At 43.7% G+C, this 288,358-nt stretch overlaps 1 protein-coding gene across 7 annotated transcripts; it reads right to left on the reverse strand.

Moving 5' to 3' along the window:
- Positions 1 to 52,101: 52,101 nt before the first annotated feature.
- Positions 52,102 to 195,078, reverse strand: FAM110B (family with sequence similarity 110 member B). 7 transcript variants are annotated; one of them, XM_053208602.1, is made up of 6 exons: positions 194,715 to 195,064; positions 177,048 to 177,146; positions 158,785 to 158,882; positions 127,896 to 127,973; positions 119,206 to 119,413; positions 52,102 to 55,011 (listed from the first exon to the last, which is right to left on the reverse strand). In XM_053208602.1, the coding sequence occupies exon 6, from the start codon at positions 54,689 to 54,691 to the stop codon at positions 53,579 to 53,581; it is 1,113 nt and encodes a 370-aa protein (XP_053064577.1). In that variant the 5' UTR covers positions 54,692 to 55,011; positions 119,206 to 119,413; positions 127,896 to 127,973; positions 158,785 to 158,882; positions 177,048 to 177,146; positions 194,715 to 195,064; the 3' UTR covers positions 52,102 to 53,578. The 7 variants fall into 7 exon arrangements, 6 of the variants coding, with proteins under 6 accessions (XP_053064577.1, XP_053064575.1, XP_026898706.1 ...); XM_053208600.1 differs by lacking the exon at positions 177,048 to 177,146; XR_003415170.2 differs by lacking the exons at positions 52,102 to 55,011; positions 177,048 to 177,146 and adding an exon at positions 58,424 to 58,623 and having other exon boundaries at positions 194,715 to 195,078.
- Positions 195,079 to 288,358: the final 93,280 nt, after the last annotated feature.

Raw genomic sequence — 288,358 nt, forward strand, 5'->3', positions numbered from 1 at the left:
CAGTTTCTGCAGTTTATATATTTCTAGGAATCTGTCCATTTCAAGTAGAGTTTCTAATTTGTTGGCAAGTAAGGGTTCATAGTATTCCCTTAGAATCCTTTTTTCCCCATAAAATCTGTAATGATGTTTCCCTCTTCCATTCCTGATTTTTCTAATTTGAGTTTTCTCTCTTTTTAGCTTGGTCAGTCTAGCTAAAAGTTTGTCAATTTTGTTGATATTTTCAAAGAACCAACTTTTGATTTCATTGATTCTATCGTCCTTTTTTTCCTTCCTTCCTTCCTTCCTTCCTTCCTTCCTTCCTTCCTTCCTTCCTTCCTATTTATTTTTTAGAGAGACAGAGAATGTGCGTGAGCTGGAGAAGGGGCTGAAAGAGAGAGAGAGAGAGAGAGAGAGAGAGAGAGAGAGAGAGAGAATAGTAAGCAGGCTCCATGCTCAGTTCAGAGCCCAACCTGGGGCTCGATCCCATGACCCTGGGATCATGACCTGAGCCAAAACCAAGAGTTGGACACTCAACCGACTGAGCCACCCAGGTGTCCCATCTTCTATTCTCTATTTAAACTCCACTCTGTCATTTCCTTCCTTCTGCTAGCTTTGGGTTTACTTTGCTCTTCTCTTACTATTTCCTTCAGAAGTAAGGTTAGATTATTGATTTGAGATCTTTTAAAAAAATGTGTGTGTTCACTGTGAGCCCTGCTTCCTCTGCATTCCATAAGCTTTGGTGTGTTGTGTTTTTGTTTTCATTGGTCTTTATGTACTTGCTAATTTCCCTTAAGATTTTTTCTTTGACCTTTTAGTTTTGTAAGAGTGAGTTTTTTAATATCTGCATATTTGTGAATTCCAGTTTTCATCATGTTATTGACTTTTGGCTTGATTCCACTGTGGTCAGAGAAGATACTTCATGTGATTTCAGTCTTTTAAAACTTATCAAGACTTACCTGGTATCCTAATGTACAGTCTATACTGAAGAATGTTTCATGTGCACTTGTGAAGAATATACATTCTGCTGTTTTTGGGTGGAGTATTCCATAGATGTCTGTGAGTTCTAGTTGGCCTATAGCATTTTTCAAGTTTTCTGTTTCCTTATTGATCATCTGTACAGTAGTTTTATTCATTATTCAGAGTGGTACATTTGACTATAACCTGTCTGGTGTGGCTCTCTTTGCAGTTATTATTTTTGGAAGCTGTCGAGCTTTTCGGATGTAAAAACTAATGTTTGTCCTCAATTTTGGGAAGTCCTATTTCTTCAAATTTTCTTTCTGCCCATTTCTCCCTTCCCCCTTCTTAGGGGACTCATATTACATGTATGTTGCGACGTTTGATAGCGTTTCACAGGTCTCTGAAGCTCTGTTTATTTTTCTTCAATCTTTTTCTTTTCTGTTCCTCAAACTGGATAATCTCAACTGACTTAGCTTCAAGTTTGTTTATTACTTCTTCTACCTGCTGAAATCTGCTATTGAAATCCTCTCGTGAAATTTTAATTTTAGTTATTGCACTTTTCAACCGCAGAATTTCTAGTTGATTCCTTTTTATAACTTCTCTCTGTTTATTGATAATCTCTGCGGGGTGATTTAAAGACTTATCCTATGGCTTATGTCCAGGCTTCCTCATGGACAGTTTTTATTAATTGACTTTTTTTCCCTGTGTATGAGCCATACCTTCCTGTTTCTTTGCTAGTCCCATGGTTCTTTGTTGAAATTGGATATTTTAAATAATGTATTGTGGAAACTCTGGCAATCCCCTCCTCCCCAGGGTTTGTTGTTTTGACCATTTGTTGGAGTTGTTTATTTTCATAATGGGTTTTCTAAACCAATTCTGTAAAGTCTGTCTTCTTTGTGTGGCCCCTGACATCTCTGATTGGTTAGCATATTGGTCAACTAATGATTAGAAAGAGATATACTTTACAAATAAAACCAGTAATTCTTACCAGTATTTGCTAGAAGTTCTGTGTGTGTTGAGGCATGCCTCCACCACTCAGCCAGGCAATTTGCCGTTCTGTCTGGTTTTCACTTCCTGCTTGTGCAGGACCTCAAGGTCACCCCAAGGTGAGTGCCTAGAGCCTTCTCTGGTCTTTTCTGAGGCATGTGCACAACCAATCCCAGGCGTGCAAATAGCCCTATCCGAGCATGTGGCTTTCTAGATGCCCAGGAATAGGTCATGGCTTTTCAAAGCTCCCTATGGACATCTCATGCCCCCACTTTTCCTATCAATCATTTCGGTCAGGTTTTGTTTGTTCCAACTATCTTCTGTTTCAGGTAGCCACAATATTCAATTGCTTCTGATTATTTTCAACAAATGTCTATGGGAAAAGGGCTTTTTTGTATGGGGTGAGCGCCAAGGAAGGCCAAATAAAGGGAGTCTTGCAAATGGGATATTGCAGGAAAATGCCACACAGGTCAGATAATGTTAATTCTCTGGGAACGGGTCTTGAAGGAGCTCTACCAGCTCCATTCTGCCTCCAAGCTGCCAGGTTGCTGATCTTCACCATGATTCGTGGCTATTCATTTTCAAGGTTCCTGCAAAGCTTGAGAGGAGAATGAGGATAGGAGAGGTTGGAAACTCCACAAAACCTACTATTCTTACCAAGACTTCGCTCTTGTACTTGCATAAGTGCTCCCCGGATTGCGACAAGCTCTGGTTAATTTGCGGAGCTCAGAAAAAGTTGATTCTGACTATCTTTGCCACTGCTCTCATCACTTTTATGGAGGAGAGAATTTTTGGAGGTCTTTACTCCATTTCCGTTGACGCCCTCAGCACCTTTGATTCCAACGGAAACAACCCCCAATCTGGTCTCTCCTAGCAAATGTATAAGAAAAGTCCTCTTTTTAATTAATTATAGTACCTCTTTGAAAAGTCTCCTGCATTTAAACCTCTTTCTTCCTGCGCTGGTTTATTTTCTGTGTCATTTGAAGCCAGGGACGCAAAAACACCACCACCATATACCTTGTCTTTCTCCTGTTCTTTTTCTCCATAGTACCCATTCACCTCTGGCCCCAATTTTGCAACTGTCTCTCCCGAGCCCCTGCCCTTCAAGGCTGCTGTCTGTGCTGCTGGCTGGAGTTCGCCGTGCCAAGGCAGGAAATACTTCCAGATTGTGTATCTCTAAAATCCTGCTGGTCTCCAGCTGCTCCTGCCGTTTATACTTTATTTCATTCTCCCTCCTCCACGTTCATCTTAGTTGTTTCTCCAGGGCAAAGGCTTTCACCCTGGAGTCTACAGAGCTTGACATGTGGGGACAGGGGAGGTTGGGAAAGGCCACCGAGGTGAAGCTCCAAGCCTCAGTCACTCTGTTCAGATCCGCTCAGCTTTTATCTGGTTTATTTGCTGAAATCTCCCTGTAAGCCTTCCTTTAAACAGAGTGCTCCCTGGTATTTAAAAAAAAAAAAGTTTGAAAATTAGTTCTCTAAGGAAAACAATGTCATTGTGGCCACAGATGCAACCGATAGAATACAGAGCCCAATAACATTAAAGGAAAACTCATTATTAAAGAATCCCTGTTTCATAGGACAAACTTGAAACTGCTGGATTCTCTAGAATTCCATAATGAAAGGGAAGCCTTTTGTTTTATACATGAGAAAACTAAAGCCCAGAGGAGGTGAGTGACTTATCCCAAGGTCAAATAATGGTGCAGCTCTAGCCAAAAGCCAAGGCCACGGTGTGTTGGCAGGGGTGGGTCGTTCTCAGTGTCCTTCGGGCAGAGCAGTTTCTCAGCCTTTGTAGCTCCTAGCACGTGAATGCATGATTCTTCTTCACCCAGCCTCAGGCTCGTTATAGGTATTCTCCGCTCTCCTTCACTCTCCACTTGCCTGCCTTTGGTGAGCCTCTTGTGTGCTTCAGAAGATGTCCACGAAGCCTCTTATAAGTACTTATTTTCATCAGCCCTGTCTGGTCTGACCATTCCAATGTCTCTTCATTCAGATCCCTAAGATCAAACACTTGTTTAGTTCAGTCCAGCAGATGGATTAGCCACCCTCCAATGTTCCTAGTCATTATCCACCTCTGGTCCACCTCTGGGCCAAGAGGTTTGGGATACCTGGAGCTATCATGACCACACAGACCTGCCTCCTCCCTGGGTCTTGAAAAAATTCAGAGTGGCGAGTAAGCCAGATATTGAGAACAAGGCATACCGTCTCGAACAATCGTCTTTAGTGTGGTTTTAGAAACCAATAAATATGGGATCCAGAGTTCCATACGTCTACTGATGAGCAACTGGTACAATTGGTCTGTTGATGAATATCGTACTGCATTAGTCAAGGCTCTCCAGAGAAATAGAGCTCACACACACACACACACACACACACACACACACACACACACACACACCTCGTGTGAAGAGATTTATCATAAGGAATCGGATCGCATGGTTATGGAGACTGGCAAGTCAAAATATGCAGTGTTGGCCAGTATGCTTGAGACCCAGCAGAGTTGATGGTAAAGTTCCAGTCCAAGAGCCAGGAACCTGGAGACCCAGGAAAGCCAATGGTGCAGATGAGATCTGAAGCCACTCTCCTGGAGACTGTCTCTTACTTGTGAAAGCTGGTCTTTGTGTTCTACGCAGGCCTTCAACAGATTGGATGAGGCCCATCCACGTTATGGAGAGCAATCTGCTTATTCAGAGTTCAGTGACTGAAATGTTAATCTCACCCCAAACACCCTCCAAGTTGGCACATAAAACTCATCATCACGTACGCTTTCTGGGATCTCATCCAAAACAGCTCAGGTACCACAGAGTGAACATGATTCAATAGTCTTCTTCAGGGACTCATTCCAATTCAGTTTTTCATTAGCCCCGACCATTCTTGCTTTTCCTTAAGTAAATCTTATGAACTTCCATATGTATAGAACTGTCACAGAGTGCAAAGAGACTGATATGAGAAGAGTAGAGCATTAAACAGAGCAAAGGGGCTGTGCTATCTTGATAGAATCTCCCTGACGGAAGGCTCCCTGGGGTTTCTGTCAGCCCACCAGTTTGACCAGTGGATAAGTGATTGTTTCAGAATGACCCAGTATATTCTGTAGGGTTGGAAACTCCTCGATTGCTGACTAACTTTTACATCAAGAAACACAATAATAAACAGACTTCCAACTGCTGTGGCCACATGGTGAGATTCGTCACTAAAGAATGCCTCTTTTTGCTCGCTCTCTCTCGACTTCCTCTTGAAAAGCCAGACATCCTGTTTATCATCCAGGATATGTCAGCTATATAAACAATGCCACAAGACCTAATTCATAGAATGTGGTAGAGGCACACTAATTCATGATCAGTAAATCTTTTACAGTATGCGTACTCTATGCTTTTTTTAATTTTAGTGAAAGAGAGAGAGAGAGAGAGAGAGGGCAAACGGGGGAGGGACAGAGGGAGAGAGAGAGAGAAAAATCTTAAGCAGGCTTCACGCTTAGTGGGGAAATCAAGAGTCGGACGCTCAACCAACCAAGCCACCTAGGTGCCCCAGGACACATCCATCGTTGCTGCCATCACCCCAGGTATCAAACCAGTAATGTTTAGGGATATTGCCCCTCCCACTCCTACAGGTCACATGAGGATCAGTTTCTTTTCAGAGATGTAAATGACTTATTAAATGTAAATAACGTAAATAATTTATTTGCCACTCTTCTTTAAAAATGACACAACTCTCAAGATAGCACTTGCACCTTAGGACTTCCAGATAGAGAGCTATGTTTTTTGGTATTTCATGGTGCTGAAGGCCATGAGTATACTTTCAGTTATATGAAGGAGAGTACAATATGGAATTCATTTTTGATGTTACATCTTTTCCAATGACTAATAACTACTGACATAGGGCCAGTACACTATCCAACGGTGTTAGGCAATGTATAGGAGAAAAAATGAAAAATGGAAGTCTGCTAAAACAGTTATTCTGTTGGTACAATAGAGCAGCGTGGGTTCAACTTAAGCAGGTGAATGTGATAAAACCACAGAGATAACAATGCCTTCAGCGCCATAGCCCGATAGAGACAAACAGCGGATTGCCTGTGTACAACATCATTTTCCACCTTAGTTTTTGACAGTCCTTTTAAGTTGGACCCTAACTGGAACATTTCTAATAGTGCCTCAAAAATTGCTTTTATGTCATGCTTGTGTATGGTAGGATGAGGAAGCATTTTAGGAAATAAATTACAAGCAGGGTACAAAATCTGTACCTCAAAGAAGTTAGAATCGCATTAAGTCCGGTAGAACTTCCATTTTTTTTTTTTTTTTTTTTTGGTATTCTTTCAGGTTGTTGGATTCTGCAGTGTTAGCTAAGCTGTGTTTTAGAAGTTTGAGGCTGTTGGTCGATATGGCTTCAGGCTACCAGGAATATTGTTAGTAGGCGTTATCCCCCAGTCCCCAATTTCACCATAGCTGTTGAGCATAAAGCAGTAAGTGTTTGGTTCCGTTCAGTAATTGCTGTGGAGCTTGTACGGTGAGACCTTGGGTAGATGTACACCGAGGGAAGTCAGTCTTGTGCCTCATCCATAAGGAATGTCCAGTCTGGTGTCTGAGAAACGCCCTATGTGACTGTTGACCACATGATCTGGTAGATATAAGCACAGATGCCTGATAGACGTGAGCGGAGAAGGGGACCTAAACCAGCCTAGATTCAAATAATGAAAGACCTAGACAAGCATTCAATTCTGAGTTTGTGTTTCATAACTCAGCCCGTTGTGATCCAGAAGTTCCCTCAATCAGTGCTTGGGGCAGGCGGGTTTCTCAAGCCCCCTGCCCTGCCCTGGGCACTTCCCTGAGAAGCACCTCCCACCCCTCCACCCCTCCACCCCCCTGCCCCCCCCCCCCCCCCCCCCCCCCCCGCTCCGAAATGTTTACTGGAGAATTCAAATAAACTGCTCAGCCTGGGTACAGCAACTCAATAAAAAAATGGGCTAGAAAACCTTTGCCTCCAGGATCACCTTCCTGCCATCCATCCTCCAGCCCCTCTCTGAGAGGCAAGTGTGATGTTCCCCTCCCGGATTAAAGCCCTGGGGGGTGGGCAGGAGCCTAGCAGGGTGTCTTTCCCACAGCTGGCCTGGTAAGGTCTGCATTTCCCTTCCTTCTGGCTCCTCCCCTTCTCTGGCTCTCTTACTAGCCCAGCTCCCATTCCACTGATTTGCGATTCCTCCCTCCTAGAACGTTCCCTTGCTCTTGGTGATAATCCTAATCACCTTTTAAGACCCAATTCAGGAGTCTTCGCCTTTGGGAAGCCTTCGTCGGCCTTCCCGCAAAGGGATCTCTACCTCCTCTGTGCCACCGCCGTGGCCCATTCGCATCGTTTCGTTGTAGTAGCAACAAGGGTAGTGTCTTGAAATCGTCTATGTGTCCGGCTCCACACCAGGCCTCTAAGTACCTTGACAGTGCAAGAAAATATCATATTCATTTTTATTTATTTTATTTTTATTTTATGCATTTTATCCTGGCATACAGAAAGTCCCCCAAAAGTAGCTTGTGATGAATTACTCTGCTTCGTCATAGCAATTAATTCAGTGTTTTGCAACTATTTATTTACAAAAGCCACTCCACTTCCAGTTTAAGTATCTTTAAGGCAGAGACTGTGCCTCAAATATACTGTTGACCCTTGAACAACATGGGTTTGAACTGCACGGGTCCACTTATACACAGATGCTTTCTGATAAATACGATACAGTATTGTACATGTGTTTCTCTTCCTTATCATTTTCTTAATCACATTTTCTTTCCTCTAGCTTACTTTATTGTAAGAATACAGCCTATAGTACATATAACATACAAATATATGTATGTTAAAATAACTATGTTATCATTAAGGCTTCTGGTCAACAATAGGCTATTAGTAGTTACGTTTGGGGGGAGTCCAAAGTTCTACTGGGAGTTTTGGCTGTGTTGGGGGGGCATCGGCGCCCTTAACTCCTGTGTTGTTCAAGGGTTGACCATATTTATCTGCCTAGCATATAAGAGGAATGACTAAGCAAATCGATGAATTAATTTGGGAAATTACCAATAATAATATTCTACATCTGTGATGCCTAGTAAATTTTCTTAATGAGAAGACTTACAGCATAAATACTGCACTACCTGTGAAAGGTATGTCAGGGTGCTATGTGGCAGATGTTACCAAGCAAGGTGATCTTGCAAGAATAAAAATAACCCTGTGTTTTCCCCTCCCGTAGAATATTAACTAACGATGATCTGGAAAAATGTGGTACCCGATACACTGGAAGTCACCAAGCAACAAATGAATTCAAGTGGACTTCGGGGCATACATTCTCTTGCAAAATGACTTCTATGTGGCCGTGCCATTGCTCACAGGCTTTGGGAGAGGTCTGAGTCCTGGGGCATCAGCCCATTTTGCTGCTCGGGGTAATCTAACGAGGAGGCTTATAAAACTCTAAGGGCCCCTGACTTGAGAGAGCTTCCAGAGCATGAGCTAAGAGCCTTCCTTCCACTCACCAAGACTCAGCCTCAGAACATTAAAGGGCACCTGCAAAACTCCAAGGCTCCTGTTCTCATCTGTCTCCTAGCCAATGAGTGTGTTGTCTCTCACAATGAGATGTCAAGCAGCAAACACTCTAAGCACGAACTGCTCTCCTTCCAGTTCATTTTCATTAGCGTCCCTATTCCAGTAGTTCACTAAACCCATCTAGACCTCCAAGTCATTTGCAATTTGTCACATGCTCCTGTGTCCACGTCATGCATTGCCCATTCTCGAGTCCATCACTACAATAAGTCCCTTGCATACACTCGCCAATTCCCTGGCCAATGGGACAGTCAATGAAGGTCCCCAGGCCAGATCGGCCCACTGTTTTTATAAATCACATTTTACTGGAACACGGTCACACCTATGAAGTTGGTGCATTGTATTTGGCTACTTTTGCACTGAAGCGGGGAGCTGAATGGTTGTGACGGGGACTGTATAGCCCACCAAACAAGTTTAAAATATACACCGCCTGACCCTTTACAAGCAAGGTTTTCTAATCTCCACCCATCGCTGTCTATCATATCCACTTGGAACAACTCAAGTTCTGCACGTGCTGCTTCCGGCCTCGGAGCAATAGAATGGGCTGAGCAAAAGCTCAAGCCGAAGCTGAACACACTTGCTGTAAACTGAAGGCTGTATTTTTCCAGTAATTCTTCAGCACTGCTCAAAACTTCACCTTAATTCCCTAGCCAATGAATGATTCCACTCTCTGAGGTTACAATTTTCCATCTCTTTCCTCAAAACTCCAATTACCCTTTTCCTCTTCGCACTCTGAGATGATTGATTTACTTCTCATTTCGCTCAGAAAATAATAATATTAAGAAAAGAAATACCCTGCCTACCTTTCATCAAATTGACCAACCTATTGACAGCTCGGCCCATCTTCTCTGTGTGCCCTCTTACAAGGCTTGAACCACCTCTACCCCTATAAGAGGCCAACCACTTGGTTGGATCTCATGTCCTCAAGGACTTTGATCCTCAATTATTTCCTCCTTCTTCTGTTTCATCAATTTATTTTTCTCTATTAGACCATGACTGTCAATACACATACTATAGTTCCCATAAAAATAAAAATGCTCTTCCAAGAATGCTCACTGCCTTTAGCCTCGGCCTTACTTACCTGTTGCCTTGTCGTCATCCAGCTAGAAAGAGTTTTCTCTGCGGACCATCTCCACATTCTCATCTCGAACTTTCTCTGCAACACACTCCACTCAGACTGTTCCTGTGCCTCCAGACTGAAAACATAACTGTCAAGGCCACAAAGTCATTACACTCACCCTCTCAGGAGCATAGGATGTAGGGATCACTCTTTCCCTCCTGAGGCACTTTCTTCTTTTGGTTTTCACAGCACCATACCCTCCTGGCATTCTACCTGCTTCTCTGTGCCTCCTCAGCCTTTATTGCTGGCCTCCCTTATCCTCGGTTGCTAAATTGTGAAGGTCTCAGAGCTCTGTGCCCCATCCTTAGAACTTTTCTTTCTTATCTATGCTCATTTCCTAGAGAGTCTTGCCCCGTCCCATGGATTTAAATACCATCCATATCCTGATGCTTACCACATTCATATCTCCAGCCCAGACCACTTCTCTAAACTCTGTGTTGACTTCTCTACAGGCATGTCAAACTTAGCAGGGCCATAATGAAGAGACTTCCGAAACATGCTTCTCCAGTGTTCTGTTTCCATAACTTATAACTCCATTCTTCCAGGTATAAGCCTATAAATATCTGTATCCCACTATTCATCTCTCCCTTCACATTCAGTCCATCAGCAAATCTTATCAGCTCTTCCTTTGAAATGTACCCAAGTGTGACATCTTCTTGTCACTTCTGTCACTATTTCTTGTTCTAAGTTTCAGCCATCATCTCCTGCTCGGTCTTCTTTGCTTCTTTGCTTCTACTCTTGCCCATGATCTCCCCCTCCCCCCGCAGTGATTCCATAACAATCAGAAAGGTTTTATTTTAAATACAAACCTGCTATGTCATTGCTATGCTGTCAACTTTCCAGTGGTTTCCCATTATTCTGAGATGAGAATTCAAGTCCTTCCCATAATCCGGAATGCCACCCATGATTTGACTTTGGTCAGGCTCTCTGACCTCCTCTTGACTCCCTTACTCCATCTTAAGCTTCATCAGCATTTCTACTATTCCTTTTATGGCAAAGCCTCTCCTCTCTCAAGTCTTGTGCATTTCCTCTTCCCCTGGGATGCCTCCCACCCCACCCCACCCAGGCCTTCTTCATGCGGCTCGCCACCAACCTTTGTCAGCATGATTCTGTGTTCAGATGTCACTGCCTCAGAGAAATCTTCCCTGACCACCAGGGAAGTCTTCCTTCTCCCAGGTCATCCTCCACCCACCGATTCTGCTTTTCTTTTCTTCAAAAGCCGTTGTCACTGTGCCCATGGCAACATGTTTAGTTTGTATTGCCTGGATTCTCCCCTAGAAAATAAACCCTTTGAGGTCAGTGACTTTGTCTAATCACCTCTGCATCCTGGGGTCTAAAATAGTGCCTAACACATAGTAGGTTTACAGTAACTGTTTTTTTGTTTGTTCTGTTTGTTTTTTAATGTTTATTTGAGAGAGAGAGAGAGAGAGAGAGAGAGAGAGATCACGAGCAAGGGAGGGGCAGAGAGGGAGGAGAGAAAGAATCCCGAGCAGGCTCCATGCTGGTAGTGCAGAGCTCCACTTGGGGCTCTATCTCAAGAACCATGCGATCATGACCTGAACCAAAATCAAGAGTCAGATGCTTAACTCACTGAGCCACCCAGGTACCCCTATGTTTTGAATAAATAAATAAAATCATTTCTATCTAATTTCATATCCTTGTAATCATCATTAGGAGTAGAATGACTTCTGTAGTCTTAAAGTGAAAGTCAACAGAGGAAGAAATAATTTTATTCTGTGAAACACAGACATGCAATTTAATAATGACTTGACGTTCTATTAAAGGTCAATTAAATCTCTACTCTTTATTTTGGCTTCTGCATTGAAGCCCTTATGATAGAGTAGAGATCTCTCTTTTGGTTATGTCTGTAGGTACAGGGGACTTGGCCAGGGCGTATGTTAGGAAGGAAAACAGAGGGTGGTTAGAGATGAAGTGAATTGACCTGCAGGATGTGTTTGGCTACCATAGGGAAGACTTAATTTCATTAATTATCCCAGGTCTATGCAGTGATCACATTTGCCAACAGTCTGTCACTTATGCAAGAATGCATATTTCCTCTTAAACGTCCATCAAGAGAGTGAAAGACTTCATCAAACTGCTAACTCCCATCAAGTTCTAATTCATGGAGGTGATGTGGGCCCAGGACCAGCCAAGAAGGTCCTTGGCTTTGTGCAGGATGGAAATCAAACTCAAGCTGGAGAAAGTGAAAGCAGAGTTTATCAAACAATGTGAGTGACAGACATAGAACAGCAGAGTGTCGGGGAGACTCAGAAAGGAAAGAAGAATGAGTTTTTGTCATAGCTTGGGGTTTGGGCTTTATATTAGAAAGGGCTCTAGGGTATATACTCCTTCAGGAACACAGGGTAGGGTCCAATCAAAGGTCAGTAACAGCTGAATACTCAGTGTTATTTTCTAAATTATCCAGAATAAGGGGTATTGATGTCCGCATCAGCCAAGGTTTGTTTGAAAGTAATGTTCTGGAACATGTTTGGGATCAGGCTCTTCTTAGATGTTATCAGGTGTTTAGGGGGCCTAGGCAAAACTAGAGAATGATTAACTCTCTTGTTTCCCCCTTGGAGGGGGACCATAGCTTCTTTGGTTTACTTAGAGGCAAAATACAGAACATGAACACATGAATACACGGGGCCGAGCAGAAAAACAGCCGAGATAGAGCCTTTCCAAAATGGCGTCTCTTCAGTTTCCCTACTTCGGAGGTAAATTTCCCTTCATGTGAGGCCTCTATGCATCAGACTTTGCCTTTTATAGACCAGAAATTCTAAATACTCTTCATCTATTTCTGATAAACATGTAATTACATTTAGCTAAAAAAAAAAAAAAAAGTAGAGAAACCCGTTGTTTCAATAAAATGAGTCTTTTGACAAATACCCATGGAGCTATAGCCAAGGAAAAAAATGACATATTCACATTAAAAGAAAACAAACCCTCTGAAGAAAAGCACATGGTAATTATGCACATTCAAGAATTTATTCTCAAAATACAGTTGAAGAACAACATATGCATTTGATTATCTCCTTCTTATACTCTAGGCTTCCCCTTTACATCCTTTTCCTGCACAGACACTTTTCACAATCATGATTTTGATATACAAACAATGTCACCAAGAATCTGCACTCTCAGTGACACAGAGACAGCCAGTAAAAGGCCAAATAGGAAATGAACTAAAGTTCTGATTTTATCCCAATAGGAAAGAAGATATGTTTATAATTTCCCCTTGGGAAATCAGATCTATTTCTCTGCATAGCTTGACAAGATGATGGTATGTCTTTTCCCTCTCTATTAACATAATATCAAAATAATGGTAACCCAGAGTTAAATAAACAGGAATAGACTTCTAGTCTCAATCAAAACACCTGCCAACTTCACTTCTACTGTCGGTTGTGTAGAACTCAAGTTTATTACTAAAAGTATTTATATGTTCTTTCCTCGTTGTCTAAATCAGAAAGAGATTTAAGAGAAAGAAAAAGGGGGAAAAATGCCAGGTGACAATATTATCATATCATTTCATTTGGAGGATTACCTTCTTATGAATTTTTCTCAACTGTTCTCATCCAAACACCCACCCTCCCACTCCCCCTCCCCACCACCATTTTTAGCTGGAAGGTATTGGTGATGCGCTACATTTACCTGAAAATGTGAGCATAAATCCTTTTATCCAAAAGTGATTCTTAAGTCAAATTTCCAGACTCAGAAACCTCCCGTTTCATTTGCAGAGGTAGCTTCAGATGAATTTCCCTCAGAGAAACATTCTGTTTCTTTCCCGAGTTGAAAAACACATTCTAGATGACTAACGTTTCAGTGCTATTTTTCCCTTAGCAACATAAAACGGACTTTGGGGTAGAAGGAGCCTGATTTGCTGACAACGGTTCTCTCTCTCAGTTGGGGGGCATTGCCAAATGCCTCCATATGCTCTGTACTTAAGATGCTCCTTCTAGGAGGCTTTTATCAAAACAATGTGTAAAGCAGTGACACTCCTGGAAGAGTTACAGGGTAAAGAGAGAAACTGTGATCTGGCACCCAAGACTGGCCTGGGCTCCTCTTAGGACGTCCATGAATTCCTGACCTGAATACTTCCTTCATCCTGTGTGGGTGGTCATAAAGTTTGTGGTGAGTCTGGAGCTGAAATACTAAAATGAAGAGGGCGGAGGCTTAGCTTCCATACTTGCATTTATTTACGCATTGGGCATTTATTCAGCGGGCACGGAAAGAAGAGCTTGACAGACCCTGGGCTCCTGGACCCCATACAGAATGGGCACAAAGTAGAGGGAGAGAAATGGAGTTGGTTATACAGTTTCACATACACGTGTCTGTCTATCTCTATTACCTGTCTATCACCTATTTATCTATTAAAAAGAGTATACACCCGTAAGATTTATTTATTATCGAAATGTCTTTGGAGAATGCACTACCTCAAAACAAACAAACAAACAAACAAACAAACAAACCCCGAAAAACCCAACTCAGGCTTGCACTGAGCATGTCAGTATGCAGTTAGTTAATGACCTTGTTGCTTAACGTCTAGCCAAACGCTTTTTACCTTTAAGTCTGAAAATATTTTTGGAAGATAAAGTTCCAACTATTCTTTACATTCAAATTGTTCATTTTCACTGTGTTCTTCCATAAGACCCTTTCGGGAAGCTTTATGAAAGGCTAAGAGGAACTCCGCCCACCGTGAATGCCGCAGTCATCAGCTGTAGCTAAGGCTTAAATTAACTGGTATAGTAAGACCTTCTAGAATCTCACATGTGGATCTCTTCATATAGGTAGCTCCTTGAAAGAGCCCACAGAGTTCACACAATGTTTGGGAAGAGTCAAAGATTAGGAAGAGTCCTATTCGATTCCATAAATCTAGGGAAGGTTATGGCTTACCAACTACAAATAACGGCTGTATTTAATGTACTATATGAAGTTGCTTCTTTTTAAAATAATACCGCCTCGTAGGTGCCTCATGTAAATCACTTTTACTCTTGATCTCCTGAATTTGATACACTAAAAGCCTATTTTATGATTTATTAATTAAAATACACCTCTTATGCCTGCAAGTCTTTTGTAAGCCCCTTAAAACAGGCAGAAGGAAGAGAAATTAAATCAAACTTTTCAGTTGTTGTTAGATTATCCAATCTGATAAAGGAGTCTCAGTGAAATCTACACCAGCAGGCAAAAGCAACAAATAAAAGGAGCTACTGTAAAGTTAAAATCAAAATCAGCTGATTAGCAACTCCTTGAAATTCCTTGGTAACAAATGCAGATAGTCTTGGCTTTGTTCTCTGGGCAGTGATGTTGCTGGAGTCAGAGCTATTTAAATCTGAGCTACACCCATTGGTTAGGAAAATTAAAAAGTTTATTTAACTCTGGCACATAACCATGTGGTGGCAAAACTACTGTGGTTAAAAAGAAATTAATTTAGGCTTTATAAGTAAGCTTTCTCAGCATGTTTTTATCAAGGAAAAAATCATCAAAGTGATAAAGTAGTAAGTACAAATGTAAAAATAATACACAGACTCTCAAAAGAGCCCAGCCAGTCTCTGAGTGCACAAGGAATTTAGGAAGAAGCCAGTTCTCAGAAAATTGAGATTTGTTGCCTATGATCCAGGAATACAGAATAAAATCTATATTTTCTAAAACACAGTGGTTCCCACGCTAAGATTCTGCATTTTTCTGTTTTGTGTTGTTTGTTTTGTGAATGTATGGTTACCGGAGTGAAATTTTCCCAGAAAAATATTTCCAAAATGTTTCAGTTTCCCTAAATGGTCAGGCAGATCCTAAACAGATGTATTTTTTGCAATGAGTGCTAATATGGTGTCATCACTACGGAGGGTTTACTTCCAAAAGGAGTCCTACAGAAGCATTTGACGATTTGTCTGCCATAATTTGCAATTAACAATTCACACAGCTGCTGGTTTGTATTGCAGTTCATATGAAATGCAATCCCCTTAATTAATTCTTACCACAAAATATACAGCTGAAATGATAGATAGCATTTATATAAATATTTAACAACCAGGACTTGAGGCTGAGGGTTGGAGTGTTGCCCTGATCTTAACATTTATCTATATTATGGGTGTCAATATGCCCATCACGACCAATCTCAAGCTACCAACCTGACATCACAAATTGTGGAGTTGGGGAGAGATGTACGATTAGCCAGCATTATGTAGTATTTCTACCAAGTAGGTACGAAAAGAAGTAAAAAACCTCAAGAGCACAGATGATAGTAAAATGCAATAAAATAATCAGAAACTATTGAGTTTCAAGTGTTTATACCTTTTTATAGAACATAATAATGTAACATACTACTGTATAATGTGCAATTTTTAATAATGGCTACCTTTAACAACCGGCTTGAAAAATTCCTGAAACTTTGATAATTGATTCTTGTGAATTAGTGTGAACTGGCTCCAGCATATCATGGTAAGACTTTCAGAGCTAAGTAATATTATTCCGGAAAAAAGAAATTTCATTTAAAAAAAATTTCATTAAAAAATTTTTTTTGACACTTATTTATTTTTGAGAGACAGAGAGATAGAAGAGCACGAGTGGGGTAGGGGCAGAGTGAGAGGGAGACACAGAATCTGAAACAAGCTCCAGGCTCTGAGCTGTCAGCACAGAGCCTGATGCAAGGCTTGAACTCATGAACCGGTGAGATCATGACGTGAGCCGAAGTCGGACACTCAACCGACTAAGCCATGCAGGTGCCTCAAATTTCACTTTTAAAGGATGAAAAATCAGACGCCTTCAGTCAGCATCCAGATTAGTACTTTCTAGACATTCCATTTCACTCACCATCCCCTTCACACTTCTTAGGCATCTTCTAACACACGTTTTCAGTGAAGGGGATGCAATGAGGAAATAAAGGTTTCTTGTGAGTGAACACATCATCATTGATCCCTGACATTTCGTTTTCACATTCCCTCCTCTACGGGTTGTATCTATTCTACAGAGCATGTCTGGTGGCCGGCTTTTCCATTTGCCCCATCCCATACGAGCCCACAATGCTACCCTAACTGCTCAGACAGGGGTGCACTGCTTCTAACCCTGAATATGGTCTTGAAAACAGAGATTGCAGAAGTGCTGTAACTTACCTACGTTCTCCTTCTCCATTTGATCTTTTCTATGGGAAAATGGTCAAGTACAAAATGAAGCTCTAAAGATTAAATGGGGCGTTGTATTTAACTCTACCTTTGCCAAAGTCTCTTATACAGCTTTGGAAAACTTCCCAGGGTGTAATCTAATAACCATGATTCCCAAACCACAGTTGGATGACATATTTCATGGGGTAGATGTGGCCATTCATCCACCGTTCCTCTTTTTTTCATATTCTCCCTTAACAATGTTATACTATCCTGCAACGCCAACTATTGAGCTGAAGTGGATGGTTATAAGTATGAGTCACCATCCGTTCTGGGTTGCCTGACATAGCTGCAATTTATGTTCACTGTCCTGGTGTAGGTCCAAATACTGTCCAGTGCACTCTCAAAGGGGCCCATCCTGCTTTGGATGGTAAATTGTATGGTCATCTTTCCCCAACCCAACCATGATTTCTTGTTCTGATTCCTGACCCAACTAGATATCCCAAAAGACCTCGAAAGTCAGTTCATCCCAATCTTAACTGAAATTCTGTTCCCCAAACCTACACTTACAGGCTGCTGTTTGTGTTGATGGTATCTCTAACTTATCACATTATTGAGGTCTTTCTAAAAATTGCCCCTTCTTTTCCATGTAAAACAATTTAGGAACGTCTATCCACTTTCCATAGATTTGTATCCTGAACCCACCCCACTGCCACCAACTTAGCTTAGGTTTTCTTCCCTGGGCTGCTAAAAATGTTTTCTAACTGCCCTCATTATTTTGTTTCTCCGATTCATCTTATACAGTCTCACCAGACTAATGAAATATTTGCTAGAAGGGACCATATAAAGTTCTCTTTATGTTGCCATCATTTAGAATGCACCTGGCACATTTTAAGAGCTCAACATTATTTGTTAAATAAAAGAATTAATAAACACACGTTAAAGTAATCTTCCTAAACCGGTCACTTATGCCTAGACCTATTTTACAATATTCTTTCAATAGCCTCCTTCTATCTCCCACAGCAAAGTCCTTTCTCTGCATCCAAGAGCCTTTGTGTCTTAGGCACCTCCTCTTTCCACCATGTCTGATCATCTGGGTTCCTGTGCCATCACGTGGGTCTTGCCATAGAAAAGGGCACACCCTTCCCAGATTGTTCCATGCTTATCTGCCTTCAAACTGTTGGTCCTGCCATTACCTAAACACCAATCATCTCCCTCCTTAACTGTCCCCAGCCCATCTTCCAAGAGTGCGATAAATTGCTAAGTAAAAAGACTGATTATTGCAGCAAGGATTTAATGTGATGCAAATCTCAGCGTTCACTCCCAAGTCATGACTTGCTAAAGTCATGTTTCTGTTTCCATAGGTAATCAACTGTACCTTTGGGGGGGAGGGAATCCAGTGTGTTTATAAATAATGTACTTCATTTTTCTAAAGTGAAACTAGATAAAAAATATGACACCCAAAGAGATGATTTAAGATGATTTATTTTATTCAGAATATCGCAGCTTATAGTAGCTTTTAGTCTTAAGATGAATATAAAATACTCCACATGAAGTATTTTATGTGTTTTTTATGGTTCCATCAGTACATTTCTTTCTCTAGTAGCTTTATAATAGATTCCATAAAAAAAAGTCATCACCAAAACATAAAGTTAATATTTGTAGGTAAGTCTTCTAAAATTTGAAAATACGACACAATTCAAGAGGTCTTTTGTGCCTGACTGTTTTGTCAGGAGCATAGATAAGAAATAGAAATAAACAATAATATTTTAAACAAATGAAATGATAGCAAATATAAGAATTGCTTTATTTGTCCACTTAACTCATACCCTTTGGAGCTATTTAAGGAAAATTAAATCAACAGTTTTAGTTCCATTTATAATTACTTAGGAGACTTTGAGAGACAGATTTTATTCCCAATATTTTTTTTCTGTGACTTCTTTTATAAAAAATAGGAATTTTAATAATTCTAAGAGTAAGTATAAATCTGAACTTTGAAGGGGTCATTTGTAGTTCAGGATTTGGAAGATAAAATGTTTAAATGAGCCTTGAGCTTAGTATAACACATGTGCTGCTTCTATCCTTTTTTGCAATAATACCTCAGAGCAAATAAAACCAGCTGTGTAAATCAAAAATTCAAATTAGATATGTTTAGAACCGCCGCTAGTCCCAGAGAAGCCATTTGAAAATCTATTCTATTCCTTCTGTTACCAAATACAAGCAAACAAACTGTCGCTAAAACTTCACGAGTGACCGAGTCAAGACATCTCAGACTTATGACAAAAATTAATGTAACCCAAAGGTTATTCCCTAGTAGAGCTAAAAGGTATCAGAGTGTAAGATATAGACAAATGATAGATGGGTACATAGATAGATTGATAGATGATAGACATGAATAATGGGTTTGTGTCTAATATTGTGAATATAAAATATTATCCCAAGAAAGAGTCAATGACCAAGAATTTAAAAATTGTATATTTGTTTATTGCCCATATAAACCAGTATGTGATGTAAATTACAGAATGGTGTCATTTTCCTGTGAGACAGAAGTTTGGAGGGATTCGTTTATACTTTTGTCTTCGAGAGTCGGTATACAGATCACTCCTCAAAAGTCGATGACCTGTCTTCCTGGAAGCGTTGGCCACATGAATGTTGCCATTGGTCAAAACTCGGCTCTAGTGCGGCCTGAATCTGTTTTCAGCTCACGCAGATATATAGAGCCCCATGCATTTCCTCCGAGGAAATGGTATGAGCCCACGGATGTAGCATACTCGTGTCCTTCCTACCTGTCCTGATGTGATTCCCCACTGCGTTCCATTCCCAGAGCACAGCAGATCGCTCCCCTGCATGCTCTCTACCAGGTGGCTAATCCCAGCCCATGGTGGCCAGAGAGGTCACTCTGTCACTCGATATTCCATTATCGAGGGCTCAATCTTTATGAGGGCCCAATAGCACGTGAAAGTCGCCGTTCAGTTTCCTGCTGCAGAGAGCCGGTCCTCACTCCAGAACTCTAAGGATCTGGGCCCTTAGACTCTTCAGCGAGGACAGCTACGCAAAGAATTTTCCGGCACTGTTGGGTCTGCTGGGCCATGCAGCATGAGTGGCAGGGCATAGACCTGAAGCAGGGGTGCCTTGGGCATCCCTCCCAACAGGCAGCCTTCCGAGTCACGTGATAAATGGTTGGCTCAGTGGTGGTCCCGAGCGTGGTATATGTTGCCTACAAATCCAACCGATACAGGTATGCGATGCAAGGTCTTGTTCTTCATCATAAAGGGGTTGACCTAGCTTGCCCAGACCACTCAGTCCCTTAAAACTTTACAACGTGGCAGGCCACTCTATATTTCTAAGGCTGATCTCCTTCTCTTTGGCACTTTCTTGCTTACTAGGGCACCGAGAGGCTGGGTCCTTTCCTGTACACCGTGTGCACAATGTCATCAATATAGGGGATTAACACGCTGTTCCGCAGAAGGGTCAGAGCATCCAGGTCCCTGGAAATCTTGTTTAAAGCATTATGTAGGCCAAATGGAGAAAGTTTACAACAGCTGCTGGGTGTAGTTGTATGTCTTTCTTTTTCACCTGGTGTTATTTGTAAGTATCTTCTCATGTCGTTTAATATTCCTTTAAAAATTTTTTAACACTTATTTTTGAGAGAAAGAGAGCATGAGCAGGAGAGGGGCAGAGAGAGACAGAGGGAGACACAGAATCCGAAGCAGGCTCCAGGCTCCGGGCTGTCAGCACAGAGCCCGACACGGGGCTCGAACTCATGAGCAGAGAGATCGTGACATCAGCTGAAGTGGCCGCTCAACCGATTTAGCCACCCAGGTGCCCCCAACATTTAATATTCCTTTAAAGATAAGTCTTAAATGGCTGTATAACACTCCATCATATTGCTATATGATATTTGTCAAACTGTCCTCCATCTACTAGATATTCACGTTTGAAAATATTTGTTATAAAAATAGTATTGTGAAACCCTTTTTGCATTTAATTCCCTTTCATCTTTATTTCCTCCAGAGAAATTCCTAGACATGAAATTACTGCTAGAGTGTACTGAATTCATACAAACGGTTCTCTAGAAATGGTATCCTGATTTATTGCCAACCGCCCATGTTTTAGAGGGCTCATTCCCCATGTGCTGGCCGACACTGATGTTGGTATCGTTTTTAACTTTTGCAAATTCTCATTATTATTTTCCTGATACAGACCCTTGAACAACATGGGGGATAGGTGTGCTAACCCCCACCCCGTGCAGTTGAAATTCTGTTTGTAACTTCTGACTCCTCCCAAATGTAACTACTAACAGCCCACTGCTGACCAGAAGCCTTACTGAGAACATAGTTGATTGGCACATATTTTGTATGTTATGCATAATACAATCTCTCTCTCTCTCTCTCTCTCTCTCTCTCTCTCTCTCTGTCTCTCTCTCTCTCTCTATATATACACACACACATGTATGTATACATATATATGTAAATGTACTATATATATGTATATATATGTATATATATACACAATATTCTTACAAGGAAGTAAGCTAGAGAAAATAAAATGTTAAGAAAATCAAAAGAAAGAGAAAAGGAAATTATAGCACTATATTGTAGTTATTGAAAAAAAATCTATGCGTCAGTAGACTTGTGTACTTCAAGGGTCAATTCTCTTTTATTTTGATATAAAGTTGAATATTTTCATGTGCTTATTGGAAATGCTTATTTCCTACTTTTTCCCCAAACTTCCCAGAGAAGGAGATAGTATGATTGCCTTCCTATTATTCCATGTTCTCATGGGCATCACATCTTTCTCATCTTTTTAAAAAATGTTTGTTTATTTTTGAGAGAGAGAGAGAGAGAGAGAGAGAGAGAGAGCAAGGGGGGAGGGGCAGAGAGAGAGGGAGACCCAGAATGTGAAACAGGCTCCAGGATCCTAGCTGTCAGCACAGAGCCCGACATGGGGCTCAAACTCACAAACCCGGAGATCATGACCTGAACCAAAGTTGGACACTTAACTGACGGAGCCCCCAGGCACCCCAAATCTTTCTTATCTTTAATATTGTGTTACTACCCATTCAATTTAAGGCTCCAATATGTTATCATGTTTTCAGAAGAATAACTCCCTGTGATTCAATAAAATATTCAGGATACTCATTTAATAACTACTCTGTAAACCGTTTCATTGTCCTGACCTTGTAGGATGAGTGCCTTCACCTCTCTTCTTCCTTATTGTTTTCTTTTATGTTTGTTTGTTTATTTATTTATTTATTTATTTATTTAAGAGAGAGGGAGGGAGGGAGTCCCAAGCAAGCTCCATATACTGATAGCATGGAGCCTGACACAGGGCTTGATCCCATGACCCTGGGATCATGACTTGAGCTGAAACTGAGAGTTGGACACTTAACCAACTGAACAACCCAGGCTCCCCTCTCTTCTTCCTTATTCTTATCTACCCAGCCTATGGATGCCATTCAGTCTGAGGTCCCCTCAGGTTCATGGCCGATCATTCTGGGATGTGATTGCTATGAACAGTAAGTAGGTAATCCCAGGGTTTTTCATTTGGAGAGTAAATGTTGATGCAGACCAATGCTTAACTAACCAAATTTTAGTTATTTCTTTATTCTTCTCTAAACTCTTTCAAAGTGTTTACTGTTCAATTTTTACTCTTCAATTACAGAAATGAAAATGGAATGGGTACTACATGCAACAATATGGATGAATCTCACAAATACAGTGTTGAGTGAAGGAAGGTGGCCCCAAAGTGTGTACATACTTTATAAGCGGTTCCATTGACATAAAGTTCGAGAATAGGCAAATTAATCTCCAGTGATAAAAGCAAAATAACAGTTAGCTTTGGTTGAGGGAATATTGGCTGTAAGGGCCTTGAGAGAGCCTTCTGGGATGTCCTCCTATTTTATCTGAAGGAAGGGCTCATTCATGGTATAGCCACGTATTCAAATTCATCAGTTAAGATTTGTGCATTTTACCTCAATAAACATGTAGATGAAAGGGAATAGGGTGCCCTAATATGTCTTTTGTTAAGTAAGTAAAGAATTTTATGGGTTTTTTTTTTTTTTCTGTCTGGATGTCTCTGTAACTAAATAATCTTAAACCTCTTTTGTATGACTTTTATTCTGAGGTTAGTATCTCCTTCCAGGTGAAGTGCAAGAAAATCATTTCTAACTAAAGCTTTGGAAGTTACAAGGATAAAGATCTATATAGTAAATTTTTTTCCCATAAAGCCAAATATTTTACAGCAAATCTCATATATTTTTACCCATTTCTTAGGTTAGTTTAGCATCAGTAATTCTTAATAAGGAAATGCCACAGAAATGCACTTTGATATTAATTACACTAGATGCTAATACAATTGACAAGATTTGTAACCTCACCAAGTAACTTATAAAGTTGTCTCAAGAGAATAAGAAAGCAAGACAGAATCTTCATATCACTGTAATTATATCTAGCTGATTAATGGTTTTTAAAAGCTTTTAAAAAGTGTTTCTCATCCACTACCTATATATTTTCTCCCACTCTCAAAAAAATAAATGGTAATAACCTTTTGTTTACATTTTCTTTCTTTTGCCATGCAAGAGAATAATGCATGATAATTGTTTTGTCAGAAACGAGGAGGGTGGGTGTGGCTGACTCAGTAGGTACAGCAGTCAACTCTCCATCTCGGGGTTATAGGTTCAAGCCCCGTGGTGGGTGTAGAGATTACTTAAAAATAAAAATCTTAAAAAAATCTTGACAGCCATTTGGGAAAACTTGATTTTCTTTTCTTCCAGGAAATATCTGAAAACAGTCAATTTTAAAGTGGCTCTCACAAGGGGACCTCTTCTGAGGTAGTCTATGCCAGGTATTAAGTAAACAGGTATCATATGGCAAATCGTTTCAAGAATACCTTTACTACGTTACGTGTCTAAGAATGCCCCTTGCCCTCCATTGCCTTCATTAAATCCCAAATTAATCTATAAATGTAGTAGAATTCTAATCACCATTCCTTGAGAGATTCTTGGAAACTGGAACATAATTCTGAAATTCAACTGAAATAACACATGCTAAAGAAGTGAGGGATGTTTAGAAAAAAAAAGCGAGACAGGAGCACGTCTACCAGATTCCGAAACATGAACTTGTAATTACCGGCCACCATCTACTGAAGTGTACTATGGTCTACTGGCTGTTGAGCTATAGCAACCGTGACCGCTGTAAGTCACCTTGTGACAGATTGGTGTGCCTTTCATGGAGGAATAATAATTGGTCCTCAGTGGAATATACACAGGTATATTCTATATTTGAAGTTACTTTCTTGCCCCAAACCACTTGTCACTGATTTGCTGAGGACCTTATTTTCTATCATGAGAACCCAGACAACATTATTTTTGACCAAGGAACTTACTTTACTTCAGTAGATGTAAGATGATAATTATTGTTCATGTGACTTATCATTCTTACTATGTATCCCATGACCTAGAAGCCTATTATTGATAGAGTGACTATCCGTCTTGCCGTGCCTAGGATGGCCTTGATTTATGCCTTGTTGTTCCAGAATAATTAGTCAAAGTGCTCCCTTTTGCTCTCGAAATGTCCTTCTTTAGATGATAAATTGTATGGTTATTCAACTTATGGGCATTTCAATTACAGTTTTAACTGGAAAACCACCCTTGTAGGTTTGTGATGCTATCCTTTAGGATTCAGTATTAGGTCTGAGCCCATCTCCATAAATAAATAAAATACAACCATCCAGGAACCCATGGATGTAACGATGAGTGTATCTCTCACTATTATACTTAACGACCCTCTTGCATAATTTTTTTTGCTTCCCATACCTAAGACTTGGACTTTGCTGGCTAGAGACTATTGCTCAAAGGATTTGGATTAGTTACCTATTGCTGTAGAAAAAGAATTCACTCCAACACTTAATGGCTTAAAATGGTAATCGTCATTTATTAGCTCCCATGATTTCTTTGGGTAAAAAATGTGGGTGTATTTGACTGAATGATTCTGCTTTGTGGTTTCTCATGAGGTTGTAGTCAGGTGGTAGCCTGGACTGGGAAGACTAGAACATCTGGAAGCCAGAATAGCTGGGGCTCATTGAATATCTCATTATGTAGCCTCTTCATATGAAGACTTCATATGCCTCTCCAACATGGCAGCTTCAGGGTAACTCAGAGTTCCCAGAGTATATAGAAAGAGAAAGAGTGAGGAAAGGAAGGAGACAGAAGAAAGAGAGAGAGGGAGAGGGACGGAGGGGGAGAGAGAGAGAGAGAGAGAGAGAGAGAGAGAGAGGCATTATGTTGATCAAGGCAATTAGAAGAATTTTTTCCAGATTTAAGGGGGAGGGGGTCATAGACTCTCAGTGGGGGAGTGTTAATAGCACACTGGGAGATGAACATGGGGAATGAAGTATTAATGTAGCAATAAAATGCAGTCTGCTATAGGATACCATACTTGTTCCATTGAATTAAAAACTGAGACTCAGGGCCAACTCATGGGCATGTGGTCATGGTAGCCGCACAGTGTTCCATGCTTAGAGCACCCCAGGCTTGGTTTAATGCTCAACTGTTGCCATCTTGAAATCCTTCATACATTTTTAACCAAAGACCCACATTTCATTTCACAAATGATTCTGCAAATTATGCACCTGGTCATGCTGAGATTGTCACCTAGATATTTCGGGCTCTTCACTCACTGGACAAACAAGTAAGAAAATAGAGTTATGGTTTACTGTGGTGGTTAACTCTAGGGAAAATCAGGTTGCCAATAAACTATAGACGTAGTTAGGACATGACATGAGCCGGTACATGAAAAACTAAAGGAAGCCTATAAAGGAAGTACTACCAAGGGAACATGGCCCCTAGAAACAAAAATTTTCATCATCCCATAAAATGCTGGCTGAAGGCAAAAGGACTGTGTAGAGAAAGAGGCAAGGCATAATTACCAAGTGAAGCCTGGGGACTCGTTGCGGAAACGAGGACTGTGGCATGTAATTGCATTTTATTTCTTGTATTTTCATGCATATATTTATTAACTAATATTGTTCTTTCTTTTATCTCTGTGTATGTGTGTGTGCGTGCGTGTGTGTGTGTGTGTGCATGTGTATGTTAGTGGTTGTTGACTATACCATGTAGTCCATAGGCTACAGAATAAAAAGAAAGGATTAGGACAGAGCTAAAGAAAGAATGGACATAGTTTTGACATTTTGAATCATGATGGTTGAAATAATTGAAGAATTTGCATTGATTACTTTTGGGGAAGTGGTGAATATATTTTCAGTTGTGAGACGGTTAACTGCATTATATGTTGCATTATAATTGTATTGTGTGTGTGTGCGTGTGTGTATGTGTGGTGTGTACCATTGTTTCTATCTTTGTTCTAAAAATTTTTTTAAACGTTCATTTATTTTTGAGACACAGAGAGATAGATCATGAGCAAGGGAGGGAGACAGACTCAGAAGCAGGCTCCAGCCTCTGAGCTGTCAGCACAGAGCCCGACGTGGGGCTTGGACCCACGAACTGTGAGATCATGACCAGAGCTGAACTCGGCCGCTTAACCGACTGAGCCACCGAGGAGCCCCTTATCTGTCTATCAAGAGGTGATTTGTAGTGGAAATTTGTCTTCTTTTTACACTGTAGCATCTGTGAGGAATCATACGGGGGAAATTCCTTATTTTATGGATCCAAACTTGGCTTCAACTACAGAAGCTGAAAATGTCAGATACTTCTTTCCCTGGCTCTCTTGCTGCTAAGGTGTATATGCTTACCAAAGGCCTTTGCCAGTCAATTGAAGTAAAAATTGGTGATGCAAAAAATGTATTTTGGTGATGGATTGCATGGGTAGCAATAGCCGTACCCATAATTTCCAATTTTGTGGTATCATTTTGAGTGCTGTTTTGGCCAGTGACCTTTACCCCTGATTCTCCAGTTCCCTAACTGAATCTGCGAGCTACCCAATATCCTTTTCCTAAGTTCCCTTTCTGTTAATTTCAACCAGAATCAAGTTTCGTTGATTGCGAGTAAGAACCTTAACTAATACATGTAAAAAGATGATTATAAAACATGACGACTAATTGGGAATTTACCAAAAAAGTACAAATATAATCTCATTTTAAGGATAGAGAAGGGAAATACCCATAGCACGAATATTGGATAGAATACACAAAAATTCAAACAGTAACTGTCAGTGGCTTGTGAGACTATCAGAGGTTCTTCTTTCTTTTCTTCTTCTCATTGTCTCTGTTTCTCTGTTATTCCGTCCTTTCTCATCTTTTCTTCTTAAGACATCTTTTCAGGTGTTCCTTTACTGCGTACAGAATAATTGTTTGAAATGCCTTTAGTGATTCTTAAAACATGAGGCAGAAAGAGGGTTTACATTTCCAGATTTTAACAACTTGTAGAAATGGATAGGAACGTAGAAATTAAGTACTCCAACTTCTTCACTTATACAGGACAAGGTATTCAGGACCTGCAGGGTTATTAACTCCGGGTCGCACAGCAAGTTCAAGGTGGAGGTAGCTCTAGAACATGGATCTTCACTCCTTCAACAAATATGGATGTGTCAGGCACTGGTCTAGGCATTGGTGATAGAGTAAGGAATGAGACAGATAAGGTCACTGTTATCCTGAAGCTTAAATTCTATTGGGAGAGATAAACAGTAATCAGGTAGAATAATAAATAATATAGTTCTAAGTAGTGATAAATGTTATGAGCAAAATAAAAGAATTACTTAATAGAAAGCGATCAGGCGAGTTGATAGGAAGCCTAGGGGAGATTCTTTGTAAGGTTTCCACTTCAGTTGAAATGTGAGCAATAAGAACGAGGCAGACTGGGGGATTTGGGAAGAGCATGGCAGGAAGAATGAACAGTCAACGTGAGGCACTGAAGTAGACATGAGTTTTGCATAATCAAGGAATAGAGAAGGCCAATGGGATAGGAGCATTGGGGTAAAAGGGGGGACATGCCATGACATGTGATCAGAGATGTAGAAAGGGACCAGAACATGTGGGACTGTACGTGCTTTGGTTAAAAAAATTTTTTTAAAAAAACAAGTTGAAGCCATTAGAAGTTTTCTTGTGAGACCGTATGATCTAAGACAAAAACTAAGCACAAAAAGTTAACTCAGCCTTCTGGACTGTATTAGAATCCCCAGGAGGGCCTGTTAAAACGCAGATTTCTGGGCCCCACCCCCAAATTTATGATTCAGCATTTCACAATTTGTATTTCTAGCAATTTCCCAGATGATGCTGATGTTGTTGGTCCAGGGACCACAGTTTGAGAACTACTGGTCAGGTGCCATATTCTTGGTGACAGACGGTGATGTCTTAGACAAGGGTGGTAGTTGTGGGGTGAAGGAAAGAAACTGGGGATGCATGGTGATAATAAAGCCAATAGGACTGACTTAGTGATTTGAAGTGGGGGTAGTGAAATGGCTTGAATTGCCAGGGGGCAGTGATGCCGATCGCCGAGACGGAGAAGGCTGAGGGGTGAGGAGAGAGGTCAAGAAGTTCGATCAGCGATTAGGTGGTCTTTTGTTGCCATGTATTTCATTTTGGGTTGAAAGTTATCCAGGTAGAGATACGAAGCAGAGAGCGGGCCTTCTAAGTGTGCAACTCAGGTGTGATGGGGAGCTGAAGATACAAATATGTGTCATCAGCATATTGATGAGACTGAATGAGAAAGCAGGAAAAAAAATGAAGCAGAGGAGAACAGTGGCCTCCAAAGCAAGCGCTGAGGCGCGCCACCATTTTCTTGTTTTGGCAAAAGAGAGCAAAGAAAAGTAGGAAGAGTGGCAGGCAAAGCCAAAGGGAAAGCAAGAGTGGGTGGTCCATGAAATGGGAGGGGGGAGGCGATTCAAGGGGGAGATGAGCCAATGGGCCTGTTGCTGCTGCAAACTTACCAAGAGCCGGGGTGGGCTGGGAAGGCCTGCGTCATCTGGTGACGCGGGGGGTCAGGGAAGGCCCCAGTGAGGGGAGTTTCAGTGACCTGAAAGCATCAGAGTTTGATTGTAGTGAGTTAAGAAGAGAACCTGACATGAGAAGGCAGAAGCAGAGAATGCAGCCAATCTTCCCAGAAGTGTGGCCTTGAACAGACAGACAGAAATGAGACAGGGTAGCTGGAGGAGGGTACGGATCAATCCCAGGAAGGGGATTGTTGGTTTGGTCGGGCTTTTAACTTCAAGGACTCCCCCGCCCAGGGTTAAGTGCTAATAGGTAAGACCACACAGAAGGGAGCATCTAAGCTGCGCAAGACCCGGGGATCAGCACTGCAGAGACTGAGTCCTTGGCCAATGGGAGAAGTTGCCCCGGATGGTAGCTGGGAGGGACAGGAGGGCAGCAGAACTCAGCCTTCCTGCTCCCCGGTGCGGTGAGACCCCAGCCTTCTTCCTCCTGCCCTACCCAAGGAGACAGCCACTATCATAACACATTAATCAATTGCCGTATCTTTGTCAAACAATTTGGGAAGCCATAAGAAGGATTGATTAGGAGGTAGATGAGACAAGGGAATAGTATATCCCTGATGAAAGGAGGTAAAGCCCACGAGACTTGGACATGCCCAAGGATGTTTGGAACCCGTAGGCAAACTTGGTTTAAAACACAATACAAGGGGAACATTTTGACTGATGAGTGACATAGTGAAAACGTTACATGAGTGTCATAGAAGAAAATAAGATGCCTTTATAGTATGTTATATAAATAATCAGGGGAGAAAGGGTTGGCATGAAATATTTTACTTCCTCCATCCCGAGGAACAAATTATGTGTTAAAGAGGCTCGATCGTGCCTTTTTTTCTTTTTAACTTTTTCATGATTTGTTACTCTGAGTACAGAATTTAAAGATCTAATCAAGGTGATAAGAATTATGCACTTGAATTTAAAACATTCAAAAACTCAATTTGGTATTTAAAAATAAACCAAATGGCCTGGGATTCAAATGTTTTAATACGTTCCAAGTTTTTATACTAGTAGCCATCTGCTTAAGCAGCAGACAAATTGAAAGCCCAGGAATATACACACATCAAATATTCACGGAGATCAAATTCCTGGAGAAATACATTCTTCAGGGAGAGACATTTCTACTTCAAGATGTGTTACAACACACAAATCTACCGGATTTTGCTGTTAGGATCGTGTCTGTTAAGGCTACATCACACGCTATTTACTGTGTTTTAGATGTGACCTACATGCGCTGATGGTTGTGGCTGATCTGCTCAAAATATCGTCTATCCTCCTTCTGCGGGAAGCCACTAGGAGCAAGGGGGCATTTACACTTAAATGTGATTTTTATTCATGAGCTCGCTCAGTCTTATTCTCTTGCTTCCGATCTTTTTGTGTGTGACAGGTTCAGAGGTGTAGTCTTGATAAGCGTGCAAAAGTTTGGATGTTTGTGTCAACCTCCTGCATCTGCACGAATCTGGCCAGAGTCTCCTGAGGGCTGCTTTCTTGCAAGTTCGCCGGGCTTTCTTTCATACTGGCAGTCCTGGGCAAATTGTCTACCTCAGGCATTTCGTCACTTCTGCTCTGAGCCCAGGCAGCAAGGGACAGATGCAGGGACTGCGTGAACATTGACATCTTGAGAGAGAAAGAAAGGGCTGCATTTTGGGCATTGGCCTTCGGTGACATCAAGGGATGGAGACCTGGCGTGGCTGTTTCAGAGTCGAGACACTGAGTTGTTATCACATTTGAGGGACACTCTGCCTCTGCGCTGGGAATTTTGGTATTAGTAATTTTAATCCTTTGGATAAAAAGTCTTGTTCAGCTCATATGCATCACTTTATATTAATCTAACTTAGTTTTGGTATTCACGCATCTATTTATGTTAATTCCATGCTCGATGCCAGACGCTGGCGGAGGCCCTGGGGAGCCACTCACGGATAAGCCTGCATAAATAACGACTCGAGGAGGTGCTCTTCTAGAAGGACTTCTTTCCGCCCCCCCCCCCCCCGCCCCATCCACCGTGTCAGTACCTTTTCTATGCCCCCCATGGCACCAGATACATTATTCCACAAATATCTCTTGAACCTTTTGTGAGTCAGGTATTGCTGAACCATGATGGCAAACCCTCAGTGATACGCAACATTAAACATTTTATTTCTTATTCGTTCATCTTCTGGTTGGGCAGGTGTTGCCTGATGGAGGCTGGCTTTGCCATTTGGTTCTCAACCATGAAATAGTCCTGAGCCTGTGCTATTCCATATCTTCCTCAGACCAGTAGATACCTAAGGATCTTCTAAGGGTAATCGCAGAAGCACCAGAGGGCGAGTGGGAAGGTGATGCTTTTGTGTTAAAAGCTGGCATGCTGACCCATTCTATTAGCCAAGCAAGTCACTTGGTCACATTCACCATCAGTGGTGTGGGATCTACACATCTTTCTTGGAGTCTGGTTGGGGAGGGAAGGAATGAACGTCTGCTGAACAGTCATCACCTCTATCCCAAGAACCTACTATGTACCAACCATTTAAAAGTTGCTAAAGAGGCAATGCCTTCCAGAAGGGTAAGGTTTCTCACTAAACAGGCAACTACAATGTGATCAGTTAAAAGCAACACAGGTACGGGTTAAGAATTTGAACCCTGAGGTCAGGCAGTCTGTGAATTTTGCTTTTTCCACTTATGAAATCTATGGCCTTGCACAAGATTTTGTATTCTCTCTGAGCCCCAATTTCCACATCTATACATTGAAAGTGACAATAAGGTACCCATCCCAGAGGCTTCTTGTGGGGATTAAGTAGAGAATGCATGTAAAGTTTTAAATCTAGAGGCTGGCACAGTGTAAATGCTCAATAAATGGGCACTATCATCATCAATCCCAGGCATCCCGAATAAGCAAGAAAAGCATCCTTGCCTTGGAGGTGCAGGGGAGGAAACTTAAAGAAAGCTTTAGTCTGGCATCTATCCGATTGGGCTACAAGAGTCTGTTGGACCATCTGCTTTGCCAACCGAACGGTGCGCCCCTCAGGGACAGTCTCTAGGCCTCCTTCCCCAGCGGCCAACACTCAGTGCACGTTGATAAACCACTGAAACCCACCCCCCTCCCCACTGTGCTCGCCATAGCACTGCTGTTAAAACTAGCTGCAGTGAAGAAGGTTTGGGGTTTTGGTTTGTTGTTTTCACTTCCGATCTGTCACAGACCAGTGTTTCTCGCCTCTGCTCTGTTGGGGGAAATGGATCCCTCGAGCATACGCTGGAGCGTCATGGCCGTGTCAAATTGCCGGAGACGTTTGTCAACGATGATTCAGTATTTCTGTACCGATCTCTCTTTGAAGTAGCAGCAATCCTTGTGGAGGCCCGCACCAGTTCCCAGACCCCACCTTCGAAGAATGTTGCTGTACAGTTTGTGAGTTTCCTCATTATACAGTCTGATGGGAAATCCTTGCCAAAGAAGGTATGTGGATAAGCAGGCGCACCCTTTCTGCTATCCTTCCAGGTACTTAGAGCCGAGGGGCAAAACCATCATTTATCTTGTCAGTGGTTCTCGCTCGGATGCTTCATCCCTCCTTGTTCTCCATAGCCCGGTTTTCCCAAGGAAAACAGCAGAAGCCGCGCTGCAGAGGCAGGTACGGGAGTGTAGCGTTGGGTCAGCTCCAAAGCACCCAGTTCGGGGTTTCTGTAAATGGCTACAAGAGTTCAAATTCCTTAGCCCTGAAACTACCCTTCCAGTATCGTTGCCCTCTCCTGAAACGCACATGCCCTGAAGGCAACTGAATGAGACCAGTGGTTCTTTGTACAGGACCGACTTCTCACCCCTTGTGTTTGCTTGTACAGCTCCTTCCTTCCATCTCTACGTGTAGACTCTCCTCATTGTTATCCCCCTTAGTCTACATTAAACCTTCCTTGGTATCCCAGAGCCTAATGCCTTGCACATAATAATGCTCACTAAATATCCCTGGAATGAGAACATTTAAGCAAAGACTGCTTCCTCTTCACGGTGGGAGCGGCAGTGTCTTTCTGTTGTTCAGATGAGCCAATCAAGACTTAGGTTTCTAATCTCTAGAGGGGTTTTACAGAATGGAGATTTGTCAGAGATGTGGTTTTGGAAGTAATGGATCAACCACATGATTGACTGATTGGATGAATGAAGGAATGAGTGGTTTTGACCTGTGGTTGGGAGTCCTCTAAGTTTTGCTTCGTTTTCTATGGCACCTAGAAGGGTTTTCCTGATGGTGGATGATTTTTCCTTTTGGTTCCTGTCTCAAATCTAAGATATTGTAGTCATTGTGTCAAAACATCTGACTCTGAAGGAAATTGCTTCTCTTAAAAGATTCACAGCAAGTTTCCAAGTCACATGACAAATGAATGGCTGCCAGGTCTATGCATCAAAAGTCTAGACAGAACTATCCACTTCCTGGAATCATAGATGATACAGGAACCATCTTTCGTTGTTTAAATATGTTTATTTCTTTGAGAGAGAGAGAGAGACAGAGACAGAGAGACAGAGACAGAGAGAGAGAGGGGGACAGAGGATCCAAAGCAGGCTCTGTGCTGACAGCAGAGAGCCCAATGTGGGGCTGGAACTCGTGAACTATGAGATCATGACCTGGGCTGAAGTCAGACGCTTAACTGACTGGACCACCCAGGTGCCCCATTTTTTTTTCAAGAACCATCTTTTACAGAAAAGGAAGCAGGGGTGCAGAGGACCCCTCATCTGCGTTCCCATGGGGGGTGGCCAGGGTGGGGCTGGAACTGGCCTGCAGACTCCCTCTCCATGCCCTAGAGTCACTTAGTCATCTTTTTTGTGGGTTTGAGGGGCCTGGAGAGGCAGCAGGACATGGAGGGAAGATGCAGGTCAGAGCCAGAAGTCCCGCTTAGAGGTCGGGCTCGCACGCTTCCTAGGGCTGATTGTTGGCCAACTCATCGAGTTCCACTGTAGGTGCTTCCTTGTTTGTATTATGGGTATGGGCCCTTCCTAGAATCACAGGGTTTGTGTGTCACTGGGGTTGTCATGAGAGCAAGGAAAAGTCTTTCTGTTCCTTCCATATTCCAATCCTACTCCACATGTTGCTTTGTCCCGATTGGTGACACTAACTTGGATCCATTGGTTAAGGTGGTATCCGCTATCTTAATCCATCCATGGTAAGGGGTAAGGTTACTATTTTTCCTTTCTAATTAACTCGTAATTTGGGGGGAGGCTCTTTGAGGCTGTGTAAGTATCCCTTTTCCTCATCAGACGTGTATGTATAAGTTTTGTTGCCTGAATCAATTGTTGCTCTGTTGGTGGTAACCTGGTGAAATCTTAAATGATGTCTTCCACATTTATTAGTTGCCTAAATTGAGCTCTGATAATATGAACAATGAATAACACAAAGGAGTATACGTAGTTTGCTTGTTGGTTTGTTTTTGTTTGTTGGTTTGTTTTTACTCCCTCGGTAAATATTCATGTCCTGGTTACTGTGGTTAAGCACTGGGGGGACATCAGTCACGACATCACTGTCCCTCTCTCTGTGGTTCTCACTGTCTAATGCCAAACATATGACCATCAGCACAAGAGCAAATAGCTAAAAGTAGACAAAATCTGCAAAAAGTGCTATGGGATCATAGGACCAGGGTGTCAGGGAACGCTGTTTAATCTCCGTTAAGTGGCATTTACTGAGAAACAAAGAAGGAGGTGGCCTTTGATGGTGAGGGCATTAGGGGCTGAACAGCACATTCCAGGCAAGGGTTCTCATGGGCAGAGGTCGGGACAGACAGCTTGTAGGGATGCCCCTTCGTACCTTTCAGCACCTCTGTTGGCACTCACACAGAACTGAAAGGCTGAGTCCCCCTCCCCAGGAGGGAACCCCCAGTGGTCGGCTTTTCTGGAGGCCTTGCTTGCCCTCCAGCCTCTCATCCCAGATAGGCCCAGTCAGAGAGATGTCCTTGTGTCTTGAAGGGAGAAAAAAAGAAAGATCTCCCTAAAAGTATTGGGTCAGACCTCAACAGCCCACAGAAAACAGCCTCCAGAAACTCTGGCCCCGAGATAATGTTCTAGACTGAGGATGTACGGTCAAAAGCTTACCTGGGTGGCCTGAGTCTCGGCTTTTGTCAGCCATGCAGAGGGGAATCCTGCACTTTTCTCTCAAGGATGCTGCTAGAACTAAGTGTGACTACGTTTGAAGAGCCCCCTGCTCAGTGCCCCCGCATAACTAACAAGATGCATGTATTAATGGCTGCTTCTCATGATCATTTTATTTCTTTCTCATTTAGAGACAGGGCATATTTTGGGGATTGTTATTAATATGGCAGAACATACCAACAATTAATACAATATAGGATGCCACTAACATGCACAATACAGCAGCACCTAACATTTTACTTCAATGTAATATTCATTAAGATATCTTTTCGATACAATTTTACATCATACAGAAAGAGAACAAACATAGTTTTTGAACGCTGCTTTGTTTCCAAAAGAGAATTTTAAGATCCAAGCTTGCACTTAGGTTCAGACTATGATTTTTTTGTTGTTGTTTATTTATTTATTTTTGAGAGAGAGAGAGAGAGAGAGAGAGAGAGAGAGAGAGAGAGAGAGAGAGAGAAAGAGTGTGAGTTGGGGAGGGGCAGAGAGAGGGAGACACAGAATCGAAGCAGGCTCCAAACTGTTGGTACAGAGTTCGACACGGGGCTCGAACTCACAAACTGTGAGATCATGACCTGAGCTGAAGTTGGATGTTCAACTGACTGAGCCACCCACGCACCCCCAGACAATGATTTTTAAGGACTGACAGATATAAAAATTAAAGAGGACCTTTGCCCCCTCATTGCTAATTATTAGAGCTGGGCTTTTCATACAAGCCTGAAAATTGGTCCTTGTAATCCCTTCGATACCTGGGACTGAGTGAGGTTGAGCAGGGTCACTAGGCCGTGTGGGGGTCGGGCGCAAGACAAAGCACACATATTGGCTGTGTACTAGTAACGCTCTCTTAGACAATACATGGATGTGATCGCGAGAGACGCTTGACCCCATTCAAATAGTACGTTACATGTTCCCGAACTAAGGTGACTGGGTATTTCCAAAGTGATTGCAGTTGTATGGTATTACGATAAGGACATATGCTTTTCAATAAACTGGCTGGAACTCATACATTTAAACGAGGCTTATCCTGCAGAGCAGTTATTGTGGGAGAGGATACCCACATTCTCACAGAGGCGTCATTTCTTAAAATATCCTGGAGCTCGGTTTCTGGAAGGGCTCTGTGATAACATTTAGTTTTTAAACTACATCAGAATGATCAATGCATCCTCTACTCTATAATTGTATCGTATCCTAAAATAAAAATAAAATTCAATCACGCATATTATTTTCCTTTCATTGTTCTCCCAAATGGATCCAATTTCTAAATATCAGGATGATCCATCCAAAGCTTAATGTATCCCGCTTGAGGTTTGTGGGCCCAGGTTCAAGTCTGCATTCCAAGGAGGGCACTCCCTGTCCCGGGACAAGGGCTAAGGAAAGAAGAATCATGGTTGTGCGTCTTGAGAGGACAGACCCAGCATGTAAGATCATTGCACCTGGCATTGATTGAAACTCAAAACCTGGTGAGTCTCCGAGCCGGTGCAAGCCTGACTCACTCAAAAGCCAACCTCTGTACAGAACTACTCCTGAACTTCTCCAACTGCATTACGAGATGTGCCTGAGATAGCGCAGCTAAGCAGGGCTAGGTCTTCAACTGCAAGTAGCCTCATTTATCCCAGAGTGCTTTGCAAATATGACTGTCTCATGGGAGCCCGGAAGGTTTGGAAGTACTCCGTTGTGTCGCACCATTTTCTGCATTCGCTCGCTCGCCCGTTATTTTCATCGCTTTTCATGAGGCAAGCATAGTGCTAGATCTTGGGATTATCACAGCAATAACCCTGTGTGTTTCAAGTGCAATGGAGGGACTGACAAAAATTCATGACATGTTTACCTATATGTACAGTGAGAATTATGGCGAAATGATCCCTTTTTTCTTTTCATCCGATCAGTTTTTCCAGGTTTTCTATAATTACTATGTATTGCTTGCATAATAGGAATAAGCAAGTTTATGTTTTAAAGTGCCCATATCATTTCAGAGGGCAGTTCAACCCATGGTGGAGGGAGTCCTTGACTTGGGTAGTCGAGTGGTGCTCTTTGGCCCCGCCCATTCTTTCTTTTTTTTTTTTAATTTTTTTTTTTTTTTTAAGAGAGAAAGAAAGCATGAGAAGGGGGGGAGAGAGAGAGAGAGAGAGAGAAAGAATCTCAAGCAGGCTTCCCAGTCAGGTCAGAGTCTGATACAGGGCTTGATCCCATGAACCTGGGATCATGACCTGAGCTGAAATCAAGAGTTGGATGCTCAACGGACAGAGCCACCCAGGCACCCCTGGCCCAGACTATTCTTAGCAGTCCAGGGATCAGCTCCTTCTGGTTGTGCCTCAACACTCTCATGACTTTGTGTGGCCGAGGTCTCCGAGGAGAGCATGAGTCCTAGAAACTGGCCCCAACTCAAGGAAACTATTCACTGTCTTTAAACTAACCAACCGTCTCAAAGGCACCATACCCAGGGCATTAGTGGGGACTCTGGTGTTGAAAGTGACAGAAAGCCCAAATCAAACCTAATACAGAAATGTAGGGGGTGGGGTTTGGTTCACAGAACTGGAAGTCAGATGGGCGTGACCGAACAGTAGCCCCGTCTCTGCTGGGCCTCACTCTTGGCGGTGACCCCAGCAGCTCCAGGGTCACCACTACCATTTATTCTGGTAGAATCTCTTCCCCCTTCTCACTGAGGACCTCTGATTGGGCCCCATGGCCTGAGAATCGGGACACTCTATTATCGGCCCTGCCCGGGTCACTGCCCGGATCACAGCTGATGCACAAGGGTATGTGGTGGCGGGTGGGGGGGGGGGAGAGGGGGAGCCGGGGGGGGGTGCTACTGCACGGTCACACCAACAGTGCCCACAGGCACAGCCTCCGAGGACTGTAGCACACTGAGGACGATCTGAGATCAATGGAACTTGTTTGCAATAGCCCGTGTAGAATTCTCTGGTAGTAAATGACACCGAAACAGAGAGGACAGCAGTGTGCAGACCCTTTTGGTGTACGTCCCTTTTGCTGGCGATGTGGCCAGAGCTCGGGGGGGCCAGGGGCCAGGCAGCCTGATGGTCTCTCTGGGCAGGCTGCACTGTTCTGTGGATCCGCTTGGGGCTGTCACCCCGGAGCCACCGGGCCTCCTGGGCGACCTCGCCGATTGACAAAATATTTAGGCACTCATCTTGAAAGAGGATAGTTGTGTGAGGTTAACAGACCCTGAGCGCTCACAAATCAAACCACCACCCACAAAATCTAGGCTGGGAGCATCACTTGGACTGGTTAGACTTGTCGTTCTGGAAGTGTCCTTGGCTTGCCTCCCTCCCTCATTTCTGCCCTGTGTTTTTTGAGCGGATGTTGCCGTTCGCTTCTTCAGCCGTCTTATCCTTAGAACAGACTTTGCCCTTTGTTCTGGGGAGAGCACCCGTGTCCCATCGTCAGCTCTGCATTCTCGGGGATACAATCTCCTTTTGCAAATTGACAGACTGCAGTCGTTTGAAAGAAATGCCACCTCACACAGAGGTCAGTGCTGGTGGAGTTTTAACGAGCTATGCTGAGCGCCGAGCGCTCGGTGGAGAGACAGGATGATTCCTTGTTTTTGCTGGTCTATGACTGACTGGGAGGGAGGGGACAGTGCCAGTGAGGGTGTGTTCGCAGCGTCACAAGCCACCGTGTGGTGTGCATTCCTGCCTTGTGTGTTACCTGCAGGGACATCCATTTTATCTGCAAGGTCTCAGAGTGGAAATGAGATCAGTGCACTTAAAATACCGGCTCAGATAGAATAAGAATCGGCAAACAAGGGACACCTGTGTGGCTCAGTTGGTGAAGCGACCGACTCTCGGTTTCGGCTCACGCCATGATCTCACGGTTCGTGAGTTCGAGCCCCACATGGGACTTCACGCTGACAGTGTAGGGCCTGCTTGGGATTCTCTCTCCCCCACCTCTGTCCCTCCCCCGCTTGCTCTCTCTGTCTCTCTCTCAAAATAAATAAACTTAAAAAAAAAGGCTCAGCCAACAAAACCTATATTATAGAATCTTGTGCCCTCTATTCACATTCAAATCCCGAAAGTAAAGAGGACAACTTCTTTAATAAAAGTATGAACACACACACACACACACACACACACACACACACACACACACTTCTGTAGAAAGCTTTCACACAAAATCCTTTCAGTTCAACACTTCTAAGTCTTCCAAAGTTGTCACTTTCCAGTAGCATCTGGAACATCATTTACTCCTGTTTGACGGTCTTGCAGCTTCTAGGCCTTTCCAGGCTGGCAGTGGGAGCTGTACCTCTAAATCAGCTCAGACAAGCTCTGAAAATATGCTCGTTTTCACTTGGTCGCCATTCTCGGCCTGTTTTCCAGCAGACCGCCTCTTTCGATTTCAAGTTCAGTGCCATAATACAATTCTGCACAACCAAACCCTGACTTACCGCGAGTAGACACAACTACCTACCTCCTAGGTGCAGCGTTTCTAGCCCATGGAAAAGCCATAATAAGTAATAAGTTCCACAGAAAGCTTTATTTCAGTTAGTCAAGTTCACACTGGGACACAGCACTTAGGGAAAGCTTCTCTCCCTCTCCTTGGCTTCCCTCCCTCCCATGCCAGGTTCACCAAAGTTCCTATTCCTGTGACAGTGCAGCACCGTGAAAAACCCAATTGGTTTAAGGGATATTGGACCTCAGGCGTTCACAATGAAAGGAATAGCAGTGTTCAGCTCAGAGCAGGGACTGTCTACCTGGGGTTTTAATTAACGGCACACGTCTATCTACAGTCTCTACATCCCATTTGAATCAAAATGATTATTAGCACTACAGTTAATTTTATAGAGAAACGAAACCCAGAAACTCTTCCGAAGTCAAGTCAAGTGGGAGTTCATTCTGGGCCGCGTGTATGCAAAGTGGGTTTTCCCAGATGAAGCCGCAGTGTGAACATTTAGAGGGGTGGGTTTTCCATCGCTTTCTCGGTGGGAAAAGTTAAATAGACTGACGTGAGATTTAAACAACATTTTGAAACGACAATTAAAACAACAATGGGAGAACGTGCCACAGGGCCACGTGTGATTTATTGCCAAACGTTCTCTGCAATAAATAATTGTCACACACACACACGCGGGAGGGAGGTGGGAAGACCAGCTGTGTGGTGCGACGGGACGGGAAGGCTTAGAAAGGGGGAAGTTTGGTTTGGGGTTCACAGGATTTGAGTTAGAAATTGGGGGGAGGGATGGGGTAAGGATGCCCCACGAGTTGTGTCCTCTCCCCTCCTAACCTGTTGGATTCCCCTTTGTGTCCCACAAAACCCTGGACAAGCTGGTCCGCAGTGGGAATTGTTACGTAAATGGATGAAAGAAAGTTTTCCCATGGCTAATTGTTTTCTAAAGTTCAGGCCCCCTTCTTGGTGACAATGCATTCAGAAATTCATGAAATGAAAGAGAACAGGGGGGGAGGAGGAGGGGAGACCCCAGGCCCCACTGGGTGCCGAGTACACGGATTTAACCCTCACAAAAGGATGACCCCTTCCTCCTGAGGAGGAAGAAGCACCAAACAGTGTCTCCGTTTTGCAGATGAGGAAACTGAGGCCGAGCAAGCTTGCGTGAGCTGCTGAAGGTTCACAGCGGGAAGAGAAGGTATGGAGAGCGGAGCCCTCAGAAACCAAAGCGGAGTGGGGAGTGGGGGGGGTCTGGCACTTTTCTGGGTATGGGAGAGTGTGAGATGCCACCACTGGCTGGGGCACGGACACGGAAGTTTCCAGTTCGCAGAAATGCTTCTGCCTCCGGTTGGCTGCAGTCTAGGCTACTGATTTTTCTGTCTCCGGGAGCCTCCACCCTGCGAGGGTTTGCTGGTCTGCACTGGGCTGTTGGTTTCCGTGGTCTTTGTCCTGAAAATGAGGCCTGAGCTCAAGTTGTGTGACCAGCTTATGTAGGTATGATATATATATACATATATATATATATACACACTTGCGCATGTATATTTTTATCTATACATTTGTAGTATATGTATGTCTATTTATGTATGTATATATGTATGTATATTATATATGTATAATTGTATATGTATGTCTGTTATATACGTATACATAATGTACTTCCATATAGTTATACATGTGTATATATATATATATTTATATACACGTCTTTTACTTTATTATAAAGATATGAAAAAAGGTGTTTATTTGAAATCATGTATTACTTGGTATTATTTACTTTTCTGTTACAGAAATGATTTTAATTAAACAAAATAAAAATAAGACTAGCGTGGGGCACCTGGGTGGCCCAAGTGGGTTAAGTGTCCAACTTTGGCTCGGGTTATGATCTCACGGTTCGTGGGCTCCAGCCCTGCATCGGGCTCTGTGCTGACAGGGTGGAGCCTGCTTGGGATTCTCCCTCTCTCTCTCTCTCTCTCTCTCTCTCTCTCTCTCTCTCTCTGTCTCCCTCTGCCCCTCCTCCACTCGCACTGTCTCCGTCTCTCTCAAAATAAAGAAATAAAGCTTTAAAAAAAGTAAGACTAGCAAACAGTGGCACTTGGTGGTGATTAAAGTAGGACTAAGCAGTCGGTTGAGTGTCTGACTTCAGCTCAGGTCGTGATCTCACAGTTGGTGAGTTCGAGCCCCATGTCGGGCTCTGGGCTGACAGCTCGGAGCCTGGAGCCTGCTTCGGATTCTGCGTCTCCCTCTCTCTCTGCCCCTCCCCCACTTGTGCTCTGTCTCTGTCTACCAAAAATAAATAAAACGTAAAATAAAATAAAGTAGGACTAAGCAAACAAACGCTCTGTGTCGGGAGAACATAAACTTTTTCCAGTGTGCCTTCTGTCATCTGACGCCACAGGTCACCGTAGCCCTCTTCTTCTCTTTCCTGGACGTCTGACTGTTGTGGGCCGGGTTCGGAGGTACTGGGGACACAGCTGGTGACAAGGGCGGGCCATGAGGCCACGCACCCGCCTGGCCGTCAGCTGGTTTCTGTGATCTTCAGGGAACCGAGCTCCCCCAAAGCGGTTCCTGACTCAGTGCAATAGTCTACACTACACCTGTCTCTCAGGATGGAAGCGTCCCCACGGGGATTCCAGAGAGCAAGCTTAGGTTTACTGGCGTGTCCCAACCCGCAGCGTCCCCTCAAGGGCATCTGACTGATACAACGTCTTCCTTTCTTAGGGACTCACCACTAAGTAGCTAACCCCTTTGTTTCTCCTCAGCCCCGTGGGTCCCGCAGTGTATTTGCTGTGTCTGTAGCCGGGATTGCTTTTCTCTGATATGTCCGAGGTCCCTCTCTCACCTCCCTCAGTTTTTCCTCAAATGACACCCCAAGTAAGGCCACTGCCTATCACTGCGGCCCTGTTGTATTCCTTTGTCCCAAGCTTGTGTGATTGTCTCAGCGTCTGTACATCTGTCTATTTAGTCTGTCTCACAAGGAGATCAGAGCCCTGAGAGGGGGCGCATTCTGCCTGCGGGGCTCACCGTGGTGTCCCCAGGCTCAGAGCGGCGCCTGGGACAGGGCGGCCACTGGCAGAAGGGAAAGCTCTCTGCTCAGCCTTTCTGGTCTCTCCCCTGAGATTAGGACTCCTAATCTGAGATCTTGGGTTTTTTTCTTACCTTGTATTCATTCAGTGAACATGAAGCACCTTCACACAATACGCGCACCACAGTCAAGGAGGCACTGGCGACACAGCAGTGGGGCAAGGGTCCCTGTCTTCAGGGAGGTTACCTCCGCACGGGCGCATGTGAGAACAGAGGAAAATGGAACGGAACTGTGTTACCACCTTAGCTGTGGCTCCCTCTTCTCACTAGGCAAGATGTTTGTTCTCTAATCTTTTCTTTTCCCCCAAACCTGAATGCATTCAGGACGTTCAATCACCAGGCAAAGAGGGCTCAGAGTACGTATATGTTAGAGAAGATGCTTTACATTTTTTCAGTTTGAAATTGGCCTTCCTATCTGCTGGGCTACATGTCACATCAAATTCCCTTGCAAAGAACCCCCTCTGCCAAATCGCCAGGATTTTAATCTAAAAAAAATAACGGAAGTGTGGGGCGCCTGGGTGGCTCAGTTGGTTGGGCGGCTGACTTCGGCTCAGGTCATGATCTCACGGTTCTTGAGTTCGAACCCCGCATTGGGCTCTGGGCTGATGGCTCAGAGCCTGGAGCCTGCCTTGGATTCTGTGTCTTCCCCTCTCTCTGCCCCTCCCCTGCTCACGCTCTGTGTCTCTCTGTCTCTCAATAATAAATAAACGTTAAAAAAAAAATAACAGTAGTGTAATGTGACCCCCAGTACATTTGTCTGGAGTACATTCTTCAAGAAGTCTGACATGTGCATGCACATGAACACATAATCATTTAAGTGCAGAAAGCACAAAAATCCACTTCAGCCATTAAACTGGATTTAAAAGGCATCAGGTGGTGAATTAAAGGCTGGAAACCAAACCTTGGGAACCTGAAATGCTGTCCAAATCTCAACTCGCAGATTTCTTACACCAAAGAATTCTCAGCAGATGGAAACAAAATCCATAAACTCCGAGCAAGGAGTCTTTAGGGAAGGGGGTGGTTTTTAAATCCCAGGCTCACACACCGAGCTGCTCTGAGAAATCCGCAACATGGACAAAACATACCAAGCCTTTGTTCAGACCGAATGGAGTAATTTTCTCGCCGCCGCAGACATCCACCCCATGTTCCCGGACCACGTGCACCTGTCAGCTCACTGGGAGAAAAGAAGAAAAGCCTTTAGTGAACTAGCCACATGCCCATGAGGTTACCGAATAAATGTGTCAACCACGTTTCCTTCCAGAATAAAATGCCTCATCGTTCCGGTCCTTAACATGGTCGAGAACCCCGTGGGGGAAATGATGTGCCTGCCGGAAACATTTGGAGTTTGGAGCTCGGCAGCCGAGAGCTCAGGGTGCACACAAGACACTCACCTGGCCGCCGTTCTCCGTCTCTTACAAAAAGGGGGAAACCACCGGCACAGATTAAGCATGCCTAGAACTCCTCGAAAGCTTCCAAACTTACCTACACTCAGAAAGGCAAAGCAGGCTACCCCAAGCATCTTGGGAGGCAGAGCCCTGAGAGCCCTCCCTCCTGGTTTCCCTTCTCCCAGTCGATCTTCCGTATGTTCTCAATTACCAGCCACCACAGTTTCATCCAGTTGAGAGAGAAATTGCATTCATGCATGGTTGGCCTTTTCCTTTTTTTTTTTTTTTAATTCCCCAGTGAGCCAAATTTCCCAGAGAACAGGATGGTGAGCCCCTGCTTGAGAGGTCAGCGTGCACAAACTGAAAGGCTCAAATGGGAGGCGATTCTGAGCCAGTTTTGCCGTGGAGACAGACTGCCAGGGAGGCTTTCAACGGTGTATACCCAGGAGCGCTATCTTGAGTATGTATTTTCATTCAAAAGGTAAGCTTTTGTATTCAGGTAAGGAAATGGGGTGTGTTACTCCTTGGCCTTTGAGACAAATGGAGGAAGGAAGTCAAGATAAAGATTCTGCATTCTTAGATGGTCACTATCCCCAGCCCATCCCAAGCAGAGCTCCCCGCTGCTTTGGGCTACGGTTTGGAGGGAATAGGAGACTTTTGCTCTCATTTATTTATTTTCTGAGAGAGGGAAGGAGGGGAGGCGTGAGCAGGAGAGAGGGGCAGAGGGAGAGAGAGAGAATTTTAAGCAGGCTCCATGCTCATTGTGGAGCTGGCCAGCGGACTCGATCTCACCCATGACCCTGAGATCACGACCTGAGCCGAAATCAAGAGTCCGTTGGCTCAACCCACTGAGCCATTCAGGCGTCCTGATTCCCCTTCTTTTTTTTTTTTTTTTAATGTTTATTTATTTTTGAGAGAGAGAGAGAGGGAGAGAGAAAGAGACAGAAGGAGAGAGAGACCTGGGAAGGGGCAGAGAAAGAGAGAAAGGGAGACATAGAATCTGAACCAGACTCCGAGCTGTCAGCACAGAGCCTGCATGGGGCTCGAACTCACAAATGGCGAGATCGAGACCTGAGCCAAAGTCAGATGCTTCATCCACTGAGCCACCTAGGCGCCCCTCCACTTCTTTTGAATGAGTGAGAAATTCTTGCTTATAAAATCCTTTTGTGCAGGGAAGTCCCTCTTGTGGACTCCTACAACCTTAAATGTGCTGGGTTTTTTTTTAATTTTTTTTTTTTTTTTTTGGTTTTGTGTTTTCATTTTCCAAAAACAAATACTAGGGCGAGAAACTCTTTTTTTTAATTTTTTAAAAATTTTTTTAAACATTTTTATTTATTTTTGAGACAGAGAGAGACAGAGCATGAACGGGGGAGGGTCACAGAGAGAGGGAGACACAGAATCTGAAACAGGCTCCAGGCTCTGAGCTGTCAGCACAGAGCCCGACGCGGGGCTCGAACTCACCGACTGTGAGGTCATGACCTGAGCCGAAGTCGGACACTCAACCGACCAAGCCACCCAGGTGCCCCTAGGGTGAGAAACTCTTAGATGCCAACCCCAGTTCTCATCTGTAGCAGGACTCTAACAGAGTGTCACTGTCAGAGACAGGAGGGGCAGAAGGACAAGCTGATGAGGGGACCCTGAAGCCATGAGGTGGGATTAGGTGAGGAGCTAGGTCTGGATTCTTCCATTCATTCTGAGGATACCCCACAGTCAGCACTCCTGTACCTGGAGCTGAACGGGTGAAGGGGGCGAAAGAACACCCAAGATCGACCATAACTTACCGAATGAGAGGATTTCAGATTGCGCTAAGTGCCAGGAAGGAAATTAGCAGGGGACGGAGATTAATGAACACAAGGAATCAACTTTATGGCAACAGAAATGAAACCTGCGAGGACAGGTCTGCCACGTGAGGAGGGAATTTCAAGAGGACAATGGCCTGTTAAGGAGGCAGCGACCCTGGACCCTGGGAGTTGGGGTGAGAGGAGCTGGTGCGCTCACAAACACGAGTGAGAGCGGAGGGAATGGGGAGCCTCGGTGTTGGGGGGGCCAAGCCTGTGAGAGACACCACAGGGTCTCACGGCCTGAGGTGCAGCATTTTTAATTTTATCACAGTACAAAATTAATATCGGTGGGAAATCACTGAATGGTTTTGAGCAGTGAAATGATACTACGCACAGTTGGTTTTGCAAAGGTCGCCTTTGGTTGCTTAACGGGAATGAATTGAGGGGGAAGCAGAGTGGGGCAGGCGTTCAGAGGCTACGGCTCAGAAGTAGGGTTCCAAAATGTAACAAAAGTATCTCCTTTCTTTCTTAAATGTTTATTTACTCTTGAGACAGAGACAGAGCATGAGTGGGGGAGGGGCAGAGAGAGAGGGAGACACAGAATCCGAAGCAGGCTCCAGGCTCTGAGCCGTCAGCACAGAGCCTGGCACGGGACTCAAACCCACGAGCTGTGAGATCACGACCTGAGCCGAAGTCGGACGCTTAACCGACTGAGCCACCCAGGCGCCCCTCAAAAGTATTTTCCAATACCAGACAATGATAGCATTCTCCCTGGTTTCCATTTAGTAACTTTTGGAGGGTACAGGTGAAAAAGGCAGATACCTGGGCCCACTCCTTGGGATTCTGACTCAGGATGTCTGGGGTGGCACTCAGGAATTTGCTTTGTATTGAGAACCTCAAGGGATTCAAATACAATGGTTCAGGGGCACGTTTTGAGAAACAAAGTGTTGGAGCCGGCCCTTTGATCCTGCCTCTTGCTGGAATAATGTGACCATCTTTTAAGTCTTATTGGTTGCGTTCCAACTGAGGCAACAGTCTGGATGGGCCAGGCTGTGGCTTAGGGCAAAATAATCCCCCAGATGGGGGTCATTTACAAGGGCAGAGTTCATCCCCTGGGGTTTGTATATCCACTCTGTGTTGGGGGTGGAGGGCTCTGTTCTACATTGTCCTCATTCGGGAATCTAAGGGCCACTCTGCCTTCTGGAACTTTGCTGGCTGCCATGTTTGAGGAAAGAGAAGATGAAAAATCTGGGACTAGCTCCTCCCTCCTCTAACATAGTCACTTCCATTCATGGTTCATTGGCCACAACTAATGCTAGGGGAGGTGAACAGGCAGTCCTCTTGTGAGCAGGAAGGAGGAAGAAGCAAATGCCCCAGAGGATCCAGGATGCCGAGAATCAGGCCGGTAAAAATGGTCCCTAAGCTCCTGAGGAATACTGGTCAGCCACGGACGGCAGAGTTACCAAAATAACACGAAAACAGTGATAAGTCTTTCCAAAATTGCTAGAAGCTTCCTGAGAGAAATTTCTTAATCTCTATTAAGTATTTTATATCTGCTATGGTTAAATTGAGAAAGAGGTCATGCACATTAATAGGAAATCTAATTAAAGTTTCTTTAAATATCTAATAGTTTTTGAGGCCAGGGGCCCTGCAAAGGAATGATAGAGTAGATGGCGACCACGTCACGTGACAGAATTGTTAGCGGGGCGTGGTCCCCCCGTTCCCTGGCCCTGGTACTTAGTGAGGGTGGTGGAGCTCTCCTCTCCCTGTTCTGGCTCCACTGGTCAGTTCACCTGCTCCGCAGCCCTGCCTGAGTCCCGCCTCCTCCTTGCTCGGCACCCGTTTCCTCCTCTATAAAATAGGATAGAAGAGGGCTAGTTGATCAGTGACGTCCCTCTCAGAAGAACCAAGAAGGTTCAGGCCTGATGGGATCAAAAGCGAGAACTAATCTGGAGTCACTCACTGCACGGAAGAATCACAAGCCAGCCTACGTAATTGGGTTTGAAAGTTCTGGGGAACGTCCTGCAACACAGTTTACCTCCTGCAAAGGAGCAAAAGTGGCTCCCCACCCTGCTAGATACTAATAACTCATTACGGACTGAGTGCTTTATGGACATGGATTTGCATTTCACTCTTCCCACTGACTGGATGGGTGCCTTGGAGAAGTTGCTCAAGCCTCAGATCTCTCATCGGCAAAGCAGATTCTAATTTACTTCTAACGTTCTTGTGAGAATGAAATGAGAGAACGTGACAAAGGGCTGAGCATCGCATCAAAGGCATACTAATGGTTGTCTCGTGAATGTGGAATGAATAAAGCGCCCAAAAAAGTGAATGACTCTGTCATTATCATTATCACGGCTTTGTACATTGGTGTGCACTTGGCCACGTTCAGTTCTGTCACCTTCTGACACCATGACATGTTTCTGGAGATTCCTTCCATTCAGAGAAGAATCTTTTTATAGGCTTCATTCCTTTCCCCCGCTAGAGGCTGGTGCAGACAATGCCAGTAAGTGAAGTATTTGGCCTCATCAGGCCTTGCCTGCCATCTCACTTGCCATGACAACATGAACCCAGCCTTCTCTGAATTTTCATAACCCCGCACTTCATTCTAATGTTCTGAAAACAGCTCTCGGTGCTGCCACGAAGCCCTGAGGCCAAGGGAACACCCGCGCCAGATGACTTTCCTTCTGTTTTGCAGGTGAGGGAATGGAGGTAAAGTTTTAGGCAGACGGGTCTCAGTTATTGGAGGAGGGGGTCTCACAAGGCTGCCGAGGCCCATCTCTCTTTGGCTTTTCCTTCTGCTGGGTTTCTGCCAAAGCAAGAGAGTGTGAACTACACATATGAGAGAAACCCTCCATGCAGGTGACTTTGTTCAGAGCCAGACACACAGCCACAGAGCCTGTCTTTCATTGCGTCACTCTCGGACAGCTGTGTAGAAGCCGATAGAACTCTCGGTCACCTTACAGGGCTAAGTGGACAAAGCAGGTGTCACATTTTCAAAACTGTGGTGAGATTAATCATCCTTTCTGAGTGAAGGATCTCTTCAGTTTTTCTGGAGCATCCTTAACCTTCTTATTCCTCCCCCAGCGCATCTTCTGGCCAGAACACTCCATGTACCTCCCCAAGGACGGCAGAAGGGAATCATGCTGATTCACCAAATCGCCTAAATGTGTTCCCTGATTGTTGAATTACGGGCAGACATTCATCTCTGTTTATCCCTTCTGAAAGTCCTTGGTCAGAAAAGACAGGACATACCTTCAAAACACAGCACACCCAGAACTGAAAGAATGCCATTCTGAACAGCGTTGTCTCTTTGAACTTAGCAGGCTGTGTGTTGTTATTCATAATGCAACGGCTGAAGTCTTTTTCTAAATTTTATTGGTTACCGTTTTGGTAAGAGTGAAAACTGCAGAAATTCTGACTGAGACATGTTTGTATATACAGACAGCAGATGAAATTATCAAGATGAATTTAAGAGCACTTTGGTTTTAAAGTACAACACTCAGTCTGCCTTTTTCTGTCTTGAGCTGGAATTGCAGTGTTGAGTTCACGCCCCTTTCTGCCACTTACTTCCTCTGGGATCTCGGTTAAGGGGCTTAACCTCCATGGAACTGAGGTGCTTCACCTGCAAAATGGAACAATAACGACCACCTTGGGTTCACCTGAGAACACTTTTGGAGTAACTAGCACAGGACAGAACAGTGATAGGTTAAAAAAAAAATCCAGTCGACACTTACGAAGCATCTACTATATATTCTAGGCAGCTGTGCTGTGCCCTGGCCAACTCTGGGATCACAGTTCACATTATACTCTTTGGAGATTTATGAATTAATAGGGCAGTCTTTTTTTTTTTTTTTTTTAGCCCGGCAGAAAATCAAATGTTTTGAGGAAGGTATACCTTATAACAATTTACACAAAGGCACCATTTAGGCTGGCAAAGGCTGGGTCAGTGGGCAGGACAAAAAAGTTACTATGTAATGGGAGAAGGCAACATTGAAACTCAAAAATATCACTGGTTGATGGTTGTGTTGAATCTCGAAAAAGCAGGAGTCCGTGAAGTCAAGGAGGAAGGGAAAGGCATTCCTCACAGAATTAAAAACTACTGAAACTCAGCAGTAGTGATTTTAAAAGATGGGTATAAATTCCATGATATTTCTTCCTTTAAAAGATGAGGACTAATCCTCCTCTCTAGGAGTGTGGGTTGTATTTAGTGACACGCTTTTAGTCAACTGAATATGGTGGAGGTGTGTGTGACTTCAGATATTGGGTATCAGCAGATATTGGATCATAAAATGTATCGTGGCTTCCTCCTTGCTGTCCCTGTTCAGTCACTCCCTGTAGAGACACCCAGACGCCATGTTGTAAGGACTCTTGGCAACATCACGTGATTCATCTTGGACTTTTGGATTCTCCAGCCCCAGTCAAGCCTCCAGCTGGTGCAGCCCCAAATGACATTTTGTCTGGAGCCTAATGAGATACCCTGAGCCAGAAGCATCTGACTAAGCTTGTTTAGTGGTCCAGGATTCCTGACCCACAGAGAGTGAGATAATAAATACTTGTTGTTATAAGTTGCTCAGCTTTGGGACAATTTATTTTGCAGAACAGATCACTACCACACTGGCAAAAACTCCCAATGGAAACTTCCTCTGATTGGAGACTGGGGCTTGAGTTGTTGGAGCCTGGGGGCCTGGAGACAGAGAAAAGGGGGTCTGAGAAGTAAACACCCCACATTCTCTTAGAAGAAGTTAGGATTTATCCTATCAGCAATACATTCAACCTGGAGGATGTTTTCACGTAGAGAAGAGACATGATCAGAGTTGATTATGGTATCTTTGGCATGAAGTGGGATGGGAAGGGAGATTGGCTGGCAGCAGAGGGATCTCCAGTTAGGAGGTTAGAGGAACAGTAGTTCAGGTACAAAGACAATGGCAGAGGGGGTGGAATCTGGGAGGACTGTCTTAAAATTCGGTGGTTCTCAGAAACAACCAGTATTTGGGGCCATCTTGTGAAATCATGCTTCACCCTGCATTGTGCGTGGGGAAAAGTATGCTGAACTATATTCCTACTAACATTATCATTATCATCAGACACACACACACACACACACACACACACACACACGTACGTGCACACACACATGAGATAACTTTTCATGCTCTAACAGAATCAGCACTTTGTGAAAAGGACTTTTAGGAAGTCCTTTTAGGAAGTCTCTCACGCTTAGGATTTAATAGTAAGCCTCTGAAACAGTCCTTTATGGAAACTCTAATTTCAAGAACAAAAAGGATATAAGGGGCCCCCACCTTCTATGAAAGGAACCAAAAGGCTCACATTTGTTCACTATTCTAACGAGGCCACACAGGATTAGACTGAATTATGGTGGAATGCAGATTACATGTGGTTTTCAAATGCTGGAAGATTCAACAGGATCCATGACTAAAACAGCATGGGCAGTGATGTTAAATTAGCTAAGAAGTGCTCTTCTTCCAAAAAAAAAAAAATTGGTTTCCTTAGAAAAATGACACAATTTTTGGTATTTCAATAGCCCTAGAAAGAGATGGGTATATAAATACTAAGCCATGAATATTTCAAATGGCCACATTTCTTCCCTAATGGTTAGGGAATATAAGAATATATATATATGTGTGTGTGTGTGTGAGTGTATTATATATATATATATAATATATATAAAACTTATATATAATATATAATATATATAAAACTTATATATAATATATATTATATATGATATATAACTGTAAATGTTTTATATATATATATATATATATAACTTATTTTGAACTAAATGAAAGAAACCTATTTTCATTCTATTATCCTGAATGTGCTGTGTCATCACCCACGCCAAGCTGCATTTCAGAATGTTTCTTCTGGGAAGTAGAAGTCTAGTTGAACTGAAAACGAATCAGAGAACCAGAAAGAATTCAAACCCAGCAGAGAGTCAAGGAACCAAATTTGATCTCCAGAAGGAAAGTGTTACAAACGGTAGTCGTTGGGAATCTTATCATTTCTGTTTCTGAAAAGTTTTCAAATGATGCTTTCTTTCACACTAACATATCATGTGGAAATTTGAAGAAGTGTTAGCCTTCAAATAACTTGATTCAGTAAACAGTTGAATACTCAATGTCCTCATAAGAGGAGATAAGGTAGGTCCACTAAGAAGAGTGATGTTTCTCGGAAAGTAAATGTGAGAACCTGTGCTCCTTGAGGCAGAGACCGTGTTGTTGACCACGAAAGTCATGTGCCTACCGTGAGGCCTGAAAAAGGGAGCCGCTCGTCCAATGACCTGTTGAAAGAGGAACGAATGAACGGGTGGGCAGGTGTATGGACACATGTAATGTTCACGATGTCGGGCTTGTACAAATAAAGACCATTCAAAGGGATGTCTCCGCTGTATGAACTCATAAATATTTACAACTGGAGTCTTGGAGAAGATGTGAAAAATCCTGATGTGTAAGAAAAGGTAAAAATAACAAACGTGTGAACTAAGTAAAGAAGAGGCAGCATATTTTAGGAAGCAGGATGAGGCTATTTTAACAAAAGCACATTGCTATCGCTATCATTCGGAAGAACTGTGATGTGGTGAAAATAACTTAATGAAACAATGTGTCTTCAACACGATCAAAAATCTGCTTCTGGCCCACAATCCAAAGTTAAACGTTGAAGGAGGGAGCAAAGAAAAGGACAAAGAGAAACCACCACCATTAGTGCCTGCACCAGAGCTATTTATTAGCGTAACTTTTTTTTTTTTGTTTCTTAAAGATTTCATAACAACTGAAGTATGTACAAAGTCTTACAGCATTTACACCATAAAAAGTTTCCCATTAGCCGATGAAGTCTAAGGTAGTGCTGCTGAGAACTTCGGGGCATGAGTACAGAGCAATGAAGCAGACTGCCACACATTTACCTCTCTGCGACCGCACCGCGACTATCAGCTGGTCCACAGCTAACTAACCACCTGCGGGACAGGTTACTGGGGAAAACGGGGAACAAGCTGATAGGCAGCACTAGAGACCAAAGGCGGGGGGTGGGGGGGGGGCGGGAAGCTACATGGCATCATGTCTCTACAGTTTCCTAGAGCTGTAACAAAGGTCCACAGCCTGAGAGAATAACATAGGCAAGACAACACAATCGCACTGCTCGGATATGGTTCAGCTACGGAAGGTATTCACTTCTGCATGGGAGGCTCTATACTGATATGGCTGGTATTTCCATTTGTGTTTATGTCTTCAGAGAACTCAAACCTGCACAAGCCCCACCCCCCTCTCCCAAATAAATCAACAACGCAGGAAGGGGAGGAGAGAGGGAAGAGAATCAGCATAGAATCAGTTCTTGATCAAAAACCATTTTGTTTTGTTTTGTTTTTTAAGACATTTAGTATCAGCTTTAGGATGGCCATTCCCATCAAAAGATTACTAGTAGGAATTTTGGAATCAACCCAAATCAGAACATCAACAAAACCCCCAACCCCCGGACTCCTAGATTTAATCGCCCTCGTTGTATCTGATTGTCTTTCCTCGGGGTCAGTATTACACAGAAGCACCAACATTTTACACACGGAGTCGGACACAGAACGTAGCACGGTTGCCCCATTACTTTAAGGAGAGGCAGGAGAATTCCAATACGCAAACGCTTAACATCAGGCTCACCGCTTTTCTTCCTCAGAAAACCCAGCCTGGTTCTCTCACTCAGGTCAGTCACTGTTATCCGTTTGGTAGCAGATCCCATTTCCTTCCCCACTGTTTGGGTCTCGCGTGTAGGCAAATTGGCTTTTTACTTCGAAATGGTTCTCCTCTCAACTTAAAAGCCAGTGGATAAGATTTTTAATTAAGACACAATAGCGCGGGATAGAAAAACACAAGAACCACATAAATATCGAAGAAGTTGTCTACCGTTTTTCGTGTAAACAGTTTTGCTCAAAAGATCGAAGCCCTAGTTGGATTCTGGATTCTGGCCGCAAACTCTTGGCAGGTGACGTGCGTTCAGCCGGGCTCTGCAGCGATGGTGGACGTGGAAGCCGGGTCGGTCCCCATGTTGACAGGCATGCAACTTGGAAACATTGCACAACAAGCAACACAAAGAGAGTGGAGAAGCTCACAACACTTCAAGGAGACCGCACACCCTTCACGACTGCGGATGCACAGACAGAGACCCACCCCTCCCTCCTTCGCACGGCCTTTCTGTCTCACACGTGGGAGACCTTCTGTGACTCTCTGGCTTGTTTGATGCTATACAACCACTTGATGATCCTCGCGTTTCTTTCGATGGCAGAGATGCCGTATGGCACCCGGTCATTGGCACTGTCGTCATTCCTAAGGTCACTGTTACTGTCCTGAGACTGTTCGCAGTCTGAGCTGATCATACTTGCGCTGCGGAAGTTGAGGGATATGATGTCGGAGTTGGCCCGGGCAAAGTTTTCCATGCCGAGGTTCTCCAGCTCTTCGGGGTCCAGTCCGCAGTAGTTGAAGAACCTCTCCACGTCCGCGTCCACCCGGAAATACCGGTCGCTCAAGTCCGACTTGGACCGCTGGAGCGAGGGCCTCCGGCTGACGCCGCAGGCCGGTTCCACCGCGTCGGCCTCGGGGGACTTCGCGGTGGCCGCGGCCGCGACCTTGGGCTTGGGAGGCAGGGGGGGCGCAGAGCTGCTGCAGGGGATCGCTTTCAAGGGCTTCGCGCTGGTCACCCTGCGGATGTCCGAGGAGCTGTGCGAGACGTGGAGGAAGGACTCGGCCGCCGGCTCCAGCAGCCGCCGGCCCCCGTGGGAGCCGCCCTCCTGCGGGCTGCCGCGGCCCTGCGTGGGGTACACCTTCAGGGACTCGGCGAACGAGTGCCGCTGCAGGTCGGCGGAGTCCGGCCGGTGGGGCGGCCAGTTCCGGGCGCTGTGCTTGTGCCCCGAGCCCGAGCTGGAGCCCTCCGAGCTGTTGATGATGTTCTTCAGGATCTCGAGCTTCAGGGTCTCCCTCTGCACGCCGCTCTCGGTCTTGGCGTGGCCGCCGAACACGCGGAGCGTCGGGCTGCCCAGGGCGCGCTTGGCGGCGGGGCACACGGGCGGCTTGGCCAGCACGGCCGGCTTCACGGGCTCCTGCTTGGCGTTGATGACCTCCTGGCTCTTGACGTACTTGGCCTTGTCGGCCTCCAGCCTCTCCACGGCGCTGAGTCTCTTGGGGTTGGGCTCGGCCTGCCTGCGGAAGTAGTCGGGGCCTTTGTTGAGGATGCGCAGGGGCACGGCCGAGGTGAAGGTGCCCGCGGGGCTGACCGGCTTCACCATGCTACCTGTCTGGAGCGTCTCCGTGGGCATGGTGGGTGGCCTCTCCCCGGCAGCCGTGTTGGATTCTCGTCTGGGCGCCTCCGGGTGCGCGGGGCAGACACATGTACATGAAGCACGCAGGGCGGCGCACGGAGCCTGGGGTCTGGGAGTCGTCAGCAGCAGCAGCAGCAGCAGCGGCGGCGGCGCCTCATCTCACGGCTCGCCGACCGCCCCCCGCCTCCGATCCGCTCGCCTCCCTCTCCGGAAGGCCACGAGCCACGAGTTCCTCTGATGCGCCCGGCCGCCTCCTTTCTTCTCCCCGAACGACGTGGGAGTCTCCTCCGGGTCTTTGTGTTCGATTGCAGGCAGAGCTGAAACACACAACAACCAACCGCGGGTTAGGACGGGCGAGTGACATCACGGCTGTAGCAACAGAGAAAGCCCGCGGCGCCCCCGCCCCCGCCCCCGCCGCCGACCCCCCCCCCCCCCCCCGCCGGCCGCGCCTGGGCGGCGGGGCCCCGGGGCCCGGAGCGCGCGCCCCGGGCGCCCTCAGTCGGACGCGGGGGCTCGGGGCGCGCGCGCACGGGGGCCGCGCTCTCCCACGCGTGCGGGCTCTCGCGGCTGCCTCCCCGTGGCCGCGATCCGCCCCCCGATCACGCCCGGCGGGCGTCCCTCGCACCAAACCCAGCAAATCCTGGGTGGGTGTGGAAATGCGGGCTTGGCCAGGGCCGGGTCCCCGGGGCCCTGAACCCCGCGGCGTTGCGAGGCTCCCGCATCCGCGCCGGCGACCGCGTCGGGGAGTCGGGGAGCGCCGTCTCCTTCCCTCCGGCGGGCGGCCGGCGCAAAAACACTTTGGGGTTTCTTCCTACCGACCGCTCAGTAACGTCTGAAAGGAGCGCTTCCTTCACTCTTCAAAAGCTGAAGATAACGGGGCGAGCCACGGGATTGGCAGCAGAGATGGAAACAAGTTTTTTAAAAGCAGGTTTCAGTTATCTTACTTTGGACAACCCATATATTTGAAAGCACTTTCTCCCGAAAGCCAAGTCTACGGTATGCAGCTCCTCCTGTTAAATAAAGCAAGCAAGCTCATTTATTTATTTATTTATTTTAATTAAAAAAGAAAACTAGAAAGACCTCCGGATTAACCAAGTTAACTCATTTGATTATAAATGCTCCATAATGTTTCACACTTCATGAGCAGAAATCAAGGGTTTCTCTGTGGTATGGGTTTTCCCCAGTCCCCTAGAGAACTAAGAACTAAGAACACGTGAAGACGTCAATCATACCTAAGCATGTCTGTGCTATAGAAAACTGGTGCAAGAATTGAGTATTCACGGATTTATTATTTGTGGCTTTCTGAACAATCTGACCACCCCGGCCCTCAACCAAAACCACCACAACGAAACATTTATCAATACTCCCAGTATCAATCTATCGGCTGTCTCTCTACTTAGTGAACGATATATGTAGCATTTTTCAAAAAAAATAAAAAAATGTTTATTTATTTTTGAGACAGAGAGAGAGACAGAGTGAGAGCAGGGGAGGGGCAGAGAGAGAGGGAGACACAGAACCTGAAGCAGGCTCCAGGCCTTGAGCTCTCAGCACACAGCCTGACACGGGGCTCGAATTCGCGAACTGTGAGATCATGACCTGAGCCGAAGTTGGGCCCTTAACCAACTGAGCCACCCAGGTGCCCCTAAAAAAAATTTTTTTTAATGTTTATATTTGAGAGAGAGACAGAGACAGTACAAGCAGGGGAGGGGCAGAGAGAGAGGGAGACAGAATCCGAAGCAGGCTCCAGGCTCTGAGCTGTCACCACAGAGCCTGATGCAGGGCTTGAACTCATGAACCTTGAGATCATGACCTGAGCTGAAGTCAGACGCCCAACTGACTGAGCCACCCAGGCACCCCTAACATTTACTCATTTTTGAAAGACAGAGAGAAACAGAGTGTGAGCAGGGGAGGGCCAGAGAGAGAGGGAGACACAGAATCCGAAGCAGGCTCCAGGCTCTGAGCTGTCCGCACAGATCCTGACATGAGCCTTGAACTCACGAACCATGAGATCATGACCTGAGCTGAAGTTGGAGGCACAACCCACTGAGCCACCCAGGCGCCCCCTAAAATTTTATGTTTATGTATTTTTGAGAGGGAGAGAGAGAGAGAGCACAAGCGGGGGTGGGGCAGAGAGAAAGGGAGACATGGAATCGGAAGCAGGGTCCAGGCTCTGAGCCGTCAGCACAGAGCCCAAGGCGGGGCTCGAACCCACGAACTGTGAGATCAGGGGCTCCAACCCAGGAACTGTGAGATCATGACCTGAGCCAAAGTCCAGCGCTTAACCGACTGAGCCACCCAGGTGTCCCATGTAGCGTTTTTCTAAGAACAAGTCTCTTTGCCTGTTACTGCTGACAGAGAACATTTATGAATGCGTCAGCATCCCAGGGTAACTGGTTACAGCCCTTTTCAGCATCTTTGGTTATAATAAGCAATATTAAGGGTAATGTATTCACTAACATCAAATAACTAATTTATAAAATAAAGTGGTGTACGTATAAAATCATCTGCTGTCACGTTAAGAAAATGAAGGGTCCATTAATAACAAGCATGGAGGTGGGGAGGGGAGGGAAGCCTGAGATTCCTCTCTCATCATCTTTTACAAGCTCAATCTCCAAATACACCCATCGCCGTGTTTTGTTAAGAGACGATTTTGGGAATCTGCAAAAGGATTTGTTCTAATAAAAATATTTTCCTATGCGAGAGTTGAGAAGCCCCAAGGCAATTCCTACACAATAACTTCCTTTAATTGTGCGCTATGTAGTTTAAAATGTCACCGCCTCCTCCCCCCTCTCATGGATTCGGTGAGATTGTTTCTTTGAACACATTTTGAGCGAAATGCCAGAAGGGAGCGACTATTTCTCTGCGGAGTCTTCTGCGTTTGGTCATCCACCAACCTGGGTCCACCTTCCTGGGAAGGTGAACTGGGGCTCCCTTCACAGAGGGGCTCAGGGCCAGAACAGGCAGGAGAGCCTGCGGTCAGAGGCAATCCACCGGATCACAAACGGAGTGCGTGACAGCAGGCTGCCCCCAGGACAGGCCACGTTTCTTCCCAGCATGTGTAACGTCTCCGCTGATTAGTTACCTCTGGAGTTTCCAACCGTGTCCACAGAGGGGACAGGGGCAGTACATCTGGGGACACAGTGAAGGACAGGACTGAGATTGGCACCCAACAGCTCTGTGCTCAGGGAGCAAAGCCAACCTCTGGCAAGGTGAGCCGAGGGGAGAGGATCGTCCAGTGGGTTGCAGGAGACAGGGCTCCTGGAGCCTCTTCTGCTGGGGCCTCATCTCCTCATCCGGGATAGGAGGTGCTTGGGTGAGAGTCCCAAGATCTTGGGAATCTTGGGAATCTCACCCAAGCACCTCCTATCCCTCTAAGTCATGTGGTTCCCTCCTCCCTCCAAGTCATGTGGTTCTGAGCAGCCAAGAAGGAGCGAGCTACTTCCAACTTCAAAATGGCATATGGGAATATTGGCTCAGGACTGCATTGTGGTTCCTGTATTTACCGTTCTTAGGACAATATTCTCTGCATGATGAGTTGTCCTTATCACGTAATGTGAACTGGCATTAGAGCCCATGCTGGCCTGCTTGCTCGACTGTCTCCCCTTCTAACCCTATCCTGCTAAGACCAGAAGCCCCAACCTCCACCGCTACTGACCTGACCATACCGCATGGCCCTGTCTGTTAAGGCGGGCGTTGGTGTCGTTGAGAACACGAAACAAAAATCATTACTTTCGGCTCACAAGACTGGCAGACACCAGTTTATTTAAATACCCGGGCACCCGCCTCAGAAAGCTCCCTGTCTTGCTTTCACAGTTTGCTTTCTTCGTGGAAAAAAAGGCGAGGCAATGGGTAAACAGAGGCAGACGCTCAGGATGGCGCCCGCAGGCACTCCCATCTGTTCCACGCCATCTAACCTTCGGAAGCACGCACTAGAAGCAAACCGGTGTGAAAAGATTATGTTAGAGAGGTCGTGACTGGAAGCAGTTCGCACTGCATTTCCTTGTTGTTTCCACCCCTTCCCTCTCCCTTTCCTCTGGCACCCCCAATCTCCCTAATAACTTTCAACACCCTGATATTTACAAATGACCAGGTTCCGAGCCTACACGTTTTAATCCGGACTCTTTGGAGAGGAAAAGGAAAAGCACCTTCCTGGAAGAAACAGGTTGGGTGCTACAGGATCTGTTTTGGCCAACAAACTACAGCTACTTCAGACCTAATGAAGGCGGCTTAGGTGCTCCTTCTTTTAATGCTCCCATAATCCCTAACTTCTGTTCTTTTCCTTTTCAACGTTGACACGGTGCTGGCTGAGATCGGTCAAATGGTAGATGCCATGCCTGGAACCCCAGGGCCACATCTCGAGGTCATGGGTGTGTGACAACCACGATCTCTGCTCGGGGAGCAGATGACGCCCCTCTGACCCCTGGACAGGTCCCTCGGGTGTGGCCAGGCACCGGCCAGGAGGGGCTTCTATTTCTTTACCTTATTCTAGGAAAGGAAGATCAGAGCTCCACCGCCTAGAATTTCATCAACAAAGGTAATTATACAGTCCTGCCTGATCCCTGACTTTCGGCTACGAAGAGGGAACATAAGCCCGAGGCAGAGAGACACTTCTGCTCACCAACTATTTGGCTACATTCTCCCCTGTTTAATAACCATTTGAACATTCCACGGAAGTAAAAAATGAACCGGAGAACATGAGACACAAAACGGTCCGCCGCATCAGGGTGCACGTGAACTCCACAGCAATCTGGCCTCAGGTGACAGGGGCAGAGCCCTGCCGGTTCCTCCCCCCCGTGGAGCAGAGGGGCTAGAGGGGTCACGTTATCTGCGGGGGTCCCGCTCTGGGTGGGGAGGGCTGGAGGCCACAGGCGCACACGGTGACTCTCATCCACTTGAAGCAGTGTTTCTCAAGCTGTTACATGCCCGTGCACCCCAGGGGATGCCCTACAAACGCCCACTCCTGAAGTAGATCTGGGGTGGGGGGGACCTAGATCCTGTGCCGCTCACAGATCCCAGGCGAGGCCTAGGAAGCTGGTGCACCTTTGAGGGGCGAGAGGAAGCCCACCGCTGCACTCGCGAGCATCAGGTTAGAACCCAAGTGCCTCGGGCGCAGAGGAAAACGAGCCAAGCTTTCTTGTCTCTCAAGTGAATTCAACTCTGGGGTCTTCCGGGCACGTAGGAAGAAAGCAAGGGAGTTAGAGCCAGGACCTTGGGACTCAACACAGTCCCGGATTCACCCATAGACATTCCTTAAATATGTGAAGACTGGCCATTTCCCACGCGCGGTACTACGGAGAAAAGGTGGAAATGTTGCCGTCAGGTGGGAGCCGAATTCCACTTGCGGTCACCAAACGTGACCTTCTCTACGAAAACTGAATGTGTTGAATTTGGCGAGCTTGGAAATGCCTTCAGTTCAAACATTTCTGGAGGCGGACAACAGAAGAAGTGGTTTACCTTCGAGGTAAGTAAGAATTCTTGAAGAACCGATCTTCTGATTTCCTAGCAAGTCAGAGCACAGAACACTGACAGTACTATCAACCTGGGCCATGCTGCTTTCCGATTTGTTTGTTTGTTGTGGTAATTTGTGCTACTGCCTTTAGGCATCAAACCCCAACCTGGTAGGGGAGGGTCACTCTTGCAACTACAGTCTCGGTTTTTCCCACTTAAGGACAGACGGACATCCTTGTCGGTGCGGCAAAAATGCACAGTTTCACACGACAGTGTTAACCTTTGAATTCTTTACAAACGTAAGAGAAATGCACTCACGATAGGAGAGTCAGAACCGTCCGGGGGAGGGAGAAGGTGGCTGGGCTTGGAGTAGCTGCCTCTGGGTCTGGATCCTGGCTCAGCTCTGCAATGGCTGAGCCGCCGTGGGCAGGTTACGGCATCTTCCTGGGCCTCAGGTTCCCCGTCTCCAAAATGGGGACAATAATAGTACCCACCTCTTTACAGGACCCGAGAAGGTTAGATAAGGGCACAGACACTTTTCGTTCACATAACCGTTATGCGGAGGGTGTCTCTGGGGATGGAGAGAAGTGTGGACAATTTCGAGAGACGTTGGAAGAAGTACATTGGGCTGAACTTGGAGGCGTGCTGGGTGTGGAGGGTGAGGGGGGCGTGTTGAGGACGATTCTGGCTCCCAGTTTGACTGCTGAGAAGTGGTTTGTGGGGAGGTACACACTCTCTCTTCCATCCCTCCCTCCTCTGCACCCCAGGCCTGAGCCAAACCGAACTATGGCAGTCTGTCCCTCCAGACCAGCTGTGTGCATTCACACCTGTCCTCCCCTCTGCCTCAGACGTCTCCTAACCAGCAGCGTCTCACAACGTTTGTCACGTCCTTAATACCCATCACACACGGTTAACAATATTGTGGTTCTCACAGAAAATTATTTTATCGAAGCAAAATGCGTTCAAAAATAACGCTCAGTTCTGTGGGTTCAAGGGAGCAACGCCATTCCATTTGGAAGACGTTAATGCGTCCATTTTAATTAATATGCCATGTTCTCAACGTGTTCCCGTCCTAGCGCATGCTCATTTTTATTCTTTTCTTTCATGCTGGGACAATAACTTGCAAAAAGTGCAAAAGCAAAGGAGAATATCAAAAGTGGAAAAGTAACTGGGGAAGTCACAAAAGCAGGTTTGAAAAAAAGACTGCATTTGCACGCTACAAATTGCACAGAAACTAAGAAATCAGAGGGCCCACCATCTGGAAGCATTAAGTCAAAACCACTGCCCTTTCTGGACCTGTACTTTTTCAATTACTGAATGACGTGCCTCGTTCTGTCTCATCGCCCGGTGAATCCCTCTCGTCTATAATTCTGACGGCTGAATCTTCTCTTTTTTGGCCTCAGTGTTGCCATCAACATCAACTCCAGCCTGTTGGTGAAATAATCCTCTTCCAACCACACTATCCCTTCGTATGTTCTTGGCAACCGGGGACTTTTCCCAATAACATTTTGACTTTTGATTCCAGTATCCTAGTCCTTTTTCGGCTTATTTTTCCGGTTGGCTACAGAGTAGGTCTTCACAGATGATTTAATAACAAACCCTTGCCCTAGGTTTCCATTCCTTTGTTTTAGTCTTCCACAGGTGGCATAAACCGTTACCCCCCTTTTGCGGCACCCCCTCTCAGCCCTGTTTCTTCCGGCACATCCATTCTCTACAACCGCGGGATAGAAAAAGATGTTGGAATGGGTGCAGAGATGATGGACAGGCCAACTCTTAGCTTTTTTTTTTTTTTTAAACATTTATTCATTTTTGAGAGTGAGCGAGATGGAGCATGAACAGAGGAGGGGCACAGAGAGAGGGAGACACAGAATCCGAAGCAGGCTGCAGGCTCTGAGCCATCAGCACAGAGCCCGATGCGGGGCTCGAACTCACAGACAGTGAGATCATGACCTGAGCGGAAGTCGGACACTCAACTGACTGAGCCACCGAGGCGCCCCGCCCCCGCCGTTAGCTTCTTATGACTTCATAGATATGGACGAAGAGGAACTGTCTGTCCCACTGGCTCTCATATGTGCCAGGCGCACTGGTGGGGCAGCACACGACTTGTGCCTGCATTTTGATCAAGGTGTGAAAATTCCTGGGACAACTGGGAAGGCCCTGTGTTATGGAAATATCCCCCAGGTGGCGCTGTGAGCTGAGCAAGGCTGGAGGGAAGAGCGGAGGGGGGTGGGTGCCACTTGCTACGCCCAGTGTTTCCTCATGAAGCCCAGGGGGCACACAAAGGCGGCTACGGGGAGACAACTCTGCCTCAGGAAAGCAGTATGGAGGGCAGTCTCAGGCTCTCTGCTCGGAGCTAGGATGGAGGACAGTGGCTCTGTCTACCTTCATCTCAGACAGTGAGATGAAGCCGCGTTTCCATGAGTACAAGAGTGGGGGTTTCCTAGGTGCACCTAGGTATTTGGGAAAAGGTGCTCTGGGGTGATGGTAAACAGAATTGCCCCCAAAGATTCACCCCCAAAAGGAAGCCCCCAGCCCTGCGCTGAGTGGGAGGCCGTGAGCACCCCCTAGCGGTAGGAGGGGTGCGGCTGCCCCCAGGGAGACCCAAAGCTCCCAAAGAAAGGCAGCTCTGAAATCCCCCGTCCCCAGGGGACCACACCAGATGACAGGTGTCAGAGCCCAGGGCAGGAAGCTTGGGATCCTCCCCTTAGCACTCTGCCTGGCCTGCACATTCACACAGCCTCGCGGGACCTACTCAGGTCAGAAGGGACGCCTGCTCATGAGAGGGAAAGAAGCTGGAACAAGAAAGGAGGGGAAAACCCACGATGTTTATTACGTCCCCTCCTCCACAGTAAATCCTCACCCCCGCTTCTCTCCTGAGCCAACACAGGCCTGAGCTGGAAGAGGGAGAAGCTAATTTAAACCGGATGAAAGGCTGGAGTTTGGGTTGAGACAACGATGCACTGGGCTCTTTCGTTCCTGAAACTGATCTGAGAACTTTCAATTATTTAAGACCCACTGAAGAGGCTGTGGGTGCCATCTGAGATTTCATCCCAGGGACAGAAAGGAGAACTCAGCAGGGTGAATTCTTCAGGCACAGAGAAAAGCGCACACTCACTGCCTGTTTATCCCTCCTGAATCCAGGCCAGAAAACAAAAGGGCTCCATCCACACAGTATCCCTCAGGTTTTCTGTTCCCCTGTTCACTCTCTGCCACTCCTCAGTTCAGAGCCCAGGTCCAGGGGTCAAGGTCAACCACACCTAAAGGTCTGCAACCCTGGGAAGTTACTCAAGCTGAGTGTGCCTCAGTTTCCTCTCTTATGCGTACTGACTGCTACCCTCCATAGGGCTGATGTGGGAACTCCGTGAGGTATATAAACGCGCTCAGCATGGAACTCAGCACCACGTTTGTTCAGTAAATGTGAGCGGTTATTAAATTTCGTCCCCAGTGTCCGCAACTTGGCACTGATAATCGCCGTCATCAGATCTCGAGCTTTACGGGAACTGAATGATCTTTTGTCTTAAAATGATTCCATTACTCTCAAGCCATAGCGTGTGTGTGTGTGTGTGTGTGTGTGCTATTTCTGTCAAAGTGGATTGACTATGCAGTTTCTGTCTGAAAGGTCATTCGCATGACCCCATTTTTATTTGAGTTACAGAGAAAATATGTGGTTTCAAATTTCAAAGCAAACAGTTATGTGAGTGAACCAGGCTAGAGTAAATAATAGAGCCATTATTAAAAATGAAATCAAACCTAAAATTGGGAGGAGAAAAAGAGCAGGTCAAATCTCAATCCATGATGGATTCTTTAATGTCATTCTCCAAGGTCATTTAGAAAATGCTTCGTTTTCATTTTGAAGTCAATCCGTTATTTTAAAATGTTATGGGTTCCCTTTAAAATGCCTTTCTCCTATTTAAGACAATTAGAATGAAAACAGAATCAGGGGGACAAAAATCACATTTCCGGTCCAACGTTCTTCCTTGGCCAAAGGCGAAGAAAATGCTGCTAAGAGAGGCCCAGCAACTTGTTCCACTGTGGGGGAGCCCTGCCTTTCACCTGAGATTACAGAAATCAAGGCTGCGTGTAGCTGGGCCCCCAAAATCATTTGGCAATACAATGGCTCGCTTAATGACAATAACTACAAGTAATTAAAAAACAGGGCCACTAGGATTCCTAATGAAAATCCAATAGGACTGCTTGCCTTACCCAAACAAACATAAAACGATCCCACTCGCAGCCACTTTTTATCCTCTCCTAGAGTTTTATGTGGTTTTACGTTCCGCTGTGAGAATGCGGGAGGCCAAATTCTAAATGAACGTCAAGTTCAAGGGACCACTGTCCTCTTCTAAAGACTAGTGTGCTCAAGTCACAGGCTTTAGAAGTCTTGCTAATTAACGTGGGTCTCAGTGTTAGCTGGTTCCCTTAGTTAGGTAGACCAGGCGACCCTTCCAGGGGCTCAACGATCTCAAAGATTCGGAACTCTAAAAGGATCCGCGTTGTGCATGGAGACACTGTCAGAGGACCACCTCATCCGTGCTCACAACTGCCTCCTCGAGGCTGCCTGGTGCCCCTGTGTAAGCCAGAGGGTAAATACTTGTGAGTGGCCCCTGACGGCCCTGACCAGAATCCAGGGTTGGGTGCATCTGGGGACCCTGCACCTACGTTCTCCCACCAGCATCGATGTTAAGCATCTGTGCTTCACAGACTGCTTTTTCCTTTAGCTGTGTGTTGACTTGTCCTCTACGGCAATCGTAGCTCATATATACGATAACAGAGATTAAGGGTGGCAATATAGATCGAACCCTTATTTCTGAAAGTATTTTTAATTTCTAGTGATCAGCCTTGGGGCAGAGGAGATTTTACTCTGGAATAAACCTTAACATGTGTTAACATTGTGAACCATTTTTCAACTTGAAGGGAGAAAAAGTAAAGCAGCATTTTTTTTTTTTTTTGGACAGTGGGCCAAGTTCACTGTAAGTGGATTAGGTAAATTCCTTTGTATTACGTTTGAAAATTAACCTGTTAATCATGGCCACTTCTTATAAAGCATATATAATGTCCCCAGGACTGTACTAATGCATCTTATAGGTTTTTAAATTCAATCCTGCCGATATCTCTAAAGCAAGTATTATCCCCATTTTACAGATGAGGACACGGAGGTCCAAATAGTCTAAGGTATTCAATACTGAGTGGCTGTTGGCTCTACACCCAGGTCTGTACAGGTACACTTCGGCCCACCTCACCGTGTCACACTGTCACCCCAGAGCTCTTGATGATGTCGTTTCGAATGTTTTATATTTGGGTAATATGGCCATAGGAGCCCACACTAATTATATTTTAGTTCCTAAAAATCTCCTCTTTTGGCTGTGTGCTGTTCAGTACCAGCTTCCCCCAGAAGGTGGAGAAGGAACAGAAATCTCCTTAATTTTTTGCTAAATCAAATAACCATGCCATTTGCTAACAGCTTAAATGCACAAGCGGAGAAGGTGAAGTGTTTATAAATTGGGTTCCATTAATTTCATTTTCTTTCGTGATACCACTGACTGCGGATCTATGAAAGTTAACCGAACTTTGATGAAAATAATGAGAGATATTAAAAGGAACAACAAGCAACATCAGACTGTGATTTCATTCTGTCTTACTACACAGAGCATCAGAGAGCAGGGATCGCACACTTTTTATTGCCATTTCCAGTAAAGCTGCCCGCCTTGCACATAGTTAAGCGCTTGAGTTGAACTAAAACACTAACCACTCCGTAGAATATCTAGCACGTCAATTTATATTGCAGAGACTCAATGAAGATGTCAGATACAAAGCTTGGGAAGTGAAACTTGGAATAAACTGTTTAGAAATTTGAAACCACACTCAAATCGCCTCCTTTTCCTTTCTAATGTTTTTTTTTTTTTTAATTTATTTTTGAGACAGAGAGAGACAGAGCATGAGCAGGGGAGGGACAGAAAGAGAAGGAGACACAGAATCTGAAGCAGGCTCCAGGCTCCGAGCTGTCGGCACAGAGCCCGGTGTGGGCTGGAACCCACGGGCCATGAGATCATGGCTCTGAGCCGAAGTCACTCAACCGACTGAGCCACCCAGGCGCCCCAGAGCACCTCCTTTTGACTGCAGAGTTTGGTATAATAGCACACAACTGCACAGAACCTGTTCTTTCACAACTTCATGGGCACATTAGCCCGGAATTGTGGTTAGGGAACAAATACGCTGCAAAAGGACATCAATGCAAGGTAGAATTTTCAAGCATAGTCAGTGGGTTCACTTAAAAACAAACGAACAAAACACGTGGTCTCCTTTGCCAAGGAACACCTAGAATCGTTTTCGAGTTCTCGAATAGCTCTTAGTACCGCAGCGGTTCGGACGAGTTCTTTGCCTCAAACGTACTCAAAGAAGGTAACAGCATTTTCTCATTTTCCAGGATTCAGACTGCACTGTGGGAGAAAAAAATAACCTTCAAAATAAGATACGTAAGTAGCCAGACACGTGTTTTGTGCAGCACATCTTTTGATCTTGAGCGTTTTGACGCGTCTCACGCAAATCATCTCCAAACCTACAACGCCACGAGGTAGGGCTTCACCACGACTTGCACTTGAAGTAATATTTTTGAGTCCAAGTGACAAGGAGCTCAGGAATGACTGGTAAGTTCACTCTACTTGCCTGGGCCCATTCTGGCACCAGAGCACCAGGCATGGGGCCAAACTGTTGGCTCTGCTGGGCAGTTTAGCCTGGAGGTGTCTGGGGGCAGGCACTGGGCTAGGAGGGATGGGAGATCCCGGAGGGCCAAGGGTAATCTGGGTGTGTGGCCGCAGCCCCCTCCCACCTGCCGCCAGGACCCCGTCTTCCCGGCCACGCGCTCTGATGCCTGCTTCCAGCTCCAGCTCGCTCCTCTGCCAGGCCTTGACTGGAGCCTTCCAGGCTGGAGAAAGTGTCCCCGAGGCTCCTGAGAAGCCTCTACTGACCTCTCTCTCCGCATCCGGTCCTTCCTCCCTGGCACTTCCCTTATGGTCCTTATAGACAAGTGGTGGTCCCGCCCTCTCGTCTCCCAGCCACACACACCTGAGGGCGGGCAACCCGGCTCTCGTCTGTCTGTCCAGCCCAGCACTTACTGCTGGGGACGGCAGGCTTCAGAGATCTCTCGCAGGGATGCTTGTCTGACCCTAGTCCAGTTCAGGACGTGTCTGTGCCTCAGTGTAAAAGAATAAAAGCTGGGGCGCCTGGGTGGCTCAGTCGGTTAAGCCGCCGACTTCGGCTCAGGTCATGATCTCGCAGTCCGTGAGTTCGAGCCCCGCATCGGGCTCTGTGCTGACAGCTCAGAGCCTGGAGCCTGTTTCGGATTCTGTGTCTCCCTCTCTCTGACCCTCCCCCGTTCATGCTCTGTCTCTCTCTGTCTCAAAAATAAATAAATGTTAAAAAAATTAAAAAAAAGTATGAAAAAAAAAAAAGAATAAAAGCTAACGCTATCCCCAAAGCTTTGCTTACTTCCCCGTCTCCCTCCTCCTGCTTCCCAAACGCACAAACACACAAACAAAAAGCTGATCACTTAAGAGGCGCTCTAAGGATTACAGTAATCTTAAATCTATATTAAAAGTAATCGGATAAAGACTTAAAAAAACCACAGGCGTTGCTGGATGAACAAAATGCATCTTTCACGCGCTCTGAAAACTCTGCCTTTGGTATCCACTCACATACAATGTACTTTTTTACTGCCCTCCTTCGTGCTTTCACTTCAAAACGATGCTATCTGCCTCTATCTTGATTAATTTTAAGCTTCTCACTCCTGTTTACTAAAGAAAAATGACTCATTCAAAGTGACAAAAGAGGGTAGGCTTTTTGAAATGGTTTTTTTTTTCCCCTGTCTCTAGCATTTTTTGTTTGTCTGTTTGTGTGGCAAGAAATGGGAGTTTTCCATTACTTTTTAACAGGAAAGAATTATTTCGCTTGTGCCAAAAGGTGGCTGTTGACGTTCAGTGCTTCACGATCTCTCAAGCTTTTGATTTTAGGCGCAATCCCTGGGTCTAAAAAGAGAAATACAGTAGCAACCATTTGGGGGGTACCTTTCCTTGGTCGGACCTCATGCTGGTAAGTGCCTTACATTTATCAGCCTCGCCCAACGGGTGTCACGTGTCCCCCTTAGCAGATGGGGAAACCGAGGCTCGGGAAGTCTGAGGGGCTGGCGTGAAGCCGGTCAGTCGAAGGAGCTCAGTTTCGACCTCAGGTCTGTTTTCTAAACCTGTGCTCTCCCACTGCTCTGCGGAGACAGGGAAACATCTGCGGCTGCAGGGAGTGAAGACGGGCCGGATCTGGACGAGGGCCAGGAAGGAAGGGAGGACGGAACAGAGCGGGCGCCCTCCTCACCACCCCCAACCCAGATGATGCCAGGCCTCTGGCTGCTTTCCTAACAAAACCTCCTTCCTGCTGTGGTGGCAGAATCTGGGAGGCACTGCAGTTAGCGGTATTGGCCGCACCAGAGGACAAAACAGTGAGGGGAAGTAAGGCAGGAGGATGTTCTGAAAACTTTGTGAGACGGCATTCGTAAAATATGAAAAATCGGCCCGATAAGCCCAACTTGTGGCAGTGCCCATAAAAGCTCTGCTTGGTAAGACGCTCCAAGGGGATCTCAAAATTGCGCTCTACCCTCCTTGTGGGAAATAATTATTCTATCTTGCTAAGGAAACGGCAGCGTCTTCCTAACGACCGAAAAATAACAATCCAGTCATCACCGGATGAGATAAAAGCCACATTCTGTCTGGACGAAGCTGGGCCCACCCCTGGGCATGAACCCTTCGGGTCACGGAGACCCACTCAATACGGCAAGGACAGCTTCCTATCATCTCCCTGCCCTCAAGGGAACAGGCCCCTAAAGGGACACGGTCAAGCCAGTTTGTACAGACAGAACGGTCTAGAATGCAGGAAGCGCCAGAGGCATCCCGGTTCATTCAGAGGATGTTTCCTGAGCACCTACTATATGCCGGACCATGAACAAGATGAACGATACAGACGGGGCTCACATACATGGCAATACCTAAGAGAAAGAAAGAAAACGCGTAGTCCGGTAAGTAGAGCCGCTAAAAGGAAAAACAGATCGTGTATTTTAGCAAGGTGGAAGTTACGGCCGACTTCAGTAAAACAGAGCTTGGCAAAGCGTCGGGCAGGGGGTTTAGGAGAGAATGGAAGAAAGAAAGGAGACACTGAGGGCTGGCGGCTTGGTTCAGGAGGTGATAGCTGGAGGGGAAGCAGGGTCAAGGGAGGGTTTTTTCTTTAAGGGGGTAGAAGTGACAGCACGTGTGTCTGTGACAGGAATAATACAGCAGAAAGAAAACATGTGCACAATTCAGGAGAGAGAGGGAGGGAGGCTTCACACAAAAGTACCGGGAACAGGGGAATAAAAGCAAGAACCATAAGCTTTAACACAGGCGGTGAGGGATGGCTCACGGGTGTCGAAGGTTGTGTGTGGGACGTCTCACAACTGGCCTGTAACACTGGAGGACACCTTCCAAATGACACCTTCTCTGAATGAATGGCAGGGGTGGGAGCACTGCTGAGGGTCACGGGGGTGATGATACGGACCCTCCTCGGAGCCCGTGGGTGGGCACGGGGCGGAGAGTGCGCGGCCGGCCCGGGACGGTAGGCGGAAAGCCCGCGATATCGCTGTGGGGAGGCTACCAGGCCCCAGGGAGTCAGCGGCTACCTTGTGGCACAGATTACAAACTGCCACCGAGGCAAAGCCTAAGAGTGTGACAGGAAGTGACACATCTCCATTTGCCGCTTCTGCGGCCAAAAGCAAAGCATCTGGTGAAGTGCAGTTCTACGTCCTGCAAGAGAGAGGAAGAACACACTGCTGCCGTGAACTTAGATCTAGTTCACCAACGGGAAATCAGAGACCCCACGGAGAGAGAGCTCGGCACGCACAAAGTCTGCAATAACCGAGGCAGGGAATTCAATCGCTCGACAAACACCAACCGAGTGCCTACCACGCCCCAGCCACCGTTCCGGTACTGATGGGTACATCCGGTACATCCGGTAACTGATGTGAGTGCGGCACGCACAGCATTCCAGCAAGCAGACTGCACAATCCAGGGTAAAGGTGCGGAGATCTGATGGCTGGACTCTAAGGCGGAGAAGACGAACTCCCAACTGCTCCCAGGGTGAGACGCGGGAAAGGCATCTGAGAGAAACAGGTGACAGAGGACCAAAGGGGGCAAGTAAACCATGAGGAAAGAAGGGGCCCAGAGCAGGCGTGTGGGACCCGGGACGACAGCGCCCACAAGAAGGGGCTCAGGCGCCTGTATATCTGCCGGGTTCTCACTCTGGCTCCACCCTTTACTGCCATGTGACCTCCGTCGCCCTGGCCTTCCGTTCCTTACGTGTGCTATGCGGATGATGCTGCGACCTACCTCGGGGGAGGGGGCGATACACGTTAGCCACCGTTCTTTTTTATTTTATTTTATTTTATTTATTTATAAAAATTTTTTTTTCAACGTTTATTTATTTTTGGGACAGAGAGAGACAGAGCATGAACGGGGGAGGGGCAGAGAGAGAGGGAGACGCAGAATCGGAAGCAGGCTCCAGGCTCCGAGCGGTCAGCCCAGAGCCCGACGCGGGGCTCGAACCCACGGACCGCGAGATCGTGACCTGGCTGAAGTCGGACGCTTAACCGACTGCGCCACCCAGGCGCCCCACCACCGTTCTCTTTTAAAGAGCTGGAGCAATACGGCGAGGCGGCCGCAGAAGCAATCTGCAGACCGGTCGAAGGAAGCATTTTTGGAACAATCAAAAGTATCCCGAGCAGGAGTTAACTCCTTTGTACCCAAGAGCCAGCTCCTTCTCCCAGGACGCGTGTGTACAGACACCGACCTCCCACCTGTCCGAGAAACATTAGAGGGGATTCCTGGGGCGGGTGGGAGGGCGCGGCTGGCGAATGTCAAGTGCCTCTCCGAGAAGTCTGCTTCTCTGAAACTTCTCTCACTGCCTGGACTTCGTTTACCGCGCTCAGAGCAAGAGGACAGGAACGCGAGGACAGACAGCACGTGAAGTCAGCAGAAACATTTGCAGACAGCCTGTCCTAAGATACCGAGCACTAGTTGCACAGGTGACAGCAGGACAGTGGCAAGAATGCTTATGATAAGCTGTTGAGGTCTTCCGGGAAAGAGCGAAGAAGAGGAGGGTGTGAGTGAGGAGGGCTGGCTGAAGGAGAGGGGAGAGAAGAGAGAGCAACACGTCTTGTCAACCGTGGCCGCGGAGACCGAGCTGTGCCTTGCAGGCCGACGACCTTTCTCCCCGCGCTGTTCTCCTGGTTCTCGGTCGGCACCCGGGGTTGATTTCTGACATCCCTTACGGCCCTGAAATTCTTGTCGCAGGGCGTGTCTCCCGACGCAGACTGTGCAGAGTCTTTCGAGCAGTGCACAGCCCCTGAAACTGCCCCACGAGTTTATGGGCTCACCAAGGAAATCACCACGTAGGAGCCGTTCACTGGGCTAAGGAATGAGGACAGGTGGTTGATACCTGAAGGTCAGAGGCCGCCTCTAATGTGACCCAGAGCCGGGCGGTTAAACGTGACACTGTGCTACCAGCAGCATTTCGTTTGCGTGTGATGCCTCAGCTCATTCGGGAGGTCACGTCCTCCCGAAGGCTTTCGGCAAACGTCCCTCCACGACTGCAGTTCAGAGATGGGAGTCATTAAATCCTGCAACAGGCGGCCACTGGCTCTGAACTGAGAGATGTCACCAGGAATCACTGGATATAATGCCTGCCTCTCCAAAATGAATGTTTTGATTCATGCCATTTCCCCCTCCATTAGCTTCGAGGGCACCTAACTCCTTTGTGATATTCCTTTTTCTTTATCGATTTCTAGAGGGAGGGCATTGGATTTTTCTCTTTTGTTTAAGAGCTTGAAAGATAGACGGAGGCTTTTCAGTGTTCACCTGTTTTACTTACCAAGGCTCTCTCCATCTCTGCAATTACTGTTTCTGGAACATAAGGAGGTTAGAGCATAAGGAGCTATATCTAGAAAAATATTTCAATAAATGAAGCCAAAATATATACACAGGAAGGCAAAATGACGCCTTCTCAAGCCACAATTGACCATTAAATTGAAATTTAGCTAGGGAGGAAACAGGAAAATGGTATTTTTTTGAAAAAGCTAGTGTCTATCTCAGAAAAAAATCTCTTAGCAATCCATATCTCGTCTTTGGACGAGGAACTACTCAACATGCAACTTCTCATTTTTCAGTGTCAGCTTTTTCAAGTATTATGAAAAAGACTATAAAGTGACCTATTTCCTGACACCTACAGAAGGTAATGCGTCATTCCAAAATCCATTTCTCCCACTTGGCGGGACAAAACACACCTTCTCTGACAGATGGGAAAGGCCCCTTTACATAATCCCTCCGTCGCCCCCACCCCAACACACGAAAAGGTTACTCTACAAAGTACCTATTAAATGTTGCCTTATAGCTGGACAATCTACTACAACCTTCGGGTCCAACTCTGTAGCCAGAACTGGAATGTTATGGTACAGTGGGGATATCGGAGCTACGGCCTTGCTGGGAACTAGGTAGCAAACTGATACAGGGATTACAGTGATTTTCAAAAAGTAGGATTATCTGAGAAAGCGGTTGGTAGGAGTCCCTAGCAGGAACAAAGGAAGACGGCAGGACCCCTGCGTGCAGGGCAGGCTCTGGACTCAAGCTGGTCTGTGTTTCGAACCTGCTTCCCTACGCGCTAGTCCTGTGACCTTGGGTGAGTAAATTCCCCGACGTGCTATCCTCTACTTTTCCGTCTCTTAAGCGGAGACGACAACGCCTTCCTCCCTGGCTGGCTGTGAATTTGAGGTGATAGGAAGGACGGAAGGCCCTCAGACTGGGGCCTGGCATACCGAAGGTGTTTGCTCCAACTTCACAGTAAAGGTGTTACTTCTAATGGAAAGTATTAAAAGCACTTGGTGGTATTGGCACGTCATTTCTTTGGTCATCATTTTCCAAAACACATGGAAATTCTAGACGTTCTTGTTAAAATAAATGTAGGAGAATGAAAACTGTACCAACAAAAAACAATCTTTCTGGGGTTTTGAGAGGCATCGCATTCAACCTGCTTAGCAATTTGGGGACCAGTGATATCTTTACTGGACTGAGTTTTCCAGTTTACTAACATGGTAGGTCACTTCATTTATTTAGATCTTCCCAGATCTCTTTGTCGGAGTTTTACCGTTTTCAGCATACACGTCCCGTACGTGTTTTGTTAGATTTACCTTTAACTATCTCATTTTTTTTTTTTTAGCCATTGTAAACGATAGTGTATTTTTAATTTTAGTTTCCATGTGCTCATGCCTAGTGTATAGAAATATAATTGACTCCTGTGTGTTGATCTCGTACCCTGCGACCTTGCTGAATCTGTGTTTTAATTCTAGAGTTTGGTTGTTTTTCTTTAAGTTTTTGGTAGACCCCTTGATATTCTCCAAGGAGACAATATGCCAGACAATATAGACAACGAGAAGAAGCCGGTAGAAGCAGAGCAGGCCAAAACGAAACAGTGCAAGGCAGGAAGAGTATCAAGTAAAACCTCCTATCAGTTACATGCAAACTCACAGAAGATTCTTTTAAGATTTATATAGAAAGGAGGGGCCCCGCTTGGGTGACTCAGTTGGTTGAGCATCTGGCTCTTGATCTTGGCTCAGGTCACCATGACCCCATGGTTTGTGAGTTCAAGCCCCATGTCGGGCTCTGTGCTGTCAGCGCCTGCTTGGGCTTCTGTCTCTCTCTCTCTCTCTCTCTCTCTCTGCCCCTCCCTCTCGTCTGCGGTCTCAAAAAAGTAACAAAATAAACTTAAAAAAATTTATACGGAAAGGCAAACGAACTCTAATAGCTAAAACAATTTTGAGAAAAAAGAATAAAGTGGGGGGAATCACTCTACTTATTTTCAAGACTTATTAAATAGCCATAATAATAAAGACTGTGTGATACTGTGAAGGGACAGACTTACAGATCAGTGGAATGGAACAGAAAACCCAAATATAGTACCAGTATACTCACACACGAGTACAGTCAGCATATTTTGACAAAGGTTCAGAAGCGATTCAATGAAGGAAGAATGGTCTTCTCCACAAACAGTACTGGAACAACTGGGCATCCATAGGCCAAAATGTGAATCTTGACCTAAATTTCATACCTTATGCAAAAATTCAGAAAGGATCACAGATCTACTTGTAAGACATAAAACTATAGAATTTTTAGGAGATAACACAGGAAAAAGTCTTTGAGATCCTGGGGCTTGATGAAGCGAAGTTCTTGGGTATGACAACAAAAACGTGATCCAACAAAGGGAACGTGGATAAGTCGGGCTTATCAAAATTAAAAAAAAAAACTTTTGCTCTGCGAAAGACCCTGTTACCAGGAGGAAAAGACAAGCTACAGACTCAAAGAAAATAGTCGCACAACACGTATCTGACAACTCATATCTGGAATATATAGATAAGTCAAAACTCAACTTAAAAAAAAAAAGACAATCCAGTTGGAAAATGTGCAAAAGATATGAAGAGATACTTCGACAGAGAGGGCATATGAAGGGCAGAAAACACGTGAAAAAGATGTCCCACATCACTAGTGGTTAAGATGACAAAGCAATATCTTAACACGCTTGTTAGAGCAACTAAGATAAAAAAAAGCGCCACCATGAAGATCATGCTGGTGAGGGTGCAGACAAACTAGATCACTGTGTGCACCGAGTAGGAATATTTTCTGGTAGAGACATGCCGGGAAAGAGTTTGGCAGGTTTCTGTTTTTGTTTTTTGTTTTTTGAAAGCTAGGTGTAGACTTACATAGAACTCAAGAATTGTACTCCTGGGCATTCATTCCAGGGAAATGAAAACTATACCCACATAAAACCTATGCATACTTGTTCACAGCGGCTTTATGTGTAATAGTTGAAAACTAGAAGCAGCCAAAATGTCCCTTAATGGGTGACTGCTTCAGCATAAGCATCCCATGGAATGCTTCTCAGAAATCTAAAAGAACTACTGGTCCATGCAACAAGTTGGACGCATCTCAAAGGCATTACACTGGGTGAAAAAAGCCAATATCCAAAATCGTATACTGACTCATCCCAGTTATGTAACATCCTCAAAATTATGTAACTACAGTGATGGAGGACAACACATACATGGCCATGAGGGGCTGGGGGCAGTGTGTACATGTGTGTGTAAGGGGTGTGGAAAGGGAGACCTCTGCATACAGAAGAGGATCTTGACTGCGGTGGTGGTTACATGAAACTATACATGTGATGACAGTGACATATGTATGGCATCCCACACGTTGTCCCAATGTCCATTTCTTGGCTTTGATCTCTGATCTTTGATACTATACTATAATTCTATCAGACATAACCATGGGGACAGAGAGTGCTGGGAGATGGTACGTAGCATTTCTGTTATCTTTGTAACTTTCTATGGATCTATAATTTCAGAATAAAAAGTAAAAAAAAAAAAAAAAAAAAAAAAGCCTTGCCCAGGACCCAGGGCGGAAACACACAATCTGTTTCCCAAATAAGTGAAAAATCATTACTTTAAAAATAACACAAATTTGGGGGCACCTAGGTGGCTCAGTTGGCTAAGCACCTCACTTTGGTTCAGGTCATGATCTCATGGTTTGTGAGTTCAAGCCCCGTAGGCTCTGTGCTGTCAGCACAGAGCCCAACTGCCGATCCTTTGTCCCCCTCACTCTCTGCCCCTCCCCTAGTTGCGCGTGCGCTCTATTTCTCAAAAAGAATAAACGTTTAAAAAATTAATTAAAGGGGCACCCGGGTGGCCCAGGTGGCTAGGCATCTGACTTCAGCTCAGGTCATATCTCACATTTTGTGGGTTCGAGTCCCACGTTGGGCTCTGTGCTGACAGCTCAGAGCCTGGAGCCTGCTTCCGATTCTGTGTCTCCTTCTCTCTCTCTGCTCCTTCCCCACTCACCCTCTTTCAAAAATGAATAAATGTTAACAAAAATTTTTTTAATTAAAAAAATAAAAATAAAACAACACAGATTTAAAACATAATAGGTTTTACGATAATAGTTCTATAAAATAGGTTCTACTATAGAAATTAACATGTTTGTCAGATTACGAGACATTTTATATGGAGAAATGAGCTTTAACATTTCTCAGATTTTCATATTGAGAAACCAACCTGAGACTCAAGCTTTGGCCTCAAAATAAAAAAATGGGACCGTGTTTTCTAAATTGCTAGGAGTTTCTAAAATGAAACTTCGAAAAAAAAAAGTGTTTTTCCCTTATTACAGTTCAGAATCTGGCCTGGATTGTAATATGCTATTTAAATAGTACTGAAGACAGTAATGTACTAACCTAAGAACTTACTCATGCTTATGAAGGTACCGAGCTGGAAGTATTGGAGATGAGGTTTAGAGATAAAAGAAATTTCACACATGCATAGTGTGCTTTGAAATTGTTTCCCAAAAAGTGTTTTCAAGGAAAAATTTCATATGTAATTCAAACAGAGCAAAAAAAAACAAAAAACAAAAAAAAAAACAAAAAAACAAAAAAAACAAAAAAAACCCCAAACAGAACAATTACAGATATCAATGATTTCCTACTCCAGATTGAAGTGCTTTAAACTTATTTTAACAAGAAATTTAAAAAAGAATTAGCATCAAAGAAAGAGGATTTGGGGCAGAGCGGACTTCATGGTCTAGCAAACTTGAAAGGAACAAATCATTTTTTCTTCTTAAATTCCGCAGTAACTGATTTAGAGGAACAAGATTCAATGATTTCACATTTGGCATTTCCTAAGTGTTACCCATTCATTCTATATTTTAAATGACTATGCTAGCACAGATGTATGTAAAGTCGGTGGGAAAGTTTTAAAAACCCGTGCTTTGCGAATTTAAGTTCTATTTAAGTATGGGATAGGTGATGTAACAAAGGCGATTTTCCTACCCTCTGGCACATCTTAAAACGTACCGGTCAGGTTTACGGTGTTGCCTCCTCCTTGCCTCTGCCTGTCTTTACACGTGTCACTAGGGTGCAGCCTATTATGGCATTTCTGGGATTGAAAGACTGCGAGCAAAGATAATGAAAAAAGTGAGGTGTGCATTGTAACATGGAATCCCGATGTTTACGTATAGCTAGTCTATCAGATCTGTTTGGATTTGGGAATGAAACTTTGTTGGCGGACAGTGCAACCCAAGAATAGATCCAGTACAACTTTTCTGAGCAATGGTCTACTATGCTTCGCTAGCAAGAAAGCTGAGGGGTTCACGGTAGATTTTACCATCAGAACGGCATGAAGAATCTCATCTGGTCCAATTCATTTTACTTCAGGATGACTGAATATCCTAATTAATCTACTGAAGGTTCTGCCAATATACGTATGGCCTCTCATCTGTAGACCAGAGACCAGGGCTAATTATTACCCCAAGAGTGGCCAAGAAGATGTTACTTGGGAACCCTGTCTTCCTTTTTAGAGCTGAATGCTTCCATTATTATCTTCTCTAGATTGACACTCTTATTAAATAACCAGGGATCCTCCCCCCAGAAGAAGAAGTTAAAAAAGATAACAGAGAGATAAAGTAAGGCAGATTAGCAGAGGTGCAAAAGAGCAAATCCAATTAAGAAGAACTGTTTCCTATACGGATCTCATATCCTCCTCATTTGTGTAGAATCAGGAGAACACGTTTTCTCTATAAATAGAAGAGAACTGAATCCCTGTCACAAACACTATTAATTAACTTAGAACTCTGCTTTCATACTGTCTTCCCGAGTAAGTCCAGACAGCAAGAAGCTGTGTCTCAGACTCTACAGTCAGGACAGCTATGCAAACGTGTCTGGCACAGCCGACAGATCCTTTCTCAACTGATCCTTATAAAGCATAAGTCATGTCAATTAAATAATTTATAATTAGTGTCGGTGTGCAAAATCTTTACCGTATCATGTTGATGTGTTACAGAATTTAGCATTTTCTGCACGGTGTTTTCTAAAGGTGGATGCCTCATGTGGAGAATACAGTTAGAGCAACAGCTATAATCTGAATAATGCAAGATGCATCTAAAGCCAGTGGGGGGAAAAATACCAAATGTGACTTTTCGGTTCAGAATGGTCGCGTGATTTCTTGTATCTCCTTTCATTCCGCAAATCTTGTTAACATGAGACGAGAAGAATAAAAAGGGCAAAAAAAGAGTAAGAGAGACACAAAGCAGAGGAATGAATAGTAGCTAACCTAACGGGACGCTGGAAATTAAATCGAACTGTGTATCAGAAGATCCCAGTGACAAGCCAGTGGATGTTCCTGGCAACACCCCCAAAGAGGCAGGACCCTTGCACAGGACAGGCCCAGAGCGGAGGGCTAGAAAGCAAGCTGAAAGCATGGAGCCTGTGAAACTCCGAACACAGTACTGGGGGGCCCCTGGGACCCCCACCCTGACATGGTATGAAGGCAAGTGTCCCCCCTCCCCCATCTCTGCCATCACCCGCGGGACTCCAGGTGGGCAGCGCTGGGCCCAAAGCAAGACTGAGATACAGTGAAGGCACCAGCACGGGGAGGAGGAATAGGCCTATGTCTCACTTCCTCTGCCAAACTCTCAATGCCAACAGCAGGACATAAGATGCTTTCCGGGAAGGAATTTTTTCCCTCGGAAGAAACCGATCAGATCGGGTAGGGGTGTGTGTGTGTGTGTGTGCGCGCGCGCGCGCATGCATGCACGCGTGTGCTGGGGCAGAGGGAACAGGGCACCTCCTTAAGTTTAGGGGTTCCAATCTGGAGAAGGTGGCTCAGCACAGGGTTTCATACAGTGCATTTCTCCATCCACAGCTTTTACCTTCTCGCACGGAGACCCTGATCTGATTCTCAGTAACTCCCTTTTAAGTGGTAATGGGCGGCCAAGACTCTAACATGAAAGCCAGAGACCAGAATAATCAAACAGAAAAAAAGAAACCTGGAGGAAAACAAGATACTCAAAGGACATTTGAAGAAAACTTCAAAAGGCTTAGGAAATCATTTAGAGAAATAAGTAAAGATATTGCAGCCCCAAAATAAAAAACAAACGCTCCCTTAAAAAAAAAAAAAAAAAAGCAAAAATAAGAGCTGTTAATTAAATACTGAATTGAAATAAAGATTCCGTAGGAGAATTTGAAGGAACATCAGGGAGCTTTCCCAGAAGGTAGAGCCAAAAACCAACAAACAACAAAGTTAGGAAATAGTTAAGAAAAAAGGTGATGACATGAGAGGCTCCATCCAGAAGTTCCAGTATTCAAGTAATAAAGATTCTAGGCAAAGACAATAGAGATTAAGGTGGCAGAGAAATTATCTTAGAAATACTACTAAAAAGTTAGCCATGGGGGTGCCTGGGTGGCTCAGTCGGTTAAGCGTCCGACTTCAGCTCAGGTCATGATCTCACGGCTCGTGAGTTCGAGCCCCACGTCAGGCTCTGTGAGGACAGCTCGGAGCCTGGAGCCTGCTTCAGATTCTGTGTCTCCCTCTCTCTCTCTACCCCTCCCGTGCTCACACTCTGTTTCTCTCTCTCTCAAAAATAAATAAACGTTAAAAAAAAAAAAAAAAAAAAAAAAAAGGTTAGTCATGGAAGGACACAGGCATCCAGGGCCAGGACGAGCAGTCCCAAGAAGAAAGACCAAAGAAACCAAAGACTAAAAGAAACCAAAAATTCACGGTAAGTCACATCACTGTGAAATCTCAGCCCATCAGGATCAAGAAAAGATCTTTTTTAAAAAGCTTCGAAAGAAAAACAGGACACATACAGGCGCCCGAATGGCACTGTCCTTCTTCAGAGCAGCACCAGATGCCAGAAGATGATGGTGCCGTGTCTCCAAAATTGAGGGGACGTGCTCGTTTAACCCGCAGTCACATGCCCAGGCACTCCTTCTTCAAGCAGGAGGGTCGAATAAAGACACTTTTTAGGAACGCGGGGATTCAAAAGCACCCCTCCCAGGCAACTTTATTTAGGGAACGTACAGAGGGTGTGCTTTGTCAGATGGCAGAACAAACCCAGAGGGCAAACGCCCAGGAATCCAAGAAGACAGACGGTCTCCCCCCGACCCCCTCCGCTGTCTCGCATTGTCTCGCACTGTGTTGAGAAGTCACAGCACAGCCCCTGTGGAGGGGCTTTAAGAGTAACCAAGAAATGACCCTGGGGGATAAAGAGCTCCAGGAAGGAGAGACATATGAGTATTTATAATTAAAGGCACCACGTATGCATACAGGCAAAGGCGATCGATGGCCCTCTGGTTTCCTCCCCAGGCTCAGATGTCACTTCTCAGACCAGCAGCCACACAGCATGTACATTCCCATTACAGTCCCATTAAATGCTTACCTTTCTGCATACGCTTGCCACTAACCGAAATCTTATCTGTTTGTCGGTCTCCTGCACCAGAAGGTAAGCTCCCTGAGGACAGCACGGCGTCTGTCATTCGCCTCTGTATCTCCGGTGGGCATCACTAGAGTCAAGTGATTGGAGGAGCAAAGGGGAAGTGAGGAGGGAAAGAGGATTCTCATATGCCTCCGGGGCAGCTTCGTCTGAGCATCCCCTGAACTGGAGCTTTTCACGGGGGACACTCTGCGTCCCTAACCCTTCAACTCCACCTCACGCGGACGTTGTCTGGACAGGCGAGGAATGTGTCTGTTGAACAGCTGCCTCAGCCGACTCGGATTGCAGTCACCCCTCCAGTGTTTTAAATCACTGTCCCCTCTTCTCCCTGTCTTACGGCTCGGTTTCTCCACCTTGGGGACTTCGTGGATCCCAGAGGCATCTTCTTAAAGGCTAGATTCTTTATATCAGGGCTCTTGGGCAGATAAGGCAAAACCTCAACAACGTGGGTGAGGTATTCCCTCCCTTTGAATTCTTGAGCAGATTATTCGCTGTGGATTATCCTTATCTATAGCAAAAGGGCAGCCCGCTCTGGGACGGGAAGGCAGTCCATAAGCAAGTATTCTGATACAAAAATAAACTACAGAGAAAGAAGTTCACCTGTTGAAATACCAGACTTACTCCCAGAGGCACCCTGCCTGGAATTTCTCCTGGTAGATAATAGGTATCAGTGGGGCTATTCTCTTATTCCTACATCCCCCATCATTCTTCACCATTAAATAGCGTACAGGGCATTCCAGACAAGAAAAGCTAAATCAGGTAGGTCAAAAGGGAACCACCCAGAAAAAGTGATTTCCCAAAGCGATCTCAGTAAGAAAGCAACATGTTAGGTACAGGGCAGGGGGGTTTCCCCCATAATGATAAATATTTATGAGCACCTACAATTTGCCTGTCTTCTTAAAATACGCTCAGGCCATGGGCCCTTCCTCAGCCTCTGATAGAATTATCAGAAATCGTGTGCCCTTGCGGAAGGTGCCCTTGGAGTCGCTCAGTCAGGGACACAGGTCTGGGAGGCAGGATGGTTCGGTGACGGTACAAATAGCGACTGAAAGTATGAACCCGGACGTCAGATGGATCTTGGCTTCACTCTGGGCTCCACGGCCTACTGACTGCATGTTCCTGAAGCAGATTACGGCTTTCTTGACAGCAAAGGAATGGCACATACAACCTACCTTACCAGATGGCCACGGACTTAAAATGACATAACACGTACAGAGCACCTAGCAGGCAGGTGAGTGCCAAAGGGCACAGCCGTCACTCTCGCCACACAGAGAAGGCTGAGAAGCAGGACAGTCCCAAAGAACGTCTGAAAACAAGTCAGCGGGAGGAAGTAAAGCCACCGGACTCGTCTGAATCTATTTTATGGCGACTGCGACGAGACGACTACAAGGACCCACGAGTAAAGCAAAGCATACGTCTCGACCAATTTGTCAAAACCCTGCCGATGAGAAGCGAGTTACTTGGAGCGTTGGATCTACTATCACAACGAGAAATTTACGTACCGCCATTTCCCCAAATCCCGATAAAGAGAAAACAAATTAAGATAAAAGGAAGCATGCAGGCTAACTTTCTTCAGATTTGCTACTCGATTTCCATTTGTTCCATCCTGAATTTCAGCTCAGCCATCCTGAGACAGCAGGCACGTATCCGAGTTTCTTGGGCTACAAGAGGATACCATTACCCTCCCTGTTCAGAAGACTCATGGATCATACGAATTCTGAATGTTTAAAGTAATAATGTCTGCAGGCGATGTTAAAACGAGGCTCTGCAAAGGAGATTCAAAGGCCAGAAGCACAAGTACGGTTGAGTGGTTTTTTTTAGACGTGTCAGTATTATGATGTGTTTTAGCGTCGTAAAGTTAGATGGTTTTCCCCAGTCTGCACCAAACTAACATCTGAAATTGTAGCTGTAAAAAAAGAGGTGCTTTGCTAACCACACTTGTAAGGTTCAGAGGGGGAAGTTTTGGAGTCTTTACCCTCAATGGCACGGAAGATATTTACAACAGTAGTTGCTACAGATCCTGCTGATTTGCAACTGAAAGTATGAGTGTGTTGAGTAAAAGCATCGCTCTTAATGCAGGCTCTGTGGAAGCATCCTGGCAACCGGTACCGTGGTCACGCATCCCCCTCGATGAGAAGCCCCTGTTTAGAAGTAACTGTTGGCAATGAAGCTTTCCACGGAAGCTGGCCACGTAGCTAAGCTGCCCGCCACTATTCTGATGCAGCGCTTTGACCTGACGTTTGGTCCCTCCCGCCTCCTGCAAAAATAGATGACCAGTTTGGGGAATGAAAAGCGTTTGAAATCTGAATGCCCTGCAATGTATCTGGCTCCTTTCCCTTTTCGTTTTCAGTAAGAGGCCAGACGTTTGTAGCTCTTGAGATGTGAATGATGTGCACTTCCTCACTGTGTCAACCTGCAGTACCCCGAGTACCAGGGATTGGCGTTTCCAGGATAGAATACGCGCATTCATCAAATTTATGAGAAATGATGTCATGGAATAAGGTCAGTAGAGAGAGGAGGAAAGAGACAAGAAATCTCTTGGGATCATGGCAATGGTATTATTATCAATATAGAGATTGATGGTAACCAGGTAAACTTTTTTTTCTTTTTTAATTTAAGGTTCCTGACATTAGCACACATAAGATCTATCTTTTTTATAACTAAGGACCTTATTCTAGAATCTTCCTGAGACTTTCTGGAGGCCAAGAGATTTCACAGTATTGCATAAGTGTTTATAAAGATACTTTTTGATTTACATTTTTTAAATGCTGTCCTTTATTTAATCTCTTTTTGTTTTCTAAAGAAACTAAGTTTAATGCGGATTAAATAGGGAGATTGCAAAAATGCCTTGGTTATAGACTACGTTTATTAATATACACATGCATTAGGTGCCTCACACATAGGAGTAATGATTACAGAAATAACTCCTGGCTGGTGCTTCCTGTAGGTGCCTTATGAATATGAACACGTTAACGCCTACAACAGTTAGGAGGGGCTGTTACTGTCCTTCACTTTACAAATGAAGAAACTGAGGCCCTAAGATGTTACGATGTTCAGTAATTTCCTCAAGAAAATGCCCGCCCGACCACGGCTAGAAAGAAGTAGGGCTCGAATGCAAACAAGGCAGTCTGGGTCCGCGCCAGACGTCTCTCGGGGTCACGTGTGGCCAACAAAGGAAGTGCAGTGCTCAGAGGCAAAGAGGCCCCCCATATCTGCCATTCCCACTTTGGCAATCGTTCTGTGGCTCTGTGCTTCTCCATGCAAACTGGGGCCTCTGCAGCTCTCCCCTTTCTAAGTTTTCTCTGGCTCTTTTGCTGAATGTTGGTTCATGGATTGTCCCACTGGGGAGTAAACTTGAACAAACCCCTCTTTGTTCCCGTATCTGCGTCCAGCTGCCACCAAGAAAGCGGTGCCCAGAATCATATCAGCTCTTCTCATGTAGCTCAGCTTGCCTTCTGCTTTATTGGACTCACAGAAACCACTTCACTTAGGTTCCCTAATTGGTTTACCTACGATCGATTTTTTTTTTTTTTTTTCCTGCTTAAGGGATTCTGGACGGGGCTAGCACAAAAATGCTGGAAAACAAGCCCACCACAAAAGAGGCCCTTTGCTTTAAGCCATCCCATGGGGTCCTGAGACACGTGCTTTCTAGCCTTACCACTTGTCCTTCTTTAGGTCTTGAGCGAGCTTCTAGCCTTAGAATCCTAGAGGCAGCCCCCAAATGCTGTGTGCATCACACTCAGGAGAAGCTTGAAAAGGTTTGCGGTTAACAAACCATTCCTGATGCTCTACAGTCTATTTTATCCCCCAGGCTCCAGAATCCAGAATTACAAGCCTGAAATGGAAGAAATTCTGGACAGGAACAAACAAGGTAACTTGCTTGTCTTTTCCTTATCTCTTCCAAATAGGATGAATGCTCATTCGTTCACAATCTCTGGATTTATTATCACGACACATCTGAATAAATGTCAGCGTCTGTAAGAAGGCTCCCGAAACCTTCAGAATAGGCTTTTATTCTACTGATGGGTTAGCGAACTATTGAAAGTACTAAGGAACACATCTGGTCTGAATGTTAGGGTTGGCATATTTGTATGTTCAACAGGTATGGTAGCTCCTTCCACATTCAGGCAAGATTCTGTATGTCAAAGAGGGAGGCTTCATTGAGGAAGAGATCTCTGAGCCAAGTTCTGGAGGAGGTGAGGGGGTGATCACAGAAATGCTGCAGAAAGACAGATGCAGAGGCCTTAAGGCACATGTGTGGTGAGCATGAGAGGGAGGAGGGGGGCCACCTAAGGGGCGCCATACTGTGCGATGCTACAAAGGCCATAACCACCTCCATGGGAACAGGTGCCACTGTAGCGTTTCAAGCCCAGGAGTGAGGATTTGGACTCAGGAGTTAGCCTGGGCTCTTTGGAATAGGCTGTAGGGGCCAGAATGGAAGCAGGGACCAGTTAAGAGACTACTGCAATGATCCCAGCGCTTTAGATCTCAATCACAGCAGTGGAACCGTAAGAACCAGTCATTTCCTGGAAACGTACCAAAGGCGGGGCCAACAGGATGAGGACATATTTATTTATTTACTGTCTGTCTCTCACGCTAGTATTAAGTTGCGCTGGAGCAGCCTTGGTTTGCTTTGTTCTCTGCATCTCCAGAGCCCAGAACAGTACTGGGCACGCAGGCCCCTGGCAATGTCCGCTGAATAAGTAAAGGAACCTGCCAGAGTCTGGAGTGCTACCAAGAGGCTAAACTAGAATTCCAGTCCAGGGGTTTCTCACTCCCCCAAGTTCCAGTTCATAATGACTATGCTGTTCTGCTTCTACTAACATATTTTTTTTATCAGGAATAAGAGGTCCCCCCCCCCAAGTTATACTCAGCGTAACACACGTCTTAGCATCTGAGTAAGGCACACACTGTATCATTAGTGTGTGTGCAGTGTCGACATCTGGAAGAAAAGGGTCAGAAACAAGGCAAAGTTCCCAAGAAGCTCCTACACACTCTAACATGACCTTAGCATGGCCTTGGTTAGTGTGTGTGTGTGTGTGTGTGTGTGTAGAACTTACCATCTGGTAAAGATACTATATTAATAGCACTCTATAGTTACACAAAAGACATACAAGGGGAATTCTCTTTTGTAGTTCCACAAAAAAACATGGAAAATGAGCCAGAGAAACAGTCTTTAAGAAACTGAATGGGATGGGGCATTGAGGTCGGCACAAGTAAGTGAACAATGAAATATTTTAAACAACAGTGTTAGTCCAGATGAGTCACAGGTTCGGAGGAAAATGGGATTTTCCTGGAACTTACAGTGATCCAACCACAAATTAAAACAACAAACCTTCCGGGAGACAGGAACAGGTAGCCTCAGAGCACCAAACTAACTCTAGAGGTCTGATGCCAATTAAGATGACCTGTCATATCACCCTTAATCAGAGGACAGCACAGCATGAAGTCTGGAGAGACACCTACTGGGTTTAGATAGTGCCTCTACCCGACTAGCTAAATGTCCTTTGGCAAGATACTTACATTCTCTGTCTCAATCTCCTCATCTGTAAAAAGAGATAAAAAATATTACCCTTCTCTGAGGATTAAGTCAGGATTAATTATACTAACACATGCAAAACATTTAGAACTGCTCCTGGCTCATATCGATAGTTAGCCCTTACTGAACACTTGGTTGTTTCACCTAGTGACTTTGTCTCTCAGCTCAGGGCCAGAAAAGGCCCCTAAAGCACCCCCCGCCCCCCGCCCCTACCAACGTGTCCAGCTAACTTTAAGAAGGGGAATCCCTTTTCGGTGTTTCAGTCCAGAAGGAGGAGCCTTGCGTCCTGTGCCTGGGGTTCAAAAGAGGTGAACTGGGAGTCTCATCAAGAATGCAAAATCACTGAGGTCAATGTGAGGCTGGCTGGGACGAGGAAGGCCACTGGGCCCGAGAATGAGCACACTTGGAGAGAATGCCAGTGAGTGTTACACATAATTACAGCTTTCAAAGAAAGTTCTGAGAATCCATGGAAATATTTCATTTATTACTCTATCATTACCAGAATAAATCATTATGAAATATCAATCTATTTGACCTGAGGAACAATGATGATTCTAGGAATAATTCTCTCAGACTGATACACTCTCTTGTCACGGAAAGCGGACAAGTTATAGATGGAACCTAGCAGGACTTGTGATTCCGTCTCATATCATAGTGATCATCTGGGAAAAGAGTGTCTCCCTCTACAAATATTAGTCTTTGAGTTATTAGTGAGTCTTTCCCTTCTTAAGGGACAGGGTATGCTCATTAAAGACCCAGAGGGCAGGACAGAGCAAACTTCCTACGTTTGCAGATGACATTAATGTAAAGGCAGGATGTGAGTTACTTTAAAACAGAGAATACCAAAATAAAGCGACAAGGGGCTGTGAATGAGCACGAACCTTTTAAAAAATGATGAAGAAGTCACTTAAACTCTCCTCTGACATTTATTTTCCATGCTTACTAAGCTTTAGCCAAGACGTGAGTCCAAAGCAATTCTGTGCACGGATACCTATGAAACACCATTAAAGATCCGTACCCAGGAGACCCTTCTTTATTAACGGATCACCCCCACTCAGCGATTTGCTTCCTTCTTTGCAGGAAACTATAAAAGATCCCTTAAAACCATAAAGCCAGATGATGTTTCCTATGGGAGTGTTCTTGGGAAGACAAAGCTAGAAATTGTTTCCAGGTTTCATGGGAATCAGCATGCATCTGGAATGAGGCCGGATCAGGTCAGGGCTGCATATACCTAAGAGGTGGGGCCGCAAACCCGCCAGGGGGACCCAGGGACCAGGTCCGGCCCTCAGCAGCACCCTATACAGCACAGGGTGTCACAGGGGAGTCACAGACAGGTGACGTTCACCTGCAGGGTGAGTGAGGATTGTTACCAGACCTACAAATGCTCAAGGTACAGATCTAGATACTTGGGACTTGGAACTCTAGCTTTTTACAAGGTTATATTCATGATGTTTCAAGCAAAAACGAGTTAGAATTTCCTTGTAAAAACTACCAAGTAAGCTGTCGACAGGATGATATTAATTTTAAACTTGAATATCGTGATTTTAAACAGCACTAAAAAACAACGCCAGAAGGATTTGCTTTTTACCAATGACCTTTTGCTTTACGTGTAACTAATCTGAATTACGGGTATCTGGATAACTGAGGGTGAATTTGTTTTTATCTCAGTTAAACAAGACACGGAAAGTGCCTACCACAGTGCCAGGCACAGACTGTGTGCTCAGTGAGTGACTGACAGAGTGCAGAATTAATCCCTCACTACTTTCCACGGTTGGGGGAGGAGGGGCTGGTGCACACAGAAATTAGAATTCGTCTTTGCACTCAAACTCATCACATGTCTATTTAAGGATCCAGACAGTTTGCTTAAATAAGCATTTGTGACGGTATCTTTTACTTATTAAAGTTTATTTACTCTGGAGCTCTCGAGATAGAGTGTAAGCAGGGGAGGGGCAGAGAGAGAGAGAGAAAGAGAGAGAAAGAGAGTCCCAAGCAGCCTTTGTGCTGTCAGCACAGCTGACCTTGGGCTCGATCTCACAAACCTCGAGATCATGACCGGAGCCGAAACCAAGAGTCAGACACTTAACTGACTGAGCCACCCAGGAGCCCCTGTGATGGTATCTTCTCAAAGTAGTTTATATACTTGCATATCTGTGTTTATTGATGATTCATGGTTATTATATAACTATAGTACATAGAAACCCTGCCTGGAGATGTTTGCTGTTTTAGGTTTCTGGTGTTCCTCATGGAATCAGGCTATTAGTTCTAATTGGCCATTATTCTTGGGTCCAGAAGTTTCCTCACCCCTTTGCAATTCCTGCTTCTAATCTACTGAGTTCAAAAAGAATTAAATTAAATTAAATTATAAATTAAAAATTTTAAAGTCTGCATTAAATGTAAGCCAACAAGATATCGATTGAATGGACAGTTTAGGAGTGGAGAGCATATTCTGGTGCCATTATATCTAGACAGCCATTTTCTGAGCACAGCATTATTTTTTAAACTTAGGGGGTACATGAGGGCAGGGTCTCATACAAGACGAACACGTGTGTTTAGAATGTTGCTTTATATTTGCAAAAAGAGATTCACGGAATTGTAAATAAATACAAAACATAAAATTATCTTCATAAAGATTAATTAATTCTCATTATTCAGAAGTCCAATGTTTTTTGTAACATAAAATTTATGAATTGCTATCATCAAGTAACAATATTCAATCAAATCCGTTTCATACAATTAAGCATTACACTATCTTCTAAAAGTGATGTTCTAAAACAACGTTTTAAAGGTTTTATTTTTGGCCTCCTATAATTTGGAATCTATTTTCCTGGAGCAACTTTTATAGCTATTTAAAGACTAACCTTTTATTTGAGGAATAATCACCATCAGTGTTCCCGCCCCGCCCCCCACCATGTCACTCAAAACGTCTGGCACAATTTTACACTATTGTTCAAGTGACATGTTCAAATGCCTGACGTATAAATGACTTTCTGTGGAAATTTTCTCAAACACTGAAAAAAAAAATCCCCAAAATCTGTTTTTTCAATCTGATTTTCTAACCCCTGTTGGTCTGCATTTGAAATAAAAGAAAGTGTAATACTGGGCTGATAGATAACACAGTCCAAATCAAGTTCTGAAGTAATTTTTTAGAAAAGAAAAAGAATCTTTGGTCAGAGGCTCTGATTTATGGTAAAGAAAGAAAGAATAAGGAAGATAATGCTACCGCGTAAAATACACCATGTAAGATACGCAAAAAACACTGTTACCTTTACTTAACACGGAACTAACTTTTCATTACACACAACTTAGGGTAACACTTCCAACTATGACCCCTTTCTGAGCCATTTTATGGGCCACCGATTCTCCAAAGAAAAATTGAAGTTTTAATCATCTTAACCAGTTCCTTTCTTTTTTCTCTCCTAATTAAAATGCACAATAATGTCAGCAATAAATGTCATCAATAAACCAACAGATTCCTGTTTTCCTTTTTCTAATCATAGCAGTTGGTAGTACTTTCTGGTTTGGGGCAAACAGACTGATAAGTACATTTCCTCATCCAAACAAATGAGTATGATGATACGATCATCTGCCTTGAAGAGTTTCTTGAATAAATAATTCTAACCAGCCCAAATGTAAACAATGGCTATGAAGTAGGTAGCGAGTTTAATTCCCACTAGCCCCAAATCTTGGATTACTTCTGTTGGATGGAACCTTCAGGCCTCTGGGAACCCCACCGCTCAGTTTCTCAGGACTACCGTCCCTTCTGTGGTTTAGTCGATGACCGTGGAAGAGAAGAATAATCAGAATAAACATGGAAGGCACGAGGTTCCCAACTTTTCTGTTCGGCCTTGTCTCTGAGCCACTCACTACAGCCTTCGAATGAGTAGATTGAATACGTTACAGTAGACTGTTCTCTCCAGGCCGGACTCACTTCCATAGTAAATGAATTGCAAAGAAGGACAGATTAATGACTCGAGGGCACGAGGGTGTTACTTGTCGAAGGGTCACCAATCATGGCAGGCGGGATGGCGCTGGCTCAGATGGCCACTCTGGCAATCCCACAACCTTCTGCTTTTCTGATGGCAGGGGGCATGCCTGCTGGCCCTCTGGATTCTCCATCAGTGTCCCGGGCACCTTGCCACTGTGTGGGATCGTCTGGGATCTTCCACGTGTGGCTGGGCTGACATATGAGGAACTCTAGACGAGCCCCCCTCCCCAAACTGCCCTTCACATGCTGCCTGGCCAGTAACCAGAAAGGGGGCCTACACAGAGTTAGCGCTGTGGAAAAACTAAACTCCCATGTTTCAGGGCCCTTCATCGAAACAGCTTCTGTGCCTTTGTTTGAGGCCAACGAGTAAACTCAGCCCTAGAGACTCTACGAGTTCTGTTTACGTAGACTCTCACCGTGGCCAGATACGTACAGCCGAAAAATATTCCCGCAAATACGATGTGCCATTTATAAAATTGGATTTCAGTCTTTATTCTTAGCCTGTGGCTACCCGGGAGTGGATTCAAACTTTTGATCACTCACTCATCTGGTCCTCCAATAAACTTTATTCATGGAACAAGGACCTTGGGCCAAGGGTGGTGGTGCTGAATGTTTAGGGCTGAGGTAGAAGTGATAAGCCGATTAAGACAGAGAACCTCACAGTCTAGCGGGGAAGATAAACATGAAGCAGGCACACAACCACACAATGTGTGACATGCTATATGAGAGAGCAAGTATTTCAATCCAAATTTCCTAATTACTGGTGACTTCCAGAGCAAGGTGGTCGTTTCCTCATCTATCAGAGTCTGTAACAGGGCTGAACAGGGCTGCTGGGTGGGTCGACATCACTCGTGTCAAGTGCATTGGTGCATAACAGGCACCCCCCCCCCCCCACACACCCAAACAGGAGGTGCCATGGTGGCTAAGAATAAATTACTTCCGGAGGAAGGTAATGAAGGCAAAGAAGTAATAAAGTTCTTGGGGAAGGAAGGAAAGAATTCCTTATCACTATCTGTGGTTCACAGAGTGACAGAGTGACAGTGACGGAGTGGGAGAGGGGCAGGCATTCCTGCAGAAGGCATGGTCTGAGTGAGGGCATGAACCACTAGAAGCCGAACCAGGGAGGGTGGGAATTTGCAGCTGCCAGAGGAGGGGGTGGGGAGGGAGGGCAGGGCTGTGGCACCACAGGCTGGCCTCGTGGCCATCAGGGGCGGCGGGCTGCAGTCAGGAGGCCCGGGCTGTGACGCCCGGTGTCCCTGAGCGGGGGACACCACTGGCCAGGAGGCTAATGAGAAATAGCACCAAATTCCAAGTCACCCATTTTCTTAAAGGTGCTAGAAAGCCTCCCGTGGGATCTGAGCCAACGGAGAGGCTTTCTGTAACGTTTTAGACCGAGTCTGAAGTGCAGGCCTGTCCCGGAGGGGCTCGGGGTGGCCTTCTGTGGGCCTACGAGGACTGCTGAAGGTCTCACCTATGTCACTGTTGGCTCAGGTTTGTGCCTTACTCATTGTCCTGCTGCAGAAATTTCCCTTTTTACAGATGGAAGTCAAAGAAAATAACTGGAATTTGAGAATTAGCGAAGGATCTTCAAAATCACCATTTCTGACCCTTCTTTATGTTTAATGCTTAATCATTTACTTTGAGGGAGAGAAAGAGAGCATGCGGGAGTGAGGGAGAGAGAGAATCCCAAGCAGGTTCCACGCTAGCAGCACAGAGGCCGCTGCGGGGCTTGATCCCATGACCCCGAGATCATGACCTGAGCCAAAATCAAGGTGCTTAACCGACGGAGCCACCCAGGTGCCCCAGACCCCCTTCTTTACTATGTCTGTCACCTTTTCATTATACGTCATGGAATCTCCACCTCAGATTCAGGAAACAAATATTCTGGAGTAAGAAAAAAAAATTTTTTATAGAGCTGATAAATATGACAGGATAAATTACATGATAAACAGCCATGTGCAAATTCATGTACATAAAGGGGGCAGGTCCCGAAAAGAACAAAAGCAATTCATCTCCTTGCTATATCCGCAGACCACAGCACAAGACATTAAAGATAACCCAGAGGCCCTTATTATTATTCATTATACTAACATCTTTCAAAACCAACCAATTTGGAGGTTTTAAATTACAGGCAATTATTACAAGGTTGAATGATACAAGACAGGTTTAATTATTTTAGAGGTCTTCAAATCAAAACGATCTGCATGCATTAGCATGAGATACACAACAAATCCCCTCCGCTTGGTGACTTAAGCTAGCAAACAAGATTACATTTCTCACCCCTCAAGAGACTGCAGATATGAACGGGAAATCTAGTAATCATGACAGAACTGTCACTAAAACTTGCTACGTATAATGCAGTGATCTGCCTGTTTGCCTGCGAAACACAGCAGCGGGGCCTTCTTTTATGATGAAAACAAAGAAACAAACCACTTTCGTTGTGCAAAAATATTTCACTAAGAGCACGACAAAAGTAGGAGTCTTCGAATATTTAATTTCTGGCCTTTCGGAAAATTCAAAATAACCGATATTGAGACGTCAGAAAAAGGTCTACGATCAGTACGGCATCTGTTACTAGATGAACTGCCTTTAAAAGGCGAGGACAGTAATTGAAAATAATGACAATATTAAAGAGGGTATGTGAGCTAATTTTTCAGTAATGGAAAATCCATACGGCAATAGGATTTGTTTGGACTATTTTTCACTGCAGATGGCCCTCACTTTTTCAAGGTTATGGCTAGAAAAAAGAACCTCAGGGGCACCTGGGTGGCTCAGTCAGTTAAGCATCCAACTCTTGGTTTCAGCTTAGGTCATGATTTCAGGGTTCGTGGGTTTGAGCCCCCCACTGGGCTCTGCGCTGACAGTGCGGAGCCTGCTTGGGATTCTCTCTGTCTCCCTCTCTCTCTGCTCCTCCCCCACTCCCATTCTCCCCCCACCTTTCAAAATAAATACATAAACTTAAAAAAAAAAAAGAAAAAAAGGACCTTATAGGCTGAAACCATGCAGTGGGTACTTACTAAACAAGGGCAAAAATCATGAAGGCTCTGTGGCCTCTACAGTTTCTTGTCAAAACCTTGAAAACTTGCTTCTTGTCAGTTATAAATGTGTAGGGAAATGAACGCTACAATTGAAAACACTATAATCGACAACACAAACACATTGAGAATTTTTAATTTCTTGTGGGAATTTAGCAAGAGTGATCCAAACGATCAATGCTTGTTGCCTTCTCCACCTCACCCGACAGGAATGAAGTTGAGCATCTTTTCTACGCCTCGGGGAACCGTCACACTCTGCTCCCACCATTTAATCCTTTGTGCTTTCGATGCCATGCATATCCCCAAAAACCACTTTAACAGGAAGTCGTGGATGGCATCACTTCCTCTGGGACATCTTCAACCTGGTCCCCTCCGCTTCCCTCACTGACGCGGTAAGCATCAGCTCTCACTGCACATCTGGAAGTCTCTCAAACAACGCAGGGTCAACACTCCCCACGGAACTCTTTCTTCTGTGTCCCTTTGATGCCAATGTCATTGCTCTGCGGCCTCCCATCCCGGCTTGGCCAATTTGCCTTTTTAAGTATCCACTTTCATAAAATGTCGCGAGATATTACCAGGAGACAAGGGGGCACTGCAACTACACCTACAGCTGTCGGTAGACGTTCGATGAGCAGTGACTCTGAAGGAAGTGACATGACTGTGACATTCGCCAGAAGGAGCACCTGCTATTTCTGTAGTGATCTGTGGCCTGAAGGGCTGGCTATGAAGTTTGCTCTTTATGCAATCATGGTCAGCACACTAATGAGAACTCAAATCTGAACTGTGGTGTGGGGTAACTGTTTTTATGAACTAAACGGCGTGACTGAAACTCATGTAGACTGCAACCACGTAAAGGAAAGAGAAAAGACTGGGCACAATTCCAGTCCACTAGACAGTTTTATTCTAACTCCATGGCCTACAACTATTTCGCATTTGTCTGTGCTGGGGCAATCACCAAATTCCCAAGCTTTGCATACACGCTCGGAGTTGAAATGACACTTGAGTATTGGAAAAAATGAAACACTGAAACACAGTTCAACCCTTTTCAACGCAATGAAAATTGGCCCATCAAAATAATAACAATAACACGGTATAGTAAGTATTTTACATCCAAATTCCCATTTAATACATCAAACCTTAGGAAACAGAGGCTTATAGAAGTTTCCTGGCTTGCCAAGATCACTCCCCTAATTGGTGGTAGGGCTATAATGAAACCCAGGTGTTTCCAGCTCTAGACCTTGTTCTTCAACCTTAGGTAACATGGAGGCCAAAGCCATTTTAGACAGACTTCGGTTTCCTCCATTAATAAAATGTTTTTCTAGCCTTTAAGAAATCGCCGAGCCAAGTCATCTGAGAAACTTTTTGGAATACAACTTCACACAATGTGCTTTTATTTTGATTGGTTTTATTTGCATATAAAACCGTAATTTCCAATATTTAAAGAAGAGTGAAAAAGGCAATCAGATACGAATTTTGGAAAATATGTAACGGTAACACCAAAGTAAAGAATATCCGTAGAAAAACTGTGGGGAGTAATTATTTCAAAAGCCAGTAGGTACCGCATTACAGCACAGAAGACTGCAAGCAAGTGATTGCAGGTTGACTTTGAACAGTGAGAATCAATTTTACACGTTATAAAAAAAAGCTTATGATCACTATCTTTTAATCTAGTCTCACTCTGCCCTGTGGTCTTCCCCCTCCCAGGTGCAAAGAGGGTGAGGAAGAAAATGGCCTGTATGTAAAAAGATAGGTTTACATTTCATTTTTATTTGTAGTTTCAATAGATGATTTTCTACTTAGTCCTAGAACCCAGCTTGCTCTCAGGTGTTCTGCAATCTTCTTTACCAGACTTCCATTTCAGAAAAAAATTAAAAAAAAAAAAATTTTTTTTTTTAATGTTTATTTATTTTTGAGACAGAGAGAGACAGAGCATGAACAGGGGAGGGTCAGAGAGAGAGGGAGACACAGAATCTGAAATGGGCTGCAGGCTCTGAGCTGTCAGCACAGAGCCCGACGTGGGGCTCGAACTCACCGTGAGATCATGACCTGAGCCGAAGTCGGACGTTTAACCGACTGAGCCACCCAGGCGCCCCAGAAAAAAAGTTTTTTAATGTTTATTTAGTTTTGAGAGAGACAGAGACAGAGACAGAGTGTGAGCAAGGGAGGGGTAGAGAGACAGGGAGACACAGAATCCGAAGCAGGCTCCAGGCTCTGAGCTGTCAGCACAGAGCCCGACCTGGGGCTCGAACTCACGAACTGGGAGATCATGACCTGAACCAAAGTCGGACACTTAACCAACTGAGCCACCCAGGCGCCCCTTCTTTATTAGACTTTCTTAAAACCTGTGACATGCTCACGAGATTGCCAAGGCTTTGCTGCAATTCTTGGAGAAAAACAGGTGGAACCATAGTGTCCCTGTCTAACCACAAGATTCCGTACAACCAGGAAACATCTGAGCCGATCAGTATGTTTCTTAAGTTGACAGGTTAAACCTCGAAAGACTAATCTTGGGAAAAATCAAAGCGTGAAATAGAAGTATGCAGAGAAGCAAAGATTAAGGAGCCGGCTGGAGGCTCAAGACATCGCTGTCTTCCTCCTTTATTCGTTCATTTTGCAAACACATATTGAGTAATAAACCCAGTGCTGGGTGATGAGAAGTGAGTCAAAGAATGACACAGTCCCTGCTCTTGACACACTGGGCTCTAGCTTGGGCAAGGCAACTAGACAACTACATTAGAGGGTGATATGCCATCTAGTAGAATTATGAGCGGGGCACTAGGGACGCTTCAAGGAAAGGCTGGTAAGTGTCAGGTAAGGAGACAGAATGTGCTGGGAAAATAAAACTGTTATGACTCATTTTTGTCCTCTTATGGCTCCTGGAAGGAGTCAAAGTAGTGAAAATGATGGGGACATGGGGAACTGCACCCGTGCAGTTTACTATCAAGACTGATTGAAATGGTCGGGACGTAACACGGGTACTTGCGTATAGAAATACACGGCAGGACTCTATATACTGCAGTAATTGGGTCAGCTGTACAAACCGTTCTCTGTATCCCCTTACAAAGTTTAATTAATTCTGAGAACTGAAACCTGCCTTAGACAAAATAAGAAAAATTTAAAATTAAGGCATAAGACCCTCAGGTATATATTCAACCCTTTTACTGCCTTATTTCATTCAATAGGTCTTCTTTTTAAGATGCACTATACTCTATAATATTGCACACGGAAAGACGATGACAGGCTTTTCTAGAGCACGAGCCTCATCATGTCACTCTTCTTTCAAATCCCTTTACTGGTTTTGAAGTTTCTAGCCTGGGTGACCAGCATCCATCCTGGGTAATGGCATGGCTAAGGTATGAGGAGTCGTACGTGCGAGAAGGCAGTGGGCTTGTGTGCAGGTATGATGTGAACCCCACTTGGGGGCTAAGAGTGAAATATGTTGTTACGACCTTGGAAATCAACTCGTTTCTGCAAAAACGTAAGTAGCTTTGTACTAACACTTGCCCAGATAAATTTCTTTCCATCATTAGAACTCATGTATTCTGGTTTAAAGGAGTTGGCTACATTAAAAAATATATATATTCTTAAACAGTTTATTTAGATATACTCTGAACCCAGGTCAGACAGGAGAAAGCTGTATTTTATTGGAGATCAAATTATATAAACAGTGGTAAACCTCTAGGATGAAAATCAAATTACATAATCAGAAATCGGTATGCTGCGAATAGATAATTTCCCAATTTTGGCTCTAAAACAGAAGTGGATTGATTCGTGGGAATATCCATTTGTTGCTCCGAATCGTCATTTCCAAGTTCTGTCAATCAGAGCCCTTCTTTCCGTGACTGAGGCAGGGTGACTCATTCTGAATGCCACCGAAGCAGTGCAAAGTTATCTGCAATCTGGGTCTTCTAACATCCTGGCTCTGCTTTAATGTAAACACATTCCTGAAAAGTGTTGGTGAATAAGCTAGCATTGCTGAACGAAGGGAAAAGTAGACGTGACGGTCCAGAAACGTAACTAAAAGCAGCATTAATACTGAAGATTTCCTTGCCTTTCGAGTTTTAGATGTAGGGCCCGAGCGCCATTTAAATAGAATAAATAGAAGTTGGTGGATGCTATAGCTCCAGCTTGCCGCTTTAGTGTCTCCCTTTGGGGGGCGCGTGAAGCCTGTGCCCTGGGACTCCAACTGACAGTGACAATTGCCACATGGCTGGAGGGCACAGACTCGCAGCTTCAAGGAAACGGGTACCAAGAGTGCCAATGGTGAGCCACTGGATGCCATCTGCCACTGAGAACCTGGCCGTCTCATTGGCTGGTGACTTACATAAGAAAAATTTTAAATTAAGGTTTAAGACCTGTAGGTATATATCCAATGCTTTCAAATCCCCGGTGATTAAATGACAGTGTAGTCGAGCACGATCAAGAAACTAATTCTTGAAACATGAAGAACATGAGGTTTCGGAGGAAGTGAGTTCATCGAGGTTGGAAATCAATACGGCTCTCATTAATAATATACTGTGGTTTACTCTCAGTAAATATTCATATGGTCCTGGTTATTTTTGGATTAAAATGGAACCATCATCTGATGAAAACGTTACAGTGACGTTGAACGATCTCACTGTCATGTGGGGGGGTAACAATCGCTGGCACAAATTTAGACACAGTTCGTTTATTTTTCAAATGAGGTTGAGCTAGTATGATTAGGAATGAATGGACCCTCCAAGTACATGAACAATCAGAGTGCCAAGCAGAGCTGGCCAAGGCGTAAATGCTCACGACTTCATTTGTTAAAAGCACCCACACCAACTGTGTTTGATTTGTACCGCGATCTAAACACAAGGTCTACCTGTTGTAAAACCATGGAGTAGACTCAGGATATAAAACAAATTTTGTTGTAATGATATGAGCTAGGGGTTGAATCGGGTCCCTCTAAAACTCATACAGTGAAGTCCCTCCTACTCCTCAGCAACAAAGAATGTGACCTTGTTTGGAAATAAAGGTGTGCTGATGTAATTAGCAAAAACGAGATGATACTGGAATAAGGTGGGCCTTAGCGCAATACGATTGGGGTCCTTATAAAAATGGGGAGATCTGAACACAGACACACACAGGGAGAATGCCATGTGAACACACAGGCAGAGATCAGGGTGACGCTTCTACAAGCCAGGCAGTACCAAAGATTGCCACCAGAAATTGCCAAGGACCACCAGAACCTGGGGGAGAGGCAGGGAAAAGGGAATGAGCCCTGGACACCTTCATCCAGACGTCTCTGTTTCCAGAACAGACAGGGAATACATTTCTGTTGCTGTAGCCACTCAATCTGTGCTACTTTGTTATGGCAGCGCTGGCCGACTAATATGTGAAATGGATTCCACTGAGAAGGGGACCAAAACATAACAACTTGTATGCTGCTCTTTGAAGGAGCCCATCCTCCTTCAGAACACATCCTGTGGGAGTAACTTCAAGGACCCTAAATTGAATTAACGATCGTTTTTTTCCCAAAGGATAGGAGGAAACGCCGAACGAAATTTAGGGTGTGCTATTTCAGTATCTAGAGCTTGGGAATGTACGTGGGCTGGATAGTACAGAGAACTAGAGGGACAGAATCCCTGGCTTCCATGAGATTTCTAGAATCTACAGGACAAGAGAAAAGAAAGGGACAGAGATCAGGGAGTGGGGAAAAGAAAAGCTGAGCGGACGGCAGTGACACAGCACTCTGGCGGAGCAAACCGTGCACGGATTCCCCAAACGGGAGTAGGACGCGGGAACAAAAGGCTGATATCTCGAATGCTTAGCAATCGGGTAGTAGGAGAGAAAAAGGAGAGACGGACAGGAATCAATGAAAATTTTCAAAACTGGAAACGCAGCACACAAAACACAGAGCCTTCGTTCGGCCCACTTACGTGCAAGGCCATAGGCTCCATGAGAAAACACAAAACACACTTAGGAAATATTATGAAAAGTACACAGGAAACAGATGAGATATACTCTGAAAGATATACTCTGCCGATATACTCGGCAGTGAGGTTGGGTACGTGTGTGTGCGCATAATTTATCAGTACGGTATTCATATCTATACACACTTAAACATCTAGACGACAACTAAATCTGCCCAGGGAGACCAGAAGATCGGACCCGAATGAACTTAACAACCAGAACAAAGAGAGAAACTTTCCTTGGAGTTTACTGAAGAGATTTACATGCTGAAATTCCTTGTGTTCAATTTTTTGGAATGTAAGTATTCACTTTTAAAAACTACATTTAAATATTTAATATACCCCAATTAATGACTATCAACTTGAATATTTCTGTACATTCCTTTAGATTCTATTTTTTTTATTTATTTTGAGAGAGAGAGAGAGAGAGAGAGAGAGAGAGACAGCCAGTGAGCAGGGGAGGGGCAGAGGGATAGAGGAAGAGAGGATCCCAAACAGGCTCCGTGCTGTCAGCTCAGAGCCTGATGCTCAACTCACTGAGCTGCCCAGGTGCCCCTATTCCCACTTTTAAACTAACGAGTTAGCAGGCATGTAGACACCGCACACAAAAGCTACTGTCGACGGGGAAAAGTGAACAGTCACTTATCCTGTCTGTGCAGGGACAGTACGCTTGATAAATATAGCGTGTCTCCATAAGGAAGCTGAGATTTAAAAGACAAAAATAGTACATAAACAGCAAAGTCTGACAAAATAAAATTATGTTCTCCCGGATGACTCCAACGCCAAACCCAAACTATGATACGGGAAAAAGAAGGCTTAGTTAGTGGCAGGATAACATCGACCTCCTAGCGGTGGTTACTCGGCTTGTGCGAAGCATTATTGTTAATAAGAGCAAATGCAATACCCCTCAGATGGAGAGTCTATTTGGAATTTGAAATGAATGCTTGTCCTCCAATAATGATGCATATTCAAAAGCCAGCTATGAACCTTAGGTTTATTTTTTTAGGACTAGTATAGAGTTAATGTTCCTGGAACTAGCCAGAAGGGCTTAGAAACTAGTAAGTGCGTTTCCATGGTAACGGGCTGCTCTGCCAAGGAGAGATCGGTTCACACATTCCCTATAACCACATGGGGAGAAGGGAGATCTGCATTTGGGGTTTTCAGGGTCACTGCCACCTATGATTTTTGCTAGGTTATTTGTTTTCATGAGAATTCACGTGGCATTCATGTTTACAAGTTACCTAAGCTTAATGGCGACGGCCATGGGCATGGGCTCTGAGGGAAGTATGGTGGTGACAAAGGGGCCCACAGATTTCACTTTAATTCATGCTGTGGGTTACAGACCCCTGGCTGGAAGAGTCCAACGCGGAATCCCGACAGAGGAGGGGTTGCGTCCAACACGTGCGGCACCCTTCACGTACATGAAGCGCAGAGAGCGGCTGCTGTCCAGCAGGGGCTTCGTGAGCCCCGCTGGACAACGGACTTGTGACAACTGACCAGGGGATCGTCAGAAGGATCAGGCAGAAAGCATGGTTTCCAAAGACACGGAAGACAAGTGCGGGAGACGCTCCGTAACCCGGAAATGAACGATCACAACTTCCTGAATAAGGGTGCCTTCTTCAAGGGAGGTTTTTTTCCCAAAGGAAATGTTCTCATTTCTGCTTTGCTTCAAATGTAATTCTGGGTGGCGAGAGGAACATGAAAATGTCCTTCTCTTTTGTCTTACAGGGTTCGCCTTCTGGAGTGGCATTAACTTTTGGCCCATTACAGAAGTTGTACGGTCAAGGATTCACTAGACGGGTGAAGGCAAGGCCACACCTATAATGCACGGCTGCCCCCCCGCAGAGAGTGGTCCCACGAGGACGGCACTTGCGTGCTGCAGTTTCCTCCCCTGTACCAAGGGCGTATTGTGAAGATGAAGGGGGAAAATCCAGGTTAATGCTTAAAATGGGGCCAAGAGCATAGCAAGCATCCAACAAATGTCAGCGGCTACATGTCATTACCACGGATGTTATCAGATTGTTAATATTAAAATTGAGGCAGGGTCTCTTATGAGGCCTTGGGAAAAACGCAAGTCAATCTTATAAATGATGAGATGAAAACACAAGAGATTCTCAAAGGAACTCTCCAAAAGTGTATACAGATACCTTAGACTTTATTTTGAGTCAAACTAATTAATTGAAGGTCTTCTGAAGGTAACAGCACATTTGGGGAGAAGCACAGAAACCGTACTTCAAATGTGTAAATAAAATGTTCTAAAAGATGCCATCACGGCGAAAATATGTTTTTAATGTAGCGGTTAGTTTTGGTGGTATTTTACTTCTATGAAACACTTTCTCCTAAAAGAGGGCTGCCTGAAGTAAAAATAAAAAAGGACTATGTGAACTTTTAATATGAATAGCCAGCTTTGAAGCAAAACTTATCAATGCACACCCACAGTATATCTATTTCTCAAATGATCTGTATCAAATCATTACAATGTCAGGACGTTTATGGCTTTCTCCCACCCAGTGAATGTGTTGTCAAATTGCCATAATTATTTTTGTCTTTATTTCGGTCATAACCTATTTATCATGCCAAATAGAGTATCTGCAAAGCAGAGCCATGGATGCTAATCAGAAGAAAATGACCAGGGAAAGAAATGTACTCTGGGCAGTAGAAGGTAATGTCTTTGGACTCAGCTTTTATTCTAGTTTTTTTGTGGAAAGCAGAACTCCTAAAACTAAGGCACCCACAAATAGATCAAACCGTGAAACTAAATCACTGCGAATTTAAGGCACAGTGTTTTAAGCACTACACCGAGGGAAGCAGCCGCCAAAGAGAAGCAGTAAACATCGAAACAGATCCCCAGTGCAAATGACAAGGCTGGCAGAGATCTGGAATGTTCTCAGAACTGTAGAGATTATAGCTCAGCCACAGATGACCTTCACACGATGAAATACTTTATGAGCCTCGCCCACTGAAGTTCACCGATCCACGCGGATGATACACAAAGGCAGCAACTGATAGACAGTATTAAGACCACAGAGTTGATGTGAAATAAAACCAATCATCTGTGAAGGTTTTATTTCAGCTTCTCCCTGCCTTTTGTGGGACCATTTGATTGTCACCTAAAACTTCAACGCCTTACTGCAGAGTTTTCACTACCGCTAAAGGCATATTCGTGGCACTAGCTGTGATCCCATCAAAGGCAGTATTTATGTACACGGGAATGTAAAACTGTTGTAACAAGGAAAAATGTCGCAGATTTACAAGGGATCAAATTTACAAGGGAGCAAGTTGAGGTGCATGGGTTTCATCTTGTAAACGCTCCGATCAGAAAGGCAGCATGAAAAGCAGAAAAATCTGTCCTTGATGGTTTTCGGATAAAATATCGCTTCCCCTTGGAACATGCTCATAACTTATTGTTCCTCCTCACATCCAAGATGGGGCCACGCCAAGCACCAGGCGTAACTTGGAAGCAGAGTTCCGTGTTCTTGGGACTTCCACATAAATTCTAGCGCGCGCAATCAACTGACAATCATGTCTTTCTCAAGTTTGGAAAATGGAGAACATACGATTCGGTTTATTAAACTAAGTGTTCATTGCATCCCATAAAAAGAAGCATACACAACCCCCCCCTACTCAAATCTCCTCCAAGAATGAAGAGAATACAGACAATGGATTATGGAAGGAAAAAGGACCATTTCACTGAATTCAGAACTGAACTACAAAAGATGGGGAAGCCTGTCTGGTAACGTCATTTTATCACAGGAGTTCTAAACTGGATGTGTGAGTTGAAAACATTTAGGCCTTGCTACAACTAGAAATTCATCAACTCAGGAAAACAAGGAAGACAGCTACGGAGTGACTGGTAACTGGGGAAATGCACTGTTATGTACAAACTCACTGAATATATGTATGCACATAGCAAAATGAGATTTAATGGAAAAACCGAAAGATGTGATTATCCTTTAAAATCAATTATGAAATTATTTATCATCCTCGCATACTTTAACAGGTATAAAATAAGTACATTTTTGCTATTCTGTGCACCGCTTAAAATATATACTATAACGGAATTTAGTTTTTCATTTAATTTCACCTTAGCAAACATTTATTGGGCCCCTCTCGTGAGCCAGGTGCTAGACTAACCATGAGGGATACAAAAATGACCGATACCTGTGCTCTGTCCCTGAGGAGATCAGATTAGAGAGGGAAAAAGATACCACTGGAATCGAAACATTTGATCTCAGTGCAGAAATAAAGTATGTAAGAGCCACGGAACCACCCAAGAGGAGCACGTGGGGGTAAACTGTAGAGTCAAGGGTAACGAAGTCTTCCTGGAAGAGATGATGTCTGGGCAGACTCCTAAAGCTGAGTGCCAGGCCAGAAAACAGTCTAAAACCCAAGCCCAGGAGCATTAAGAATCTGCTATTCACAGAGGCTGTGAGTCCTTTCATGACCCTTCAGGGAAACCCTGTGTGTGTGTTGGGGGCAGGGGTCGGCAGGGGGGAAGATGTGCAGGAGAGGTAAACAGACCGTCACGGGGAATCTCATCTGAAGTGAAGCGGCCTGAACCTGACCTTGTAAGTGATGGGAGCCAGTGAATAGTGGTGAGTGGGGGCCAACGTGCCACTTGAAATCACCTGGGCTCTTTGGAGCGCGCAGGTAGACCTGGGCAGACAAGGAGAGCAGCAAAACTTCGGAGAAGGTAGGACCAGGGCTTGAAGGAGATACATGGTATCGAGCTGGGTATCAGATGTTTTACTTCTGGGGATCCCTGCTGGCCTCACCCAACAGAAACATCGTTGGAAAGCTGCAAATTAATTTGGGAAGCCAAATCATATTTGGTAAGCCAAACCACACCACTGACAACTTACTCGTGTTTCTATTAATTTCATTGATTATTAAGTTGGCGCTGGGCCCTAAAGGGTAGAGCTTAGAATGTAATACGAATGGAAGTCTTCACAGCATTTTGTCGGCTGCAGAAGTTGTCTCTAAAGTAAAGGTTATGTGGAACATCGGCGTGTAAAACAGACAGACATACGGTGGTTTTGGCTAAAGCAGGGCCTCAAATCTCAATGCCCCGTCAGCCTGGAAACGTCTGTACTCCAGGGAACGGTGCTGAAAACCACTGAAGAAGCCCCATTCATTGACTCCACTGATAAGCAAATGAGGTCTCCTGGGCAGAGGCCTTGTTTCAGAGTTGTGATGGAGAAGGAGACAGATGGGTTCACATGCACGGCTTTTCCAGTTATGAGCCACGTTACTTAGACAAGTCACTTTCCTTCTGTGCTTCTGTTGCTCATCTATAAAGTTGAGGTGGCAGTGCCCCCCATTCCTCAAAGCGTAAGTGCTTTGTAAAATGTATACGTCTATGAAAAAAAAAAAAAAAGCAAATTGCCAACCTCCATTCAGAGAGCTGGCAGCAAAGCCCAATGATCCGAGTCCCAGACGGCCGGGTGAGCCATCCAAGACCCCTCCCCCTAAGGATAAGGATGGAGGTGACAGAGAGCAGGGGTCTCTTTGAGGCCACTACATAATCCACAGCCTGGAGGGGAACTGTTGTTGGCATCTACAGCAAGTTTTTTTGTTGTTGTTGTTCAGAGAATCCTTTAGTAGATCTAATCTGCCAAAAGCATATGGTTTCTAAATAGGAAGAAAACATTTAGCTCCAAAGTCTGGGATCTGGCACGTAAACCATCACTCTTGACACGCTTTGGCAAGGTGTACAAGAAGGCTGCATCTGCAGCCAAACATGGGCTTGTATCTTGCCCCCTGATTACCTGCTCCGTTCCAACAACTGCCTGCTATGAGAATTAAGCGAGATGATGCATAAAGGCCAGATGACTGGCCTCTGAAAAGCTCCTAGTACATGCTAGGCCAACACCGGTTCCACAACCTTCCGCTCGTGCCCCATCGTGTAAGTCACTATGCTATGGAGCTATTTGTCCATTAATATTCCACTGTCTTCACCGGGAAACACAGCAGCATTTAACACGTAGTCTTAGAGGATCACCATCCGTTACTGACCAGTGAGGAGACTGGAAATCAGAGAGGGCAGTTTGTGAAGTATTTTACACAGCAATAAGGCGTGAGCTTAAAACAGAGGTAGCACCCTCTACAAAATATCCTAAGATGCGCACGGTGGTCTTACTTATGTATGAGGCCAACTGTCAACGACATGGCTACTTTTACTTTAAAATAGAAGAACATTTAAGCTAGCAGTTCAAAACCAGGTTTCAACAGTCATAAAACATGAGATCGACTGGATGTAAATGTCTAATGATCATAAGGTGCTTTGAAATACGGTTGTTGTATTTAAGGTGAACGCATGACGTCAAGTGTCATTAATACAATGAAAAACCCCCAAACGTTGCAGATTTGGCATAAAGTGTCTTCAGGGAGAGACTTAAAGTCACATATCCATATAATTTTTCTTAATTGCACTTTAGCATCTCTTAATCGAAAGCTCAGTGGCCAAAGGATATGAAGAATAAGAGAGAGATGCTCTTCCAGGCTCCAAATGAGGCCATTTGCTTTGGTCTGGCACCCCCGGAAACCAGCTAAGGATGACTGGAGAGTCAGTTACGAAGACGTGAGCACTGGCCACGGCTGATGAACCGCAGGGCAGCGGGCAGGTCCTCATTTGCAAAAGGACAGCATCAAGGAATGCGGCAAGGAATCAGTTACACGAAAGCAGAATGCAGCACGTTACGTAACAGGGACAAGTTCCGGGGAAGGTTCAAAGTGCAGAAACACACGTCCGTAGGGGAGGAAATGCACGCGGCCTTCAAATGCCTTATAAGTAAACGTGCCAGGTGTATTCTGAGATCATTTATTACATTCTCTAAAAACCCAATGTGAATAAAACCTTTTCAGGCTCAAGTTCAACAAACGCACGCGTCTTTCTGGTTCTCGACAAGCCAATGGTCAAAATCTTAAATCTATGAGGGTATTGGCTTCCTAAGATCTCCTCATTGATTGTATGAAGAAAAGAAAGGGGGGGGGGTTCTTAAAAGTATAGCATGAAATGAACCACAAATAAAACTAGGAGAATAAAAGAAAATGAAGCCCTGCCTTCTCCCCTTATTTTTGCTGTCTACTGCCAGGGTTCTGGAGCAAGGACACAGAGCCTGAGACAGAGGCAGAAGAGGCAGTGGGATGGGGAAAGACAGTCACGTATCAATGCCGACCCTGACTCACCAGGGATGTCCATGCTGATATCGTCTGTAAGACAGTGTGCAGAAGGGGGTCTTGAGATCGCAATATGGGAGCTCATGCCTTTGCTAAGTTTAGGATCTAAGGCTACTGGATGGGGATATTGACCATGATTCCAGCAATCAAGTATAAATATCCCACTGACACCTCGGTGGAACCTCTTGGGAAGTAATCCACATTAACAGATGGAAAGAACAGCCTCGCAGCCCCCTCGCTACCTGGGAGATGGAGAGTGGCAGGGTATAAAAGGTGTTAAGCTTTGCAGTGAAAAGTCATGTTTTCAAAAAACGGGATTCAAGTCCACGGTTCACTGGATGGAAAGCAAGCACAAGAATCTTACAAAACCACTTAAAATCTCAAACTCTGCCACTACGTACGGGCCAACTGCCTTCAAAACGATGCTTGAAAACAGTATGTTTGTTAACCAGGGTGCACACCATCAATGCGTTGCACTTCCTCCTTTGCACGTCCACTATATGAGATGAATGTCAGCCAGCAAGGTCTAGGTCACAAACACACCTCTCAGGCAAGATAGCATGGAGGTTTCAGGGGACACAGAGAACAGACCCTTGGCATTCACAGACAATGCGACGATCTACGAGAATAGACCAAAGATTCGAATACACAGTTCAGTCGTACTGGAATCTTCCATAGGTCATGGATCTGAGCTACCCACGATTTAGCCATTCTCTTCTGGCATGTGATCAGGGCTTCTGTTCTGCCTAAAATCCATCGATCTTTTCGCATTTTCTTTACAACCAACCCCAAGATGAGTTAACCGACACTCTTCTCAAAATTAGTTTTCAAACACAAAGTTTTTATCCCTTCACGAGAAGGACTGAGAATGTCAGTGTCTCAGGGGGCAGGAAAGGTTCCTTATATCCATTAAATCCCCACGTGCACTAGGGCAGTGGATTCCTGTATTTTTTTTTTTTTTTTTTTAAGGAAAAGATGAATGGATTAACACACAGGCAGAACGCGAAGCCGGGGTGAGTGTGAACAGTAGGCATGGCTGTGCTCATTCCTCATTTTTCATGAGCGCTGATGTATGTCTTTTGAGGCGGTACCTCCCCCCAATTGCAAATTAAGGCTATTATTGAACTTGGGGCCAAGCACAAATAATTGAGCTTTTGAATGCTGAATCTGAGTCCCTAGGGAACACAGACTTTGAGCTAAGGAACAGAACTGTATCTAAACTAAATTTTGTCAACAAAACCCTATTTAAATGCAGTTGAGGAGTCCAGATTTAAAGAGCCTTTTGATAAAGCTAATTATGCGTTCACTGCTCCCTCGTTTGACTAGCTTAAAGTTGAAGCTCAAGTTCTTACCATAACATTCAACTGTAACTCGCTACAAATAACTCAACTTTTCCTTCTTTTTTTCCCCTTTCTTTTTCCTGACTTCATTTTCTCCTTCCTTTTCCCGCATGTAGACTGTGTCTTTGTCTTTCAGCGAGGTGATGCACCCGGTCCCGTTAACCCCTCCTGCTGCCATGTCTTGTGTCTGCAGAGGATGCTGCTACCACAACTTGTAAAAGACAGAGGAGACCTACAGTGATTTTCCTTTATACGCAGAGGAAACCCTTGAGTCCTATTCAAGTCCACAAACTATTCTCGATCGTCTACAGTTTGCTAGATTCTGGGCTGGATTCTAAGACACGGGGTTCAAACATAATTCCTACCCTCCGATTGCTTATATAATTCGCCAGCAAGAAGCAGAGGAAATGTAACCGTAACACAAATCAGGTAACGGTAAGTACGCCGTATGTATGCAGGGACTGAAGAAAGTACACGACAGAGACACTCATGGTCCTAAGGGACTATGAGTGCTTGTAATGTAAGTTCTGCAATAACAACGATTTAGGAAAGAGCAAAGTCTTCACGCAGGAGGGGAAACTTGAACCGTACCTCACAAATCATGGGGGGGGATTCTGATTGGGTTTCTACTTGTGTTTCTGGCTGTCAGTGGGTCTGTTTTACCTTCCAGTGGAGATGCTGTGGTTTCCTCTCGACTGTGTTTTCCCTAAGTCTATTTAGATGTCACTCTATTATGGACATTTCAGAACCGACAACGGCTCTCCAATCTGTGCTGTTGAGCGAAACTGTGATTTTCCTGAAGGGCTTCCAGCATTGATAAATGACTTCATTTCCCTTCAGGAAGCTCGTCAGTCCACAGAAGCATACTGAGGCTGTAGGACATCCTAAAGTCTTCTCGAAGATTTCAGCCCCGCCCATGCCCCTTCAGGGCAGGTGCCGATGGATGCCCGCCGTGGCTCAGACGCCACCGTTGAGAGCCTGTGTTCTTTACAGTAAGAGAAAATTGTTAAAGAAACTTACCATATCATTTGAGAATCATACAAATGCTTACACCAAAGGATGACTGCGAGACTGTGCCTGTAAATGTACATGGTATTTACTAAATTGTGAAGAAACTTGGTGAATGAACGAGTGGTAGAAAGTCTTGGATTTTGCTCAACAAAAGCTTTTTTCTTTTTTTTTTTTCTTTTTTAAGGAACAGGTAACTTTTGAGATGGGCCTCCAAGGAACTCCTCGACTCCGAGAGTGAGGCGCTGATAACGAATTGTGGGGAGAAAGAAGCACACAAACTCTGCTGAGCCAGGTGTGAAGGGCACACGAGAAGAGTAATAGAACCTGACTTTGGGTAAGTGTGGAGAGGCCAGCCGAGAGGTGGCTTTCGCTGCAAGGCTCTGGACTTTAAATGTGATCGATGGGTACCTGGGAGAAAACAGGGTTTTGGAGCAGGGAAGGAACAAGATGAAAACAGTGTTGGCAAAAAAATGTTCTGCCTGCTAAATGGACTGGTCTGACAGCAGAGACCAGAGGGCAGGCTGACTGATACAATAAGGCGAAGTCAGTAACAGAGCTGTTTGGTGTTGAAGGGACGGGGTCTGACGTCTAATCCAGGAGGAAAAGCCGGTCAGGCTTGGCCTCCCTGGACACGGATGGTAAAGAGCCAGCAGTGCCTCAATGGGGCTTCCTTCCAGAGGAAGTTCCTTCCAGTGACCGTCGTGATGGAAACTGCATGTCTTTGTCTGAGGATGATGCTGAGCTGAGCTCGGCTTTACACGTGTCTTCTAGAGTCAGACCCACCAGACCCAAGTAAAAGCAAGAGGTCAATTTCAAGACAGTGACAGACCAGTGCTATGGGAAGCTATAAGAGCAGGTACGTCCGAACACCATCCAAAGGCCATGTGCAGAGGCCAACTTTCTTCTAGGGGTCTTAGTCTATTCCGGATGCTACAACAAAATGCCACGGACCGGGTGGCTTATAAACAATAAGCATTTCTTTCTCACAGGTCTGCGGGCTGGAGGTCCAAGATCGAGGTGCCAGTGTGGTTAGTCCTGGGGAAGGCCCTCTTCTGGGTGTGTCCTCACATGGCAGAAAGGGCAAGGGATCTCTCTGGAGCCTCTCTTACCAAGGTACCTTCCCATCCCGAGGGCTCCACTCTCATGACCTAAGTACCTCCCAAAGGCCTCAGCTTCTAGTACGATCACATTGGGCATTAGGATTCCAACATATGAATGGGGTGGGGGACACACTGAGACCACAGCACTAGGCTCTGGAAGAGAGTGACCAGTTTGGAGAGGATACTCCAATGCTCACTAGTCACGTGGTCCTGATAAGCCTCCACCTCTCTGAACTTTGCGTAGTCAGGATGCTTGGACGCTTCCTCAGTCCACACCTCATGGTGGAGCAGAAACTCAACAGGCTGGAGAATAAAAAGTGAAGGACTTGACAGGCCAGCTTTTTACTTGCCACTACTCTGTATGTGTCGTCCTCTCTCTAGTGGGTGTTTTCTTACAGCCCCTTTCTCTCATCACTTGGCTTTCTGGTCTCATCCCTTCTCTAGTTGAAGACCAGCCATAGTTTCTAGGGAGTGGTTCCAACATTCCACAAGATATCCATGTTGTCTTGTGACTTTCCCGTTCCACTTTCCCACTGTCCAATTATCCTCAACTATGTTTCCCATTCCATTTATGACCCTAGCATTATAAAGAAATCAACGGGTATGAAAAGTCTAGTAAGGGATTGATAGAAGAGCCTGGGGGTAGACTTGGGATTTTATACCCAGTGCATCTTATCACGCGGTTGCCCTTTCAGGAAGTTTCAACCCCTTCAGTTCTTGCATCCTCATCCACACGATGAAGATTCTTAAAGCCTTCTCTGCAGGGCAAGTAAGCAGATGAGGCACAGGATGCCTCTAGCACAGCACTCCCCAGGTAGGCCTTGCACGGACCATGGGCTTAGCTCTTCTTCTAATCTTTGTAGAAAACCAGTGACTAAGGGCGCCTGGGTGGCTCAGTCAGTTAAGCATCTGACTCTTCGGCTCAGGCCATGATCTCACAGTTTGTGAGTTCAAGCCCTGCATCAGGCGGACCGTGTGGAACCACCTGCTTGGGATTCTCTCTCTCCCTCTCTCTCTGTCCCTCCCCCCACTTTCTCTCTCTCTCTCTCTCAAAATAAATAAATACACTTTAAAAAAAAGAAAAGCAGTGACTACATCGACAATGAACTGATGTATACTGTAATAGTCACTAGTAATTAACAACAACAAAAAACTATGGGCACACAGTAACTTACAGAAGTTCTTTCCTTTGATTAAAAAAGAGCATTTCAAATATGCCAAATAACTTAACTGGTAATTTAACAATTTAAATTGCCATCAGTAGTGGCCTCTTGAATTTCATAATAAATACACGTTAAATCCTCAAAAACAGAATTCTACTTTCCGTCTGAGTATAGGACTATTTTGTTTTAGAGAGGAGAATATCCCTACGTCTAACTTCACAGAAGCCTATATGATTTTTGTGAAGGAGAATGAGACAAGTAAAATCCCAGCTACTTTTTCCCAGAGAATGCCCCTGCTCTTCCTCTGCTTTTTTAAAAAGCACCAAGCAAGGTCAAAGCCTGGCTCCACTGGGCTGCACGGCGGGTCTCATTACCGCCGCTGGCTTCCCTGGCTCCTGGGGAGACCTTGCTCAAGGTCAGCTGAGCCGGCTTTGGGAGAGCCACACCTGACTGTACCGGTGGAACTTGAGCTCTGAGTCATTTGCTTGGCAAAGAGCTGATCTGGGAAAAGGCAAAAAGTCAGAGATGCTGGCGTGAAAGGTGGATGAGTCATGGACAAGGAACAAATCTTTCGTTAGGGAGGACCAGCGTTAGGAGACACTAAAATGGAGAAACAGCGGTTTGGGGAAAACTAGCGTGGATTTTTGGTCAGGAGCATTTAACACACACAAAAAGCAGGCCAAGGTTGCTTTTGCTCCCGGCAATGTCTCAAGTACCCAGCACTCACACTACGAAGGAACAAAAATCTGTGCCAGAGAAGTTTTGGAAAAGGAAGCTTTCCAGGCGAAACTGCCTTTATCAGTTGCTTAAGTTTGATTCCAATAATAAGAAACTAAAACACTGTAACTTATTTCCTCAAATTGTAATCACATGGATAATGCATAGAAACCATTTGTTTCTTTCACGGTGACTTACATAAACATTATACAGGGGGTTTCATATTCTAGACTGAAAAAACTCAAAAGTTTAACCAAGAGACCACTGCAAGGTCATTTTATGCCTTTCTTTTCTTTTTTGGTTTCCTTGAGTAAGGAACCATGTTTTAAAAAGACACACCTTGTACTCTTAAAAACAACGTAATCTTAAATGCACGTCTTGAGTAATAGTGAAAAACACGAATGACAAGATTAGTACCTAGGTCTCCATACGGTTACTTATCTCTATTTCAAGAACGCAGAACAAAACAAAGTTTTAATACACTTCAAAAACCACCCCAAACAGTTGAACACATTTGGATGGCGAGACAAGAAACTATGCTTTTCAACAACGATCTTTTAGAGCCCTTTTGAAGTAAACGTTTCCATCTTACTTACGGGAAAACCAGCAGAAAAACAACTGAAATCAGCTTGTGTACAATTAACTGACTTACACACAGGGCCAAGAGTTAGTGTCTCCAACCCAGGCGACATCGCATTAATGAGTCAACGTGGCTGAGTCCTTTCTCATCTCTCCCATGCAGGACGTCAGCTAAATGAGAATATTGACAAATATCGACAAACTCAAGATGGTTATGCCTGGGACAGTAACTGCCTGTCTTCTCCGGAATCTGTCTGGGAGGGAGAAAGGACGTTCCTTCACTTCTTGCATGCCTCTGCGGAACCAGGCACTCCCACAGCTATGTCCTTGGCCTTCTCCAAACCCCTGCTAGCTTGCTGTTATCTTAGCTGGCATGTGGGCAACTGAGGCTCAGAGAAGTAAAGTCCGTTCGCAGGGTTGGTAAGCAGTGGAGCTGAGTTCACACTCGTGTCTACTCAACCCCTCAGTGTTTTCCTGGCTACCAGGGTCGCAAATTCACCTGCTCTCAGGAGTGAGCCCCCTGGGCATTAACATCACACGGCGGTGTCTGAAAAAACACGGGAGCTGGGAATCATAAAAGGGACCCACAGGCCCATTGGTGGGGGGCCTGCTTTTAGCACCAGAAAACCCCCTCCCTTGTGGGCACATCGGGATGGGTGGGCTCCTCGAATGAGGCTGAGTGGAGAACACGGGCCCTGCTGGAGGCACTCCCTATGAAATCCTGTGTGCAGGGGCAGTTTTGCGATCTCAGACCTGGGGATGGAGGGCGTGGAGTTCCTTCCAGCCAACAGGAGCCTAGGGCTTTCCTCTCAGCACTTCTTAGATCCGGGATAAGAAGATAAGGTAATATGGTGATGGATTTCAGGGCATATCACTGGGGGGGCACTGTTGGCTTTTTCCGTAATGCCTCTCTCTCCACAGATGGCAGAATTCCACCTGGCACAGGCCAGTTCTTACCTGTCAGCCTAAATTAGATTCTGAAGTTCCTGGACAGTGGTAACATCTACCCAACAATGCCATGCATAATGCAGTAATAATAAACTACAGAATGCATGACATACTATACGGGCAATGGCCCAATGCATATGGATGCTGGAAAAGAGGCTTGAGGAAGGCTGTCAATCAAATGGGAGCTTGTGGCCACTTGGGAATATGGCGCTGAGGTTAAGACTGCTCTCGTGACGTCTGTGCCTTAAGTGAATACAGACATCAGTTAACTGGAGAGCTGTCTCTCAACTTCCTAAACATTTCCAATGTCCTCGTTTGGTGATATCGAACTCTCAGCCCCTCTGGAAAAGGGAGGAACCACCTGGACCCTGACCACTGTTCATCCACGTCCTTGCTTCCTTCGGGGGAAAATGGGTCTGGTTCTAGGATGTTTCCAGGCTCTCCATCAGTTCTGGAGACCAGGAAAGAATCCTGGGGTGGTGTGGACGCGGGACGAAATGCCCAGCAGTCTCTTCATGAAGCACGCACATTTCCATAGCTGTTGGCTATCTGCCAACACTTGCCCCCAGCCTTCTCGGTCTGTCCCTTGGCTGGCCATTAGGTTCTGGCCTCTTGACATGGCCTCCTTTGGGAGCCATCCTGCAAAACTCTCTCTCCCCAAAACTCCCAGGGCACTTAATGCTGGCCCTACACCATTCGGCCTGTCAGAAAACACCATTTCATTCCCCGACCATAGACAGCGTACTTTTCATTAAAGTACAAAGATGTTCACTTTTTAATGTTGCCTTCAAACCCACGCACTGACAAGTAGCTGGTCACTGATTATTGGTAAATACAACACGGCCTTTGAAAAAACCGTCACTACTAAGCAAATACATAGAAGACACATCATGGAATCCCTTGGAAAAGCAAAAGTAAATCAAGGTTACTGTTATTTTTAGTCCTGGTAGAGACCTCCAAGACAGGGGCTCCTTGTTTTTCTTTGTCTTTTTTTCTTTTTTGGTCAGACAGCAAAATATCTGAAACCTCAGCCTCTCAGCCTCTTTGTCTTAATGTAATAATGTCACAGGTTTTCAGAGAGAATCAATACCTTCTGCTCAGAACGGGTCCAAATCAAGCAATGTACTTACTTGAAAGAGGAATGAGTATTTTATGGACGGTAGGCAGAAGTCACAGGGAATCCTTTCTACCTTAAGCTACTCTCTGCAGCATGCAATATCTGAAAATAGAGAAAAAACTGCTATTGCTGTTTGATTTGACAGAAATAGGCAGGCTACTAGATATATATATAGCAATGGAAAATGATGGTTCTTTTAAAAATGGGCGCATGAATTAAAAAAAACAAACAAAACAGATAACAAACAGGTAGGTACACCAAAATGTGTTAGTTCTCACACACTTCACTTAGAGGCGAAAGGTTTTTTGCTCACCTCAGCTACGCGTTTAAGAAGACATTTAACCATGGGAGGCAATTATATAGAAGAACCTGCACGCTGAGTTGTGAGGAGTCACATAAATAAAGGCTGACAGGACGTCATCTCATTTCTGGAACTCCTGCCCTGCACATCCCGAGTCTGAGTCTACCCAAGGTCTGACAGGGTGTTCGCATGTCAAATGGCCTCAGGGCCATCTGGTTGACCCCCCCCCCCCACCCCTTCAGAACAAGAAACAGGCCCACTCAGGTAAGGGGCTTCGCAAAAACCACTCAGCTGGCTGGGGCAGAGCTTCAGGAGTACCCCTACCTGCACTGTCAAGCCCCCATGACAGTATTCATCCATTCATTCATTCGTTCATTCTCAAGTACTGGCAGAGCACTTTCTATGAACCAAGTTCTACTCTAGGCTCTGTGGGTGAAGGGAAAAATGTCTGACCTCAGCGTCTCCAGTGAGGGGAGACTATATTCTCAGAATGTCCCGCTACCATGGCGGCTGGAGACATCTGAAGGCAGCGGGGGAGAGCTAGCCAGGGGTCTACTGGGGGAGGCACATTCCAGGCAGAGGGGGCAGCCAGGGCCCTGAGGCACAAGGAGCCCAGGAGGCTGCTAGGACTGGAGCAGGGGACATGCAGGGACCCAAAAGTAGTGGCTAAGTCTGTGGCAATGGACCAACCAACCAGTGGAAAGCAGGTGTCAGAGAAGCTGATGAAGCACAGAACTTTGGAGGCTACCTACGTAACAGGTGGGCAGAAAAGAAGGAGCCTGGAAGGAAACAATTCAAGACAGGAGAAGAATGGAAGGGGGCTGTTTCCCAGAGGCCAGCAGGTCACCTCCCAGCTGCTGCCTCTGGTGGTCACCTCTGAAGGAGAATACGTCCAACACAGAGAGTAGCAGTAGAGCGAAGGCAGAGGGAAGTCAAGGCTGCGATACGAGAGATGTGAAGACGTGGATACGGAGGCCCGACTAGAGCAAAACACTGCAGAATTCTGACTGCAGGTCCCGAATATCGGAAACGCAGGACCCGTATCCACGCAGACGGTTCACTGGTGGAAGATCTAATGCAAACTTGTCCTTAAAGTGGACCTTCCCCCCACATTGGGCACGATTTAAAAGACGCCTAAATTCGATGAAATGTGTAAGGAAAGGAAAGCAGAAGGCCTCCATCATAGTAAGGCCAAAGGCAAGTGTTATCATCCACGCCCCAACTTTACAAGCCTGTCTTTAGTGAGCATCGACAAAATAAATGACTCCCACAAAAGAGTCAACAGGCCTCTAAGAGCAAAAGATTATTCCTGGCAAGGCACACGGTTGCAAAAGTCATCACTGAATTGCTCGGGAGTACAACAGTAATGAAGGTATTTTGCGATTCCTTGAAGGTGGATTTTTAAATTATGAGGTACATTTAAATTACTGGATGCCTCAAAAAAGGCTTTTTTAAGTCCCATGTTATGTAAATCTACTAAAACATAAATACTTCCGTGCAACAATCCAGGGTGCATTCTGCAAAGGTGCAGAAGGAAAAAAAAAAAAAAAACGACGGTTTATCTTCAGGACGTTCATTACAGATCACAAATAGGACCACATAGTAAAACTGAAAGTCAATACAAGCTACGGAACAGCCCTGTGGCCCACGCCAACTCCTACAAGACATTAGCTCTGGTGGATGTGGTGCAAAGTGAGTGGCAATCAGAAAGTTCTGGATGGGGGCCCGGGTGTTACCATCTCTCTTCTCCTGAAGCCTTCCCTCCCTGCCCTTTCTCCTTGGGATCACCAAGCTAAACGCCTCTGTTCTCCTCTTATCCCCTATTATTATTTATTTCACGGTCTCTCCTCTACCACAGAGCTGTGTCTTCTATCCTTGTCTCATGAATGCTTAGCGCAGAACCTGGCACTTGGTAGGTGCACATCATCACAGAGTAAAATAATAAAAAAAATGAAATACACTTAAATGAGAGCCCTGTGTCTCTTCAAATATTTTTCCAACCCAGGCAAATCTGGGGGGGGGGGGTCAATCCTGAGATATTAATCACTTGCTAAGGACAGATGTCCCTTACTTTTTGCCATCACAGATGCCCAAGCATCCGGCCAGAAAGCCACCTCGAGGTGCCATACCACAACTTCACATCCAAGACCATGTACGACACCTTGCTCTTTCTTTTCTGCAATTATTTTCAGGCTGCGATCAGCCCAGGGGCTTTGTGGCACATCCTATTCTACGTGGAATGACTTTTTGTTTTTAAACTCACTACCATTTTTTTCGGCTATGATTACGAGCCCCTAGGAGAAAAAGTCAGGAAGTAGCCCTTGATGTTTTAATTTTAAAAATTATACATTTTATATTCTAGTTCATGCTAACGGACTTATTTCTGATTGGTCAGAAATGCCGTTCTCTCAGCAGTAAAGAGCCACAGAATTACAAGGATGGGCAGAACAAAATTTTAAAGTGTCTAAGAAACTTATTTTTACTTTCTCATTTCAGAACTACATAAAGAATCCTCTGAGCGTAGTAAAAACAGGTTGTAATTGATCTGAAGATAAAAGTGTAATACTTGGTACTCTAAGAAAGTGTAGTTCTTGGTACTCTAAGAAAAGATGGCTGGCATTTTGTTTAGTGCTATTTGAAAAATGCCCCTTTAGTATATGTTAAAAGGCCCTTTGGGATATCATAGTACCTTACACAATATCCATGCACATTTATAGTTACATCACATTTTTAAGAAGTTCCTTCTAGACACAGAAAGTCTTTTAAGATCCAGCCCTTGAGAATCAATGTCATTTACAACTATTTCCCACAGCTTCCCAAATGCTAAGTGGGGCTGTGTTCAAAAGGGAGGTTTACAATGGTTATGCAGGACAACAATAATTTACTCTTCAGGCAGCTTCCTTCTTGGAAATTCTGTAAGACTAAGGTGATTAAGGAGGGGTTTCGGGAGATTAGCAGAAGGAGAAGGAGGACAGGCAGTTATGGAGCCGCATCAATTTATTCTTGTGCAGATGAGTGTCCACGCCCAACTGTCAAATGCAGGTTATTTTCCACACCTGCAGCAGGAAGCATGTCAGGCAAAGGATGGAGGGCTGTAACTGGAGAGAGGGGTCAGGCCGTGTGAAGGACAGCACGATCACCGTAACCAACTGCGCTCCCGCCACGGCGACGCAACCTTCTGAAGTCAGAACCAGGCGTGGCTGGGGTCAGGGGAGTCCGAAGAGGAAGTCAGAGCTCTCGGGAGGGCGACCCTTCCCACATTCATCCCGTCACACGTGCTATCTTAAAACCAAAACGCTGCCACTGCCTGTAGTCACAGAGAGCCCCTGCCTTGCAATGAGTGACTGCCAAACTTTGTTATTTATAGATGACGCTGCATTACCATAAATGACCCCCTTTCTTGATATATTCTTTATTTTTTTTTCTTAAAACTGTGATTTGGGAGAAATGTCACATTAGACAATTTATTACAACCTCCGGATAGACTAGGGAGGGGATCCGGGCGGTGGGGAGCGAAGCAGAGTTAGTATTCTGAAGTTTTCCTCTGCCTAAGAATATACGGAAGCCCTTCCCACCAGATCGTAGCTTTCAATCAAAGCAGTCATTTTAACAAAATACTTAAATGGCACTGTTTGGCTTTTCAGGAGCAGGGCAATAATTCCTGACAGCCTTCAGATATCAGCAGGGCTCTCCACTGATAGCAGACCAGACGCATGGTGGCAGCCAGCCAGCCGTGTGACTGGTGAGTCAATACACAAGTTTCTCTGGTCTCCACAGTCGGCGACGGTAAGGACATCAATTGTTAAGTTTGAGGACCAGATGATAACAAGGGGTTCTTCTGTATCAAACAGCTCTATGGCGAGGGTACGCTGAGAAACAAAAACTCACGCTGCGTTTGTCTGGGTATCTTGAAGCTCAGCCTTGGGCATTTAGATATTTTTCCTCCAGACTATACCACCTTTATTACACCATTTAAGATTATTTAGGGTTTGATTTGGAAAACAGTCCAGGCGACCATGAATAGAAATTTTCAAACGTCGTCAGACCTCAAAGTGGTCAGAACCCCACCTTTCTGTGATTTCCTTTCAACTCCGAAAGCAACGTAACATCCCTGTGAAACAAAAGCTCCGAGTGAAAAATTCTCTCTTTGGCACAGCTGAATACGCACCTCTACATATTTCTGGCACAATGGGATATGCTAATATTCTCCATATTAAAAAAGCTTAATGGGAACTACAAACAGTGAAACAAAGAAAGCCATCCAAAATGAAGGCTGCACACATCTTTGCAGAAACAATAGCACATTACTTCTCGGCGACACCGGGAGAATCACTCCCCCGTCCTCATTAAAGTGTGTTTCACTGAACTCTCCTCGATTGCTCATTATTCATGAGAGTCTGGACTCCATGCAAACAAAGTCACCCGGCTACGGAAACGCACCTCCAAAGCCACCTAAATTGAGGCAACATCGGACTTTCCAAAACAGAAGAGAACCAATAAGAATCATCCCCCGCTACCTGCACTCTTGAATCCAGGTAAAAACCATATTCCTTCGTGAACAGGGGAGCTGTTTACCAGCCAAGCCTTCTCCAGGAGAACACATTATAGTCTGGGAAAGCTGGAGCACGCGTGATATTAACAAAAGCAAGATCAAATTAAAACGGAGGACATGACGAACGCACTTCATTTCACGCATGGCCCTGTTTTTCCCTGCGAGATAAAGCCTCAAAGTAATTACCATGAACTGAAACTTCTCCAGTGACCTCCGGGAGCCGGCAGCTGGTGCCTCCGATGAACTACAACAAAGACGGACACCTTCTCTCCGGTGCCTTCCTCCTCCTTTACTGTCAGCAGCCAAGCACCTCCGCCGTCGCAAGAACACAGTAGAGTATCTCTGTATCTATGTCTCCAATGCAGCATAAAGAGTACTGTGGAAACCTATCAAACTGGCGAGCAGCAGGGCGAGCAACCAATGAGGAGAGGCTCATGCAGAATCCAGCACATGCTCTCTGAGGCGCAGGCTGTCACCAGCGCTTAGCAGGCTGCTAATCTAATTATAGCTAGTTTGCTAGCACAGAGCTCTTGGAGCAAAAGCACAGGAGCAAATTGCATTTTAATAAATTAAGCCCCACAGACAAAAATCATCTTGATTTCCTGTCATTTTGAAGATGGATGCATCACCTCATAAACGAGAAGTGTTTCTTACAAGTGCATGCCTGTGTGCTCTCCAGTCTGGAGAAACAAAGAGTGGTGAAATCGATGTGCCGTGCCACCAGCTTCCTTCAACTTCACAGAAGCCAGCAGGGAGAAATAATAAAATCGATACCGTGAGGATATTAAAATCGAAGTCCTCTAAAATCTGCGCCTCACTTTATTTACCCTGGGTTAGCAATTTGCCACTCATTTGTCCTAAAGTGCTAATTAATCTCTCAATATCATTAGAAATACCATGCACATTTGTGTCCATCGGGGAAAAGGGCTACTCAAGGTGTCAAAAGTCATAATCTTGATTCTCCTGATGAATAATAATTCAGAGTTACAAGGGATGGAAAAGGATTATCAGAAGTCATTATAAAAGCAAAAATTAAATAAATTTGCCCACCTCACGCTTTAACGGTAGAATCAGTTCTAGAAGCCAAATCCTGTCAGGGATGGTTTGATGCAAACCTAAAGGGCATGCGTCTAAGTGGCAAACTGGCTGGGTTGAAGTTCTGGATCAGCTATTTCCTACCTTTGTGACTGGGCAAGGGACTGGATTTCTCTGTGTCTCAGAGGCAATAATGCGAGACACCTTGCAGGATTATTGTCAATGGGCTATTAGCACTTAGCACGGGGACTGGCACACAGTGAGTTCTCATCAAGCTATTATTAATAGCAGCAATCTTTTCACGATGTCCTATTACCTACCTTCTTTTCCAGTATCACACTACTCTAAAAAAGTATCTAACCACTTCTGCACTGTGGAATTTTGTCAGAAACACCATTTAGAATTAACAGTGACAAGTTAATGGCAGACTCGATTAATCACAGAGAATCATTATTGTATTCACTCTAGTAACAAAAAAAAATATGACACCTCCTTCTTTTTGCCTACGTAATTGCTACAATTTCACTTGATTCTGTAAGAACCGATCTTAAAAGGACTTTTCAGGAAATTATGGGGATATAATTGTATTTCATTTACGACTTGCAATATGGATTATATGATATACATTTTGAAAGTGTTTTCTATGGAACATAAATTGGGGAAAGTTGGTAATGAGCAGTTTGATTAAATTTAAATTGACAAATTTATATGAGAAGGGGAGAGGAGAGAAGTCAGCGAGTCAAAGGCAACTTTTGTCCCTGCAGCCTACTTACACATTTGTTTTCCCTGAAAGTCATTTCTTTCTTGTATGTTCCACAAAATTAACAATCCCAGGATGATATTTATCAAATCTGTTAATCTGTTCAGTGTTCTTTCAGTAATTCCCAGAAACTGGTATGTTCTACCAGTTAAGTTCTGATCCGACGATACTGGGCAAACTTCTCATTTCTATAGTTTTATTTTGCTCTGATTTTTATTTGAAAACCTTGATAGAAAGCTGACATTCTCAAAAGGCACTATGATTTGCTCTAAGGAACCAAATATCCCCAGGGATTAATCAGTGGCCATAGAAAAGGAAACCTGCCTAAGGATCATTTTTCATCCACCAGTCTTTGTGTCCCACAACCTGTTTGGGAAATAAGCTAGTGAAAGGGACGACATGGCCCATAAACTCCAAAGGAGAGCACAGAAAGTCATGGCCCATCAACTTAAGAATGAAAAAGGGCGTAGAAACGTACACACAGACACAAAGTCGGGGGAAACATGATGGAGACAAGTCTGCTAAAGGAAAGTATTGCCACGTGCGTTACTTGGAAGCATCGACCACCGAATTATCAAAGCGCAATCAGCATCATCAGGAGCTAAAACTCCAAGAGGAATTGGCTTCAGTGATTTGGCCTAAGGCACAGCTCCCCAGAGGCTGCCAGGATACAGACCAGTAACACTTCCAGGCATTTATCTAGGAAACATCGAACAGCTCTGCCTTCCCCTTCATTTAACAGACTGCTAGCTCAAAAAAAGGCACTTTAAAAAGCTGTTTGATTAATTTCTCTCATGCCTGTTTTGTAGAAGCATTAAACAGACCCTTTCTGAGAGACGGAAGCGACTGTCCTTTCTTCGGTCTTATCTTTCCACATGTTTAGAACCAATATTTGTTTGAAACTGGGTAACAGTTCATTGGTCATCTTTCTTACTGCCACTCTGCTGGGCGAGCCTATATATTTGGTTTTAACCTCTGGAACGAGCACTTTTGTCTTTGAACTTTTGTCAACTCGTCCTTGATTCTGAAAAGCCATTCGCCCCCTCAACGAACAGTGCTTGGCACCTCCTGTGTGCAAAGACCTGCTGGACATTGACAACAGCGGCACAGGGAGGAGTCAGAGCGTTCAGATTCTTAATGGAGCTTCCATTCTAATGAGGGAGATGAACATCAAGCGATTCATTAACAAATGAGCAACCATGATGGCGGTAAACCTTTGGGAAGCGCTGTGGGGGGGGGCAGGGGGTGCTGTGAAAGCATGTAAGTGGGGGGTGGGGTGACCGGTCTGTGGCTGGAGTGTGGGTGAGGGCCAGGGGTGTGTCAAGGTCCTGGAGAGCCTGGTGGGACTGGAGGGCAAAGGAGGGACTTGGAGACACAGCCGGAAACAGCATCCACCAGAGAAGGAAGGAAGGGAGTTTGGTCCAAGCCTTCTGAAAATATGACTGCTGATTTCCTTTTCAGTTCTTTCTAGAGTAAGAGGTTCCCACAATCTTCTAGGTCAAAACTTTCGCTTGCCCTGCCCTGTACAAAGAACAGAAACGTGTGCATCTCACATGTGCCACACTGGGCAAGGAGGAGCAGTCACGCACCACGGGCATCAACCTCCCTGAACGGAATCCCTCAATTCTGTTTTGATTCTCTAACCTTGGAGAATGAAGAGAGGAAAGCGTAAGCGTCGAGACTTTCCATACAGAGTTCTGTTAGAGTTTTCTTCTTCCCTTGGGAAAGAAACCAGAGTTCCCATACTAAAAATGATTCTTTCTAAGCCTATGGCTCCTAGATAACTTTAGACTGATCCGAGGTGTCTCTATTTTGGTTGTTTGTCAGACTCCAACTTGCCGCAAGGGGTCCAGGAAAGCTGCTTCTGCTCTGAGGAACCAGATCCGGTTCTACCGTGGGGAGGGCTGCTCATAAGCTGGGCCTCCATGGCCAAGGATTCTCCCACTTGGCTGACCGGAGCCGCAGCTCAGCTCTCCTCTCCCGGCTCTGCCAAGGGAAGGAGCAAGGACCAGCGGTCGACTGGTGGTCCGAGATGTGCCACGGATCCCAGCCCACGTGGAGTACGGGCTGGCCAGTATCTGAACAGCCAGCCTGGGATGGCGTGGCCCTGACCAGCCGCGTTTCCATCATGGGGTTTCAAGCCGCCAACCACCATGCAGTTGCTGTGCGTGGGACTGGGCAGAGATGCTAACAATCAGCTCCCCCCAGACCATATGAAGGGCTTTAGCATACCACCGACTCCCAACTCCAAGGGAAAGAGAAGCACGCCCAGGCTGTGAAAGCCTCCTCTGGCTACCAGGGGTGACACAGCTGATGGAACAGCATATGAGTAGTTAGGAAGTATAGTGCTCTTTCCTTCTCTGTTCATAACACCCAAACACTGGCCTTCTTTCCTTCCTTCCTTCCTTCCTTCCTTCCTTCCTTCCTTCCTTCCTTCCCTCCTTCTCTTGCTTCCCTTCTTTCTTTCTTTTTAGAACGCAGCACATGGGTGCCTGAAGCAGGTGTAACATGGGCAGGCTGGGAAAGACCCAAACGGGCTGCTGGAAATTCCCCCACCCGTGCCAAAGACCAGGTGCGGTCCTCAGCACCCCCCTCTTCATTCGGATGCTTCGCACACTACCCCGTGTGCCACGAAGTGACCCCGCGGTGCAAACAGGGCCTCCGACGTTCCTTCGTCCATCAACGCAGGATGCCGTCGTGTGAGTCGGCTCTCGGGGCCTCCTGGGAAGCCACCTGCTGAGGAAGATGATTATGTCTGGATGACCATCTTGCCAGCCCTCGTAAGCAGCCAGTGTGAGTCTTCTCAGTGCGGCTCGGTTTCCAATCCAGCCGTGCATCCTGTAGGGTCTTCTCAAAGCCTTGTCTGTGCCATCGCCTTTGCTTGTCTTTCTTTTTCTCTGAACGATTCGTATTTTATAGTACCGGCGAAGACAGATGGGAAGGTAGGGGACAGTGAGACAGCTAAGGAGGTATGAATTTGCGGGGCGGCTAGCTCCAGAGAGACTCTGTCCTGGAGGCTGGCTGTGAATGGCTAGCTGTCGCTCGCAGAGTAAAGCCTTTCCGACATCCTCACACTCTCGGCATCTATCCTGTCAACGAGGACCCAGGGCGGCCCAAACACCCTCGCGGAGGGACTTCACAGGATCCACAAGTGCATGGCTGGACAGCACCAGTCGGTAGTACTTGACCACAGCACTTGGACGGATTGTTTCCCAGGGGCCCCCTCTCCCCATTTCCTTGGCCCCGTTTCCTGCTGTATCCCTCTATAACAAACCTATGAGGCCCTGTCTGCTCTCAGCCTCTCTTCCAGTTTGCCACCCCAGCCCACCCAGCGGACCACCGAAGTTAAGGCTTTGGACTTTGACACGACTTAATCATAGGTCAACACTGCACGGGGATTAGCCCTATCATGCCGATTTAACCAAGAATGTAACCGGGGAAGTCACTTGGGGGAAAAAGAGAACAAAGAATTCCTTAGGTATGGGACTAACCCTCAAAAACGTTTCTACAGACAAAATTTACCTCTGCAATGTCCCATACCCTTTTGTACCGCACCCTGACCCCAAGGATGCCCAAGTACCAAGCGCCTACAACCATAGCAGGCCACGTAGGGCTGCCCAGCCCCCAAACCTCCTCGCGTTCTAAAACTACCAGCCAGGACTTTGTCCTCCTACAGGAAAACGGGCCTCCTACGCCTGTTGTGCACAAGAAGTAACAAGTCTCCTGCCCTGGCGGTGAGCTCCTGCACCTGTTAAGACGATGGTAACCTCAACATTCAGCGTGAATTAAGAAGAACCCACAGAGGTGCTTCCGCACAGGTCCACGGGGTTAAGAAGAGAGCTGGGATACGGTAGTGCAAAAGGGGCTTTCCCCCCACCCCCCCAGACCTGAGAAACTAACCGATTAGGGTGACATAAGCAACTTTTGAAATTCCGATGCAAAAAGCACACTTCCGTGCCTAATGAACATCAGATTAAGAAAAATCGTCATAAGATGATTTCATTTTGCATCTAACTCACAAACACAACATTCTTAGGAAAGCATCTTTTCGATTCAGCTACTTCCTACAGCAGCCCATTTCCACCCAAATGATTGTTTCTTAATTATAAAGCCCAACAGTCAATTACAGGGAGTGTTAAAAGTATCTCAACGCACAGGAATTTAAGCATTGCATAATAACGCACAGGAATTTAAGCACTGCATAATAAAAGAACTTCTATATTCTCCAGAAACCAAAACTCCTACCTTCCTTTCACTTATGTTTATATATAGTTACAAGTCAAACATGTTTTTTTTTTCCAGCCGATGAGGCAGAACGCACAAGGACATTTCATGCGTGTGTAAGTACATGTTGGTATCAGAACACACATGCGGACAGCAGGGAGGCTTGCACGAATGGACATTCGAGCAATTAAAAATTACTATCACTAAGAAACTTTAACAATAACAACAACATAACCATGGTGGTGGAATAAGACATCAGTGATCTATACCTTAATGGGAATGATTTTAAATAACCGATAAGAGGGGCGTCTGGGCGGCTCAGTTGGTTAAGCGTCCAGGTCTTGGTTTTGGCTCAGGTCATGATCTCACAGTTCGTGGGTTCAAGCCCCGAGTTGGGCTCTGTGCTGACAGCACGGAGCCTGCCTGGGATTCTCTCTCCCTCTCTCTCTGCCCCTCCCCCACGTGTGCTTTTTCCTCTCTCTCTCTCTCTTTCTCTCTCAAAGTAAATAAATAAACTTAAAAAAAATAAATAAATAACCAGTAAGATTAATCCTCAGCATTCTGACTTGTAGCCTTTAAGAAATGTAAGTTTAGGACAAGGAAGAGAGGGTTATTTGAAAACCTAAAAATAGTAAGGAGACATTGCCTCAGTAGCTCGAGAAATGTATATTGGGCCCCTACTTATGTGATCATGGGTTGAGATATACCGTCTTCCTTGATGGAATTTACAGGTGAGGGAGGCAGTGAGCACCAGAGAGCTTGTTGGGAAGGAAGGGAAATCAGAAAGGGGAGCCACAAACTAGGACTTGCTCAGGAACTCCAATTTGTTCCTATTTTGCTCCTTTTCTCGCTAAAATCATGTTTGTTCTTATACACAAAAAATTAATTACCCCATGGGTATAATAATTAAATATTATTAAATAATCTTATATATATCTTATATATATAGTTATTATATATAATAACAATAATGTATAAACACATCACACATATCATATATAATATATACACATAAATAATCTTATATAGAATAATATAATAAACTTTGAATTGGCTTGCAGTAATATTCCTAAGCATATTACCTTTTCTTCTGTTCTCAAATCATACCATGGTTTATGGACACTGACAGGCATCTTCTTGGATGTGAAGGTGTTTACCTTATCAACAATCTCTGTTCTACCAAAAGGACTCAGGCTTGGACTCTTTCTCTACTGACCATCGATAATTCCTACACAACTTTAAATTACAATAAATGGACTAACGTCCTAAATCGTAGCTTTGACTCCTAAAGCGGCATGCCTAAATATTTCAGTTAAATGAAGCTTCCTATAATTGTAAACAGTTCTGCATAGTATCAGCCCCCGTTCTTGAGGGCATCTCTACAATTACCGTCCAAAAATCAAGGCATATAATCTTGCATGACTGAAGCCTACTGCTATTTTAAGCAACAGCTTCAAGGAATCACTTCAAGTATGTATCGTACGAAATGTTCATAATTATGTTTTAACGTTACTAACTTTGAAAGGTTACTTCATCCAAACAAGTATCATTTGTTATGAAATTCATCTGGGGTCTTTCTGAAACGTTTAAAGTTTCCTTTAAAGCCTAAGGATAGGTGTCTTGAAAGGGGTCATATGAAAACTTTGGAAGTTATATCCTCCTGAATGATATTCTTTGGGGGAAATTGTGTTGCTAGAATAACATCATCATGTACTTCTCACCTCCTATCCCATTACACTTTATACCAATCTACTCCTTTCCAGCTGGCCACCTTGGGTAAATTACTTAACTTCTCCATGCTTGAATGTTCTCATCTACAACATGAGGATGACATTATGTGGATTAAGTGAGTTAATATATACAACAAGCATTTAGAGAGTACCCAGCATTTTGTAAACATTAAGTTCTCCACACTTGGCTGATGGCAAAATTAAACATCCAGGCCAAATGATATTCATGTTATTAGAGAAACCGACCCTCTCTTAGAAAAAGAAGTATATAATATAAATACATAATATATACATAAGTATATAATATAAATACATCATGCCCTGCGTGCAACCCAGAGGGGAAATGTGATACTGTTAAGAGCTTGTTAGTAACATCGAGAAATCCTGGAACTTAAATGAGCATGGCTTTTTTTTTTTTCCTGGGGGCAATGTGGGAAAATGTCTTGAAAATGTGACAAATGTGTATACCTTTACCCCTGGCCATTCACCATGGGGAAATCATCCTACAGACCATATGCAAAAATAAATTAGAAATAATTGAGGATATATGAAAAAATGTATAGAGTGATGGTATTTGTCATATCACAGTATCCCTTAGAGAGCTAAAAGAGAAAGGAAATCCCATTCAACAATAGCCAATTGGTTACATACATTATGGGGTATAAAATTAATGGAATATTATACTGAATTTAAAAAATTTTTCTACTGTGCTATCACTAACATAAATTATTTACTAAAGCTTTGTGTTTCTTTCCCACTCCCACCCAAGGAAAAGAAAAACCTAGGGTGGCCAGTGTTTAATGAGTAGAGCCCCTGTAATGTCTCGGCCTGGAGATTCTTGTTGCCCCCCCTGCCCCGGTGGACAGATCTAGCCTACAGCCAGTCTGCAAGGTGCAACTCAGCCTTGCTAACCAGCAGGTGAGGAATCAGGCAGTAAGCAGCAGCCTCAGCAACCACGATTTTGATGAGCTAATTGTTCTCAGCCGTAAGTGAAACCATTAGAGTAGGAACCAAAAGTTCAGCCTGGATTGTCAGCCAATTTGCTGATGATTATTAGACATCAGGGCAAGCCTCTGCTGGCACTCACACAAGCCCTCATTGCTAAGTGCAGCTCAGATATTCCTTACCTTAGTTATTTGGATAATTCTCTCCTTTTATCTAAAAGCATTCTTACGTACTTGGAAGACATGGCCAGGTTCAGACGTCTGGAAAGAAGCCAGTAAGTTTAAGTGCTGTAGAAAATGGAAAATAATTTCTTTGGATATAAAGTTAGAAACATTAGCATGCTTCAAGATCGACTGGGACCTTGGCAGGTGTCTGAAGCTTTATGGATTATTGCTACTACAGCAGGAATCAAGTTTAAAATAAGGTAAAGCGAAACAATCCCCTTTTAGCGTGTCTGCCTAGATACTGTTTTTACTTTCACAGTTTAAAAAATCTTGTGAACCCTAGCTCAGTATCATTAATAGATAATGGTTCAATGGTTTTGTCAGAAAGACATTTCCATTTACACGTGTATATTTTAAAGATAATTTTATTACATCTAGGGACCAATTTTTTAAGTTCCACAATAGAAATTAATGTGCAAGTGGGATTTGTTTAAAAGAAATCTGCCTTGCAGCAACCTGAGCCCTATTCCATCTATATATACTATTAAGTGTGTAATTACCTGTAAAGTCAAGACTTTTTTTTTCCTGCTGAAAATAATCACCCCCAGTTTCTTTTTTGAGTGTTAAGTGGGTTTTTTTAATGTTTATTTATTTTTGAGACAGAGAGAGACAGAGCGTGAGCAGGGGTGAGGCAGAGAGAGAGGGAGACACAGAATCCGAAGCGGGCTCCAGGCTCTGAGCTGTCAGCACAGAGCCCGACACGGGGCTCAAACTCACAAACCATGAGATCATGACCTGAGCTGAAGTCGGACACCCAACCCGCTGAGCCACCCAGGCACCCCGAATGTTAAGTTTTTCATGCACGGTGACCAGTTTCTGTATCTGGATTCCCTATATGTCTCCTGTTCCTACTTCCAAATGTACACATTCTTTCCATGTTTTCTTTTAGGGCAAAGAAGCAATTTTTCATTACATAGTCCTGTTAAAGGCAGTGGCAATAATTAGGGAACCCTTTTCCTTTAACTCATGTTCCACTCCTGGAGCGTTTCACCACTCAGTGATTTTAAGGAGAAAAAAATAACGTGTCCCTCAAGAATGAATAAGTTATTTGACGAGAAAGAATCTTCTGAAACTATGACGACTTTCTAAACAAACAAGAAAATCTGTGTTACTTACTTAAGGTTCTTTCTTGGGTTGTCACTTTATGCTTTATGGACACAATAAAGGGGAAAGTTCCTCCTCCAAACATTACCGAAACAGTGTGTAAATCTGTGGCGATATCTGAAAATCATTTCTGCGGATGTGGGTTCTCTTTCTGTAGGGTATGTTTTCTAAGCACAGCGTCAGTATATCAGGAAGAACAAGCACAGGAAAAGATAAGCTTCACTGCATATTACTTTTATCGTGGGTATGTTATTAACCTTGAAACTGGAAGCGATGGGAAGGACATGAATTCACCTTCAGGAAACTTTCTCGCGTCTCTCTTCGGCTTTATTTTCAAAGTCAGATTACAAGCTAATTTAAATTTCAGGCAGTCAATTACATTCCTCTTGACTTGACTGCTCGTGATCTTTGCCAAATCAGCGCTCCATTCAGGGAGAAGCTATTTTATTTCTACTGCAGGCAGGTCTTCTTCTGAAGAGGAGAGTTTAAATTCCTTTTCCATGGAACAGCACGTGATGAATGCTTTTTATCTTAAAGTCTGAGTCAAGCCTACACAAGTGGATTGTGTACTAAATTACATAGAAGGCTTTTAAGTTAACATCACAGAAATGGTCTGCACTAGGAATAAATGGCATAAAGTACCTAACAGGTGAGCGGAAAAGCGCCATAGGAGCTCAGAGGGTGGCAAGAGAAACTGTCCACCTGATACCTTGATGGTATCCACCGCATTTTCTAAAGCAGCACGGGCCATTTCAGTCATCTTCCTCCAAAGGCGAAGGATAATCTTTGCATTTGTTTTTAATGGTGTTTAAGAGCAAATACAATTTGAGGATGTGATGTGAGTCGATGCCAGGCTTTAAAAGATGGTTCCTGGCGTTCCATGAGGACGAGCTGGGGGTACAGACAGTGGTTCTTAGTCAATTTTATTTTGTCTATAATGAGCACAGCGCTTCCAGTGAAAAGGGTGGATCCTGGCTTTTGGGGTGAAGTAGACACAAAAATCTTACGGGTTTTGCTTCTCCACCATTAGTGACGGGGGGCCCAATGGATGAGAATCGACACGCCAACTCCTTCGGATGCTCCAGATGAGAGGGCCAACACCTCCTGCCTCAAACCCCAGCTGAGGACAGGCCAGGGAAGGAAGCACAGAGAGGGAAGACCTTTCTTGATTTGTAGTTGCTACTGTTCTTCAAATGTCCTCATTTTCAGCAACGGAGCTGACACAGAATTTCTTCTCTGATTTTTTTTTCCTTCGGAAACAAACGTAATTTCTGTTTTCCCCAAAGAGGCCAAAAGATGTTCGTGCTGTGTACCTTTTGGAAAGGATGTATTTTTCAAGAAAGAAAAAATACCGCACCGACAACCAAGAGGGAGCTGTACTGAAGCACCGTCATTTTGAACCCTGGTTGGACCCAGCTGTGTGATATTAATTGGAATATCAATTAACTGATCTTCCTTTTTTGATTTACTAGTTTGGGGCTGCTCTGTAGTCTGTGCTCACTCAGGCCTTCGTACATATTTCTTTTCAGCATTGTTCTCTGACCCAAATTGCAGTGAAATGGAATGTATTACACCAAATTTTTGATATCTGAATAAACTGAACTCATCCAACTGCAAAACACATTCCACCTGCAAAATTCCATGTCAGCGTCAAACATCCGTGATATTTCACACTTTGTGTTCATGTGTCCCACTGTATGGAACCTAGACGGTGAGTCACCTGTGTTTGCACTGATAAGAAAGTGTCCTCCTCCTCCTCGGGAAGGACACTAAGCTGTTCCAGAAAGACATGAAAGGCCAACACTATGGTGTTAGTAAGAAGCAACTGTTAGAGCAATGACCCAGAAGAGTCCAGAAATAGATCCACAAATACACAACTGATTTTTGACAAAGGCACTCGGACAATTCAATGGAGAATGATATGTATTTCAATAAATGATGATGGAACAGCTGGATACTCATTAGAAAAATAGTAAACTTTGACCCTTACTTCACACCAGAAGTATAAACCTGAGATAGATCATAGACCTACAAGTTAAAATCTAAAACTGTAAAGCTTCTAGAAAAATCAGATGAAAATATTTTTGCAACCCCGAAGTAGATAAAAATTTTCTAGAGTCACGAAAAACACTGTTAAAAAATTGACAAATTGATGGGGTGCCCGGGCGGCTCAGTCGGTTAAGCGCCCGACTTCGGCTCAGGTCATGATCTCACGGTTTGTGGGTTCAAGTCCCACGTCGGGCTCTGTGCTGACAGCTCAGAGCCGGAAGCCTGCTTCGGATTCTGTGTCTCCCCCTCTCTCTCTCTGCCCCTTCCCCACTCACACTCTGTCTCTCTCTCAAAAATAAACATTAAAAAACATTTTTTTAATTAACAAATTGGTCGTTGACCAAAGTCAAAACTTCTGCTCATCAAGTGACACTATCGAAAAAATGAAAAGGCAAACACCAAATGGGAGAAGTAGATCTATTACTTACATCTGAAAAAGAACTTTTAGACAGAACCAATAAAGAACTACAAACCAGTAACAGAAAGACCAACAGTCCCACTTTTAAAAGGGGAAAAAGGCTTGAACAGACACTTGGCAAAAGAAGATACACAAAAGACGTGTATGCACACAAAGAGGTAGGTACTCATCACCATTAGTCGTGAGGGAAACACAAACTTAAACCCCAAAAGACACTAGCTCATGATGTGGGAAACAAAGGCAAAGTTAAATTTCCCTACAACTGACAAGTCCTTGAGACAGGCAGGGTGACCTTCTTCTGAGAGCTCCACTGTCTTGATGTGGACACTCGGCTAAGGGAAATAGACAATCTTAGCCCGACCCCCTAGGATCCTGTGAGTCTACTTTAACATATAGAAATTCGTTTGGAAACGTCCTTTATTTATCTCTACCTCTCCAAGATATATGTTTCCAAGCATATGGCCCACTGATCTACATCTGGAGGGTGTCATGACTGAGAGTTTACGAAACAGTCGTAAATGACCTTTTCCTAACCATAGCTAGCCTCCTCAAGGTCCTGGAAACCTTGCTTCCAAAATTCCTTAGAGACTTATGCTGTTCCTAACCCTCAACCTGAAGGTATAAAATCCGTCACCCATCATAGTGTCAGGGCAGCTCTTTCTGCCCACAGGTCACATCCCTGTGCTTTGACAAAACCACCTTTTTTTGCACCAAAGTCGTCTCAAGATTTCTTTCCGGGCCGCCGGCTCTGAACCCCATCACTTCAAACCACATCAGTTCGCAGCCACTCAAATCACTGAAAATAAAGAGGCAACACCAAATGTCCGCGAAGACGTGGAATAACTGGAACTTTCACGTGGTGCTAATGGGACAGTCGGAAGCTAATCAAACATCTGGCCTCTGAGCCAGCAATTCCACTCAGGGGTCATGTCCGAGATACAGGAAAACATCTGTCCAGTTGAGCGATGCTCTTAGCAATTTGATTCAAAATGTCCAACTGGAAACAAGCCAACTATCCATTAACAGAAGATCAGAGAAAACCCAATCGCGCCATTTATACACAATGGGGTGCCACTCAGCAGTAAAAGGACCCAGCCACTGAGAGAGACGACAACATGGATGAATCTCCAAGACATGATATTGAGTGAAAGGAAACAGGACAAAGGGCATTTACTGTGATTTCACCGATAACACGATTTAAAAACAGATAAAACTGACTTATGGTGATAGAAATCAGAACAATGATTTCATCTGGAGCGGAAAAGGGGAAATAGGGCTGCAAAACGGCAAGAGAGAACTTGTGGGAGTGAAGGAAAGGGTCCACATTTTTATTAGGGGCGTTGTAACAGTGTTTGGGTTTGTTAGACCTTCCTTACCAGACTGGACACTAAAGATCTGTAAATTTTACCCCCCAAAAATCCCATACTGTATAAAAAGCCCAATTATTACCAACAGAGTCTCACTACAAAGTGTTCAAGGTTTTATTACCAATTTCACACCTTCACAAAACTATTTTTATTTTAAGTTCTTCTGAATTTTTCAACCTCTTATTTCTATGTAGAATGCCGCGTACACATAAAGAAGAAATGGGAACTCAATTTGACATGAGTTTATGTCAGGTACAGTTCACGCATGTGAATGTCACATTGTACCTTTCTCTTTAGATGACTTTATCAGGCCTGAGAATCTCTTTTTCTATTTACAGGCCCTGGGAAAGCTCATTTCCAACAGTTAACTGCTGTCAGCAGCCATTTAAGACGCCTTTCCGGTAAGTTATTTTTGCGTCTTCTGCCTTTACCTGACCAACTTTTCTTTTATTTGTCTCATGTTTGTAATAAAGCAGTTTTCTGGAAGAAATCAAAACATATTTGATACGAAAAGACTGTACCTACTTGCCATTTTCTCTGACTTGTGTGTCACAGAAAGGAGCTCACGGCGAAGCGTCTTGAGGCCAGAGGAGGCTTTACGGCGGTCTTGGGCTCAAATTATCTGTTCTATTCCTTACTGGTTACCGGGAGGTAGGTAAAATTACTTAATTTCTTTAAGACGCAGTGTTCGCTTAGAGAGAAAGTTGTGTGGATAGCTATTTCACAGCTTTGAGAGGGGAGGGGTGCTGGCCCCCTTAAGCTAATAAGGGGGTGCACTGTCTACAGAAAATTAAAAAAAAAAAAGTCAAGCTGCACGCAGATGATGCTAAAACGTATCAGTGATAAAGCTCCTGTCCCCAGTGACAATGCGTCTGAAATTCAAAGCAATGCAAGCTGCCCACCTGTGAGGGCGGGTGAAAAGAAGAAACAAGAGAACACAGGACTGAGGCTAGTCTCCCGTGAAGTTCCGGCCCAGGAACGGCTTCCCTTCACTGAATACCGTCTGCGTACCTGGCCCCATGAACGAACCCATTAATCGCTCAATCCTCGCAATGACTCTGTGAGGCAGATACTAACTATTGTCACCACTCCACAGTTCAAGAACCGAGAGGTCTGTGACCTCAAGGCTACCAGCAGGGGCTGGTCGAATCAGGGGCGCCCTGGCAGGGGACCCTGACAGGCGCCTTTGCAACCATGAAGGCACACGATTGCCTCTGAGCTCCTGAGCCTTCGCAGGGGCTTCTGCAGGTGACCGGGAAGGGGGGGTGGCGGGGCAGGTCACAAAAGGGGGTCTCTCGATGGAAAGCATTCCACTTTGGAGAATGCAGGTCCTCAAGCTTGAGGCACAACAGCACGAGAAACAAGAATGAGGAAGAGGGCAGGGCCTCCAGTTCTATTCTTTAGGAAAATAAGCTAGTTTCAGTTCCCAGTGCCCTGGAAATGGACAAGAGCAGCCTTGCCAAAAATGGCGCACGGAGCTGTCTCAATGTGCATTGTGCGTGTGTGTGTGCGTGTGTGTGTGTGTGTGTGTGTCCAGCAAGCCCAGCAGGACCTCACCCATGCCAGCATCATGTGCCTGAGGGGCCCTGGCATGAGGTCGTCCAGGCTGTGGACCTGTAAGCCAGCCCGGTGTCCTCGCCAAGGAGAGCAGCCCTACTGCAGGGGCCGGCGGAGGACAGCAGAGCCCTTCAGCCAGCCCATAACCGGCGGAGTGTGTTTCATGGCAGGGAACTCGCCCCTCAGCTATAGTGTGGATGTGGCTATAAATCAAGCGGTAATTAGATTTCGCCACATTTAACACAGCCCCTCTGTCGCCCTCATTTACCAGCTCCGGATGGGAAAGAAAGGCAGATCGTTCCCACTGAAAGCACAGACTTCACTCGGAGCTCTGTGTCCTGCGTTAGCCCTCAGAGCCCAAGACCGCCGTGGAGAGGATGTTCTCTTCGGGTCCGGGTCATAGGGCAGTACCCTGCAACTGCTCCAGTGACGGGGATGGCAAGAGCACCAGGAAAGAGGGGATCATCTGTCCTTATCATGCTGGAACACACATTAGCCACCAAAAGCCTATGGAAAAGGAAACGGCAGTTCAAAGAAGCCGTGCATTACTATGAAAATGTAATTAACGTACCAGAAAAGCACTGAAGTCTTCCCAGACGTGCGCACACACAAAGAAACCTATGCAAACTAGCCTCTCATTTGATTTTAGTCCAAGGAAATCCAGCCTTCCCGTTAGGCTATAAACATGTCAAACTGGGTGGCTTACGAGGGAGACCTCCAGAGACGTGTGAATTATGCCTTCGTGAAGATTTTAGTTCTAAATGTTATCAAGCCCTGTGAAAATGTAACCTAATACTCAGGTTCTGTAGAAATGCCAATGTTCTCTTTCAGCGTGACCTGAGATGCTTTTCATTTTACATTGCCACACGTTATGCTTCCTAAGTTAAACAAATTTTGATAACCTGTGAAAATGGGAAGTGGTATTAGACAACCAAACAACGCTGAATTTTGATGTATTTTAAACCACTGGCTGTTTTCTCAATGGATTCTCCCCGACAATTTTAAAAAGATGGAAATAGCGATGATTCCAAAATTGGATTATGGCCGAAAATGTTTAGTTTAAAAAAAGTTACAGATTTCAGACCACAGTTGGCAAACGTTTCGGTAAAGGGCCAGATAGTGAGTATTTTAGGCTCCACAAGTCTCTGCCATGACTTCTCACCTGTGTTACTACCGCACGGAGCAGCCGCAGTCAACACATACACAGATGATCGTGGCTGTGTTCCAATAAAACTTTATTTACCAAACCTGACAGTGGGCTAGATTTGGCCCATGAACCATCATTTGTCAACCTCTGTTCCAGACCAGACTAAAAACAGAGGGGAATCTGGTCTTTTATATCGGAAACTGATGCTTCAGAGCAAAAAAAAGGACTATACGCAAGCAATGCTTTGCATCCAAGTATATAATGTTAGATGTGGCAAATGTTTCTTGAGTTTCTGGAGGTTGCTAATTTTTATCAAGAAGCAGAAGACTTGAGGGTGTTTATGCTTTCTTGCACACAGCATATTAGCCGGTGTCAATGCTGATCCCAGCTGGAAACAGCACGTCCTATGCGTGACTCAAGATGGCCAGAGGAAAGGGTTCTTACAAAGGAAGGCTTCACTTGACCAGGATTGGATCTCCACAGGCCCAAAGCATCTTTAAAAAAAAGTCACTGCTGTTACTTAAGAGCACAATTGATTCACTCAACTTGAAAAGGGCACTGAAAATGCCATTCTTTGAAAGCATACACGACACTAAGGGAGTGGGGAAAAGCATGATGTCTTCTTCTCAAATGACACAAAAGAATTCGTGTTCACAGGTTTAAGGAAAATTAATTGAAGTGAAATCCTTAGAATGGGCATGGTAAGTATTTAAATGCCAAAAGGGAATATAACCCAAAATGGGGGGGGGGGGGGAGATGCCACACAGAGGTGGGAGAAGGGTGAGCTTTCTGCAAATGAAGTCAGAGGGGAACAAAGATCCTGTGCTCTGCGGTCGGGTCTAAGCAAATGCTCCGGGCAGGTAGAAAAGGACAGGCAGGCTAACACCATAAATCAGGGTGCATACCATCCAGCACTGCTGCCCTTTGACCCCACTGCTCACTGTCCCAGGTGACAAGGCCAGCATGGTGTCCTCATTCCAGAAGGGCCAACCAGTTGAAACCCAAACTCTTCAGGTTTGCTGCTCAAGCCCTTTCTGGAGCAAGAGAGGGTATGAATAACCGTCTCAGCTCCCAAAGATTTTATATCACCACCTGGGTGACTCTATTTTAAAAAAGGTACTACCTTTGACAATGTAGCAATTCAATACTAGATTAAATGACCCACCTGATATGATGATGGAAAATGGAGAAAGAGAAAAAAAAGAGAGAAAGTACAATGAAATAACTGTTCATTTGTAAGACTTGTGAATAAATATGTAACTAGCCTTATAGAGAAATTTACAAACTAAAGGGATTACTTACATAAACACAGATGTATCCACAGGTAGGCTTTTTTGCCTGTGAGGGTCACGCCTCTCCCTACACCCACCAACCCCGACGAGGCTTGGGCTACATACACCAGCCCCAGGGCTCTTGATAAATGCAGGTTTCACAGGGGTCCAGGGACTGCTCTCTCACCTCCTCCCAACTGCCCTGCTTTTTGGAGTTCTGATCTTTCCCGATCTACTAAATCCCCAGAGGGTGCCTTCCCATTCTTGTCCATCAGTTGAGTTGTGTCTAACTGAAGAAATACAGCAAACTATACGAGCGAGCCACGGGTCTTCTGCAAACCCCATCTTGAAAAGCCACACTGACTGCTTATCTGTTCTTTGGTAATGAAGCTGAGGTCAGGGTAGGATATATAAATGCTTTGCCTGCTCTTGTGAAACTGGGGCTAGGAGGCTCTAGGCTTACGCATCTATTTGCCCTCAGGAGGAAGAGATCTGCTCCTAGTTTGTGCTGGAATCTTCCCACCAGGGTCCAGCAGGTAATACCATATGTTGAAAGCAAACGGAAAAAGTGAGCTGACATTCTGGAGAGGAAGAGAAAAACATTTCATCCCTGAGATAAAATAATTGAAGATATTCCACTGGCGCGCCAATGTTTCGGTCTTAAATCTCTTTCTTGCCCGTCTACAGTGACGGTCTTAGGGTCCTCGTGGCCTTAGGTCCCGTACATGTGCTAACTACTTCCCTGTCTTCTCTCCTGAACGCCAGACTGGTACGCTCAGCAGCAATTCACTGTCTCCCTTTGCACGTCAGCAGCAGCTCGAGTGTACGAGGCCCCACGATCCTGTCCCCATCATCTTCAATGGCAGCACCTTCCTTCCAGGTGTTTTAGTGAGAAACCCTGGAGTCATCCTTTATTCTCCTCTATCACACTATGCATCTGAGATGTCATTAAATCCCACACACTCGATTTTGAAATATTTCCTGAACCTGACCTTTCCTCACCCACCCATACAGCTGGACCTTGGCTCAAGCGGCCAAACCTGTGCTCTGAGTGACTGCAGGTGTCTTACTGGTCTCGTCCAGTGTCAGCACAGCAGCCAGGGAGACCTTGTTAAAAGGAAGGTCAGATTCAGTCACCCTTCTGTCTGTAATGACTTCCCATTGCCTTTAAGGGCAAACGCCAAAACCTTAACAGCCCAAGGGCCCTTTCCACTCTGGCTCCAAACACTCTCTGACCTTACTTCTGATAGCATGGGGCTCCCCTCCACCCCATAAATGTTGCTCTTCTGGCCGCTCCCACTGCCTGGGCCCTTTCCCACAGAAATCTGCATGTAGTCTCTCAGGTACAGGCTTGACTCAAATACACCCCCCCCCCCCACCCCCAGCTGCAGTCAGGCCTTCCTTGGCTCTCTGTCTGCCTCAGGTCTCTGCTGCTGTGTAACCAGCTACCCCAAACCCTGCGGCTTAAAACAACACCCAGTGAGCATCTCACTGTTCCCGTCAAGGCCCATAGCAGAGTCCTCAGCTCAAGGTCACACAAGGCTGCAATCGAGGTGCCCCCCTTTGAGTTCTTGTGGCTGTTGGCAAAATTCAGTCCCCGGGGGCTGGCGGACTGAGGTCCCGGGTTTCCTGGGGGGCTGCGAGCTGGGGCCATTCTCGTCTCCGAGAGGTCGCTCCCGGTCTCCTGCCACGTGGCCTTCCCACGGCTCACTTCTCCACGACCAGCAGGAGAAACTCTAGCCCAGTCTGCTAAGATGGAGTCTTACATAACGTCATCCAGTAACGCATCACGGTAGTGACACTCATCACCCGCTCCACACTCCGCTGGCCCCGCCACCCAGTACAGAGTCCTGCCTGCTACAGCCTCTAAAATTGCCCTCTCCTACAACACACATCTATCCCCCCGCCCTTTAGTTTCCCGTGTGGTACTTCTGCCCATTCGAAGTCCCAAATATTTCGTATATTTATCTTCCGTACGTCTGCTTCATTTCACCGAAATATAAGCCCCCCAAAGGCAGAACTTACTGCCTCTTTTTGTTTACTACTCTAGCCCCAGCTGTCGAAGAACAGGCTTGGGGCAGGTTAGCAATAAATATTTATTGAGTGTGGGGCGCCTGGGTGGCTCAGTCGGTTAAGCATCCGACTTCAGCTCAGGTCATGATCTCGTGCTCCGTGAGCTCGAGCCCCGCGTCGGGCTCTGTGCTGACCGCTCAGAGCCTGGAGCCTGTTTCAGATTCTGTGTCTCCCTCTCTCTCTGCCCCTCCCCCCTTTCATGCTCTGTCTCTCTCTGTCTCAAAAATAAATAAACGTTAAAAAAAAATTTTATATTTATTGAGTGAACAAGTGATTTATTACGTAGGTTTCCTTTAAAACCCTCAGCATCTCAATGTCTCCGATCCCATCGCTAACCTACAGATCACTATGCCCTCTTTTTACCGTAGTTGCATTGCCAGTTTTGGTCACAAAGATGAAGCTATGTGTTCTCCTTCTCAGGCTACAAAAGCTCTGTAGTTTTAGTTTATCTAGAGTTTTATCAGCCAACTGTGCGGTGAGAACTCCACGTTGAATATTTGCAAAACCAGCAGTTTTATACTTCTGTGCAAGCGGATATGTTCACGGTCTGGTTCCCAGGCCCAGGGAGGACTTCTATGTTTGTTTGTTTGTTTCTAATCTTAAGAATCTTTCAGTCAAAAAAATGCATGGAGGGAACAGGAAGTAAAAGCCAAACTCCTTTGGAATACTGACTCCAAGAAAACCAAGAGTATGTGATTTAAACAGAGAAGTACGGTATTCAGAAGCAACAACCTGTCACTGTAGTAATAAATGTTACGGAACCACTACCCATCTCATTTAAAGGAGTGTTACTTCTTGCCAGGGGTAGGGGAACAGGCAAAGCCAAGTGCTATAAGTGTGAAATACAACTTCCTGTAAAACACACATTGGGTATCCATTTTACCCCATGTGTCTCTGGTTAGCAAAGCTGTTTGGACGATAAGAAAAATGTATATGCACCTAAAACAATACGTATAAACCCAACTGCAAAGGTGGGTAAGTTAACAACAAACTGATCACTTACCTGATACGCAGCCTGAGAACCATTTATCCACGGTCTCCACGAAACCTGACTGATGCTATTCAGGTGATCACAACTCACAAAAAGCAGTCTGATTTTCTCGTTTATCTGGTTTAAGCTCCCCCACTCTTGTTTATTCTACTAGCACTACTGCTATTAAGGTAACTCAAGAAACATAATTAACTCCTGAATCTCCCTTGCCACGGATAAATAAACATTCACTTCTGAATTTCTGGCTAGTTTCTGCTTCTGGCTTCTCCCCTCTAACCATAATACAGTTTCCAGGTTAATCTGCCAAAAAACAGTGATTCTGGCAAGTCATTTCTCTGGTCTTGAACTGAGGGAGGCTCTCTATGGCCTGGCTTGTCAAGTTCACTGCCTTCCCTATGGCCTCACTTGTCAAGTTCTTCTCCTGGATGAAGCCCAAACTCGGGTCAATTTGGTTTCCATGTTAATTGCAGACTCTGCTCACTTGACTCCCGTCCTCACATCTGGCCACCACTGGCCCTGGAGTGACTGTCTGAAACAATACAGATCAATAAATGAAAACCACAAACATTCAACCCTATGCCCTCCTGACTGTAAAAACATCCCTTTATATGAAAGACTACTTCTCTCTTAGAAATATAGTAAGGTTGAAAAAGAGAGAGCCCATGAAACACAGTCTTCAGGATCTCAAAGTATAAGTATGAAGGTAAATTTGGTCTTTCCCAAGTATCTTAACTGAACTTTTTATGGAGGCAGAATTCTAACATGGTCCCCAGGAATTCCCAACCCAGTACACACCCTGCATGGTCCCAGGACAGTAAATATAATGGATTCTACTATGCTTAGGTATGCCATATGGTGCATTAACCTTAAGATGGTGAGATTATCTGGAGGGACCTCACCTGATCTCATGGATCCTTTGGAAGCAGAGAGGTTTCTTTGGCTGGTCACAGGAGAGAAACCAAAGAGCTCAGAAGTGAGAGGTATTTGATGAGAGATTCTGCTAGGGTCAGTCAGAGGGCACCTGAGAAGGCCCAGGGCAAGGAACTGCCAGTAGTTTCTAGAAATTTCTAGGAACTGAGGGCACCCTTGGCTGATAGCCAGGATACAGGGATCTCCATCCTGCCAAAAACATGAATGAGCTTAGAAACTGAATTTTCCCCACAGTCTCAACCGAGAATACAGTCCGACCAACACCCTGAGTGTGAGACTATAAGCAGAGGACCCAGTTGAGCCATGACAGACTGGGGGGCAACTCAACTGTGAGGTAACAAATGGCTGCCTGCGGAGGTCTGTTACCAGACCCAGAAAAACGAATATGCTTTCTTCTAAGCCAGCCTCTGTTCACATAAAAATGACACTACCCTAAAAGCACCTCCCAGGATTAGCCAACTATCCTCAGGAGCATGAATGTGTAACCAACAAGTGGAAAAGAAAGAAAAGCATAAGAAGCACTGAAGGAAATCTCTATCCTTCCTATGAAGCCATGAAATCTGAGGCCAAGCAGGACGCATACATCTTTAATGAGAGTGACTATTCTAAAGTATTGCATGCAAAAAAAAGCAATACTTCTCAGAAATGTTAAAATAGAAATCAACCCTTCTGCAACAGACTAATGCTAACATCAATAAAAGCGACAACAATGTTATAGCTTGTTTAGGTTCCTATGATGTATATTAGGGAGAGTGTCCATCTTTTATTCATCAAAATAGTAATTGACTATCTACTATATGCAGTATCCTTTGTAAGTGCTTATTGACTAATTCTAGGGAATGCTAAGGTACATGTGACAGCCACATATTATAAGAAAAAGTAAGCACCAGAGGCTGTTTGCCTATTGCTTTTCCTATGAGTAAATACTTATTAAAATATAAATATTCAGCATCTCATTTTGTTTCTATAAGCAATTCTGCTGTGATTTCAACTTATAGAAGTTTGTTTCATTTCAACTCCATGCTAGGCTCTCTGCTAGGCGCTAAAAACAGATAAATAAATCAGCCCCTGCTTCCCAGTAACCCTCACGCTATTAAGAGCGAGAGAAACAAGCCTATTAAGAATTGAGATAAACAATTTAAATCAATACAGTACTATTACTGGTATGTATGATGTGTAAGATACGGTATAACCTGGGTATTATATAACGTTTGGTGTGACGGTGCTGAACAATCCATTCAGAAAGTGTACATTTCATTTGCTTGGTTTTTTGCTTGTGTGTGTGTGTGTGTGTGTGTGTGTGTGCGCGCGCGTGTGTGTGTTTCTGAGATTCCACATATAAATGAAATCATAAGGTAGTTGTCTTTCTGGGTCTGATTTATTTCACCTCGCAGAATACTCTCTAGGTCCATCCATATTGTCACAAATGACAAGATCTCATTCCTTTTTATGGCTGAGTAATATTCCTCTGTGTGTGTGTGTGTGTGTGTGTGTGTGTGTGTATACACCACTTCTTCTATATCTATTCACTTATAGATGGACATTTGTGTTGCTTCTCTATCTTGGCTATGCTGTAATAAACATAGGGGTGCATATACCTTTTTGAATTAGTATTTGGTATTTTATTTTCTTTGGGTAAGTATTCAGTAGTGGAATTGCTGATCATATGTCTTTCTATTTTTAAATTTTTGAGGACCTCCAAACTCCTCCATACTACTTTCTGGATGGGCAACACAGGTGATAGGGAGGGGGACATATAGGCTTCCAGTTATGAAATGAATAAATCACAGGGATAAAACGTACGGCATAGGGCACATAATCATTGGTACTTTAGTAGCGTGGTGTGGTGACGGATGACAGCTACACTTGAGAGGGAAGCATGACGTACAGATCTATCGAAATCACTACGCTGTACACGCGAAGCTAAAGTAACATTGAACGTCAACTATACTTCAATGAAAGAAAGAAAGAAGATGCAATGAAATTAAAGACAAAAAATGAGCAAAATAAAATCACAGATTTTGGGGGGAAAAGCGTATATTTCCACCCATCCATCCTTCCATCCATCCAGACTTATATTAAGAGTTACAAAGAAATATCTGATCTAATTCAGGGCAGTTCGGACATTTGTTGTAGGTACGCCTAAGGATTGTGACCAACTGCATTCTTCTCATTAAAGAAAATGAGATTTTCATGAAGTATTTCTATCCACTGTCATCTATTCACATATGAGAGGTAGTTGACAGTTCTTAATCACAACCGAGTTTGCACATGTCTGAAACAATAGCCTAAGTACCACAAAACGGTGCCCATCCATGGGAAGGGGACACGAGCTCACCAACTTCTAAAATTCCCCAACCAGAAACTTGTACAAAAGCCAAAGTGACTTCCCAGAAACAGAGTATATGAGAGTGTGACCTAAATCAAACACGAAACCTTTCATTCTTGACCCAGCAATATAAAATGAAAATAACCATGCTATTGAGGAGACAGAATGATTCTAATAGATAATACTGAGCACTACAGTTTAAAAGCGCACACACGCACACACACACACACTCAAGTATCTATCACACTAGTCTTGTTGGGAGGAAATAAAAACCTTAATCCCTATTACTCTACAAAGATTTCTCTTAAGTGAGAAAATTCCCCCCCTGATAATGCTTGTCTTGCTTGGCATTTACTTTTTAAACGAATGAGCTATGACTCTTTATACAAGCTGTTTACAAATTCCACCACCAAAAATTATTCCTAAAAGAAATTTCTTAAACTCAGTTGTCAGATGTTTAACATCTGCTGTGTGAACTAGACAAAGTCGGGGATGCAAAACACAGTGTTTAGAAACAACAGGCACATAACGAATGCACTGACTTAAGGCAATGCAGCCAAGAGTACGGAACCCAAGTCTTTAAATAGTTTATGTATCAACGGTTGAGATGTGGCTAATAAACCCATGAAAAATTGAAAATAATATAAAACAATAACACACCACCACTGAGAACTGTACATTTAGAAATTAAGACGGTAAATTTTATGTTGTGTTTTTTTTTTACCACAGTTAAAAATAAAACAGCGAAGAGACCCACTGATAACTCAAAGCTAATTGCGAGATCTTAAGACAGGAAGTGCTATAAATTCATTTAGAGTCTTGTCTTTAAGGGAAGCACGAGGTGACCCTTCCATTTTGTGGGCGACAGCACATATTGCCGTGACTGGGCTAAGTGAAGGAAATGGGACGGGGACTCTAGGCCCGGGTGAGAGCAGAGGAACGAGCAGGGTTTGCCAAAAGCATTCAAGATCTCAAGCAGGTCAATAAAGCTGACGGGGAGGATTCCAAGCTGGAGAACAGAAAGGACTGGAAAGGTAAGTCAGAGCTCGTCTATGGCAGCAGGTAGGTGCCCACCCTACCCCCATCTGTACCGTTTACCCCCCACAGTCCGTGGGAGTTAGTAAAAGGTTTTTAAGAAGGAAGGTAACATGAAGACAGCATTTTACCAAGATGCACCTGTAGGTAACACACAAGCTGGACAGGAAATGGAACCCCTGAGGGATGGAGTAGCCAGCTGGCAACAGCTTTAGTGACGCCATCTGATGAAAGAAGATGGGCACTCGACTTGGAACTCAGTAAAGAGAGAAAGAAAAGGGCAAATATGAACAAGTCAAGGAACAAAACCACTTAATGAGTGAATGCCCAGGAGTGTGGTTGATTCTCCAAGGTTTTCCAAAGATGGTTCCTCCGTATCAGAAGCTCAGTGGTACTTTAGCAGAAAAGCTAGGAGAGATACTGGTTTATTAGCAGGAAGATCTGGAGATCCATTCGTGTCCTCGTGAATTTGAGTTTGGGGTAGACTATCGATTAAGTGAATCTAGCAAGAGACATAAATGTTGAGATAATCACTGCGGGAAGAAAAGCTGGAAGCAGGCTTGAATGGGATGTTCCAGGTTGAAAATGACCAAATGGCTGAGCGAGACCCCTGGTGGATGTGCACATTTCAGCCATAGTAAGGGAATGAACAAAGAGGACAGGAAAGGGAGGAGATGAGAGCCCCTGACCTAGAAGACAACAGAAAACAGAGCAGTAAGTCACAAAGTCCTGAGGCCAGGGGGGAAAAGGAATGAAAGTGTCCCAGATTTGTGTATCAGGATGGAGAACCTCCAGAAAGTACCAAAAAGAGACAGTGCCGAGAGAAGGCAGAGGGGAAAGAAAGGACCAGGGTGAGCACAAACAGGACAACAGAACCCACTGACATGTTGTGAGGTATGAGGCAAGGAAGGGACTCGGCGGCGGTGGAGGTGACGGGGTCAGGGCTCAGCAGGGTAAGAACAACAGTGAGATCAACGTGAACACTCTTTTTAAAATGAAAAATATCCAGCAGCACCAAAATATTCTCCACCAAGCCTGCACCAAAGGAATATTCAAAGCTTCTATTTTTATCCTCCAAATACGAACAGATAATTTTCCTGAAGAGAATTTGCAGGTGCATCTGAAAGGGACTAAGTAAGAGAAAAACCACTGCAAAACAGCTAAGTAATTCACTGCTGACTGGCTTCGTAATAATGAACTATGCCTAAGCACCCTAGAGTTTCAGGCTGGGTTTAGGGATTATTAAGCATGTATTGAGAACCAAATGCTGAATTTCAGCAGCACATATATAACCCAGGGAGTGTGAATCTATTAGGCTTTCATGCTAATAACTTCTGTAGAAGGTGAAAGAGAGTTGAAAGAAAGAAGCTAAAGTTTAAATCAAGTCCTACTTTGCCATTAGCTTTTTTTTTTTTTTCAAAATTCTCAAACTGGTGACCGAGCACGATAACCTCCTGCACGAAGCTGTTTTTAAAAACTAAAATCCCGATATCCATTACCCACGTGAAATGGCCTCTTACGTATGACAAGAGAGCAGTCATTTACCAAAACAGGTATAAACTGTACAAAGACAGAATTCTTCTATTCCTGTTTGATGGGACATTGCCTCTTCAATGATTTACGAAGTATCATTGTTTGATTAACATCGGTTTAAAGTGAAGAGAGAGAGAGGCGGAAAGAGAACACGATTCATTACAATCTCGGGAAGTCCCTCGTGCCTCTGGACAGCCGCTGTGCCTCAGTGCCTGGAACCACAGCCCACGCCCAGTGGCCTCTGGGGACAACCCCGAGGACACAAAGAAGAAACAAACATGGCAGCTCCCAAGTGCACCTCAGATACAGCTAGTCCTCAAACCTCATGACAAGCACCCTACCAAACACAGACCATGATGCCAAAACTCGGGTAACTGGTATTTTCCTCTTCCCTACAGGGACCGCTGGATTGACTTACTACATCATTTGACATCCTTCAGAATGCTCGTATCACCGCTTCCCAAAAACGTAGAGTATCTCATTCTGACATAGTCTTTACTGTTTTCAAAGGAAAGAAATCTACTGATTTCCACATTTGCTCCTGGGATGACTGGATTTCGGTATCGTTCGAAGACGCCCCCTACCACCACCAGTATTTTCTCTCTGGAACTCTCCCACCCGACTTTCTCCTGGTTTGAAAGTGTGCTAGCCTCACGGTTGCCCAACAACATCAGCTCTGGAAATCTGCCACGTGCGTGTCGCGGGCTCCCCGGTTCAAGCTATGGCCTGTAAAGCAAATCCTCTCCAGCATTTGTCAAGCCACCTGCCACTGCATTTTCCATTGGAGAGTGACCACTAATAAACCAAGACCCCACAGCCAACGTCTGGCAGAATGACACAGTCTAGCGTAAGGCTGGAGACGTCGTATTTTGAAGTGGACGACTGGTAATCGCCGACTTGACGTAAGTTATCCTCTTGCAAAAGTGGACGTGAGTAGGCGATACAAGTTGAAGATCAAGAAATGTGAATACGAGTCCATGTGGCCAGCTATGGGAAGATGTACACACGGAGTTCCTTCTTCAGATCTCTGCTCTAAGAGGGTTCCTAAAGTTGAAAGGTCAAAGAAGAAATAGTTGTATAAGTGGTACTAAGGCATTCTGTTTATTCTGGGTTTGTTAACGGGTGATGACGCACTTAAGGAGGGCGTACCTTTATATCTGAAAGGTAATGCCTGACCCCCTACGACCTCCCTGTGCCTCAATTCCCTCATCTATGAAACGGGCACTCTTCAGAATCGCCACAAAACATACAGATCATTTCGGAGAATGCAGAAGTCCCAGAAGTCTGGATCACTGGACCATGGACCGGGTATTAATATACAATATGGGGTTAGATCGGGACACAGTTGAATTCATTCCATTTGGTGACTATTCATAGGGCACCCATTGGGTGTTAGGCACTGCTCTAGGTGCCCTGGGGAGACAGCTGCCAACACACCAGACTTCCTGCCCTCACGGAGCTTACCACAAACCTCTATTAGGCGATGTTCACCTGGAAGAACCACAGAGCAACAAGGGAGAGTGTGACCATGCTGTCAGAGAGGGGACCCCACTGTGCAGCCGTGATTACTGCTGACGTATCCAGAGCTGCTTTGAGCGGCTAGAGAAGGCAATTCTAGTGTCCTCTGAGCCCCGCAATGTGGCCCACTCAGGGCTCTGCCTCCCCCTGTAATAAATGTGGCCATAACTATTCTAATTGCACACGCGTACATCACACTGACTTACTGTCAGGTTACAATTAATTCACTTCACTAATTTTTAAACAACTTTTCAACAGACGATTACGCTTAAACTTCTCACCAATTAAAGCTGCTTAAGAAGATAGCTTTATTTTTACCTGGTTCACTCATTACTTCCTAACACTACATAGTACAGATGTTATATAACCTATTTACTACTGAGCATACTTAGTGGGTACAGCAGTTTGAGGGCTTTGTGTCCATCCATCCACACAGTATTTTGTCCTTGTCTCATGAGAATTTCCAAGTGCCACCTGCTTTTAGCCAGAAGTGGCACTTGGCTAAAGAGCATCCACGAATCTCTACAATCTGATGTATTGCGTGAGTTGTGCTGCCTTGAAGCTAAGTGACAGCTGAAATAGTTCAAACTGGCTTTTATTTTGGGACCTTGCTGGGTGAGGTCTGTAATTTGCAAAATTACTAAGCTGATGAGTTTGTAATTCTAATACCCACACAGTCTGGCCAACTAACGTCCCTGTAAATTAGAAATTAGTACAGGGGCTTATTTTGATTCTTCTGTGGCATTCCAAACGGCTTCTCTATTTACCTGGTAGCTTCTGCTTTCACATGGGCATTTGAGCATCTAGAGGTTTGCTATGTAAAGTATTTATTTTTTTCACTTCATTCAAAGGTAGCTTTGATACACTAAGGTGAGTTTATAAAGCAGGAACTAGGATCATAGGTACACTACATTTTCTACATGTTCATGAAAGTTTTCTAAAAATTTTTTTTTAATGTTTATTTATTTTTGAGACAGAGAGAGAGAGACAGAGCATGAACGGGGGAGGGTCAGAGAGAGAGGGAGACACTGAATCGGAAGCAGGCTCCAGGCTCCGAGCTGTCGGCACAGAGCCCGACGCGGGGCTCGAACTCATGGACCGTGAGATCGTGACCTGAGCCGAAGTCGGACGCTTAACCGACTGAGCCACCCAGGCGCCCCGAAAGTTTTCTAAATAAGGCTGTCATCTTGCAAAAAGCTGGGCATACAACTGTACAGGCTGTGGACAACGCAGTCTAAGAGATGTCATGATCATGGTGGTCTGTGCGAGGGGCCCCCTAGGACCAACACAAGATTCATCTGTACCAGCGTATGTGGTGCCTCTGAGCACCCCAACGTCTAGGTAGGAATCCACGCTGCTGCAGGAAGTCATTCCTAAGTAGCACGGTACTTTGTGCAGCCCCCGCAGAATGTATTAAAGTACCAGACAAACAGCGGTCACATTCATTGGTTCAAATACCTCCCACAAAAGAGTAAATGTACGTTCACCAAATACAAAGGAATCAGTGACTATTATACCACTTTTTTGGAGAGCCAGTACCACGTATCATTTAAGGGAATGCAATTCTAGAATCATCCTGATTACATGCAAGTCCTATTTTACTACTGTTACCTGTGGAACCCTAGACAAGCTATTTTACCTCTCTACGCTTCAGTGACCTCATTTATAATGGGGATAATAGCAGACCCTACCCCAGAGCTGTTAAGAGGATCAAATGAGGGAATAAGTTGCGCAGTACCCAGAACGCTGCGTGCCCACGGTAACCACTGTTGAAGCGTTCAGATCTGGAGTATCCACTGGGCAAGAAAATCAAAGCAGAGAGAGATTAAATAACTTGTCGTAGGTTTAAGGGTTAGTTGGTGATCTCTTCCGGAATGAAAATTAACTCTTGATCTATAAGAAACAGTTTTTATGAGACCACGCTGTTTTATTTATTTATTTTCTTGAGAGAGAGAGAGAGAGAGAGAGAGAGAGAAGGGGGAGGAAGGGGGAGAGGGAGAGAGAGAGAACCCCAAGCAGGCTCCACACCCAGCACGGAGCCACCCACTCAAGGCTCGATCTCGAAACGGTGAGATCGTGACCTTGGCCGAAATTAAGACTCCCACGTTTAACCTACTGAGCTACCCAGGCGTCCCGAGACCACGTTGTTTATATCCCAACTTTCTGACCAAGGCAAAACCCATGGCTTGAAGTACTTATTACATCTGAAAAAGTAAACGCCCACGACACCCGAGTGCTTTGATTACTGACATGCGTCATCCTTAACAGGCCACCGGGGCTGGGCATTCTGAAGCCACATGCTGCCGGCCCTGGGCTGACATTTACTAGCTGCCTCTCCTTGCGGGGAGAGGCATGCTCTGTGGACAAACAACTCCAGTTTGCACAATCAGCCATCGATAAGACTTGCAATCCTAGGAGGAAATAACTGTCCAAAAGCTGTAGCCTCGTGCCTCCGCAAGGCACCTACCGCTTTTGTTCGCGTTCTTTAAATACCAGCCGATCCCGGGTGCCCTACCCTTGTAAAACCATCTCACTGGTTACAGTGCAAACAGCGTCTGCCCCCGGTGCCCTGAGGGAGAGGGATGTGTTCTAAAGTTGAAAGTGTCACTCAAAGTCTCCGGGGCCAACAGGAGCCAGGCCCGTTTCCAGGGTGTGAAGCGGGACATCTAGAAATCACGAAAAGGCCTGGCATGCTAATGACCGGATGCTTTATATCTATTTCACTTCTTCTACAAGGATCCAGGGAGGTTTGATAACGGGTTTGGACACAGATTGTAGCTCTTTTTTTTTTTTTTTAAGTTTATTTTATTTATTTTTGGTGGGGGGAGGAGAGGCAGAGGGAGAGGGGGAGAGAGAGAGAGAGAGAGTCCTAAACAGCGTGGAGCCTGACGCAGGGCTCAATCTCACGAACCGTGAGATCACCACCTGAGCCGAAATCAAGAGCGGGACGCTTAACCGACTGAGCCACCCAGGTGCTCCTCCCTATAGATCATAGCTTTTAGGTAGCGGAACATAACATGACACTGGAGACAAGTTCCTCACCCACATCTTCATCTAGCATATTAGAAGTGCAGTCCTACGCCATAAACTCTGGCACACAGAGTTCACGCACTACCTCGGTGTGCTACAGCTGGCCAGAGTACCTCTCAAACCGTGCTATAGAGGCTGTGTTAGCATCACCTAACTAGTCTCCCTCACTTATGAAAGGAGATGGGGAGAGCTCGCTGGGAAAAAATTACAATCCGCAGAGCAGAAGATCCAGGTAACCTAGAAGGGTGAATAAACTAGAAACAGACAGGCTGCGGGAAACGATCTGTATCAAAAAGCAGCCAAAACCCAGAGAGGTCACGCGCTATCATCTCTGCGTTGACACTGACATTGCACCCACAAGCCTCATTACTGTTGCCTTTGGCTACACAATCAGGAAAAGGCACCCAAGCCCTGTTGGTCAACAGCTGAATAAAAACGCATATGTACTATTTTTAAATCAATTAACATCTGCAATTTTAAAATGTCTTCACCATAAACGCAATTTTAGTGCAATATCCTGGATCGAGTATAGGGTTCAGTATCTAAAAAGAAGGAATAACATTATTTTCAGTCCAATAACATTACGTGTTCTAACTTAGCCCTTGATTATAACGGTCAAATCAAAACTTGTAGCTTATGGAAGCAGAGAAATCGGAATCTATTTCTCCGCATGGTACACACAAGGAGGCTAAGGCTGGGAGACTTTACACAGCCTCTCTGAGGTCAAATCCTTCTAAGAACTGAAGCTAGACCCCCCTGCTTACTCCCTGTGAGAGACTCAGGGACAAGGAAATATGGTTCCTTTTTCGAGCCGCTTCCAGACTTAAAGCAGAAGTTAGCCGTCTGCCAACCATCTGGTGATCAGATTACTGCAGGATTACCAAACCCTATCGCTAAAATGGAGAAAACGGCCATACACACACTACTTTAAGGAACTTAAAGGAACTTTAAGGAACATCTTCACTTTAAGGAACATCTTCACTTACCAGATGGTTCACACCAGGAAGTGCTGTTGACCCCAAGTTCTTCCTCCACCAGCCAGTGTAGCCCCACACCTCGATGCCACATGTGGGTGACAGCTGGCCATCACTACGGTGAGTGAACTGCATCATCCAGGGTAATGCCCTCACCTTCCCTATCTGGCATTGACACTCCCAGCTTACGGTGCACCTGCTATAATTTCCTCTGGCTGCGACTTCCCTGAATAGGGGCTACAGAATACTGACCAACCCAAATGAGGGAGGGGGGAGAACCAGTAGCATATCAACTTGCTAACATGGTGGCTGAAATGTCACCACCAATTAAGTGATGGGGACCACCAGAAATATCTACTCATGGCGGCATGTTTTAAGTTTTGGTAAAAGGGAGAATAACAGAAGAGTGGGAAACATCACCATGCTTTACGCTGAAGGCGTGGTCCTATTTCCTGCTGGAATGAACATTTCCACTTAATGTTTATTCACGTGGTTAAGTTACTGTGGTGTACCTTAGCAATTCAGCTTTCCCCATTTCTGACCCCCCCACCCCCGCCAAAAACAAGAAATTGTGTGCATTTGTTGCGAAAATTTATTTTATCAACCATCACATGGCAACAAGACTGCCAAAAAAAAAAAGGATCGTAGAGAAAGGAAAAATATCATATGTGGACATTTTAAGCCTCACTGAACATGGAATTTAAAAATGCTGGTTCTGGGGTGCCTGGATGGCTCAGCTGGTTAAGCGTCCAACTTCGGCTCAGGTCACGATCTCGAGGTTCGTGGGTTCGAGCCCCGCATCCGGCTCTGTGCTAACAGCTCGGAGCCTGGAGCCTGCTTCGGATTCTGTGTCTCCCTGTCTCTCTGCCCCTCCCCCACTCACGCTCTGTCTCCCTCTGTCTCAAAAATAAACAAACATTAAAAAAAATTTTTTCAATGCTGGTCCTGATCTAGGGGGGTGACCGTCCAGGAGCACCTGGGTCTCTCCATGTTTGTACATCAACTTCTCTTTGTGAGCATTATTTCAGATACTGGAAAACACGAACTGGTTAGAAAAAAACCAAACTGCTTTGCTTTTATGTTCAATAAATAAACTGTCACAGCACACAGATGGATTAGCTCTGAGGACAGAATGATCTGTGCCCAAATCAAAAGCAGAAGAAAGTAAATGTTTTGCAGGGAAAAAAAAAAGGCAGGGCGGAGACAGTATAGTACGTCAAAGAAGAGGTGACCTTCAGAGAAGGAGCTGACCTGTCCGGGCAACTCAAACCACGGTGAAAGAGCAGAACAGGACTCAGTTCCGAAATTCCTGCAGCATTTCCCATTGTCCAACCGACTGACCTGGTACCCAACACAGCCTACCAAACAGAGATAATTAATTAAATTACGATTTTAAAAACAAATCACGCGAAAGGAGTACCAGGGGAATACAATGTCAAGACCTGTGACCTCCATGCCATCCCATATGGGTAAGACTTTCCGCGTGGACGGTGAAGGTGTTCCAAAGGGAGCAAACGGAGCTGGTGACAAAGGCCTCTTGGGGAACACCGCCCATGGCTGGTGCTTCCGGGTTGGCCACCGGCCCTGTGCCAACCAGCATGGGATCGAACAAACAGGTAGGTGAGCTCATCACACGCATTCTAAGGGAAAGGAGTTCAGTCTTTGAGTCACACGAAGGCTAATAATCTGAGCTCTTTGCATTTTTAACGTGACCCACACGGAGGAGGCCCTCACAAGGACTTCCCCCCAGCATTCTTAGAGTGAGGATGAGTCAGGGCTCAGTTTCCCTCCCCAAAGCAGGGCCAGTGAGGAGGCCCTGAACCTCTCAGCCAGCCAGGATAACTGCAATCCAGTCTCCGGCACGGAGGGCAACACTGTGAAGAATTACCTAGAAGGACAGGGGTGGGGGGGAGGGGGGAGTTGTATAAATTAACATGGTAGGGATATGCTTTCTTTAGCTCCGTCGGGGAGTTTCTTTTTTGGTTTTAATTTTTTCAATGAAGTTTATTTATTTATTTTGTGTGTGTGAGAAAGAGAGGAGGGGCAGAGAGAGAGAGAGAGAGAGAGAGAGAGAGAGAGAGAATCCCAAGCAGGCTCTGCCCTGTCAGCACAGAGCCCAATGCGGGGCTTGAACACACGAACCCATGAGGCCATGACCTGAGGTGAGACCAAGAGTCAGAGGCTTAACCGACTGAGCCACCCAGGCACCCCTCCCTCAGGGAATTTCTATCAAAACAATCTCTGTGACCTGGTGGAATGCTCACCTTACAGAAGTGCAGGAATGACAACAGAAAATGACATCTTTGCTGAATTCTTAACAGATATCCCAAGCGGAGGCGACTGTAAACGTGGTCTCAATTTTCTCCTCTGTAAAATCCAGGAGTCGGAGTGAAATCTGCGACGCGTGTATCTTGAACATGCCATGACGTCAGGCGCAAATATGACACGGCGCTGAACAGCTGTCAAGAATGTACCCAGGGCCGACGGGGAGCCACGAGGGCAGCGTGGCAACCTGATCTGGAGTGAGTGATACCTGAGATTTCGAATGTAAGTGAAAAGAGGCTAACACAGATTTATATGCCAGCAGTAATCACTCGGGGAGAGAAAGACCTTTTGCAAGAGGTTCAATTATCCTCCTAGTAGTACCTTTTGAAGATGCAGAAACAGAAACTGGGTGAGTTACTAGGTCAGAACAATCTAAAATTCATTTGGCCCCCTACACCCTGCATTTCAAACCCAGACAGTCCCTGCCTGTGTCACGTTGTGGTGATGCCTATCCATCCAGCCGACAGAGAGAGGAGAGCAGCCTCGGAGATAAAATGCTAACCGTGGAGGCTGGAGAGGCGAACCTGTACAACAATGAGAAAAAGAGAAAAGAAACGTCTGCTTTCCAGTGCTAATTAACATAGGAAACAACTCCGAAAACAGAGCCGAGAATGGAACTCATTGGAAAGGGATGCAACGAGAAAAGCTTCAAAGATTATATAAACACCGTATTCCTGGTTGAAACAGAGCCTCGTCTGTACGACTGAAGTGTGCGACTTAAATCAGAAACATCTGAAATCCATACAATAAACAACCTTCCTTTTAAAGAAGGAAAGCCAAATTCCATATTTGTGTATGAAAACCGGAAAAAGTGCTAAGGACTTGGTTCTTTTAAGAATCATATGTAACAATTAGAATTCATTTACTGTCGATATCAGGCTTTGGAGGTTAATCAGAACCTAGAATTATAAAATCAAATAGGAAAAAAAAAATGAGCATGCACTTAGTGCCACTCATACATGGAAGGCCTACCGATTACTTAGTTGTCTCTAAAATCACCCTGAAAAACGACAACACACTATCAGATGTTTTTCTTCTTCATCTAAACACAAGGAAGTGAGGGAAGGAAGTGAGGGAAGGAGGGAGGGAGGGAGGAAGGAAGAAAAGAAGGAAGGAAGGATGGATATTTATCAGAAAACAATCAAAGAAAATCTACGTTTACATTACAGAAATACAATAAAAAAATAAAATAAAAAACAGGACACTCAGTACTTGGAAAAGGGAAATTCAAATGTTTCTAGGATTTGAAGAACTGTATATTTAACCTACTCAAATACACTCCTGTTTAAATGGTTTGCTCTTCGATGGTACTCAGGTCAGATCTATACCAAAAGCAAACAAGTCTCCGTGAGAGTTTAAAGCCCAGGTGACCCCAGGGTAGAGGGGACAGGGGTATGGATAGGAGGGACTCACTAACATCCCGTTCAGAATAGCAACTAAACTATTCCCTGGTTTCCAGAAACTTTCACTGGTCACTGCTACAAATTTTGAGGAGTGGCCGCACTCTTTTTACTTGTTTAATCTCAGGGCAAACCATAACCTATGTGCAAACACGTAACAAAGTCGAATTTGTTAAATTGTGCACATCTCCAACGGAAAAAAATCATAACGATTGTGTGCCAACTTACGGTCAAATACAAAAACTTTTAAAACTCAAAATGAAAAGAGATTAATGTCTATTGCTGGGAATACTAAGCCAGTTCAGGAGTCACCATATCGGGTCTCTTTCTTTCTTTCTTTTTATCTTTTTTTGTAAACGTTTATTTATTTTGAGAGAGAGAGAGAGAGAGAGTGCATGCAGGGGAGGGGCTGAGAGAGAAGGAGAGAGAGAGAGAACCCCAAGCAAGCTCCGCACGGTCACGCCCAGAGCCCACGCGCAAAGCCCAATGCAGAGCTTGGTTTCGTGAACTGTGAGATCATGACCTGAGCCAAAATCAAGAGTTGGATACTTAACCAGCTGAGCCACCCAGGCGCCCCCACAGTGCTAGATTTCTATCATGAAGAACACACACTGGCAGATAAGAGAATAAGTCTGATTCCAAACAGAACTTAACACTTCTGGCTGAGCCTGGGTCTTTCCTGTGAAACACAACCATAATACTGTTCTCTGCCAGAAAACAGTGATGTTAATAGAAGCAGAATGCCTCCTTCCCAAATTAGCTGAGGAATGATGTAGCAAAGGACGCCAACAAAACCACTCTAAGGGCGGATGTGACTCAAGAGCGCAGACGTACCACCACGGATTCTAACAGAGAGGTGGACGGCTCCCTCAGGTGTTTAAGTAATAAAGGGGGGCTGCCCACCAGAATACAAGTCACAGCAGAATGGGGTGGTGGCGTTACTGCTCGAGGCTGCTCGCTGCTGCTGGTTTGAACTCTTACCAGGACCTCTGAAGACGACACCCAGGCCACTGCACAGGGAACACGAGAGCAGGGACAGACAGGGGCTTGTTTAAGGTCCATCTCAAAAACAGGCAGGAGGTAGGGGGGGGGGGAGGAGGGCAGACAGGGAAGGACAGGGGCAGGGAGAGACACAGGCAGCAGGAAGGGAAGGCAGAAGGAAGGAGGAGGTGGACCCCGGGCCCATCAGCATCCTAAACTTAGGACAGAGCAAAAAGCTGCTTTCAAATACACCCAAAGTATCACCCCCGCTACAGGGTCTTGATTTCTACTTTAAACTCGATTACAGTAAGATGAAAGGCAAATTTGAAAAGTCATCATATTCTCAGTATCCTAACAAAGGCATTCTCAGTTCTTCAGCTGCCTTTGCTGTGTTTTTAATTCAGTTCCCAGCTTCACCGAGATGTCCGCGGCCAAGCACGGGTGCGAAGAAAACACGACAGGCCTCTACCGCCAGAAGGGCTCAACAACCTAAGGTCACTCACGGGCACTCGAATCATACACTCTGCCCTTTAACTGATGTTCTTGAGCCATGGAATGCCATTTGTCTCAGGTGTACCCAAAGCGAACATATAAAAAAAGTGGTAAGAAATTCTCCAATACACCAAGGATTCAAATGTGCTTTGGTTCCAAGTATAGGAAAAAGAATGTCAAAGATGCTTCTAAAATTAAGCCCCATTTAACTCAGGTCTAGTAGAATCAAATGTTATTAGAGTTCAGTTTGCTTCCCCTTTTATAAAGTTTTGGAACAACCACATAACACGGGTGGTAATAGTTCAGTATACTTAAGAATGACGAAGGAATGGCCGTGTCTAATGAGAAAGACCAAAATATCGACACATCTATAAATATGATCAAAGACATGTGTGGACAGGCTGATGGATTCTAACATTGTTCAAGAGCTAATATCATTTATTCTTAAGGTAGTTTAAAAATTCTGTAAAAATTCAAGAAAAGGCTGTCCTTCATATTTAAAAACTTAGACACTAATAAGAATAAAAAGATGAGCGGGATAATAAGGATAAAAAGATGACACTAATAAGAATAAGAAGATGTGTATAGTTAACCGTACACAAAGCCTTTTTGAGTTAACTTTTGTGTCCAAAGGGTAGACAATGATTTAACCAGCTAATGATGAGATTTTAAACAATGTCAAGTTGTCAATACATACATACCGTGTGGCCGCCAAACTGAACTTGTAGCTGTTCTTGCCTGCTACTGTTACGTATCAGCTAGCGTTCAGAGTCACAATCTCTGTCCCATTCTGTACACACTTGCTGTGACAATGCTATTGTCATTTTGACCAGCACCACTGAGGGCGACCGTATGTTGAGTGCATTTATGTGCCTGGCACGATGTATTTTACCGCTGATGCTTGAACAACGTGGGGTTGGGGCACCAATCTCTGAGCAGTCAAAAATCCACATATAGCTTCTGTCTCCCCCCAAACTTACCTACGGATGGCCCACCGGAGACTGGAGGCCTTACCGGTGACATAAAAATATCGATCGACTATATTTTGGATGTTATATGTATTATCGACTGTATTCTTACAATAAAGGAAGCTAGAGGAAAGAACATGTTAAGAAAAGCATACAGAAGAGATTACACATTTGCGACACGGTACGTAGATCTATTGAAAAAATCCGCATAGAGGTGGACCCACACGGTTCAAACCGTGTTGTTCAAAGGCCGCCTGTATATGACCACCTCATTTAATGGGGAGAGTAACCAGGAAAGGGAAACATTACTATCTCCACTCTGCAGAAGGTGATGGCAACAAATAGCTACGAAGCATTCCCCATGAGCCCGTCTACGTTGCAACTCAATAATAACTCACTGAAGGCTCACGATAATCTATGACACAGCACTATTATCATCCTGACTTGACAGATGAAGAAACTGGGGCACCAAGCCAAGAGCTCTCCCAACATCACATCCACCATGTGGCAGAGCACAGATGCTGACCCAGATGTGCTGAATGCCGAAGCCACGACCTTATTTACCAACCCCGAAGAATCTGGCTCTCCCATGCCTGCCCTCCATGCCACCTATGATAAGGGCGGTCACATCCTGTGTTGCAGGCCTGCAACGCTTCATGTTTGTGCAATCTCTGAATCATGTTAGTGGCTCGGGAAAAGATGCCAAATCTCACACCGAGCGAGAACACTTACAAATTCACCAGCGCACCACTGCGCCTTTCTTTACTTACCCCGTGAGCGACTGCGATCCTGACAGTGCAAACTGGGGAGTTCAAATAGCCACAGAATTCACGGAGAAGCCCCTGCAGGTAAACGCCCAGGCAGCTTCAAAAAGGTCGGGGAGAGCCCATGGGTTTCAGGGACGATGAGGACAGTGACAGCCAGGGGCAGGAGCAGAGACCAGCAGACACGGTGCTCAGGTGGGCAGCAGATCCCAAGAGGGGCTTTCTGCCAATCCCTCCACTTCCCCAGGGCAAGAAAGACAGGGTGGCATGGGCGGGCTCAGGACAGTGAGCTGCGCCACGGGACAGATGTCACAAACATCTGCTGGATGAACGCATGTAAAGAAGGGGGCGGCGGGGTGAGAAGGAGGAGGGGGGAAGGAGGAAGGAGGGGAAAGGGAGAAAAGAGACAGGAACAGAGAAAGGAGGGAACAGAGGAGAGGAAGGGAAAGTAAATCAGAATGGAAAGGTGGGGGCGGGGGGGGGGCAAGTGGTGGAAGAAAACACCTAAATTCTGCTCAACAAATAAAAGGTTGTATTTACTTTACGATCATCAGGGTTACACATCAATTTAATAAGAAAAGTTTTAATTACCTTTTATTTCCCCTTCAGACCTTAGACTGTCCTGTTAACGCTCGATTCAAGATGCAGAAAGAACAGGGTAGGCGCTCTGGATGCCCAACTGGGGATTTCTAAAGGAAAAAGACACACAAAAATTATTCTGGAGGATGTAAGTGATTAACTTTTCAAGTATCATTAAAAAAAAAAAAAGACCGATTTTCACTGAATAACAGAGACAGTGTATTTCCTAACATCCCCGGGGAAAATGGAGCCCAAAGCCTCTTTCGAATGCAGTTGCTCTAGCAAATTTCAACCATGGTGGGGGGGGGGGGGGCTGCGTTTGGACGTTCATTGGAAAACAAACCCAACAAGGAGCCTGTGTACTGCCATCTGCCTGCAGCCCCCACCCAGGTGGCTTTATGGCACTCCAAACTCAAGGCCCCCACAGGCCTTGTCAGTCCTAGTTCCCAAAACCGCGCAGGAAACGAGGGAGCTTCTTCACCAACAACTGTATCACTGGGGAAGGAAACAGCTACGCTGGAGGAACTTGGTTAACGTTTGGAAGGGAATAAGATATTACGAAACGGGCCACACTGCTTGTCCCATTCTCCGAATGCAGTTAAGCATGAGCTCACACACACACACATGCCTCGTTGTCCCGGGGCTTCTTTCTCTTGGAGCCAGGACAGACCTTGGAGGCAACGACGTCCCAAACTGTGAGCGCACAATGTTTCATTTTTAGGAAGGAAACAATTAACACTGACCAGGCGTGCGCTCAGACCCAGAAACAACGCGATTCCGGTTCACAAAGGGGGGGAAGAGACGGAGAGTCCAATCCGTATATCTGTCTGACACATAAATGCTCTTATTATACTTGGATATACTTGCATCGATCATGAAAGTGGTTGTTATCTAAACATCCGGCAACTCAAAAGAAAATACCGCGGTGGGAAATGTAAACGTCTTCTCCTCTTGTACCTGTTCTCCTTGTGTATCATCAATCCAAATAACTAGATCTTTGTTTACGTGAAAGTGGGAGCTACAGACAGGAAGGAAAATGCACTGACCATAACAAGTTATCTTTTTTATTGAGATCTACTGTATATTTTGCATGGATATAGGAGTAAGCAATAGTAAAAATTTTAACCACTTCATTAAGGTCAATGCCAACTTTCCCAACCATCATTATCTCCTTTCTGGAGTGATGCGTAATGAACGATAAGCCAGAAGTTTATTAGCAAGGCTGCAGATCTTGACCTAGATTTTGCATAGCTTTAAAAAAAAAAATAGAAAGCAAGCCTGAAAATGTCTATTTAAATAACAACTCAGACTGACACTTCCCACACTCACAGTTAAAACTTTCAAAACAATCTACTTTCCCTGTGCCTGTATCTAACAAGGTTCAACAAGAACCTAAAGTAAAAATTAGTACTAGATCAGAAGAGAAATATGAACTCCAAGTTCTACATTTCTGTTTAATTGTTTACTAACTGCAACTTAAGACTTTATCTGGTGGTGCCTGGGTGGCTCAGTCGGTTGAGCGTCCGACTACAGCTCAGGTCATGATCTCACGGTCCGTGAGTTCGGGCCCCGCATCGAGCTCTGGGCTGATAGCTCGGAGCCTGGAGCCTGCTTCGGATTCTGTGTTTCCCTCTCTCTATCTCTACCCCTCTCCCACTCACACTCTGTCTCTGTCTCTCAAAAATAAATAAATGTTTAAAAAATTAAAAAAAAAAAGACTTCATTTGCCTGCTGAAGTATATGATTCCAGAATTCAAATGAATAAAATCATACACCTTTGACAAAGCATTAGGGAAATTTTTATTAAATTGGGCCCAGAGGTATTTGGGATTGATGGTGACTCATAATAATAAAGTAAAAAGTTTTACTATTTTCCAACTACAATTTTTTTGTTTTGCCCTAAATCGTATCACAAATTCCTTTTCACCTTTATCATTACTTTTGCTTTCTCTTTCTCACACTTTTGAAGAGAGAAGACAACAAAGAGGTCAACCTTACTCTAATGATTGAGAGATGTCAAAAGTCACACCTCGGATCGGGGTGGAGAATAACACCGTAAATGAATTTCAGGATTGGATTTGTCTTCAAAGTTGCCACGTGACATCGAAATCATCCTCATAAAAAATAATTCACAGCATGTATTTTAAAGCTAAGCCCATTGTATGGTCATCTGCTCGAATCCGCTCATTTCACATCCGAGGAAATGAAAGCCCAGAGTGGTCAAGTGACCTCTCCAAAGTCACACAGCTCACCTGGTCCTATATCTCAGATTTCATAGGTGCCAATCCAGCGCTCTATTAGATTCTCACTGATCTTTAATTCCTATAAATAAATTCTTCAGAGCTCACATTTTCATCTATTTTCTACACACCTATGACTCTACACAGCATGAACACCACTTGAAACGTCAACTTAACTTTACATTAATATGAAACGCTACTCAAAATGATCAAAAACATAATCTGCCCTTTGCTCCACTGATAAAGCTAGATTAAGCCACAAATGCCCAGGAGAAGTCCCAAATAAAATTTGGGATACTCTTAGGTTTTCTAACCTAGATACGTCTACTCTAAAAATAGAATTTCCCTCTCTTATTCACAGTCAAATCATAATCATAGCTTTGCTACAACACATTTTCAAGAAGATTTTATAGAGAGCTAGCAAGCAAAATGTAGGTATTCTACAGTAAAAGCTTATATAAGCAGTTTTTAAAGTAAGAGTTAAGATAATTTACTTTTAGATCCATCAGTTCAGACAGAACTCTTATTCTCCAAAACTCTGGAATCACTCAAGAGCACTTAATTTACCTAGACCAGCAACTTATTACCATCAGCAGTCATCTGTCGCCTCCTCAGTTATTTACTCTGCGCCGAGTGCCAGGTACAAGGGAACCAAAAAGCATGAGAGGCTGTCCTTGCCTACTGTTGGCTGATGAGGGGAATAATTAAGCGGGCTTTCATAGAGGCGTCTAGGCGAGGCAAGGTTTGCACACGATCAGTGTATACGTATGTATGTGTGTTTGGGGGGGGGGGGAGCTAATAAAACCACGTGGGTTTTCTCAGAGAACGAGTTGACAGGTTTAGTAAGCAGTGCAGCTGACCCTTGACCAACATGGGTTTGAACGGTGAGGGTCCACTTATACGCAAGCTTTTCCTGATAAATGGGGTACAGTACTGTAAATGCATTTTCTCTTCCTTAGGATCTTAATAACATTCTGTTTTCTCTATAAAACATATGACCTAGAAAATACGTGCCCAATTTTGTGTTACCAGTCAGGCTTCTGGTCCATAGGAGGCTGTTAGCAGTTAAGGGGGGGGGCTCAGTCGGTTAAGCGCCTGACTCTCGATGGCAGCTCAGGTCGCGATCTTGTGGTTGATGCGATCGGGCCCCACGCACTACTTGGCTTCTGTGCTGACAGAGCAGAGTGTGCTTGGGATTCTCTCTCTCCCTCTCTCTACCCCTCCCCTGCTGCCTCTCTGTGTCTCTCTCTCCCAAAATAAAGAAATAAACTTAAAGAAAATAAAAATAAATACTAGGCTGTTAGCAGTTAAGTTTTGGAGGGAGTTAAAAACTGGATGTGGATTTTTGACTGTATGGTGGGGGTTCAGCACCCTAATAACCCCTGCATTGTTCAAGGGTCAACTACGGATGTCAGGAAGCAGGGTGAGATACATGAAAAGAAACCAACAGATAACAGATGAATCCCTCTGGTCATGCCCACAACAGCAGCAAAAAATAAATAAATAAATAAATAAATAAATAAATAAATAAATAAATAAATAAAATAAAAATAAAAATAAAAATAAAAAAAATTTAAAAAATGGTGCAGGAAACAAAATACCACTGAAAGGAATTCCCTTCTTGAAAATAAGTCAGCAACAAAATACCTTCCTTGTATCTCTTCAGAATAACTCGTTAATGGTATTAAAACCCAATGCCAGATAAAAGACCCCACTGGGCGGGGGCGGGGGGGAAGACAAGATTTAATTTTTTTTTTTTTAACGTTTATTTATTTTTGAGACAGAGAGAGACAGAGCATGAACGGGGGAGGGTCAGAGAGAGGGAGACACAGAATCGGAAACAGGCTCCAGGCTCCGAGCCGTCAGCACAGAGCCAGACGCGGGGCCCCGTGAGTTTGAACTCACGGACCGTGAGATCATGACCTGAGCTGAAGTCGGCCGCCCAACCGACTGAGCCACCCAGGCGCCCCAAGATTTAAACACCTTCAACGAAGAAAATAAATGCCAAGTGAGCACAAGAAGAAAGCTTCAATATAGTCAGCGGGAAAATGCAAAGCAAAACCTTAATGAGATACCACTAGAAACTCACAAGAATGACCAACTTTTAAAACAGCAAAAATACCAGGTGTTTGCAAGGAAACGGAGCAACTGGGATCCTTATACACCTGCTGGCAGAAAATTCAACACGTTACAGGCACTTTGAAAAATAATTGGGCGGTTTCCTATAAAGTGAAACACACACCAGATGACCCAGCAATTCCACTCTGAGGCATCTGCCCAAGAGAAATTTAAAGACTTACACAAGAATGCGGAGAGTAGCCTTATTCATAATAGCCCCAAACTTGAAAGAATGCAAATGTCCACCGACTGATAAAGAAGGAAACAAATTATGGTGTAGTACACAAAGGAACACAACTCAGTCATAAAAAGAAAAGAATTACTGATGCATACGATAACGTAAGTCAGTCTCAAAAACGTTATACTAAGAAGCCAAACACAAGAGACCATATGCATAAATCCATTTACATAGACTTTTTTTGGAAGGCAAAACTCTAGCAAGGAAAGCAGATCAACTATTGCCAGGGGCCAGGGTGCGGGGAGAAGGGGTGAATGCAGAGAGGGATGATAGAACATGCTGGGGGCAGGGAGAAGGAAATGATCTATGTCATAGGAGGAGTACTGCTACACGATCGTGCACATTTGTTGTTGGTTTTTTTAAATTTTTTAATGTTTTATTTTTTTTGAGCAAGTGCAAGTGGGGGACAGGGAAAGAGAGAGGGACAGAGGATCTGAAGCGGGCTCTGCGCAGAGAACAGTGAACCTGATGTGGGGCTTGAACTCATGAACCAAGAGATCATGACCTGAGCTGGACGCTCAGCCAAGTGAGCCACCCACCCAGGTGCCTCGATCGGGCATGTTTGTGAAAATTCACTGAATTATACCCTTAAAATCAGTGAACTTAATTGCATACACAGTATAACTAAACAAACCTGATTAAGAACAAACAAAACTCAGTGCCACCATCATTTAACTTGAAAATCAGCAATCTCATTAATAAAACCTAAAAATGTACTGAACATTTTCCAATACTTTATTTTTTTAAGTTTATTTATTTATTTTGAGAGAGAGAGAGGGAGAAAGAGAGAGAGAGAGAGGAAAACAGAATCCCAAGCAGGCACTGCACTGTCAGTGTGAGCCTGATGTGGGGCTCGAACTCACAAAGTGTGAGATCATGACCTGAGGCTTTCGAAATCAAGAGCCAGACACTCAACTGACTGAGCCACCCAGGCGCCCCAACATCTTCCAATACTTAATAAAGATTATAGCAATCAATGATGGGTAAGTGCCTAGAGACCACCAAAAAAGAAAAAGAAAAAAAACCAATAGTCAAATTGCTGATAGGGAAACTAAATTCTTTCATTTTTCTACAACTTCCGATAGGTTGTAGCCTTATAACAGATTTCCAAAAAAATGAGCTAATAATATTTAGTCTAAAATAAACTCCCCCTCATTGTAAGCGGATAATCTTCCTAAAACTACTGATGATCCATGTGGGGTAATACATAGGAGATTGAAGAATTATCAATAAATGCAGAGATAAAAAAAACCCAACAAGTATGGAAATGTGAAGAAATATGGGTCAGATTGTAAATCAACTCCAAAATTATTATTTAAAACTCTTTGATAGGTTAATTGGGAAACACTTTTTAAGCATCCACAAGGCTCTGAGCTGGTCTACTGGACAAGCTTATCTATGATGTAAATAAGGATGTAAGGTAGGCTTATCAAAATTATAGCTGATTCAGAGGTTAAAAATGGCTACAATATTACATAACAGTGATTCTACATGTATAAAGATGGGATAATTTTACAGCGTTAGTGTCAGATATAAGGGAAAATTGTATTCATTTAGCAAATATTCCCTGAGGGGCTGCCACGTGTTGGTAACTAGATGGAAAAAGACCCCAAGATTAAGTAAGAAAGAGCCCTTGCCGCTCCTAAGTTTATCAACGAAAAAATATAAGTAACACACTCTGCAGTTAGGAGTGATAAAGTAATTAATCTGAAAAAGACCTATGAGCTTGAGTTTATCACTCAAGTGTTACATATACATAAAATACTGGTAAAATTACAGGCTGAACTAACAAAAGTATCACATTGAAAACAAACACACACAAGTAGGGGCGCCTGGGTGGCTCAGTCGGTTGAGCGTCGGGCTTCCGCTCAGGTCATGATGTCACGGTTCGTGGGTTCAAGCCCTGCGTCGGCCTCTGGGCTGACGTCTCGGAGCCTGGAGCCCGTTTCGGATTCTGTGTCTCCCTCTCTCTCTCTGCCCCTCCCCCGCTGTGCTGTGTGCGTCTCTCTCTCAGAAATAAATAAATAAATGTTAAAAAAAAATTTTAAAAAGAAAAACAAATACACAGAAGCACTACTCTGCTCTAACTGCATCAACCATACAGGTGGAAGGGTAATGCTCTATTACGCTCTGGACGTACGCATTACAAGTCTCATTCTGAAGTCCAGCTTAGGTGCCCGAACCTTCTGCATGTTGCCATCCGCCCACCGCTAAGTCCCCAAGATGATGTATGAGCCTGGAATTAACCTGTACCTCCTATACAACCCAGGCTGATCGGGGTGTTGGATACTGTCGGACCTTGACACACTGAAACATGGGCAGATAGGAAAAGGCCCAAGAAATACATTTCAATCAACTAGGGGAGTGGGGGTGGAACGTGGATTATCGTAGGAAGGAGGAGACACTATTCTGAATGGCAGGAGTTAGAGGAGCAAAGGTAGCTCGTGATACCAACATAGCATCACTGAGCAATCGCAAGGTCGTTTTTTTTGTTGTTTTTTTTTTTATGTATTTACTTAAATTCAAGTCAGTTAACATACCGCGTGGACCTGGCTTCAGGAGCGGAACCCAGTGATTCATCCCTTACATCCAACACCCAGCGCGCATCCCCACAAGTGCCTCCGTGCCCATCACCCATTTTCCCCACCCCGCCCACGCCCACGCCTGAACAATGTCAAATTTGAAGACGCTGCCTCGTGAGGTAGGGAGACTTGGCAGCACAAGTTTACTGAGCCGAGAATTCAGCCACGTTCTCTTTCTAAGACTTCATGGTAACATGCTACCTGTCATCCCACAGCCCGTCTCTCCACGCCCAGATTGTCAAGCTTCCGTGCAGCAGCAAAATCAATCTTTCTCGTATCCTTTTAGGACCGTGTGCCCCCACCCACCCCCGTGCCCACAATGCTTGTGCTCTTTCAGGGGCTCTCGGTCACTGATCACTCCAGGATCCGGGCCCAACACCCCGCAGGCTGGCAGACAGGGCCCCCTATCAATTTCGCCTCTCTGTCACTCTCCCTCATACGCTGTGTCCAGCGGTTCTGAATCACTGCAGAACATGATCACAGGGCCACACTTTTTCTTGCCTTCACTGTGTACATGCCACTCGCGGTCTGAAATACCTCACACCTCCTGACGTGTGTCTGGAGCCTTCGGCCCACACGGCCTTCACAGAGTCTGTCCCAGCCCTCTTGCGAGAAGAATTCCATGCTTTACCACGTCCCCCCTGCTCCATGCCCACGGCGGCTTACTGGTCTCCAGGAAAACGCTCACCCCGTATACAAAGATTAGTTATGGCTGCATCTCCCTGCTAAACCTTAAACCCCCTGCCTGGTTATCCTAATCCCTAGGATTTCGCCCAGGTTGTGACACTTTATAGGTATTTTCGACGAGTCAGGGATTCCAAGGTAGCCCAGTTCTGTATGTCCCGTCTGCCCTTATACCCATGAGCAGTGTATCAACTTGGGTTATGCAGGAGACACAGAGGAAGCCCAGACAAATGCTATCATCCTGGAGCTACAGAAGACACGTGGGCATTTTTCTAAAGAATCCAAGCAGCCCTGGTTGGGATAGAATATTAGAACCAAAATGATTACCCAATGGACGCGCTCGGCTGTTGCAAAGCCAGCTGGGCTCAAATCCTGCTTCCACGCCTTCACCAACTAAGTGACTTTGAGTAACTAACTTGACCTCTTACAGCCCAGGTTTCGTAGTCTATAAAATGAAGATAATTATAGCCCTTACCTCGAAGGGCCATTGTGAGGACGATGTGCCAGTGTATTATAAAGGAGGTAATGAAGGAACCAGTACGTGGCAAACACTCACTAAATGCCGATGTCTCAGCCGCCTCGTCCTGCCTGCTTTTCCCTTAACGAATGGAAATACTGCCTACTTCGCAATAAGATGTCTCAACAAAATGTGTAAAAATGCCAGGCACATAGGAGTCACTGGATTATGAATCACTGATTTCTAAGCCTAGAAAATTACCTTTTCTTTCCAAAAAGACAGGATTATACCACTAAAGAATCTTCTGGAGGTTCAAACCAACAAGACCATAATCACCTGACATAATACTCCTCACATGCTGTGAAGACAGTTTAAAAAGAGGCTTTTAAAAAATGTTTATTTATTTTTGAGGGGGGGGGAAAGAGGCAGAGAGAGAGGGGAACAGAGGATCTGAAGCAGGCTCTGGGAAGACAGCAGAGAGCCCAATATGGGTCTTGAACTCACGAACCATGAGATCATGACCTGAGGTGAAGTCAGATGCTCCACCGACTGAGCCACCCAAGCACCTGAAAAAGAGGCTTTTTATGTATTCCAATAATTAATTTAACTGCACTAAGTTTAAACAGATACCTATATTTCTCTAGGCTTGACAAAAAAAGAAAAAGCACACTTAAAAGTTTCATGAAATTCACTCAAATGTATCCCATCACGTTTGCTCACCGATTCTCTATAAACAGTAACACTTACTAGCAAAACACATTTGGGAAAAGAAAGGTTAGAGTCAAGACAGAAATTTCTGAAAAATGTCATCATGGAAAACCCCTCAAGTGCTTACTACAATATCCGTGTCACAAATGTATCCTAAGGATAAATGCACCTGGTTCCAAACAACACATTTTTTTAGAAAGAACGCCGCACATTTCCAAAGTTCATTTTGTAACACCCGACACAGAGCTTATCATACAAATCCATGTTTAAAAAATCAAGGACGTAACTGATTGGCTATGATCCAATTACTAATACGATTTTCCAGGGTTTTGGTGATTGTCAGTACCTGAAAGATCTCATTTCGAAAAGATTAACAAAATCACAAAACCGACAGTGTATGTAAGTAGCTGTGTGTGCCAGCAGGTGTGGGTGGGACAAGTTATTTACGGGCATGGACGTGAATATAAACAAGGGTAGTTTTGATATGTTCTGTAGGACTAACATGCTACTTTGGGAAGAAAGAATACAGGAGCTTCCTTCCTTGAAATTTTTCGAACTTGTACACCACCAGAGATTTCCTAAATCCAAAACACACGAAGAGATTCTTTTTTTGTCAGATTCATCCTTCCAAAGTCACTGTACCTCTTTGTCCAGCAGAAACCGTTGTAGAAAACGTGTATTTTGTAAGTTACTCAAATTTTTCCGTGCAAAACCCCTTATTAACCTACCTTATGGAAAAGACTTCTTTCAAGAAGACACATGGGAATGAAGAACTTACTATATAACCTACGCCAAAAAGCATCGATCATCTCTGGAGACCGATCTTTAAATTGCTATTATTTTTTCATTTTCTGTGGCGGTAAAATACCCAACACAAAATTTACCATCTTACACGGTTTTTACGTGTACAGTTTAGTGCTCTTAAACACATTCCTAACGTTGTGCAATCATCACCGCCATCCATCCACAGGACTCTTTTTATCTTGTAGAACGCAAACTCTGGCCCCATCAAACAACAAGTCCCACCCCCACCCCACCCGCCCCGTCCCTGGCAACTATTTTCTGTCCCTATGATCTCAACCGCTCTGAGTATTTTACATAAGTGGAATCAGGCAGTATCTGTCCTTTTGCGATTGGCCTACTTCACTTAGTGTGATGTCTTCAAGGGTCACCCCTATTGTAGCCCATGTCAGAATTTCCTTCCTTTTCAAGGCTGAATAGTATGGCTTTCTAGGGATATACCAGAGGTTGCTTATTCATTCATCCACTGACAGATACTTGAGTTGCTTGTACATTATAGTTACCGTAAATGATACCGCTGTGAACGTGGGTGTACAAATCTCTCTGAGACCCTGCTTTCCATTCTTTCGGGCGTATATCCAGAAGTAGAATATCTGGGGCATACGATAATTCTACCTCTGTAAGCTACACTTTTTGACTCAGTACCTATTAAATTAATCACTACCTCCCTCAAAATTATAAAATTTATGTAATAGTACTTAAAAAACCTCACCAGGCCACAACATTATGTCAACAAAATTCTTTTCTCTTCTATGATTATAAACTGGCGATTTCCCATCCTACAAGGCATCTCCCAATCCCAAAAAAGGTGTTGATCAGATTCGAGTCTCCCCTCACCTTTTTTTTTCCTTCAAAGAAAGGGTGCCCTGGGGTGCCTGGGTGGCTCAGTCCGGTAAGCATCTGACTCTTGATTTCAGCACAGGTCATGATCTCATGGTTCGTGGGCTCGAGACCCCCTTTGGGCTCTGCACTGACAGCATGGGGCCTGTTTGGGATTCTTTCTCTCCCTGTCTCTCTGCCCCTCCCTGGCTCACGCGCGCTCTCTCTCTCTCAAAATAAATAATAAATTGAAAACAATTAGTCTTCATAATATATTCAATGTGGACTGCAGGGACTCTAAGTATCAATTAAACTGTTTGTAAGACACACACACACACACACACACACACACACACGTTATGTTCATCAAACATGCAGGCACAGCGGCTTTCCCACACTGTTGTTTTTTATTTGGTCCTCAAGAGACAAATCTCTGTTTAACAATGCCAAGGTCTGGGGCCCTTTGTCTAGGTGAGAAGTATCACCAGAGTCCCTTTCAAGTACTTTCCAGAGTAGGTGGCAATGATTTCAGGCCAAAGAATCTCTACTTTTAGCTTTCTCTAAAAAAGCTATTTGTCTCATTAATAAGCAAGTATAGAACAATGCCAACATCAACACTGGCATTTTCTGCTATCCTATAAAAATTAGGCATAATGTCAATAAAATGTAACACAATCTACTGGGCACTTCTTTTTCTTCTCAGCATCGAAATGCATACTTTCCATCATGTTTTATATCGTTACATTTCTTAAATAGTGGTATAATACACATAACATAAAACTTACCATCTTAACCATTTTTTAAAACGTTTAGTTATTTTGAGAGAGGGAGCACGAGTGGGGGAGGCTCAGAGAGAGGGAGAGAGGGAGAATCCCAAGCAGGCTGCACGCTGTCAGCGCAAAGCCCAACGTGGGGCTTGAACCCATGAACCATGAGATCGTGACCTGAGCCAAACCAAGAGTCGGACGCTTACCCAACTGAGCCACCCAGATGCCCCCATCTTAACCATTTTTAAGCATACAGTTCAGTGTCGTTAAGTACACATTCCTATTCTTGTCCAATCATCACCACCGCCCATCTTCAGAACTCTTTTCACTTTGAAAAACTGGCATTCTGTACCCATTAAATACAAATTAATGAATGAGTGAATTCTGTGTCCTGTTCCCTCATCTAATACTTAGCATCCGCCGTTCTTTCTGTCTCCACAAATTCTCTAGGGACCTCATGTAAGTGGGATTCATTGGCATTTGTCCTTTTGTGACTGGCTCATTTTACGTAGCCTAAGTCTTCCAGGTTCATCCATGCCTTAGCCTGTGTCTACGCATATCCCGGGAAAGTCTTTGCCCTTAGGATGTAAGTGCAGAGCCAGACGAGTCTCTCCAGTGAGGCCCTTGCGGATGGACGGTCCCAATATAAGTCCCTGTGTTTATTACAGCAAGAGTCTGACTGCACTAGTGGGATCCAGGAAGACCAGCATTCAGTGCTGCTCATGGCTCCCTTCTCAAGGCTGCTTCCGGCAATCGAGAGGGTGGGGAGTGCGAGCCAGGCCACCTGGCGTGTCTGTAAAATAAGTCAGGGTACAGTTACACCCGGGACTGAACGTTTCATTTTTGATGTCTGCTGTGCCCTAGCTTTAGGGCTTTGGGAAAATTCGTGTCAAAATAAATGGCCAGGAAAGAGTGACACCACTGGTAAGCATCAAATTAATGGCTCCATCACATTTAAGGCAATTTTGCGATCTTAACGGTAATACTAAATTGCACGATAAAAAATACAGCTTGCTCTATCAAATATAGCAGTTATTATATGATCTTTTGCAGTAGTTTCTGGCTATGTGGCTATTTTATGTAAGCCTTCGCCAAACGAATTATATGTTTCAAAAACATAGTCTTTGAATTCTTTTATATCCATCTCAAATCAATGTTCGCAAAAAAAACTAGGTATTGGATAAAAATACTACCGACTGATCAAAAAGTAACGGATAAGACAAATATAACACCCCCCCAAAAATGAGGGGTATAATGCACCACATAAGTTAAACAAGGGTTAAAAAGTGGTTAAACAAGGGAGTATTTATAGCTTAGTGGTTAAAGGTGCATGTTCTGTAGTCAAACAATTCCCAACTTAAATCTCCGTTCTACTCAGAGTTGTCCCGAGTTAAAGGATAATACCTTTACGACCACTGGCTTGAAACCCGAAATAGAGTAAATAACCTTTTATGGTTGGACCCTCAGTGGTAGTAATGTTATTGCAATGAACCCACTGTAATACTATTAGGAAGCAGTGCCACTGGGGGGTCGTTAGGTCATGAGGGTGGAGCCCTCCTGAATGGGATTAGTGCCCTTACAAAAGAGACACAAGAGACCCCTTCTGCCCTGTGAGGACACAAGACAAGACAGTTATCTACAGGCCAAGAAACGGGCCTTCCTGACGCACAGAATCTGCCCACACTTTGATCTTGGACTTCCCTGCCTCCAGAGCTGTTAGAAACAAATGATCATTATTTAAGCTACACAGTCTCTGGTAGATTGTTACATCAGCCCAAACAGACTAAGACAGCTCTGGGTTCACTTTATGTATGCATCTTTAACTTTTCCTGCTTCCCGACTTGCATTTGATCGGGCAGTTTCATGACTGAAAAGAAGTCTGTCTCACAGCAAGTGCCAGGGAACAACGTTTGATTTTATTTTTATTCTCTTGCGGACTATCGTGTTTTATTGTCAGCTACCGGTAACTAGGGTTGGCTCATTAGAATTGCGTAGGTCCCAGATTTTCGTCTTGGGAGAAAGGAAAAAGTGGAAGAATGTCACTCAGCACCTTCACTGTGGTAGGGTCCCCTCCCTAAGGAGGGAGAAAAAAGGGAGAGAAAACTTCCAAGGTAACCTGGCTACGCGCCTACGTGACAACATCCCTCATGACCTTGTCAACTGAGCCTGCTTAATCAGACTGCATGTTTACATGTGTTACCATATACGGGAGACAAAGAAAGAGAAAATGTATAAAAAAAACTATGCCACGTGATGCGCAGCGCCCAGATCTTGGGGCACAAACCCAACTGAGCGGTGGCGGCATGAATAAAAGTTGCCTCCTGGATAAAAAGCCTCAGCGTCACGACTCTCTCTGTGTGAGAATCCCGCCACATCACCTTACACCAACCATCTGCCAGTGTTTTCCACCGGTCGAACCCCACCGGAACCCAGGGAGCTCACTGTTGGATTTCAAAGTTTTGGGTATTTGCTTTCAAATAAATGTACAATGAGACTTCCATTTCCAATTACGACACAGAGCACGTAGAAAGGCCTTTGATCTCATGGTAACGAGAAATTTCACCCGGACTAAATAAAAATATACTTTTCTGGGCGTCCAGCAAAGGGTAATAAATGCACAGAAGCCTCGATGACCCACATTCAGTAAGAAACAAGCCCTTCACAGGCAAGCTGAAAGCCAGCCTAGGGTGCATGTCTGCATAGGCTGAGCCTGGCTAGTCTGAAGAGGGGGGAGGAAGTAGTCCATGGACGGACCTGACCTGGCAGGAACACGGACAGAGACCAGCATTACGGGACAGTGCGAACCAGTAGGACAGACAGACTGGAATCTGGAAGAACCAAAAATGCAGCAGCAAATCACCTTTCCTAGTAATTCTTCCAATCTACCCCCCATACCCTCCTGTGCAAAAGCAGACAAGAGAGCAACAGTGAAGATGCTAGAAAGCCAAGGGAAATCACAGAGCCCATGCATTCTCATAGTATTTCAATCTCTGAGGACAAAGGGGAATCAAAGCATCTAAAATGGTAGTCCAAGCCTCTCCCAGATGAAGTGTTGAGATCATAAAAAAAAGGAGTATCAGGTGAACTCATTTTAATTAAAAGTATAACCCATAGTTTAGCTAAATTCTGAGGGATCTGAATATTCAGTTCCTCACCCTAATCTCCATTATGAAGAAAGAGCAGGCAGGCTCTGAGATCTGAACCAAACAAAATATTATACTTCAGTATTTCCTGTTTTATTTACACCACCTAGGGTACGATTTTTAAAATTATGAAATATACAAAGAAACAGGAAAATGTGATCCATAATTAAGAATTAACACAAAAATGTGATCCATGATTAAGAATTAACACATGTCAATAAGAAAACAAACACAGATGACTCCATTAATGAAATAAGTAGTTAAGAACTTTAAAACAACTACAAAAAATATATTGAAGAATATATAGAAAAATAGGGGTGCTTGGGTGGCTCAGTCGGCTAAGCATCCAACTCCTGATTTCGGCTCAGGTCATGATCTCATGTTCCTGAGATCGAGCCCCACGTCAAGCTCTGTGCTGACAACATGGAGCCTGCTTGCAATTCTCTCTCCCCCTCTGTCTGCCCTTCCCCCACCCGCAGCACACACACTCTGGCTCTCTCAAAAATAAATAAATGTTAAAAAAAAAAAAAAGAAAATACGGAAAAATAAGTGTACAATGGGAGAAGATCTGAGATACATTAGTACAGAACAGAAATTCTAAAACAGAACTAAATAAAAATCTAAAAATACAGCATTTGAATAAAAAGTTTCTTGGATGGGATATCTCCCGAAGCAAAGGAAATAAACGCAAAGGTGGGCTATCGGGACTACATAAAAATAAAAAGTTTCTGCACAGTGAAGGAAACAATCAACAAAACTAAAAGGCAACTGATGGAATGGGAGAAGATATTTGCAAATGACATGCAGGATAAAGTGTTAGTATCCAAAATCTAATGAAGAACTTACAAACTCAACACCCAAAAAGCAAATAATCCAGTGAAGACAGGGGCAGAAGACATGAATAGACACTTTTCCAAAGAAGACATCCAGATGGCCAACAGACACGTGAAAAGATGCTCAACGTCACTCAGGATCAGAAAAACACAAATCGCAACTATAATGAGATATCGCCTCTCACCTGTCAGAATGACTAAAATCAACAACACAAGGAACAACACGTGTTGTCAAGGATATGGGAAAAAAAAGGAACCCTCCTGCACTGCCAGGGGGGACGCAAACTGGTGCAGCTACTCTGGAAAACGATATGGAGTTTCCTCAAAAATTGCAAATGGAACTACTCTACCACCCGGTCACGGCACTACTGGGTATTTATCCAAAAAGTACACAAAAAATTTTTAATTCAAAGTGATACGTGCACCCCTATGCTTACAGCAGCATTATTTATAATAGCCAAACTATGGAAACAGCACAAATGTCCATCAATAGACGAATGGATAAAGAAGATGTGTTTTATACACACACACACACACACACACACACACACACACACACACAAAGGAATATTATTCAGCCATAAAAAAGAGTGCAATCTTGCCATCTGCAACAACATGGATGAATCTAGAGGGTACTGCGCTAATTGAAATAAATCAGTCAGAGAAAGACAAATACCACACGATTTCATTTGTATGTGGGCTTTCAGAAACAAAACAAATGAGCAAAGAAAAAAAAAGTGAGAAACACACCAAGAAACAGACTTTTAAATATGGAAAACAAACTGATGGTTATCAGAGGGGAAGAGGGAGGAGGGATGGGTTAAATAGGTGATGGGGATTAAATGGTACACTTATGATGAGCACTGAGTAATGTATAGAATTGTGAATCACTATATTCTACACCTGAAACTAATAGAACATGGTATATTAATAATACTGAGATTAAAAAGAAAAAATTAACAAAGTGAAAATCTGGAAAAAAAGACGTTTATTGGATGGGTCTGCTAACTGGACATTTCAAAAGAACAAGTCAGTAATCTTACATTTTCCAAATTAAACAGAGAAAAAGAGAAAGAAAAAAAATGAACTAAGTAGCAATGACTTGAGAAATAATATCAAACAATCCAAAATATGAGTAGAGGAGAGAGAATGATGGTATTTAAAATATTTTAAGGAATGTGAATGAAATGTACCAAATTTGAAAAACATCAGACTGCTAACTCGAGATGCTCAATGAATCCAAAGCAGAAAAATACAAAGAAAACCATACCTAGACATATCACGGTCTAATTTCTGAAAGCTAAACATAAAAAGCAAAGGTATAATAAACAAACAAATAAATCAATAGCAAGAGGGAACAAACACATTACATACAAAGATATTAATGATGGCCAGTTTCTCATTAGGAGAAATAGAAGCCAGAATTTGTCACGAGCAGATCCACATTACAGGAAATGATGCAGGAAGTTCTTCGGGTTGAAGGCAAATGACACCAAACAGAAGAACTCCGATCTACAAGAAGGAGTAAAGAGTGTAGGCATGGTAAAAGTGTGTATAAATATTTTAAAGGTTTTTCTTTTTTCTTTTTTTTTTTTTTTTACCTTTTTTAAAAAAGATAATTGGCTACAAAGCAAAACATACTATTGTCTTGTGAGGTTGATAACTTAGGTAGAAGCAAAATGTATAACAACAGATCAGCAGAGGGTAAATGGAAATGTATTGTTGTAAGGTTCTCAGATTAAACTGAAAGTTGTAATACGAATTCAATATTAAATAGATGGATCCTTAGAACAACCAGTAAAAAATAAAAACAAACCTTGGCTAAACAGCCAAGGAGATAAAATGGCATACTAAAAAAATACTTGATAGGGGTGCCTGAGTGGCCCAGTCGGTTGGGCGTCTGACTTCGGCTCAGGTCATGATCTCACGGTCCGTGAGTTCCAGCCCCGCGTCGGGCTCTGTGCTGACAGCTCAGAGCCTGAGCCTGCTTTGGATTCTGTGCCTCCCCTCTCTCTGTCTTCCCACCTCTGCTGATGCTCTGTCTCCCTCTGTCTCAAAAATAAACATTAAAAAAGATGTTTAATAAAAAATACTTGATAAATCCAAACTTAGGCAGAACGAAAGGACAAACCCATCAAATAAACAGAACACAAGTAACAAGAGAGTAGACTTAAAATTAGCCATATCAATAATTACATCTCTCCCGATTTCCCTACCCACACTGTGCAAAGTTCAAGCCCAAAGCAAAGCCAGGTTCTCGACTTCACCAATAGCCAAGCATCACCCGAGGCCCCTCCCCCAGAAATAAATAAGCCTAAGGCGAGGCCTTGAAATCTTTACTGTAAATATGTGTCTCAGGTGATTCTTACAAAAAAACCAGTTTGCATCTCATCTGTACCTTCAGGTTTTCACACAGATGCGGACAGACACTCGGAGCCCCCGTGTCACGGGCTACATGACCTTGGCAGGTCAATTCATCTCCCTCAACGAGGCTCTCCTCTATACGATGGAGACATCTCCACCTTTCAGAAGTGGAGCCGTGCCACGCCTCAAACCTAACAAGTGCTCAAGTCTTTGCTGAAGGAATGAACGAGAAAATGTGCAGCACAGGTACCGTGACCACGTGCCCACGCTGCACGGTTCGGAAGCTAGTCCAAACGTCACTACCTGGGCACATGGGGCTTCTCCATCCCTCCGACCTCCCCGACCCAAACATTTCAGCTTACGCTGCAAAACTCAATTGCTTGGAGCATCCCCGACTGGCCCGTGCCGTTCACGCTTCAGTTCCCTGACTTGGTCTGGCGCATCTGGCTGCAATTTCCCTCCTGAATTTCTCCCCCCAGCCCCCCACCCCCAGCCCATCCCTTCACCTACACAACACCTACCTTAGGGAGGTAGATGTGACTCAGCTCCGGGATGACCTTCCTCAGGAAAACTTGGCCAGGCACGTTCCCTTTTAGGCTAGCACATGCCGATCACCGCGCCTGGAAGCAATGAACATTGCAGGTGTCTCCCTAGAGCACTTCCTGGAGCAAAGGAGCACCTCGGCAAAAACCTGGGGACTACGGAGAGTTGGGGAGCGGGGGAGCCAGTCTTGGACATAGTGAAGAATCATTCCCTGGGGCTTCCTTGGCCAAGAATTGGACCTGTGACCGAAACAGTTCAAACAGGGGTAGGAAAGGCCCTGGGTGGGGAGGAACTGAGGTCCACCCACCCAACCAAGAGCCAGCCAGCATCAATGCACCAGGCACCCAGCTGAGCCCCCCTGGATGTAGCTCCTCTAGGCCCCGTCCAGGCTCCCAGTGGCCACAGCCCCAGCAACACGCTGACTGCAGTTTCCTGAGACACCCCAGACCCCCACAGAAATGGAAGGATGAGACACATCATTTTTTGAGCCACCAAGTTTCGTGGTCACTTCTTATGTAATGATAGATAGAGAATACAGATTTCACTTCAACTCCTAGGCTTCTTTTTGCTCCGTATACCCATTTATCTAAAAGTATCCGTTTCATAGATAAAAAAAAAAAAAAATCATCAAAGAGCCACAGAGGATACATGTTCTAGCTCCCTCTGGCCACACTCACCAAAGAGACATCGGATTTCTCAGATTCTAAAATGGTTTAAAAGATACCCTAGTTTCTGTTTTGTGAGGTATTCAGATTAAATGGGTCGACTATATAATTACGCCGTAAAAATAGAATGAGTCAAATGATATGATAAGGAATAGTTCAATATTCTTTGAATTACACTTGTTTCCAAATAGGACTTATTTTAATTATAGAATACACATTTCATTACTTTAAATCCTTGTAACTCTTTAAAGACATGTTTCAGTTCATGAAAGGCATTTTTACCTATGGACCCAAGAGTAAATTTAGAAATCACCTTTACTATATTCCTCCAAATTTAATCAACTTAATAATATCTACATTAATTTTTATTGAAATAAGAAAAATTATTCCAAGAGTGTAAATTTTATGTACCCTAAAACAAAAAGAGCCTAGCTGTTTCAAAATAAAGAACATCAAATTTATCAGCTAAAAAAAAAAAAAAAACCACTCCCAAGAAAAGGATACCATTTTGTAAAAATATTTTTTATTTTTATTTTTTTGAATTTATTTATTTTGAAAAAGAGAGTGCACGTACACACATGCATAAACAGGGGAGGGGGTGGGGGGAAGAGAGAGAGAGAGAGAGAGAGAGAGAGAGAGAGAGAGAATCCCAAGCAGGCTCCATGCTGTCAGCACAGAGGCCAAAGCAAAGGCTCAATTTCATGAGATCACGACCCAAGCCGAAATCAAGAGTCAGATGCTTAACTAACTGGGCCATCCAGGTGCCTTTTTTTTTGTCATAAAAACATTTTTTTAAACCTAAGGAAGTAAGTACACTTTTGTGGCTCAAAGTTTTTATGTTAACGAAAACACCTCAGAATCACTACGTTTAAAAATATTTTATGAAAGCTGAATATGTTCCAGATTTCCATTAATTATTTTTATTTTAAAATAATACACAGTTTTATCATAGTCTTGCTCCCAAGTGTCTAAAAATGTTGAATAAACGGTACTCTGAAAAGCAAATCATAACTCAACTGATAATTTTTTTTTCTTTTTCATTTTTCTTTTTTTTTTTTTTTTAGAAAGAGAGAGAGCATGAATGGTAGAAGGGAGAGAGACAGAATCTCCAGCAGGTTCCATACCCAGCGCAAAGCCTGATGCAGGGCTTGATCTCACAACCCTGAGATCGTGATCAGAACCAAAATCAAGAGTCGGACGCTTAACGGACTGAGCCACCCAGGCAACCCCTCAACTGATATTTTAAATGTGAGTATCCACACAGACTAAAGACGAAAGCAGAATGGTTAGGGGAAAACATACATACGCACAGCTTATTAAGCAGAAGTGTTACATTAAAAATTATGAGCTTTGTTTCAGATTCTTATGAGAAATGAAAGCCTGTGATAAGGCAGATCTTTGTCGGGAGAATGTCTGTAACTCCGCCCTCTGCGGCATTTTCCCACAAGACATCCACCTTCCATGAGCCTCCCTCCTTCCCTCCTGTCCAGGATCCTGCAAAGTTTACTGTGCCTGGGGGCTCTCAGGGTGCACCCCTAAAATGAGGATTTCACCCCGATCAGCAGTTCGGCATCCACAGGGAACCTGTTAGAAATGCAAACTCTCAGGTCCTCCCTGGACCTTGTTAATCAGAAACTCTGGGAGCCGACTGGCAATCTGTATTTAACCCTCTAGGTAAGTCTGCTGTTTTGGAGTCTGTGAGCCACTGACCCAGATCCAGGGCTCCCACAGCCACCTGTGTGCATCACTGTCACCAGCAAACTCTGCAGTGCCCCCCCAATTCCTACCCGAAGAAGGTAGCCCAGGACACTACAGAATCCCAGACGTTCTTACTGGGTCGACGGTGTGGATCACTGGATTAGGCAGTCTTGAAGGCCCTTTCGAGGAAGAGCTGTTTCGCCAAGTCAGCCCCAGTAGTTCCCGTTTTGCTTGGGCACTTGCCAAGCCAGAGAGATTGGAAGGCAAGAGAACTCTGCACCCGCCGCTGCCGGGATCTTGATGCCCAGAAAATCCCTGATCCCAGGAGACACAAGCTCCAGTCTCGTTTCCAGCACGGTGACAGATGCCCCAAACTGAAGGCCAGCCGCTTTGCCCCTCTCCTACTCTGCTTACAAGCAGTTATCAGTTTACTTTGGTGTTAAAGAGAGACGTGACCTTATTTTCCAACACCGGGCCCCTGAGAGAGTGCCCTGAATAGATTCTGTTAAGTCTACCGTGGAGCAGATCCAGCTTGCGAGGCATCATGAAATAAACCCAAAATGAGAAGTCAAAAAGATGCCGCTAGAAATGGCGACAGCCATGGGGGTTGTGGGTGAAGCTGGGAAGTCAGGATGAAAACAACCTGGGTCTCAGCGCAGGGGACAGAAAGCCCACTGCCCAGCTCCCTCCGAACCCCCACTTCCCCATCCCAACAACAGAAAGTCCACTTTATATGGCAGCCCATTCCGATCTGGGTCAGCTGTGACCTTCATTAAGTTGAAACCCGCCTCCGTATCACTTTCCCCCGTGGGTCTTGGCTGGGCAATCGGCAGAGCATGCGGTCACTAATCCCTCCACCCCACAGAGGCTTTTCGAGTATAGTCAACTACTGTGTGCTGAGCTCAGAAATGTGCCGGGCTGGGCGTCTGGACAGGAGAGTAGCCCATCTCTATCCGACGAGATGTGCGGGTCGGGGGACGGCCATTGGGATATCCCAACCCCCCCCCCCCCATCCTCTTACACTGGCCTCGGCACTTGCTGTTATATTTCATGTTTGATATACATAGGTAAAGATTCTGGAACCCCAGGTATTCGCCTTCATTTGTGGTACTGAAAGAAATCTTTAAGTAAAGCCCAGTCAGTCTCAGTTGCAACCTATCTAATTCCAAAACAGCCTGTCTGGGTGGGAAGATGCTCCAGGAAAACCCATCAGAGGGTCACCAACAATCCCTCTCGAGCCTGGGGGGGGAAGCAGGGTTGGCAGAAGGGACATCCCAGGGGACGGTGAAATGCAGGAGCTCTGAGAACAGCTCCAGGCAGAGAGGCACCTGCCCGAGAAGGCAAATGTGGGAATGCTCACTCCACCTTGCCACCTCAGGGAAATGAGACACGTGACCCCGGGAAAGGGAAGAGCAGGCTGGGGGGGAGGGGGGGCAGGGGGAACGCCTCCTTCTGCCCACTGAGTATATGCTCTATACCAGCTTTTCCACTCCCCAGTGACTTGAAGATGCCACTGGTGCTACCTTTTGGCCCCAGTGTCCCTGTAGGCGGGACCATAGTAATACCAACACAGCAGTGTTGTTGTCAGAAGAACACCTGAGGGTAACCTCAGGTGACCGCCAGCAGGCCCCCCCCCCAAGGCACAGGATCCCAAGGGTATGCCTGCCTCACGCTCCCGTCACCACACCCTCCCAGAGAATGCACTGGTCGTGGCCCAGAGACATCGCCAACCCCCCCTTTGAGATGTTCTACCCAAGAGGCAATTAAGTTGGAAGAAATTTTCTGCCACAGGACTCCATAAAACTTGTAATTGGGGATGGGAAAAAAGAAATGACCTCTAAATATTTTTCACACCCACAAAAGGTAAAGAATTAAACACCTGACCGCCCCAATGTAAATATTTAGTACGCAAGTTTCAAGGTCACGTAGGTAACTCCTACCTTCCGAATACAAAGGATTTTCAACAACCAACTTATAGACCAAAAATCACATTAAGAACTCTTCTGGTTTTACCGTGAACCCTGCCTTCTTTCACAAAAGATGTGAGATACCTTTAAGAAAAATTGTCATCAGAGGGAACCAGGTAGTTTAAGAAACTAGAGAAAATTAAAGCACAGAAACCGGTCAAGACAGAGAAACACTACGCATAGTTTCCTACTAAGCCGCTATAGGCGAGCTTAAATTTTGCTTCAAGTTCATTGTTTCTGATCAAATTATTTGCCTCACGTGTTTCTGACACATTTTCAAGTGTGTAAAGTGTAGAACACCCCGGCTGATAGCAGTGCAACAGCTACTTACTGACATGTCCACCAAAACACAGAGGGAGATGTCATGGCCACCTCTGGAATAGTCTTCAACCCAAACAGAGGGCAGGAGGGACAAGAGGGCCACGCTGTCAGGAAGATGATTCTAAAAGGATCCAAGATAACTCCTGGCCACTCAAATGCTGCCTAGTGCCACCTACGTGGAAGGTCAAAGTTGACAAAACCAAAGCAGTGGAGGGGCTCCGTAAATCGTGGAAGAATCTTCCCCAACAAATAAGCCTCTTGGATTGTTAAGAGCTCAGTCGGTTCATAATCTTCAACGGAAGTCCCAAAAGCCCGGCCAGAAGGCAGAATTACGCGCTTCTGTCCCTAGCGAGCAAAGCCAGAATGTTCTTTGAGAAGTAACAGTTTTGAAGGACCCACTCTAGTACATGGGCCCGGTGAACCCGGATGTCTACTTGAAATTTGCTAAGAGGGTAGATCTTAAATGTTCTCGCCACACACACGTGCGAACACACACACACACACACACACACACACACACACAAGGTAACTCCGTGAGGTAGTGGATGTGTTACTTAGCTTAACTGTAGCCACCATTTCATAATGCATACATACGCCAAAACTTCACGCTGTATATCCTATGTATGATTTTTCTTTGTCAATGGTAATTCAGTAAAGCTGGAAGGATATAAATAAAACCAATTAGGGGAAAAAAAACCATCTCATAAATGAATGTGCCATATATGTTAGATATGAGGCGTTAAGGATAACGATTTTAGTTTCAGACCAATTAATACTACACCATTCTCTGGGGCCGCAGAGGTGAGGTGCCTACACACACATGCCTCTACCGATGTGTTACCAGCGAGTGTGCGACTTTACTGGAGGTTTTCTTTCTCGCCAGAGGAAATTTTGAGGTTAGGGACGATGTATTATTAATTTTTATTCTCCGCACTCAACGGAGCGCCGTGAGCACATATAAACTCAATAAATGTGTTCGCTGAATGGGATCCAGACCATTCGGCAGAACGTGGCTGGTGTGGCATGCCTCCTTTCAGGCCTGGTCAAACTTGACCTCTTCACAGACGACCTTCGTTTATGTTCCCTCGTGTCACCCAAATGGAACAAGCTCTACGGGAAGCCTGAGAGCATCCCCACCTGTTCCTGACACCACAATCAATACAAGATATTCCGAGAACCGAGTTCAACCAGCTACAGACACAGCCACGCAATCAACCACGATTCTATGGGCTCCATGTTGCTCTCGAGCTGATCAGCGGAGATGTTTCAAATGTTTTTACAGAAAGCCAAATAGAAATCTACAGAATCATTCCGATCTTCTAGGCTAGTAACCTTATGAAAAAAAAAAAAAATGAGGTTAGCTTGGCATGATTTGTTCTTCGTGAAACGATTCTTGCTTTCAGTTATGACTATTTCCTTCCCTGCGAGTACACAACCATCTGCTTAACACTATGTTTTAGAACACTGCCAAGGATAGGGAGTAAAATAATTGAATTGTAGAGTCTAGAACGGCATCCTCCCATGGAAATATAATGCAAGCCACAGATGTGAACCATATATGTCATTTCAAATCCTCTTGGTAGGTATATTAAACATTAAAAAGAAGAAGATGAAATTAATTTTGACAGCATATTTTATTCAACTCAATCAATCCAAAATATCATTTCAACTTGTAATATGAAAAATATTAATGAGGGATTTTGCATTCTGTTTTCAAACGAAATCTGCAAAACCTGAGATATCACACCTGCAGGATATCTGAAGTCATGCTAGCCACAGAGCCAGTGCTCTTGAGTCATGGGTGGCCACCGTACTGGACAGTGTGGGTCTGGAATCTCTTGTCACTTTCTGAAAAACCAGGGCATTTATCTCGATTCTGGCACGTCTCGTCTTCTCCGTGATCTCTTGGGATTATTACCAAGAGTAATGCCTTGATTTCAGCCGCCAACTCCTTCGGCATCTGAGAAATCATTCACCTCAATCTTGAGATGCAAAACCACTCAGGTAGCTTAAGGCTGAAGCAGATATTCACAAGAATAAGTCATGAGGCAGAGATCTACCTTTATGCCCTTGCGTTCAAGTTATTTAAACATCATAAAAAACATGATTGTTTCTTCTGCCCTGTTTCATTCAGACCATATGTGGTCAGGGAAAATAATTAAAGAGGAGACATGACAGAAGCCTTTTAGGGTGGCCAGGATTGCATGAAGCAGAGCGGAGGCGAAGGGGCGCCCGAGGCAGAAGAAACAGCAGGTGCAATGCAGAGAGGTGCCAGAGGCACACGGGAGCCACACTGGGAAGAACAGGAATGGCATGTTAATAAGACTTTGTTTTGAGCATGCGGTCCGGGCTTGGAGCAGGTGAACAAGGTGATAGACGGATACCTCGGCTAATGTTGGAGATGGTACAAGAGAGGCAGGAAAGGGAAGAAGGTTTAGGGCAGGGCCATGAAACAGAAAGGAGAAGATGGCCAAGGAATGGACTAAGGTGGAAGATGCACCAAGAATACAGACAGGCAGGGGGCTCAGTCACTTAAGCATCCTACTCTCTGACCCGGCTCAGGTCATGATCTCAAGGTCATGGGATGAGCCCATGCTGACAGTGTGGAGCCTGCTTGCGATTCTCTCTCTCCCTCTCTCTCTCTGCCCCTCCCCCACTTGCTCATGCTCTCTTTCTCCTTCTCTCAAAACAAATACACTTAAAAAAAAAAGAATGCCAAGACGGGCAAGCAGGAGAGATATTTCAGACTCAGGGACAGAGAGGATGTCAAAGGGGACCAGGGTCCTAACTTCAGTATTAAGATGCTACGCATGAGCTGGCAAGAACCATCCATCTGAAGGCCTCTCTCCCTCACGGGGCACATTCCTGATGTCAGCGTCAGCTCAGATGCAGGGGAAAGAATTCACCCCTTTCCGAAGACAAGCTTTCCATGATTCCTACGCTGTCATTTCATTAGACCACAAAGCATCGACTAATCGATTAAAAATCTATGAGCACAGACAAAAGTTGTCTTGTTTGCGACTACGTTTGCTATGTCAGGTTTGAGGAATTTACCCTCTTATTGGGAGAGGGGACTTTCTTACAGGAGCTTTGCTTCTTCACTTATCAAAATGCAAGGGGAAAAAATGCCTGCTGACATCATATTCCCTTTATAGGACTTTCTGTTCCAAGACGGGATAGAGGGGCTGAAAAGCGATGGAAAAAAGAAAACGTGATGAAGCTAAAATAAAAATAAAAATAAAATAAAATAAAAAGATGAACCTTTGCTTCATTGATGGTGCGTCCCCCATGTCACATAGGCATCCCTGGGGTACACGGGACCCCATCTGCAAAGCACACAGACAATTTCAGCACGGGCACCCAGACACTTCAGAGGGTGGACAAGGTCAAAAGCAGCACTGAGGTCACTTCCATTCTCCTGCAACAGGCAGTGGCCTGGCAAGAGGACTAAAGAAGTGTACCCATCAACCTGACTGGGCCACCAGGTGCCCAGACACTTGGTTAAGCAAGAGTGTGCTTGGAAGGATGTTCCTGGGTGAGATTAACACTTGAACCTGTCCACTGAGTGAAGCAGGCTGCCCTCCCCGCCCCACCCCCCGACGCGGGTGGGCCTCATCTAGTCTGTGGAAGGCCTGAATACCACAAAAGGGGAGAAGGGACAATCTGATCGCTGCCAGACTCTGTGAGCTGAGACATCGTCTTGCCCTCCCCTCACACTGGAACTTACACCATGGGCTCCCCTGGGTCTCCAGGCTCCAGGTGACGTATCTGGGACTTCCCAGCCTCCATACCCGCACGAGCCCCTTCCCTCCCTTAAAAAGAGACGGAGATAGGGATAGAGGCAGAGACAGCAACCTCTTGATTCTGTTTCTCGGGAGGATCCTGACTAACACAAGGTCTGCATGACTAAAACACACCATCTGATAAAATACAAGGTCCAAATTAAAATAAAGATATTCAAGTATTTCGGACACCAAATGTATAAACACGTCTCATCACGTCTTGGTGTCCTGACCTTACAAGGTCTCGGTGATGCCGTCTCTCGATCGCTAACTCGCGGTCCCTAAACACCTTTTGGGAAAGGTCCGAAGGGCAGAGAGAGCTTTTCAACAGCTGAATGCCTCGCGTTCAATGCCTCACATGAACTCCTATCACTACGGTGGAATATTCACGTAAAACCAATTTCCAAACAACACACGTTGATACGTATTTCAACTTACCACGAGATGCAGATGCGTGTGGTTGGAAAACTCCTCCCCCTACAAGAGCTATACATTTCAATCCGCTAACAGGAGTCAGATAGAATAAAATCTCCATGAGGGCGCCTGGGTGGCTCAGTCGGTTAAGCGGCCGACTCTCTCACGGTCCGTGAGTTCGAGCCCCACGTCGGGCTCCGTGCTGACCGCTCAGAGCCTGGAGCCTGTTTCAGATTCTGTGTCTCCCTCTCTCTGACCCTCCCCCGTTCATGCTCTGTCTCTCTCTGTCTCAAAAATAAATAAATGTTAAAAAAAAAAAAGAATAAAATCTCCACGAAATTAAATAACTGAGCTGCTAGACAGTTAGCTGATCCCTTCAAAGATGGTGGCCACGCTGACCAAAGCACTAGGAGAAGGTTTACGTGGTCACACACCCGATCCGCGCTGCAGGTTGGACCAAAGCCCGCAAAAGCGAGGAATCGCACCCACGAGGGGCCATATTCAGAACCGACACAAAGATCTCTCTTCTCCTCTCATGGTCACTACACAAGAACAAAATTTATTGGGAAGAATAACATCTGATTCTGAAAAATCACAACATTCCAATGAATGATCACTGGAATGAGCACAGGCCAGGGGACAGATTAAAAGGATTTTTTAAATCCCCAACTCACAGTCAAGAGGACAATGAGCTTTCCCATTTCACCTTGTTCTGACCGCATAGTCAAGACACAGAGCGTTGTCAGGATTCACTGGTATTTCTCAGCACGTCTGAGTTCCTAGTTTCCAATGGTCTGTTTCTGACCCACTGTGGAAGCGATGACCCCCTGGTAGCCAGGGAAGAAAGAGCTTGTACATGTATGTGAATAAATATGCGCACACATCCACGACGGTGGAGTGTCTGCACGGAGATTTGAACATAAGTCCTTTGATATTAGTCACTAAACTCCACCCAAAGACTGCAATCAACAAGCAAGTAACGTGAAAGATTAAAAGCCTGGAAAAGAATATGCAAATAATTTCCTTTTGCAAAATACAAACAACATGAAAATGCCCCAACCAAAGTCATTGCAATGAGATGGGGCATCACAAGTAACTGAATATAACTCAGAAGCAGGGGAGATAGCCCACAGTCCACGCAGCTGACCGGGCAGGTCTATGAGGCTGACGGCTGTGGCCACAACATCAGGGCCGGCTTCTGGAATGGCCAGCACAGTTTCCCAAGCACTGGCTGCATTTTTACAGTGGGTGCATTTCTCTATCGTGTTTGCTCTTGTGGTTTTTACAGAGGGACTAGGTGCCTGAAAGCTGGCATCTCAGACTTTATGGCCTTCGAGGTCCCACAGGCAAGGACCTCCTCAGCTCGCACCCCGGTCGGAAAGCCTGCCAGGTGCCTGGCACAGTTTCCGGCCAACTAGGAGATTCAGCAGCTTCTGTGGATTCAGCAGCTTCTGTGACAGCATCCCTCTCACCCTGGAAACTGTATTTTCAATATGTAAACAAATCCCACAATTTCAGTGAGGCATGAGGGCTGGGCAGAAAATGCGGCAGGACGATGGGAAAGAGGGAAAGAAGGGTGGTCGGAGAAGGGGCGACCTCAGCTTCAGCGTCAGGGTGAGTCTCTGGAAACGTGACTCTCGTCCTGTGACCCGTGTGATGAGAACATACAAGAGCGATGGACGGGGGCGCCTGGGTGGCTCAGTCGGTTCGGCGTCTGACTCTTGATTTTGGCTCAGGTCAAGATCTCGATGGTTCATGAGTCTGACACCGCCCCACCCCCGCCCCGGCTCTGCACTGATGGGAGTAAAGCCTGCTTGGGATTCTCTCTCTCTCTTTCTCCCCCCTGCCCCACGTTCTCTTTCTCTCTCTGAAATAAATAAATAAACATTTAAAAAAGAGACAGATGGAAAAAGGCACGAAATCTACGAGACAGTAACACGTAACAGCAACTCATCTCTGTGGAGCACCAGGCATTGGGCAGCATCATCTTACTTAACCCTCACGGCAATCCGATGCTATAAGTTATCCCCGTTTTACAGATCAGGAAACTGAGGTTCCAGAAGCCTCCACAACTCGCTCAAGTTCACACAGAGCCGATCCCCGCACCCAGAAAAACTCAACTATAAAACCTCGTCTCAGTCTGTCGGTCATGGGCTCCACCACTTGCTGGCTTACAGCTAAGTGTTTGGCCTGGAATCCGCATGGCCCTGACCGAGCCCTCACCCTGCCCTCACCCTGCCTTGCTCCCAGTGTAACAGAAATAAAGCTTGTAATTCCCAAGGGCTCTGCCACCCCGTTTTGAATGTGCACACAGCGTCTGTGACTCCCCTTGAATCTGACGAATCCGGGCCGTCCCAATTTCCTTTATCTCTGACACTAACAGTCTGTTGTGCATCTGGGGGCAAAAGAATCTGTGAATGCCTTCTCTACACGTTTTTAAAGTATCAGAAAGACTGCTTCCACTGGATGCAATTGTCTAGCTTCCAATCCTGAGGTAGGGGATTCCACTATATATGACCACCTCCTCCCCGGCCCAGGTCCTTCCAAATAACAGGATTCGGTTTGTATCACTGATACGCAAATAGAAATAAAACAGAAAGCAGCAAGGCCCTCTCAGCGTGAGCTCCAGAATGTACCCTATTTCACCGATTCTAAGACACATCTGTTTTCCCATTTTAATACCTGAAATGAGGATTCATATCACAGCGGGTGGTGCGTCACAGTTTAACTGGTAGTATGTTTTCTCTTCTTAGCGTGCCATACGATAACGATGCATCTTAAGATCAACAGTGGGTTAGGTTAGGAGACATTCAAAATGGTGCCAATATCAGGCTCCCCACCCCTCATCTCCTTTCTTTCCTTCCAGCCCAACTGGCTGGTCACCACAACAGCTTTCTCATTGATTCCCCATTTCCGCTCTTTCCCGACAGTCCATTCTCCAAAAGGTGGGCCACATGAGCTGCCAGAGCCTGGTCCTCCTTGCGTCCCAACCTCCAGCAGCACCCACGACTTTAGAATAAACAGAAACTCTCCCCTCCATGGCCTTCAAGGCCCTGCTGACCTGGTCCCTCTGCTGCAAGTTCCCGTTCTTCACAAATGCAGGTTCTGTCTGCCTCAGGGCCTTTGCACAAGCCACCCTCTCTACTCAGGGACCTTCCAGAGGTTGCCCCCTGCCTTTTTTTTTCACTTAAGGCTCAGCTCAAACATCCTTCTTGGAGCCCTCCCAGACCACCCAGCCCAGTTCAGATGGTCACTGTCATTCCTGACTGAACTTACTACTGCTTTAAACTAGCTTTTCATTTGTTTGTTTACCTTATCTTTTGCTTCCACTTATGCCATAAAGCCTAAAAGAGGTAGGAACCTTGTCTTCCTTGGACACTGCTTATCCCCAGTACCCAGGCAGGTGCACAAAGGATCCTCTATAAATACCCATTTAACATAATAACCATAATAAAAGATATTACTAAGCTACATTTATGTGTATAGTTACTATTTAATTTTTTTTAAGTTTATTTATTTATTTTGAGGGAGGGGGCAGAGAGAGAATCCCAGGCAAGATCCCCACTGTCAGCACAGAGCCCAGTGCAGGGCTCCAATTCACAAACTGTGAGATTATGACCTAAGCCGAAATCAAGAGTGGGACACTTAACTAAGCCACCCAGGCGCCCCTCATAGTTACTTCCTTTTCATTAAGTTCCAGCCAATGGGACAAAAAAAAAATGCTGACAATGATCATTTTGAAGTGTATCTGTGATTCTTCCTGAAAAGTAAAAAAAAAAAAAAAAAAAGAGAGAGAGAGAGAGAGAAAGAAACAAAGAAAGAAACAAACTTCCAGTGGGGCTTATGAGGAGCAAATGCTTTGCCTTCCCAGATAACCACTCAGAAATTTCCCATATGTTTCTAAATTGTATCTTTAAAAGCTTTATCTAGACTGGATAATTTCAAAACCCATTGATTTTGCTCGGATGTATATATAAAACATACCACAGAATTCTTATAATTCTTCTAGAAAACCTGTCGGCCAAGTGACATATTGTTTCCTTTTGCTCAGTATTCACCTTTGAACTTCCCTCTAAAGTGTTTACAATTTTCAACCCCAGCTTTAGCTCCAGTTCCAGTTTAAAATTGTTTAAATCATCCACATGGTCACTATTTTTATCACCAAACATACACTGGAAAGAGGAAGCAATTTGCTTCATCTACTAACTACTAAAGTTTCCAAAACAAAACAAAACGAAGAAATGAGTCTTATGTCTTTGAATGCTGTGGTCTCCTGTAATTCTCTTTATGAGACTCAATGTTACAAATGTAAACATTACATTTGTCCTTTCTCACAAGAAGGAGGAAATCTAACGTGTCAGAAAAGGAAGATACATGACGTAAGGTCATTCATGTTGCGTTACAAAAGATCATCTAGAAACAAACCCAGGCTTAAAAACAGGAGGAAAATGTATTCTGCAGAAATTCTGAAGCTTTGCCCATACCTTAATTATCTGCAGTTACCTGCGTGGATGATGACACACACAAACAAAGAAAAATTGTATTTCTTGCTACTCTCTCCCCAATCTTCCGGGCCGGACGATCCTGGAACATATCCATCCAAATTTCAGAATCAACGCTACCTTTAGTTTCTTTGGTAAACATTTTGGGCAGAATTTGCGTTCTCTTCTGAACAATTCCCCCAGACGACTTCTTTGTATTTCTACAACATTGTCAATTTTAGTGGCTGCGAGAAACATGAAATTAGGCTCCGGCTAAAATGTCAGGTTGAAAAAAATGAGCACACTGAAAGAAGTGTTCATCCGACGTTTCATTCATCACCATAACGTATTTGATTATTTGATGTTTTTAAGGGATCAAAATGAAAAAAAGGTCCTTTAACCCAAGGGAAAGAATGTCAGTGGCGGTTCAAGGAGGCTAAGACTTTCACCAGATCCCCTGAGCCAGAAAGCCAGAAACAGTCCTAACCCTACCCCTTCATCCTCTAGGCCATGTGCATCCGCCTTTACATAGTTCAAGAAAGTCAAACCTGCCATCCTTCTCCTCAACCCTCTTAAAATAAGGAGGCTTTAATAAAGTATTGCAAAATCTTAAGAGGTGGCCTCTAAACACTAAAATTAGCTTAAGGTCTCCTGCCTTGTACCCCTTAATGACTAAGCACTGCTCAAGAACTTCAAAGCATGTCACTTGGTTGTGAAGAAGAGATCTGTTGGTATCAGACCCAAAAAGAATGTAGGGGAGCACCTCCAAGACAGAGGTTATCCCCCTCGGTGTGGTGGAAAGATTCAGGGGCTCCAGGGCACACACAGCCCAGGGGTAAAACCACTGTGATTCACCCAGTCACTTTGCGTCACCAGCAGAAAGGAGATAACAACTATCCTGCTTTGGAAGAAAGAGAACATGCTGTCAACTGCCCAGAACGAGGCCGGTCCCCGAGCCGGCCCACAGAGACAACTCAGATTACAGTCCAGAAAGCCTTCTTCTTCTGAGTCCTCTTATTCACTCGCTACCCTTGGTGCTGTACTAAATAGAATGGATATATTTTTTCTCGAATGAGTCATGGCTTTGCAGAGCTTCAGATCCTTCGTCCTGCATATCAATTCTCATTGCATCATACCGGGAGTCAGAAAACTGGTAAAAACGAGAATAAATGAGAAGTTGTTCTCTCTCTATTTTTTTTAATGTTTGTTTACTCATTTTTGAGAGAGAGAGAGAGAGAGAGAGAGAGAGAGATAGGGAGGGGCAGAGACAGAGAGAGAAGGAGGCAGAATCCCAAGCAGGCTCTGCACCATCAGCACTGAGCCCGGTGCGGGGCTTGAACTCATGAACCGTGGGATCGTGACCTGAGCCAAAACCAAGAATCGGATGCTTAACAGACTGAGCCCCCCAGGCGCCCTTAAATCAAGTCACGACGTAACTGGGTTTCTTATCATTTGTTTCTCTCTCTTAAAAGTTAAGTATTGAAAAAAGGTCCAGGTTACAGGGTGTCTGGGTAGTCAGAGGGTTAAGGCGTGAGACTCCTGATTTCAGCTCAGGTCATGATCTCACAGTCGTGAGATGGAACCCCTTGTCAGGGAGCCTGCTTGAGATTCTCTCCCCCTCTCTCCCTGCCCCTCCCCTGCTCTAAAATTAAAAATTAACAAACATTTTTTTTAAGTCCAGGTTACCTGGAGATCCTCTGGGCTCAGAACAATCAACCTCATCCTATCACGGAAAAAAATGAGAGTAAAGAGTACGGTCGATCAAATAAGATTTTTACAAGCACCGTTCGTCGTAACACCTGGAATACCGTGGCTTTTCAGAGAGAAAAATGTGGCCAAGTAAACAGTCTAAACAAGCTGGACATACAAAGGACAGACTTTTTACAGAGTTTATTCCTAAGGAGGCTGTTAGACAGGATCGGTGTGGCGGGAGTATATTTTGGGGAGAGGGCAAACAGTGGGATTACTAAATTAATCCGTCCCATTCTCCTGGACCACAAATGGGCCTCGTCTATACCAGCATTATCCACAGCTCCACCTACCTGCCACACTGTGTCTACAGCAGCTGTGGTATGGCAGGGCCCCAAGAGTTAATGCCATGCCTCTGCTTAGCTAAGTAAACTGTTTGGGAAAGAGAGAGATGTCATTTCAAAGTTAAAAGGGCTGGGGGCAGGGGGAGAAAACCTCACAATGAATGTACACTTCCGACAACCTTTTAAAATATCTAGGTAGCAAACGTAATCGTTTGGGTACAGACACTCGGCAAGTAAGTCGTTTTAATTTTTCTTATGTTAGCTAATTAGGCTGCTCTAGAGATTTAACGTACAATTAAGAATTACAGGATCTGGTTGATGTATATACAGGGCACACATTTGTATTTTATTCCCTTTTGACCCAGCGGGAGTTACCTAACCGTTGTGCCAATATGCTTCTTTCAAGTACAAATGAAAGTATTATTGTCAACCTAGAGAACGAGGGGGTTCAGAATGGGGTCCAGACTGGGTTTCTCCCAATGGCCAGGCTTCTCCTCAATTAGGCCCTTAAGGATAATTAAGTCTCCTTACTATGAAATGTACCTGGATAGGACTGTTCAGGACTATGTGCTGGCCCATACAGATCTCCTTATTGTGCAGAAGAAAACACGCAACAGATCGTCAGTCATAACAAAACAACAACCCGATCTCAGTTCTGATCTAAAATTAAACCACATACTTAAAATAGACCATGCCTTAGAAATTCTTCCATTTTAAAACCAAAAACAACTGTACAGAAAAACACAGGGACTGATAACAAAAATTAAAAAAAGAAAAGTAGGGTGACACTCACCTAGCACTGGGTTTCGGGCACTGCTCAAAGCGCTTTACCGATTATCAGGTTGACAAAGCACGGCCACCTCCCTGTTCAATTAGTGACTTTACTGTTGTAAGATCCATACTAGCACCAGAAATATCGTAGGATAAATCAGTGGGGATGTTACGGACAAAGAATGCTGGCTTATCATCACCTCGCCCTTAGGTTAAAATAATTATGCTTATTAATAAATAGCTCATCTGAATGACCAGGGGTTGTGATGTCACAAAATATATACAAGTTAGTACAGATATTTTCCATAGAATGACTCTAAGTGTGACTTGGGGCGGGGGGGGGGGGGGTGCGGAGGGAAAGGCTGAATAGGTATCTTCGACACCAACAAGGGAAATGGGGAAAAGTAAAGTCTTATTATTGATATTGCAAAAACGTCTAGTCGACTACCACATTCCCCTTCTCAAAAACAGACCAATCTGCAGTCCTTACAATGCCAGCCATGCAATGTTGTCACAGATGTGTGCCAGATTTTGCACAGGGCATGGCCGCGGGGGGGGGGGGGGGGGGGACCCAGTTTGCCCGGATCTCAGGCAGCGAAGAAAGCCCGTCCATTTCTGCGGCTCACGAAACGAGTCACAACTTGAAAGGGTTAAGAAGCCGGGCACCAGGTGTTTTCCTTCCACTTTCCCCGAGTAACTGAAGCACACGGCAAAGTCACCCCTGCCACCCTCCCCGCAAGCCTGCGCAGAGGCACCACTGTCACTGCCATTTCCACCACGCTGCTCCTGCTCCGACAACAATCGGCGGGCACCAGGCTGGGCAGCGGGCACCGGCGCCTCCCCACAGCCTGCAACGCGCCGTGCTGCGAAGTTATGAGCTCCGCTGGGTGACGGGGGCACGAGTGAGCCAAGGATACTTTCATTCCCTCTCGAATCTGTGTGCTTTCAAAGAAAGTGGAGACGAGGGAGGCACGGGTGGAGCTGGAGGGGGCAACCAAATACAAACTTTCAGAGCCTCTGAATCTGCATTTCTTGCCAGAATGGCCCAGCCGGCGATCGGGAGATTCAGACACACCCCCCGCCCCCCACCCCCCACCCCAACAAGTATTCAGCCCCGGAGGCTGCAGACCCCGCGAGGAGACGCGGTCCCTCGCCTGCCCGCTCCCCCAGCAGCAGGCAGCAGGCAGCAGGCGCGCTCGGGGAGCCCGCCGCTCGCGCCCCGCAAGCCCGCCCCGCAAGCCCGCCCGGCTCCGCAGCGCCCCTGCCCGGCCTCCCCGCCCAGCCCGGACGCGCAGCCGGGCGCCTCCCCCCTTCGCGGCCCACACCGCCGGCCGGGGTCCGTCCGGGCCAGCGCGGCTGCGGGACCGGGCCGGACGGACAGCCAGGCGCGGCGCGGAGGCTCGGGGGCGGACCCGGCTGCGCTCCGGCCGCGCGCGCCTCCCGCATTGTCCGCAGCCGGGGCGCCGCGCGGCCCCCCGCCCCGACCCCCAGCCCCTGCCCGGCCCGGCCTTACCTCGGCCGCGCTCCCCGGCCCCGGGCGGTGCGGTCCCCGGCCGGGCGCCAAGCTCCCGGGGACGACGGGTAGGAAGGTCGGGCCCGCCACACACGGGGTCCGGGCCGCCGGCGCCGCCGGAGGGCCGAGCGCGGGCCGCGGGGGCCGCCGAGTCCTCGCGCCGCCTCGGCGGGGCCACGGATACGGAGCTGCCCGCGCGAGCCGAGGCGGCCCGGGACGCAAGGCCGTGGAGGGCCCGGCCGGCGGCGGCCGCGATGGTTCGGTCTGCACCGAGTGGGAGGGCTCAGGCGGGCTTCGCGGAGCGCGAGGGAGGGAACTTGGAGCGAGTTGCCGCGGCCCAGAGCGCGTGTCCCTGTGGAGTGTGCACGCCCCTAAAGAGCGCCCCGCCCCGCCCCCGCCCCGCCCCTCCCCTCCTCTCCCCCTCCCCGTTCCCGCCCCCTCCCGCACCCCCACTTCCAGCCCGGCCCCCTCCCCCACTCCCTCCTTGGCCCCACCTCCAAACCCCTTCCACACCCCCACCTCCGCTCCCACCCCGTGGGGGGGGGTGGGGAGGGGGGGAAGAAGCCACAGGGTCTCCGCTGCCGCCGGGAAGCCCCACATTGGACCACGGCGCCTGGGACCCTGGAGTCCCTTTTGTGAATGCGGTAACCACACCTGGTAGTCAACCCATCCAGATGATCTCGGTGCCTGACATTTTCCGTGGGCTCACTTGCATACACTCTGGGGAGCCTGCTTTGAGCATTTGCAGACTTAATTTCTCCAGGCATTTTTTTCAGACTCCAAAAAATGTTTGGAGGAAACAGTAAAGAATATTTTAAAAATCGCAAGCACGATGTACTGCCCCTAGAGTGCAGGCCGGCTGATGTTTCCAAATTAACTCAGTGTTTCAGGGTGTATGATGATTCATGTTCATCATGTGTGGCTTGTAAATAAATGCTTTTTCTTTCGATGCACTTAATCACTTGGTTGGGTTTTCTGAGGGTTTTGTTGTTTTAGGAATACCGAGCACATTCCAGTTTAGTGTTTGCTATTGGGAACTCTAGTAGAGGAAATCCCTACTTATCGAAACGACTGAATGAGATACGAACTCACAACATAATTACTTCTCTAGAATATTTAGCAGAGATTTCCTTATACCTTTTGTACGTTTGAAATAAAATTATGTTCATCCCATTTGCTCAGAAAGATCATCTGTATTTGAACTGTGTGACTTGTAGCATTCCAGGTCAGAAACGATCAAATAAATGAAACTCAGACTTCCAGCGTCAAGTTTTGGCTACTGACAAGGGAACCATTTTAAGCGAGTGACATGATACTGGGTTTTGAACGGAACTTTCCTTCGCCATGCTAATGCATTCCATGTGATGCTCACACATCACGCCGTGTCCAAAAGTCATGTAACGGCAGAATAAAGTTATTTTGTGTAGCACATTAGAACTGACTTCTCTCATCCCAAGGTAAGCTATTAAAAAACAAATGAACTTCATTGCCCCGACCTCTTCCTTTAGGGAATTGTTCCTTTACACTGTGCAGGAGAGACCCTCCCTGCCATCACAGAGGCACATGACCCAAGCTTGCCAATGAGAGTACCTCTCATCCTCTGGGCGCAAAGGGAAGAGGGGAAATACAGAGGATCTAATCTGGGAAGATGGGGGCGGGGGCTTTTTCGGAGTTGATATGACAGCTTCTGAGACAGTGCCATGTAAGACAGAGGTAGCCTGTTAGAGAGTAAGGCCAAAAGAAGAAAGCCACCTGAGCAATGAAGACAGGAAGAGTAGTGATGGCATTAATGAGGCCCTCCAGGCAGCCATGTCTGAAACCAGTCAAAACCCTGGATTTCTGAGGAAATGCACCCATAAATTGTCCTTCTAGCTTCTTGGGAGTTAGGTTTCTTTCCAAAATACTCACTCATAAGGCCGTAAAAGATTCCCATGTGAGCCAGGCTCTGACGATCAGGAATGTGATCAATGAATCCTAGCTTCTCGATCACCTAAATTGCTCCTTCATAATAAAATAGGTGCCAAGAAGGTCGCTTAGTAGTTAAGTCTTAACTTTTAACAGGACTGAGGTTCTCATTTAAGGTATTACCGTTGCCCAGTGCAGACTTAACATTTTCACATTGCCCTCCTTAAAACCAAAAGTTAATACAAGATGTGGTTAGAAAACCGGAGAGAAAATATTAATGTCTAAACCAGAACATCCCGGCAAATTTTTTGTCTTGTCAGTCAGTCCAGTAAAACGTGCCTCCGTAATCCCCTATTTTTGCTGATGTAGGACATTTCCTTCTTTCCTGGATTGAAAATGTTAGGGCCTGTTACAGACTTTCAGGGACTGGCGAAATTGGTCGTCGTGCTGGAATTTTATTGTGTTGCGTATTGTTCAGGAGAAGTGGGCCATTGGCCTATGCTTGGAATTCTTTTGTTCCACAGAACTTGTTGTCTCTAAAACTATGTGACAATATTTGGCTTGGTACCCTAACGAGCGTCCATACACTAATCTGTATGTCACTTAACTATTACTCACAGGTCACTGTGAACAGTAGGAGTTTGGGTGGCAAGAGAGTGGGTGGGACAGACCCAAAGGCATTGCTCTGAGCCTCTGATTGCACGAGTGGTTTCTAAAGGGAAAAGAGTTTTCGCTGGTTTTCCTTCAGATGGGTATGTACTTGGCCATGTCAATAACTAGTGAAATTTCATGCATGGAAAACCCAGGAGCTTAATAATTATAGTATACCATACATAGGTTTGAGCCCCACAGAAAGACAATGCAAGGAGGTGAACCATCTCCAGAAACATGATGAGGAAGCCTAGGAGGAAAAGGAAAGGAAAGTTCTAGAATCCAGGCCCAGCTCGGAGTGACACTTGTTCAAATGACTGGCTATGGTTCCCCAAGGGAAAATTTCAGCCCGATATTCAGAGTCCCTCCCCATCCTTGTGCTGATCCGTGTGATGTCTGTGCCATTTCCTTACCCTAGAGTGGCGCAGAAGTCTCTCATGTAACCTGGGCTCCCCTCTGTCCAGAGCCTACCCTAGAAAAATGGCATACACCAATAATTTTCAAACCATGAAACAGATGGTTAGGAGCACTTGGAGTGCTCCTAACAACGCCCAGTCTCCAGATTAGGGGGAGGAGGGACGGGCACATATATTGTTTTAGGACTTCTCCCAAGAGAGGTTGTAATGATCAATTTAAAGTAAATCACGTCTCTGAATTTGTGCCCTTCATCCCACAGGGGGGAAAAAACAACCTCTAGAAACCATCTGATCGGACTCCACTGACTTAGAATTATATGTAAAATTAAAGTTATTGATTGAACAAGCTCAATTTGCCTTTTTTTCCTGAACAGCCTGTATAGTTCTTCCGAGGTTATGGAAAAAGCAGTGAGGACTGCTCCTTAGGATTTGCCAGAAGCAATCACACTGAAAAAGGACAGCTCACAGCCAGCCAGAGATAAGAGAATCACTAACGAGAAAAACATCGTCCTCTGTTACAGGAAGAGGTTACTCCACCAGAGGCAACAGCCTCAGGGTTATCACCTAGTGCATATTTCACAGTTTATTACATGTTCAGGCTGATGATCGGAGGAATCAAAACAATTGAATTACGTTCACGAATACTGACCTGCATCATTTAATACTAGTAATGGCTATCGTTTACCGAATATGTGGTCTGTGCTGGGCAATTTACAAGCCTCGTTTCTAATTGCAACAATGCCCCTGAGCATAAATATTATAACCCCCATTTTATGAACAAGAAACTCAGGCCCAAGGAAGGTCAGTGACATACCCAAGGTCACAGAGTTAATATTTGAAGGATTTAAAGGCTGGTCTATGTGACCCGACCTCAGAGCCTATATATTTTTCACTCTAAAAACTTGCCTGTGAGTCATCTGTTTAGTAATATAGTGCCTGGCCACACGTGCCCATTTCAATGTAAATGAGTTAAAATTGAATTGGACGAAGACCTCAGTTTTGCAGTCACGCTGGCCGCTTTTCAGGTGTCCAAGAGCCACATACAGCCCCGCTGGATGGCACAGATAAAAAAAACATTGCCATAGTCATTGCAGAAAGTTCTGTTAGCACTGATGTTTCACATATTTGTTCATATCACCAATGAAGACACTGTTCTTTGTGATTGAATATCTCACGTACATTACTCCAAGTATTTTGAAAGACGGAATTCTCTCTAAAACACGTAATACATTGATGTTCCTGTGTCTTAGTCCGTTTGAACTGCTATCACAAAAATACCAGAGATTGTATGGCTTATAAATAACAGAAATTCACTTCTCATAGGTCTGTAGATTGGGAAGTCTGAGATCAAGAAGCCAACAGATTCAATGTCTAGTGAGAGCCCACTGCCTGGTCCATAGATGGACATCTTCTCACTGTGTCCTTCACATGGCAGAATGAGAAACGGAGCACCGTGCTCTCTGGAGTCTCTTTTATGAGGGCACTAATCCGATTTATGAAGGCTTCACCCTCATGACCTAATCACCTCCAAAGGCCATGCCTAGTGCTAACATCAGTTGGGGGGGGGTGGGGGTTAGGATGTCAACGTTTGACTTTCGGAGAGTGCAAACACGCATCACAACCTGCCTTAATCGTAGAGCACACTGAACAAGAGGCCTCTTGAATGCCTCAATGGACCCAAACGGCCTGGTGTGGGGCTTACGCTTCCCGGTCCTCCTCTGGGGGTCTCTCTTCCCCGACTTTGCTTCTTGTTTCTCTCAGACTATCTGCCATATTATGGTGCTCACGGATGTTCTGCCCCAGCCTGTTTCTACTTCTGTTTCTATTTCTTCCTACGCGATGTTTTCCAATTCCGTGTCCCCAACTACTGCTGACTTGTCAGGGACTCCAGAATTTTGATCTCCGACCTCCACCTCAGTTTCTGATCTTCAGAATAGGGTTTTTTTTTTTTTCTTTTTCCTAGCTCTCTACCAGACTAGTGCATTCAGAGTGCCGTCTGTAGACCCACAAGCAGTCGTCTGTAAATTGATTATTGTTGTTCTGGGACAAGCGAAGTTAGAAAGTAAAAGCTGGAGTTTAGAAACTTTTAGAGCAATTTGTTGTTGCGGGGACCTTATATTTTATTTTATAGTATATATGCAAATAACAGACCGCAATGGATTGGAGATTAAAAATAAACCAACAGGGGCGCCTGGGTGACTCAGTGGGTTGAGCGACCAACTTCGGCTCAGGTCATGATCTTGCAGTTCGTGAGTTCGAGCCCCACGTTGGGCTCTGTGCTGACAGCTCAGAGCCTGGAGCCTGCTTTGCATTCTGTGTCTCCCTCTCTCTGCCCCTTCCCCGCTCATGCTCTGTCTCTCTCTGGCTCTCAAAAATGAATAAATGTTACAAAACATTTTTTTTTAAATAAACAAACAAACCCAAATACAGTAAAACCTTGGATCAAGAGAAAATTGTTCTGTGAGTGTTCCATAAGAGGAGCAAACATTCTGAGTAAATTTTTACTTGCTAATCAAACGACGTCTTGTAATATGAGTGTATGTGACACCGAATGTCACATGATCACCACTGAGCCAATGGTTCTTGAAACTCACGTTGGTATACAAGTGCTTTGGATTCCAAGCATGTTTCAGGAATGAGTTATGCTGGCAAAACAAGGTTTCACTGACTGGACCTGACTCCATCTGGCTACCTCCTATGCCCCCAATGCTCGCTCACCACCTGCCAATAATGACAGTTCTTCTTCTCCCCCCCCCGCACTGATGCCCCCCACTCTTCAGTCAAGATCCGTGCAGGAAATGGGGGATTGAATACAGGGAACTACCTACAGAAGTTCTTGAGAAGCTGAAGCACAAACAAGAAAAGGGAACTCAATCTAGATTTTAGCAAGAGCCAGAAACTCTATCGTAAACAGCACAGATAAAGGACAAGTTGGTCTCATGGGCACCCAGGAGCTGGAGCTGATGACGGAACTTCTCCCCAGATGCTGAGACCACGGAGGGCACATGGGTGCTGTCTTTTCAATTGGACTGAATGAACTGATTTTCCTATTCTATTATTGACACCAACCACGATAAAAAATTTCCTGAGACATCCTAGATTGCCAAATACTGCATATAATAAGTTAATTATGCAGAGGAGCTTGACATTGTTAGGTCCTTTCAGGCTGTAAAACTGACCTAGGGGCGCCTGGATGACTCACTCGGTTAAGCATCTGACTTCGGCTCAGGTTATGATCTCACAGTTTGTGGGTTCAAGCCCCACACTGGGCTCTGTGCTGACAGTTCAGAGCCTGGAGCCTGATTCGGATTCTGTGTCTCCCTCTCTTTCTGCCCCTCCCCTGCTCACACTCTGTCTCTAACTCTCAAAAATGAATAAATGTTAAAAAAAAAACATAAAAAGAAACCTGATCTATGCATCAGGACTGAAGATGTGTCTGCTTTTATAAAATAAATATATGAGGTCTTGTTTCTATTTAGCTCAGAACTTTCATTTACTTCCAGATCTTCCAAACTTTTGAAAAATATTAAGCTGCCAGCATTTCTTGCATGGTATATGGAATATTAGGTTAACATACACACTTTCTGTATTCCTATAATGGGAAATAATGTGCCACATATACGCAGCATTTTTAAACCATCTGTGGCAAGGTGAACTTAGAACATTAAGCTCCTTACTTAATAGAACTATAATCCCTTTTGTACACAGCTCACTAATTCTCATTTTCCCTGGAATCAAAAATCAGAGGTGGCATGAATAACTGAAATCTCTAATTCAATTCAAACCTCGTCCTAATCAAATATTAAACCAGTTCATTAGTAGCCAGAAAAATGAACTAATTTGAACTTTTCTGCTCCTTTATACCATTATACGGTGGAGACACCAACCAGTAAAAATAGGTAATAAGCAAGAGAGAACATGGAGAAGGGGACAAGTAAGGGAATATTAGGTCTCTGAGCCACAGATGGTACTGATACATAATAACCATTTTCCTCTATTTAAAACATGCTTAAAGTGGGTGTGTTTATTCCCTGAACTCTTTTTAAAGTGTATGGTATGGTTTCTAAATGTTGGGTAAAGATATATTCAGAATTTCATGTAGGCATTCGATTTTTCAGTTACCTGGTAGTAATCCGAAGGCTGAGCAATGTATTTCTGACATTTGCAGAAATCACTTGTAAATTACCGGGAACTTGCAACAAAATGTCAGAGTGCTTTTGGTATAGATGTGAATTTTAGCTCGTTCACCCACTCAATCCTCCCTCACTCATTCTGTCAGCAAATCTCTCATTTTCAATGTTTTCACTTATGCATTTAGTCATTCACATCTTACCTGCACTTAGTATAATAGCTTTCCTGGTTCACTGTGTAATACATGACAACCAGTCAAATGTGTTTTTTATTACCTCTTCTATGATTATTCTTCCATTCCCCAAATTAGTAAAAATCAATCTTTTGGGCAGTTAGTCCGATGACTAACTCATTTTATTTACCTTACATATTACACACACACACACACACACACACACGTGTGTGTGTGTATGTGTGTGTGTATATATGTGTGTATATATATGTGTGTGGGTATATGCGTGTGTGTGTGTATATGTGTGTGTGTATATACATATACATATACATACACATATACATATACATATACATATACATATACATATACATATACATATACTCTTGTTTAGAGAGTGTGTGCGCAAACAGGGGAAAGGGACAGAGAGAAAAAATTCTAAGCAGACACCATGTTCAGCACGGAACCCAGCACAGGGCTTGATCCCATGACCCTGCAATCATGACCTGAGTGGAAATCAAGCGTCGGATGCTCAACTGACTGAGCCAGCCAGGTGCCTCATAAATTACACAGATTTGAAATTTTCTGCTACTTTCACCACCAGCAGTCAAGACTTCTAAGTAGATATCCTTTTAGAACATCTGCAGTTGCAAATTGCCGACTAGCACGTCACAGAAGAGGGACAAGGTAGAGGGACCGAGGGAAGGAGGTTAATAAGAGACAGAATGGGGCGATAAAGAGAATGTCTCTACTCCCCAGCTCACCATCACACCCAATTCAAAAACTGTCCAAACTCTGCCAGACCGTAAACAGGAAGACTAAAGCATAGTATGTTGAAATCCTTTGAAAGAAAAGCAAACCAGCAAATGTTGCCATTTTGGTGCCACTGATAGAACAGAAGAAGTGTGGCTACACACAATCACCGTAGGCTACAAAAATGTTGGTACGTAATTATGGCATTTATCGACAAGCGCATCTCGCTCTGGTAGTCTCTACCTCCTAGTTAGCTGTGAGTTCAGAGTTTTATGCAAAGTGGTAAGTAGAAAATTTAAATACCCAGCACAATTTGCTCATAACCATCAACCGTAACAGTCTTATGAATTTTGGATGGGCTGGGTTTCCCCCTCTTAGTAAATATCTTAATCATGCCGTTCTTAGAAGGTCCTCTTGCGTTATATTTGATTAGATTGCCTATTTCTCCGAACTCAGGCCTCACTATGCACTAATAAATCGTCCTGCTCAATCAGTGGTATTCGGGTGGCTCTTCATTAACCTCATGAAGTCTGTAAGCTGTAAGAGAAGAGTGGGTGCAGCTAACCCCTCTTGTGAAATTGCTCACTACCGCGTAGCGGCTGACGAAATTTCCCCAGCTATTCACTGAGATGAATGCATGCTCTGATCGTGGCGTAATTATTATGTCACTTTATATTCGTCAACGTCCAATCCCTGGGATCTCGTCGAAAGTTTTGGCAGGCCAGGCAGGAGAAGTCCTGACGGGCTGCAGGGGACCTTTCCCACCTGGCGATGCGCACCAGAATCCGGGAGAGAGCGAGAATGGAAAATTATGGGAAGGTCTAATCTTCCTTGGATCGGAAAAGGTTTGTGAAGCCCCATGTTTAAGAATACGAACAGCAAAATATTCCTGTTAATTTCCTATGCATAAGGTGTTCTTGTTCTCTACCTGAAAATATTATATTGGAGAAAATAAGAGTTGCGATGGCAAACGAGACGTGACTCACCCAGGCAGAGCTGTGGAGGTGGTTGGGGAGTCACAGGAAAATGGGCTTTTCGGAATTCTGGGAGGCTCGAAGCAGAGCAGTTCTTTGGGCATGCCCGACAGCTAACTCTGCTTTCTTCCTCCAGGACCACAAGGCCTTGCTAATATTTTCTCTGCCCCCTCCCCCTCCGCAGTTTTATTGAGATACAATTAACATACCACATTGTACAAATTTAAGGTGTACAAAATAAGGAATCATTCCATGTATGTAGATACTATGGGGCCCCCAGGTGGCTCAGTCGTTTCAGTGTCCAGCTCCTGATTTCAGCTCAGGTCATGATTCCAAGGTTCATGAGTTCAAGCCCCACATTGGGCTCTACGCTCACACTGTGGAGCCTGCTTGGGATTCTCTCTTTCCTCTCTTTCCTCTCTCTCTGCCCTTCCCCTGTTCATTCTCTCTGTCTCAAAATAAATAAACTTTAAAAAAATAAATAAAATGTTCCCCACACTAAATTTACTTAACATCCATCACCTCACATAGTTACACATTTCTTTTTCTTGTGATGGGAGCTTTCAAGATCCTTTCTTAGCAACTTTCAAATATACAAAACAATATTAACTATAGTCACCAGGCTGGACATTGCATCCCAGAACATATTTATGTTATAACTGGAAGTTTGTACCTTTTGACCACCCTTATCTTCCCCCAACCCCTGGCAACCACCAGTTTGTTCTCTTCTGCTATGATTTGGGTTTTTGGTTTTTTTTTTGTTTTTTTAGATTATTTGCATGTGTGTTTTGCTGTTGTTGTTATTGAGTTGTATGAATTCTGTATATATTTTGGATAGTGACCTCTTATCAGATGGTAAGCAAATATTTTACCCCATTCCATTGGTTGCTTTTTTACTTTGGTGATCATTTCTTTTGCTATGCAGGAGCTCTTTAGTCTGATGTAGCCCCACCAATTTACTTTTGGTTTCGTTGCCTGTGCTTTAGATGTCATATCCAAAAACAAAAAAATAAAAAATAAAAAAAACATTGCCAAGTCCAATGTCAAGGAGCTTCTCCTTATGTTTCATTCTAGGAGTTTTATATTTTCAGGTCTTACACTCAGGTCTTTAATCCATTTTGAGTTAATTTTTGTAAGTGGTTTAAGATAGGGCCCAGTTTCTTTCTTTCTTTCTTTCTTTCTTTCTTTCTTTCTTTCTTTCTTTCTTTCTTTCTTTCTTTCTTTCTTTCTTTCTTTCTTTCTTTCTTGATGTGACTATCCAATTTTAACCCAGCAAGATTTATTGAAGAAACTAACTGTTCTCCAGTGAGTAAACTAAAATTCATTTGGAACCACAAAACACCCTGAACAACCAATGAAATCCTGGGAAAGAAGAATGTAGCTGGAGACATCACACTTTTTGATTTTGAACTACATTAAAAAGCTATAGTAATCCAAGCAGTATGGTGCTAATATAAAAACAGACATATAGACCCACAGAGCAGAATTGAGAGCCCAGAAATAAACCCATGCATGTCGAGTCAACTAATATTTGGCAAAGGACCAATTCTCACTGGAGAAAAGACAGTTTTTCCAATAGACTTTTCAGAAATCATAATTTTAGTTATTCCAGAATGGAGCCCCAAATACAACAGGATATAGGCAGAGGAAGTTACTGAGCTTGTAAAATCCCAAGAGATGTTTTCCTGCATAGCTTGGGCTATCTGTAACTCCATCTAGGTTATATACATAATATATATTTTATATTCTTGGGTAGCTAAAATGGGCTAATTACACTCATTTCCCTTCAGTGTATAGCCTACCTGACATGTTGCATTTTCCATATAGCTTTAGAAATGCAGATGTTATCTTATATAAATATAAACAAACTACTCCTTAATTTGCATTTAGCTAATATGAAATCAGTGTTTGTTTTCCTGTGCCTCAGCCTTTAAAAAAAGATTTAAGCTCAGAGGCGCCTGGGTGGCTCAATCAGTTGAACGTGCAACTTCAGCTCAGGTCATGATCTCGCAGTTCATGGGTTCGTGCCCCACATCGGGCTGTGAGCTGACAGCTGGGAGCCTGGACCCTGATTCCGACTCTGTGTCTCCCTCTCCCTCTGCCCCTCCACTGCTCACACTCTGTCTCTGTCTCTCAAAAATAAACATTAAAAAAATTTTTTTTTAAAGATTTAAGCTCAAAAGTATGTATTTTTTCTGATATGACAGGTAACAAATTTCAATTTTCAATGTTTCATGTGGTTGAATAATGTTTAAGAGCTACTGTTAGATGACTGAGAAATAACCCAGAACATATAATTCACATGAAAGATTATATGCTATTACGAAAGCTTCTATGCTACTAATTCAGCATAAAATAATTAATTTTAGCTTTCATGAATGATGGGTTTTTTGGAGACTGAAATGTCACTACAAAAATCTTTCCTTTTTTGAGACATAAGACTCATGTAAGCAATATAAATTTTTAATGTTTGTGGCACATTTGCAGACAGTTTAGACTGTAAAAGTCCTTAATTTTAGATGCTGGTCATACTACGTTTTGTGCTTTATTCCTCACTTCTATTTTATTCACAAATATCCTACATGCAGAATTTGCTTTTTATTGTTACATCTTAATTTTTATTCTCAACTAAATAAAATGATTGGTAAGGGCCATTGTGCATTCTGACAACACGGGCTATAACAGATTGGCCAGGCATCCATCAGAGTCTCAAGACTATTTAACTAAAAGGACTGGCCCTGAAGTTCAAAATTATGTAATGTCCTCTACACTCTGGTTTCTGCAGGGCTATCATGCAAAACCAAGTGGCCTCCGGTGCCCAGCTCCACGGGCCACACTACAGATGGCCCTCCCTAACGGGGTGTACAAAGCACCCCCAACGCTAGAAATTTCGCCCACAGACTCTGATTTTCTGTCTGGTGCAATAGATCCAATGCTGTAACTATAAGTCACTTTGCGGAATGTTATATAATATGAGTCAATAACTGTTGCTCATAAGCTTCTATCTTCCCGATCATAACATATATGCACATGCATTAATAATTGCAGTGAGAAAGCTTTTGCTCCTCTTAATGACTGAATCTTTTAAAGGACAAAAGTATTTAAATGTAGAAGCGTATTATATTTAAAAGAGCATTTTAGGAAACCACCGCGCGAGGAATAGATTGGTACGTGCAGGCTGCAATCTTCTGCCTTAACTGCAACCCCAGAATAAAGTGATTACATAATTTATGGAAGTGCACCCATCTGTAATTGAGTTTGGTCATAATGAGAGATTTTCCAATGATCTGTGCAATTTGTAGAGAATCCATGGCGCATATGATGAAGAAAGGCTGGAAGAGGTCAGAGTTATAAGCAAATTATAAGATGTCATTTCAATCCATGGGTAATTTCCTATTTCTTTAAGTAATAGAATATACTCAGGAAAACACGGAACAGACAAACGAGTTCGAATAAATATAATGCAAGATCAGTTTCAAGTAGGTACCAAACAGACATTGTATAGAGAAGTCAGATGTAGGATGATTATAAAATTTCCTTGAGGAAATAAAATTTTAATACGACTTTATACAATGAGAGGGTTAAAAAGAGGACCATAGGGTATTTCTGTTAGAGAAATTACAATTGTAAATAAAATAAAGAAACAGTTGATAACTGCTTTAAGAGTCTATGGTGGAGGAAGCTTTAAAAAAAGGAAGTTAACTTCGGAAGAGACGAGAATAAGAATCTTCAGTGAAGGGCACACCAGTCAGTTGAACGATTACTTATAAACAAGGTTTCAAAAGATGCTAGATGGTAGTCATAAGACAGTCATTGGGCATTTATCACTAACTTTAATATACAATATTACTGTTGAGAACTTTTGATCTTGTTGACAGACATGATTAAATGGTAAGACAAAATGTTTTAAGGTACAAACAGACAGGATTAATTGAAATACATAATAATATGAATCATAACATATGATTTCATATTCAACAAATTTTAATATAAAACAGATGTTTTAAAATGGTACCTAAAAACAATTTTGAGACTTTGGAGGAAGGAAGAGTTTTGGTCTGTTTTTAAAATCATCTTAATTTTATCTTCAGATTAGTAAGTCTAATATTACAGATATAGCAAAACAATATTAGGTCCTCATGAATTCTCAAGATCCCAAAGAAAGTAAAACAATAGATTTTTAAGGTTCTGTTAATCCTCAAGACTAACTCCAAAATGGATTATTTAATTATTTTTTTCGTGAAATTGATTAGGTCATTAAAAGTGTCAGAAACTAAACCAAATATTTTGATGAGTTCTTAGAACTAGTTTTTAAAAAAACTAAACCAAATATTTTGATGAATTCTTAGAACTAGTTTTTTAAAAAACTAGTTTTAAAAAAAGGGATATGTGAGGCATAGACTTTGGATGCACTATACACATTAATTTAATCCAATAGTAGAGAAATTATGTTATCTGGAGTAGAAAAGTTGAAAATTTCCTCTTGTAAGCAAATCTCGGGTAGTTATAACTCAGAATTCTCCCTTTCTGTCTTTCCTGATAGACAGATCCAATTCATTCTGTACACTCCCATGAATAAACGACTTCAGGAAACGGGAAACATTTTCCCACATCTGTGGGATTGGAACTTTTTAGTAGAGGTAAGGGGCAGACAGAAACATACTTGTTTAAAAGAATTTTATTAATAAACGTGACGTTTCTTTAAGCAAATACACATTAATTATTTCGAAAAGATTTCAGCCTATTGGATGTGTATCATGAAATATTTGTGAAAAGAATAAACCATCTAAGTTACATGAGACCGTAACTATACCCTGTGCAATGAAGGGACTTACTGTATTTTTCCACATGTTGAGGTCAACCACATAATGCAGAAGTAGTGAAATAACTCCAGCCACAAATATGCCTCCAGAGTTCCAGCTTCTGGTCCTTTCACTTGGATTTCTTTTCTCTGCACTGATAAGAGAAGCTTCAAAACTCTTAAAAGAGAATCTAAGAATGCTATTTTATAGAAGAGAAGCTCCAAGTATTTAAAAAGACTACTTGGATGGCAGCAATAGTATAAAGATTTGTTGGTGCTTCACCAAATGGCAGGCAAATCATTTGTAACAATGTGACCAATCCAAGATTAAAGAATTTAAGATATTTTTTAAAAGTTTTTTTAATGTTTATTCATTTTTTGAGAGGCAGAGAATGAGTGCGGGAGGGGCAGAGGGAGAGAGGGAGACACAGAATCCGACACAGGCTCCAGGCTCTGAGCTGTCAGCACAGAGCCCGACGCGGGGCTTGAACCTACGAACTGTGAGATCATGACCTGAGCCAAAGTCGGACGCTCAACTCACTGAGCCACCCAGGCGCCCCTAAAACATTTTTTAAAAAAGAATCTGAAACATTTATATATTGCAGGTTAGGTTTGCATGATTGTGTGTAAATAGATTCTTAGAATTCACAAAGCAAGATGAGATCACAGCAGTTACGCTCTCGACGAACCACAAGCATAAATCACATGCAATGTTTTTACAAGAACAAGTCGGAATTAGGAGGAAGACAGGAGAGGAAGATGCAGGAAGAATGGGCATAGCATAAAAAGGGTTTGCTCACTAATTTGCTAATTTGTTTATTCTCTCATTTATTCAAGCGACGCATATTGTAAAGTTTCTCCACGGTGATACAACAGGAAGCAAGCAGACAAAGGTTCTTGTACTGTATTCTCATGGTGGGAGAGCAAAAGCAATCAAATAATAAAACATGCATAAGATAATTCTAGATGATGATGAGTGTGTTTATTTTCAATAGATGATGCTGTAGAAAGCCAGTGACTGCGGAGGCATGGAATTGAGTTAGGTCAGTTGGTCAGGAAGGTCTCATTGGGAAGATGGCATCTGAGGAACCAGCCACGCAGGGATAAGGGGAAAGGGCATTCCAAGCAGAGGGCATGGTTATCGCAAATGCCGGGAGGCAGGAATGAGCTGGGCGTGTTTGAGAAAAAGGAAGACAAGTACAGAAGGATGCAATATGTGATGGGTAATCTTCCGATTTTTCAACTCTACAATAGTGTGAAAGCGATATGCATGTTCAGTAGAAGCTGTACCTTGACTTTTGAATTTGGCTCTTTTCCTGGGCTAGGGCTATGGAGTAGGATCCTCTGTTGTGTTGCTGGGCAGTGAGACAGCTCCCAACCAGCCACATGATCACAGGGGTCAACAACAAGCATACTTGTAACCATTCTGTTCCCTGGCAACCATTCTGTTTTCCACTTTCGGTATACTAGTCAATAGACTACATGAGATAGTCAACACTTTCTTATAAAATATACTTGGTGTTAGACAATTTTGCCCAACTGTAGGCTAACATAAATGTCCTGAGCACATTGGAGGTAGGCGAGGCTAAGCTATGATGTTTCGTAAGTTAGGTGTGTTACATGCATTTCCGACGTACGGTATTTTCAACTTACTGTGAGTTTGTGGAGACATGACCCATCGTCTAAGTCAAGGAAGACCTTCAGTGAGCAAGGAGAGGTTGGAGGCGTGGCTGGAAAAGAGGCAGGACTGTAGTAAGGAATTTGCACTTTAGTCTGCATGCCTCCTGAAAGCTGTATAATCTGCCTTATATTCCCGCAGGACCAATGTAGCTGAGATGTCACAAATTTTCAGGGGATAGGGGAACGGAAGCTAAGAACGAAAGCTGGGCGACAAACATGGAAATTTTACGGTGGTCCAGGGAAGCAGATGGAGGTGACTCACACCATGGTGGCTGTAAATTAAGATAAAAGAACCTTTAATGAAATTGAGTTGTATTTCTGAAGTAGGCTTCAGAAGGACTTGAAACCTCTGTAGACTTCAGACTTCAATCGTACTTGAAAATGGATTATAGATGTGAAGTGGGATGATATAGGATAAGGCAAAATGATTACCCCTAGTGGTAAATACGGACAACAGAAAATGTAATACGGTGCAGGTTGAGGAAGTACCAAAAGGAAAAATCCTGAGAGTCAAAAAATCTCAGCCTTCGATCTTAGAGAAGGTCTCATTCGATCTCATACCCAAAGTGCCTACTTCATCATGGGGTGACGGTCTCTGCTTAAAGACTCCAGTGATGAAAACGCTTTTGCCAACCACTATTCTGTTAAGGAGGGTCCACTGAGTTTAGTAGTTCATAAGCTGAATATCAGATAGTTTTGAGACCTTTCATTTCATAAAATTCAACAGGATACTGGAAAGGTGTATTTGGAAGAAGCTTAATTTCAAAGTCTGAGAAGTTGCCTTTCCTTTCCTTTCTGTTTTGTCTAAGTTTCTGTTACCACATTTTAAAGACAGCAGACACAATTTTTTAGGGAATTAGAAACAGGTCATAGGAGGACAGAGAAGAGAGACAACTCTTAAAGTTTCTGAGAGTCTGAGGAATGCAGCAGACAGCAGGCTGATCAGATGTTCTGAATTTCTGTAAAGGACTAGACATGAGAAAAGTGATATCAATTAGAAAAGGAAAATATTTTATTTTGCAATCGGGAAGAATTTTGTGGATTTAAGAAGTAAAATAGTTAAAAATTCTTTGGAGTCATGTAGTCGTAGAAGATTAAATTAGAAAACAATTCATTCTGGGTAATTAAGGCCATGTATTGAAGGTAGAGGGTCATATGATTCTCTAATGTTAAAACAGGGTCATGAGTCTACTAAGTGAATTAGAACTCTCTTAGTTGCCTGATTGATTGTAGGCCAAAGTATGATAGAAATACTGTTGATTCCATTTTAGGGTCAGCAGAGATTTTAATCTAGTTCACAGGAAAGAGCAGGGAAAGAGACATTTTATCACACGGATGTGATAATTTCACAATTTGTAGATCATTTTCCTAGTGAAAAAATGATGGTCTTGCTTTTAGTAAGTTATAACCCATTGGATTAAAAAATTCACAGAGAAAACAATTAAGCAACTTTTCAACAATTTAATTTTCTTTTTTAAATTAAAAAAAATTTTATTTATTTTTGACAGAGAGAGAGAGCATGATCAGGGGAGGGGAAGAGAGAGAGGGAGACACAGAATCTGAAGCAGGCTCCAGGCTCTGAGCTGCCAGCACAGAGCCCTATGCGGGGCTTGAACTCCCAGACCGCGAGATCATGACCTGAGCTGAAGTTGGATGCTCAACTGACTGAGCCACCCAGACGCCCCTCAACAATTTTATTTAAGGCTATCTTGAAAAAGGACGAAACTGGAGGAATTTTACTACTAAGTACCAAGAGTTGTTATTAAAGCTATAGTAATTAAAACATAAAATAAGAGACTAATAAAATGAACTACATCAAAATTAAGAAGTTCTGTTCACCAAAAGGTAAACCACAAAGTTGAAGACAATTGCAGTACATCTGACTGACAAAAGGCTCATGTACAAAACATGCGAGGAACTCACAATGAAAACTGAGCCAAAGACTTAGACAGGATTCCCAAGGATATGCAAATGGCCAGTAAGCATATTTAAAAAAATGTATTCAGCCACATCAATAACCAGGGAATACAGTTTAACATCACGATAAGTGACCACTCTGCAACTACAAGAACGAGTAAAATTAAAAAAACAAAAGACCTGACAGCTTGTGTAATTACTGGAACTCTGATACATGACTGGTAGGAGAGAAGTCTATACAAGCACTTTGTCAATCAATGTCTGCCAAAGTTGACCGTACTTATGTAAGAATAAATAAGCTGCTGATATATAAAACCACAAGGGCGAAACTTAAGCATGTTATTAAATAAAAGAAGCCAGGTACAAAGGAACGTGTACTATATATTCCCCTCATATAAAAAGCAGAACTGAGGAGCCTGGGTGGCTCAGTCTGTTAGGTGCCTGACCTTGATTTCGACTCAGGTCATGATCTCACAATTCACGGGATGGAGCCCCGCGTCTGGCTCTGTGAGACAGCACGGAGCCTGCTTGGGATTTTCTCTCTCCCTTTCTCTCTCTACCCCTCCCCTACAGTCACGCACGCTCTCCTCTCTCTCTCAAGATAATAAATAAACTTAAAAAAAAAAAAAAGACAAAACCAATCTATGCCTTTAGAAGTAAGGATAGGAGGGACTTCTTTAGGGGAACGGGGCGGCATTACTAATGGGGAAGCAGCATGGAAAGCGTGAGAGGTGCTGATAATTTGATGTTTCTTTAATAAGTGGTGGTTGCACAGCAGTTCACTTTGTGCTAATTCAGCAGGCTTCCAGTCATCGTATTTAAATTATACTTTAAATACATATAAGCATGTAAATCTTTATGTGTTACATTTTAATTAAATATATGTAAATATATGCCTGGATGCCAATTATATTTCACTTCAAATTGTATTCAAATGTACAAAGACAGAAGTTAAATTAACACTGCGAAATTTCTCAACTTGAACGTAACCCACGACATCTCGAGCAGCACAAAGTTGCATGTAATTACAGGAAAAACATGGAACAGATTTTAAAGGGATCATAACAGGTTAGGACAATAAACCAAACCTACACGGTGGGGCTTAAGAGGTATAAGGATCAAGTCACTCTGGTGCGTTAAAAGAGCAGCAAATAACCTACCCTTCAAGTAGCCAACACTACAAGTAAAAGAAATCCAAGGGTTCTTAGTAGGGAGATTGAGGTGGTTAAAAAGTAGTCTGTACCGTAGCTCCTATATGACTCCTCTTAACTTCTTTTCTAAAAGAGAAATAAAGATGCTGCAAATAGAATGAGAAGACCAAAGACCAAAGACGGACCAGCTGTCCGTCAACCTACTGCAACAATTAGACCCTTTTCTGAGACAGTTTTCCATAAGGTATGAAAAAGGATTGGTGGCGTTGAACTAAGAATTGCAATTGCTAGCCTGAAGCTATTTGGTCAGATGAAATGGGGCAAAGCTGCTGGTGAGAATAAAGGTGGGAATCCGGCGATTTCCCCCCTCCCTTCCTGCCAACCAGAAGATAAAACAAGTCTGCCCCATTCAGAGAACAGACAATGGCCTCCCTCTTCATTCTCCTCACTTTTACCAATAGCTGCTCTTCTAGTTGGGAGGTTGCCACTTCCTGAAAAGAAGGAAGGAACTTGAGTATGGGACCAGCAGAGCACACGGAGCCCAGGCACAGGGTCCAGATGTGGCGTCTAGTTAACAGTATATATGTAGGGCCTTGGGTTTGTGAATGTCATCAGAGAAACGGTCACCAGGCAAAGGAAACACCTGCCATATTCCAAGTGAGCTTCATGAAATGAAGACCTGTTAGGCTTTGATAAAGGCAATGAAGGCAATGATAGAAAGTGATATGATAACTTGCCACTAGGTAGGAGGATAGCGCTATATGAGATGGGGTGCTCAAGGGAGCCACTCCAAAAAAAGATGATCTTTGAGCTGACATCTGAATGACACAGTGGAGCCAGCCAAGTGGGCAGAACATTCCCGTCAAGGAAAAGACTAGCTCAAAGGCCACAATACAAGAATTGACCCAGTGTGTTTGAAGAATGGAAAGCAAGTTAACGTAGATTTATTACTGTTATTGTTTTTAAAGTCTGCTAATTGTGCCTAATGTTTTGAGCTTCTGTCATTTTTGCTCCCTTTTTAAATTCTAATTTGCTATCAAATATACTTTTTCTCCAAGCTCTATGTTATTCGTAAATTTAATAAACTAGTATGCTAGGATTTGTTGAAGTTATTGATAATACTTTGAATAGGACCGCATTGAGAGAAACCCAAAGACAGGATCATTCAAGATTCTACTTCAGGGTAACATTCTTTAATTAACGGTTTTGGAGACGGACTCACAAATTTACGTAACTATATAATTCTTTATGTTACCATTTTTAACAATTGTAATGAAATTAACTGCCACTTATAAGCACCTAGTATTTGAGGGCTTAGAATTGGATTTTACAGGATTCTGTAAACAACCTTCAAAATAGTGTGCCTTAGAGTTAACTGGAACCAAGAGAGGTTGGATTAATTAATTGCCTGAAGACCACGGCTAAGAAATAGAACTCTTAGTACTGAGACATATATGTAAGTTCCACTGAATGCACTGGAATTTCCCATGGTTTGATGAAAAAAGTCGCTTCTTCCCTAGGGGTTGATGTTCCCTGAGATTTTGTTTCGGCCTTTGTCATACTCTGCTGCTTCTTAAACTAGACCCTCTATCATCAGGTTGCTCTTTACCTAGAATGCACCTTCCTCTTTTCTAATCGATTAATTATCTATACATTTTTCTTTCTTTTTTTACTTTTAAAGTTTGTTTATTTTGAGACAGGGAGAAAGGGATCAAGCACCTGCAAGTGGGGGTTGGGGGGGTGCAGAGAAAGAGAGAGAGAGAGAGAGAGAGAGAATCCCAAGCAGGCTCCACACTGTCAGTGCAGAGCCTGACGTGGGGCTCAACCCCACGAACTGTGAGATCATGACCTAAGCCTAAATCAAAAGTGAGATGCTCACTTGACTGAGCCACCCAGACACCCCCTACCTATTTTTCTAAGACTCTGCTGGTATTATCTCATCCTTGAAACTTCTCTTTGGCTCCCACTGCAATACCCTCACCCCTTGCCACTCCCCTAGGTTAGCTTGAGAAAAACGGAACACTCTTTCTTTTCTTATAAGCTTTATTGAGGCATAATGGATACCACTTCTCTTAAGCTCATTCAGGTAGAAAATGTGTCCTCCCTGTTTCCAGTCCCTTCCCCTTTTTTCCCATGGTCCACACTGCAATCATAGAGACTTCTATGAATACTATAAATCTAATGACATCAGCCTTTTCCCATAAGCTTAAATCTTTTCAACGACTCCCTACTGTCCTCAGCATAAAGTCCAAACTGCCCAGCCTGGCATGCTATTGAAAAAAAAAAAATAGACAGTCGAAGTTCGAAAATAGAATTCTCTTAGTCTTTTAAGTAATTTGGATGTGGCGATATGAACCTGGGCCAGGACTAGAGTGACTGAGACAAGTGAGGTGCTTGGCACACACAATTTAAAGAGGCTTTCACAATCAGGGTAGTGCAAATGCTAGCCATCAGGGGACGGGGAAAGTGGGTAGATCTGACGGAATGGGTGAAGAATGTGAATCTATTTGCGTTCCATGTGAATGCTTACTAAGGAGTGATGTCAGCCGAGGAGAATTTTAATGATATAGGTAGATGAGATGACCTCTTCTGTCGAGACCAGTCAGCTTTAATCCTGGCTATTCCCCGGCCTTTTGAGGACCTTGGAGAGGTAGGACAACTTCCTCCAGGATGCAGTATGTACTTCAAATCAATAGTGTCCCCCAAACTCAGGATTCAGGCATCCAGGAATGTGGGATTGGAAATGCCTTACTCTGACTCCTGGTCATCTACAAGAAAAAATTGTGCTTCCTCTGTCTTCATCTTTAGACTCTGTCTGTCTGGAAATCTTATTCCAAAAGGATCAATCTTCCACGAGTGAGAACAATAATTCCACTCAACTGAAAATTAAGACTGTCGCCTGGCCACTTTGAGATGCTTCACCCAGTGAACCACCAGGCGAAGAAAGTCCTTACTATATGGGCTGGGATGATTGATCATTAAGGAACAATTGGGTAACTACCCCACAGTGGGGGTAGGCAACAGTATGCCTGGAATGTAGGAGATCCCTTGGGGGCATTTCTTAGTACTTTCAAGTCCTGAGATTAAAGTCATTGGAAACTACAAAAACCCAATTCAGGAAGAATTGCTAATAACTCGAGCATTCAGGAATGAAGGTTTGGGTCACTCAAGAGTGCCCAACCATTACCAACCGTTGGCACTTTCTGAAGGCAAAGGGAATTTTGAATGGGTGGCAGAATAATTTAGTTATAATTACCAGCCATTATCATGTGAACATTTAGAGAACTAAGTACTGTAATAGTTGAGTATTTTCTTATCTTGATATGAAGGCTAATATTAACCAACATTTTTGTTTTCTGCGACTTTTCCAGTCTCCTTGTTAACATGAGATATATTAATAGTCGTTTATATTTTACCTCAGTATTTAAATTACAAAATGTCAAATGAGGAGTGTAAATCATCTGGAAGAAGATGATTTAACCGGAGACACCAACACATCTTTGCATCCATTTGGGGGGAAAGTCTTACACCGTATTTACTCTTTGCCTCATGTTTAGTGGCAATGTGATTTTACTATTATTTCTATTTGGACGTTAAGAGTGGTTTGAAGAGATAGGTATGGGTGGCAAGTTGATAAGGAGAGAATTGGTGTGGTTTTGTAATGTGTCACACTCATCTGGGATGAAGTGTTCCCTGGAGTTCCCTTTCCTGAATATTTCTGGTGCAGGTGAACCACCGTCGTATTTTCGTGCAAGATTTGGAATGCAGAAGTGAAGAAGCAGCCCTTTTGTGTATTTGCTTCAGAGGTCGGAGCAACTGCTTCTGCAGCTCACTCTTGTTGGTGTTCACCTGCTGGCTCACCTCCTTGGTGTGGGGCAACACCTGGGCCTGTAAGTCCTCCACTTACCCTTAAATCCTCCTTCAGCTTTTCTATTGCTGAGACACGTGTGCTCATCTCCATGGTTTAGGGTGTCGGCTTCTCCTGTAGGACATGCGATTTGTCACGGTGGAGGTGAGAACTGATAAAGGTCCAGGGTGTGCTCTTGGATTCCAGGCAACTCATACACATAAGTTTCAGCTTATATTTATGGGTTTCAGTTTGTCTTTGCTGTTCCTCACTTTACATCTATCTTCCATTCAGAATTATCTGCTCTGTTCCAGCATTAAACACAAAGACAACAGGCTTAGAGAGTCCCATGATTGCACTAGATCAAGTTCCTGTTAAAAATGCATATATATGTAAAACTCGGACTGATACAGATACCTAGGAATAAATAACAAAAGAAGTTTAAGACCTCCACACTGTAAGCTACAAAACATTGCATAGACGAATTAAAAATGACCTTAATAAATAGAGTGACATATAGACAATGTTCATGGATTAGAAGACTCAATATTGTGAAAATGCAAGTTTCCCCAAAGTGATCTATCAATCTGATACAGTCCTAATCCATATTCCAGTTGACTTTTTTTTCATAAATTTTAAAAACTAATTTAAAAATATGTATTAAAATGCAATGGACCTGTGATAGACAAAACAATTTTTAAGAGGTAATTAATCTCTCACAAGTAGGGCTTACTCAGATGTGAGGGCCATCTGGCTGCAACATTTATCACTCCATTGATCTCCAGGGTTGATTTGGCTGATCTGGCTGGCTAGGCAGGGGTCCCTTTCTTCCCTCACCATTCCATGTGTATCCCTTCCAAAGATGCACTCTAGGTGGGAGAGGATGACCTTCCCCCATAGAGAAAGACCGTTCATTCTTTGGTCAAGCGTTCATTCTTTGGTCAAGGGTATACAAGAAGCTGCTCTCCCCTAGTAGAATCTCCAAAATAATCTCACAAGTAAGGCTTACCCTATTTGATTTTACAGAATTGAAACATTTGTATTACTGAAAAGGTGAACATACAGATCAGTGGAACAGAATAAATAGTGTGTCTGGAATGTAGGAGGTATGCTGGGGTACTTATTACTCTCATGTGCTGTGAATAAATCCACACATATAAATGTAGATTTTAGGCAAAGCTTCCAAGAAAATTAAATGTAGAAAAGGTAAGACTTGTAAACAAATAGTGGTGAACTAACTGTGGACTTGTATGGAAAAAAAAATCCTCAACTCCTCACATCATAAACAAAAATTAACTCAAGATAGATTTTAGAGTTAAATACAAATTTTAAAACTCTGAAATCCACAGAAGAAAACATAGGTAAAAAAAATCTTTGAGATTTTAGAACAGGCAAAAATGTGTTAGATCACCAAAAACATGAAAAACAAAAGAAAGAATTGATAAATTGGACTATAGCAAAATAAAAACTTTGTTCTTTGAAAGACATCATTAAAAAAACGAAAAGGCAAATTTGGGGTGTTTTTCGACACAAACGACCAGTTCTCTGATTTTCCAGATACCCAATCAGGTGTTCAACAATTCAATTCAGTTCTGACACTAACCACTCAGAGTTAGCACAGACCCCACAACTTAAAGTCTTACAGGACTGTCCCTTATGTCAGATGCCAGCTGCATTTCTGAGACCTCCCATACTTCTGGCCCCCTGGCTATAAGTTGAGAGTTCCCATGACTCCTTCCTAGGGTTTGATAATTTTCTAGAATGGCTCATAGAACCAGAAAGACACTTTACTTATGTTTACTAGTTTATTATGGAAGATACAAATGGATAGCCAGACAAAAACATATATAAAGTAAGGTCTGGAAGGATCCAAAGTGCAGAAGCTTCTGACCTCGTGAAATTGGGGCAGGCCACCCTCCAAGTGCATGGATATAATCACCAGTTGGGAAGTTTCCCAAATGTCCTTGTTCAGGAATTTTTAGAGAGCTCAATCTCCAGGTGACCCTTTCCCTCAGATAGGTGGGTGGGGCTTACAATTCCAATCATCTAATCACTTAGTCTTTCTTGTGATCAATTCCATTCTGAGGCTTTTAGTGGCCCTAACCTAAGTCCCTTCATTAGCATATATTCAAAAGTGGTTGAGGGAGGCTTCTTATGAATAGCAAAAGATAGTTCTGAATAAGTCACAGGATGAAAAGTATGTCATAGGGAATATAGTTGATAGTATTATAATAGCATATGATGACAGATAGTAGCTACAGTTGTGGTAACATAATGTATACAGTTGTTGAATCACTGTGTTGTACACCTGAAACTAATATAATATTGTGTGTGGACTATACTTAAAAACAGAAAAAGACATTTCTATCATTCAGGAAATTCCAAAGGTGCTCTGTGCTGGAAACAGCATACAAATACCAAGGACTTATTTTTTTGCATTAGATCTCAGCTATTCACAGACTGGGAGAAAACATTTACAACATGTGCGTTAGGCAAAGAACTTATAACAAGGACATATAAAGATCTCTAGCAACGAATGACAACTCAATTTAAAAAGATTTGAATGTACAGTCACAAATGGACAACGTATATGTCAAAAGATCCTCACCATCATTGATCATGAGGTAAATGCAGAAAAACATGACATACCACCGTACACTCAGCAGAATGGCTAAAAGTTAAGAGACTGATCATACCAAGTGTTGGTGAGGATGTGGAGGAACTGGAACTCCCATAAAGTGCTGAGGGGAAAGTGAAATGGTACAAATACATTGGATAAATTTTTCAAGTTTCTTAAAGAGTTAAAGATATACCAACCATATGACCTAGTCATTCAACTTTTAGTAATTAGCAAGGAAAGCAAAGCTTTCCAAAAAATATATTATATTCATAATGGCTTCATTTGTTTCCTCAACCGTGGAATGGATAAACAAATTATAATACATCCGTACTCAAGTCAGCCATGAGAAGAAACAAACTATTTATGTACACAAAACACTGATGATTCTTAAACACATTATCTTGAGTGAGAGAAATCAGGGCAAAAAAAAACCAAAACATCCTTTACTGCATGTTTCATTTTAGGCAAAGTTCTAGAACATGCTAACTCATCTGCAGTAATAGCAGGCAGGTCTGTGGCGGCTTCAGTAAGGGGAATAGAGAAGGATAAATTGCGAAGAAACATGAGGCCATGTGGTGGTGATGGAAATGTCCGTTACCTTGATTGCGGTGATGATTTCAAGGGTGTATACGTGTCAAAACTGATCAAATTGTACATTTTAATACATGACATTTAATGTGCTTTAATGATACCAAAATAAATTTGTAAAAACAAAACAAAACAAAACAAAACAAATCCATACCTGGAGAGAAAGCTAATACTGACCTAACAAATGTTCTGATGGTTTGCAAGCATGTGCAGTAAGCACAGGTGTTATTTTTTCACCTTTTCTTCGAAAACATTTCTCCCTTCCTTTGACCTCCTCCTGTGTCCCAACCTTGGGACAACAGGGACATCTGACTCAGGCCATGTTGCTCACGTTACTCTCTCTCCCGTCACAGAGATGGGCATGTAACCCAAGCCATGCCTCTCAGTGTCCCTCAAGATTAAAATGGAGCTGGCGGGGAAGACTCCTTTTCCTTCTGCTGTTAGAGCCATCAGGTAGGAGTACAGGGCTGCTGGTAGCCTGTCCCCTTCCTATGTGGAGGGTGCAGCACTTCGAAAGAACAAAGGAACGATGGAGAACGAGACAGAGGGAGGAAGGTCTGGAGCCAAGGAGACAGGAAGAGGGGGAAGGAAGGTGAGTTAAAGAGGAGAAGGAGGGAAGGAGGGTGGGCAGGTGGGGGGTGGGGGAGGAGAGATACTCGGATATAGTATCTGGCTTTCTCCAAGACCAGCTTCACCTCTGCCCTTTCCACAGTGTAGATATCTGAGCCAATAAACTTCCCTCTTTGGCAGCAGGTGAGTTAGGCTTCTGTCATTTCCCACAGAAAAGAGTCTCGACTGATACAATACTTATCTAGTGCCATTCTTTTAGACTGAGGCAATAGGGGGGATTTGTATTGTTCTCTTTCACTTGCATCCTCAGTGCTTGGAAAGTGGTTCATTTGGTCCAGGTTAGGTACATAAGAGACCAAATCTCTTGATATGCAATTTCTTTGAGGGCCTTTCTCTCTTCTCTTGTCTGTAATGTCTTTTTTTCTTTAGTTTTTTGTCGGTTTGTTTTGTTTTGCTTTGTTTTTGGCCTTTAGGATGCAAGCTGTGTTTTTTTTCTCTGGAAGTTTCAGTCTCTGGTGGGTGGTGGGGACGGAAGTTGAAATGAACGATGTAGCAGAAATCAGAATGTTTTCCTAATTCCTTCATCGCAGTCGCGTTGTATCGGTATCAGTGTGGGGTGACCCATGATTCTTTTTCTCAGTGGAGTGCTCTTAATGCAGTAGTTAGCAAGAATTTGCCCTAGACTCTCGGCATATCATTTTCTGTAATTTTTAGTCTACAATGCAGATGTAAACTTTTATATGTTTTTTTTAAATATTTAAAAAAAATAACTCAGTATGTTAATGGAAATTTGGGAAAAAGTTAACCAAGTGACACTTGGACCCTTCCTTGTTAAATGGGAAGGCTGGCAACTTGGTCTTTAAACATACGAGTTATTCCTTGCTTCCATCAGACTTCTAAGAATGGAAACATTTAGCCTTCCATTGGTGTTTCTCTGGTTTGGAAACCCAAAGGTGTGAAGTTTTCTTTTATGGTGAAATGTCAGTTGTCTTAAGTGGATAAAGAGAAGCATTTCTGGAGAGGGAGCCAGCCCAACATCCTCCAAGGGGCAGGACGTACTCAGTCTACTAACTCTGTAAAGTTGGCCCTGTTTCCAAAAGGCCAGAAAGCATAGTATAGGGCAGGAATAATATTTGAGGAGGATCTGGAAGTAAGAACTCACATCTGGGCCACAGAGAGTCAATGGAAACATCCCCAAACGAGCCTCAGAGGGTTGTCTCCATATTTGCTTCTCAGATGCTTCTTCCTAGTTAACAAACCCTGATGGCTGTCAGTTGGAGAGGCAAGCTATAGTCAGACAGGGGCTGAGAAGTTGGGAGAAAAGTTGTGGAAGAGGTGATTTATTGCTGGGGTATTTATATTTGGGGGCTTAGCATGTTTTTTCCCAGAAGTTCTAGGCTTTCTAATTTGAATGTCGCTGTAAGAGAATATACTTATCTAAATGTAGAATTGTTGGAGGAGCATTGCCTATGATTTATACCCCATTTCTGTGAATGTCTTACATTATATACCTCCCCGAAAGAAGCAAATGGACTTATTTAAAGACAGAGGAACCTACAGATGGTGTTTACAGAGCTCACCTGGGTAGAAGGCACAGTAAGACCTGTCTCTGAAAAACTCGCTTGTTGGCCCCACGCTAACCCCAAGGCTCTGAGAATCTCCTGAGAATTCCATCCAGGTTCTTCAAACTCATGAAGAGGGAAATAATATTATGAAATTGGATGTCTGAACGGTTGTTATAAATCCTGAGATATTTCTTCCATTACACTCTGTCTAAAAAGTCTGTTTTCCATGATGGACAGTTAGCTAATCACCCTGATATTGGCTGCTTAATTTCGTCTTTATAACATTACGAATCTCTTGTATTTAGGCTCAGAGAAATGATCCTCGAAGAACGACTTTCTAAATGAGTGATATTTACACTCTATTAGATTCAGGACGTGAAAGAATGCACAGCAGACTTCTACTCTTTGTTAGTTCCTCTTATTTTCAATATGCCTTTCAAGTGGACTGCAGAATATGTCACGTGGGTTAATAATCTATATAAAACATTTAAGGGGCGCCTGGGTGGCTCAGTCGGTGGAGCGTCCGATTTCGGCTCAGGTCATGATCTCACAGGTCGTGAGTTGGAGCCCCGCATCGGGCTCTGTGCTGACAGCTCAGAGCCTAGAGCCTGCTTCGGATTCTGTGTCTCCCTCTCTCTCTGCCCCTAACCCACTCGCATTCTGTCTCTGTCTCTTTCAAAAATAAATAAACATTAAAAAAAGAAAACATCTAAAAAATTTGAACATGTGTCTCTAAAACACATTAAGCGGTAATTAATTTCAGGTCAGCAAGACGGAAACCCTCACAGACCCCTAAAAATCATTATAGATAAATTTAGTGGGGAATTTTAAATATAAATTTTAATTGGTTCAGTAATGTTTCTAGTCACTATTTATTATGTAACTTAAAAATTATAGCGTACCTTGCTGATGTTTTTTAAAGCTGTTATTAACATAATTTATTTATTAAAGAGAATGGGAAAACTGTACTGCTAATCCTCCTGACTCAGTCATAAATCTTTACTGTTCTGCAATAAAACACATTTCCGATAACGCTGAATACACTTTCCCCTGAACTTCATTCTCTTCGGCTTTGGCCACTTCATGTTCTTAACATCATGATATATGTCCCCTAGTGAACCAGATGTTCTTTGGGCTCTGAAATGGAAGATCTTATTAAAATGTGAGTGTGGGGGTTTTCTGATATCTCATGAGCGTTATTTTCTCAGACGGCATAAATGCCAAAGATTTCCAATTAATTTTTATTTATTTAATCAGAGCGAAGCTCTATGAAGAGTTAGCCCTGGACAGAACAAGTGTGAGAAAATCAAACGGATAGTCTGGGGACTATGCCAACAGTGTTCGTATTATATGGTGCTTCCTTAGCCTCGTCTTTATGTGCTTTCAAACATTCAGCACCACACAGCATGGGCTGTCTAATCTATTTGGTAAAACTTGTGAAAACAACACCAAGAAAAAAAGATAAATATTCTCTGCACCCAGAGTTAACAATCAAGCAATACAGAAAGCATAACACATGGGTAAATTCCTAGCAGTGCTATTGCTGGGTCATAGGGTAGATCTATTTTTAATTTGTTGAGGAACCTCCACACTGTTACAGGAGTGCTGATGCGTAGGGGCACTTGTACCCCAATGTTTATGGCAGCACGTTCCACAACAGCCAAATTATGGAAAGAGCCTAAATGTCCATCAACTGACGAATGGGTTTATATACACAATGGAATACTACGTGGCAACGAGAAAGAATGAAATATACCTTTTGTAGCAATGTGGATGGAACTGGAGAGTGTGATGCTAAGTGAAATAAGTCATACAGAGAAAGACAGATACCATATGTGTTCACTCTTATGTGGATCCTGAGAAACTTAACAGAAGACCATGGGGGAGGGGAAGAAAAAAAAGAGGTTAGAGAGGGAGGGAGGCAAACCATAAGAGACTCTTAAAAACTGAGAACAAGCTGAGGGTTGATGGGGGGTGGGAGGGTGGGGAGGGTGGGTGATGGGTACTGAGGAGGGCACCTGTTGAGATGAGCACTGGGTGCTGTATGGAAACCAATTCGAGAATAAATTTCATATTTAAAAAAATAAATAAACAAAAAACCAAAAAGTATAACACATAGGAATAAACATAAAAATATATTTACAGAAAGCATATATACACATGCAAAAGAATTCAGGAGACTTCACTCAGATTGTTTTCCTAAAAAATTATTTTGATATAGAAGTTTGCATAGCATTTCAGCCTTACTGGATGAGTTAGCTTCTTATAGATACCTGATACATAAGCAGATGTTAACAGCAGTGAACCCATAAGCTGGGCTAAAAACATGCTTGCATATACTTGTTTCCTTTAGAGGATGCATATCATTTTCAGTACTTAAGATTCATACTGGTTTGGGGGCACCTGGGTGGCTCAGCCGGTGGAGTGTCCAACTTCGGCTCAGGTCATGATCTCACAGTCTGTGAGTTCGAGCCCCGCGTCGGGCTCCGTGCTGACAGCTCACAGCCTGGAGCCTGCTTCGGATTCTGTGTCTCCCTCTCTTTCTGCCCCTTCCCTACTTGTGTTCTCTCAGTCTCTCTCTCTCAAAAATAAATAAATATTGAAAAAAAATTTTTTTTAAAAAGGGCCAGGACTCTATGGCAGGAGAGGTGTGTTCTTCAAGACCCATGGAGAGCCAGAGATCCAGGAGCGTGTCACATGGGGACAGAGATCTGCAGCCCAGGTCAGGAAGGTAAGGGGTGAGGAAAGTCCAGGGAGACTGGGGCCTTACAGGCCACAGGGAGGTCCCCTTTATTCCGGATGAGATGGGAAGGTTTGGGAGGGTGTTGAGCAGAAGAGACAACATAATCATGACCTGACCTACATTTTAACAAGATCACTGAATTGGCTTCTTGTCGTGCCCCTCCCTGCCCCATTTTAAATTATAGTTTTATTTTGGTGTTAGTCTCATTCTTTTTTTAATAGAAAATTCATGGCCGTCACCCTGTAGTATGTATAAATATATCACATGATTTTGAAATCACACATCAGTCCCTCACCTGTCAGTAAGCATACCAAATACTTTATTACTGGTATAAAAACATTCAGAATTATGCATTTATTGAACATAAAAAAGTTTTTCTCAACAGGCATTTTGGTATTTATGTATGGTTACGGTTTACCCAAATAAAAGCTTCATTCTTAAGGTCCTCTGCATGTGGTTTTTAAAAATCATTTACAAAAATCCAGTAAATAAAACACTTCACTTTATGACAGTGCATTAAATTCTTGTGACATTCTGCACATGCTCCATCAAATAAAAATTACAATTTCTCTCTAGTCGCAAGTTCCCTTTATGAGAAATGCGAATCTGTGAATTTACTGCTAGCATATGTGAATTTACTACTGACTCGGCATCATCAGAATTTGGGTCCATTTGAAAGAAATTGCAGGCCCTCTTTGGTGGGGATTGCAAAACAGGCAACTTGAGATTGGAAGTAGAACAAGGAATGATAAAACAAGAATAAAAAATAAGAGAATAAGAAAAGTAAACAAAAATCTGAAGGATATTTGCCTTCTATTCCCTGAACTTGTTACCTTTGTTCTGCCATTTTGGAAATTCTTTCTCCCAGGCCTGACTTTTTTTTTTGTAACAGATTTTTTTTTTTTACTGTTTATTTATTTTTGAGGGAAAGAGAGTCAGACTGTGAGTGGGGGGGGGAGGGGGGGCGGGCAGAGAGAGAAGGAGATGCAGAATCCGAAGCAGGCTCCAGGCTCCGAGCTGTCTGCCCAGAGCCCGACACGGGGCTCGAACCCACGAGCCGCGAGACCATGACCCGAGCCGAAGTCGGACACTCAACTGACTGAGCCACCAGGTGCCCCTTTTTTGTAACAGCTTTGTGGGGATACCTTTACCATACAACTCACCCATTTAAAGAATACAAGTCAGTGTTTCTTAGTATAGTCACTGAGTTGTTTTGCCTGATTTAAATGCTACCCAATCCTTGAAGTTCACCATTGGTACTTTCCTGTACCCCCACCCACCCCATCCAGCCCCTTTCTCAACGCAAATTTTCTATCCCTCTTTTCAACTCCGTTCTTTCTTCCATGAGCAGTTCCGTTAATAGCATTATCCGTGGAGGGGCTGGGTGGCTCAGTCAGGTAAGTGACTCTCTATTCCCGCTCAGGTCATGATTTCACACGTCTTGAGACGGAGCCCCACGTCAAGTCCTGTGCTGACAGCATGGAGCCTGCTTGGGATTTTCTCTCTCCCTCTCTCTCTGCCCTTCCCCTGCTCATATGCTCGCTCTCTCTCTCTCTCTCTCTGAAAATAAATAAATAAATAAATTTAAAAAACAGCCTTGTCCACACTTTTGAATCAAGCCAGCAAGCCTGGGTAAAGCCTTGTGGAAGATGGCTGATGCTTTTCCTTTTCCTACTCAGTGTGAACACTTCAGCTGACTCCACCTTTGACATGTCCCGCCCCCCACCCCCTTCCCAACGCCAATCATTTCTGAGCCTTGTTTCAGGCCTCCCTACGTCTTCACTTGGATTGTTGTGAAGGTGTCCCAAATGAGTTCCCACCAGAAGACCGTTCCCCATTTTAATCTACTCTTGCACTTGCCTTGCCAAACCCAAATTGTATCATCTTTCCCTTCTGTCTCAAACCTTCCAGTGACTTAGAGGTAAATCTAGATTCTTTGGCTGACCATCCACGTCCTGCACCCTGTGGCTTCAGGTTATGCTTCTTGTCTTACTCCCTACCCTTCCTTCTCTTGCCATGCATCCAGAAAATTCCAGCCGCTGTGTTCTGAACCAGTAGGCTTCGGTATATTTATACAAATTGATACTTCTGCGCATATTTATGTACCGCAATTGCCCCCTTCTCCTTTGTCTGTCTGGGGAATTCTTCCACATCCTTCATATACTAAACGTGATACCAGCTCGGGGAAACCTTTCCCGAATACCCAGGACGATGTTTCCAGATCCTTCTAGCTGTTATTGCACTAGGTTCAAACCTCTTTTTCTGCCTGAAATTTAGATTGTGGTCATTTGGTCCACGTCTCTTTTAATTGCTAAGTTCAAGGGCCGTCCGGCCCTCACACGGTGCCTTGCACCATTCTCAGTCCATAGTGGGACTCAACATGTAAAGCTGGATGTCGCTAAGTACATCTTCACTACAATTGACGTCACAGTTTTCAGGAACTAGCTGGCAACTTCTTTGGTGCTGGTCTGGTTTGGGATTTTTAACTCTATACTGGTTTCTGGTTTTTTTCTCACTTCTTCAGTCTTCAGAATAGTCTTCCCACAAAGCAGAAAGTGAGGCATCTTAGAAATGGCTAGGTAAGGGACAAGGAATAGCCCTTTTTTGGTGGCTAAGCCCCACAAAGCTCAGCTACCCTTTTAATCCAGGAGGTCGGTGAGAATAGAGGAGGGGATATAAAGAGCAGTTGGAAGGTAAGATTACGGTAAGAGAAATTTTAGTAAATCTGTTGAAGGTTTGGAAACGAAGAGATGGAGAGAGAGAATAGTGATATACTGTGAGTGTGACATTAGATTTTGAGCATACTTATATTTAAAAAATCCATTCCCCAGTAAATGCCTATAATATAACAACCAGATGGTATATTTTGCTTTTTAAGATTTCTAACCTTTACAATATGCTGGCTTTATAAGGAGCCATTTGAATTTTAATGATCCAGATTTCCAAAAGGAGATGGTAGTTGATATAGTTTTAGGGTATCTGAAGTTTAGGATGGGAAGACGTACCCTCATATAGCCCCTGCTACCCCCAGGTGGTATGTTTTTTCGCACATGGCCCTGCCTTAATCCTTTCCCCACTCTGCCCTTGGATGGGAATTGACGAGGACTTCAAGGTCAGCCAATCCATAATCTCTGATTGTACCTCTAGTTCAAAAAAAGCTAGAGAAATCAGACATTTTGTCCTTTGAGGTAGAATCACTCAGAAAGAGATCACCAAAAGCTATTGAGAGACAAGCTGACTGGGGTAGCTGTCATGGGTCCCACTCAAACCGAAGTCATGAAGAAGTCATGAAGAAAAGCACACTGAGCAGGGGCACCTGGGTGGCTCAGTTGGTTCAGCGACCGACTTCAGCTCAGGTCATGATCTCATGGTTCGTGAGTTCCAGCCCCGTGTGGGGCTCTGTGCTGATAATTCCAAGCCTGGAGCCTGCTTCAGATTGTGTGTCGCCCTCCCTCTCTGCCCCTCCCCCATTTGTACTCTCTCTCTCTTCCTCCCTCAAAAATAAATAAACGATAAAAAATTTTTAAAAAAAGGCAGAGGCAAATGCTCAAGGTCTGAGAAAGGGATAAACACGAGCTGCTTTGGGTCTAATTATGTACTCCATATATATTCTCAGAATAACCCCACCCCCCCCGGTAGTAGATCTCTACCCCTTGCACCCAAAAAACCCTTGCTAAAGTACGAATATTCTGGTCTGTTTTCTGCTGTTTTTACTATAATAAAGTAAACGAGGACCATTTTCTCCTTAGCTAACCTCCCTTGACAAATATCTTTATGGTTTGGGGCTCAACAAAACACCTACTTAGCAACCTTTTGTCATATTTCAAGTTCTGTGCTAGTCAGAAGGCAAGTGTCTCTTAATTTTGAGTTTACTGATGTGCTGTTAAATTAAAATAAGTATCATATATATATATATATATATATATATATATATATGCCAGCAGCAATTGCAAAGTTGTGGCTACACATTCCTATGATGGCAGCCACAGGCATTATCACTCCTTGGCCTGCAAAGGCAGAACCTAATATTGTCACCTGTTTGAGAGTAGCCGTCGTAGGTAAAGCCCAGTGGAGCCCTGCCAGAGTCAGCTTCTAGTCAGGACCTCCAGTTGCTCTTCAGGATGTTGGGCTAAATAATGGCCACCCAAAGATATCCTGTCCTAATCCCTGGAAGGTGTAAATATTACCTTATATGAGAAAGGGAATCTTGGTAGATAGGATTAAGGATCTTGACATGAGGAGATAGCCCTAGACTACCCAGGTGGGCCCTAAATTCAATCTCAAGTGTCTTTCTAAGAGATAGGCAGAGGCAAATGACATACCCAGAAGATGGGAAGCCATGTGACCACAGAGGCAAAAATGGAAGTGATACAGCACAAGCAGGGAATGACGGCAGCCACCAGAGGCTGAAGGAGCTAAGGAAAAATATTCCCCTTGGGCCTCTGAGGGGAGCAAGTCCCTGTCGACGTCTTGATTTTGGCCCAGGGAAACTGATCTTGGACTTCTGGATCGAAGTTTCTTTTGTTTTAATCCACCATATTTGTGGTAATTTGTTAGAGGACGACAGGATTGCTTTTCTTCAGAAATCAGAAAGGGAGAAATGAGAGAGGCTGCTGATGAGTTTCTTAGATAAGCACAATGAATAAAGAATGTCCTCGGCTGGAATCATTTCGACCTCACAGATTTTATACTTGTGGGAATTTTATGAGCCTCTACCTCGATCAGTGACCACAGATAGCCTCCTAACTTGTGTTGAAGAATCATGATAGGCCTCAGGTCTCCTTGATTCTAGAAGGACTTGGTTCAGCTCAGATTATACAGAGATCTTTCTGAACTGATGTTTGCCATTCAGTGCTTGTAAACCTGAATTACTATCTGGGAGGCTGTGGTATGAAAAACAGCTCCAACGGAAGACAGGTGTGTGTGAATTGCCAGTTCTGCCCTAGGGGACACTTGGTATCTGGAGCTATGGCTGTGGTGACATTTGGAAGTCTCTTGTACAATGTATGCAGACCTGAATTCAAGGGTCTCCAAGAACAACATTCATTGGAAATGATGGTATGAGACATCACTATCTTGTTCCCGATTGCTATCATTTGACCATTAAGTATGTTTGTTGTAAACTGTTAGTGAATTATTGTCTTCTATTTCTAATTTGCCAAGAGTTTAAATGTTTATCATAAATAGGTTTTGAGTTTTAGTAAATAATTTTTTTCCCGAGTCTATTGAGAATGTCATCTGTTTTTGCTCTCTTAATCTATTAATGTGCTGAATTATTTGAGTACATTTTCTTTTTTTTTAATATGAAATTTATTGTCAAATTGGTTTCCATACAACACCCAGTGCTCATCCCAACAGGTGCCCTCCTCAATACCCATCACCCACTTTCCCTCGCCCCCCACCCCCCCATCAACCCTCAGTTTATTCTCAGTTTTTAAGACTCTCTTATTGTTTGCCTCCCTCCCTCTCTCTTTTTTTCCCCCTTCCCCTCCCCCACGGTCTTCTGTCAAGTTTCTCAGGATCCACATAAGAGTGAAAACACATGGTATCTGTCTTTCTCCGTATGACTTATTTCACTTAGCATAACACTCTCCAGTTCCATCCACGTTGCTATAAAAGGCCAGATTTCATTCTTTCTCATTGCCACGTAGTACTCCATTATGTATATAAACCACAATTTCTTTATCCATTCCTCAGTTGATGGACATTTAGTATCTTTCCATAATTTGGCTATTGTTGAGAGTGCTGCTATAAACATTGGGTTACAAGCCCCTATGCATCAGCACTCCTGGATCCCTTGGGTAAATTCCTAGCAGTGCTATTTCTGGGTCATAGGGTAGTTCTATTCTTAATTTTTTGAGGAACCTCCATCATGCTTTCCAGAGTGGCTGCACCAGTTTGTCTTCCCACCAAGAGTGCAAGAGGGTTCCCGTGTCTCCACATCCTTGCCAGCATCTATAGTCTCTTGATTTGTTCATTTCAGCCATTGAGTAAATTTTCTAATGTTAAACTAACCTTGGATTCCTGAAATAGAGCACTTTGATATGATCAATTATACTTTGACATATATGGCTTGGATTCATTTGGCTAAAAGATATTTCTGAGAAGGTGCCTAGGTGGCTTAGTTGGTTAAGCTTCTGACTCTTGATTTCAGCTCAGGTCATGATCTCATGGTTCCTGAGTTCAAGCCCCACATTGGGCTCCATGCTGACAGTGAGGAGCCCGTGTGGGATTCTTTCTCTCCCTGTTTCCCTACTCCATCTCTGCCTCTCTCTCTCAAAAATAAATCAGTAAACTTAAAAAAAAGATATTTCTGAGTCTATATACATGAGTGAATTAGCTTATTTTTAATAAAAATAATTTTTATTTGATTTTCTTATAGAATTTTAGTATGAAGGTAATTTTAGTCTTATGAAATGAACTTTAGAGTATTCCCCTTTTTCCTCTTATTTGGATGATTTAAAAAAAATGAAATAGTTCACAAAACAACTGAATTCTAGGTTTTCTTTGCACGAAGATTATTAGCTGCTGATTCAATTTCTTTAAATATTATAGAGGTGTTCAGGTTGTGTGTTTCTCCTTTAGCCAGTTTTAATAGTCTTTTCCACAATGCATTTTAGCCAAGTTTTAAAATTTCATAGGTATAAAGCCATCCATGTTATTCTCTCATTACCATTTTAATCTATGATTTATATGTGCTATGCTTCTATTTTCACCGTTAACATATTTGTCTGTGTGCGTATCGTCTCTTTTTGTCGTGACCAGTTTCAGCAGACATTTTTGTCTATTTTAGTGTATTCTTTTCAAAAAACCAATTTTTGGCTGCCTTGATCTTCATTATGATGTGGTTGCTATGTTCTTTAATTATTGCTCCTATTTATATCATCTGATTACTGTCATTTTCTTTGGACCAGTAATTTATGTTTCTCTTTGTCTTAGTTTTGACAATTAGCTCATTAAATTTCAACATTCTCTTTTTCCAAGGTAAGAATTTATGGCTATAAATTTCTCTGTAAGTACAGCTTGAGCTATATCCTGCAAATTTCAGTAGGTAATATTTTCATTCAGTTCTGGGTACTTTCTAATTCCCCTTAAAATATAGCCTTTAATAAATTAATTATTTAAAAGTGTAATTTAGGGGTGGCTGGGTGGCTCAGTCGGTTAAGTGCCCACTAGTGATTCAGGTTATGGCCTCACAGTTTTTGGGTTCAAGCCCCGTGTTGGGATCTGTGCTGCCAGCTCAGAGCCTGGAGTCTGCTTGGGATTCTGTGTGTGTCTCTCTCTCAGCCCGTCCTCCGCTCATACTCTCTCTCTCTCGAAAATAAATAACCAATAAAAAATTAAAAAAATTAAAAGTATAATTTAAATTTTCCAAACATGCTTTAAGTTTTTTTAAGTTTTCTTTTCATTTTGTTATAGACCCATATGGTTGCCCATATGATACTGAATGTGGTGAACATCTACAAGTGTTACGTTCGTGTTTAAGAACCAAGTAATAGCACTACTAGGAATTTATCCAAAGCATACAGGAGTACTGATTTACAGGGGCACTTGTACCCCAACGTTTATAGCAGCGCTTTCAACAATAGCCAAATTATGGAAAGAGCCCAAATGTCCATCACCTGATGAATGGATAAAGAAGGTGTAGTTTACACATACAATGGAATACTACTTGGCGATGAGAAAGAATGCCATCCTGCCATTTGCAGCAACGTGGATGGAACTGGAGGGTATTATGCTAAGTGAAATAAGTCAGTCAGAGAAGGGCAGATATCATATGTTTTCACTCATCTGTGGAATTTGAGAAATGTAACAGAAGACCATGGGGGAAGGGAAGGGGAAAAATAGTTTCAAACAGAGAGGGAGGCAAACCATAAGAGACTCTTAAATACAGAGAACAAACTGAGGGTTGATGGGGTGTGGGCACAGGGAGAGGGGAAAACGGGTGATGGGCATTGAGGAGGGCACTTGTTGGGATGAGCACTGGATGTTGTACGTAAGTGATGAATCACGGGAATCTACCCCCCAAACCAAGAGCACACTGTATACACTGTATATTAGCCAACTTGACACTAAATTATATTAGAAAAAGAGAGATATGTGTATATTCTCTAAAAGCTGGATAAGCTTTCTGATTATATCCACTAAATAAAACACTTTTTCTAACTCGTAAATTAAGAATGTTTTAAGTGATAAGAGGCCATGTTCTCTATAAATTCTTTCTCCTCTTAGAGTGTTTCTCTTAAGCCTTCCCTACATTAACTGCATCAGAATCTCTGAGGTGCTTGCTAAATATTCAGATAGATGGGAACCACTCCCCTACCCACCAACGATTCTGATCGAACGGTTCTAGGTTCTATGACCAGAAATCTGCATTTAACATGGTTTAAGAAACAGGAAATAGTGGGCACCAGTGTGGTTCAATCGGTTGAGCGTCCGACTTCCGCTCAGGTCATGATCTCACAGCTCGTGAGTTCGAGCCCCGCGTCGGGCTCTGTGCTGACAGCTAGAGTCTGGAGCCTTCTTCGGATTCTGTGTCTCCCTCTCTCTCTGCCCCTCCCCCACTCATGTTCTGTCTCTCTCTCAAAAATAAATAAACATTAAAAAAATTACAAAAAAAAAAAAGAAACAAGGAACAAGACTATGGAAGGTAATCCACTGGAAGGTGATTATGTAATACTGTTATCCTCAATATTTTTTTCTAGTTTAATCAGCCTCTTTTGTTCAAGACTTAAAGAGTACTTTATGAACTGTTTTAAAGATTTTTTAAAAGACAAACATAGTTATAACGTAAACTGTGAGCGTCTAATTTCCTATGGTATGTAACTGATAATACTTTCAAGCTCATAATACCTTCAGGCTGATTCATGACTTATTTCTTTTAGTATGATGGATTTCTTTCATTCTTACTGAGGTTCTCCTGCTTTATTTCATTTCATTTCATTTCATTTCATTATTTCATTTCATTTTTTAAAGTTTATGTATTTATTTTGAAAGAGAGAGACAGAGAGTGGAAGGGGCAGAGAGAGAGGGAGAGAGAGAATCCCAAGCAGGCTCCACACTGCCAGTGCAGAGCCCGATGTGGGGCTTGAATTCACAAACTGTGAGGTCACAACTTGCGCTGAAACCAAGGGTCAGATGCTTAGTCCACTGAGCCACCCAGGCGCCCGGAGATTCTCCTGTTTTAAAATAGTGCCAAAGAATGCTAATTACTTTACTAATAATAGTTTATTAAAACTCACATTGCATTTTAGCTTGAATCATGGCATTTAGTATTACATTATTCTCTGTTTTGTGTGCATTGGTTTTATCTGCTTAAGTCAATTGTATATTATTTGAGATTAGGAGCTGTCCTATATGCATTTTCATATATTGACTCCAATATCTAGTATTATGTGGACTGGTAATATAGATAGTGAAAAATACGATATTTTAAATTGATAGTTTTCAAAGGTTATGTTTTTTTTTGTTTGCTTGTTTTTGCTTTGTTTTGGCACATCCTTTTTTCAAGTTAATGAATTTCAGGGTCTTAAAAAACAGCATTGACTTCAAAAGTGATAAGTAAGACTTTTAAATTTATCATTATTTTCACAAAGTCTTTTACTGTAATATTAATTTTTCTTTGTCTTTATAACAGGATCTAAGGAAAAATATAAGAAATGCATCTACCTGTTATTATCATCATAACATTCGTAAATACGTTTTAATTTACAAAGTGTTTCTGCACTGCTTTTTATCCATTTAGTCATAACAACAATCATGTGAATATTAACCTTATAAATAAATACAAAAATTTATTTCTACTTGAGCAATGGTTCAGACAGGTTTCAGAGACCGGCTTAAGAGCAAACCAGAATCAAGATGTCTTTCTCTTTGTCTGCGTGGCAACTACAAGCACATCATAGTCTGACCAAATACAGTTCACAGAACAAGTGTTAATAGGGATGTGAAAGCAACTGTAAGACAAAACTGAATTTATTACACTTGCTCGGCAAGAAAGACCTGCATTTGGAAAAATTCTCACCAGTATATATCAGTTGCTCTTACATATATCATGTTGGGTAAATGAATAGGGTTTCCACTAGTTGTAATAGAAGCAGAAAAGTTATGACTGGCTCTATGAGAGAAGAAAAAGAATTTCATTGCTCCCAGATTTAAGTGGGGGCTCAGCATTCCAATCTATCTCAGTGTACAGTTTGTTTATCTAGTCCATATGCTACCCTTGAAGCTTATTAGCCAGGGAAACTTCTACAGATTTCCATAGCATACATATGTGCCTACACAATCTTGCCATTAACTGTAACAACGTTATCAAAGTGTGAAGGAACCACTGAGAAAGAATAGACATCAGACAATAAAGACCTACAAAACCAAGTTACTTTTTGTTTCAGTTTGTAAATGAAAAGAATATATAGATAGATAGATAGATAGATGCAAAAATGCATGCTTTTACCTATTGTTATTCTTTGATTTAACCTAGCATATTGGATCTTCAGGGAGGTGGATCTATAATAATCTACTTGGAAAACTCTCTACAACTGTGTCTGAATTCTGAGTATAGTGGAGACCATATTGGTGGTCAAAATTGCATCATCTTTAAATGCCTCAAGTTCAAAATTAGTGCAAAGTGAGTCTGGAAGAGGGATTTAAAACTGGCATGTCACCACAACATACATGGTTTGTAATAGGAAGTCTCGTGACTAAGGGACTTTGTCATTATCTACGTTAAGCAGGTTTGGAAATGGCATCTGGATAAGAAAATAGAGACTAAGTCCTAAGAACATATTATGACTCAGGGTAACTTCTTTCCTGTCTGGCTAGAAATATTGATTTGAAGATCAGTTCAGTGACAACCATATAAATGAAGCCAGGCTGCAATCTGATACTTTGATTTCACCCAAGAGTATTCTTTTGAGTTTAACGATGTTCCATAGACCATTAAAAATATTTTCATAAGTGGATTCTTCTTAACCGAGAACCAGTACGTCAACATTTTCTACTAAGAATTCCCTTGAAAACAGTTTTTTTTTCTGTTGTTTGAGTGTAATTCAAGATCTCGCCACTGGTTTTTCTTTTCCTACCAAACCATTAAAATGAAAACAGAAGAGAGGCGTTTCTTTACCCTACTGATATTTCTAGTGAATAGCATCTTTTAGCATAGTTAAGCAAACTGATATAACGTTTGTAAACAAGCAAATTAATTTATGACCTACTCTACCTAATTAAGAAATCCAAAAAGATTTTTTTTAAATGGCATGATTTGAGACCAGAGAATCTGTCACGTCTGTGGGTAAAACTTCATGTTGATTTGAAAACTTTCCAAGTTCAACTGTGCCTGACTTGCTTCCTTGGGGGCAGGGAAGTTATTACTAGATACATTCCTGAGGATGTAGGGTTGACAATACTCCCTCAGAACCTTCCAAGTCCTAAATCATGAGTCCAAGTGGGGCTGAGGTTTGGGCCAGGGATGTGTGTGTGTGTGTGTGTGTGTGTGTGTGTGTAGAAGGAGCGTGGTTCTGAGTGCAGAGAAACCTCCACAGAAACCACCAGTTCTTCTTGGTGACAAGACTGAGTTTGTCTCTCCCACCTTTAACTAGAGTAAGTTCCTTGCACCTTTCTCAGAATGAGCATAGAGGTAGCCTCGCTCTTCCGGAGATTGGATGGGAACAATGTTTTCCCTGTCCATGAGGTGGAAGAGAGAAAAATCCATTGTCCTTCTCTCCTGGCTGAGGCTGGAGGAAGCTTGGTGAGCACCTGTAGAGTACTTGTAAGACTCCTAGGCACTGAGGGAAAATGATAATGACTAAATAATTTAGGAACTATATAATTTAGACTTGGATGGAGCTGGTCAGAGGGGAACCAAAGGGCAAAAAGGAGGAAAAGATAGAAGAGAGAAATGGAGGAAACAACCATGAATGAGCATTTCAGCATATGCCTCTTATAAACTAAGATTTGGCTCTCAATGAAAAGAAATAAAGCTCTCACTTCAAGTAAGAAAGTAAGAGGAAGGAGATGGAGAGCCTGGGTGGCTCAGTCGGTTGAGCTTCCGACTTCCGCTCTGGTCATGATCTCACGGTTCGTGAGTTCCAGCCCCGTGTCGGGCTCTGTGCTGACAGCTCGGAGCCTGGAACCTGATTCGGATTCTGTGTCTCCCTCTCTCTCTGCCCCTTCCCTGCTCATGCTCTGTCTCTCTATCTCTGTCTCTCAAAGATAAATTAACATTTAAAAAAAGAAGGTAAGAGGAAGGAGAGAATCTGGGAGAACAATTTGAATCAACTTTCAAATTTATGTACCCTTCTCACTTTTTACCAACATTTCTCTTAAATTCAAATGGAATGAAACATTTTTTCTTTATGATTTTTTTCCAGAATTAAGTACTTTTTAAAACGGTAGATCAAAGAAAGTTGCCAAGATCTAGTCTTCACCAGCTGGAGAGCTAGAAAATGGGTTTTTGTTTTGTCTTCCTTTGTTTTTGACTTTCCACAAACAACACTCTTCCATTTTCAAGTTAAGATTGTATACAAAGTGGAAAACATCATAGCAAGAGTTCTTCCAGAAATCCTTCTATCTCGGTAGAAAATAGGAAATCTTAGAAACTTTGGAGAAGAAAAGGACAGATTTAAGCTTCCTCCTGTAACTTAGTTACTGCTTTTACAGACCAAGCTTTGAGATGTTTGGAAAAAGGAGCCCAGTGAACGGCCACTCTGGGAATTTTTGTTCCAAAGTAGGTAGAGAACCTGAATCAACAGTGGTTTACTTTCCCCTTTTTGTTAAAAATGGCATCCATGGGGGCACCTGGGTGGCTCATTCGGTTAAGTGTCTGACTTCAGCTCAGGTCATGATCTCACTGTCCCAACCCTTGACACAGAACAAACCTGGCCATAGTCTTACTAGAGACAGTATCAGAAGATGATTCCATCCAGATGTGCCCTTCCAGATGGAAAAACATCAGTGTACCTCTATGGGTCTTAATCATTCCATTCCTAGAGAGATGGAGTGACCCATGTGGTGATTTTGGAAGGAGAATCTGAGCACGTTAGCTAGCCACTTTCATTTGGAATTTGTTGTCTATAAAGAATAAGCGTTCTCCTTGACTACCCCCCCAGGGGAAAGCTCTGTGGGGGAGAAAAACATAGGGGAGAGGTGAGGGGCGGGACTGTCCTGGTCCCACATTATTCTTTGTCCCAAGCTGCCCCGGATGAGATTTTAGGTTCATTATGAAGGAATACATTTGTCTGAGCCACATTCTCCAGTCGTGGCTTAGTCTTCACCTGCCTTATTCCATTATTTTATTTCTCAAATGTTTAGAACTTGGTAGAGGTCACAGTGATGCTGACTACTGTACCATCTTTAAAATCCCAATAGGCAAAAGAGTATGAACTGTAGAGAGTAACACAGAACATTCGGAGTAACTGTGCTGTTCCCCCAATGAGTATAGTTTAATTGGTTTATAAAATTACAGAATCGTGGAGTTGGATGGATCCCTCCAGAAAAAAATCTGTGCAGAGTGCTATTATTTAAGGCTTAGACCAATGATGACAGCTTTTTTTTTCCTGAGCATACATAACAGATTATCATAGTCCCAAGACTCCTTAACTCCACCTTACCTTCCCCTTCCTAATAATAAGTGCCAATCAATCCCAGAATAGCTCCTTATTACACTCAGAATGAAGACATAAATTTGATGAAAATGAAAATTGCACGTTTAAGTTGTCAACATATCAAACCTATTTATCTCATTATTTTAATGAACACATTCGAATATTCTTCAGTCTTTTTCAGAAACACATGAATAATAATGTTTCAAAAGCCCAATTTGTTTTTGTTTCTTAGAAAGACTGCCAAAGAACACCTTCCTGTATTTTACACTCCCTCCCAAGTAAATAGCTTGAGACCAAAATAAGAAAGTTGGTAAGTTATACATATAGTTCGATTCTGATTTTACTTTCGTGTAGCAACGTTCCTATCATCCCAAGACCCAACTTCCATTGTGCGTCGGCTTTACCGAGATGCTAAGCAAACTTTCTGTCAGCAAAAAATGCATTTGAGGATCTCTTTTGAATTTTAAAATGTACGATTCTACCTTTCTGTCCTATTTAGAGTAAATGAGTTTCCTGTTCTCGGGTGACTGAAGATCATGACTCAAACACATTTTGTTCAATGACTAAAGCCATATATGGAAGACAAAATGGCAGCTTTCATTATGGCTTAACATATTCTTCCATCTTCTACCTCGTTAAGAACTTACACGGGGTAAGCTCATTGATCACACTTCATTAAGGTGCCTGTGCCTTTCTTTCCTGCAGACGAAAGAGCACTGAGCTGAAAGGGCGAGAGCTCCGCATAGGTTCTCAGAGTTCAAGTTAGCCACTGTTAAAGGGGAATGCTCCCTGTCTTGGGTGAGCTACTGATCACAGACAGGGCATGTGGTGAAGCTCCGCCTTTAAATGGAACAGGGAAAGGCAAAGGGAAAGAGGAGAAGCTTGCATTTCCCAATCCCTTGGATGTGAATTTGGCATAATATTTGCATTGCGCTGTGTCTCTCTGCCATTAAACCCCCTGTTCAGCAAGGAGCCCTCGCTCGTGGAAAATACCTAGTGCGGGACCAGAGGGTGTATTTCCCCACCATTCAAAGGCCTGTGCCATCATTTACTGACCCTCTTCTCAAATACTGAATATGACAGTGACCTTGCTGGGCTTGCAGCCTTTCTAAATTCCCATTAGCACTAAACTCAGGTTTATTCTTTTCTATGAGAACTAAAGAAATTGACTATCATTTAGCGACGGATCTCTAACCATAGGAGTCCTATCGAGATGACGGTGTAGCCCCGTCTTCCTTCTACCCGCAAGCACATACTCAGAGTCAAGAAGGCAGTGCGTTATACTGGGGGAGACAGGGAATCGATGTAACGACGCCCCTCCAGGTAAACACATGTCTGGGAGACTTCGCAGGCACCTGGGGCCGAGTTTCCACAGCCCGGCACTTGTCGCGGATGCCAGTCTGGCCTCAGTGCCACCAGGACTTGATCTCCTATGCGGTGACCGCCTGCCCCATCGTGGGAGCAGAAGCACCAGTGAAGCAGGCGGTGCAAGTCTCCTGCCTACACTCTCCGAAAGTGCACCTTCTCAGCAATTCCTTAGCGTTTGGTGACATGGTGGTTAGAAGACTGAGGAAAATGCCATCGGAAGAGACCCCGGGGGGGCAAGACGGGAAGACATATAGGGAGCCCTTTGCCTGCTCGCCGCGTTCTGTCTGGCTGGCTTCCCGGGGTGTAAAAAGTTTCCTTTCTCTGCCTGGGAATCCACCCATTGTCCTTGATTCCATTTGTCAGGCCTGTCACCCTGGCCCGGAGGAGTCTCCTGTGTTGTACAAGATAGACTAGATGTTTTCTTTATCTTTCTTGGAGGAGGCACACCCCAAAGGCCTGGGATGCCAGAGGAATCAGGAAGTGACAAGGATTAAGTAAGGCTTCTGTATCCTCTGTCTTTCTGGGTGAGGGAAGGAATGCCTCCTCGGATCGTAAGACGAGAGCCGAAGCTAGCCAAAAAGGAAAGAAAGAGTTCAAGGAGTGAACGGAACAGGAGGGAAAACTACACAAAGGGATCCCCCCAGATTGGGGGCTCTTCCCAGGAAGCAAGTATCGGCACCATGTGAGGAGAGAGGAGCTCTCTCACCAGCAAGGGGCACACACAGGGCCCTGGAAAGGGCTGTGTTGTTACCCACTCGGGTCACATGGGAAAGAGAACCTGCCAACACAGGGCACGCAATTTGAAGTGGGACGGGAAAAGACACTCGACAAAGAGTTAACTTTCATCAGGCTCCTTCAAGCCCTCTGTGGACTGGGCCCCGTCCTTGGGCCTTGATCTCAAGAGCAAGAATCCCGCGAAGTCAGTTTAGTGAGACTACCCTGCCCTCAGTATCTGACCACCCTTGATATCTGATCACATTCCTCACCCTCCAACCCCCCACCCCCCACATGCTATCTACTCACCCTGCCTGCCTTCTGCAAGCATCCTGCCAAATTGGTTTAGCCAGAAACCCCTTTCCCCCATCCCCACGTCACCTCTTAGTAATTTTTACGCTGCTCCTTGGCCACAAACGCCCAATTTTCCTTGCTGCGTGTGGAGCTGAGCCTAGGTCTATACTGAGATTTGGTTTCCCCTGTTGCGACGGTTCTTGGATAGAATCTGTTTTTGCCTCTGGAACTACTGTCCGTCTCTGGATTTTTCCTTGACAGGCCTTGCAGAGCTCTAAAACTAGGTAGAGCCTGGTAGATAGGGCCCAGAAAAAGAGGCTTGATGGAGAACGTTCTGAATGATTCTCAAGAGGCAGCAGATCAGGCAGTGTAGGTCCTGGTGATGACCAAAGTGAATCCAACATTTCCATTCAATTCGCTCCTACTGGGGACCTGGGCTCGGTAGCTGCTTAAGTGATGCATCAGCCTAACCAGAATCTCATGATTAAATAAGAAAATTACTACAGGGGATGAAAAAGCTATATCCATGGCTTTTTTTCTTTTTAAATGAATGGATATTACTTTTACTTTGAATCTTCTTTATCACTAGCATTATGTGTACTAATGGAAATGCTAGATTACACAGAAGAACAAGATCAAGGAAGTAATAATCAGCCACAACTCTGCTGCCTGGACGTTATAACACTGATATATGTGCACCTGGATTTTTTTCTGTTTCTGCACGTACACTTGAACTATGTTAAACTCATCGAGGTGTAACTTACATACAATAGAGCATATTTATGTATTTAGTTATTGAAATTCCAATGCAGGTAACATACAGTGTTCTATTAGTTTCAGGTGTGCAGAGCACACCCATTTTAAATGTGCATTGTGATGAGCTTTGACACACACATACAACCATGCAATTTCTACCAGCGTTGAGATACGGAGCATTACCGCAAAACATTCCCTCTTGTCCGTGTGAAGTCAATCTCCCCGCCACCTGTACTGCAAACCTGGGCCATGCCCTGACCCACTTTCTGTTACCATACCCTGTTTTTTCTGTTCTAGAATTTCATAAAATGAGATTATACACCATTCACCCTTTCCTGCCTGACTGCTTTTGCTCAGATAATTATTTTAGCTTCGACCAGGGTGTTAGAGGTATCACAGTTTATTTTTTTTTCCATTGGCACATGGCTTCCCTATTAGGGAAATATACCACAACCTGTTTATCCACTCGGCTATTATCGAAGAGTTCTTAGCTATTATGAATAAGGTGCTGAACGTTCAAGTACAAATCTTTATGGGAACATACATTCTCATCTCTTGGGGTAAATGCCTGGGAATTCAATTGCCCGGTCATGGTGAGTGTATGTTACGTTTTATAAGGAGCTTTCAAACTGTTTTCCAAAGTGTCTCTGGCATTTTTGTAGTCCTAACAGAAATGTATAGCAGTCCCAGTGGCTCCAAGTCTTTGTCGACACTTAGTAGAGTCAATCTTTTTAATTTCAGCTATTTTAGCGGGTGCATAGTGATTATTTCTTTGTGGCTTCACTTTGGATTACCCTGGGCATTTTTTTCATGAGCTCGTTGGCACACCATTATATATATATTTCTGCAATGGAACTATTCAGATCTTTTGCTTATTATTTATTTAGTGTTCTTGTTTTCTTATTATTGAATTATAAGAGTTCCTTATACATTCCAGATTCAGGTTGTTCAGTGAGACTTACATATGGTGGCTGTGTTCTAGTCTGTGTCTTGCCTTTTCATTTTCTTCACAGTATTTTCAAAAAACGATGCTTTTTTATTTTGATAAAGTCCGATTTATCAATGTAATGATTTATACATTTTTGTGTTCTATCTAGGAATTTTTTTTTTACCCCAACTTTATGAATATATCTTACCATGCTTTTCTTCTGGAAGTTTAAAAGTTTATTTTTAACTTTGGTCTGTAACTCATTTCAAGGTAATGTTTATATGTAGTGCGAGGTAAGGGTCAAAGTTCATGTTTATTTTATTTTTATTTTTACATACAAATATACTATTGTTCCAGCATCATTTATTGAAAATACTATCCTGGGGCGACTGGGTGGCTCAGTCGGTTAAGCGTCCGACTTTGGCTCGGGTCATGATCTCACTGTGCGTGAGTTCGAGCCCCGCATCGGGCTCTGGGCTGACGGCTCAGAGCCTGGAGCCTGCTTCGGATTCTGTGTCTCGCTCTGTCTCTGCTCCTCCCCTGCTCACGCTCTGTCTCTGTCTGTCTCAAAAATAAATAAAACATTAAAGAAAAATGAAAATACTATCCTTTCCCCACTGAACTACCTTGATACTTATTCAAAATCTATTGTGCATAGTGTAGATCTACTTCTGTACTCTTACGCTTCCTTATTAGTTTCTAAGCTCATCATTATGCCCATAGCACACTGTCTTAATTACTATAAATTTTTAGTAACTCTTGAAAGCAAAGGGTGTGTGTTGTACAACTTTGTTCTTTTTCAAGTTTGTTTAGCCATTTCCTATTTCTTTGTACTTCCATTTATATTTTAGAATGAGCCTGTCAATTTCTACAATAAGGCCTCCTGGGATTTTTATTGGGATTACATCAAATCTTAGGTCAGTGCTGTCCAACAGAAATATGATGTGAATCGCATATCATTTTGGTTGTGGTTTTGGGTGTGGTCTTTGTTTTTTAAATAGAATTACTAGACTGATAGATAGAGTTAGAGAATGAGAAAAACAAAGAGTATTTGGATAGGCAGCACGGCTTGTTAGAAAGAGCTTGGAATTTGGAGATAGAAGATCTAAGTTTGATTCGGGCTCTGTTCTGAGAACTTCGGCAAGTTATTTAATCTTTCTGAGCTTTGGTTTATTTATTTGCAAAACAGGAATGATAATACAACTGGATCCTTGAATGAGATAACGTATCAGGAAATAAATCATCGTAAGCCATGGAAGTGGAGAAAATCCTCATTCCTTGGGGACCCTTTCCATTTTACGCTTTATGTGGAAAGAAACAACCTGTAAGGATGGCTTTTGCAACATGCGTACCTGATGCATAGTGAGCAAAGCTCTAGGTTTATATTTTGTCATTGCTACGTACGTTGAGGCCTAAGACAGTGCTCAAATAGATCACTTTTATTAATGACCGGACTCCCCTCTGATAAGTAGAGAAGACTAATGAAAATGCTGGCACAGTAGAGAGGATGTCAGGGACAGGGTGATGACAGAACTGCCATCTATCAGTGACCCTCACCAGATATATACCAGCAGAGCATAAAAGCAGCGGTCAGTGCTGTCCAAACTGGACAAACTCCAGAATACACCTGCGGAGGGGCTGTCTTGCTTGTTGGTTACCCTGCATTCCAGTTGCTTCCAGCAGGGGCAAGTGATCCCATGCGTCCCTACCTCAACAGTTATCGCTTTTACCTTCCCCTCGTTCCCTTCTGGTGGGCTCAGAATAAGGAAGAGGGAAGCAATGAATGATAAACATCGTTTCTCTTAGTGCTCTGTCTTAGTTAACTGTCAGCTTCTTTTAAAACAGCTTCCAGGTAAAATGCTGCTATACCAGAGAACCGTAAAGTTGTCAGGGTTTCTGAAAACCGTGCAAAATACCATTATTCATTGTGGTTAGGACCAATGATGTCAGCAAAACATTTGACAATGTTTTAACTGACAATGTCATAAATGCAGATATGAAGCAATCACAGTCATGGAACTGGAAGAGATAATTTTCAATAGGTAACATTTGCACAGACAAAGGTGTTCATATTACTGCTTTGCAGGAATTCTCTAGCTCTTTCGTGTGCTAATATATGGCAAATCTCTAAGAGGGAGAATGTAAGCATCAGTATTTCACTAACATGAAGTCGCTTTAACCCTTTCTCCCTTCCACAGGTCTAACATTTTTTACAACCCATTTTGTGAATTCTTACAATCCCCCAGAATTCCCTGCTTTCCCAGAATCCCAGGCACAGGATGTGAGACTCCTGGACATGAATATCGTCCACAGAGGCTCTTTTGTGTTTGAATGTCATCACTGCTTAAGCACAAACTGATAGGGGACTTCTTCTAAGATAATTCATTCAATATAAAGTCAGCACTAGCTTTTGTCAGTTTTTACCTTTCGTGAAATTTGATCTGTATAGTCTGAAAGACAAGGAGTTAAACAGGTTTATTGCTAGTTGTCTAATTGTACTGGTCAATGAATCGATGCTAGCCATCGGAAAGGTTTGGTGACATACCAATGGGATCAGGTCTAGCTTTCTCATATATAATATGTTTTATCAGTAACTTAAAGCACGGGTTGGCAAACTACTCATAAAGGATGAAAGAGTAAATATTTTAGGCTTTGCAGGTCATATGGTCTCTGTTGTATCTACTTCGTTCTGGCACCGCAGCACGAAGGTTGCCATAGACAACATGTGGACAAATGATGATGGCTGAGATCCAATAAATCTATTTACCAAATCAGGCCGCAGGCCGAGTTCGGATCATGGGCTGTATGTAGCTTGCCAACCCATGACTTACAGGAAGAGGAAGAATGTGGTTATCAGATGTGCAGATAACACAGAACTATGAGGGATACATATGACTTTGATCTAGTATAGTGTCAGAGACACGTAAAATAGTAGATCTCTTTATTATTACTGTCATTCCTGGCACAGGATTGAGCTTCCAAATTACCTTAAGAGGGTGAAATATGGGTGAGATGCACAAGATTAAAATTTAAAACTACACAGGCCTACATTTTCTCCCCCAAGAACTAGATCGAAACATACAAACTATGGAAAAACTTGTCATGAGAGAAGCTCATGGGACAAAATGTATGGGTAGTTTCAATGAAGATGCACATGTTTACCTGTGCATCTTGCCAAATCCCTAAGGAATTGGATTATTTGGAAAACAAAAGAAAAATAGATATACCCACAAGAGCAAAGAGACAGCTAGAGAAGATAACTGGAAAGCTAGAAAGCGGATGAAGGAATGATCGCTGGTTTTGCACGCTTAAGAGCGTTGAATCTCAGTTGGCTCCAGGAAGGCTGAGAAGCATCTGATTTACACCAAACCCCTCAAAGCTAGGGATTGGCAATGTCAAGTACCCCTGGAGGAGGGCCAAAAGTGGGGTTGGGGCCTGGAAGACTTCATGAAAACATGTTTAAGAAGCTGGAAGCTGCCAGATTCCCATCTCGCTCTGTCAGGATGTAGAACTCTGGGGAGGATAAAACAGTGGTTCTCGGCTGAACTGGAGGGCTCCTGGTGGAACTGAAAGCTGGTGTTCCCCAAGGAGAATGGGCGAGTCTGTGCAAGTCCACATGTATTCAACACAGGGACCTCCTTACTGCCACTTGCAATCTTCTCCCTCAAGCTTGACTGAGAATGCTGGCTTCTTCACTCCAGGCAGACATTAGAAAACTCTCTGTCAGCTGAATAACCCTGGAAAAAGATCTAAAGATATGAACATTGGAGGTTCCCCAACTAATGGGCTCAGCCAGATGACGCCACGGTGACACCTGAAATTGACAAGCCCTATTCTCTTTTGTAGAGCTCCCAAGCAGTTTTTTTTTTTTTTTTTTTTTTTTTTTTTGGTGCCCAGTCAAGAATCACAGAATATGAAAGAGACCAAAACAAGAGGAGGGAAACCAAAGCAATTTGGAGGCAACAGAGACAATACAGGAATAAGATAACTTAAAAAATTAAAATGAAAACTATTATCAGAGAGATAAGGGAAGCTATTCCATTGACGAGATAAGAATAAGGTGCTACAAAGGAAAAAAAAGGCATTCACAGATTAGAATAAGCACCCTTGATAATTGAAAGGATAATAGCAAAAACGGAAACCCCAATAGAAGGATCGGGAGATATAGTTTTCAGGGATTCCAGTCCATGGAAACAGTCTCAGAACCCAGTAGAGACTATTTGACGAGATACTCTCTGAAAGCGGAACAGAAAACAAAGTTTGGAAAATGGAGAGAAAAGATAAGAAAATCAAGGCTATTTCAGAAATTTCCACATCTGAACAATAGGTGAAGAAACAGAGGTGAATTAATGTTCTGTGAATGTGGTTGGGTAGAGTTGTTTTTGTTGTTGTTGTTGGGCTTTTTTTTTTTTTTTTTTTGTCTCTTTTGGTGGGTGGGGGTGGGCTAAAGAAACAGAGGTGAATTAATGTTAAAGAAGGAATTCAAGACAAGGTCCCAGAACTGAAGGACTCAATTTTTCACAAAGTATCCAGACACAGAGTGAAAGGGACGAAATGTAACAAAGAGATGATGCCAAGATTTTTTAGAGAGAAGTTGATAAGACTACTCATGCAAGTTCAAGAATCTAATTGAGCTCAGGCTTATCAATAGCAACATTGGGAACTGGAAGACAATCGAGCAATGCTCTCAAGATTCTGAGGGAATTTTGAGAGAATAATTCCAGCTTAGAATTCTCTAGTTGCAAAAACCATAAATTAAGAAGGTAGAATGAAGACCCTTTGGGGCACTCAAAAACCTCAAAAAATTATTTTCCACACACCTCTTTTTAGGAAACTACAAAGCAATGCATCTCATCAAAATATGGGCATACACCAAGAAGAAAGTCATGGGATCCAGGAAACACAAAGTCAACAAAAAAAGAGAGGTGAAAGAGTTAACTGCGAAGATAAAAGGGGTCTTGAGTGAGCGTCCAGGTTGGATTAGAGACAGAATCTCTGGGAAAGATTTCTTTTAAAAATGTGTTAACCTGAAAAATACAAGATGTATTGGGTGCACTGAGAGGAGGTTACAACTGAGAATGAGTTTGGGGCTATACGACTGTGGAAAATAAACACAATGAAACCCAAGCAAATGAACAAACAAAAATAATTATGAACTCCAGGGAAAATGAGATTTTCAGCAAGGGATAGCTCTTGACTTAGCCATGAGTATTGAATTTCTGTCATGTTGATGTAACACTAAATATGTATAATACAAGTTGTGATATTGGGAGGTTGTGAGGACAAGAATAGGCATGTGAGTAGGGTAGTGAAAAAGAGGTAAATCATTATCTTCTGCCGTGGGAAGTCAACGGATAATGCTTAAAGCTACAAAATGAAGCAACGTCAACATTTTTTTAATGTTTATTTCGTTTTGAGAGGGAGAGCAACGTAAACATGTTTATAATAGACATACACTGAAAGAATAAGGGGAAAGAGTTGCAATTGTCTGGGAGGTAGGAAATTGGGAAAGGGGGTCATGATATGTTGCTTTTTTTCTAACAAGGCTTGGACAGACTACGTGACGTTATGCTATTGAATAGCTTCATTTTAAAAGGGACTACATTTAAAAAGATATGGGTTGAATTCAGTTGATCTTATATGCACTTGACCAATCCCATTTCTTTCCTCACAGTGTCCTATAGTTGCTTCTACAAAGTATTTGCAAAGTTTCACTGCGTGGAAAAATAGACTCTACACACAAGTGACCATGATCCATGACTCATTTAGAGTATTGTGCCCACCAAGTCCATAATATTTTATTTTTATTTTAATAATACTTCTATTATAAAACAGTACAGTGCACATATCATTATAGAATAATCTAAAAGCAGAGATGAGGGTGGCTGGGTGGCTCAGTCAAGTAAGTGTCAGACTCTTTTGATTTCAGCTCAGGTCCTGATCCCAGGATCATGGGATCAAGCCCCACATCAGGCTCTGTGCTGAGTATGGAGTCTGCTTGGGATTCTCTCTCTCTCCCTCTCTCTCTCTCTCTCTCTCTCTGTCTGTCTGTCTCTCCCTCTGCCCCTCTCCCCCACTTGTGTTACCTCTCTCTCTCTAAAATTAAAAATAAAATAAAATAAAATAAAATAAAATAAAATAAAATAAATGCAGAGTTGAAAAGAGGAAGGAAAATAAAAATAAACCTTAGTAAGCCTCTGAGAAATACTTATTAATATTTCATTGAAGTCCTTTTCAGATTTTTTAAAAAAACGTAATCATACAGATTTGCATCTTATTTTTTTACTAGGAAAAAATTATAAACATACCTTTATATTAAGACATACCCGTGTCACAAACAACTCAATCTAACTTTGGATTTTTAACTTACCTTGGGCTTTTTTCCCCCTTTCTATTATAATCATTGTTGCATTAAACATACCTTGAGCTAAAAATTTTGTGTATATCCTTCATTTAACTTGGGACAATTTTCTAGAAGCTGAATTATGTAGTTCAAATGAATGCATGCAAATTTTTAGAATAAAATGCTAAACAGGCACAATTTCAAAATCTGTATTTAGAAAAATAGATTTACACATAAAATATATGTAAATTGATGAAATTGTAAGGTGAATATCATGAAATCACCATTCAGGTCAAGAATTAAAACACTACTGGGGCTCCTGGTGGCTCAGTGGGTTAAACAACTGTTCAGGATGTCACTGTTGTGGGATCAAGCCCCACATTGGGCTCTGTGCTGAATGTGGCATCTGCTTGGGATGCTCTCTCTCTCTCTCTCTCTCTCTCTCTCTGCCCCTCCCCTGCTCATGCATGCATGCTCTCTGTCTCTGTCTCTCAAAAAAAAAAAAAAATTAAGAAATGAAACACTACTAATGCTCTAAAACATCCCCTAAACCCAGACACATGTCCTTCTCTAATCTCACCTTCTTTCTTTGTCCAGAGGTAAGTGTTATCATGACTTTCATAGTAATCATTAACTGGCTTTTCTTTATAGTTATAGTATTTATACATGCAGTCTTGTTAGATTTGAATTTACATGAATGAAATATACTGTATTCCTTTGTGTCCTGCTCATTCTATTAAATATTCTGTTGGTGAGTTTCAACCATATATTTGCCTGTGACTGTAGATCATTTATTTTTACTGAACTGTAGTGTATTTGATTACTTGAGTAACTTTTTCAAAGAGAGACCAAATAAGGAACATACAGAAATTAATAAAAAGGGTAATAAGATGAATGTAAACCATTTCCCATAAAGTTGAAACTGGAATAAACCATTTGGGGGAACAGGAGAGTTTTTTTCTTATAGGCGAATTACCATATGAAGACAGTGCATGAACTCATACTGTCTGATTCTGGATAACAGAATAAGTTTCTGTAGAAACTACAGTCTGATTCCACTTCAGTATAGGAATAATGTTTCTAACAGTTCAAGTCATCTGAACAGGAAATATGCTGCTTTGGGGGTCATGAATCCCCTGTTGCTGGAAGCTTGGGTGCAGCGGCCAATGGATGGCTCAAAGACCAGAGATACAAATGGAACTCCTGCCTGGGGTAGAAATTGGATTAGATGTTTACTAAGGCTCTTTTCATCTTCAGAATTCTTCTTCTCTGTGTCTTCTTCCGATATTGGAGGTGACTTTCAAAATCTGATAACATGATGTGTGCAGAGAACCTGTTATCCAAGGGATTGGTGAGCAGCTGTTTTCAATTTCCACTGTTGACAGACCAAAAGGAAATGGCCTTTGGTTGCAGCAGTGGAAATGTCAGAGGAGAGGAAACATGAACAGTGGGGGTCTGACACAGTGGAATAATCGCTGGAGATTTTTTAAAGATTGACATGTGTCTTTCTCGAATGATCTAGGCACACAACGCCATTCAACGTGGTGAGGCGATGTACCCATCAACTTGCAAAAATTTTTGTAAACAATTATATTAAGAGCCAATGCTCATTGCCATTCCGAACAACTTCCTGTGGGCTGTGGCTCCACTTTCCATAAGACTCCAGTCACTAGAAATAGCCTCATACCCCAGTAAGAGCGAGATTGATTATTTAGATGGAATATCCCTTCGTTTGGCAAGGCCTGTTTCTCTAACTGATTAAGAAAGTGGAGTCCAGAAAAGTAGAGTGCTTTGCCTAAAGTCCCACCCTCAATTTACTGCAAGAAAGAAAGAAAGAAAGAAAGAAAAGAAAAGAAAAAAGAAAAGAAAAGCCATATCTTTTTTTTTCTCATCATATTGCTTCTGTCTCCCCAGTTATGGCCATCGACTAGTATCTTGAGAATCCACAGATTTGGTACAGGCAACTGTCACTGAAAGCAAATCGCCCCTCTCATGCACTTGACAAAATCCTATGGCAATCCCATTTTAATTGCTTTCTAAATTTTCTTTAGGAAAAATTCATACTTACATTTTTGTCTCTGTTTGAATATTTGTGAATATCTTAAATGGACTAAACAGTGAGAACTCAGAATGAAAATTATTATAAATCGTGATGATAGGGTATGAAGCTAGGGGGGTATTAGATAATTGTAACCTTCTTCTATAGATGAGAAAACTAAGCTTAATTCTTGCATCATTTCATTGAACATTTCATAGAGCAAGTTAGTAAACTTCTCCCCACCACTCCAAATCTCATTCATTCATTCATTCATTCAGTGGCATAACTGGGTCCTACTATGTGCCCCACATGGTCAAAACTGATGTTGAAGACAATTGATTTCCTTTTCAGAATGCATAAAATTCTCACAAATCCTTGAATTATCTATTAGTATGATGTAACTGTAACTGATTGTCTATTTTACTTAATTTACCTTATCTCTGGGAAATATATTTTTATCCTGCCTAGCTTACTATTAGCGCAAGCTTGCGTCATGAGGCCGCGTGTAAAATATGAAGCGAAATTTAATCATGATATTGAAATTATTTTATAGTCCGTTTTATTGATAGCTAAAAAAACCAGCAGCTAATGCATTCGTGCATTTCATATCATTTAATTCATTTGTACACTTACAACTCATAAAGAAATGTTATATAAAGCGATACACTCATTTGTAACAGTCTTGGTTGGTATTGCATCTATCTAAATTCCATTTTCATTGTATTTGTTTTTAATAGGTAAAGGAGCTATTAAATTGGAAAATACAGAATGGGGAGTAACAAAATTAAAAGGCACCAAAGTTCTTAACTTCTGGCTAAGAAAACATTTTCATGTTTACATTTTGAGAGTCAGCATGTGTGGCTGGAAGGATTCTGAGGATGCCCCGGGGATTCCTGTCCTCTGATTATTGGATCCAAAGCTAATCTAGATACTGCTGTGATGGGATTTTTGAGACGGAATTCAGTTACTAATCAGCCCACTTTAAAAAGGGAGATTATCCTGGATTATCAGAACGGGTCCAGTATAATCCCACGAGACCTTAAATGACAAAAAGGAAGGCAGGAGAGGGTGAGGGGTGGTGAGGGCAAGGGGAGGTCAGACGGATTCCGAGGGGGGAGAGAGAGAGATTCCTCCCTGCCTCCGCCATTGCTGGTTGCCGGCTTTCAGATGGTAGAAGATGCCATGATCTAAGGGAGCGTGTGGAAGCTTCCAGAAGCCTGGACAGCCAGCGAGCAACCAAGGACCTCAGTGCTGCAGCCTCAAGGAACCGCCTTCAGCCAACACCCGAATGAGCCTGGAAGCAGATTCATTCCTAGAACCTCCCAACTGTAACATAGTTTCATCTTTGTGAAACCTGAAGCAGAGAAACCAGCTGAGCCCGCATAGATTTCGGATCTACCCATAGGGAAATAATAATTTTGTTTTTAAGCTGGTAGTGATTTGTTTCTACAGCAATAGAGAACGAATACTGAATGTACAAAAATATAACAGACTGCTAAGGCGTCAACAGAAAGAACCAATATACTAAGAGGAAAAAAAAATGAGGAAAAAGACAAGGAACTGAGAATGTCTCTTTTTGGGGCTCTTGGGTGGCTCAGTCCGTTGAGCGTCGGACTTCAACTCAGGTCATGATCTCGCGGTCCGTGAGTTCGAGCCCCGTGCCGGGCTCTGTGCTGACAGCTTAGAGCCTGGAGCTGATTCAGATTCTGCGTCTCCCCCTCTCTTTGCACCTCCCCTGCTTGCACTCCGTCTTTCTCTCTCTCAAAAATAAATAGACATTGAAAAAAAGAATGTTACTTTTTTTTCTTTTTTTCTGAGAGTACATGTACAGAGTCACAGTGTGTGGCAACTTTTCTGTTAGGACTGGAGTCAACCAGTGCTTTGGGGCAGTCAGTACTGTACTTCTAAGCACGACCCAGGCCACCTCATGTTTCTTTTCCAGGATGCGGGCGACTATGCCAGAACTTAATTAGTAGGGCGCTGAGTCTTAAGACTTTGGAAGCAATTTTGCAATTTATGAGGCCAAGTAGGTTTAGATTTCGCACACACGCGCGTGCGCACACACGCACACACACACACACACACACACACACACACATCCTGGGAGAATCTATTCTTAAGGATGCACAGACTGCAAGTAAACGCTTTATGGCTAATTCTGGTTGGCTGGTCAAATATGGAATCTAGGCATGTTCATGGCAGTCAATTGTCCAGTGTGTGACAAATGAGGTATCTTAGCATGTGCCAACTCCGTGACCTGGGGCAACTCACCTAATGCCTGTGTTTTAGTTTTACTCACTTGAAAAATGGGGGTCCAAGTACTACCTAGCCTGGGGCGTATTATCAGAAAGACGTGAGTCAATAGATACACGGTGTCCAGAACAGTCCCTGGCACGTAGTAAGCACGGTGTACCGGCTGTACTGTTACTTTTAACTTCTTAAAGGGGTGGGAACTCAAATGTAAGGAGTCGGTCTTTGTTCTGTATGGACAGGGCTGCTGTGATGTGTGCTACCATGTGTAAGAAAAAGAATCTTTCAGAGTAGGGAAAGCTCAGGGAAGCCTTCCTGGAAAGTGGCATTTTAACTGGACTTTCCCATAGGCAGGATTCTCTAAGAGAAATGGGAGGGTTGGGTGAGAAGGGCAGTCCATCAGCATAACACAGACAGACCTCTTGGCCTCCTAGAATCTGGCGGGGAGCCCACAAATTCTGATTTCATGAACTTTGACCATGCGGGTAACAACAAAGCATGCTTTCTCAATAACCTCACATAGGGCTACCAGTCCTCATTTTGACTCTTACGGTGTTATTATTATTCATTGACAATATTACCACTTTAAGAAATCGTTGAACACCTTCAGTGGTTTTCACACTGGGCTAATTCCATGATTCCAGGGAATTTGTTTGAACCTGTTTCAACAGTCAGATTTCCTTTTTGAGTTACTAAATTCACTCAACTGCGAGTAAAATTTTCACAATGCATCATTTAAGAGGCAAACAGAAAATTCTGATGTCTTCTGTACCATAGAAGCTATCTTGAAAATGTGTGTGGGAATACTGTTATTAATGCCTTGAATGTATTATTTCCTCTCCTGCTTTCCCAGCTCAGTGTAATGGATTGGGGCAGGGCGGAGGGGGGAGGCGGGGTGGGGGTAGGTGGATCTGGGGGAGGTAGGTATGGATCTGGGGGGGTAGGTATGGATCTGGCGGTGGAGGGGAAGGGGGAGGTCACAGTTGCCAGTCACTTGTTCATCTCAACATTGTGCCGCAGACTGGGTGTCATTATGTAATTCCTAATTTATTGGAGCCTTTTGATTGGAGCATTTTCCCTCACCCTGGCATCTTCGATGTTTTACTGACTCATTTCTTTCTCATACTCCATGCCTTCTTCAGAAAACTACAATCATATTTAACCAGGTTTAGCTGAGATTCTGTTGACACAGAATGTCTCAAAGTGAATTATACTTCAATTCCTTCATCTTCGGTATTCACATGAGATTAATGATAAAGATAAATGAAATTACAATGGTGAGACTTGTAAGAGGCTAATGGATATTAATATTTTTAAACAAAAATATGTACTAGGGGTATATATTGGCACAGAAGTACCCTTGAACTAGAGTTTCTGTGTTGGAGAGATTTGAAAGCCTTTTTTTCTTTATAATGCTAAGAGATTCCAAGAAAGAAGCACTTTTTTATTACCAAGTGGAATTAATGCTGTCAAATTATTATATTGATGACTCTAATCCAAAGCTTCAAAGCGTTTTCTAAATCAAGTGTGAACACCGAGATACTAAGCTCACATTCAGGCACTGCTAGAAATTACTGTGGTGCAGTTTAGAGAACAATGTTTTCTGTTTTCCCTTCATCCAAATGTGCTAAAGTGGACTGACAGCATGGGGTCAGGCTCAAAGCCACAGCTTTTGGAAATGTTGGAGAAAAACAGAGTTACCAGGAAAATTGTGTGCTGGAAGCTTAAATTCATTATTGCGTTGTTAAAAGACATTTCCATCGGTGACTGGTTTGGTTGATTTTGGATTTTTTCCTTTTAGTTTCTAGGCCTGATAAAGACATAATTTATCACCGAAAGAACCCGGATTTCTAATTCTCGTTCTATTTCTGTGACAGAATTAATTGGTGTTAATCTGGGTTGCGGTGGGTATAATGAGCACGTGTTAATTCACATAGGCTTTCGTTCTGTACTTTTAATAGTACAGCTGTAGTGTTAGCAAGAACAAAACTGGAGGATAAACCCGAAAAAAATCAAAAGTTCCTTCCTTCTTTCCCTTCCCTCTCCCTACCGTCCTCCCTCCCTTCCTTCGGACCTTCCTTTCTTCCCTCTTTTCTTGAACTGCGTTTCATGATCGTCATGATCGTTGGTAGTGAAGTTAAAGAGAAAGTGGTTAAATATTTGTCATGGCTCCTAAAACCATTTGTTTCTATTGAAAACACCTTTGCCCTCGTGATGTGGTCTTCTGGCCAAAGCGTTCCTTCCTTTTTTGCCACTAATGCAACCAAAAATGAATCACTTTAATTGGAAAAATGTAAACCAGCTCCTAACTGCCCTCCCGGGGCAGGCATTCAAGGAGATAACATTTACCTCTGATATTTTTTAAAAGCTGGTATTTGCTGTTGCAAGCAGTCTTGTTATCAGGGCATGACTTCAGTCTGGTCACTCATTATCAGGTGTTCATAGTCAGCCTTAGGCAGATGTGCCCACACCACACGCCCTGCCTCACAAGAGGGCTCCCTCAAGTCCCTTTCATCCAAACCCAGCTCAAATGCAGTCGTCAAGACTGCATTATCTAATCCCCCCAAAATGCTTGTAAACTGGAAATCTCAGACTTGGTGCTATTGAAAGACCCCAAGCGAACTGCCTGGGGGCTCAGAAAGGACACCACCAAGCACACAGGAGACTGTTAGAGCCACTTTGCAGGTTTTCAGGGTGAAGCAGAAGAAGCAGTTACCAAACCGGAAGTAATCCCCCCATGGCTTCCGGGAAACCCAAATCCAACAGTGCTGAAGCTGAAGGACGATTTTGCTGACAAGAAGAAAGGGATGCAGGTGGGCAGATAGGCAGGGCGGGAATCTTGGCCCCCTGAGATTGTCACCCTTTTGTTTCCCTGTGGGGAATTGGGCCCCCACCCTGGAGAAATTCAGTCTAGTGTGAGGAAGGCAGGCGTTCATAATCATACATTTTACCTAAAGATATGGCTGCAGCAGGATTGCAGTGAGAAAGCATTTCTCCTTCCCTGGGAAGAGTAGCCCAGGGCCACGAACAAAGCTGCTCCTTCTCCCCAAGGCCTGACCTTCAATGCTTACGACTCAGTGGATAGTAATAACCAGAAGAAGCAGACTGAGCTAGAATTACAAATTATACCTGGACCGGACCACTCACTCACTCAACTGGATTAAAAAGGGAACCCTTTTGTGGGAGTTAAGATGTGTATGTGGGTGCACGGGGCTTCATTGACGCTCGCCTTTCTGACACCTTGCATGTAGGAATTTCTTATTTTTATTTTTTATGGCGGCAGAAGAAAAGAAGGAGGGAAAACTGTTCTGGAGACACATTTGGGAGACAGTATAGCCGATTATTTCCTTAGGCGTAATATTCTAACTAGCAGCTGGGCTGACGTCATTCTGAATTCTGAAGAAATTTCCCTCATGTTACCCCATTTAGGGACTGAATTGGGCTCATAGTTTGATAGTGGCAGAAATCACAGCGTGGAAGTTGAAGTCAAGCTCAGTCGAAGCGGTCAGGTGGGTGACCATGATGGGTAGAGTATTTAAATACCCTACAGTGTATATTATTATCATAAATGTTTCAAGAATTGGCTGAAGACTGGCCTCCTCCAGGAAGCCCTAATCGTTAGTACTCCCCTCCCAACCCCAACAGGCACGCATTCCATGCCTCTTTCCAATATTTTTCCCTTCCTTCTTCCTATTCATGGCCTAGGCTTGTGGTTTTCGTGCTTACTTAGGTGGGTAATGCTTGGCTGGATCAGAATTTCTTAAAAACCAGGTCAGCTTCCATTGCCTTTGGCCTACTCACTAGCACCAAGCATTGTATGCTAATTCTCCTTTTGAAGGATCCTGATTTTTTTTATATGAAATTGATTGTCAGAATCATTTCCATACAATACCCAGTGCTCATCCCAACAGGTGCCCTCCTCAATGCCCATCACCCACTTTTCCCTCCCCTCTACCCTCCATCAACCCTCAGTTTGTTCTCAGTATTTAAGAGTCTCTTATGGTTTGCCTCTTTCCCTCTCTGTAACTCCCCCCCCCCTTCTGTTGAGTTTCTCAAGACCCACATAGGAGTGAAAACATACGGTATCTGTCTTTCTCTGCCTGACTTATTTCACTTAGCATAACACTCTCCAGTTCTATCCACATTGCTACAAAAGGCCAGATTTCATTCTTTCTCATTGCCAATAGTTTTCCATTGTATATATAACCACATCTTCTTTATCCATTCGTCAGTTGATGGACATTTAGGCTCTTTCCATAATTAGGCTGTTGTTGAAAGTGCTGCTATAAACATCGGGGTACAAGTGCCCCTATGCATCAGCACTCCCGGATCCCTTGGGCAAATTTCTAGCAGTGCTATTGCTGGGTCATAGGGTAGATCTGTTTTGAATTCAGGATCCTGATTTTTAAGAAGGTTCTTATTTTACTTTTTATTCTTGATAACATTGTTTATTGTTTTGATAAGATTAAGCTGACTTTCCCTTATTTCCAGGTAAGAGATAACTGACACTTCTAAATAATGGAGTATTGTATTCTCCTGGACCCAGAACTAAAGCTTCGATTAAAACCAGTTATGATTTCCAACTTGATGTAAGTACCATAAGGACCATTGTAGTACTTTTAATTTAGAGCAAGGAGGGGAAGTTGGCTTGGTGATTGAAGGAAATGAGCATCTACAAATGTTAAGTATTTCAGAGATTAAAGTCCCTAAATCCCTAGATTTGACAAAACTGGTAGGCAAAAATTTAAGTGAGTTGGTTATAGAGTTGCGATTATATATATATATATATAATATAATATATATTATATTATATTATATTAATACATTATATACATTATATACATTATATATATATGCATATATATAATGTATATAATGTATATATATAATGACTTAAGTTTTAAAGCAGTTTTAGAGTCACAGCAAAATTGAGAGAAAGGCACCAAGATTTTCCCCTGTCCTCTCCCTGCACTACCTTATAGGGTTTTTGCTTTTTGTATTTTGGGTACTTCCAGAAATAAGCTAGGCAGAACTTGGTAAAAATGGAGGAAGAAACCCAATGACTTTACACGTGTCAGAACCTTCAGAGATTGAAGATAGTATGGAGTGTGGCTATGGGAGAGGGTTCATTTTCATATACATGGAAACCAGAGCAATGCCTTCATATATAATCTGTGGTTTCTGAAATAGCATTCTTTAGCAGCTCTACAATGTCACTGTTTTTATGTAGAGCAAGTGAAACTTGTAGTTATCTTTTGATTTAATTGCTTCATCTTTTTATTTTTTTTAATGTTTATTTATTTTTGAGAGAGAGAGACAGAGCATGAGCAGGGGACGTGCAGAGAGAGAGGGAGACACAGAACGCGAAGCAGGCTCCAGGCTCTGAGCTGTCAGCACAGACCCTGACGTGGGGCTCCAACTCATGAGCCGTGAGATCATGCCTGAGCTGAAGTCGGATGCTTAACTGACTGAACCACCCAGGCGCCCCATTTTTGTCTTTAGGAAGTGCTTGGTTTTTAAGAAATGGGCAGCCGCTTTATAAAATTGCATTTCTTACGAAAGCAATTTATTAACCCGCTAAACTTAAGTCTTTGAAAATAAATTGCTTGATTTCCTTATAACAACAACAAAAAGATAGAAGCAGCATTCCCGATGCCTGCAAAATGTAAATTAGTAGAAGAGGTGGCTTCCAGTTAAGTGTGGGAGAATGAGTATGCCAATGGACAATGGCCAGGCCATATAGGACAACTGAACTCCGACCCACAGCCTCTGTAGCAACTGGCCCAGAAAGGCCACGACTTGGTCAGTGACTGTCAGCTTCCCTGTTTTTGCCACTCCCACCCCATTTCAACTCAAGGACCAACCCGAGAAAGGCAAGCTGCCCAAACCGATCACATAATACATCCTGCTCTGGTGAGCCCGCCTCCAGCTACCCCAGACCAACAACCTCTAATCAGGGCCTTCCTAAAGGCTTTCCTTTTGTCCACCATAAAGCTTTCCCACTCCCTTGGCTGCCTTGAGCCTCTGCCAAATGCAAGTGATAGCGGTTGACTCCCTCGCTGTAACAAGATCTGAGTGAACAGCCTCAGTTCTCATTAGGGTAGTCTTTGTTTGTTTCCCCAAACGGAAAATATGTAGTAGAATTCAAAATGTTTGAAAACCAGCTGAAAGAATTCTCGGTCATCTCGGAAGATGGGGCCGTGTGCTATATTATCCACTGCAATACTAAGCTTATTTGGCTAATTGCATGACGTTTGCCTACAGTCACTCAATCAACAGATGTTTATTGAGACTTGAGACCCCGCACTCTGTATTTAGTGGCATGAAAGTTACTGACGTTGTATTGGAGCAAGTTGGCATTAAACACCTATCGGCAAGCAATTCTGTGTTGAATACCTGCCATAGTTAAGACTTAGGGATCAGCCATTCCTGGAATCGACCTGTGGTTTTGGCGTGTAAGAGCTCTCTGACCCTGGGCAAATAACTTTGTTTTCAAATCTCAGAAGACTCACCTTTATAATGGAGAATAAGAAATACCTACCTGATAGGATTGCTGGGTATATTAAATTAAATAATTCAGCTAAAATGCCTCGCGATTTGCCTAAGAGTAATAATCGAACACTATGCGACAACGTATTTTACATGCCCATCACTATTTTAAAATGTAAGAGATGAATAAAACATCGTTTCTATCCTTGGGGAAATTGCCTGTTGGACAGGAAAGGATAATATATAGGAAGTGTACATGGAGTGGTTAAAGAACTTAGTGAGACAATGCATAATTAAGTGTTGGTTTGGGTGGCACAGTGTTTAAGTGCTCAGAGGTTCGGTAGAGGGGAAATTAATATGGTTTGAGTGGGTTGGACAGAATTTTCGAAAGAGGAGTCAGTGTGGATCTTGATGACTGGCAAGTTTGGGATAGGTGTAGCAAAAAGCTCCACCCACCTACTGTTAAATCTCCACCTATATCTTACTCAGAATATCACTGTTTAATATTTTTATTTATTTTTGAGACCGAGAAAGAGCACAGGTAGGGGAGGGGCAGAGAGAGAGGGAGACACAGAATCCGAAGCAGGCTCCGGGCTCCGAGCTGTCAGCACAGAGCTGGGTGCCAGGCTTGAACTCATGAACCATGACCTGAGCCGAAGTTGGATGCTTAACCAACTGAGCCACCCAGGCGCCCCAGAATATCACTTTTAAGTTCCCCACCGTCCCTGTCAATCTGCGAAGAGCTCATTTGTAAGCAATGGAGAATGGAGAATTTTTATTGGAAGACTGTGGGAATCAAGGACGGCTGGACAGATAAAACAGATTATGGAGGGTGGCGTTAAAAATCAGACACATACGTGCATTTTGATTTAGGTTTTTTTTTTTTTTTTTTAATTTGAGAGAGAGAGAGAGAGAGAGAGAGAGATGGAGAGAGAATCTCAAGCAGGCTCCATGATCAGTGTGGAGCCTGATGCAGGGGCTTGATCCCATAACCCTGGGATCATGATCTGAACCCAAATCAGGAGTCGGTCGCTCAACTGACTAGCCACCCAGGTGCCCCCAATTTAGGTATCTTAAGAAAGGGGAAGGCAATGGATGCTCTTTAAAGAAGTTTGCTTTAGGGATGCCTGGGTGGCTCAGTTTTAGTTGAGTGGCCAACTTTCAATTTTGGCTCAGGTCATGATCCCAAGGTCACGGGATCTAGCCCCACCTCTGGCTCTGCACTGTGTGTGTGAGATTCTCTCTCTCTCCCCCTGCTCCTCTCGCCTGCTTTCGTGCTACCTCTCTCTCTCCAAAATGAAATTAAGAAAAAAAAAAAAAAAGGAAGTTTGATGTAGCTGCAGGCTGGTTTAGCAGAAAGGTCAGGGATACTGGAAAGTCTTAAATTATCTGGCTGTGTGGTGACCCCATCTTGAGTTAAGATGGTTGTGGAAGAAATGGGGAAGGGAAGCTTTTCAGAGGAAGAGTATCTAGGACTCGGCAAGTAAATGGTTGTGGGGAATTAAGTAACGCTAATAATTACCACTTATTAGCACTTGCTATGAGGGAGGTATTATATACAAGAAATGGCCTTTACATAAGTATCTGGCAAAAAAAAAAAAAGGAGGTTGTACACCAAATTCAAAGCACCTTTCTTGAAAATGGTAGGCATATTACCTCTACGAGTGTGCAAAATACGAAGTTTACGGTTTGCTAACTTTGTGTGGCACTCTTTAGCAGTTTAGTAGAATACTGAATTCAAGTCATTATTAAATAAGTAAATGCACTTATCTATAAATATCAATTAATATTAACCTTTAATAGCTTACAAAGTAGGTTACTAATACTTAGCCTTTAGTCAAATGTGAAATTAGAAATACTGTGGAAGTGGACACTGCACTCCCCTGAGAGCCAGAGACTGCACTTCTAGAACCTTCCATCACTTACCAGTTGGCCCTTCACAACTGGCTCGTTGCCACCACATGTCCTACTGTGAGAATTCTGCGCTGGATAATGTCAATTCTTCTCTCAGCCTGGTTGACCTTAACGTGGTGGTTATAAACCAAGATATTTTCTTCTTATTGAGTGTTTCCATTGAGTCGTTTCGTTGAAACAGTTTCTCTTGTTTTGTGGCAAATTATTGTGTAATTTCAAACGGACTTACGAACTCCATGGCTTGGGTATTTTCAAGACTGCTTTATCTCTATTTTTAACAATAAGGATGTAAGTGCTATGAACTCTTTTTTTTAAATTTTTTTTTAATGTTTATTTATTTTTGAGACAGAGAGAGACAGAGCATGAATGGGGGAGGGGCAGAGAGAGAGGGAGACACAGAATCGGAAGCAGGCTCCAGGGTCTGAGCCATCAGCCCAGAGCCTGATGCGGGGCTTGAACTCACGAACCGTGAGATCGTGACCTGAGCTGAAGTCAGACGCTCAACCGACTGAGCCACCCAGGCGCCCCGTAAGTGCTATGAACTCTTAACATACAGCAGGCTCTGTGCTTGACGTTCTGTATACTTTATCTCATTTAATACTCACAATAATGTTGTAAGGCTGACTTTATGATCCCTATATTCTGACATGTAAATCGAGGCTCAGATTGGTTACAATGACTGGGTCAATGGCACATGACCAATAAAGGGTAGAATCAGGATTCGAACCCAGATTTACCTGACTCCAAAACCATTCCCTCCACCCTATACTTCTACTGAAAGAAGACCTAAAATTATAGATGAGTCCAAGTTCTACATGGAATGGCCATTGCCAGGGAAAGGGAAGCCAGGAAGGAAAAATGACTTGAGTCACTAATATAATATATGTTGCATATGATATATACAATATAGTATATACATAAACCTGGCCAGGAGCTGGCAAATTTCATTTAGAATGTGATGGGTTTGGGGTGATGAGTAAACACCCAAATAGAAAGTTACTCTGGGATATTACTTTCGTACACTAAATTTTCAAATAACATATGTCAAGACAATGGCAACATCCAACTATCAGGAGATGTTTTGTAACCAGTATGGACTTCCTCAGAGGGAAGATACATACCAGGAAGCGTTCCTTTCTTGTCAGACTTGCAATTACCCACAAGAATACCTGCCCACTCTTTCCCTCTTTTCCTTTAGCGCTGGCAGCGTTTCCTACCTTTGCTTCTTTTACCTGCATTTGAGGTAGTTATTACTATGTTAAGTCCCACAGGCTTTGCAGGTTTTATTCAAATCCAAGAATGATGTAGGACTGATTCGCTGGGTTATTCTCATCTGAAAAGAACCAAGGGAGTCAGAAGAGAGATTCAGTTCAATAGTTATATAAGAAAATAAGCCGGCTGGAGAAGTTCTCAGATTAAATCTAATTCAACATTACTTAGGAAAAAAAAATCCCATTGGGGACATAATTCAGCAGCAAGGCTCAGACTGGAATGCTTTGCTATGCCAAACAAATTCAAGGTCCGCCACCACTTTGAAAAGAAAGAGTTGCCGGTAAGGCCCGTGCTCAGTAACACTGAACAGGGCTAGTTTTATACAGATGTGGAAAGGCTCTTGTCTCACGCAACATCCATAGGATGAGTTGATCAAAGTGGGATGTATGAAAATATCTTTTGGGGGATGAGCGTTTTATGGGAAGTTGCGGTTCATTCTTTAGTTTTATTTTATTATTATTTTTTTAATGTTTATTTATTTTTGACAGAGAGAGAGACAGCATGAGCAGGGGACGGGCAGAGAGAGAGGGAGACACAGAATCTGAAGCAGGCTGCAGGCTCCGAGCCATTGGCACAGAGCCCGACGCGGGGCTCGAACCCATGAACCCACGAACCGCGAGATGATGACCTGAGCCGAAGTCGGACGCTTAACCGCTTAACCAACTGAGCCACCCAGGTGGCCCACATTATTTCGTTTTAAAGATAAAGGCTCATCATGGAGAAATAAAGAATGTGAAGCCGGTTTGGGAGCTAGTAAAAAAGTAAAAATCACTTCACTCACCTGACTGGAAATTTAAATGAGGTGTATTAGCTGACATATGGTTACAGTAGAATTATCAAGGGCCTAAGTGTTAGAAAAAAATCTGGCTTCAACCCTTTGTTTGCCAAGTAGTCGCTGTATGACTGTGAGCAGTTTACGTACACTTGCTGAGTGAAAAGTATTCTCATATGTAAAAAGGGATAAAATCTGCTTTCTTTTGGGGATTATTGTGAGAACGTGAAACGAGTACAGCAGAGTATCTGGACCATGTTAGGTCCGTTTCACCCCAGGATCTAGAATCTATGCTTCAGCAAAGTCTGATGAAAGATCAGCCACCTTTTCACTTTCTGATTTCATACCTTTTCCTAGTACCGAAACAGAACGTTGCCGTCACTGACCTTTGGGCCCATCCTGTGAGCCCAGAGATTGGGGAATCCCAAAGGCTTTGATGGCTTCTTCTCACATAACCCCATAGAGTTAAGGGCACTGTGTGGAAGAGAATAGCCTAGAAGTCATAGATGGGCTGAGTTCAACCTGGCTGTTCACCTAATGGGACTTTGATGGGAGGGACCAAAGAGGAGAAAGACAAGAGGTAACCTAAAACGGGAACTGGAGATACTGAGATGAAGTGCAGAGGTGGGGCTCAAAATGAGAGTGTTCTTCGTGGTTCCTAGAAACACTTGGAGATCTTTGAAAGACTCCTGACCGGCGTCTGGGTCAGGGGAGCATCCCAAACCTACCAAACAGGAATTGAAATTTAGGGAAGATATTACGGATGGGCACCCGCATTTTGCATTTTTTAATGCCTTCTCTGCCTTGTAAGAAGGGAAGTATCTTTGTTTCACTACAGGCTTCCGATGACTAATTTTAGGTTTGTTGATTCTAAAATGGTTGCACCATCTTACATTGACGTTGGAGTTTCGATTGCCCCACATCCTTGTGAACCCTTCATATTTTTAGTTTTTGTTTTGTTTTGTTTTGTTTTTTTTTTTAGATCTTCGTTGAGCATGTAGTGGTGCCTTACTTTTGTTTTGATGAGCATTTTCTGAATAATTTGTGATGTGTAACATCTTTTTATATGCTCATTTTCTCTATATACTTCTTCTTTGACCTAGTATCTTCTCAGATTTTTCCTCCCCTCTCCGTTTTTGGGTCACTTGTTTTCTTATTGCTAAGTTTTGAGAGTTCTTTCCAGGATGATCTGAGAACATATTTAATGTGATTTCGATTTTGCAAGATGTGTTTAGCTTGTTTCATGGCCCAAGATGAGATGGCCTGGGTTGGAGCTTTGTTGTTGCTATGGTAACTGTCCCTACACCACAGGCTTCAAAATGCTCTGAGATGCTTTCTGTTCAGCATAGGGGTCTGTCTGCTGATTTCTGAGTTTTAGGTCTTTGCATGGCGCCTCAAAAAGATCACTTCAATGCTCTCATTCTCCAGTTCCCACCCGTTAATATTCTGCTGTTGTCACTTATTATTTCCAGCATGGTAGCTTGCGGCTGAGGGTGTTGGTTTCTGTTGTTTGATTACTCTCCTTCCATTTAGGCTTGAGTAACTTTTCTTGGTTCAGGGGGTGTGAACTCCTTCCCCTCTGCTGGCTGTAATTGTGAGGCCAATGTAATTCTGCTCCTTCTCCAGGAATGTTTTCCTCTGTTCCCTTTTTTAATGTTTATTTATTTTTGAGAGAGAGAGAGAGACAGAGAGTGAGCGGGGGAGGGGCAGAGAGAGAGGGAGACACAGAATCCAAAGCAGGCTCCAGGTTCCGAGCTGTCAGCACAGAGCCTGACACGGGGCTCGAACCCACAAACCGCGAGATCGTGACCTGAGCCGAAGTCGGACCCTTAGCAGATTGAGCCACCCTGGCGCCCCCACAGGGAGTGCTTCATAGGGCTCTTTCTGGACTTCTCTGTGAGCAGACAACAGTGTCCAGAAAGAGTCTGCAAGTGGGAGCAAATTCAATTTCTGCAACCCCTAGGGGGTTCACACTCTCTGGCTGGCCCACACTTGACTCTCACGGAGTTTTTGAACTCTTCCTGGCTAATAATTTCATTGGCGTCTGGTTCCATCCGCCACGCCCAGTTGGGTGTTCCATCTCCCTTCTCCCTGCATTGCCGTGTCTCCTTAGATTTTAGACCATTTGTTGCTTTTCCACCTCGTGCCCCGGTGGGTTCAAACACAGTTATGAATTTGAAGTGAGTGTGGCTGATTTTGTTGTAAAGGTGGGAGCGAGGCCCTTCTAGCTCTCTGCCTCCTGGGGCAGATACAGGAACACTTGGCTGTTCATGATTTCCCCGCTGCGCCGTATCCTTTATTCTTTGGGTTTATTTTGCTTAGTTTTTTCTCTCTCTCCCATACTTCACAAGCTATATGCTTGGTTCATTGCAAACAAACAAGCTCAAAGAGGTCTATACGATGAGCTACCACTTTTGCTGGACTTCCAAAGCTAATGCGACCGGCCTTACTTTGTGATTATCAGTAGTCCTTCTGTGATGGTATTTTTGATCAGGAGGGCGACTGTAAGGAAAAACTTGTACACCCAGTGAACACGATGCGTTGTCTGTCTTGTGGGTTGCTTGATTTCTACTGTTGTCATTGCCTTTGAGCTATTTTATAACACCGCAAGTAACTGACAGCAACAGAATAATTCCCATCTATAGACGCACAGATTCTGTCCTATGCAGTAGAGAGGTTCAACCCTCTTCCCCAGTCCCCTATGGAAAAACCATGCAAAGGGGGAAAAACCATTTGCATATTCTTTTCAATATCCCTTATCTATAAATGTGTCTACTCTTTGGATTCTTTTTTGAACAGTTATAACAACCGCCTGACTCCCTCGCTGATGAACGAACAGGATGAGATTTTTAACACGTGTTCAGTTTTATACCTGTATGGGAGCCATGATTTTACCTTTCAATGAAACTTAACACGGTTATGCGTTCGTCACGAAGCAATCCTTTGGCTACATTCCACAAGTTTTGTTGCATGCTATGGTAGTTACTGCTCATCTATAAATATTTGATCATTTGCACTATTCTCTCTTCTTTGATCCCTGAGTGATTTAGAATTTTATCAAATGTGTAAATATCTTTTTCCTCTTGCTTTATTTTGTTACCGAGTTCTAACTTATGTACATTGCGGTCAGAGACTCCATTCTGTATGCTACAATCCGTTGAAATTTGTTAACACCAGCTTTATGACTAGAATGTGGTCGGTCTTCAAAACTGTGCTTGAAAAGAACAAAAATTCCTCAAGTGTTGGGTGTGATATTCTCTATGTGCCCACTGGATAAAGCATATTAATTTTTCTGTCTAGATCTTGAATTGCTAATTTTACGCTTTATCCGTTGATTTCTGAGAGGTGTTAAATATTCCACAAAAATGGTAGCTTCATTAATTTCTTGTAGGTCTGTGAAGATTCTCCATAAAACTGTAGAATTAAACTCTAGTTTAGAAGTTTTAAATATTCCTGTAAAATAAGCCCTTCTGTTATGACACTTTTTTATTTTATTTTGTTTTATTTATTTTTTGCATTATATGATATTTATGGTAAATTAGTTTCCATACAACACCCAGTGCTCATCCCAAAAGACACCCTCTTCAATGCCCATCACCTCCCCTCCCCTCCCTCCTGTTATGACACTTTGGATCCCTTTTTGCTCTAAGGTCTATTTTGTCTGATATCATAGCAACACAGGTTTGTTTTAGTTGACCTTTGCTTGCTGTATCCGTAGGGATACAGGCTAAGTTACAGAAACAAAGATCTCTACTCAAAAATGGCTTAAGTAAAATTGAAGTCCATTTCTACCTAATCTATAATGGTTTGGGGGTGGGGAGGACAGGGAGCAGAGGATACTTCTGTTCTCGTAAATTGTCTAAGGACTCAGGCTCTGATCTCATCGTTTTCTGGTCTCCAAGTGATGGCCTCATGCACCTAGTCAAAGATGGCTCACTCCATCCCTGGCTCCTTTCTCTCTTCCACAGGAAGGAGGGAAAGTGAAATGGGAGACATATGTATTCTTTACAAATACTTGACCTGGGAGTTATATTAGTCACTGCAGTTCACTTCCTATTGGCCATACCTCACTAGAAGGGAGGCTAATGAATGTGCCAAGGCAGGTGCATATCCAGCTACTCTTTGGAGAGTGGAGGGAAACCAGACTGTGTTCTAAATCTGTCTCCAGTCTGTCTCCACTCTGGATCTTATCCTTTTATTTGTTTATTTGTTTATTTATGTTTTTATTTATTTTTGAGAGAGACAGCATGAGTGGGGGAGGGGCAGAGAGCGGGAAAGAGAGGATCTGAAACCCGCTCAGCGTTGACAGCGGAGAGCCAGATGCGGGGCTTGAACTCACAAACCTGGAGGTAATGACTTTGAACGGAACCTGGACGCTTAACCTCCTGTGCCACCCAGGCAGCCCTATCATTTCATATTTTATTTATTTTTTTATTTTTTAATCATTTTATATTTTAACGATTTATTTATTTTTGAGACAGAGAGAGACAGAGCATGAACGGGGGAGGGGCAGAGAGAGAGGGAGACACAGAATCGGAAGCAGGCTCCAGGCTCTGAGCCACCAGCCCAGAGCCCGACGCGGGGCTCGAACTCAGGGACCGTGAGATCGTGACCTGAGCTGAAGTCTGACGCTTAACCGACTGCGCCACCCAGGTGCCCCATAATCATTTTATATTTTAAAGCAGACGTTCATAAACTTTTTCTGTGAAGATCCAGATACAAAATATCTTAAACTTTGTAAATCACATGCGGTGTCTGTCATATATATTTTTTTCTTTTTTCCCAGTCACTTAAAATTATAAAAGAACATTCTTCACCTAAGAACATATGTAAACAGGTGGGGGGAGATGCTAACACGGCCTTTGGGCGGTAGTTTGCCAACTCTGTTTTATAGTTACTTATAAACAATATGTAGTTATTTTTAAAATATCTGTTAGATTAGTTTTTGTCCTTTACCTCAGTGGTGTCATCCATTTACGTTTATTGTGAATTCTCAAGTTTATTTTCTATTATTCCATACTCTTTTGTTTCTTCTCTTTCCTGCTGCCCCACCTATCCCCCTCCCCGCCCCTCCTTGATTTGTCTTTTTTGGATTGAGACTTTTTTTTAACTTTTTTTTTTTTTTAACCAAAACCTGTTGGGAAAGCATATGCTTTATATCTATTTAGTTGTTATTGTAGCTATTTTTAACATGCATTCAATCTGTTATGATATCACACCTCTTGTAGCCTCTGGAAAACTCCATTAGATTATACTAGGGGACGGAGCTGGCTGGGACTCGCCCTAGGGTCTTGAGCTGCTTCAAAGCCCTTTCAAAAGCAAAGAGGCCTGAAGTGGGGGACAGAAAGTGCAAATTTGCTTTCTTCACTGTTTCTTCTGATCTGCTTCTCTGTTCCATTTCGCCCTCTTCCTGCCAGACTCTCAAAACTGCTTTTCTAGACTCTCTGTAAAAGCTCAGCCTACAATCTCAGATAGTCTATATATTTTTTCAAAAGTAGGTAAGAATTCTGATTATTTAAAAGAAATAACAGTCCCAGGTAGAGTCACGCCAGTAGGAATGAGTCTGCTTGTGCCCCGGTTTCAGAATTCTGATTTGTTTACATAAAAATTCAGCGTCACACAACTCCTAAGTGACGAATGGGCTTCTGACTTTTGTCAGTAAAAGCCCATTTCTTGTATTTAAAACATGATTCTGTAATTACTAGAGCCAAGTTTAAGTCATGAAAGACCCCGGAAGTCGCTTTTTCTTTTTAAAATATGGGCAAATGTTATCTGAAAGCATCAGTATATTGGCTATTTACGTACAAGCCAAGCTCTTGGCTGAGATGTTTACAGTTAGTCGTCCTTTACACAAACGTATACCCTAGCTAAAGCACATGGCTTTCCCACAGTAAGACTTCCTATTTGAAATTACGGTGTGTGATTATCTCTAAAAAATGATAAAGCCTTGATTTTTATGGTTGATTCCCTAGGTTATTGCAAATCACATCAGCTCTGAGGTTGGCATGCCTCCCAGAAAGCAAACTTCCCAGGCTCAACTCAAAGTTCCTTTTTCCATAACAAAGATCTGAATCCATAAAATCCCTTGAGATTTCTTGCATCCAAAACAGACATTTCCCAGGGTTTCATATGGTTTTCTGGAAAGCTCTTGACCCAACAAGTAGTTCCATATGGAGTCATCCGAGCTAATGAAGCTTCATTTCCTGTGACTTCATCTTACTTGAGACACTCAACTCAGGCCATTCTTTCAGCAGCCACTGGTCTCTCTGCCTCTGTCCCAGCCTGTGTTTGGTGGAGGGAAGCCGCAGTCATCACCAGTGACCTGACAAAAGAATGTTACTGAATTTTTTTTAGCAATGAAGTCAGCAGGGCATGCTATTTTATCATTTGGGATTTATTAAGAGACGTTGGTGGGTCTGTAACAGAGTCTGCACTGAGTGAGTGGCAATTAGGTCTTAGCTACGTGCCACAGCACGAATATCCAAAACGTTCTGAGAAAGTATGGTTTCTAGACAACGGGAGACTCAATGTAGTAGTGACACTTTGAAGTTGGAAGGCGCACATTTAATTTTAGGTTTGCCTGGAAAAATTGCTTAGCTTCTTTGTGGCAGATACCGCCAATGTCCCATCCAGGTCCCCTGGAATCCCTTTGACCTTGTCTTTGCACCCATCCGTGGCTTCTGTGTGGTTTTTGCCTCTCATGGTTGGCACCTCTGACCTTCGTCGTAGAACTGTTCTCAGACTCCTGGACCCAGTTCGCCAGAGACCCCCAAGGGCCTGGGAGTCTGCCTTTTCCATCCCGTCACCGGGGGCAGCCGGCTGCCAATGGCCAATGATGAAGACATAGGGCGTAGGCGGGGGATGGATATAAAAACCTGCTCCCTCGTGGGGCTCTCCTGCTGAGTCAGGCTAACACTGGGACTTTGAAATCACACCATTTCTGGATTCTAAACTGGGATTCTGGTTCTTCCCAGGCAGGTTGACTAAACGTGCTTATGTACATACTCTACTACACTACGTTACACAGGCTTACTTACGAAAAATAAGATGCATCACGTTTGTGGCAAGATTGGTAATAGTATGATGCCCTGACCCCAAAGGGCTCGTTCTGATGCCAATGCAGGGATGTCACCTGGATAAAGCCGCCTGAAGCGCTAGCTTGAGAATGTAAGCCCTGGTGGGGACCGAGTGGATTTAAGTAACAGGCAAGATCAGTTAGCATGCACGTCACTTATTAGTCCCTCTGTCACTAAACTTGGAAGACGTTACAATAAATAGTGCTTGCGTTTAGAAATAGGGAGGAGGAAGATTTTAGGGTGCCTATGAGAGCCACCCCAAAACCGGCTAAAATCAGGAAATCTCACCGCAGACCTTTTCGACTCTCTAGACCCTGGTTTGTTACTAGTGAAAGCCCTGGGCTTTCTTCGAAAAAAAAGGCACATATCATAAAAGTCGTGTTTCTATTTCAGGGGATCCGTATCTCCCTGAAATATGATCCATTAGTATAGAAACCTTATAGGCACTTGCAGGTTTTTCATGCCATGGACCTCTTCACAAGACGATGTTTCTAAGCCATAAAATAAAATTTATAGAATTATAAAGGAAATCAATAATGTTGAAATGTAGGTCTAGCCACAGAGCCCAGGAGCATCTGTAAGACCTAGTCCAAAACCCCTGCAATGATGAAGGGGAGTGGTTGAGAGCCCAAGGCCTTGGTCTTCCTGAGACACCTGCCTCACTCTTGACTGAGCCTTGACCCATTTGGTGAGGCCGTTAGGCAATGGCCTTACGATCCTGACCCACAGCCTCCGCTCTGGGCTACCCTACTGTAGTGCTTGTCATTTTAATATTTAATATTTAGAGTTTTCTGCTAATTCATGGCTATGAAAAGTTCGAATATGGGGTATGCCATGTGAAGCTTTTCCAGTAATGACAAGGGCGGGTAGTGAGGACAGACCATAGGGGCTATGGTCTGAGTGTTTGTATCTTCCCAAATTTACGTGTTGAAATCCTAACCTGCAGAGGTGAGGTTATCAGGAGGAGGGGCCTTTGGAAGGTGATGAGATCATGAGGCCGAGCTTCTCATAAAATAGGCCCCACAGAGACACCTTTCCCCTTTTACCATGTGTGGTCACAGCTATGAACCAGGATGAAGGCCATCGCCAGACTGCTGGCACCTTGACCTTGGATTTCCCAGCCCCCAGAACTGTGAGAAATAAATTTCTCTCGCAGATAAGCCACCCAGTGTGTGATGTTTTGCTATAGCAGCCCAGACAAAGACAATGGGGAAGAGGGAACACCACCACCAAGAAAGTGTCTAGGCTTTACTTTATTGAAGAAATCTGTGATATGAGATTGCGTATTAGGTATCTGCTTTTTTTTTCTTTTTCTTTTTTTTGAAGTATAGAATGCTGTGGCTACGTCGTTTCATGGGTAAATGTAAAAACAGCTTCTTGTTTGTAAATCATTAAGTCAAATGCCAACCTATGCTTCAAATGCCAAAATAAGGTTTTCTTCACATTCAGGAAATTTCCCTCTGTCTTTATCACGAATACCCTTGATTGACAATGCCATTCCAAAAATCATCTCATCTCCTCATTTCATTTCATTTTATTCCAACACATATATTAAATGACTACCACGTACAAATGCCTCTACTCTTGGGGAGCCCTCAGTCTAGGATTCTGGATTAGCAGGTCAACAAATAAATTCTAAAATAAGGTAACGATTTCAACGAGTTTAATAAACTTCCACTAAGGTGTAAGATTATAAGATTATGGTTCAGATTATAGAGCAACAATTTAACAATGGGGATATGGGAAAGTTTCACCGAGAGGGTAATATTTGAACTAGATATGAACAGATGAGTGAGTTGACGGATGAAGAGTGGGGGGAATGTGACCCCAGAATAGTGAATACCGTGTGCCAAGGCCCAGAAGGAAAGGTACTGACTGGACTCATTTTGGATGCACGGGGGTAGAGGATGGAAATGGATCTGTAGTCAGGTTTGCAGCAAAATTTTGGGTTTCAATTTGCAGGTACCAAAGAGTCAGCTGATTTTTTCAGCTATTAACTCTGGTGATGCGTGTAGGGAAGAAACAGGTGACAGATTAAAAAAAAAATTGTTGTGATAATTCCAAGCAACAGATGATGGAGCCCTGGGCACAGACAGTGGTAATAGGAAGTTAAAGGAGGTGCTGGATCTGAGAAACATTTCTTAGAGAACTGGCAGCATTTTGTGAGCAATTTGATGTAAAAGGTGAAAAAGAGGGAGGGATTGAGGTGTGCAGTAAGTTTGAAGTGCCCACCAGAAATACTTCCAGATTGTTTGATCCCCACCAACTACCCAGTTAACAGGTGAGTGCTGGAGTGGAGTCTTTTGAACATGACCTGCCTAGGAGGAGACTTTCCTGGTACTTACCGTGCCTGGTGTTCTCTGGGCTTCGTGGATCTGTATCTTGGTTTGTTGTCTGTCACCAATTTTGAAACGTTCTCAACCATTATTACTTCAAATATTTCTTCCATCCCATTCTCCCTTTCTTCTCTGTCGGGTATTCTAATTATGTGTCTCTTATGCTTCCTGGTATCGCTCAGTTCTTGGATGTTCTGTTCTGGTTTTGGTTTCTTATTCTTTTTTTCTCTTTGCATGTCGATTCGGAAAATTTCTAATGGACTTCTCTTGAAGCTCACAGATTCTCTCCCCAGCCATGTCTAGTCTACTGATGGACTCATCTAAGTCATTCTTCATCTCTATGGTGTTGTTTTTGCTATTTTCTTAGCTTTTTTTTATCTCTCTGCCTATGTTACATTAACGATTTGTTCTTGCACGTTATCTACTTTTTCCATTAATGTCTTTAGTGTATTAGTGATTGTTGTCTTAAATTCCAGGCCTGAGAATCCCCAAAGCTGTGTCATATCCGCATTGAGTTCTGATGATTGCTGTGTGTGTGTTCCTGCCTTTTAGTATGTCTTGTAATTTTCTGCTGAAATTCAAGTATGTTTTATTGGGTAAGAAGAACTGAAATAAATAGAGCTTTAGTGTGAGGATTGGTATTAATCTGATTAGATATTAGGTTGTGTTAATATTTAGTGTAGCTATAGGTACCAGCGGCATCCGATGCCTCCAGTGTCTTTGTTTTTGTCTCTTCTCCTCATGTTAGGCTTACCTAAGTACTCTTCCTCAGGGAGTCTGTGTCTGGCAGCATTTTTAGGTAGATCCTCTGTTATTATATTGGGTCTTGTTGGTGTGGTGGCAAGGTGTGGGGGCAGAGAGCATTCTATACTCTTTTAATAAAATCTTGGTCTTTTTGAGGGCCTGCGTCTCTGGTCTGTGACCTTCATAAGTGTTTCTTTATTTACCCCTTGCCCCCCTCCCCCCCGCCACAACTCCTTTCCTTGACTACAGGGTTTCTGATCTATTTTCTTGAAGTCCTGACTCTTGACCATTTGTGTGTTCACAAGTGTGTGTGTGTGTGTGTGTGTGTGTGTGTGTGTGTGCATTTCATCTTAAATGAGACAGGAAAGTTGGAGGGAACTGGACTTGGAAGGAATTCTCTTCCTCCAGCTGAGATAGGGTTTTAGAATCAAGGTCTGCCAAATTCCTTTTATCTGGAGAGTAGCCATTTGACATAGAGAAGGCTCTTCCCCCTCTTCGACCAGAGTCACAGGGGATCTTTTTTAGATTCTCACCATGAACACCTACTGGGGTTTCTGGAGAGAAAAACCCATGGACATGAGGGAGTGTCCCTAAGATTGTGACCTCTAAGAGTTTCTCACCTTCATGATAGTCCACATTGGCATCCCATCAATTTGTCAGTGTTACCATTTAACTGTTCCCACAGTTGATGGCTCTTGTGGCTTTTGCTCTGGGGAATAGATCTTGGTTTCAGTATCTCCCTAGAGACACCACTTGACTCAAGATTCCAGGGTGACGGTTTGCCCAATGACTTCAGTTCCCTGATAAGTCCAAAACAAGTCACTGATTTTTGGTTTGTCTAGCTTTTTCTAGGTGTGAGAAGCTGTTGGATGGTTATTGACCATGCCCAGGCTCTTTATATTTTGAAGCTGAAACTGAAATTTGATGAAGTCTTTTGAGAAATGGGGTCGGATCACCTCATCGCACAACATTATCCTTGGTCACTCCCACCAATGTCAACCCTGGGGGCCCCAGGAGGCTCTCTCATCCTCATAAGTTCCACATGCTCTACTCTTTCGCTCTAAGGCTCAAACAAAACAACTTTTCTTTGGCCTCTGGCCAAAAACAGTTACAGATCAACTTTAGTCTTTTTAGAGGTGACATAGAATTAATCATATTAGACATATTAGACATATTAGACAAAACTGCCCACAGCACTGGGGTGTTCCTCCAGGAAGGCAAGGGACTTGTTTGCCTTGTTCATTGTTGTGCCCCAAGCCCAAGGTCATACTAAGAAAATTATCTGCATCTGGAAATAAGTGCAAAAGAGTGTGGCATATGCTTTCAATGTCATTCTAGGACATCATTCAACAAGCTCACTCCAAAATTAATTTTCCCAAGAGAATATATTGTTTGACTGCTATTAACTCTTAAGTAAGGGCTTAGGCTCCATAGAGACACATGTTAACTTACCGATTTGTGTCTAGTCAAGAAGCAAATAATTTCTGTCCAGTAGAAAAGATAACTTCAAATGTTACAGTTTATTTCCTTCTAAGACTTAACCAGATGGTATACATTCTAACAATCTTATTCTAACATTCTCTTTGTAAAGGAACATATAAGTCCCCTTTCCTCAAAGTTTCCTTTGAACCAGCTTGACCATAATACTGTTAGCCTCAGTAATTAATAAGTTGAATAAACCTGGTGACATGTATTCAGTCTGTGTCTGTTTGAGTGCCATGGTTTCCATTTTTGAAAATTACATTTTGACCATCTTTCCCCTGAACAATTGTAGGTGCCCAGTAAATAATTGCTGAATGAATAGGTACATGATGCAGAGAATGTCCCTTACGTGCATTTTTGGAAAACTTGTCTGAATGTGTCCTTAGACTAAATTCCCAGCCATGGTCGTGCCCACTCAGGCAGTGTGGCCACTTGTAATTTGAGTACATATTGCCAAATTACAGTCTTACTGAGGCGTGGGAGGCTCTTCATTTCCTCACATCTTCATCAGACTTAGTACTTCACTATCCAATGTATTTATTTATTTATTCTTGCCAGTCTGACCAGTAAAAATGTTTTGATCTGCATTTAAACTTATGCAGAACTTTCTATTAGCCATGTATCAACAGCTTACATCTGTGTTTTCAGTCTCCAGTCTGCTCCCCTCTGTCTATCCATGTGTTTCTGTACCTGACTGAGACTTCTAGACCTTCAGCACTCTGCTCCCATTCATCAGCTCCCTTCTGTCTTGTGTTCCTCTTCTGTCTGATCTCTATCTCATTGTCTGTTATTTCAACCACCTCCTTACACCCTCCAACCCCTTCCCCCTTGTCTCTTTCCCTGCACTCACTCTGGATCAATACAGCGGCTCTCTCTTTTCTTGCCTCTACATCTGATCTGCTGAGTGATGTCGTAAGCAACCGAACAAACCAGGACAAAGCCCACACGATCCTGCCAACTCCTTCCTCTACAAATTTATGGATTCCTATCTCTCCCGCCAGTCTTTTCTAGTTGGCAGTTTTTCTTTCCGGCAAAGGAGCTATAATAATAACATGTCTACTCCTTCTTAAAATACCTCCTAGCCTCCCCACTTCGCCCCTCAATTTGAGTAGATGACTCAACTCTCTACTTCGATGAGAAAAGAGCTGTCATCAGACTTGTGGCCAGAACTCCCCTTCTTACCTGCCGATGTGACCAGTGTGTTTGTACCTGTAGCCCTTCTTTCCTTCTTCCTCGTGGTTATGACAGAAGAGGTGGTCCCCATCTTCCACAAGGCTTTATCCTCTTCATAGTTTCAGAATCCATCATCTCCCTCTCATCAGGAGCACCGCTCATTTTCTCACTTCCTCGTCTTTAGCTCCTCCTTGTCCACTGGACCCTCCTATTCTCGTTTGAATATATGAAGCTTCTTGTCTTTTTTTTTTAAGTTTATTTATTTATTTAGAGAGAAAGACAGAGAGAGAGAGAGAGAGAGAGAGCATGGGAGGGCAGAAAGAGAGGGAGAGAGAAAGAGAATCCCAAGCAGGCTTCACCCGCTGAGCACAGAGACTGACCTAGGGCTCAAATCCACTAACTGGGGGATCATGGCCTCAGCCCAAATCAGGTGTTGGATGCTTAACCAACTGAGCCACCGAGGCGCCCCAGGAAACGTCTTATCTTAGAAAAGTTCTCTTTGGACTCTGCTTCATCCTCCAGCTTCTGCCCTGCACATCTCCTGGGTGCAGCTCTCTTTTTTGAAAAACTGGAAATGTTCCTTTTCCTTGGATGCTGTGAAATCTTTGGGTTCTCTAGCTTCTCCTTCTTAGTTTCCTACAGAGCCCTTGCTCCTATGGACATCCTTACAGTTGGGGTTCCTTTTGTTATTTTTTCCCCTTTTCCACCTGCCCTTCCCTCCTCAGTCTGCATATCTTGCTATCACTTTTATCCTTTCTCAAGGCTGAGATTAAAGCTATGCATTGATGTCTACACAGTCTCTCATCTCCTAGACAGCTCTCTCTTCTGAGATATAGACTAAGTCCAACTAGTTAATGAGCATCTAGGTTTGAAGATGTGTGCTCCAGGCACAAGTTTAACTTACCCTACATTCACTTGACTTACTAATGCCAAGAACAAGAACCCCTCCTCTACTCCCATCTCCCCCCACCAAAGTCACCAGGAAAACCACCCTTTGTCTTCTGTTTTTTTGTCTTGGGAATGGAGCCACATTCCACCCTCGTAAGCTGGAATCCTGAATGGCATCTTTTGTCCCCTGTTCCTCCTTGCACCCATTCTTGGTCATGAAATCATCAGCCCCAAGAATGGTTGTAAGAAGGCCCAGGGACCTCTTCTATTTGCTGGAACAGTTTCCTAGTTGCTTGCTTGGAACCCAGATGTGATCAAAAGCCCTTCTATGTTCACTCTCACTCGTCATAGGAACTATACCTCTCGCCAAGAGCCCGCATTTTCCAACTCTGGAAGCCTCCCCTGCTGGCACAGTTTTGCAGGTAATGTGGAAACACTGGGAATCAGCATTTCCCTGTGCTATATTCTAAACACTGTTTCTGGTGAATCGCTTCCTCCATCATCTATCTATCTGTATTTTTAACAGGTAATAGGTTTACAAAACGCAAAATATATAAGGCACAAATGGTCATCTAGAGTGGGAGTTCTCCTTTCACCCACATCCCATAATTCACTCCTTCCCTCCGGGGAAAACCACATCACGACCTTCCTGTGTAGCCTTCTAAGCTATAAGCACACAAACACTCATGCAGGGACTTTTCTCTCGTCCATCGTTTTTCTTCACGGCACAAACTGTACTGAACTTTCTTTTTCTTTTTAATACATCTTACAGACCATTCGTATCAACATGTAGAGCTACTGCCTTTCTCTTCTCCATAAATATATCGTATTCGCATTTACTGTAGTTGATTTAACTAGTCCTCCACTGATAGATTGCTCCCAGTCTTTTACTATTCTATTATAGTCTATATATTCTATTATATAGTTATATAATATATTAACTTATTATAATCTTATTATAATATAACAATAATGTATATAATAGAAATATAATTGTATTATATAATTATTATATTACAAGGTTATACTAGTAAATATATAAATATACTATTATATATAAATATATAAATATTGTTATATATTGTATTACATTAGCATATAGTCGCCATCACTACAGCCATTATAGCTGCTTAACCGACTGAGCCACCAAGCTGCCCCCATTTTTCTTTTCTTAATTTTACAAAGAGGGAGAGAGTGCAAGCTGGAGACAGGGGCAGAAGGAGAGGGAGAGAGAGAGAATCCCAAGCAAGCCCACATGTTGCAGGGCTCCGTCCAGTGATCCTGGGATCATGACCTGACCTGAAATTAAGAGTCAGATACTCAACCCACCTAGTCACCCAGGCGCCCCCAGGGCTAACCATTCTTTTGTTGTGATTTCCCCTCACTTACTCACTGGCCAAAACCCATTACCTAATGTTTGTTAAGAAGAACTCAAGGGAACTATGCTAAGTTCTCGCATGTTTAAATATAATTGCTGCCTTACTTAAATTTTTTTTTTAACTTTGAACTCACTTGAGAGTTACCGAGAAGTTGCAAAAGTAACATTAGAGTTCTCTGAGTAAACATTTTGCATGACTATAGCACAATTACCCAAACCAGAAAATCAGCTTTGTCAGGATCTCATTGCATTAACTTCCTCTTTCTCCATTTTGGGAGAGCGGCCATCTATTAGTCTGTAAGATGTGTTCCAGTTGCGTTTGTCTGCTGTTTCTTTGACTAGGTGTGTGCTTTCTGGGTCTTGCTTTCTGTCGCAGTCAGGCACGCTGCTGTTGTCTTCTAGCGCTGCCAGCTCCTATGGAGAAGCCTGAGACCAGCCTGCTGTTGTATTGTCATCTCCGACGAGATGTGTTCTTTCTAGACCAGTTGGCAAACCCCCCTGACTCTCCACGAAGCCAGGCACGATGTAGGTAGGGTCTCCTATGCAAGGGACTTCAGCATTTCCTTCTCCCTGTGTGACCAAGAGTGACAGGTGCGGGGCTGCCCCACAGCCTGGGTACAGAGAAGGAAGGTCAGCTCTGCCCTTTTCATGTCCCCTCCTTTGTTCTTCCCATGGTGTCAGAGGAAGCTAAGGGAGGTTTCCACAGCAGTTTACCTGTTTCTTCAATGGGGACATTTACTATTTTGCTGCTTCTCCTCTGGATCGTTTTGTGGTGTTTTCAGAGAGAAGAAGGGAAAAAAAAGTCTTGCCCTTTCTCTCCAATGTGGAAGTTGCGGTTACAGACCTGTTGATGCGGAAGTTGTGACCCCCTGAGTTACACGGAGGTGGGGGTGTTACAGCAGAGAAGGAAGCAAGCCAATGCAAAAGTAGTTTCCGGAAGCAGGGTTATTCAGAGCCCTTCATGGCACACTCCTTTTGCCTTGACAACCGCGTGAAGAGCCTAGCAGCAGAGCTTGCCTCATTAACAACAGATTTGAATCTGTGTACAATATATAATCTTTTGAGCCACAACAAACCCCAGCACAAAAGTCTGGCAGGTGAGTCCCAGCACTGATGTGTCTGCTTGCCGGGAGTAACCGCCCTTGCTTTCTGAATGACACCATTTGGAGTCTGATTGACTTAGCTGCCTTCCTTCATGAAGTGGGAAAGAGACTTGGAAGTTACTAGATTTCTAATACAGTTGCCTGAATCATCTGTGCTGCATTCCATACGGACTTCCTGTTCCCCAGTGTCACCTGCTCAGAAAGCACATATTCCTGGGGGTCCCGTTTGGGTTTCAGAGTGCATTTTCCTATAGACATAAAGTTGAAAGTGGGCTTCGGCATCATCAAAACCATGCATTAGTCTGCTAATTTTGATTTATTACAGATTAGAGGGTCTTTGTGGGCTTGCCTTAACACCTAACAACCGTATGTTACACTCTTTCTATGAGGGGATATATTCCAGATCCAAATTACTGCCCTAACACATTAGCTTATTAACTATATAACCTCTGCCTAAATTGGCCTCTGTCCACAGGGCGGAAAAGTACTAATGCAACCGTAGAACAGGCCAGTTTCCACGTCAGCTGGCAAAGTTACAGGCACAGGAAATCTCTCGACTGAGAGCTTCACATGTAACAAAGGAGCATAGTGAAGATGACAGAATCCAATGAGCTGGGCCAGTGGTAGATTTTCCATTGCTCCCTTACTAGGGGATTGTCCATGTGGAAGATTTTATTTTATTTTTTTATTTTTTTTTTTAATTTTTTTTTCAACGTGTATTTATTTTTGGGACAGAGAGAGACAGAGCGTGAACGGGGGAGGAGCAGAGAGAGAGGGAGACACAGAATCGGAAACAGGCTCCAGGCTCTGAGCCATCAGCCCAGATGGGGCTCGAACTCACGGACCGCGAGATCGTGACCTGGCTGAAGTCGGACGCTTAACCGACTGCGCCACCCAGGCGCCCCATAGATTTTAAAGTCATTAGCGGAGGATAGAGAATAAGCAATATCATTTAAAGAGTGTCTTATTTCTATATCACAAGTGGGAGATGAGAGCTGGAAACAATTTGGAGAGTTGAGCAATTTGGATCGAGCACGTAACCTCCTTCATTATTGCCGAATGAAAATTGGAGATTAAAGTGAAGTGTTATTTTTATTTCATTTTATTTTATTTTTTTAATTAAACAATTTTACTTACTTATTTTTTAGTATGAAATTTATTGTCAAGTTGGTTTCCATACAACACCCAGTGCTCATCCCAACAGGTGCCCTCTCAGTGCCCCTCACCCACCCTCCCCTCCCTCCCACCCCCCATCAACCCTCAGTTTAGTCTCAGTTTTTAAGAGTCTCTTATGGTTTGCCTCCCTCCTTCTCTAACTTTTTTTTCCCCTTTCCCCTCCCCCATGGTCTTCTGTTAAGTTTCTCAGGATCCACATAAGAGTGAAAACATATGGTGTCTGTCTTTCTCTGTATGACTTATTTCACTTAGCATAACACTCTCCAGTTCCATCCACATTGCTACAAAAGGCCAGATTTCATTCTTTCTCATTGCCAAGTAGTATTCCATTTTATATATAAACCATTTGTCAGTTGATGGACATTTAGGCTCTTTCCATGATTTGGCTATTGTTGAAAGTGCTGCTACAAACATTGGGGTACAAGTGCCCCTATGCATTAACACTCCTGTATCCCTTGGGTAAATTCCTAGCAGTGCTATTGCTAGGTCACAGGGTAGATCTATTTTTAATTTTTTGTGGAACCACCACACCGTTATGCAGAAGAATGAAAGTAGGCCACTTTCTTACACCATTCACAAAAATAAACTCAAAATGGGTGAAGGACCTGAATGTGAGACAGGAAACCATCAAAACCCTAGAGGAGAAAGCAGGAAAAAGCCTCTCTGACCTCAGCCACAGCAGTTTCTTACTTGACACATCCCCAAAGGCAAGGGAATTAAAAGCAAAAATGAGCTATTGGGACCTCATGAAGATAAAAACCTTCTGCACAGCAAAGGAAACAATCAACAAAACTAAAAGGCAACCAACAGAATGGGATTGCAAATGACATACATATCGGACAAAGGGTTAGTATCCAAAATCTATAAAGAAATTATCAAACTCAACACCCAAGAAAACAAATAATCCAGTCAAGAAATGGCAGAAGACATGAATGCTTTTCCAAAGAAGACATCCAGATGGCCAACAGGCACATGAAAAGATGCTCAACGTCGCTCCTCATCAGGGAAATACAAATCCAAACCACATTGAGATATCACCTCATGCCAGTCAGAGTGGCCAAAATGAACAAATCAGGAGACTATAGATGCTCATGGCGAGGATGTGGAGACACGGGAACCGTCTTGCACTGTTGGTGGGAATGCAAACTGGTGCAGCCGCTCTGGAAAACAGTGTGGAGGTTCCTCAGAAAATTAAAAATAGATCTAACATAGTGTTGGAAGTTCTATCATCAGCAATCAGACAACAAAAGGAAATCAAAGGCATCCAAATTGGCGAAGATGAAGTCAAGCTTTCACTTTTTGCAGATGACACGATACTACACGTGGAAAACCCGACAGACTCCACCGGAAGTCTGCTAGAACTACAGCACGAATTCAGCAAAGTCGCAGGATACAAAATCAATGTGCAGAAATCAGTTGCATTCTTTTACACTAATAATGAATTAACAGAAGTGTTATTTTTAAATTAGTTGGAAAGCATTGGTTGAGAGAGAAGCATGTGAAGTTACGTCAATTAAACATTTTAAAGTAAGGGAAGATGTTACTTCCCGCGCGTGCCTGCTTACCATCCCCCACACCACCTTTATCCATCTCGCTCAGGTAGGCGTTAACTTGTGAAACGACTAGGATTTTAATCCATGTTAGACCTGTGTGTTTTCGACTGCCGGACTTTCATGGTCAGAGTGGTTGTCTTGAGCTTCCAAATAATCATACAGATTGTGACTTTGCAGACTCCTTATTTGATGTATTCTCCGAAGGCGGAAATGGGTTGCTAATGGTTTATTTTTAGCTGAAAAAGTAGCAAACGGTACGCTAATAGTTTCATGAATGTTTAAATATTGCCGCTATAAGTGCTCTACATCAGTTGCATCCTGCAACATTATTAAATATAAAGAATGCCCATCTCAAGTGCAAATAGATTTAGCACGTATATCATTCTTAGTGAAAACAATGACATTCTTACTAAGAGGCACACACACGCCGGTATGCCGGCTTGAGAAAGGAATGATATTCAACCCTGTGTACCTGATGCACTGGATACTGTGGAGTCTTGTCTACAGTGTCCCCGTAGAAACTAACAATATGCTTCAGCTCGGCCACTCTGTTAGTCAAGGCTCAAGAATCAGAGAGTGTAAATGACCTTAAGTTCCTGCTGAGAACAGTAAGTCGTGTCCAGAGCACAATGGGATGGCCCAGCAGGCAGCAGCTGGGTGAAGCCAGGGGAGCCCTGAGGCCTGAAGGTCTTGGTGAAGTGCCTTAACCACAACCTTTGTGGAGGAAGAGGAACTCCCTAGGTTCCTCTACCCTCCAACAGGTTAATGTGCCTTCTCCTTATCCTGTTTTATATATTTAGAATTCTGTATGGTGTGTGTGTATGTAGAAGGGGGATTTTGCTGCACACAAAGATTTTTTTAAGTGTATTTATTTTGAGAGAGAGAGAAGAGATACGGGGAGAGAGAGAGAGAGAGAGAGAGAGAGAGGGAGAGGGGGAGAGAGAGAGAGAGAGAGAGAGAGAATCCCAAGCAGGCTCTGCATTGTCAGGGCAGAGCCCAAGGCGGGGCTTGAACTCATGAACCTTGAGATCATGACCTGAGCCAAAACCCAGAGTTGGCCGCTTAACTGACTGCATCACCCAGGTGGCCCTGCACACAAAGTTTAAATGGAAACCACTCAGCTCAGCTTTTCGAGGGTGGCGGTTTAGCTCTTTCCCTCCCTCGTAAGGTCTCTGGGGTCTGGGCAGAGATTGGGATTTGGGATTTGGGCTCTAGGAGGATGTCTTTCTGTGTTTATTTATGAATGAATCCATTTGTTGAGCATTTACATGTGTCCTCTAGTGTTCAAGGTGATGGGACTCTAGCAGTCAATAAAAAAAGATACATTTCCTGCCCTTTGGACTTTACCTTCCAGTGGTGGAAAGATAAAATGCAGAAAAGCATTCGATATAATACTAGATAGGGATGAGTGGTGGAGGGAAGAAAAAGCCGGAGGGTGTAGAGGGGATGGGACGGTGTGGCAGGATAGTCCTCCCCGAGGCGATGATACTTGGGCAGGTGAGATGCAGTGAGGGAGAAAGCGGACCATGCAGATACCTCTGGGCGAAAGTGGCAGCCAGAACAATCTGTGAATCCTTAGACCCTGGGGCAGGATCGGGTTCAGCCTCTCAGGAGCCCTGCACGGGGGTCAGATTGGCTGGATTGCAGGGAGGGAGAGGGCGAGTGGGAGAAGGGCAGGGAAGTGGTCCGGAGCCAGGTTGTGTAGGGAGTGTGGGAGGTCACGGTAAGAACTTCGGACTTGCTTATAAGTTGGGGGTGGCGGGGTGGGGGGGAGCCAGGTGCATGAGACAAGAGTCAAGACTTTAAATTCTGGGTTAGGGCACTGCAGAAAGTTGGGAGAGGAACAGGCATGATTTCTACCTTCATAGATTATAATGCAGTCATGTGGGTTGAGAACCAATGACTTCGAAAAATGACTTCTTAGGAGGCTTTATGCAGTATATTTTATGGTCTTTGGTTCTCAGGAGCAGGAAAAATTGATATGGTCGGAACCCCAAACTGGAATCAGTTTGGCGTCCAGCAAAAAATATCATAAATGCTTCTCCGGTAAAGTAACACTGATGTTCGTAATTAGATCTAAAGCAGGAGTCAATGCCATCAGGGACGGTCAATATTATAAATGAGAACAGGTGAATGTGCAGGACTGACACTCTTTCTCGTTTCGTCACTGGTGACAGGCACTGGCCGTCACCCGCAGCACGCTTCTCTGATCAGCTTGCATTTGCAAACGGCTCTGCGTTCACACCAGGACCCAAGCAGCACCTAGCGTCAGCCGGAGGTCAGCAGAGGACACATTTACGGACTTATCTACTCTCTGACAGAGTGACTCTGGGCGCGGGCTGGATTGATCCCTTTTTAAGCCCTTGTTTTGCCCTTGTTCTTTCAACAGAAATCAATCGGTTCGGTGAAAAAGTTCAGCCCGCTGTTCGGCGTGACAAGCAGAAGAGTGATTAATTGTCTTCTGGATGGAAAAACAAAAGTGGATGAAATTTGAAGATGAGAGAGAGAAGAAGGCAGATGAGATTTTTTTTTTTTTTAGTGTCAATTGTAGCATCCTCAGACTTAGTTCCAAATGAAGGAAAGAGCTCTCCAGCCTTACTAAGATTCCAAAGAAGTATTCCAAGAGGGTCATAAAATTTTCTGTTGATTGTCTAACCTTCGGGAAGGAAAGCAAGGCCTCTTTTAGAAATTAGATTTTATTGTTGCGCTTGGTCAGTATTCTACCTTGAACTAGGACGATATGCACATTATATAAATTAATATATTTAATATGTTCACTCGTGCATAATTACGATAGATACATTCAGCTCCATGAATGACTAATTTATTCATCTTTGTTCAAAATAGGCCGTTAGGTCATTAGATGTCATACAACTAGGAAGAAGGGAAAATTAATTCGGAGAAAGCGCTACTTACTGAAAGTAAGTGCCACAGAGCCAGAGGCTGGCACCCAGTAATTAAAGAGTTAGTCCACCGTTTTCTGTCTTTATTTTGCAGTCCTCAGAAACTTCATTTTCAGTCAACACCATGCTCAAATATTTAGGTCAGTTTGAGAGTTGAACTTACAAAGACAATATTTCCTTAAAGTTCGATTCCTTAAAGTTTGATTCTTTAAACCTCTTTAAGCTATTAGTTCACAGGGCTATTAGGAATAACCGAAAGCATGTTAAAAGAATATACAGTAAATCCTGGTTTCGAGCATAATTAGTTCCAGAAACATGCTTGTAATCCAAAGCACTTGGATATCAAAGTGAATTTCCCCATAAGAAATAGTGGAAACTCAGATGATTCGTTCTTCAACCCCCAAATATTCATATAAAGTGATTACAATACTTAATATGGCCAACTAATCTTTGACAAAGCAGGAAAGAATATCCAACAGAAAAAGACAGTTTCTTTAACAAATGGTGCTGGGATAGCTGGACAGCAACATGCAGAACCATGGAACTAGACCACTTTCTTACACCATTCACAAAAATAAACTCAAAATGGATGAAGGACCCTAATGTGAGACAGGAAACCATCAAAACCCTAGAGGAGAAAGCAGGGAAAAAAACCTCTCTGACCTCAGCCGCAGCAATTTCTTACTTGACACACCCCCAAAGGCAAGGGAATTAAAAGCAAAAATGAACTATTGGGACCTCATGAAGATAAAAGACTTCTGCACAGCAAAGAAAACAATTAACAAAACTAAAAGGCAACCGACGGAATGGGAAAATATATTTACAAATGACATATCGGACAAAGGGCTAGTATCCAAAATCTATAAAGAACTCACCAAACTCCACACCTGAAAAACAAATAATCTGGTGAAGAAATGGGCAGACGACATGAATAGACACTTCTCTAAAGAAGACATCCAGATGGCCAACAGGCACATGAAAAGATGCTCAACGTCGCTCCTCATCAGGGAAATACAAATCAAAACCACACTCAGATATCACCTCATGCCAGTCAGAGTGGCCAAAATGAGCAAATCAGGGGACTACAGATGCTGGAGAGGATGTGAAGAAATGGGAACCCTCTTGCACTGTTGGTGGAAAGGCAAACTGGTGCAGCTTCTCTGGAAAACAGTGTGGAGGTTCCTCAAGAAATTAAAAATAGATCTACCCTCTGACCCAGCGATAGCACTGCTAGGAATTTACCCAAGGGATACAGGAGTGCCGATGTATGGGGGAACTTGTACCCCAATGTTTATAGTAGCACTCTCAACAATAACCAAATTATGGAAAGAGCCTAAATGTCCATCAACTGATGAATGGGTAAAGAAATTATGGTTTATATACACAATGGAATACTGCTTGGCAATGAGAAAGAATGAAATCTGGCCCTTTGTAGCAATGTGGATGGAACTGGAGAGTGTTATGCTAAGTGAAACAAGTCATACAGAGAAAGACAGATACCATATGTTTTCACTCTTATGTGGATCCTGAGAAACTTAACAGAAGACCATGAGGGAGGGGAAGGAAAAAAAAAGAGAGGGAGGGAGCCAAACCATAAGAGACTCTTAAATACACCAGGGTTGTTTGAGGGTTGATTGGGGGGGGGGGGGGGAGAGGGGAAAATGGGTGATGGGCATTGAGGAGGGCACCTGTTGGGATGAGCACTGGGTGGTGTACGGAAACCAATCTGACAATAAATTTCATATTAAAAAAATAAAAAATAAATTAGCAAACCGAAAAAAATATATAAAATACTAAAGAAAATGCAAACGAAAAAGAAAAGTAAACAAATTAATCTACTCATAACTTTGAGAATCTTCATGGCTGGTGTGAGGGAGACAAGAGAGAGCAGGGTTATCTGTGGGACGACCTTCACTACCACTAACAGAATCACTGCTGTCTATTGGCTCAATGGGATCATTTTCCTTCCGTGAAACTTTAACAAGGAACCCATCCAATGAGCTAGAATGACGCAAAGCGTTCCTAAGCTTATTCTTGTATGGACAAGCAAAGGACCGTCTGTAAGGTGCTTTGAAGTGACAAAAAACACACTAGTGCCAGCTGTGGGCAGTTTCCAATGTTCTGAAAAATAACTGATTTCTGCCAAACACCGCAGCCTGAGACTGACCATCTGAGCATGGGAGACTATCACCCACAATCCTGCAGTGAGGGAGAAAGAGAGAGAGAGAGAGAGAGAGAGAGAGAGAGAGAGAGAGAGAGAAGAACCAGTGGTTTGGTGGTGATCACGTGATGGTGGGGGTCACGTATTACTCTCATTGCAAGACATCGCTCATTTATCAAATTAAAATTTATTAGAAGTGTTTGCTCGTCTTGCAGAACTCTTGCAGAACAAGTTACAATCCAAGGTTTTACTGTATTTGAATATGAGACTATATGGCATTTAAAAGGTCAGTTCTGCCGTTGGGGTCTATCTTGGGGAGTCTAGGAGTCTTGCAAAATGCTTCCAGCATGAGGATACTTTCTTATCTCTTTTCCTATGCTTTGCTTTTGTTTATGCGGCTGGCCCATGGACACAAAGTGACAGTTGGGTATTTTAGCTTAAACAAAAT

This window comes from Acinonyx jubatus, chromosome F2 (genome assembly GCF_027475565.1).
Source record: "Acinonyx jubatus isolate Ajub_Pintada_27869175 chromosome F2, VMU_Ajub_asm_v1.0, whole genome shotgun sequence".
Lineage (NCBI taxonomy): Eukaryota > Metazoa > Chordata > Mammalia > Carnivora > Felidae > Acinonyx > Acinonyx jubatus.

What these genes read in the sequence shown, in the direction of transcription:
- FAM110B (XM_027042902.2), bottom strand. Translation starts at nt 54,691, where the DNA reads ATGCCCACGGAGACGCTCCAGACAGGTAGCATGGTGAAGCCGGTCAGC.